This window comes from Amblyraja radiata, chromosome 8 (genome assembly GCF_010909765.2).
Source record: "Amblyraja radiata isolate CabotCenter1 chromosome 8, sAmbRad1.1.pri, whole genome shotgun sequence".
NCBI classification, from domain to species: Eukaryota; Metazoa; Chordata; class Chondrichthyes; order Rajiformes; family Rajidae; genus Amblyraja; species Amblyraja radiata.
In genome coordinates, this window is record NC_045963.1 from 34,600,724 (window position 1) to 34,889,081 (window position 288,358).

The 288,358-nt window shown below is 42.8% G+C and overlaps 6 protein-coding genes and 1 long non-coding RNA gene across 9 annotated transcripts in view; 4 read left to right on the top strand and 3 right to left on the bottom strand.

The window, feature by feature from the left end:
* Positions 1-67,699: 67,699 nt before the first annotated feature.
* Positions 67,700-92,220, top strand: rhoq (ras homolog family member Q). Of its 2 annotated transcripts, none has more exons than XM_033025537.1 (5): positions 67,700-68,362; positions 68,662-68,720; positions 75,935-76,027; positions 88,877-88,972; positions 90,995-92,220. In XM_033025537.1, exons 1-5 carry the CDS (start codon positions 68,218-68,220, stop codon positions 91,148-91,150), a joined length of 549 nt encoding a protein of 182 aa, XP_032881428.1. In that variant the 5' UTR covers positions 67,700-68,217; the 3' UTR covers positions 91,151-92,220. The 2 variants fall into 2 exon arrangements, with proteins under 2 accessions (XP_032881428.1, XP_032881427.1); XM_033025536.1 differs by having other exon boundaries at positions 67,719-68,362; positions 75,935-76,099.
* Positions 69,573-86,715, bottom strand: LOC116976052. Its single transcript, XR_004412861.1, has 3 exons — positions 85,849-86,715; positions 72,581-72,585; positions 69,573-69,584 (listed from the first exon to the last, which is right to left on the bottom strand). It is a non-coding gene; the product is annotated as an uncharacterized LOC116976052 (long non-coding RNA).
* On the bottom strand, positions 91,318-137,784 carry pigf (phosphatidylinositol glycan anchor biosynthesis class F). Its single transcript, XM_033025535.1, has 5 exons — positions 137,370-137,784; positions 137,195-137,286; positions 130,009-130,125; positions 109,030-109,138; positions 91,318-91,703 (listed from the first exon to the last, which is right to left on the bottom strand). Exons 1-5 carry the CDS (start codon positions 137,598-137,600, stop codon positions 91,590-91,592), a joined length of 663 nt encoding a protein of 220 aa, XP_032881426.1. The 5' UTR covers positions 137,601-137,784; the 3' UTR covers positions 91,318-91,589.
* A 4,237-nt stretch (positions 137,785-142,021) lies between these two features.
* On the top strand, positions 142,022-146,301 carry LOC116976484 (cell wall protein SED1-like). The gene is made up of 3 exons (XM_033026378.1): positions 142,022-142,059; positions 145,302-145,459; positions 145,579-146,301. The coding sequence occupies exons 1-3, from the start codon at positions 142,022-142,024 to the stop codon at positions 145,977-145,979; spliced, it is 597 nt and encodes a 198-aa protein (XP_032882269.1). The 3' UTR covers positions 145,980-146,301.
* Positions 146,302-148,010: 1,709 nt separating this feature from the next.
* On the top strand, positions 148,011-155,245 carry cript (CXXC repeat containing interactor of PDZ3 domain). The gene is made up of 5 exons (XM_033025538.1): positions 148,011-148,082; positions 150,236-150,301; positions 150,398-150,452; positions 153,764-153,867; positions 154,462-155,245. The coding sequence occupies exons 1-5, from the start codon at positions 148,067-148,069 to the stop codon at positions 154,524-154,526; spliced, it is 306 nt and encodes a 101-aa protein (XP_032881429.1). The 5' UTR covers positions 148,011-148,066; the 3' UTR covers positions 154,527-155,245.
* Positions 155,246-162,947: 7,702 nt separating this feature from the next.
* On the bottom strand, positions 162,948-187,241 carry LOC116976054 (GTP cyclohydrolase 1-like). The gene is made up of 6 exons (XM_033025540.1): positions 186,607-187,241; positions 173,788-173,897; positions 172,588-172,643; positions 169,355-169,386; positions 168,550-168,634; positions 162,948-166,257 (listed from the first exon to the last, which is right to left on the bottom strand). Exons 1-6 carry the CDS (start codon positions 186,908-186,910, stop codon positions 166,131-166,133), a joined length of 714 nt encoding a protein of 237 aa, XP_032881431.1. The 5' UTR covers positions 186,911-187,241; the 3' UTR covers positions 162,948-166,130.
* Positions 187,242-275,232: 87,991 nt separating this feature from the next.
* Positions 275,233-288,358, top strand: part of socs5 (suppressor of cytokine signaling 5) — a 20,230-nt gene continuing 7,104 nt past the window's right edge. Inside the window, exon 1 of one of the 2 annotated variants that reach the window (XM_033025541.1) lies at positions 275,233-275,689. The gene's annotated coding sequence lies outside the window, so the exon portion shown is untranslated. Of the gene's footprint in view, positions 275,690-284,918; positions 284,953-288,358 lie in introns of those variants that run through there. The other variant, XM_033025542.1, reaches the window with a different exon arrangement.

Sequence of the window (288,358 nt, forward strand, 5' to 3'; positions counted from 1 at the left end):
TGAAAATTTAGCAGTCTTTATAACCCACTCTACTGTCAAAATCAGATGGAAAGATGTAGAAACGAGGAACTGCAGATGCAAGTTAATACACAGAACGGCACGTAGTGCTGACATAACTCAGGGGCATTTCTGGAGAACATGGACAGGTGCTGTTTCAGGTCCGGACTGCTCTTCAGACCAATTGTAAGGGGAAGAGAGGAAACAGGGATGAGGAAGAAGGATGCATGTTAGGGCAGCGCATTGAACGGCAAATCACAGGTAAAATGACCAGCAGGGGGAGCTTTCCCTCAAATAAACTTGCGTCGTTAATGCTGGCTTCTGTAAATTGTCCCTAGTGGGTGGGATAGAACTAGTGTCCGGGTGATCGCTGGTTGGCACAGACCTGGTAGGACGAAGGGCCACTTTACACGCAGTATCTCTGAACTAACCATGTAGTTGAATTGGCTTCTGTAAATTGTCCTAGAGTGTAGGATAGAACTAGTGTGTACGGGTGATCGCTGGTCGGCACAGACTTGGTGGGCCAAAGGGCCTCATCGTTTGCTGTATCTCCAAATTAAAACTAAACAGTGGAAAAACGTTGTAATTGCATGCTATCCAGATAAAATCATCCAATAGGTGGTGCAAAAGAAAAAGAAAACAAGAGTACAGAATATAGTATTACAGGTACAGGGAAAGTGCCAGGGCCACAATGAGGTAGATTGTGAGATCAGGAATACATCATTAGCTAAAGTGAGGCCCATTCAAGAGTGTGATAACAGCAGGGAAGAAGACGTTCTTAAAATTGATGGTCTTGCTTTCAAGCAATTGCCCAACAGGAAAGGGAAAAGGGAATGACCTTTTATGAGTGGTCCTTTATTACATTGGCTGCTCTTGAAGCTCTCAACTATCTCCACTTCAACATTTTTGATACTGATTGTGGTCTATTGGTCAGGAAGTCAAAGATCCAGTTTCAGGGGGGGTACTGATTCCAAGCTCCAGGAATTTGCCCATAAGTTTGGTGGGAAGTATGGAATTGAAGGCAGAGCAGTAATCAAAGAATAGGAGTCCTTAGTGTCCAGATATTCCAGGGATGTGCGTAGGACTAAGGAGATGGTGTCTGTTTGTAGTGGTGGGTGAATTGCTGTGGATCTAAGCTTCTGGAAGGATGATGTGTGCCATGATCAGTCTCTTGAAGCACTGCCAAATAGTGGACATAAGAGCTGCCGGATGGTAGACATTAAAGAACGCTCCTTTGCTCTCCTTTGGCACTGAAAATAGTAGTCTTCTCACATCTGGTAGAAACCTCAAAAGATTTAGGAGAGGCTGCAGATGTCCACTCATACTGATACCAGCTTTTGAGGAAAGCCGATCTGATGTAGATCATGGTACTAGTGAACCCAAGATGATCACTGCAAATGACATAATTCCATCTCAAAACAAGCATAGAATGCATCGAGCTCATTGAGGAAGAATACAATGTTGCTAGCAAAACTACCCAACTTCACTTTTTCGCCCACAATGTCCTGCAAGCATTGCCAAAAATCGACAAGTGTCCCCGTGGTTATTCTGGTGCTCCAGCTTGGTCCAGAATTTTCCTTTGCATTCTTGACAGCTTTGCGAAGGTGGAATATTAAATTATTGGACAGACCAGGATTGCCCGACTTGAATGCCACTGACAGCCTTCACCAGGGAGTGGATCTCATGATTCAGCAATGGTTTCTGGCTGGGGAACACCCACAGCTTTGGCATGCTCGAAGACTCAAATTCAACCAACTCCTTGGTAATATCAAGGATGGAGTTTACATCTACGAAGTGTAATGAGTTAAAACAGATTACATTAACGGTGCAGAGAAGACACATTAAATGAAAAAAGACGTGTTAATAAGAAACACTCAAATAATACACAAAAGAACAATACAAAAATATGCAGAAACATAAAATAAATAGAAATATTAAAAAATAATAATAAATACATTAAAAAATTATATAAGGCAACCATACCATCAGTCACACACCCCACCCTGGCTAATTAAGAGTGCAAAGTGCACCTACACATAACAACATTTAACAAACCAGCCCTTTGTCTGGCAGAACCTGCAAGTCTGTAAAGTATGATAAAAAAAAGGTTGCCATTTGTGAAAAAAAAAATCAGTACATCCCCTCAATGTATTTTTAATTTTCTCAAGTTTAAGAAAAAACACTACATCTTTGAACCACTGTGACACAGAGGGTGGGTTCGGGGATTTCCACTGTAGGAGTAGGCGACGTCTGGCTATTAAAGATGTCAAATTAATAATTTATTTTTGCACAGAGTTTAACCGACCTGACTCATCCGGGGCCCCAAAAATGGAAATCAATGGACAGGGCTGTAGAAAGTATTCCTATTATGGTAGACATTATATTAAAGTAGCCGGACCAAAAATTATGTAATCGTTGACAAAGGGAAAATATATGGCTCAGATGACAGTGTGGATCCGAACATCTATCACATTTATCCTCCACCTTTGGATAAATCCCAGACAGTCTTGATTTAGAAAAATGTTCCCTGTGTATAGCCTTAAACTGAATGAGTGCAAGACAAGTGCAAGACGTAACAGTACATAGCCCACCCACAACGTTATCCCACCACTCCTCAGTATGTTGAAGTCCCAGCTCTTCCTCCCAAGCAGCCCTTGTTTTAGAGTTGGACTAATCGCAAAGATCCAGAATGCGGTTATACATCGCTGAAACAATCCCTTTTTGTTGCGTCTTGAAAGTAAACAAACTATCCCATATTTGTCGTGGAGGTGAAGAGGGAAAATTAGAAAAACATTTAGAAACAAAGTGTCTAACTTGGAAGTACCTAAAATAATGATTTGCTGGTAATCCATACAATGATGATAAATTGGTAAAGCTGTTAAAAATACCATCTGAAAACAGATCAAGAAAACATTGTATACTTTTGTTATGCCATACCGAAAAAACGCTATCCAAATATGAGGGAGGAAACAGGTGATTGTTACATAATGGACCTAAAGGAGATGCAGCTACAAATTAGAAATGTTTCCTGAATTGATACCAAATCTTTAAAGTATTAAGCACAACAGGATTTTTGATAAACAATGAAATCTTGGTTGGAAGAGAGGAATATACAAGAGCAGATATAGAGGATGAAGGAGGGCAGGAGCGGGCTTCCAGTTCGCACCAAGCTAAATAAGGAAAATCAACTCAACAACATATTTTATGAATTTGAGTAGCCCAGTAGTAGAATTGAAAGTTCGGTAAAGCGTGACCACCACTGAACTTACATCATTGGAGTAATGATTTACGGACCCTCGGGGGCTTTAGTCATGAGCTGGGTAAAGTTGGCAGACATAAGGCCTGAGAATGTACACGTCACATTGAGGCAAAAGATACTTGAATCCTGAACGAGAGATTTTAAAGTGCAAATCAGCTTCCTGAAGTTGCAAACCTGTTGTGTTAATGGGGTAACATTCACTCTTTTGAAGATTTAGTTTATATCCTGAAAAAGAACGAATAATATCCAGAATAGAGAGAATAACCGGAAGACATGATGCAGGATCAGTTACATACAGCAACAAATCATCCGCATACAGAGATAAACAATATTTAACACCGTTACGAATAACACCTTTAAAGGAAGTAGAGGACCTTAAAGAAATGGCCAGTGGTTCAATAGCCAAAGCGAAGAGAGATAGAGATAAAGAACAGCCCTGCGTGTCCCACATTCTAGTGCAAAGTATTCAGAACAAATATCATTTGTTTGAACACTAGCTTTTGGCGATGCATACAGTAATGTTACCCAACTGATAAATTTATCTCCAAAACCAAATTTCTTCAATACCGCAAATAGGTACATCCACTCATCCCTATCGAATGCCTTCTCAGCATCTAATGAAATTACAATCTCAGGTAAATTATCAGAATGTGTTGAATGAATTTATATTACTAAATCTCTGTTCTTGACCGCTTTTGGCCGACTGTGCTGCGATTTTCGACAGAACGCCGCCACCTACGACCGTCATTTTTGGCCACCTTGCTCAGAGCCCCCCTCCGCCATATGAATGCGGAGAATTTTTTCCGTCGATGAAAAATGAGAGAGATATTAATGTTTTTACAAAATTCACCATTCTCTCTGCTGCCCCCGCTGGCAGCAGGGGGAGGGACTATAAAACCAGGAAGTGTCGTGTCTCACTCAGTCTCTGCCAGACACAGGAAGCGAGAGGGTCTGGCAGAGACTGAGCTGCGAATAACACTGAACGCACGTCTACTCCACGGTGAGTCCCCTCGATGCGGCTGCAAAGCGGCTGCAGCCCTTTTTAACAAGTTTGTGTTCACAAAATGAATTTTGGTTGTCGGGTGTCTGCAGCCCAATTGTTTGCCTCGCCTTTTTTTTTTAACAAGTTTGTGTTCACAAAATGAATTTTGGTTGTCGGTTGTCTGCAGCCCAATTGTTTGCCTTGGCTTGGTTTTTTAAATCGTTGCAACAGTTGGATGCCTGCCCAAGCATCCATAAGGCCCACAATGTCTATACTAGCCCTCTGGAAACCAGTACCTTCGGCCTGCAACACCCATACTAGCGCAACAGACAGCCCCCCCCCCCACCACTGGTGAGCCGTATTGGAATTGGTGGAGAGGTGGAATGTTGCGTTGGTGACCAGCCTCCCGTGTGATGCTGGGACCCAACGGGTCCCACTTAGTCTAGTAATATTTAAAAGAGTACGAGTGTTGAAAAATAAATGGCGTCCCTTAATAAAGCCACTCTGTTCCTCAGAAATAATACTAGGCAAAACCTTCTCTAGACGGAGAGCAATAATTTTGGCCAAAACATTTACATCAGCATTCAGTAAAGACATAAGTCTACAGGAACCGCAGGAAGTGGGGTCTTTATCTTTCTTTAAAAGAAGAACTATCGAAGCTTGAGTCAGTGTGGGAGGTAACAAACCATTTTCCAAAGATTCATTGAACATCAACAAAAGTAGAGGTGCCAATTTATCAATTAATTTCTTTAGAAACTCTATTGGAAATCCATCAGGACCTGGGGCTTTGTTAGATTGCATTGCTGTAATTGTAAAACGTAGTTCTTCAAGGGAAAGTGGAGCATCCAATTCTTTTGCACGGTTAGAATCAATGGTAGGATTCTCAAGATTGGCCAGGAACTGATTCATTTTGGTAAAATCAGCAGGGAATTCTGATTTGTATAGGGAAGAATAAAATGATTTAAATGTGGCATTAATTTCCACATGATCTGTAACAATCGTGTTAGAAATTTGAGGTATAAGACGTGAGGTGAACTGATGTTTTAATTGGTGTGCTAGTAATCGATTTGCTTTATCACCATGTTCATAATAAGTACCATGATTTTGTAACAACAGTCGCTCAGCACTTCTGGTGGAAATAAGATCAAACTCCGCCTGAAGATTAAGACGCTTCTTGAATAGTTCTGGAGAAGGATTGGATGAACATTCTTGATTGAGACTATTAATAGCAGATGTAAGCTCAGTAAGTCTGGTATTGCGGTTTTTATTAGAATAGGAGGAATATGAAATAATCTGTCCTCGAAGAAAAGTTTTCAGCGACTCCCAATTTAATGAAAAAGATGTAGATTCACTCTGGTTAAAGAGAAACTCATCAATTGAGTTTTAAACAAATTCACAAAATGTTTTATTAGCCAACAATAATGAGTTGAATCTCCAAAGGGAGGGGGGGGGGGGGGATTAGATTTCTGCATGGATAATGGAATATCTAGAAATAATGGTGCATGATCAGATATTAGAATACTTGAATAATCCGAGGAAACAACACACGAGTTGAGACTATTATCTATAAAGAAATAATGTATTCTTGAATATGATTGATGTACATGAGAAAAGAAAGAGAACTTTTTGGTTGAGGGGTTACGAAGTCTCCAAGGGTGAACCAAACCACTCTGGGCCATAAAATCAGAAAACGATTTAGACATAGCCGATTGGGATAAAGTGCGAGGACGAGAACGATCTAGCTTTGGGTCAAACACACAATTCAGATCACCTCAAAAAATTAACAAATGGGTATTTAAATGAGGTATATTACTAAGTAATCTATTAGAGAATTCATCATCATCAAAGTTAGGTGCATAGACATTTACTAACAACACCTTTGCTTGCATCAATGTACCTGCAACTATAAGATATCGACCATTTTTAACAGCAATAACATCAGTAGATAAAAACTGAATTATTTTATTAATTAAAAGAGCAACCCCTCTAGCTTTAGAATTAAAGTTGGAGTGGTAGACCTGACCTATCCAAGAGGACTGCAGCCTATGATGATCTTTAAATCTAAGATGAGTCTCCTGCAAAAATATTATGTCAGAGTTAAGCCGTTTCAGGTGACTGAAAACCCTGGATCTTTTAATAGGATTGCCCATACCACATATGTTCCAAGTGAGAAAACAAATAGTTGTGCCAGAACCAGGAATGCTGGGATTCAAATTAGCAGAACACATTTATGTGTAAATGAAGAAAGCAAATGGATCCGAAGAAAGCCAGGATGGCTGCCCCACCCCCCGCCCACAAATACACAAACCCCCATACACACACACACCAAGAAAGTCTCCAAAAGGGAGAGAGCAGTGTAAGAAACGAGAAAACAATTGTTGCCTCATAACTATGGCAACAACTCGGAGAATAAACTAAGCCAACCCTAAGAAATAACTCCCACAGACTCCAAAATGTGTAGTAAAAGGCACAACTAATAATAAGAATATCCCACATCGGCTTAAATGAAATATTACCTCATGTGGGCTAAAAGGATGTACATGAAAAGACCACTTCAAAAATATATAAACACCAATATACCGTAATGCCTAATATTAGTGCAAAATAAGGTATTATCACACACCAATTTAAACAAGCTAAATTCCCCCTGCGTATTAAAGTAAAATTGCAGAGAAGATGAACTAATATATGTTGAACAGGAGTAAACAAGTGTCTAACTGTAAACAAACATCAAATGTGAACATGTATATTAAATGTAACCTAAAGGCATGGATGCATGACCTTATGGCAAAATATTGTACATCACCCAATATTCATCTTGTTGACATAAGCCTTGGCATCCTCTGCCGAGTCAGTCTTTCTCTACACCTTGGTAGCTGATCCGGAGTCGGGCCGGGCAGAAAAGACCGTAGCGAACCCCCTTCACGTCACGCAGCTGTTTTCTGACCTCGTTGAAGGCTGCCCGGGCCCGGGCCACCTTGGCAGTGTGGTCGGGGAAAATGGAGATCCTCATATCACCGGTATCGATCTTTCGAACCTCTCTCGCACTGTGTAAAACATTGACACAGTCGTTGTAGTAATGGAACCTGGCAATGATGGGTCATGGTTGCTCACCGAGTCGTGGTTTTGGCTGTGTGGATCTGTGCGCCCAGTCCAGTAGCGGCTCTTTGTCCAGCTTGAACGCGTCCTTAAGCAGGGTGGCGATAGCAATGGAATTGACGACCGTCTCCTCAGGAACCCACACTATTCTTATGTTGTTGCGGCGCGATCTGGATTCGAGGTCCTCACATTTTTTGTCCAAGTTAAAAAAGACAGCAGTTAGACACTTGATCTGAATCTTCAGCTCAGCAATCTCGTCCATACAGGCAGAAAGCGATTCCTCCATTATCCCCACAGGACCTTGGAGTATGGCCAACTCAGTGTCCGTAGCAACCTTATCGTTTGCGAGCTGTGTTTTCACTGCTTGAAGGTCAACTCTGATTGTGGACAAATCATCACCCAATGCTGCTCGTAGTTCAGTTTTAAAAATATCTGCAATGTCCTGTCTCAAAGATATTAGTAATTCAAGCTTCAGGACCTCCTGCGAGGTGGAGCCATGGGGCGGGGTTGAGGTACCTGTAGACGTGGTCTCTTCCTGTGAACTAGGCCTCTGTTGTTGAGCCTCACTACGAGCTCTGGTGCTTTTAGTAGCCAAAATAAACTCGTCCAAAACATCAAGTAGCCAACGCATAAAATACACTGGAATATCTTTCCTCAAAATTATTATCAAAAAAGATCCGATGAATAACAGTTTTAATCGAAATCTGCGGGAGACTCTAACCTCACTTCCTACTCCATAGGTTGCTCAGCAGTGCCCCCTCCATCAGTTTGTAATTGACAGGAGTCCACAATATTTTAGCACAGAGAGGCTGATGAGGACAAATGCCAAGCCTCACTCAATAAATACTTAATTTGGTTTAAAAGGGCTTTTTTTTTTTTAAAGTTGCAACATGAAAAAAAAAAGCTCCATTCAATAAAATACAGTGGATTTCAATTTGTAACACTTAACATTCAGAAATGGATCCCAGGCATTTTATGCAAAGACAGGCTTTGATAGAAATTTAACTGCTCTAATGGGAGATACAAGAAGTTTAAATTAAGCAATAACTTTCAGTACAAAGTTGTGCTCTTTTCTAATTGGTCATTCCTACGGATGTTGAATTTAACTGCAAATCTATAAAAAGAGAAAATGGTTTAAGAAAGGTGTAAATTGGAGCACAGGATGAAGATTGCAGGTGGCTGATCAATTAGTCAGTAGCGGAGACAAACATATATTACACAGCTGGAAGTGGACAATCTTTAGGATGGATAGGACATTGGGATGGAACCCTAAAACAAGGCCAAAGAAGGATCCCCAAGATTGGTAATAATTGCCTTTCACCCTTGATTATAATGGGAGCGGGGTATGGAATCCAAATGGACAGAAGTGTTTGAGGAAGGAGTGTAGAATATGGCTTAGATTTTCCCTACTATTTAATTGAAAATAATTGTGGCTCATCCACAACTAGATGCTCCACAAGGTAATTAATAACAGAGGCAGTAGCAATGATGGGAGTGAAAGGTGTGGAGATATAAAACTAGGTTTACATGTGCTATTTGACATAATGGCTGCAATGTTACAACCACAATAGAATGTAATGCTGAGGATCTATAAGGCGCTGGTAAGGTCACATTTATAATATTGTGAGCAATTTTGAGCACCATATCTGAGGGAGGATGTGTTGGCTCTGGAGAGGGTCCAGAGGAAATTTACATGAATGATCCCAGGAATGAGCCAACAGACTGTCAGTTTTTTTTGTTGTCTTTTTTATATTTTTGGTGTGTTTTAAAAGTTTGTGCAAATGTTCTCCATTTTGTTTTATTTGGGGGGAGGGGGAGGGGGTCGGGGGAAACTTTTTTTCAGTCTCTTACCTTGCTGGAGATGCGATTGTTTTCCGGGTTGTATCTCCGGTCGTTTTGCGGCCTAACATCGATGGAGCTGGAGGCCTCCTCGGACTGACTTTGAGCCCCACCGCGGGCCGTGGACATAACCCCAGAGCTGATTCATTGCCTGGGATCGCTCCAACAGCAGCCTGCGAACTTTACCATCGAGAGCTCGCAGTCTCGAGAGGCCGAGTCGGGAGCTCCAACGACGCAGAAGTTCGACCAGCCTCGACCCGGGTTCCGATCGCCGGCATGAGTGAGCTGACATTCCCCCCCCTCCCCCCCCCCGATGCAGGAGCTGATCGCCCCGATGTGGAGGACCCAAACCCCGCCGGCATGGGGAGTCAAGATCGTCCCGTCAACGGGGGGGGCTCGAGACCCCCGACCTCAGGAGAGCAAAGAAGGGAAGAGATCTACCACACACAGTGTCTCAGGAAGGCCAACAGCATCCATAAAGACTCCTCAAACCCTTGTAATGGACTGTTCGAACTCCTACCTTCCGGCAGACATTACAAGGCCTTCTATGCCTGCACCTCCAGACTCAGGAACAGCTTCATCCCCAGAGATATAGTTGCTCTGAACCGACCCTGATGAGTGCCCCCCACCCCCATGAACTGTCTCCCTCGGATGGTCACGTTGCACAGACACATTTGCACTTTAGACTGTTTTGATTGTTTTACTGTTCTTTTTATAAACCATGTTCTCAGGGTATCTAAATCTAAATTTTATTAGTTGTTTAAGTTATGACATCGGATGGAAGCTGCATACCAAATCTCGTTGCACATATGTGCAATGACAATAAAAGATATTATTATTATTATTATTATTATTATTATTATTATTATAATAGAAGCAATAAGAAAGAAATTTGTCCAAGACAAGAGAGATGGGTTGTTATTGGATTAAACCTATTTGAAATCTGACATGTTGATAAAATTATTAATTATTTAGCATAAACTGCAATTGGAATTACTTGCAGGAATTTAGTACTATTTTTAATTTCAGTGTCATGTTAGTTCTTTGACTTGCAGTTTCAGGGGAAAAAGGAAGATGGATTGGTTAGTTCTGAATACATTTTGGTTTCATATTCAAGTGGCTACGTGACAAGTGACTATACACTTAACTTTTTGCAATTAAGTGCTTCCTGTCATTTTTTTTTTTTAAACCATGATTTTGAACAGAGCACCAATGTTACAATTTTAAACTGATGACTTCTTGCAAGCTTTGAATGGACACTTAATGGAAAACTGTCAATGCTGTATTGGTAAAGTTTTAGAAACTCACTTTGGCACCTTGTATTGTGTGTTTAATAATGCCTGTTGAAAATCTAAAAGTTCAAGTGAAAAATTAGTACAGTAACTGGATTGGTTTCCAATGAATGATGTTTCTGACATATTGTCTGTGATAAACCTGGGAACATCCATGCAATCACATTTATACACGATTCAACATCTTCATGGAAGACAGAAGAAAGGAAGTAATTTGATCTTACAGCAAGAACTGTAAATGTTTGAAAGAAATAGTAATTATTAATGATTAGTAATTATAGTTTGTTACATGCCCATTCACTAACACTCCCCATAGTCTTTTAAAATGAAAAATAGTCATAAACATGTGCTGCAAAGTATGTACAGCAGTATTGTCCCGATAACAAATGAACAGAAAGTCTGACGAAATGTGAACAGTACAAGGTTATAATCTGCTATAATCTTAAACAAGACAGGACAGGCAGTATCTCTGGAGAGAAGGAATTGGTGTCGTTTCAGGTCGAGACCCTTCTTCAGACTGAATCGGTCACCCATACCTTCTCTCCAGAGATGCTGCCTGTCTCGCTGAGTTACTCCAACATTTTGGGTCTACTTTAGATTTAAACCAGCATCTGCAGTTCTTTCCTACATACTTAAACGAGAATTGGCAACTGAACCCAATTCTAACAACCATGTAGATTTTATTTTCAGCTTTATGTTATGTTTCAAAATTAACAATGACCCAGTCATTTCACAATAATCGTGTGGTTTTAAAATGTTTGAAATACATCTGCTCATTTACTCACTAGATTTCTGACCAGCCCATCGACAACTCGAGTCCAATTATTAACAACCAAGAGTGTTGTATTCTACACCCCTTCCTTTTTCCTTCAGTGCTTAGCTTGCACACAAATGCAAGAAAACTTTAATTAATCAAATCCAGACTCCATGAGAAAGGAAGTTATCCAACAAATGAATGCCTTATGGATGCAATTAGCTCCGTTTATTTGTGACTTGGCAATCTGCAATTTCTTTCCATTACCCTACTGCTTGCCAATGAAAGAGGTACCTAACTCTCAAGTCCTTGGGACTCAACACGTTATTTCAATATTTTGTTTTATGAAAGGACAGTTGGCATTGGAGCAGTCTTTCTAATCAAATAACTATGCTTCTCCTCACAGCTAAAATTGAATTAATCAGCAAAGTTCATATTGGGCACTCTCACCAATGATGGAAGAAACCTTTACAGGAAATGAGGATTTAATCACTTCCTGTCTTTTTCCTGAGCTGAATTGCAGGGAAAAACAAACAAGAGCTGGAAAAGAAGGGGCCCAGCAGCAAAAGCTTGCAAAAAGCCAGCTGGCAAATAAATGGCCAGAAAAGTTTAACATGGATGACAATGAGAAACAAAACACAACACCAACATTAGCAAGCTTGACGATTGTTACATAATTTACTTAGTGCTATGCAACTATTAGTCACTTCAGAGGAAAAGAGTACGGCAGGTGTTAAGTTTAATTCTCATAATGAGTCTAACTGATGACATGTTTGAGATGAGTTTCTAATAAATATTCACTTTAAAAATTTGACAGTTTATTGCCCCATGTTTAAAGATTATATCCTTGAGATAGAAAGTTAACATAAACAGCGATTATGTTTCAGAAACACTGGGTGGTGTCTTAAAGCAGGTGTTTAAAGGGCCTGTCCCACTTAAGTGAATTTTTAGGAAACTACAGGTGACCAGGCTGTCGCCACATGGTCGCCGGGGTGTCGACTGTATGATCTCCTCAGTCGCCCAAAGAGTCATAAAGTCTTTCTGGTCAAAACTTTTCGGCGACCGTTGTCTTGACGCCAATCGGGGCAGCCTGATGTAGGTGATGTCACCAGGATGATGTAGGTGATGTCACCAGCCTGATGTAGGTGATGTCACCAGGATGATGTAGGTGATGTCACCAGCATGATGTAAGTGATGTCACCAGCATGATGTAGGTGATGTCACCAGCATGATGTAGGTGATGTCACCAGCATGATGTAGGTGATGTCACCAGCATGATGTAGGTGATGTCACCAGCATGATGTAGGTGCTGTCGCCAGGATGATGTAGGTGCTGTCGCCAGGATGATGTAGGTAGTTGCCGGTGAATTCCATTAAAGTTATATTATAGATAATTTAAATTTTAATGTTATTATAATATTTTTGTATGCACTGTTGTATGTCGTAGGGGCGTACAGTCTCCGGTTTTTCGGCGACCTGCAACGACTATGGCAGTCGCGGCAGTCGCCTAAAAAAATCGCATAAGTGGGACAGGCCCTTAAATCCCTATTAGCTTGTGTATGTGAATAGGGCTTAGCTCTCATTTTGGGACTCATTAGAGTCTAGTTTCAGTCTGCCCAAGTTGACCAAGTATTGATGCAAATAACAACCTACTAACAAGTAAAATTATGCCTCTTCCATTACCAGAGTGAAGCCACACGTATACTTCAGGAACAGCACCTGTGGGAGAGTCTAGGACCAGTCATAGCCTCAGAATAAAAGGACGTACCTTTAGAAAGATGAGGAGGAATTTATTTAATCAGAGGGTGGTAAATCTGTGGAATTAATTGCCAGAAGGCTGTGGAGGTCGTCAATGGATATTTTTAAGGCGGAGATCGGCAGATTCTTGATTAGTATGGGTGTCAGGGGTTTATGGGGAGAAGGCAGCAGAATGGGGTTAAGAGAGGAAGATAGATCAGCCTTGTTTGAATGACAGACTCCATGGGCCAAATGGCCTAATCTGCTCCTATAACCTATTAACTAGGGAACTTATGAGCACATTGTATTACGATTGGGTAGTTTACATTGCAACAGTATGGACATAGAATTCTCCAATTGCAGATAACTACTGAGAACCCCCTTCCCTCCCATTCTCCCACTCTCCCCTCTCTTCCCTGTGCCCCTCCTGACTGCACACCCACTTCTTCCTTTCCCCTTCCTCCCGTCCACTTCCACCTATACTCTTCTCTCTGGGTTCCCATTTCACATCTCTTTTATCCTAATCTCCTTTTCTCCCACTTTTTGCCTTTTCATCTTCAACTTTTATCCAACCATTTGCCCTCTCACCTGTATCCACCTATCCCTTGCCAAATGTTTTCCCACCCCAACCTCTCTTCCAGCTTCCTCCCGCCCCCACTAACATCAGTCTAAAAAATCATCCCGACCCGAAACGTCACCTATCCATTTCTCCGGAGATGCTGCCTGACCCACTGAGTTACTCCAGAACTTTGTGTCATTTTTTGTAAAGCAGCAACTTCAGTTCCTTGTGTCTTTAATTTTTTTTAGAGACTTCTTTGAGCCCGGAGGGGGCAAAGCTGCAGCTAGCTCTCTCCGTTCAGCAGTTCATTAAAGCAGCCAGAGTTAGCTGTACACGGACTGAAGTTCATTCATTTTCCAAAGTGAAAGATGCAAGGCGCAGATAGCTTGCCAAGCCTTTTAAAAAAAAATTAAGTTCTCACTCCACAGGTTGTCATTTGTAACTTCTGAAGCGTCAATTCTGAGCCAACAAATGGAAACAATTGGGCTGAAAGTGAAATTTCACAATGCTGAAATTAAGTTATGGTTACATAGTCAACACAGCGCTCCATACGTGCTTAAAATCACGTATCAGAGTGGTTTGGCATTATTCCAGCAGATGCAGAATTGAATTTTTTTTTCCTTTCAGTAATTTAGTCTCTTTTAATTGCCATTTGCATTCAGTGGTATTCAGTGCTTGATCATCAGTCCACTAAAATTAACATTTGCCTGGTTAACAAAAGCTATCACATTTTCCCCAAAATTATGGAATTCCAATGAGGCTGTCAAAACATTAGCTTATTTCTGTTGTGTTGCATAATAACACAAGTGTGAACTACTTTTTCAAAGATGCACCACTAAGAAACTTTGAGCCTTCCTTGTTCAGCCAAAGGAGCAGAGGCCATAGCCTCAGAATAAAAGGACATACCTTCAGAAAGGAGATGAAGAATTAATTTTGTCAGAGGGTGGTAAATCTGTAGAATTCATTGCCACAGAGGGCTGCAGAGGCCAAGTCAATGGATATTTAAGGCAGAGATTGACAGATGCTTGATTAGAAACAGTGTCATAGGTTATGGGGCGAAGGCAGGAAAATGGGGTTGAGTGAGAAAGATAGGTCAGCCGTGATTGAACTTTGGAGTAGACTTGATGGGCCGAATGGCCTAATTCTGCTCCTCGAACTATGAACTTCACTGAACACATTTAATGCTGTAGAGATTATATGTATGGAGAGGGTTAGGGCTGTGCAATCTTTGTCAAGTCCACAGGAATCAATTGATACCTTCTTTACTTTAGAGATACAACATGGAAACAGACCCTCCGGCCCTCCGAGTCCTCGCTAACCAGCGATCACCCTATACACTAGCACTATCCTACCAAGATTACCAAGCAAAACTAATTGAACGATGGACAACCTTTAAAACATTTGTTTTTTCCCCAGATGTGGCCATCACCAGCAAGGTGAGCATTAATTGCCTGTCTTTAAATGAACAGAATGGAGTGTTAAGCCATTCAGAGGACACCCAAGAATCAACCACTGGCATATCTGGCATATCTGGCATCACAGACAGGTTAGACTGAATAATCTTAGCAGATTGCAACCATATTCATAGGGGTAAATGATCAAGCAATAAACCTAGAACTCCCACAATGACAAAAAGAGACCAAGAATAAAATTAAATAGAAAATTCAATTATTGAGACTGACAACACAGACAAATTAAGCTGATTCATTATTAGAAAATCCAGGATGGGAAAACAAAAAAGGAATTTGTGGGACATAGACACAGTATTTGAAAGAACTGTGGGCAAAAATAAAAAGGACATCAACCTTTTTTGCAAGCTAATAAATAGCAAATGGGTAGCAAGAGGCAAGATAGAGTTGAGTAGAGACTGAAGAAAAGATCCACTTGCGAAAGATCCACTTACTTGGTCTGAATAGATGTCATTAACCTAGAATGGGTGCAGAGAGAGAGAGAAAAAAATCACAAGGACACGTGCATTGAAAATTCACAAGGATTTTGTCATAACTGGTAGGCTTGAGTAACGAGGAGAGGCTGAATTACCCAGGCAAAGGAGGTGATGGGTAGGTTTAGGTTTAGATAAGTTTCCTGAAAGTGGCGTCACAGGTAGATAGAGTGGTGAAGGAGATTTGACAGTTAATGGGCCTGTCCCACAGGCGACTTTAGGCGACTGCGGGAGACTATGCGGTCGTCACACATTCACGGGTGGTTGCCGGGTAGTCGCCTTCATGGTCGTGAGGAGCTCCCGCATTCTGGGCACTAGTCGCGGCCTCATTATGGTCGCTGTGAATTTTTCAACATGTTGACAAATTAGCAGCAACCTGAAAGAAGAGTAATGAGAATTCTCAAGCCGTAGGTGGGTCGCCAGGAGATCCTAATGGGTTGCCAGGGGGGTCGAAGGTTCTCGTAGGTTGTAGCCGGTGCTGACCGGTGAATTTGATTGGCTCATTGGGGAAAAAAAACGTAAGCAGTAGTTTTCCCTACTTGCCCTGTCCCCTGCCTGCATAACGGGCTGGTGAAGGAAGGGGGGGGGGGGAAGATAACGGGCTGGTGAAGGATGTGTGTGTGTGTATGTGTGTGTGTATGTGTGTGTGTATATATATATATACACACACACACACACACACACATTTAGATCTGAAATTTGTACGTGTTACACTAATGTTGAAAAAAAATAGAGATAAACCCAGTAACTATAGACCAGTCAGCTAATAGGGCATCAAACATAGAGCCAAAAAAATGTTTGTCATCTGTATTGACAATGGAACAATGAAATTATTACTTGCTCCAAATGCAGCGTAACCAAAGTCCTATAAAGCTGCAAATTGCTTCCTGATTCATGTTCACAGTGTAGCCAAGCATATGCCTTCTGTATCACTCAATCTACTTGTGCGGGCACTTTCAGGGAGTTGTAGACTTGGACCCCATGTTTCCTCGATGCTGTTTAGGGTCTTGTTAAGGGAATGACCAGGGTAAAAATAGTCTTTGTTTATATTGGCTGCTGTTCTGAGGCTGTGTGAAGTGTAGATCGAGCTGATGAAGTGGACAAAGTTGATCCCGGAATGTTGTTAAGTGAATAATTTACAAGTACTATTCTTTGAGCGTACATGGAACTTTACTGGAGTATTGTAGGGGATCTAATTGAGAGTGAGAGTAGCACAAGTAAGTGTCAGACAACCAGAAGATCAGTCACAAAAATGAACAGAGGTGAAATGCACTGGTTGCTCAATCTGCATTTGATCACCCCAATGTAAACGAGAGTGCATCTTGAGCCACAAATGCAGTATGCTACATTGAAAATAGCACTGATATTTGTTCAAATCTGAGCAAAGAACAACATACTGAGATTGCACTGTGTGCACTGAAACTATTTTGATAAATCTGCAATCATATGGTTCCAATTAGGCTTAAATGTGTAAAGAAAGAGTTTTTTCCCCGTTGCAGTCAAATGAGAAACCAACAGTGATTTACCATTAGTATTTCAGGTAAAAGAAAACTTAGCATTGTAAATAATGGAACAAGTCTTGTCTTGTTTAAAATGTAAATCAGAATTGTTACTCTCTAGATTAGTTGGAAGTAGTCCAGAAGTCCCTAAATAGCAATGCCGAATTATCTTAGTTTTCCTAAATTTATGCAGTTCCAGTTATATTCTGCAATCTAAGATAATATAAATTATATTTGCATGCTTGTATATTTTTTATATTGTATAAACTTGGATAGGAACATTCAGTGATATAGCACAGATTATACCCATTAAGGACATGTTAATGTAGTGCACACATGGGCCCAGAGGGGAAATAGCCAAATTACTTTTCTGTGCCCAGCCACTAATCCTGCAAAATCATATTCGAAACAAATAAGTCTAGTTTCAGGTTCAATTCTAGCAGGTTAAATGTGCAGCTGTTCAAAATGAACTATGGTTACCAATTGGTTATGAGGATGTTGCCAGGACTAGGGGGCTGAACTGTTGATATTAGCTCTGCATGCAACACCATTGTGCCTGAGCTACTACACTCCAAACTCTCCAAGTTGACTGTGCCTGAACCCCTCTGTCAGTGGATCACCAACTTCATGACAGACAGGAAACAGGATGTGAGGCAGTGAAAGCACATCTCGGACCCTCAGACCCTCAGCATAGGAGCACCGCAAGGCTGCATACTCTCTCCTCACCAATGACTGCACCTCCACAGACTCCTCTGCCAAGCTTCTCAAGTTTGTGGACGACACAACCCTGATTGGACTGATCCAGGATGGGGAGGAATCTGCCTACATACAGGAAGTGACACAGCTGGCATCCTGGTGCCTTCGTAAAAACCTGGAGCTCAATGCTCTTAAGACAGTGGAATTGATAGTAGACTGTAGGAAAGCTCTTCCTCCCCATCCACCATCAACAACACCACAGGCACATCTGTGGAGTATTTTAAGTTCCTTGGAACCATCATCTCCAAGGACCTTAAATGGGGGGCCACCATCGACTCCACAGTCAAAAAGGTCCAACAGAGGATGTACTTCCTGTGGCAGCTGAGGAAACACAATCTGCCACAGGCAATGATGGTCCAATTCTATACGGCCATCGTAGAGTCCATCCTCACATTCTCCATCATGGTCTGGTTTGGCTCAGCCACCAAGCACGACATTTGGAGGCTGCAGCGGATCATTCGATCAGCTGAGAAGGTTATTGGCTGCAACCTTCCCCCCACTGATGAACTGTACACTGCAAGGGCCAGGAAGCGAGCGGGTAAGATCATCTTTGACCCATCTCACCCTGGCCACAAACTCTTTGAAGCACTACCCTCTGGTTGGCGACTCCGGACTGTCAAAGTCACCACAGCCAGACATAAATACTGCTTTTTTCCCATGAGCAGTAGCTCTACTCAATAACTAAAAGTCTGTAGCCTCCTTTTGCTCTGGTATTTTATTTCATTCACATGGTTAAACTGTAATGTTTTATTATTAATGTTTAATGTTTTATGTGTCATTCTAAATTGTTACTGTTGTGTCGTGTTGTCACCTGTCGTGTTGTCACCTGCGAGCAGAGCACCAAGGCAAATTCCTTGTAGGTGTACATACTTGGCCAGTAGACTTACTCATTCATTTAGGGAGAGGTTGAGTAGGCTGGGACTATTCCTTGAAGTGCATGGGGATGACGGGGTGATCTTATAGAGGTGTATAAAATCATGAGAGGAATAGATCAGATAGATGCACAGAGTCTATCCCAATGTTTAAGGAACAGTTAGACAAGTTAATGGATGGGACAGGTTTGGAGGGCTATGGACCAAACGTGGGCAGGTGGGGTGAGTATAGCTGGGACATGTTGGCCAGTGTAGGCAAGTTGGTCTGACGGGCATGTTTCCCGGCTCTTTGAGCATTATGACTGAAATTTACTAAGCTGGCCTCCCATTTATTTCATTTTCAATTTTGTATGCACAATAAAAGAGCCTTCCAATTGAAATCATTACTAAATGTCACCTTGCTAGGAGATCGGTAAATCACTACTTTGGTATACATGGTAATGTGCAACATGCATTATGTATTTCATTTTTGTTTAATAAAAATATAAAGTTAATAACACCAGAGGCAGCAGTTACTTGCCCCATTAGGAGCTAGCACCCTGCAGAACAATCAGTTTAGGCTCATCCCCCTCGTGTTTCTTTGTGACCCTGGTACATTTTCTTGAATGCCCACCAGTCCTTCCCCCCTTCATTCTTTTGACACTTCTCTTTTCTAGGGATAGTTTACAGTCTGGATCTGGACTACATGCACATTTTTGGTCGTGGGGGAGACCAGAACACCCAGAGATTCATGTATTCACAGGTAGAACCTGCAAGCTCTACAATACACACCTGCAGTCAGGATCAAACATAGATCGCTGGAACTTCACCTTGATTATTAGCTTTCCCAAGAGATCCAATTTGCACTGTACAAATGTAGCAAACTGATAATTACAGCATAAATTATCTCCAATAGTAAAAATATCTAAAAGCAGGGAATGAATGACAATTCAGTTCTTTATAACATGATAAATTCCCTGTGCATTAAAACGCACCCAGCCAAATTAAATATGTTTTTCTTCAATATTGTTCACAACTTTCCATTTCAAAAGAGATGTATACACAAACCCATTAAGTATACACAAACTCATTGTTTTTAAAAAAACATGAATTTCTTGAAATTGACACTAACAGAAAACAATGAAAAATTAAAACTGAGAAACAAAGTCAAAACATGGTCAAATAGACTGCAATTGTGCAAAACTATAAACTTCTCCATGCATGCAATTTGAAATAAATAACTGGCTACCCAATTTAGCAACACCCTGTCTTCTTTCAGTCAGCAACAAAATAATGGAACATTTCATCAAGCAGCTATCCTGCACAACATGCATCCCACCAATGCCCATTTCAGTGTTCCCTGGAATCACTCAGCTTCATACCACACATCACAGCCTTAATCCAAAGACGTACCACAAGCAAGGATGGAGTGATTGTCTTTGACATCAAGGCAGTATTTGGCGAACTAACACCAAAGCAGCTCATGTATTCAGTACAAAGAAGCACAATTGGTTGAAATCCCATCCACCCACAACTTCCATTCCCTCCACCAACAGAACTCTGTATTTTGAGAATTGAACAGTTCAAAGTTTGGGAAAAACACTAGATCTTGAGACAGTGCACTTAGAATCTTAAGATTTAGTGCACTGATTTCCAGCTCCAGTTAAACCATGCACGGGAGAAAGAGTCACATTTTCAACACATGGCCAAGATTACTTCAATTGTTAGACCTCATTATAAGAATATTAATGAGCTGATCTCCCAATTACAAACATATTGACCCACCTTGCCCAAATCACGTGGTTTTGTGCTGGCAATTACTTGCCCCGTTGATCTTTCACTAGCATTGATGAATGTCCTGGGGGAGAAAACTAGGTTAAGGAGCAGCTTATCCTTAGCATCACATGAGTGGCCTCAAAGCAACCAGATTGGAAGTCAAGAGATCTCAAAGCATCAGCTTCCAACAGTCCAGTTGCTGCAATCCAATACAAGTAAGAAACATTACTCTCCACGGAGGCAGCTGAAAACAAATCATGTTCTTCTTCTATCTGTGCTGTGGAGTTCATGAACCTATCCATGAAAACTCTTGGCAGGAAATGATTATACTGCGTAGAATGGCATGCTAATATAATGTACAACGTTTCAATACCTATAACACCCTTTACATTTCAACAGAATGGTGGGTACATGGAACTGCTCAAGTAGTTGATGCAGATACAATAACATTTATTAAAAGTAACATGAACAGGTACATCGGCAGGAAAGGTTTAGAGCGAAATGGGAGTAGCTTTGATGGACCATCTTGGTCAGCATAGACCAAGATGTTGGACCAGTGTCATGCTATATGACAATGTCATGTATAGAGGGACCTGCAATCCGCCTCCGTTTTTAGTTTTAATTTTAGATGTACAGCATGGAAACGGGTCCTTCAGCTCACACTGACCCTTTTTCACCCATTCACATTACTTCAATGTTATTCCACTTTCTCATCCACTCGCTTCACAATAGGGGCAATTTACAGAGGCCAATTAATCTCCAACTTCGCATGACTTTGGGATGTGAGAGGAGACCAAAGAACTCTGCGGAAACCCACTTTGTCACACGGAGAATGCGCAAATTTCACGCAGACAGCACCTGCGGTCAGGATCGAACCTGTGTCTCTGGCGCTGTGAGGCAGCAGCTGTGCCACCCTACAACACCCCACTTTGCCACCCTGTGGTCAATACCACAAGACACCTTGGCTCTTCAGTCAACTGTGAAACATATAGTATTCCTCCGTGATACTGTGTCCATGAACTGAAGCAGAAAGACAGTTTGCAAGTTTTTCCTCACCTCACCACCCTCGCCAATACCAATTTGTCACAACACACAAAATTGCGGCAGTAGTACAGAGTCCAGGTCGTCTCCTCACAGACGACAAGCAAAATCCTACCAGTGAACACAAAGATGTCAGCAGTGGCAGTTTTGTTTTTGATCCTCGAACCTCAGAGTGGGATGAATAGCACAGCAACAGGCACGATGATACTCAAGACATTTGCTGGGCACATGAATTAACATTTCCCTGTTTGTCGGGACATACACATTACTAGCAGTCGCACAGAGCCAATGAGTTTGGCATCAAATGAAAGGTCAGCACTGCACTATGAATAACTAACTCGCTGATCAAGCATACTCTACAGGAACACCACTTCCCAAATCAGTCCAGATAAATGTATCCATCTCTGCAAATTCAAGTGTAATGTTTTAGCGAGTCGAGACAGTCGGTTACAACAAAGTTCTTGATTTTTGAAACAGAAATTAAGTGATTACCCGAGTTAATATTGACAGCCAAAATAAACGATGCTCACTCAAACCGCGTGGAGCTCGGATGAATCATTTTACAGAAAACCCGTGAAAATGCTCCCCCACTCACGGAACGATGATAGAAGTTAACCATGCCGACAAACTCCTGCAGCCTTTTTACAGTGAGCGGCCGGGGGAACTGCCGGATGGCCTCCACCTTGAATGGTAATGAGGTGGCGCCCTGCGAGGTAACATGGTGCCCCAGGAATGAAATTGTGCAGAGCCCGAACTGGCATTTGGTGGAATTGACTACGAGTCCATGGTCCTGGAGCTGCTGGAACAGCGTCCGCATGTGCGTGAGGTGTTCCTGTTGTGAGCGGCTCGCAACCAGGATGTCATCTAAGGAAATGCAAATAAAGTCCAATCCCCTACCCACCATGACCATCAGTCTCTGGAACGCCTGCGTGGCGTTTTTTAAGTCGAAAGGAATACGGAGCCACTCGAACAGCCCAAATGGGGTGATGGTGGCGGACTTTGGGACATCGTCTGGATGAACAGAGATCTGATGATAACCGTGGACCAGGTCCACCTTTGAAAAAAAGGTAGTGCCTTCCAGATGAGTGGAGAAGTCTTTTATGTGTGGGACAGGGTAACGGCCCGCTGTCGTAACGGCATTCAGGCGCCTATAATCCCCGCATGGTCTCCACCTCCCAGATGTTTTAGGGACCATGTGTAATGGGGATGCCCACAGGCAATCCGAGCGCTGTACGATCCCCATGTCCTCCATCAGTTTGAACTCTTCCTTGGCGATGCGCAGCTTGTCGAGCGGGAGCACCACCCCATGCACTGGGGATATGGTGCACTACCTCGTGCTTGAGGGTCGCCGCGCGGAAACGAGGGGTGAGTAGCTCTGTGAACTCCACGAGCAAGAAGGCATACAAGCTCTCAACCTCAGCCACCACGTTCAGCTGCAGGCTGGGGGTCACGGGGTCGTGGGGCTGGGGCCCGCCGGTGGAATGAGGTGCCCGCCCGATACGTCCACCATGAGTGAAAAGGCCCGAAGGAAGTCGGCACCCAGGAGTGGCTGCGCCACGTCCGCAAGGGTAAAGGTCTAATCGTATGGGCGGGAGTTAAAGTTGAGGGATAGGGTTCACGTGCCATAGGTGCGGATATTACTCCGGTTGACGGCAGTCAGGACAGTGCCTCGCTTACCAGCACGAGTGTCCAACCCAGTCGGGGGGAAAGATGCTGACGCTGGCCCATGAGTCGACCAGGAAACAATGGCGGTCGCGCACGAAGAGGCGGTTGTTTTGGCCGATCGCGATAGCCCCTACTGACGATCGGCCGAGGCGTTTCCTGCAAACGTGTATGGGGGGCGGCACTGGCGGGCCTCGGCACCCCAGCTTTGGTGGTAGTAACACCACTGGTGCTTATCCCCGTCTCCAGCGTGCGGCTGCGGCGTGGCGACGGCAGCAGAGGGCTGGGCATCTCTGCAGGGCATCTGCCGTACAGGCGCGGACACGCGGTTGATGGACCCACCATCCTGCTGTTTTGCGAGCCACAATTTGTCGGCCCGCTCGGCGAGCTGTACAGGGTCTGTGGAGTCCGACCCGGCGAGCAGCAGGCGGATGTCGTCAGGCATTTGCTCTAGAAACGCCTGCTCGAAAAGCAAGCAGGGTCGATGGCCGTCCATCAACGCGAGCATCTCACTCATCAAGGCGAACGGTTTCCGATCGCCTAGGCCGTCCATATGGAGCAGGCGGGCGGCACGATCTTGGCGGTTGAACCGAAGGTACGAAGCAGTAGGGCCTCGAGGCTCTCGTACTTGTCGATGGCTGGCGAGTCTTGTAGGTAGGGCAGCAACCTCGTGGCCGTCTCTTGTCTGAGCGCCCCGACCACGTAGAAATATAGTCGGCAACAATATTTCGACAGTGGAACTGGGCCTCAATGTGGGCGAACCACACTTGAGGCTGCTCTGCCCAGAAAACGGGCAGTTTCAGGTCCACAGCATTTTGCTGGGCGTCAGGGATGGCGGCGGCTTGCATGTTGAGAGTCCGAGTACCGACTGGACTAACGGGGTCACCAGTTTGGCGAGTCGAGACAGTCGGGTACAACAAAGTTCTTTATTTTTTAAACGAAAATAAAGCGATTACCCGAGCCGATATTGACAGTAAAAAAAACGATGCTCACTCAAACCGCGTGAAGCTCGAATGAGTGGTTTTACGGGGAAAAAACACGAAAACGCTCCCCTGCTTAGCGAGGGTTCGACATTACCAGGGCCTCCACTAGGTGCCGCTACAATGTGCATCGTGAAACCTTGCTTTCCTGGTACCACTCATTGGTATCTCCTTCTGTTCCCACAAAACAATGCATTTCAAAACCAATATAAATCTCATCCACTGCAAGTATATCATGTGCATTGCCACATTCCAGAACAAATGCAAGTTCATATTTAGAAGCTAAAGTAACAGCAATATTTCTTGTCTTAAATACAAATTGCTAAAGGATCTGATCAGGTCAGGCAGCATCTTCGGAGTAAAACAGACACGCAACATTTCTGTTCGCTACTCATTTGAATAAGGGTCCACAGCCCGAAACATCGCCTGTTCTATTCCCTCTGAAGATGTGCCTAACCTGTAGAGTTCCTCCACCATCTTGTGTTTTACTCACAATTCCAGCAGATCCTGGAGTCATATATTTTATTGCCTTATTCATTCCAAAAGTAACAAAACATTTGCTCTTTCAAATCCTTTCAGCATTTATCAACCAAGCAATGTGCTTCGATTTATACACCAGGCAACTCAAACATGTCAAATCCCCAATGAAACTTCCAGAATTTATTCAGATAATCAAATGCAATTATTAAAGTTAAATTATCGAATTTATATAAAACGTTGGCTTGCTCTGCTCTAAATCCCTGTTTCACTGTAGGATCGCTGTTTGGTCTAAATTAGTACATTTACTACAGATATCTCCATGAAAGATTTCATTTCTGCCCCTGCCAATTCCCCAACATACATCTCATCACAACAAGCAAGGACCCAATGTGTAAGAAGGAACTGCAGATGCTAGTTTGCATCAAAGATAGACACAAAATGCTGGAGTAACTCAGTGGAACAGGCAGCATCGCTGGATAGAAGGAATGAGTGATGTTTCGGGCCAAGACCCTTCTCAGGGGAGAGGGAGTTGCAGAGATAAGGAATTGTCAGAGATGCAGATCAAGGAAAATGTAGAATGGACCATTGTTAGCCAGGAGAAAACAAACAGAGATACAATGTAATCAGAGAGACACAAAATGCTTGAGTAAAGGGCCTGTCCCACTTAGGTGATTTTTTCGGTGACTAGGCTGTCATCACATGGTCGCGGGGTGACTCCTGTATGGTTGTTGAGTTGTCTCCTCGTCGCCTAAAGAGTCGTAACTTTTTTCTTGTCGCCTATGGATTTTGAAATGTTCAAAACCTTCCGGCGACTGAGGGCTTCAAGTCAAGTCAAGTTTATTTGTCACATACGCATACGAGATGTGCAGTGAAATGAAAAGTGGCAATGCTTGCGGATTGTGCAAAAAAAACCCCAAAAAACCCCTACCAAACTGGATGTAGATCATCTTCTCTTGTCACAGGTGCTGTCTTAGGTTGTCCCCAGGATGACGCGTTGTCACCGGGTGACGTGGGTTGTTGCCGGGTGATGACTTTGGTGAATTCCATTGGCGACTACCTACCTCAACTGACTGAGTCACGGGCGACTGAATTGTCTTCAGTTGTCGCCGACAGGGTCGTAGCTTGCCGCGGGTGGACGCAAGTTGACTTCGGTTGTCGCCTGTGCGGTCGTAGGTGTCGTCGTAGGTGGATGTCCTAATGGGTCGCCGGTAACTTGCCGTAGCTTGACGTCGACTAGGTGGTAGGTTGTCGTAGACATTGTCATAGGGGGGGGATCTAGTCACCCCTGCAGTTCTTTCTTACACATAATCAGAAGGACAGTCAGACTGGTCGGAGAACTGGTAAGGGGGAGGGGGGTATGGAGAGAGAGGGAAAGCAAAGGTTAATGGAAGTGAGAGAAGTCAATATTCATGCCACTGTGGTGTAAGCTGCCCAAGCAAAATATGAGGTGGACCCAAATTGCAATCTGAAAGTGCTCCCATTATTGCTCATGTTTTCCTGCTCTGCTTTTCTGTATGCTTCACCTTCTCTTTTTAGCGATATTTTACAGATAACCTTCCACAGGTATTAGATGCAAATTAAAAAATGAGACCAATTTCCAAAAGCATGTACAGGAATTGGATGTTCAGTATTCGAGTTTGATCAAGTCGATCTTAGTTTAGTTTATTGTCATGTGTACCGAGGTACAGTGAAAAGCTTTTGTTGCGTGCTAACCAGTCAGCAGAAAGACAATACGTGATTACAATTGATCCAATTACAGTGTAGAGATACATAATAAGGGAATAACATTTAGAGCAAGGTAAAGCCAGCAAAGTCTGATCATGGGTCGTCAGAGCATCACCAAAGAGCTAGCGAGTAGTTCAGCGCTACTCTCTGGTTGTGGTAGGCTGATTCAGTTGCTTGATTAGCAGCTGGGAACAAACTGTCCCCAAATCTGGTGGTGTGCGTTTTTTTCTTATTTCTACTTCCTACTTCAAACGCGACAGCTATTGTCATGACACACGTTCTATTGCAAACCTCAAAGTCCTAGAACTTTCTTAAACCCCTGTGTGTCCCAGGGTCCTGCACATGATATGCCTATCCTTTGCAGTTGTGCTAATATGCCCCTCCTTCCATCCAGACAACTTCCAGGATCCAAATAAAGCAAACTTTAATGTTTCCAGCTCCGAATGTTATAAGTTAAGGCCACAAAGATTTTACAACGTACTATTTATCAGAATACCTGTATTAGTACCAGACTTATTTTCTAGTCTAGTATTTAATGCCCATTCCAAGAACAAATAATTGTCATTTACCACAAATAGCCAACTATTTTCACATCCCATCTCTGTCTACGTTTCTGTGCATTTGGCAAATAACTAGCCTAGTCACTCAGAGAAATGGATCGACTACATCCACTCACACAGTTATGATTCATTGTTTCAGCCAAAACCACCCTTGTCCAAAATTAATACAACGGTAGTTAATGTAGACTTCTTTTATCAACCACTGATTCCTTTAATTGGATCCATCACCTCCTGTGGATTTTACCATCAAGATTAGGATGATTTACGCAGCAGTTTATCTCAAGTCCATTCCTGCTAGCACTCAACCTCCATCCCTTCCCAGTCCTGCTCCATCTCTCCCAATCCCCTTCATGCTACTCCAATTGCAAATAGTGGGAACAAGGAATTGCAGATGCTGGTTTACACAAATTGACAAAATGCTGGAGTAACTCAGCAGCTCAGGCAGCTGAAGTCAGGACCCTTCTTCAGACTGAAGGAGTGTCCCGACCAAATATGTCACCCATCCATGTTCTCCAGAGATGCTGCATGACCTGCTGAGTTACCCCAGCACTTTGTGTCCATTTAAATTGCAAATAGTTTTAAGCATCAATACATCAATCCATTTCCAAACCATTTTCAGAAGTACGTCAGTTTTTGCAGCCAAGAAACATCAACTGTGCACAAACAATGGTGCAGTGGAAAAGAATCAGTAGCCAATTGAACAATCTTATAGTGTATCAGATTATTTCAGGATCCCTGTACATTTTCAGAATAATTCTATCAGACTAGAGAAAAACACTACCCTGAAGTAGTGGCCAACAAGATGAGATAAGGTGTTGCCCCAGAAAGAAGAAAATGCCCCAAAACAGATTCATAACTCAGGACATCATAGTCTGGCAGAAAGACTACATTTATGATATTGATGCATAGCAGAAGAAAGTTTAGAGTAAGTGCCATCTTTTCAAGTATGCTTTTCACATTAGTATACAATTGGGAGTGCTGTGCTTTACCAGAACAACCAGATATCATGCATGCATGCATCAAGAGCCTAATAAGTGAATTAACTGCACACACTTCTTACTGGTTGGGTTTTATTGGTAACCCATAAATTTCTTGTATCACCTGTGCACATTTGATTCAAAGTGTAAACGTGCACATCAATTTGATGTGAGTACACAAATGTACATGCTGTAAAGGACAAGACTACTTCAAACTATTATTCAACTGCAGCGGGCAGAGAGGGTTGGATGGCCACAAAAATTTGGCCGAGAATCGGAGAAGTGAAAAGAGGACAGTCAGCCAAAGTACAAAGAAGAAACCAGGATTGATGACACGGGGAAGTTGAGGGTCACAGTAACAAGAATGAGACAGAAGGGAATGTAGCAGCATTGTGCATCGTCATGACAATAGCAGCAGAGTATTGAAAGGGGACAGCGCAGGAAACAAATATACAAAAAGGAACAACAGGCAATTTGCTTTTATTCCACTATGGCAAAATTATCCTAAGGTGGTCATGGCCAAAGAATATAAAACATATTGCAAATGTTCATACATCAAGAAACTAAATGATAAATGTCTGCTGCAACATGGAATTGGACTTCGGAAATAGTTCAACACTAAAATTTATATTTCATGAATTCTGTCTTTCTCAAAAAGGTCATTGAGTCAGAACATTAGTTTGCTGCATGTGCATTAAAAAAAAGTAATTGATGAACACAGAAACAAACTAATGTACTAAAGGGACAAATTGCTTTAGTTTTTTTTAAGATTTCAACCATGTAAATGCTTTTTTCTGAACTGTCTTGAATCCATCCATAAAACAATAAGCACAATGCATATTCCATTTGTGATCTTACCAACCTTCTAAGCCAGGGGTGGGGAACCTTTTCAAGTTGGAATGCCGCATTGTTAGCTGTAATCTAATAAGGCCGCATCCTTATTAGACATACTTCAATTAGTTATACTTCAAAATGTACATTATTTTGTAAAAATCTAACTACGATGAACTAACTTCAATAAAATGAAAAGTTGTTAATTCAAAAGTTAACTAATCTTTTAATGACTTTGTTGTGACTGCTTTTTGTGGGAAAGCTTTCGATATTTGGCTGCAACATGGAGGTACGCAGTTTCAGCTGATCCTCTAGATGGGTGTCCTTAATGCCCCTGTCCCACTTAGCAAACCTGAACGGAAACCTCTGGAGACTTTGCGCCCCACCCAAGGTTTCGTGCGGTTCCCGAAGGTTTTTTTCAGTCTCCCTAATGGTTGAAAGCGGTTTCCACTTCTTTTATGTTCCGGCAATTATTTCAAAAAATTCGAAACCGGCCGAGACTAAAAATAGGTTGCCGTTTTAAAAATCGGTATTTTTTTAGTCGAAGCCGGTTGCGATGTTAGTCGAAGGTGGTTGCCGGAGGTTGCAGGTGGTTGCCGGAGGTTGCAGGTAGTGGAAGGTAAGATCTTCCACTACCTGCAATCTCCGGCAACCACCTTCAACTAGCATCGCAACCGCAGGTTCCCCACCCCTGTCCTATGCAGTTTGTGCACAACAACCTTGCCGGTACAGTATGTTCAGTGCCTTTTGCAATAAACATTAATGTTTCCTTTGCTTTCCCAATTACTTATTTTGTGATTCATCAAGCAAGAAATAGGAGCAAAATTTGCCCATTGAGTCTGCTCTACCATTCAATATGATCACGAATGATCCAATCTTGTTTTCAATACCACTAACCTGCCCTCTTCCATGCCACCCAACTCCCTTGTAGTCATACATGTCAGTCTCTGCTTTCAATAATTCATGTCCACAGCTCTCTGGGAAGAGATATCCATAGGTGGCATGACAGAGAAATTATACATTTTTCAGGACTTGAATGGATGATGCCATATCCCGTAAACTGCCGAGTTTTTGGTCACCCCCCCCCCCCCCCCCCACCCCCCCAATTTATTGACCCTTCTCTGCACTGGGTCCAATACAAGGACATCCTTATTTATGGAGACTAAAACTGTACGAAGAACTCATCATCGAAACATCTGGATAACAAAGCCACCCATGATAGGCTTCTATTTATTCACTTTCAACACCATAATCTGAATCAAACTCATTTCCAAATGACTGGACCCAGGAATCAGCACTCACCTCCGCAACTAGATCCAAGACTTCCTGACCAATAGACCACAATTAGCAAGGATTGATGACAAAACATTCTCCAAGCTCAACACTGGTGCCCTGAAAGGATATGTTCTCAATCCCTTACTATACTCCTTACACACTCACATCTGTGTGGTCAAATTCTGTGCTAACTCAATTTAGAAGTTTACCAATAAGACCACTGTAGTGGGCCACATCTCCAACAATGACAAGACAGAGTACAGTGAAGTGATAGAAAGCTTAGTAACATATTGTCAAGACAACAACCTCTCAATGTCAGCAAGACAAACAAGCTAGTTCTTGACTTCAAGAAATGAGTTGGTGTATACACATCAATACTGATCGCAACCTTCAAGTTCCCAGATGCAAATATCATTAACAGCTTGTCCTGGACCAACTACAAGAAGGCACCCCAACACTTCTCGGAAGGCTAAGGAAGTTTAGCATGTCTCCAATAATTCTTACCAACTTCTACAGAATCCTGTTGAACGCATCTTATCAGGATACATCGCAATTTGGTATGGCAACTGCTCTCCCCAAAACCACAATAGATTGCACACAGTTGTGAATGCCTCACAGTACACCAGGCAAAGCAGCTACCCCTCCACTCAACCTAACCTCCAACCCAATCAACTTCATCTACACTTCGCATTGCCTCAGGTAATAGTCAAGAACCACTCACACTCAGGTCAATCTTTCTTGCCCCCTCTTCTACCTGCAATAAATATGAAAGTTTGAATTGAAGGATCAGCAGCTTCACTAACAACTTCTTTCCCACTGTTATCAGATTCTTGAACTGACTTCTCATGTGCCAAGGATGAATTCCCAATCTTCCACTTAACCTTGTTGCAAACCTTGCTTTTTTTTTTTTAAACCAGCACTTTATAGCTGTAATACTACATTCTGCACTCTGATTATTTTTTCTTATGCAATACCTGATGTACAGGTCTACGATACAATTTGATTCTAATACACACAAAGTTTTTTACTGTGTCTGGGTCCATGAAACAATAAAAAACTAATACCAACAATAATGGTGCCTGGAATTGGAATTAGTGCAGTGGAGATAAGATGCATAGAGTTGCTGATTAGGTTAACCATAGTATTATTAAGGATGCTGGTAAAAGTTCAGCGCAATGGGAAGTTGATGTAGAACTCAAGAGAAAGGCAAATAGGCAAGCAAGATCTCCAACAGTCAGAAAGTAACAACATAAGATAGGCAACATGGTAGACCCAAATGGAGAAAATTAGGTTAGGTGGGCAAATCTTTTCAAGACATGAGATTCAGTTTTGAGAATAACATTTTACCTGCCAACACATATAAACGATAAAGATTTTTACAAAATTACCAGTCTCCTCAAAATAATTCAATATTTTCTTTTGGCACAACCCAACATGTCCCGCAAGATAAGGAATTATTCATTGTATGGCTTAGTTTTTCAAAATTCTCCATACATTTTTTAAAGTACCAAAAGCATTTTCAAAAGAAAAGTCTAACATTTACACCCCCCCTCCCCTCCCTCCCTTTACTATATCCCAACACTCTTCACAGCTGATGAAGTTTTTATTAAATGTACAAACTAGGAACTGTAGGTGGTGGCTAATACATAAACAGATACAAAGTGCTGGAGTAACTCACAAGACTGAGGGTCTCGTCCAGAAACGTCACCTGTCCAGTCTGTGGAAGGGTATCGACCAGAGATTTTCCCCAGAGATACTGCCTGACCCGTTGATTTACTCCAGCATTCTTAAGTGTCTATCTTCCGTATAAACCAACATCTGCAGTTCCTTCCTACATATGCTCTCCAGAGAAGCTGCCTGACCTGTCGTTACTCCAGCATCTTCAGTGTAAACGAACATCTGCAGTTCCTTCCTGCACATGTTCCCCAGAGATGCTGTCTGACCCGCTGAGTTACTCCAGCTCTTTGCGTCCTTTTGTGTATTTCTGAAATGTATTAACTTGTACGCGTGGGGCAACTCTTTACGAGACCAAACGAAGAGATCCAATTCTGAGAATAGCATTTTCAGACGAAAGGCGTTCTCGGGTGCAACCGGTGATGGCAATGATTGAAACTGCGCCCGGACAGCGAGTGATCTTACCTGTGGGTCTTCAGAGGCGAGTGGACACCCACTCTTTCCCTCCCAACTGTTGCAGATTAGATGGTCACAGCACAGGCGGCTCCCCAGCCTAGTCTCCACGCCGAGATGTCGAAGCCGGCGCAGTCTTCAATCGCTCCCCGTCTACGTGCGGTTTCGGAGTCGTCCTTTTTGGTGGCTTTAATTCAGTGGCGTGTACGTGAGCGAAAGCAGCTTCCTCGCCGCACGAACGCATGAATAATTATCTGCTTTGCATGTTCTTGACCGCAAGTCTAAATAGGTATTTTTTGTTGTTGGGGGTGTGTTGGCCTGCGCTTGTGCTGGAGTGCGTTAAACACAACTTCTTTGTGGAAACAGGTCCTATTTTTAGAACATAAAACACCGATATTGTTTTTTGTGTAAGAGAGAACTGCAGATGTTGGTTTAAATCGAAGGTAGACACAAAATGCTGGAGTAACTCAACGGGACAGGCAGCATCTCCGGTGAGATGGAATGGGTGACATTTCGGGTCGAGACCCTTCTTCAGACTAATGTCAGGGGAGTGGACAGGACAAAGATAGATTGTTATTTGCCTTTTCTATGCGGTATAACGGTAATACACTTGTGGCTGTCTCAAAAATAAATCACAATCTGGTAAAAGTACTGATGTAAATGTGAAGGAATGAATGAAAATTAACCTGTGTAATTGTGGTTACACTGTGTTGTAGGTCAATGGTTAAGAACTGGTTCAAATCTCACCTGGTAAGACTTAACTTTTTGCACATCATTGATTTGCGCAAGTATTCACAGCTGCAGATGCGGTGTCACCTATCACTGTTTATTCCTGAAATATTAGCCTGTTCTCATAATGCTTGAGTCTTCTTGAAATTTCATCCATGTCATCTAACTGCTGGCCAAATAACCATTCTAATAATAATAATAATAATAATAATAAATTTTATTTATGGGCGCCTTTCAAGAGTCTCAAGGACACCTTACAAAAATTTAGCAGGTAGAGGAAAAACATGTAAGGGGAATGAAATAAATAGTAGAGACATGACTAGTACACAAAGTAAAGACAGAATACATTTCAAAACACAATATGAGGCAATTAATGCACAGATGAAAATGGAGGGGGACGTGGGGTTAAGGATAGGCAGAGGTGAAGAGATGGGTCTTGAGGCGGGACTGGAAGATGGTGAGGGACACGGAATTGCGGATCAGTTGGGGGAGGGAGTTCCAGAGCCTGGGAGCTGCCCTGGAGAAGGCTCTGTCCCCAAAACTGCGGAGGTTGGACTTGTGGATGGAGAGGAGACCGGCTGATGTGGATGTGAGGGACCGTGAGGGTTGGTAGGGGGAGAGGAGGTCAGTGAGATATGGGGGGGCCAAATGGTGGAGGGCTTTGTAGGTGAGGATCAGGATTTTGTAGGTGATCCGGTGGGAGATGGGAAGCCAGTGAAGTTGTTTGAGGACTGGAGTGATGTGATGTCAGGATTTGGTGTGGGTGATGAGTCGGGCGGCTGCGTTCTGGACCAGCTGGAGTCGGTTGATGTAGGTGGAGCTGATGCCAAGGAGAAGTGAGTTGCAATAGTCCAGTCGGGAGGAGATGAAGGCATGGATGAGTCTTTCAGCAGCAGGAGGTGTGAGAGAGGGTCTGAGTTTGGCGATGTTGCGGAGATGAAAGAAGGAGGTTTTAATGACATGGCGGATGTGAGGCTCAAGGGAGAGGGTGGAATCAAAGATCACGCCAAGGTTGCGGGCCTTGGGAGATGGGGAGACAGTGGTGCCGTCGATGGTGAGAGTGGGGTTATTGATTTTGCTGAGTGTGGCTTTGGAGCCTATGAGGAGGAATTCTGTCTTATACTGTTGAGTTTGAGCGATTGAGAGAATTCTACATTCTCTCTTAGACAATAGGTGCAGGAGTAGGCCATTTGGCCCTTCGGGGAGCCAGTGCCGCCATTCAATGTGATCATGGCTGATCATCTGCAATCAGTACCCCGTTCCTGCCTTCTTCCCATATCCCCTGACTCTATTTTTAAGAGCCCTATCTAGCTCTCTTGAAAGCATCCAGAGAACCTGCCTCCACCGCCCTCTGAGGCAGAGAATTCCACAGACTCACCACTCTCTGTGAGAAAAAGTGTTTCCTCGTCTCCGTTCTAAATGGCTTACTCCTTATTCTTAAAAACTGTGGCCCCTGGTTGTGGACTCCCCCAACATCGGTAACATGTTTCCTGCCTCTAGCGTGTCCTCTTCCCCCCTTTTCCCCGTTAAACGCTGATCAGCAGAATTTAAATTAACCCGTATGTCTTAAACTATTAAACGAGGCTGGTGAATGTGTTACTGTATGTACTCATCCAACATGGTTTCAAATGAAAGGCTAAGGTAAGTTGCTTTTTGTTTTCTTTCAACTATATTCAAATCAGTGAAACTTCAACACAGACTGTTTCTGTTTCTCCATGATTGTCACCTGTAATATGTCAACAATGAGAATAACTCCTAATTAATTAATATAACAGACCTCACATCATTCTGACCACCAGGTAAAAGCTACGTGTAACAATATATTCTGCAATCTAAACTTTTAAAAAGTAAAATCCTAAATTAACTGTTGTTAACTGATAACGGAAACCAATGCTGCTGATTTATGGGTTCCATGCAATTATGTCCTATCCTATCTATCTATCTATCTATCTATCTATCTATCTATCTATCTATCTATCTATCTACTTTTAATAGTGTGTGTGTGTGTGTGTGTGTGTCATTTTGCCTTTGAAACGTATCTCCTCGAAAATCAGATGTAAAAATGGGGAGAATTTTACACATTTCGGTAGGGATTTACCATGATTTCAGAAATCCACTCCTCTGTAAATTTGGTCAATTATTTTCCCAGATTTTGAATAAAATTGATCACAAAACTCGCTTTTTAAAAAATAACCACCGCTTGCCAGCTGCTGACGTCACAATGCCCACATGCCCACCAATCTAGGCCCACCTGCCTCCTGCACTCCCCCCCCCCCCCCCCCCCACCCCGCTTGCCTCCTGGCACCCCCCCCCCCCCCCCCGCTTGCCTCCTGGCACCCCCCCCCCCCCCCCCGCTGTGGATTAAAGCATTGTTTATTTCTTTTTCTTCATAGCATTGAATTTTATTGATTCTCTGTGTCCCTCTCTGTGTCCCTTGCTTCAAACAAAAAACATTGAAATCATATTTCTAAAATGCACTAAAACATGATTTTAATACATCAAATTTTAATTGGGGGAAGGAGGATGTGGGGAGGGGGGGTGGTCACAGCAGACACAGCTCGCACTCTGCTCACCCTGTACCTTCAGCTATCAGCCTCACGCAGCAGATCCCGGTCCCTCTCCAGCTTCACTCAGAGGCTTCCGGTTCAGCAGATTCCGGCTGGTCGTGCTGGTCTCCGCAGAAGCAGTCCTGGGGCTGTGCACTCCCCGCGAGCTGCTCAACACACTCCGCCTCTTCAGCTTTTTATTCTCCTCCCTGCATTATTGACAGCGGGTTCCGGAAAGGGCAGTTTTTACAATTTAAAAACCTTCATAACTTTTGTACTATTTCACTGATCGGAACAAAACTTATTTGACTTGCAGCAGAGGAGAATGGTGAGTAAGGTGGCGAAAAATCATTGGGAATCATTTTGCACAAATTTTAATACAACAGTCAAGGTGAGAGTTTTAGTAATAGTATAGATTGCACAAAGATAGGAGAAATCCTACAGAAATCCCATCTTCAGTATTTTATTCAAAGCAATTAAATCGCAAAAGGAAGCAACATTTGTAGTTGTCGGGTATATTTTTCCTGTGAATGTTACGTTCGGGCACAGTGGAGCAGCGGTAGAGTTGCTGCCCTACAGCACCAGAGACCTGGCTTTGATCCTAACTACGGGTGCTGTCTGTACAGAGTTTCTACATTCCCCCTGTTCTCTGGGAGCTCCAGTTACTTCCTGCTCTGCAAAGACGTACAGGTTTATAGGTTAATTGGCTTCAGTAAAATTGTAAATTGTCCCTCGTGTGTCGGAGAATGCTCGCGTACAGGGTGATTGCTGGTCGACACTGACTCAGTGGGACGAAGTGCCTGTTTCCCCACTTAATCTCTCTGAAAAGAAACTGCAACTAAATATTGATGCTTATTGCTAAAAATACTACAGCTTTAGAACTTTTTTTCCAGTGAAACTAATTTTATGGAGTTTCCTTTTGAACGTTGAGGCAGCTAAAATATTCACTGGCCTACTTGGATGTGGTGAATGCCAAGTGAAATTTGATGCAGCACTTCATAAATACGCACATTACTAAAAGCTGGCATTGGTTATTGGCAAACATTCTTCTTGCTTGTTGTGAAATTCGGCACATGGTTCATTTTGTTAGCAAAACCTTGCGGGAAGAACTAAAATAAAAACAGGAAATGCTGATAATACTGAGCAGGTTAGTCTGCATCCACAGGAGCCATGGTTCTGCGAAACAACCAAGAAGTGCTTGAGATTTAATCTGCTGAGTTATCAAATCTCAATTTGTAGTATGATAGGATGCTGCATTTGGTCTTAACTGCTCAGTACTCATGAGCTATGCTCCACCAAGGAGTAAAGGTTTGTGGTGGAAGATAGGGAAAGGGTAAAGTTAGAAAAATGAAGAAACTGCAACATACCATGGGTGGCACAGCTGGTAGAGCTGCTGCCTCACCGCACCAGGTTTGATCCCGACCTTGGGTGCTGCCTGTGTGTGATAATTGCTCGTTTCTAAGCTTCCCCCCAGTCTAGATTCAGTAAAAACACTGAATCAAGCACTTGAAACAACCAAATTTATTTTACCAAAAGCGAGTCACAGATCACACACTGTACCTATCCCACCGTGGGTTCGATCCTTGCGCCTGCCTGTTCAAGCCCTCTAGGCCTCGCTCAGACAGAGGCACTCCAGAAGTTTACGCGGTCCCGACACTTTCCAGAAGATCGACGCTGAGCCTCGTGGTCGCAGACTTTTATATGTCCCGGGACCTCGAGGGGCTGAACCACACGGGGGTGGTCTCTCAATAACCCAATTACAGATATCGATTAACCCCATACATAACAGGCATTTCCCGAACGCAATGATACAACAGTTCAATACATTGTATAAGAAAGAAAGTTCTCGAAGGAAGCTAACAAGAACAAACATTGAAACATATGCCCTGGAAATCAAACAATTACTCCAAAGCTCAACAGTTCGACCAATCATCAATTAACAGGATGATCGTCTTGCAACATTATGTATACTGTTTTACAATGCTTTTACAGCGGCTCAATAGAAATGATGCATTTAAGGTCAAGTTGCAAAATCACTATATATGTTATCAATTTAAGAGAAACATGGAGAACACCTGGACCCTTTAACATCCTGCATATCAGTCTGGGCCTAGACTGGCTGGCGCCAATCAAAGCCTGTAAGGTTCAGCTGACAAGGGTTGAGCAACTCTGACAAGTGCAGGGATCCTCCATTTTATGGTGTCTTTAATTTAGCCAATATTAACATTCCCCCATTTTATCATTCATGATAACCCTCATCATAAATGATAACTCCAGAATACAATGATGTATTCTTTACTTTACTTGATGTATACTATACTTTAACAATGTTCTAACAAGAAGATGTTTATGTAGCTTCTCAAAATCTTGTTAAGCATCCCAAGTTTTCATGGGCATAACTTCACAAGTTCTGTCTGAGGAGTCTTCACCTCCCGAGTTTTCATGTGCGCGAATTCCCTCCATCCGACTTGATAGTCCATTGGTCCTTGATTAGAATTCCTAAGAAAACCTGGGAGAAAACAAGTTATCAACTGATACTTTCACTGATACTTTTACAATGATGAAGATGTACCCAGGCATTTCTTCCTTCTACCTTTACTGTGATCGGAGTCATCAAAAGAACTTGGTACGTTCCTTCCCAAGAAACTTCTGATCCTTTCCTTACCCAATTCTTCACTAAGACATAGTCTCCAGGTTTTACTTTAATGAGGGTTACTAGTGAAGGCATATCTTCGTAGGCTGCTCTCACTCTACAATGTGAATCCCTTAAGGCTTTTGTCAAGGCTAAGATATAGTCGGTCATCTCTGCAGTCATAAGTTGGAAATTAACTATTTTCATTGCATTCTGGTTCCAAGGGGTTTTCGAGGGTCTACCGTTAAAAATTTCAGCTGCTCTTAATCTAGATATTCCTGCAGGCGTGACTCTCATCTGAAGTAGGACTATTGGGAGTAATTTGATCCATCCAAGTCCAGTCTCCGCCTTTAATTTGGCTAATTTGGTTTTAAGGGTCTGGTTTGCCCTTTCTACAAGTCCGGCAGCCTGTGGTCGATAAGCACAGTGTAATTGCTGCTGGATCCCCAGCTGTTCACAGAATTCTTTATTGATTTGTCCAAAAAAGTGTGGACCATTATCTGGGCTAAATTGAATGGGAATACCGAATCTAGGGACAATTTCTCTCATTAGCACCTTGACAACAGTAGCCACTTTGTTGTCAAGGGTTGGGTAGGCTTCGATCCACCAGCTGAATACATTGACTATGACAAGAACATATTTGTATCCTTGGCATTTTTCTAATTCAATATAGTCCATTTGCAATGTCTCAAAAGGACCCATCGGCAATGCTGTTTTCCCTGCTTCACATCCTATTCCTTTCCCTGGATTGTATTTCTGGCAGACCAGGCAATTACTGCTCACCTTTTGAGCAAAAGATTGTAGTTTTGGATGCCGCCAAGTAGCTGATAGTGTCCCCTACTGCTCTTGCACCACAATGGGTTGCATAGTGCATACACTCAATAGTCCATACGGCCAATGAGTCTGTCATGCAAGTTTGCCCTGCTGGAGTGGTCCACAGTCATACAATCGAGTACACATCCTAGTTGGCTCCATCTCTCCTTATTTCCTTCAGTAGCCTCTTCTTTTAATCAAACAATTTCTTGGATGGTCGGCGTCAGTTTCTCCAAAGGGGGCTTGTTAGTTACACTTTTAGTCTGCCTCATCATTCTAGATACCACCACCTTACGTTCCCATGATTTAGCTACTAAATCGGCATTACAATTTCCAATGTCTACTGGGGTCTGTCCTTTAGTATGGGCACTACATTTTATTACAGAGATTTGTCTGGGTAGCATTAAGGCCTTCAATAAATTTATCACCAATTGTTTGTGTGATATTTGGCTTCCTGCAGAAGTTAGAAATCCCCTATTTTTCCATAATTGTCCGAAATCATGCATCACCCCAAATGCATATCGAGAATCAGTGTAAATGTCTACTTTTAGATCTTCCCCAATAATACAAGCTCTAATTAAAGTGAATAATTCAACTTGTTGTGCTAAATATGGTGATTCAAAAGTAGCTGCTTCTACAATTTCCGTCTTTTGATTAATAATTGCATACCCAGACAATCTCTCACCCCGTGGGCCAATGGAGGCACTACTGTCCACATATAATGTGATGTCAGGGTCTTCCATGGGTACATCCCTCAAGTCCTCTCTCACTGATGTTTCCTCCTCTATAACAAATAGACAGTCATGTCCTGCTTCTGCTCACTCTTCTGGGGGTGAAATAAGAAAAGAGGCTGGGTTAATTAATGTAAAGTGTTTAAACTGTAATTTCGGATTGTTTAGCAGGTAGATCGTACAATTTTCAAATCAAAATGCTCCGGGAAACAACCAATCACACTCACATACGTTTCACAGCCCATCTCCTATCCTCAATCTTAATCTGAACGCATGTAAATGAACTCCAAGCACGTGAGCAAAATTGAGCACAAAAAATAAATTAGTCCACTTATCAGAAGTATAACTAACCAGTAACCAAAAACAATTCAAAATGAAAAAACATTCACTTATTACAAATCAAATCACGCACTCTAAGAAATTCTCCTCGTGGTGCAATCAATCAGCGGGATGACTCCTCCCCCGACGCAGCGATCGAAGTACAAACCCTGATCAAACCACCCCATTTCAGATTCTTATGAAACAATCTTAAACAAATGTGAGTATCTAAATTAAACACTACGAATATCTAACTTAAACACACTCTCGCTTCAAGTTTTAAATCTGTAAACACTCGCTCTAGCAGCAACACAAATGACAGTCCGCGGACTACCACTATCTAAATGTTAACTTTTAATTACTCTAAATTTATTTACATACAGAGAATATTTACAATATCTGGATCCTATAACAATATGGAAAGCTATTTTTACAATTTACAAAATGATTTGAAGCACTAGCGCACAATTCATAAACACTCGATCTCGAAGCCGCGTCATGCTGTTATCACACAGTGCACCTCTCCCTCTGATACAGAAGATTTTCCCCTTCCTAGTTTACTCTTTGCTGAGGGGTACTATTCCTTAAATGACTACTTTTCCTCCCGAATGTTACTATCCCTCTGCTAAGACTGGACTTCTATAGGTCTATGTAAGGTGTCCTTGAGATGTATGAAAGGCGCCCATTAAATAAAATTTATTATTATTATTATAGGGGAACCTCTATCCTTCCTCTCTAATTTTGACAGAATTAGGGGTACCCTTCGCTATTCGGATTACTTTTTGTCCAGTAGGGAGGCTCCCGTCTCTCAGGTACTCCTCGCTATCAGGTACTAGTCAACAATCGACCAGATTTTTTTTTTTTTTTTTTTGATTTTTTTTTGGTTTATTTTATTAGAAGTTAATACAGTACAAAACAATACAGTGGCACCTAATTTTAGGTGTCAACTATGTCATACCGTAATCCATTCTATGTACAACCTCTAGTTTTATGTTATGAGAAGGAAGTAAGCAAGACAAGAAAAAGAAAACAATAGAAAGGGGAAAAAGTGGAAAAATAGATGGTAGAGAGTAGAAAAACGTGAAGTGTGTATATAAAAAATAAAAAAATAAAATAAAAAAGAAAAAGTGGGAAGTAGAAATAGAAGAGAAGGCCCCTTAAAAGAGAATTTTTCAAATCTATATTCGGAGATGTAAATCTATCCACGTCATGAACTGAAATCAGCAATCCTTATGGTACCGCTGCATCACATGATTCCAAAAAGTCGATGAAAGGAGACCAACTCCTTAAGAATTGGTCATATTTATCTATTAGTCGGAGTCTCATTTCTTCAAGGCGTGCTATGTCCATCATATTCCTAATCCACATTTTAACAGTTGGTATGGTTGTATTTTTCCAAAATGTAAGTATCAATTTCTTTCCAATTATTAACCCATAATTAAAAAAAACATTTTGGTCTTTATTTAAATTGGTATCTTCTCCTATTATTCCAAATATAATCCATTCCATTTTATTCAACTTTGTACATCCTACAAATGAATGTGTTATATTAGCGTTTTGAAACAAACATTTATCGCATCTGGGAGAGACGTTTGGATAAAATTTATTCAACCTCGTTTTTGAATAATATAGTCTATGTAATAATTTGAATTGAATTAAATTATGTCTTGCATTAATAGAACAGTTATGTGTATTCATCAAATACTTTTCCCATCTATCCTTCGAGATCTTTATCATTAGCTCATGTTCCCAATCTTCCCTTAGTGCTTCTGTTGAGGGTGATTCTCTATATAATATATTATTATAAAAATATGATATTAATTTTTGTGAATCAGCCTTAATATTCATTGCTACTATTCATTGTTGATCAGCCGCTATTCAGAATCGATCACGGACATGCACCAACTTTGAAGTTCTATATACAGGAATTTGAATCCCACCTTATGCAGAACCAATATGAAATCCAGTATTTGGAAATTTCGTAGCAAATATGGACTCAGAGTCAAACTCGATCCCCTAATTTTTAGTGCGTATCTTTCTTATGACGCGGGCTCTCGAATCAGCTAAAATTGCCCAGTTAAATTCTTGAACAAACTAGAGTATTCCGGCCAATCTATACCCAGTTTACCTCAGCTCAGTACCTTCTGGAGGCTCCTCATCCATCACTTCAGGGGAAGACTCAGATACCTACACACAGACACACCCTCTACTAAGTACCGAGGATCCAGCGCCTAGCTGCTTCGCGCTGTGTACTATCGATGCCGTTTCTCGAAGCGCACCTTTTCAATTTGCACTCCAGTCAGCGATCTGATCGAAGGCGAGACCTGTCTTTTAACACCCCACCAATTCGGATATCAAGTCTAACGTTGGGCCACTCCTCGCCCGATGAAGCCCGTTTGGCTCTCGTTAAAGGCAGCTGCAGTCTGCCCAGCTACGACCAGTTTTGGGCCTCTAACCCAGGAAAGGGCCTCTAACCCCCACTTGATTTTAAGGGCCTCCAACCCAAAGGCGTGCTAACCACTACCCCGTGCTTGCTAGACTCTGTTCTAATGATCTAGATTAGAACCTTCCCCAAGCACCTTTCCCAATGAATGCTGAAATTCAATGCGAAAACCGCACAGTGGACCCAATTTCTGCACTCACAATCAACACCCAGTTTAATTGCAAACTTGTGTTTGGGGGTCTTTTGAGATCCCGGACGAGCCCCCAATGATAATTGCTCGTTTCTAAGCTTCACCCAGTCGTTTCAGTAAAAACACTGAATCAAGCACTTGAAACAACTAAATTTTATTTTACCAAAAGCGAGTCACAGATCACACACTGTACCTATCCCACCGCGGGTTCGATCCTCGCATCTGCCTGTTCAGACAGAGGCACTCCAGAAGTTTACGCGGTTTGAGCGCTCTTCCAGAAGATCGACACTGAGCCTCGTGGTTGCAGACTTTTATATGTCCAGGGACCTTGAAGGGCCGAACCACACGGGGGTGGTCTCTCAATAACCCAATTACAGATATCGATTAACCCCCTAACCCAATGATACAATGATACATAAGAGACTATTGCTAAAAATAAAAAATTATGGGATTGGGGGTAATATATTAGCATGGGTAGAGGATTGGCTAACAAATAGGAAGCAGAGAGTGGGGATAAATGGTTCATACTCGGGATGGCAACCGGTAACTAGCGGGGTTCCGCAAGGGTCGGTGCTGGGACCCCAGTTGTTCACAATTTATATAAATGATTTGGAGGAGGGAACCAAGTGTAATATATCAAAATTTGCGGACGATACAAAAATGGGAGGAAAAGTAGGGGATGAGGAGGATAGGAAGAGTCTGCAAAAGGATATAGATAAGCTAGGTGAGTGGGCAACAACTTGGCAGATGAAATTTAATACTAATAAATGTGAAGTCATTCACTTTGGGAAAAAAAATGATAGGGCAAGTTATTTTCTAAATGAGGAGGAGCTGCGTTGTAATGCAACGCAAAGGGATCTAGGGGTATTAGTACATGAATCACTAAAAGTTAGTATGCAGGTGCAGCAAGCAATCAGGAAGGCCAATGGAGTTTTGGCCTTTATTGCTAGGGGGATTGAGTATAAAAACACGGAGGTCTTGCTGCAGCTGTACACAGTATTAGTGAGACCACATTTGGAATACTGTGTACAGTTCTGGGGTCCATACTTAAGAAAGGATGTACTAGCCCTGGAGGCAGTGCAGCGAAGGTTTACAAGATTAATTCCTGCAATGAGGGGATTGACATATGAGGAAAGGTTAAGTAGGCTGGAACTCTACTCTTTGGAGTTTAGAAGAATGAGAGGCGATCTCATTGAAACATATAAGATCGTGAGGGGCCTTGATCGGGTGGATGCACCGAGGATGTTCCCAATGATCGGGGAAACTAGAACTAGAGGACATAGTTGCAGAATAAGGGGGGGCTCTTTTAAAACTGAGATGAGGAAGAACTTCTTCACCCAGAGGGTGGTTAATTTATGGAATTCACTGCCCCAGGGAGCAGTGGAAGCAGAAACTTTAAATATATTTAAGACTAAAATAGATGGTTTTTTAGCTGCCAAGGGGATAAGGGGCTACGGGGAGAGGGCAGGGATATGGACCTAGGTATGGTTAGTATAGTAAGACCTGAGTGATCTCCTGGACAAGTGTCGATCGCCTGGATTGGGGTCGGAGAGGAATTTCCCGGATTTTTTTCCCGAATTGGACCTGGGTTTTAATCCGGTTTTTTGCCTCCCCCGGGAGATCACGAGGTTCTTGGGGTGGAGAGGGGTGATAGCGGTATAAAGGGGAGGGTAGTGTCTTGTGTTCTGTGTCTTGTGTCTACTGTTTGTGGGTAAGTGTGTCTGTTTAGTGTTCAGCCATGAGCGAATGGCGGTGCGGGCTCGACGGACCTGGTGGTCTACTCTCGCACCTACTTTCTATGTTTCTATGTTTTACATTGTATAAGAAAGAAAGCTCTCGAAGGAAGCTAACAAGAACAAACATTGAAACATGTGCCCTGGTAATTAAACAACTTCTCCAAGGCTCAACAGGTTGACCAATCATCAATTAACAGGATGACCGTCTTTCAACATTATACCGTCTTGCAACTGTTTTACAATGCTTTTGCAGCGGCCCAATAGAAATGATGCATTTAAGGGCAGTTTGCAAAATCACTATATATGTTATCAATTTAAGAGAAACATGGAGAACACATGGACCCCTTTACCATCCTGCTTCGGAGCGTGGAGAGCTGCGGCGGCGAGCTGCTGCGACCCGACTCCGGTGGATGGTGACACCGGGAGCTCGCGGGTCCCCGGTGGGAGACTGCTTTGCGGGGCACCGGCAGCGGCGACTTCTCCCGCCCGAATTGCGGGGTTGAGAGTGACCTGGAGGGGGGCCTTACAACGCCCGGCGCGGCTGTAAATTGCCGCGGACTTGCTAGCGCCCGCCAGGGGCTCCAACATCAAGACCCGGGGCAGGGCCCTACATCGCCCGGCGTGGCTTTGAGTGGCCACGGACTTGCTAGCGCCCGCCGGGGGCTTTGACCTCGACTTCGGGAGAGGAATGGAGAGCAGGGGAGAGACAAGTCTTTGCCTTCCATCACAGTGAGGAGGAGACTCACTGTGATGGATGTTTATGTGAATTGAATTGTGTTGGTGTGTGTCTTGGTTCTTTTTTTGTATGGCTGCAGAAACCAAATTTCGTTTGAACCTCATGTGAGGTTCAAATGACAAATAAAAGGTATTGTATTGTATTGTATTGTATTGTATTGTATTGTATTGTATATCAGTCTGAGCCTAGACTGGCTGATGCCAATCAAAGCCTGTAAAGTTCAGCTGACAAGGGTTGAGCAATTCTGACAAGTGCAGGGATCCTACATGTTATGGTGTCTTTAATTTAGCCAATATTAACATGTGGAGCTTACACGCTCTCCTTGTGAATGCATGGGTTTTCTCTGTGTGCTCTGGTTTCCTTCCGCATCCCTAAGACATGCAGAATTGTAGGTTAAATGGTGTTGAACTGATAAGGCTCACACAAAATGAATGTAATCCAAAGTCTTTTATTGGCAATTCAGCCATAGGTAACTTCATTTCAACATACAGCACTAGACTAAGAGAGAGAGAGGAAAAGAGCTCTCCATTAAGTTTGTGGGCAGAGCCACAGTATGTCACAGTATGAGTAGCACTAATCTACATCCTCCTTCTTAAAGAAGTAAATGCAAATACAAATCTACTGACTAAATAAAGCATACATAGTAAATGTCAATAAGCCGGAGGAAAGTCAAACTTAGCCCGGGTACTTTACGGTGAGCTTACAAACACGACCAGCACGTGTACGATATAGATCATTTCCATTATTCGCTACCGGGGACACAATCGGTTGTATAATTGGTGTCGGGGATTGAAACGGCATTCCCAGTGATGAAACGGGAGACTTTGGCACAGGTGGAGGTGGTGTAGCCAATGGCAAATAACCGTTTCAGAAACGGGTTGTTGCGCTGGTGTAGGCGGGCTGATGCCGCTGGATGTGGATGGAAGTACACTTGTGCGGTCAGGATAGTACAGAGGTAATGCTGGCTCATTCACAAGCAGGATATGTTGCCTATTATGTCTGCAGGTGCCGCCATCAGCATTGACCAAGTATGAACGTGGCTCGAAGGCAGTTCCAGAAATTACACCGATACGGTCTTGACCTTTGTCGGTTTGCAAACTAACCACTTGCCCCTCGGTTAATGGTGGCAGTGGTCTGCTCGTTTTATCATACCACTCTTTTTGAATACCGCGCTTTTGTTGCAGCCTGCACTGGACCTCTGATGGTGGGACTACCTGCAGGACTAGTGCCTGATCCGCTACAGGCAATGTGGCTCGGGGTTGTCTTGACAATAAACACTGAGCAGGTGAACCCAAGATAGGGTCACGGGAAATGTTGCGCAGGTTGAGCAGGTCCAGGTACACATCAGATTTAGCTCTATGGGATTGTTCCATTAATTGTTTGGCACTCCTGACTGCCTGTTCAGCTAACCCATTCAACTGAGGATATTCAGGGCTGCTGGTGATGTGGCGAAAACTCCAGCGTGCAGCAAAGTCTTTGAAGCTGGTTAATTGACTGCCATTATCAGATAGCAGTTGACAAGGAGCTCCGTGGTCTGCGAAGTGGCGAGCGTGTTTTAGAACTACCCCGTGAGAAGTGGGGCTACCCTGTTCCTGCCTTCTCCCCATATCACCTGACTCCACTATATTTAAGAGCCCCATCTAGCTCTCTCTTGAAGGAATCCAGAGAACCAGCCTCCACCGCCCGCTGAGGCAGAGAATTCCACAGACTCACAACTCTCTGTGTGAAAAAGTTTCTTCATCTTCGTTCTAAATGGCTTACCCCTTATTCTTAAACTGTGGCCCCTGGTTCTGGACTCCCCCAACATCGGGAACATGTTTCCTGCCTCTCGCATGTCCAAACCCTTAATAATCTTTTGTTTCAATAAGATACCCTCTCATCCTTCTAAATTCCAGAATATACAAGCCCAGCTGCTCCATTCTCTCAGCATATGACATCCCGAGAATTAACCTTGTGAACCTACGCTGCATTCCCTCAATAGCAAGAATGTCCTTCCTCAAATTTGGAGACCAAAACTGCACACAATACTCCAGGTGTGGTCTCACTAGGGCCCTATACAATTGCAGGAGGACCTCTTTGCTCCTATACTCAACTCCTCTTGTTATGAAGCCCAACATGTCATTCGCTTTCTTCATTGCCTGCTGTACCTGCAAGCTTACTTTCATTGACTGATGAACAAGGACCCCCAGATCCCGTTGTACTTTCTCTTTTCCCAACATTTCTTTTTTTTAAATTTTTTTTTTTTATTTTAGTAATAGTTTTTTCCTTTTCTCGTTGCCTCAGTTGCCTCGCAAGTAGTTTATGTGGCTTATCCCCAAATTCGAAGTGTGCTTGTTTTGTAATTTGGAATAATCTTATTACTCTAGCCGATAGTATTCTATTAACTTTATATTTCAATAAAGTTATCTTATTATGTTTATTTATGGTTGGGTCAGTTGTATTGTCCAGTTCTAGTAGTTTTATTTTCTGTTCTATCCGCTGAAGTTCTCTTTTATTTTCCTTATTTTGAAAACTTTGGTAAGAAATTATGATGCCGCGAATATATGCCTTGAAGGTTTCCCATAATAGCGGTGCAGAAATACCCGGTGTGTCATTTATTTCGAAAAAAAGTTTTATTTGTTCTTTTATATACTCATAACCCTGCGGGTTATTTAATATATGTACATTGAATCTCCAAAAAGGTTTTATACTCGGCATTCCCTCAATTTTAAGTATAAAAGTCAATGGTGAATGATCAGAAATAATACTATTATGATATGATGGTTTATTCGTATACGGGATTAATTTTGTGTCCAATAAAAAATAGTCAATTCGCGAATAAGTTTTGTGAACTGATGAATAAAATGAGTATTCCCTACCGCTTGGATTTGCTATTCTCCAAATATCAGCTATGTTATTATTTTTTATATAAGTATTTAAAAATTCACAGGTCTTAGTTTTAACAAGATGCTTCCCTAGCTTTATTGATTTATCTAAGTATGGATCTATAACACAGTTAAAATCTCCCCCCATTATTATATTTTGATAATTATGCTCTGCGATTAAATCCTATTATTTTCCTAAAAAATTGTGGGTTATCAAAATTAGGCGCGTAAATATTTATCATAGTTAATGATGTATTGTAAATTTCTCCCGTGACTATAACATATCTTCCCTCTTTATCAGATATAGATTTCTTTAATTTAAAAGGTATACCCTTCCGAATTATAATAGCCGTGCCTCTTGCTTTAGAGGTGAATGAGGAGTAATAGGTTTGACCTATCCAATTTGCCCTTAATCTGATCTGAGTTTGTTGTTTCAGATGTGTCTCTTGTAGGAAAGCAATATCCATATTTAATGATTTTAATTGTGCCAGAATTTTACCCCTCTTAATTGGCTCATTCGCACCTCTGATGTTCCAACTACAGAAGGTGAGACCTCCGATATTTATTCGACTATTATCTTGCATTGGCTATTATTACCAGACTGTATGATTCATGTGATGCAGCCAAGTACCTCGGAATCCCGAATCCAGAGTTGTCCTTCATAGTTTCTACAGTAGTTCTACATCTCCTGACACTGTTAAACATAATTAAGGGAAAGAGAAAAACATAAAATAAAGTGTACATAAAAATTGTTAAGTCGTACAACACATAATTGTGAATAAACAAAAAAAGTGAATGTAATTTATCAAAAAAGCGATAAATTACAAAAAAGCCACCTAAGGTAGCTAGATTTGTACTTTAAATTGATCCTCCAGTCGATGAGATTATGCACTGGGCCTTATCCCCCTATTAGAGTTTGACCCAACGTTAGTCGGTTCCCTCTAATTGTTACCAAAATTATCATATCAGGTCAATTAATCGCTGAACAGTTTAAAATAGAATAAAATAAAAGGAAAGGTAGAAGATTTGGATTAAAATTAAAGAAATTATGGGTTAAAGTACCTCGTCAATAATGACACTTTTCATTTACCTGTATGTTAATTAATTCATAATTAGTATTTAGTATTTAAAATATATGTCTAACCTCCCCCATCCTTCCTGCTATATAGTTAGTCGTGTTAGTATAGTACATTACGCCTTTAACGTTAGTTGAGTTTATTACGCTTAAGTGGTTAATTAGTTAGTTAATTATATATATAAATAATAGGTCATATAGTGTGGAACAGATGCCTCATAATGGCCATTTCAAAAGGAGACGGTCTCATAGTTCTCCGTGCTGAGGGGTTTGTTGACGAGCTTGCGACCTTGAGCTTCCATCTGTGCTTTCAGTTCAGAAGTTTAATTCGGCCTCTGTTATTAAACAACACATTCTTGCCAGATAAGCCTGTCTGGTAACCGTCTGAAGCGTTCTAGTGTCTTAATTGAAACAGAAAAAACAAAGTTCCACGGATAAAATGTCTATTATTCTGTTCCTCCTTGAATTTTGTTTAAAATCTCCTGGGCGTATTTGCAAGCAGAGTCCGGGTCCGTAAATGAGCGTTGCTTGTCCTTAAACGTAATTAGCATTTTCGCTGGATAGATCACGCCATAACGAACTTCAGAATGTCCATATAAAATATTGCTTGCCCTTTTAAACTCGCACCTTTTTGCCAAAATTTCCCGAGGATAATCCCTGTAGAATCTTACGATATTATCAGCAAATGTAAGATTTTCTCCATAGGTTATCTTCTTTAATAGAGTTTCCAAAGTTGAAATATCCAGGAACTTTCCAATGATTTGCCTTGGTTTAGCATTATCATGTTTTTGGAAGCGACCCACTCGATGAGCCAGATCTATCTTTGGTTTTTCTGGAAGTTTGAAAACATCTTTAAGTAGATTAGTAATAAAATCACGCATTTGAAGGCCGTGTTCAGCACCCTCTTTAACTCCTACTATTCTCAGATTTTGCCTCCTTGACCTGGCCTCTAAATCTTGACATTTCTCATTCAGTTTATTCGTTAGCTCCCAATTAGTATCGTGTTGTTTTTTCAGACCTTGTATTTCTTGGCTCATCTGTTCCATTTCACCATCCATCTCTTCCATCAATTTTTCCGAGTCTGTTAATTGCTTCAGCAGGGTGTCGTGTTTATTGTTATAATCTTTCTGCATACTTTCTAATTCCTTCGCCATCCTGGACTCCAAATCTTTAAACTGCTGTTTCAGGGCTACATAAAGCTCTTTTACTTCGCCGCAGCTATTATCAATTTTCTTAGAAAGATTGCCCTCCATAGTGGAGAAGTTGTTCTGAATTGTAGAATTCATTTTGGCAAATTGCTTCTGAAGATCTTTAGTAATATCTTTAAGAATATTAGCTCTTACCGTGTCTTCCCAGCTTTTCATTTCTTTCTCCTTTGTATCACTTCTCGCAGCCATATCGCTTGTAGGTTGTTGAGGTTCCAGCTCCTCTTCCAAACTTTCAAAAGTGAGTTCCGGGGTGGTTTCAAGCTCACCCAGAGCTTTTTGGAGCTGGAAACTGATTGTAGTCTTCTTGGGTCCTCTCTGACCTCTTCTCTTTCTCATCCAGTTTTACGATAAGATCGTTTTAAATCCCCAATCCACCGGTACCGTTTGATGGAGTCAGTACCCTCGACGTTCAGCAAACCGCGTCATGCTGTTATCACACAGTGCACCTCTCCCTCTGATACAGAAGATTTTCCCCATCCTAGTTTACTCTTTGCTGAGGGGTACTATTCCTTAAATTACTACTTTTCCTCCCGAATGTTACTATCCCTCTGCTAAGACTGGACTTCTATAGGGGAACCTCTATCCTTCCTCTATCCTTCCTCTCTAATTTCGACAGAATTAGGGGTACCCTTCGCTATTCGGATTACTTTTCGTGAAGTAGGGAGGCTCCCGTCTCTCAGGTACTCCTCGCTATCAGGTACTAGTCAACAATCGACCAGAGGGTTACTATTCATTGTTGATCAGCCGCTATTCAGAATCGATCACGAACATGCACCAACTTTGAAGTTCTATATACAGGAATTTGAATCCCACCTTATGCAGAACCAATATGAAATCCAGTATTTGGAAATTTCGCCGCAAATATGGACTCAGAGTCGACTCGATCCCCTAATTTTTAGTGCGTATCTTTCTTACGACGCGGGCTCTCGAATCAGCTAAAATTGCCCAGTTAAATTCTTGAACAAACTAGAGTATTCCGGCCAATCTATACCCAGTTTATCCAAGCTCAGTACCTTCTCGAGGCTCCTCATCCATCACTTCCGGGGAAGACTCAGATACCTACACACAGACACACCCTCTACTAAGTACCGAGGATCCAGCGCCTAGCTGCTTCGCGCTGTGTACTATCGATGCCGTTTCTCGAAGCGCACCTTTTCAATTTGCACTCCAGTCAGCGATCTGATCGAAGGCGGGACCTGTCTTTTAACACCCCACCAATTCGGATAACAAGTCTAACGTTGGGCCACTCCTCGCCCGATGAAGCCCGTTTGGCTCTCGTTAAAGGCAGCTGCAGTCTGCCCAGCTACCACCAGTTTTGGGCCTCTAACCCAGGAAAGGGCCTCTAACCCTTCCCCACAAGGGCCTCTAACCCCCGCTTGATTTTATGGGCCTCCAACCCAAAGGCGTGCTAACCACTACCCCGTGCTTGCTAGACTCTGTTCTAATGATCTAGATTAGAACCTTTCCCAAGCACCTTTCCCAATGAATGCTGAAATTCAATGCGAAAACCGCACAGTGGACCCAATTTCTGCACTCACGATCAACACCCTTGATTGCAAACTTGTGTTTGAGGGTCTTTTGAGATCCCGGACGAGCCCCCAATGATAATTGCTCGTTTCTAAGCTTCACCCAGTCGTTTCAATAAAAACACTGAATCAAGCACTTGAAACAACTAAATTTTATTTTACCAAAAGCGAGTCACAGATCACACACTGTACCTATCCCACCGCGGGTTCGATCCTCGCATCTGCCTGTTCAAGCCCTCTAGGCCTCGCTCAGACAGAGGCACTCCAGAAGTTTACGCGGTTTGAGCGCTCTTCCAGAAGATCGACACTGAGCCTCGTGGTTGCAGACTTTTATATGTCCAGGGACCTCGAAGGGCCGAACCACATGGGGGTGGTCTCTCAATAACCCAATTACAGATATCGATTAACCCCCTAACCCAATGATACAACAGTTCAATACATTGTATAAGAAAGAAAGCTCTCGAAGGAAGCTAACAAGAACAAACATTGAAACATGTGCCCTGGTAATTAAACAACTTCTCCAAGGCTCAACAGGTTGACCAATCATCAATTAACAGGATGACCGTCTTTCAACATTATGCCGTCTTGCAACTGTTTTACAATGCTTTTGCAGCGGCCCAATAGAAATGATGCATTTAAGGTCAGTTTGCAAAATCACTATATATGTTATCAATTTAAGAGAAACATGGAGAACACATGGACCCCTTTACCATCCTGCATATCAGTCTGAGCCTAGACTGGCTGATGCCAATCAAAGCCTGTAAAGTTCAGCAGACAAGGGTTGAGCAATTCTGACAAGTGCAGGGATCCTACATGTTATGGTGTCTTTAATTTAGCCAATATTAACATGTGGAGCTTACACGCTCTCCTTGTGAATGCATGGGTTTTCTCTGTGTGCTCTGGTTTCCTTCCGCATCCCTAAGACATGCAGAATTGTAGGTTAAATGGTGTTGAACTGATAAGGCTCACACAAAATGAATGGAATCCAAAGTCTTTTATTGGCAATTCAGCCATAGGTAACTTCATTTCAACATACAGCACTAGACTAAGAGAGAGAGAGGAAAAGAGCTTTCCATTAAGTTTGTGGGCAGAGCCACAGTATGTCACAGTATGAGTAGCACTAATCTACATCCTCCTTCTTAAAGAAGTAAATGCAAATACAAAACTACTGACTAAATAAAGCATACATAGTAAATGTCAATAAGCCGGAGGAAAGTCAAACTTAGCCCGGGTACTTTACGGTGAGCTTACAAACACGACCAGCACGTGTACGATATAGATCATTTCCATTATTCGCTACCGGGGACACAATCGGTTGTATAATTGGTGTCGGGGATTGAAACGGCATTCCCAGTGATGAAACGGGAGACTTTGGCACAGGTGGAGGTGGTGTAGCCAATGGCAAAGTAACCGTTTCAGAAACAGGTTGTTGCGCTGGTGTAGGCGGGCTGATGCCGCTGGATGTGGATAGAAGTACACTTGTGCGGTCAGGATAGTACAGAGGTAATGCTGGCTCATTCACAAGCAGGATATGTTGCCTATTATGTCTGCAGGTGCCGCCATCAGCATTGACCAAGTATGAACGTGGCTCGAAGGCAGTTCCAGAAATTACACCGATACGGTCTTGACCTTTGTCGGTTTGCAAACTAACCACTTGCCCCTCGGTTAATGGTGGCAGTTGTCTGCTCGTTTTATCATACCACTCTTTTTGAATATCGCGCTTTTGTTGCAGCCTGCACTGGACCTCTGATGGTGGGACTACCTGCAGGACTAGTGCCTGATCCGCTACAGGCAATGTGGCTCGGGGTTGTCTTGACAATAAACACTGAGCAGGTGAACCCAAGATAGGGTCACGGGAAATGTTGCGCAGGTTGAGCAGGTCCAGGCACACATCAGATTTAGCTCTATGGGATTGTTCCATTAATTGTTTGGCACTCCTGACTGCCTGTTCAGCTAACCCATTCAACTGAGGATATTCAGGGCTGCTGGTGATGTGGCGAAAACTCCAGCGTGCAGCAAAGTCTTTGAAGTGCTGGCTGGTTAATTGACTGCCATTATCAGATAGCAGTTGACAAGGAGCTCCGTGGTCTGCGAAGTGGCGAGCGTGTTTTAGAACTACCCCGTGAGAAGTGGGGCTGCTAAGAAGATCGATGTCAAACCAACCGGAATATGAGTCGACAAGAACCAGGTACTGCTTGCCATGCCACACAAATATGTCAGTTACTACTGTAGACCACAGGAGGGCAGGAACCGGGTGTGAGCGAAGTGGTTGCTTTTGTTGATGAGATGCCAACCTGTTGCACAGGATGCAACATTCTCAAGAATGTATTCAGTCATACCAGGCCAGTAAAGCATGTTTTTTGCTAACAGGACAGTTGCATCGGCGCCTGGGTGCACCGCATGGACAGTGTCAAAATACTTGCTGTGTAAAGAAGCAGGGACTACAGCCTTGTGGCCTTTTACGATAATGCCATCTTGTAGTACCAGTTCATCACAGACGGTACATTGTAATGCTTGTCAGGCCTTAATGACGGAGGCGAGCGACCGTAAGGTATTGTCAGCAGCAGTGGGTAACCAGGTCCACCACAGAGGACGAGTGAATAAAGGACACAGTCATTGCCACAAAGTCATCGTCCAGTGAGGGCAGACCCTCGCAGGTCTTTCGGGGAGCACACGAGAGGGTGTCAGCCAGGTGCATGTCCTTGCCACGTTTGTAGGTCAGAGCATTGTCATACTTTTGAAGCTGAAGTAACATCCGTTGAAGGCATCCCGGAGAGGCATGTATTAGTTTGTTAAAGATACTGACCAGGGGTTGATGGTCAGTTTCAATCGCGACCGTATGTCCAAAGATAAAGTCATTTAAAATTTTTTTTTAATTTAATTTGTTTATTTTTTAAAACAGGGACAGTGCATATTAATAAACATTTACATGTAAATATGGAAGATTATATAGTCAGTAGCTAATTTCCATCTTTAGTCCCTTTGGCAGGTTGATGTTAAATAAACAAGTTAAACACATCACAACACAATCAATAAGAAAATCAAAAAAACATAAACAATAAAATAAGAAAAATAACAATAAAGAGTACAATAAACAAATAGACAAACAATGCTTCTTATGACAGACCAGATAGCATTGAATAATTTTAAGGTAGATTATGAGTGCAGTATTGATTTTCCAGCCTTCTTAACTTCTTACATGCGAAAACGACTGCTAGCAGCTCCTTTTCAATTTGGGCGTAGCATTGTTCCATGTCAGTCATGGTGCGCGAAGCATAGGTGACAGGCTTCTTGCCACTACCATCATCTTGGAGACAGGCTACGCCTAGTCGTGTTGTGAAGCGTCACAAGTCAGTGTGACCGGTAGTTTAGGATTAAAATAAGTGACAGTGGGAGCACAAGACATCTGCTGCTTAAGGGTGTCAAACGCCCTCTGCTGTTGCTCGTGCCAAGCCCAAACAGTGTCTTTGTGGGTAAGCTGGCACGGTGGGGCCATTATTTCACTGATGTTTGGAATGAATTTACCCAGGTAGTTTACCATGCCAAGGAATCTCTGCAGAATCAGCACGTCTATGGGTGCTGGTAACTCGTTGATAGCCATGGTTTTTGCCGGATCAGTTTTTAGGCCATCTTTAGTGAACACATGGCCTACGTAGTTCACCTCACTTACTCTGATTTTGCAGTTTTGAGAGTTTAACTTGAGGTTGATTGCATTGGCACGGTCCAGGACCTTTTTTTAATTTGCGTTGTGTTCTTGGATAGTTTGTCCAGCAACGAGGAATTCATCAACCACAATGGAGCACAGGTAGCCTGCAGACAATTGTTCCATAGCCCATTGAAATACTTCACTAGCAGAGCTTATGCCAAATGGCATACAAAGGAATTTGTACTGCCTGAAGGGTGTGCTGAAGGTAGTTAACTTGGAGGAGTTGTGTTCCAGAGGAATCTGCCAGAAATAACTCTTGGCATCTAGCACTCTGAATACAGTCACTTCAGCCAGCTGCGCTGCATTCTCTTCCATTGTGCGCATGGGATAGTGAGGTCGCTTAATGGCTGTGTTTAAATCCTTAGGATTGATGCAAATCTGTATCTCATCCTTATTCTTCTTTATTGCTACAACCATGGTCGAGACCCAATCCGAGAGGTCAGCGAGTGGAGGCGTGGGTTCGTATCCCACTTCTGACACCATGTTGAATTGACAAGGCTCACACAAAGTGAATGGAATCCAAAGTGTTTTATTAGCAATTCAGCAAAGGTAACTTTATTTCAGCATTCAGCACTAGACTACGAGAGAGAGAGGAAAAGAGCCTTCTATTGAACCTGTGGGTCGCAGGGCTTGTTGCCATGTTCTAAACTAAATACATCTTGAGATAAGAGTTTCTTCAATGATACCTGGATCTCCTATCTTAACCAATAGATCACTGGAAATTGACCAGAAAATGTATAAATGGCCAGTTACATGTTTTCTATGTTTAAGAAGGAACTGCAGATGCTGGAAAATCGAAGGTAGACAAAAATGCTGGAGAAACTCAGCGGGTGAGGCAGTAACTATGGAGTGAAGGAAATAGGCAACGTTTCGGCCTGAAATGTTTCCTTCGCTCCATAGATGCTGTCTCATCCCGCTGAGTTTTTCCAGCACTTTTACCTACTTTACATCTTTTCTATGTTAATTTAATATTTCTGTCCCTGAGGTTGTAGCTGGAATTCAGGAGTCCTGTGCTAACAATTATTGATATATTGTATGTTATTGTTGCTGAAAGTGATACAGAGAAGCTTCCTTGTCTCAGAATAGACAAAGCCAAGCTGGTCATGCATTAGTTTACAACATGGTGTTAATCCATCATGGGATCTGTGGTAGTAAAATAACAAAAATATCTAATTCCCAATCCAGCCCTTATACCAACTTTGGATAAGGGCAAAACATAATTATGTGCTGTCTGTATTATAAGGATTCTTGCTCACCACTGTTTTTGAAGTATGAATTCTCACAAGTTTTATATTACTATTTTTAGTAATCTAATACTACTTATATTTTAAGCATGACACTGCCTTCAAATTTTACTGTGGGTACAGAATGTTATGGCCAGATCACAATGTGCCATCAATTTATAATGTTTATATAATATTCAGAAATTTGATCTTGTATTATGGTTGGCAAAGTTAACATGTGCTACTGCAGTCCTACAAGAGAGGAGTATATGGCTGAAAGAACAGTTTGGCATAATAGTCAGTCACAATTGATTCCACGGTTTTTACTTCCACTACCATATGTGGAAGATTATTGTGCATGTTGGTTGTACTTTGTGGAGGCATCCGTAATGCTTTGCTCAATTTATGTGTTACCTTGAACCTAAATTCAGTTATTACTGTGTAGGAAGGAACTGCAGATGCTGGTTTACTCCAAAGATAAACACAAAATGGTAACTCAGCAGGACAGGCAGCATCTCTGGAGAGAAGAAATGCGTAATGTTTTGGGTTGAGACCCTTCTTCACACTGAGAGTCAGGGGAGAGGGAATCTCCTTTTTTCTTTTCAGTTATTATTGCGTTTGACATGGAAAGTTAAAAGGTGTGTGTGGTCTAACTGTAAGCAGTGGGGAGACATTTGTTTTCACAGCCATATCTCCTTTTCTATCAAAGTTCATCACTTATGTGGGTACCAGGATTTTGTCAAAGCTACAGTGGTGGACATGGAGAAACCATGAGGAATCTCAACCTCAAAAATATTTTGGGTATTATTTTTGTGTATTGTCATCATTGGTTTCCAGTTAACTTAAGTTTTAGTAGTTTTGCATTATGAATCATTCATACTGACATTCTTTCATACTGACCTAATCTCATCACTTTGCAATAATAACTATGCTAATTTATAATTTGAATTAAGATGTTTAGATAAATTTGTGATCATTATTTTATTTTCAGATCTGCGTATATGTCAACTTTCATCACCTAAATTCTGTCTAGACAGGAAGCAGCTAACTGGAGTTAGAAGTAAAAGCAAACATCTATGACTTGGAAAGTCCTAAGTGAAATATTGCAGACTTTAATGCATTCACTATGATAACTCTTCTGCTTCCCCATCTCCAAACATGTGAGGGGGTAACATTAGGAAAGCTTTGTTTAAAAAAAGGATTCATTTGCCAGCGAAGATGGGAAGAGAACTAAATTTAGGTGTTCAATTATCAGTCTGAACAAAGATCCTAACCCAAAACGTCACCTACCCATGATCTCCAAAGATGCTGCCTGATCTGCTGAGTTACTCCAACATTTTGTGTCCTTAAGTGTTAAATTATTTGGGCTGGAAATGAAACAAAGGAAAAATCACAATCCAGTGGTAACTTGTTCACCAATGGATGCAGGGACTGTTGTAGCAACGGTCCACCAAAGGGTTTCCGACCAAGAACGGGGATGAAATGGCTCTGTTTTTGTTCTCTCAAATGGTAAGGAACAAAGTTGCAGTGAAGCATTTCAAAGAACAGATCAAAGAAGTCAGGCAGACCAGAAAACCAAGAAGTGGCAGAATAAATCTTTTCCTGACTGAATTGAGAAAATCAGAGGGCAACTTGTATATTTCTTTCTGGGAACTGCAGAAATGTATAAACTAATTATTTTTCTCTAAATATACAACAAAAAAAATAATATTATTTCCTTTCTGACCATTCTGAAGTTCAATATATAACTTGCATGGTAGTTTTATCATTCACATGGATGTGAATTAGATTGCCTTTAACTTTTGGATCTGCAGTAAAAGAATATTATTTTCAATGTATTCTGCAATGAATTATCTGTATGATTGTGTTGGAGATTCTCCAGATTGTTACGTTAAAAAAAGTAGAAAATGGCTGCAAACATTATTTTTTATATATAGATTTGTGCCTTTCCACACTTCAAGCTATGGAAGTGTGGAAAGGCTCAAATATAATTGCAAGACAGTAATGGTAATTAACAATTCCTAAACATAAATCAAGCCTATTTGGAAGTCAAAACAAAATGAAGATATAGGGGGGTTTTTCTGATTGATTGGGGTAAAGTGATTACTGAGGTTGGTGGGGGTCCAATTTAGGTAAATATGTTAAACCACTATTGGAGTATTTTTTCACACTTCTCAATATACAATGAACACTGTAATATGACCCTATCTTATGTATCATGTGTAATTGAAGCAATTAAGCTTGAGGTGTTTGCTTATTTGCGAACTTCAACATGTTTTGTTGTTGCTGTTAACTCTGTGCCACAAGGAGGCAGGAGTGTAGCATATTTTGTCTGATAGAAAATAAAACCAGCTTTGTTCAGTGTTAGTGATGATGTACGGCTGACTTAATGGACCGTTTTGCCTTGTCAATTTTCTCTTTAACTCTGCATAATTTTCTGCCATTAAATAATGATGACTTCATGCAGGTCAATTGCTTTTTTTCCTCCTCATCTCAGACCTAAGTGGCCTACCTTTTATTCTGAGAGTATGACCCCTGATTCTGGACTCTTCAGCAATGAGAAACATCTTCCCTGCATTCATTCAATCAAGCCTGTTAAAATCATTTTAAATGTCAATGGAGATCTCGTCTCCTGAACTCCAGTGAATGCCAGGAACCAGTCTAGTGAATCTTCACTGCACTAACTTGACAAATATGTTCTTTTTGTATATAAGGAGACCAAAACTACACACACTGTAATTTCAACAAGACTCTGTTAAACTGCAGCAAGATAACTTTATTCCAGTGTTCAAATCCTCTTGTAAAAAGGTCAAATGCCTTCCAGATCACTTGTGACATATACTAGGTCACCCAGATCCTTTTGTACATCAATATCACCCAGCCTCTCTCAATGTAACAAATGTTCTGCTTTTCTGATCATAGCATCTAAGTGGATGGCTTAATATTTTTGCACTGTATTACCTGCCATATTCTAACCCCCTCACACAACTTGGCTATATCCACTCAAAGCCTCTTTGTATCCTCACAATCTCATCAAATTGTGTTTTGTCAGCAGTTGGAAATGTGACATTCGGACCCCTTGGACAAATTGTTGAAATAAACTGTGAACAGCTGGAGACCAAACATCAATCTTGGTGGTATCCCACTGTTTACATCCTGCCCACATGAGGAAGATCTATGTATTCCAACTCTGCTGTCTGGCTAATAACAAGATCAGTCCATGTCAGAATAATACCCACAGTTACACTGGTGATCATTGTTTCCCTGTTGATCAATGTCCATTGTAGAATCTTATTGAAGATCCTCTGAAAATCCAAATTCAACCCCCCTGTTCTTTTTCAGATGTTCTGTGATTACATCCTTCATTATCGTTTCCAACATTTTCTGTTATTGACATCATGCTAATACATGAGGAGTTTCCTGTTTTCTTTCTCCTTCCTTTATTTCAGTTACCTCAGTTCCAGTAGTTTCTATTTTTCTCTTCTCTCATCTTTCATCTCCCGATATTTACACATTCTCCAGATAGATCAGCTGAATTAACAAGCCTTCCCTCTGCCAACACCCACACCATCTATGTTATTCTGTTTCCCTTAGTCACTATCCTGTCACAGACATGCCCTTTACAAGTAGAGGAAAGTAAGTACAAAAGTAGGCAATTTGGCCATTAAATCTGCTCTACTAAGCAATATGATCATGGCCTATCATCCATCTTAATACCATCTTCCCATACTCTGCTCATACTCCTTGATGTATTTTGTATCTTGAAACCTATCCATCATCTCAACTATATTCAACTCTTAACAATTGTAAGACAAAATCCCCGGTCAAAGGTCCTCAGTCAATCAGCTCCCAATATCTGACATTGCTTTCTGTCAATAAGGATTCTTTGGGGATCTCTGGAGAATGGATCACATCTCATATCTTGGAGCCACTTCTTAGCAAAGGTGATGATAAAATTCACCATTTCCATCCACTAACATACCCTTTGTTCAATTGGGGGAAAAGGGATTGCATAAGACTTTTAAAGTGTAGTCACTGTTCTAATATAGGGAATGTATCAGGAAACCAAAATGCATTCAGTTTCCTCATGCAGCAATGAAATAACTGAACAGACAGAGGTTCAGGAATGCAGGATAATCACATTATTGGGTGAATATACTTGTTCATCTTAGAATAGGGCAGTGGGATCTTTACTTTCATCGGAAAGGGCCTTGTAAGCTTTGAATTAATGTTGTATGTAATACAGCACCTCAGTAGTGTATCACTCGCTCATTACTGCATTGAGACATCTGACTAGATCATGCACTCAAATTTCTATTTCTACTCAGAGTTGGAGATGTATTTCCTGAATCAGATGCAACCATTCTTGGTTCACTGACATGCCCTTGGTCATCAATGTGCTACAACTGTAACAAAGGTTCTCATGATCAACATGTTACAGCTTGGGTGAATTATTGAAAGAATGTTTGGCTTGACCAGACATATCGACCCAAAAGCTCAATGGCTGCCAATTAAACAACATGATGTTCCAAATCCTTTAAAACATCCCTGCCATTAGGAACGTGATGGATTAGGCACCACTCAAATTGATAAATGCTGCCAGATCTCCCCTTAAGATGCTCAACACTGTAACATCATACACGATGAGGCTGGCCAGCCAAACAGTACCAGTGTGTTGAAGTCAACATCTTAACCTTGGAGTGTGATGAAGAGTCCTAACCAAATTGTCACCTATCTATTCCCTCCACAGATGCTGCCTGACCCACTGACTTACAGCACTTTGTGTTTTGCTCGACAGCTAAGCATGTCACTATCGCCTACAAATAGGACTAGCTTAGGTTGGACTTCTTTGGTGGCATGGGTGAGTTGGTCTGAAGGGCCTGTTTCTGTGCTGTATGACTCTAGTACACTTCAATGTGGAAATGATTTACCAAAATTATTCAGTTCTGGCATTTGTCAGGCTTTCATTGACAATTCCTTTGCTCTGTGACCTGTACTACCAAAAATGATATCATTCTATGGGAGGGGAAAACATTATATTAAATCCCCCTCCAATTCACACAGCATCCTGAAATTGACCAGCATTGTTGCCCTGTTGGGGAGAAATACAATTAGGGAGGAAAGTCAGAAACTGAAAGGTGTGGTGCAACTTAAGACATACTAATCTACAGTGGCACAGTGCCGTAGAGATAGAGCTGCTGCCTTACAGCGCCAGAGACCAGGGTTCAATCATGACTAGGGGTGCTGCCTGTATGGATTTTGTATGTTTTCCCTGTGACTGCATGGGTTTCCCCCGGGTACTCCGGTTTCCTCCCAACCTCCAAGATTGTAGGTTAATTGGCTTTGGTAAAATTAAGTTGTCCCAAGTGTGTAGGGACAGTGTACAGGGATTGCTGGTCAGGGCTGACTCGGTGGGCCAAAGGGCCTGTGTCCGTGCAGTGTCTCTAAAGTCTAAAGTAACGTCTAAATTGTAAACAACAGTTCAAATCAATAATGTAATGCTTGGAAACCCCTCCATAAAATGTAAGCAAATGTGGAGATTATTCAAATACTATAGTGTTTCACTGAAACTCTAACAATCTGCTGTATATTCTCAAATCCTCTTCCTGTCATTATTATGAAGGCACTCTTACCATGAGCTGCACTGAAGAAGAAAAAGCCTACCTTATCTAGAACTGGGAAACTGCAAATGGGCAATAAATGTAGTTTTACTAACATTATTCACGTTCCAGCAACATTTTTTAAAAAATCACTATGTCTCGCGTTTATTTCCTTTTATCATCCAGTTTAGTTTCCACTTGCCAGGCACAAACCTGAGGTTTCTCTCTTTCTCTGCTTCCTGAGCTCCAGAAATTGATTAAACAACACTATAGACAATAGACAACAGGTTATTAAAGTTTCATTGGAATTATATAATATTTTAACAATTTCCATAACAATTTTAATTCTATGGGAGGCCTTCCAAGCATTGCATTACTGATTTGAACAGGGTTTTTTTTTTACTTAGACTTAGACTTAGATCCTTTATTTGTCATTCAGACCTTTCGGTCTGAACGAAATGTCGTTGCCTGCAGCCATACATGTAATAATAAACAACAAAACACACAATAAACACAAATTAACATCCACCACAGTGAGTTCACCAGGCACCTCCTCACTATGATGGAGGCAAAAATCTTAGGGTTACTGTCTCTTCCCTCCTCATTCTCCCTCTGCGCTGAGGCGATATGTTGTTACCCCACCGGGCGATGGTAAGTCAATTCCGCGGCTCACCAAGCTCCGCGAACGGGCCGGTTCAAGCTCCGCAGCCCGGGGTGGTCGAAGCTGCCGCCCTCCAGTCCAGTGGACGCAGCTGTTGCCGCGGGAGCTCCGGAAAACAGGCACCAGCCTGTGACCTGCGAGCTCCCGACGATGTCATCCACTGGCCCGCGGCCGAGCCCCGGATTCAGGTCGCCGCCGCCAGAACGCCGCCTCAGCTACCGGAGCACCGTCTCACCGTCTCACCGTCTGAGTCCGGGCTGCCTCAGCCACCGGAGCACCGCACCAGCCCCGCGCCGGGCCGCCCCCACCGGAGCGTCGTCTCAGCCCCGAGTCATGCCGCTGCCACTGGAGCGCCCGAACGCCGCCACAGCTCGAAGACGGCCAGCCTCGCGTTGGTGAGTCCTGGCTGGCTCTGCCTCCGGAACCTCGAGGTCGGTCGCAGGTTGGAGGCCGCCAGCTCCGCCATTAGGCCTCAGCGCAGACGGAGGCAGAGAAGGGGGGATACGACAGAAAGAGTCGCATTCCCCCGAAGGGAGAGACAGAAAACCATGTGTCGGCCCCCCCCCCCCCCCCCACATAACACAACCTAATAACCAAAAATCTAACCAAACAAGACAAAAAAAACAACAACAAAAAAGTAAAACAGACGGACTGCAGGCGTGTCGCAGCCGTTCAACAGCGCCGCCACTTTTGCATCTTTCAGTTTCTGATCTTCCTTCCTAATTATATTTCTCCCCATTCTGTTCAACCATTTAGAAAAATAGTGAGAATAGGTAATTAAAAATTGGCAGCAGCCTTTGTTCTGAAGACCTCTGCTGATAACTTGCCTGAATGCATCCCCCAATTCGCTTCAGCAGTTCCTAGAATCTGAAGAAAGATCCTGACCTGAAATGTCAACTGTCCATTTCCCTCCACAGATCTACCTGATCCACTAAGATCCTCCAGCACTTTGTTTTTTGCTTAAGATTTCAGCATCTGTAGTCTCTTGTATCCTGTAGAGTCTCTATTGTCTGGCAGAGTGCTACAGTGTACACATTCTCAAATGTTTGTAATCTCCTGTAGATTGGTTCATTTGGGATATGTGCAAAGTGCCAATACCAGATGTGCTGTCATAAAGCAAACTTTAACTATCAAGATTTGAATCAAGCAAAGGAGGTTGAAGATTACATTTTCAACATTTTAAAGAGCATAATCTTTATTACATTCATTAGAGTTGATTTTCAGGTATTGTGGGTACCTGGACATTTTGATCAATCTTCCCAGCAGGATGATAGCCTGTGGTATTGTTTGACTTGTTTATAATGATGGAAAAGCAATCAAGAAGTTTCTACACTACATGAATGTGGTGTAGCAAGAGCTCATATGATTAAAAATATGATTCTTAGAGCAGCAGGAAGATTGCCCGTGGTATTGATTGACTTGTTTATAATGATGGAAGAACAATGAAGAAGTTGTTGGAATGTGGAATTTGCAATGACATGGAGCAATTGAACAAAATAATGTAAACTCCTAGGGGAAGTTATTCAAGTTCTTAACTGAGAGTGGAAAAAATAGGATTGTGCAGGCAGAATTGGATGACTGTGAATGGAAGTGAATGCGAATAAATTGACCAAATAGCCTGGTTCCTGGTTGTGAGTCATCCATTTGATGTAATTCTATGTATGTGGCAATTAAAAGATTAGAGAATTAAATCTAATGTAATAAGACAAGTGTAAGAGCAGGGACATGTAATAACGCAAAGATGAGATTACAGTATATGGCTCAGTTTTGCAATTGGAAATGGAGTTGTTCATCGACCATTGAGTTGTATTCAATGATCTGTGCCACTGACTTTAACCTGAAGTGACAGCTGGGAATATGGATGGATTTAAGGTGGGGATTTGTGTTTTGTGTAAATGGAAGAAAATTGATTTGGTCCTTCAAAAATTAAACAGAAGCGGATTTTATTCTAGGGTTTTATAACTTACACTTACTCAATATAGGCAAATTGTTGATTACAAATTTCCAGGTGATGCTCTTTACGCGAATAATAATCAGCAAATGGACAACTTCATGTGTACTCCTCCAGAAGAAGGAATAATAAAAAGGCATCCTTAAAATATGTGGTTGTTAGTTTATAGCCAAATCTCAAGATTTTAAGTTTCCTGATTTAATTAAAAAAATTAGGAGGCCGTGAACAAAAATCAGACAACAGTTCAAACCGGAAGGAATGTATCAGAATGAAAACCAACAAAGAGAATTATAAAAAATCTGAATGTGAATTTTGAAGATGAAAGCAAGCATTTATTGTAGAAACAAATACTGGTTTACAAAAAAAAAAAAAAGTGCTGGAGTAACATAGTAGGTCAGGCAGCATCACAGGAGAACATGGATAGATGACCTTTTGGGTCCAGGCCCTTCTTCAGACTGATGGTGGGGAGTGGGGGGAAGAAAGCTGGAAGAGAGGAGGGGCAGGTAAAAGCCTGGCAGGCAATATGTGGATACAGGTGAGGGGAGGCAGGTGGCATTGATGGACAGACAAAGGCCAGAGATGAAAAGTCAAAAGGTGTGAGACAAAAAGTTGCGAATTGTGAAACTAGAGGAAGGAGTGTAGGTGAAAGCGGCAGGGGAGGTGAGGAATTGGTGCAAGTCCAAGTGGGATGGGGGTGGAGTGGGGTTTGATAGTCAACTAAAATAGGACAATTCAATGTTCATACCATTGGGTTGTAAGCTACCAAAGCATATTATGAGATGCAGTTCCTCCAGTTTGCCTATGGCTTCACTCTGGCAACGGAGGAGGCCCAGGACAAAAGGTCCAAATGGGAATGGGAAGGGGAGTTAAAATGGTTTGCTGGAGATCCAGTAGGTCTTGGCGCACTGAGTGCAAATGTTCAGTGAAATGTCCGCCGAGTTTATGCTTGGACCTGCAGATGTGCAGAAGACCATATCAGGTGCACCAGATGCAGTAGATGTAGTTAAATGATGCACACATGAACCTTTGTCTCACCTGGAAGGATAGCTGGGGTCCCTGGATAGATGTGAGGGATGAAGCATAAGGACAGGTGTTGCACCTCTTGCATTTGTTGGGGAAAGTACCTGAGGAGGGGGTGGCTTGGATGCGAAGGGTACCAAGGAGTTGTGGATGCTGGAAAGGCCAATTTGAAAATGTGGCTGGTGGTTGTATCACATTGGAGGTGACAGAAATGTTGGAGGATGATGTGTTGGATGTGGAGACTATTGGGGTCAAAGGTGAGGATGAGGGGAACTCTATCCTTGTTCAGTCTGGGGGGAGTGAGAGCAGAAATTTGGGATACAGAGGAGATGCAGGTGAGGGATTCATTTATGACAATAGAGGGAAAACCACATAGAAAAACACGTTGCCCTAAAAATAGAAATCCTCCTCTCTGGAGCAGATGTAGCGGAAATGGAAACATTGAGAGTAGGGTGTAGCGTCTTATCATGAGGCAGGATAGGAGGAAGTGCAGTCCAGTTAACTGTGGGAGTTAGTAGGTTTGAGGTAGACGTCAATCTGTTCTCTGCGATGGAGACAGAGATCAAGAGAGAGGTGAGAGGAGTCAGAGACAACTCTCTCCCCTCCCCCATCCTTCCTCTAGCTTCACAATTCTCAACTCTTCAGTCCTTTTGGATTTGGCCTGGATAAAGTGAATGTGGAGAGGATGTTCCCATTAGTGGAGGAGTCTAGGACCAGAGGCCATAGCCTCAGAATAAAATGGCATACCTTTAGAAAGGAGATGAGGAGGAATTTCATTAAGTCAGAGGGTGGTGAATCTATGGAATTCATTGCCACAGAACGCTGTGGAGGCCAAGTCAATGGATAAGGCGGAGATTGATTAGTAAGGGTGTTAGGGGTTATGGGGCAAAGCCAGGAGAATGGGGTTGAGAGGGAAACATAGATCAGCCACGATTGAATGGTGGTGTAGATTTGATGGGCCGAATGGCCCAATTCTGCTCCTAGAACATGAACTTTTGTCCTACACCTTCTGTCTTTTCTATCTCTGGCCACTGTCCAACCATCTGCCTACCAAAATGCCTCCTCAACTCTATTCACCTATTGCATCCCAAGCTTTGTCCTGCTCCTCCTCAATTACGACTTTCTTACCACCCCACCTCCCCACCCCCTTTAATCTTATGAAAGGTCCCAGGTAGAAAAGGCACCTCTGATTGTTCTCTAAATATTCTGCCTGCTCCAGCACTTTGTCTTTTTTCTTGCCAGCTTTATTTTTCCACTTCAAACTGTATTATCATGATCTATCCAAATACATAGCTGGAGCCAGTTTGGTAAGTTTTTAACGACAATCCAGAAGTTTCAGCGAAATTATTAATCATATTAATCGATTTTTAGAAATTAATTTCCCTATCACTTGAATTTAAACACTCCAGCTACCAAGGCTAACTTTGACACCAGGTCTCAGGGTGAAAAGTACACAACGCCTGAGATTTTCCCAGTTACAACCAGAGTGTTTTATTGTAATCATTCCCGAAATGGAACAATGAAATTCTTTTGTTCGGGAAAATTGGGAGGGTTGTTTTCAGTCTTTGGGGCAACAAAGCAAGGTCTTGCCACGAATAATGTGGGGCTGCCCTGTAAACACAACCTAAAAATGGGTGGTATTGTCCTGTAAAAAAATAATCTACCTCTGGTGTGAGGCTGACACTAAGATGATAATTTAGCATTATCTTGACACTAAGATGATAATTTAGCATTATCTTGACACTAAGATGATCATTTAGCATTAATACAATGGATAATAACACCACGGGGAATTATCTGACGTTTTTTTTCTCAAAAGAGGAGAGCTCGCAAATTGCATTCTGGCTTTTTTTTCGGTGTTGCTGTGCCTCCGTTTTAAATCTCAGCGCTGCTCTGAATAGATGAGGTCACTTTATTGTCACATGGCATCTGCAGCAATGATACAATGACTATCCCGATTTGTGCTATGGGAAGCACTCGCCCTCTCCCTCTCACCATTGGATCGCCGCCGCCTTATCCGCCTCGGTGGCTGGTCGGAGGGGACGTCAATCGGCTGGCGTCCCAACCCAACCCTCCTTGCCCAGTCTAAGTTCGGCTGCTTGTACAATGCCACTGGAGTGGAGGCAGTAGTAGACCGTGGGACAGCGAGAGGGGCGGCGCGAAGAGAAGGCAAACTGCAGAACTGTGGAGTTATAAATGTTGACATGTGGAGGAAGTGCAATTGTGTCAAACTCTTGTTTTAGAATAACTGTGTACGAGCAGCGGAGATCCATCGCCTGTGTGTTTCACCGCCTGCCCTCTTGATACATTTACAGTTGGATTAAAGGGTGAGGGAAGGAGAGGGGGGTCGCTTTCAGTTATTTTCGTTTGCTCAAAGAAGAGTTGTTTATATTTGTTATTCGGGGAATGCAACTGTTTGAGAAGCGCTGGACGGGTTAAACATGTGGAAAATGGCACCTTTGACATGTCCCGGTGGAAAGATGATTCGGAAGCAATGAGCTGCCCTGACCATGGCCAATGGAACCGGTCCGAAGAGTATGTTAAAGTGCGTGGTGATCGGTGACGGAGCGGTGGGCAAAACTTGTCTCTTGATGAGCTACGCCAACGACGCTTTTCCAGAGGAATATGTGCCAACTGTGTTCGACCATTATGCGGGTACTCTATATGTTCATATCTACAATTTATATATATATAAAATGTATATATATTTAATTCTCTTTTCTCCCCGTTTTCTCTGTAAACGAATCCCAGCCGTAAAAGGCTGAACGCGAACTTTTTGGAAAGTTTCGATGAAGTTCCACTGTCTGGTTTGAGTCTTTTTCAACCAGACGTCTGCCTTTTTGATGCATGCTCCATCCGCTATTAATTAAAAACATTCGCGACACTTTTTTCTAACGTTGCGATAGCGTTTCATTGAAACTAGTAAAATGTACACTCTTTTCCTGTTTGAACAGTGACTGTCACGGTGGGAGGTAAACAGTATCTCCTTGGACTTTATGACACTGCAGGGCAGGTAAGATTATCTTTTTCACATTTTTAAACCTACTTTAATTAAGTTTCTATTTTACTTATGGATTTATGTATTTTTAGTGAGAAAGTCTGGAAGACTTTTTGAGAAGCGCTGGACGGGTTATTTTATCTGAGAGGAGATATTTTTTGAAATTGTATTTCTTTGGGCAAATTTTCTCGGGGAGGTAGTTTATTTAAGTTGTACTCCTGTCAATGATGTATATATTATTGGAAAAATGACGGCTAGTTCAAAGCTCTTGGTGTTACGAAAATATAATCCTACCCAATTTCTGAGCTTCAGCAATCTGCGGCAAGGAAGGGACAGGCTGAGAGTTATAAATCGCTGTTGGCCTCTCAAAAACCAGACCTCAGTGACAGCCTCCCCGGGAGTTTCAAGATATTGCTGGATTTGTGCCATAAATACAAATTAAGTTATTTACGGAGCATTGCGGGTGGTATTTCACAGCGTGAGGACCCTTTACTGAATCCTGGCGAAGTTGAATATGATAATAAAGTATTATCAATTGATGTTGAAGTTCATGTAATGTTGTATAATCTTGGAGACCCAGAAACAGAACAGTTGAAATTGCAGAGTCTCAGTAGTGAAGGAACTAAATTGTTCCCAGAGGGCCTTTTACAATTTTAAATGCTTCAATATTGTTCTCACTGCTCTTCATTAATCCCGCCTGCTTTTTTCACTTTATTTCTCGTTTTGTATCAAATTCAGCATTACTTTGTTGCATATCTGTCCCTGTCCTTTGCTTGATTGTGTCTCTATCATTGAATTTCATTGGTAAGACTATTTGCAGATATTTTACTGCGTGGGATCTTGTACCTCCTGCAGTTTATAATACAAAATATTTTTCTGCTACAAGTAAGGAGGAACATATATTGGACCTACAGACATCAGACTATTAAACACTGCAACCTCCAAATAAGCTCTGAACTACATATACTTGGGGGGCATTGGTTTTGACCTCTTGAATTATTTATTATTGGTTGTTTGATTTCATGTGTGTGTGTAGAATTTTGTTTATTTTTTACAGAACACTGGGATATTATTTACAGAGTATATGGATAGGACAGGTTTGGAGGGATATGGTCCAAGCGCAGGCAGGTGGGACTATAGCTGGGACATGTTGGCTGGTGTGGGCACGTTGGGCCGAATGATCTTGGTGGCATGTCATAAACTGCACAGAAGTTATAACAGCGGAATATTCTTTGTTAGATTTTTTTACAATAATAATCCTTACAAAGAAATAAACTTTTAATTTCTTATTTTTTGAACTAGTCTTTGAATGAACATGGATGATATCTGTTCATAGATTAATGTTTTTACATTAAAAGTATAACTTGCACGAAGAAAATTACATTTGGTATCTGTAGAGTTGCACATTTGGATTATTAAATCTAAAAGCTATTGTGCTGAAAGAAAACTGGCAGTATCAATAAATATTCAGTCAAATCATTTGAATACAACTCAATAATGTTATGTAATCAAGCAATAGGTTTTAATTATGTGGGTATTACCTCATCTGCAGAGCCGGCTGACATGCAAGCTTTGACTGACATTTGTATTAAGTGTTGCATGGTATCGTTTCCCAATTTAAAATGGTTCACAGAAATAGTGGGGGGTTTTTGCAATACATTTTGAATCAATCTAAAATTGATGGATATAACGGACTTGGAATTTTGCACGTAAAATATGTTTATACGGTTCAATTTAAGTCACTTTGAAATGAGAAAAGTAGACTGCAGCACTACACCCAGCAACAACGCTGGGGGGGAGGGGAAAAGGGGGAGATGGGGAGCTTGAAATATGACAATATCTAACCTTTTGCCAGTCAAATAAGCATGGAATCAAATGTCCCATAGTGACATTACGCCGATTTAAAAAAAAAAGACTACTAAATAAATCAGCTTTACTTGGATGTTTGCTGATAGATATTCTTAATAGAGGACATGTCTGAATTTTTCTGATTGCAACAATGTACTTGGGTGCAAACAATACTGTCTATTTCACATCACTGTAAGCACTTTGTAATGTTTGAAGTGTTTACTTGAGTGGCCAATATTACCTGGTTTTGGTGTTATTTATTAAATTGCTGTAGTGACAAATCTGTGTGCATGTTTATACTGTATTTATTATTTGTCGTCTTTACTAGAGTGAGCCTTGTCAAATGGTGATGCAGTTGATTGGTTTACATTCTGAAGCTTAAACTGTTTAGGAAGAAGATGTTTAAAAAACCAAATGTATTTCAAGAGGCAGAAAAAAATCATCAGAACCTGACTATTCAACTTGTAATTGTCATATTCAAGATAAAATGTGACTGTCAAAGTTTATTACTAAAACTGAGATTTTAATAATCATGTACACTTTTATCTGTGAGATAGCGAGGTTTAAAATTAATTAATTGACTTTTGAAACTTTGTTACTGAACAGTTACAATGGTGCATACTTTTTATCAATATTTTTGCTTTAAATTAAAAATGTGTATTATTGAAGGGTATTTCCTAACAGCATAATTAGTGAAATCATTAATCTTATGGTGTGGTCATTTTTGTTTTAGGTAGGGCCTGTTTTGATAAAACTGAATCCTTAATCAGTAAAGGTTTTTGTAAACGCAACTATTTTACTGATTAACTCTACTTTAAAATTCCATCATGTTTTACATTGATTCATCTTATTCATGGTTCGTTACTTTCCATGAAGAGGCAGAAACCTTTCTTCCCCATCGCCAACCCCCATCGCTCTTTAAAATAGTTCCAGGTTGTAGCAGAGAAAATTGCAAGTATGGCAGCACACATTTGTTTCAAGGGAATATATCCAGCTGAAACTGGATTCTGATTCATCAACATCTGCAGAAAGCATGATCTCATTCGGTGTAGGTTTGGTTAATAAAACTATAGATGGGAGTCACGGTGCTTACGTTAATTCTAAAGTAATGTTGTCCATATCCTGGAAGTTCAATCCACACATTAAAAAAAATCCTGGAAACTTTTCAAAGAAACTAAATTTACCATCTTACTGAGAGTAGAATATTTTATACATCTGCTGCCGTGAAAAGTTTAGAAATATGTACTATATTTGGATTTGATGATAAACATTCAAACATTTTCTACTTTTTAAACATTGCTTTACAAGTTATTCTTTCCCTAGCCACCACTGAATTGACATTTTGATATTTGTAGGACACATGCTCTCCATCTATTTTTGTCATGCAGATGGTTTTGATTGACTCTCCCTGCCATCATTAAGATTACAAGCATGAAAGCAACAGATGGTCTATTGCTTTACAATTGGTAACCTAACAATTTTAGGTTTATTTATGTTTTGGTAGGGTTTATTTTGAAGGTAAAAAGATGACATTAATAATTTCTATATTGAACCATGTTTATACATTTAATGTTTATGTATCATATTTCAGAGCAATCGTATGCCTATTAATATAAGGTTTTATTTTTCACCACTTTCCCATGTTAAGCCCCTGAGAAGGGTTTTAAATATCTGTTTTTGAATGATACAGCATACGCTTAGCAAGCTTTTAATCTGGAATCTACCATGTAAATTAATTAGATGTCTTTTTTAAGTTTCACGTTAAACTGTAGTAATTCTGATCACTTTAGTTTAAAATGTTTTGAATTATCTGAATCTAAATCATAGACTTAAATCCTTTTGTACTTTTCAGTTGCAATGACTTTAATCCCGTCTCAAAACCGTTAGAAAGTTATGTTGAGATTCACTTTGACCAGCAGCTTTGTCTGATACCATAGCATTAATTAATTGGAGCTCCTTAAGGAACATGGTTTGTATTTACTCCCATATTTTCTCTCAACCCCCACTCGCCACCCCCCCACCACCACCAAGTCTGGTCACAAGGAAAGATGTTGCGTCACATTCTTGACTGCCCCTTCAACATAAATACTTCCTCCACACAATCCTTTCTGCAGTGCAAATAATTGATGATTAGCATGGGACATGCCTGATTACTTGTTGTGGGACATGATTGTTGTTTTACTTATGTTGGGTTTGAGTGAAAATGAGCATTATCACAATTTGGAAGTTTTACGTGTTGCTGAAATTTAGGGCGGAATCTGTCCCTTTTATCAACATTTCTTTAAAAAAATCATTCACTTGTTTCTTATTCATAGCTAAGCAGTTGACATCTTTTAAGCTACATTTCTCAAGTATATTTTTTAAAAATGTGATTTTTATTAGAATTATTTTGGGCAGCACTCCAAGAACAAATGTTCTTAAAGAGATACTTAAAAGCTAGAAATAGAAATACTATGGGGCCCTGACACCATGCCTGAACCCATTGGAAAATTAATTGCATAATGTTTGATCACTGGTACAGAAGCTATTGGAAATGGATCTTAGTGATGGGATTTACTTGGATATGGAAGACTTGGGCGGCACAGTGACACAGTGGTAGAGTTGCTGCCTTACAGTGCCATGGTCCAGATTTGATCCTGACTATGGGTGCTGTTTGTACAGAGTTTGTACGTCCTCCCTGTGACTGAATGGGTTTTCTCCGGGTGTTCCGGTATCCTCCCATGTTGCAAGGTAGTACAGTTTTGTAGGTTAATTGGATTCTGTAAAAGTTAATTGTCCCCAGTGTGTGGGGCCTAGTGCTAGTGTGTGGGGTGATCGATGGTCAGCACAGACTCGGTGGGCCAAAGGGCCTGTTTCCACGCTGTATCTCTAAAGTCTAAAATGGGCTAATTAGGGACATTCAGCATTGTTTTGTCCCCAGCAGGTCACAGACTTAATTTAATATTTTGAGAAGGTGACAGAGGTGATTGATAAGGGTAGGGCAGTGAATATTGTCTAAATGTATTTTTGTAAGGCCTTTGACAGTGGACTAATTCTATAGATTAAGATGCATGGGATCCATGATTTTGGAAATTTGGATGCAGAACTAGTTTATGAATAGAAGATAAGGTCATCTGGTGGGAGGTCTGTGACAATGATGTTCTGTTGGGATCTGTGATGGCACCTCCAGTTTGTGATGCATATAAATGACCTTGGAATGTAGATGGCTTGGGTAGTAAGTTTGCTGACAGCACAAAAATTGGTGTTGTAGACAGTGAGAAAAGCTGTTATAGGATACAGTGGGATAGAAATCAGTTACAGATATGGGCGGAGAAATAGCAGATGGAGTTTAATCCAAGCAAGTGTTAGCTGTTGCACTTTGGGAGGTCAAGTGCATTGGGGAAAATATAGTTAACATCAAGACTTTTAACAGTAGATGGTAAAGATGGAAAATAGTATACTTGCCAACAGAACATAGAAGCCAATTATACTAATCCATTCTGACTACACATGATCCATATCCCTCCAATCATTGTATGTTTATGTGCCTATCTTAAAGCCTCTTAAACACCACTATCATATCTGTTTCTGCAGGTACCCCTAACAGCACGTTCCAGGTACCTACCACTCTTGTTCTCCAAAAAAAAACTTGGCCCATACATCTAATTAAAATTTAGCCCACTCAATTTAAAGGTACGGGCTCTAGTATTTGACATTTCTACCCAGGGGACAAAGGTTCTGACTGTCCATCTATACCTCTCATGATTTAATAAATGTCTGAGATTTCTCCTCAGTGTCTGACGTTCCAGACAAAACAATTCAAGCTTGTCAAATCTCACTTTTTTAGCTAATACCCTCTAATCTAGGCTGTACCCTGCTAAGATTCCTTCTGCGGGACAGGCCGCATCCCTGAAGAGAAGGAATGGGTGATGTTTCGGGTTGAAACCCTACTTGAGACTGAGAAGGCTCTCGACCCGAAACGTCACTCATTCCTTCTCTACAGAGATGCTGCCTGTCCTGCTGAGTTACTCTAGCTTTTTGAGTCTATCTTCAGTTTAAATCAGCTTCTGCAGTTCCTTCCTACACAAGATTCCTTCTGCCCCTGCTCCAAGCCTCCACATCTTCCTTGTAATGGAGCAACCAGAATTGCACACAATACTTCAAATGTGGCTTAGTCAGAGTTTTATAAAATTGCAATATAATGACGTAATCAAATGCTTCAACTGTTGAAGGCAAGCATACCACTCTACCTATGTTGCTACATTTGGGGAGCTATGGTCTTGAACCCCTAAGATCCCTCTGTATTTAAAAAAAAAAAAATGTTGTTAAGGGGCGTGCTATTCATTGTGTATTTTCCTCTTGCATTTGACCTTCCAAAGTGCAACACCCTTGCCCAGATTAAACTCCATCTGCCATTTGTGAGCCCATATCAGGATTACCGGCACGCAAAGTCGACTCTGGGAAAGGCCAGAGTGCCAGAGCCCTGGCTGCCGGTGGCGTTTCTACACGCTGATTAGTCTCTTAAGTTGGGTATGGAAACTAGTCAGCCGGGCCGGAGTTCCAGAGTCTCATCCACAAGTGGCAAATTCGACCCACCGACCGGCTATGCAAGTCTCGATGAGGTCATGATCAGCTGCCTCATGTGGTCTAGGCACTGGATTTCTGGAGGGGGAGGGGGTTTCAAGTGCACTCCTGTAATTTTGTGTAGATTAGAGGCGATGCCGGACCACCAGCTGCTGCAAAATTGGTGGTGGACCTGTACCATGAAAAAACTTACCAAGCCATATTACTCAAAGCTTGTTTAGTCATTATTTCTGGTCACTGGCTGCATGATAGCTTGTATCTGAGAATTAGCTTTTTAGATTGTAAATGAAGCTGCCTTCAATAAATTTTATATTAATTTATTTCTGTGACACTCGTAGATATTCATCTCTATCTTTACACTTCATAATATAAACCTATTCAACATGAAGAGATACAAATAGAATAAATATGGGGTGGTGGTGGAGCCAGATACAGCAGTGGCTTTTAAGAGGCTTTTAGATAGACACACGGATATAAATCCTGTGCAGGCAGCGAAGATTAATTTGGCCCCATGTATAGAATGGACGTTGTGGGCCAAAGGGACTATTCCTATGCTGTTCTGTTCTATGCATGCCTCTAACATTCTTTATTTTCAATAAAGAAATATCTCACTTTATTTATTTTAAATAGATTGTTTAATTTTCATTAAAATAGTTTTCATTTCCAGAGAATAGCGAGAATTGTGCAGATAAATGGCATTAAGTAGTGTCTAACATGGTAATCTATCTCCTGTGTCAGAGATGCGGATGAAGATTGTCTTCTGTTACAGTTTTTATTTTGGCCTTTACATAACATTTACAATTACTTTTCTTTCACAGGAAGATTACGACCGTCTGAGACCTCTGTCTTATCCTATGACTGATGTCTTCTTAATCTGCTTTTCGGTTGTGAATCCAGCATCGTTTCAGAATGTAAGGGAAGAGTGGGTCCCCGAACTTAAAGAATATGCACCAAATGTTCCATTCCTGTTAGTTGGAACGCAGGTACACCAATTTTGCAGCATGAAATAACTTGCCCTGCAAAGATTTATTCAATGTGTCTTCAATTTAAAAATAGCAAGTGAAAGAAAGCTTTGTTATACGTAGGTCAGTAGTTATTTCCTGTCTTAACAAAGTGGACTGTGGGTTCCCTTCCCCTGAGTTTGGCCGTCAGGTCTTGAAATGTCTTTACTTAGCAGCTTTGACCTTCTAACCAGATGGTTTTCGTTTGATGGCTGAGTTGATTTCATCATTTAGCACAAAAGGAATGAGTGTTAGATGTACCGAACTGAACATTTACTTTTGTGTGTGTGTGTGTGTGTGTTTCCTTTTTTTGAGCTGCTGTTCGTCAAGTATGGATCAATGAAACACAAATCCACAACAGTGGCAGATCAAATGGATTTGGGGGAAGGAATGGTGGATTGGAAATAGTTTATGCTCAGTTTGCACCTCTACAGAAGTAGGTGTTTAATGCTGAACATCAAATTATAAAATAGAAACTTGGTCATCACACAATTTTTCTGATAGGAAAAAGAACTGGTGCCAAATTGAGTATCCAAAGTACTGTTAATTAATTTAATAAATGCTCCGCATTATCCGATTCCTATGATTTAAGGATACAATGCTGGTTAATATAGCAAGTCTGCAAATTAATGATGTACAATAAATCTTCAGTGCCATGACCTTGGCAGTGGTTTGGTTTTGCTGGATTTAATTCTCCTGGTTTATGTTCTTTGGGTAACTGGCAGGTTTCATTTTATGTTAAGATTTTCATTAATGGATGGATTTAGGATCAGAGAATGCAAAAAAATTGTATTAAATGAAGATATGAGGAAAAACTATTTTTCTCTCTGAGGAGTTATGATCTTGATCTCACTGGCTGTAAAGATGATGGAAACAGAATCAATCAGGGACTTCAAAAGGTGATTGGATGGGTATTAAAAAGGGAATTTTTTACAGAATAGTGGAGAAAGTAGACTGATTGGGACTGATATGATAGCTCCACAAGAGTTGGCTTGACCTTGCTAGGGTGAACAACTTCCTGTGCATAACAAAATGAGAAACAAAGCAAGTTCATAACCAAAGTATTTCAACCACTACTTTTCAGCCGGCTGTGCTGGTGACAGGAAAAATAAAATGAAAGATATAAAATATTAAAACATAATTAAGATTAATAAAGATGTATAAAATATAATTATGATTAATTAAGATTAATAAAATATAAAGATTAAAATATAAAGTAAAATAAAATGAAAGATAAAATAAAATATAAGATCATGAGAGGAATAGATTCGTATATGGTAGAGTCTCTTGCCCAGAGTAATTGAATCAAAGATCAGAGGATATAGATTTAATGTGAAGGGGAAAAGATTAAGAATTTGAGGGGTAACTTTTTCACACAAAGGGTGGTGGATGTAGGAATAAGCTGCCAGAGGAGGCAGTTGAGGCTGGGACAATCCCAACGTTTAAGAAACATAGACGGGTACATGGATAGGACAGGTTTGGAGGGATATGGACCAAATGCTGGTAGGTGGGACTATTGTAGCTGGGACATGTTGCCCAGTCTGGGCAAGTTGGGCTGAAGGGCCTGTTTCCACACTGTATCACTCTATGAAAGGATCTCTTGAACTTTTGGGATAATGACAGTTTAATACGGAAATGTTCCATTAGAACAAAACTACATTTTATTAGTATGCTATGGGGAGAAGGCAGGAGAATGGGGTTAGGAGGGAGAGATCGATCAGCCATGATTGAATGGCGAAGTAGACTTGATGGGCTGAATGGCCTAATTCTGCTCCTATCATTTATGACCTTACATGGCAAGATGTGCAATATAGTATACATCAATGCATTACTAATACCCAATCAGTCCATTGTTTTATTAATGTTGTATTTGAGATGCTCTGGATTAATGATTGTACATTTAAGTGTTTCATTACATATTGTACCATTAAAGAGTAGACATTTTAAAAGTTAGAAGGCAGATAGTTTTGTTGCCTAATGCCTGTAGACCTTGTTTTGTTATGGGGGTCGAGGTTGTGGGTATGGATGTTGCTGTTGAAGCAGCCTAGGCAAATAACAGCAGTGCAACTTATAGATGCAAGCACATACCACCAATATTTTTTCTTCTGGCACCCTAAGTCCCAGAGCATTTCTGAATGATCCATTTTGCTGAACCAACAGAGAGCATGGCCTCCAAGAGGGGTTCAATGGTACTAGAACTGTCCACCTATCTGGCAAAGGGACTGAGGTACTGGCCTACAAAGCCGGCTGCAGAAATCGGCTATGGGAACAGATCTTCTGGCTTTGGCTGGGCCGGAGTTCCAGAGCCCTGGCAGCAGGGGGTAACTTCGACCCGCCGTTCAGCCGTGGAAGTCCCGATGAGGTCAAGATCGGCCGCCACACCCGCCCTGGGCTCCAAATTTTCAGGGGTAGTTCGGGGGGGGGGGGGGAGGCTTCACGTGCATTTTTTTGATTTTGTCCGGATTAAAGGAGGTGCCTGACTATCTGTTGCGGAAAATCAGTGGTGGACCTGTAATACGAACTGCAGCCACTTCATGCAATGACGGATGGCACATAAACAAATTGTGCTTTGTTTTGCTTGGAATTCAGCTTGTGTGATGGTGAAGCTGAACTTTTCCAGGCAAGTGGAGTTTTCTATCACACTCCTAATTTGCCTTGTACATGGTGGAAAGGGCTTTTGGGAGCCAGAAGACGAGTCACTAGCTGATGTGTACCCAGTTCTCCTGGCTGCAGTATTTAGGTGGCAGGTCCAGTTGAATTTCTGGTCAATAACATTTTGAAGATGGTTGATGCAGGACCTGATGATGATCATCCCATTGAGTGTCATGGTGATTAGACACTGTTAGAGATGATCATTGTAAAGTAATTTTGTGATTTGAATCTTACTTGCCACTATGCTGCCAGTAGTGGATTATATTATTTGTTGAGGAGGGGTGAATGGGATTGAAAACTCTGCCATTGTTAGTCAACATTCCTATTCCTAACCGTGTGATTAAAGAAAAGTCAATGATAATGCAGCTGAAGATATTTGAGCCCAATACACCATCCTGAAGAGTCCCTGTAGAGATCTCCAGGGAATGGTATGATTTGCCTTCAACAACCACCTTCAAAATATTATTGATCAGAAATAGGAATGTTGACTAATGATGGCAGACTATGACTGATGCCTCTCAACTTCAACTTAATTAGGGCTCTTTGATACCATGCTCGATTGCTTGCGTTCCTCTTGCTTAATAACTCATTCACCTCTTTGGTCCACGTTTGGACTAGGATTGTGATGGGATCTGGAGCATACTAGTCCTGGCAAACATTGAAGACAGCATTGCTGAGCTGATTATTGGTATGTGCCACTTCATAGTACTATTAGTGATCTCTTATGTTACATTCTTCATGACTGAGTGGTAATTAACTAGATTGGTTTTGGCTTGATTTTAGAGAGGAGGATATACCTGGGCAATACACCATATTGTGTAGATGCTGATGTTGCTACTGAACCAGACTTGGCTGGTTCCAGAGGGTAGATCTACAGTACTATTACTGCAAAAACAACGAACAGTAGATTAAAAACAAGGACACAAAGTGTTGGAATGATTCAGCGGGTCAGCCATCAATTTTGGAGAACATGGATGGGTAACGTTTTGGGTCGTGTCCCTTCTTCAGACTGATTGCGGGGGGGGGGAAGAAAGTTGGAAAAGAGGAGGGGCAGGACAAAGTATGGCAGGTAGTAGGTGGATACAGGTGAGGTGAAGGTTCTGATAGACAGATGGTTGGACAAAGGCCAGTAATGAAAAGATAGAAGGCGTAAGACAAAAGGATTGAATGGTTGTGAATTGTGATGCTAGAGGAAGGAATTTAGGAGGAAGGGAGCATAGTTGCAAGATCAGGTGGGGCACAGACGTACAGGTTTGTAGGTTAATTGGCTGGTGTAAATTAGTGATTAGGATAGAACTAGTGTACTGGTTGGTGTGGACTCGGTGGGCTGAAGGCCTGTTTCCACACTGTCTTTAAAGTAAACATGGTTGGTGCGTCAGAGCTTGTGAGACGGTTTAATTGTGGTCAGCAGTTACCCACGAAGCAGTGACAGCATTTTCACGCGCTGTATTTTGAAGGAATAAATTTATGGTTTTAGTTATTAATAACAACATTTTGAACACTGTAAATTAAAATTGAAATTAAAAATTGATGTGGCTCATGGTGACTATTCTAGTCTCTTGCTTGCTGCCTTGTGTGGCATTGACACAGTGGACAAAGAGAACTGAAAAGTGACTAAGGAGTGAGCTGTTATGAAAACTTTAAAGCTGGGGATTTTGGATTTGCATCTTCAACTATGAACCATAAATAAAATTGTGCATGCAGCAAGATTTACTCTGGTACTCAAGCTCTTGATTTATTTTTTTAAAAGACCAACATAAAATTCACCATCCTCATTGCTTGCTTCACCAGCATGCTGGCTTCCATGACTTGTGCACAAAGATATTTGTGTTCCTTTTGCTATCCCAGTCTCTCGTCATGCTTTTCTTTTTGTATACCTGAAGTAGATGACCTGGCAATTCCCTCCTCTATGTCCCACCAGCCATGTTTTCACCTTTGATGCTAGCTTGCCCCATATCTCCTTGAAGCCCTTTATACGCTCTTCCCAACTGACAGAGCTTCCTAGTTTTCTTTAATCATTCTCAGTGAAGATTAATTTTGGATTGCATATCGATAATTGCATTATCGTAATTTTATTGAAAGGAATGGATTCATTAATCAGCTGCAAAGCAACATTTATTGAGTTTAAGTAACATTAAGACGGGTACATCGATAGAACAGCTTTGGAGGGATATGTGCCAAATGCAGGCTGATGGGAAGAGTATAGATGTTGGCCGGCGTGGGCAAGTTGGGCCAAAGGGCCTGTTTCCACGCTGTAAGACTCCATGATTCTATTGCTTATGCCTGACGTTGGTTATGGTGGTGTAAACCACTGCAACACTTGCCAGCACTCTGAAGCAAGAATATGCTAATTGTGTTGGCAAAGAGTTTCAGAATTATGAGTCGCTGACAATAGGGAACAAGGATGTAAAGTACGAGTTGCAGTAAAAAAAAACAAGATTAGAAAGGAAGCTATCAGTGATGTAAATGCCAACTCGAATTTGAATAGCATCTTTAACATAGTTAAATGTCCCAGGGCAATTTTTTTGCAGAAATTGGCATCAAGCTATGTCTGACTAAAAGGTACATTTAATTTAAAGGTGCATTTATTTGAAAGGAACATTTTAAGAAAGATTTAATAGAATGTATAGAAAAATTTTACAACACAGGCCAAATGCCTGCAAATGGGACCAGCAGAGATAGACATCATGGTCGGTATGGATGTGTTGGGCTAAAGGTCCTGTTCCCGTGCTGTATGTCTCCAAGGATGTCGGAGAAGTAATAGTCGGTGAGCGCGAACCTCAGAACTCGGGAATTCTATGAACTGGGCTTTGTTTAAATAAAAAGGGGAATACATTAAAGGTCAAAATGTGGGAGAGTGAACCTACAGAGAGTGTAAATTGGGAGGCCAGCCCGGGGAGGATCATAATAGTTGGCTGTAAAGGCAACAACAAAGTTGTTGAAGATGTTGGCAGCAGAGGTGCTGAGACAAAGTTAAGGAAGTGCAAATGTTTGGTCTTGGTGAGAATATGGGGATGGAGGCCATGTTGAAGGATACATTTGAGATTCCATCATGGAGCTATTATAACATGAAATAAATATTCAATGATTATTAATAGAGAATGAGAGTGTTGAGGGAGAAGTTGTTGTTTTTGTCTGGTTTAGCTTAGTTTATTGCCATGTGTACCGAGGTATAGTGAAAAGCTTTTGTTGCGTGCTAACCAGCCAGAGGAAAGACAATACATGATTACAATCGAGCCATTCTCAGTGTACAGATACATGATGAGGGAATAAGTCTATGTAGACTTTCAAAAGGCTTTCAACAAAATTATACCATAAACCCTTATTGTTTGGCACCCAGCTTACTTCAGAATGCTGCTCTATCAGAGGTACATCTTTCAGAACTTTTAAATTAAGTCCCATTTAATTTCTTGGTAGGATATGAAAGATCACATATCACTGTTTCTGGGCAGAAGAGCAAGTGCACTCCCCACACTGTACCTGCACAATATTCTTTTTTCATGTGCATCATGGAAGTAGTTTGACTGGTTATCGTCACATTGGCTCTTTGCAAGAGGTTTTCTCTGCACAGAATGACTGCTGTATATCCAGTGGTGAATGCATTGTCGGGATATCCAGAGACCATGGAAGGAATTAATAGGCGTCTTGTGTTTGAGTCTCTAGAGTCCAGTCATCTTGAATCTCTTTGACCATAGACAAAAACTTTTCCCTGTCATAACCTTTTGGCAGCTGCTGTTCAACAAACAATCCATGTTAGGAGAAATCTGTGCATCAGCAATTTCCACCATTCGCTTTAGTAGAAGTAAGTTTTCTTTGATCCCAAGTAGAAATCTTCTTATGATTTTATGCCTGGTGGTGATCTCACTAATTTGCTGCTCTTGTGAGACGCTAGCTTTTGGAGATATCAATGTAGTCCTGGCAGTTGCTTCAATTTATCATGTAGCCACAGTAAATGGTGGATAGATGACATTGTATTTTTGAGGGAGGAGAAAGTGGGTCCACCATTTATCTTCATACAGGTGAGAAAATAATTTGCATTGCAACCTGTTCCAGCAGCTCATCCAAATAATTTAAAAGAATCCAGTCCAATTTCTGGATGGCCCTACACTTTCTGTGTGGGCTGGGCTGCAGCCTGTATTTGGAGTATTTGCACCCTGTTTTGCATTTGGTTTTTGATTTGATTATTTTTGCATTCAGTAAGAGCATACTGAAAGGCTATGTAAATACCAGTTCCTATATTTGCCATTGGGAGAATGCAAATAGTATTGAGGTGAAAAGGTATTTTGTTTGTGAGTTGGTCTGGTGTAATAAAGGATCATATAGCATCCTTTAAATCATGAAAACACTTTTCCAATTGCCTGCACTGATGGAACAAATCGTCTGTTATGATGTAAATAGAATAGGAGTTGGTTAATACATGCAGCACACAGTGGCACAGCTAGAACTGCAGCTTTGAGCTGCCTGAGATCCAGGTTCACTGCTGACCTTGGGTGCTATGTGGAGTTTGCATATTCTCGCTGTGACTGATTTCCCTACGCATTCCAAATGTAGGTTCATTGGCCGCTGTAAATTATCCATTGTGTGTGAGGTTGGGGGTTAAAGAGAATGTGGGGAGGAAAGATAGGATTAATGTTGAATTCATGTAAAATGGGTGGTTGATGGTCAAGACAGGCTCAATGGGCAGAAGGTCCTATTTCAATGCTGTGTATCTCACTGACTGTAGCTGAGCACTGTTTATTTTAGTAGATCTCAAATTAGAGAAGAGGTCATTATAAAGATAGAATTGAAATATAATCTTTGCTAAGCTTTTAAACGACAGTTGAAGTTATTTATTTGCTTAGAAAGTAATTCCAACTGCAGTATTTTTTCAAAGGTTCTATTAATGTTTACCCTGATTAGGGGTGGGGGGGGAAAAAAAGTTTGATTGTGTACTTGCTTGCAGTTCCCCAACTGAAGTTAGATGACTAACAGTTTGCCAGCATCTGCATGGATGTAAGGAGCTTTGTGTTGTATCAGGTTCCCAGGATACCAGATTTAGTCACAAGTTAACAGACGCGTGATTATTTATCATGGTGAGAATTTTGTTTTCAGTTCTAAGTAGTGAAAGTGAGAAATATTTCAATCAAAATATTGTCTCTAATTTGCAGAAATCGAAAGTATAAACATTAACACATTAGCAGATCAAGACATCTGGGAGTTTCATTAACAAGTTGTTTTTTTTGTGGCAGTTCCCGCGTGAAATTGCAAATGATAATTAAAATCCTGTTACAAATGATGGAAAGGCCCAAGGTCGGGAGAATGGGCGGGCACGGGTGGCAGTCCCAGTATCCTTGCCTTGTCCAGTTTCATAATTTCGTCCATACAGCTCATTTATTCTTTGCTTTAGGAATAAGATAAAATTCCTATTTTACCCCAGAATCACAGATTAAATTCAGACAAGACGTAGAAGTTGGTAGTATTTGCATTCTGATTAAAGTACTCGTGTCAGCAATTAAATAATATTAAATGCAACCTCGTGCCCATATTTTTAGCTTTCACAAAGCCTTACCATAAACCTTTTAGTTCATCTAAACTTTACTGCATATTAAAATAGCAGAATTTCTAAATTCTAAAATTGCTAAATTAGGTAAGAGATGGTGTAAAGAAAAGTACATGAATTAATTGATAAACTTCCTAAAGTAGATATTTAAAATAATTTGAAGTACAGTTCTTTGAAAACTTTTTATAAAGTGAACTACCTTTTGAATAAACAGCTTCAGTCAGAGATTTTGACCCAGGAACATTTGACAATCAAAGGCAAGGCATTTAGGTTGTACACACTCAGGAATCCACACTTCAAACAGTGTTCAACCCAATGAGCGGCCTAGCATAAATTGACACAAAAAGCTTCTGTCCAAATAATGTTGAGGTGTACTTTATGGGCAAAGTAATGCTCAACTCAAAAGGGTGTATTTGCGGCAAAGAGGATGGTAAATTCAGTTGGAGACTAATGCTCCACGTTTATTTCTAAACTACTTCCTATTTTAGAGTGATTTTTGTTTTGTTTTTAGATTCCAGCATTCCCCCCCCCCCCCCCCCCCCCCCCCCCACTTGAGTGATTTGTAATGTGGTTTTAAAGGCAATAAAACACTTTACCGCTCCAGACCCATGTTTCATTGATATTTCCCGGTAGCCACATCAACTCAAGCATCGGTGTTTAAAAAATCTGAACAGTGAACTTGCACATTTTTTTTTCATTGTCAATGTCATTTTTAATATATAGTAATGTTTACATGAACTAAACAGTAAATGTATGGTAACTCTCTTTGTGAAAACTAAAACATGGGCATTAGCTTGCATTCAATGCTATTTTCTTACATAAATGAATACTTTAATCAGAATGTAAATACCACCAACTTCAACGTCTTGTCTGAATTTAACCTGTAAGAAATGGCAGGACATGGGTATTGTACCTCATTGGAGACTTTTGGACTATCTTTAATCGGATTTTACTGGATTTTATCTTGCACAAAATGTTATTCCCTTTATCATGTATCTGAGTAGACTTGATTATAATCATGCATAGTCTTTCCGCTGACTGGACCTCAAAAGCATTTCACTGTACCTCAGTACAATAAACTAAACTATAACCAGATGATATGACAGAACATGATAGAAATTGTAGTGCAATGTCAGTGAACTTCAATCATAGAGGTTGGGAAAAAAAATTGTTCAATCTATATCACACGCGAATAAAAGTATCCATTGAATATAACAACATTTTGGTATCATCAATTGTGATATGCCCATGAGCACATCAACAACTTTCTGCTGCTAGTATTCAATTTCAAAACACATTTGAGTCCTGGTTTTAGTGACATGTATTAGTTACATGCTTCATAAGGCACAGATTACTAAGCATGTCAAGCTATTCTCATTTTGACTCACTGACCATCACCCCCAAAACACCACAGAGAAGTTAATGTTTACCCAATGTTACTTTGGAGTAATAGTGCATTATCTATTTTCACCTTTTTGCATGTTTCTTTCCAAAATAATGGAAATACTGCATTTTTGTTAAATGACTATTGCATAATTACCATGAACTTATTGCCTAATATTTTTCTGTAAGTCATGAATGTATCAGTTTTCTATATGTGGACATTCGGTACCATGTGTCTTTGTTCACATTTGTTAAGAGGCCACCCATCTATAACTACAGAAAAGAAACTGCTTCATAAATGCCCGCCTTTCATCAGATACCAGACTAAAATTTGAATATGATATTCTGGGAACTGCTCGTGTTTCAAGTTTCCAAAAGACTTATTCTGAAAAAATCAAGATTTAAAATCAAGTTTATGTTGGTCTGGAGTGTTTCATCATCGTTCCCAGTAGCTCTAACACTAACCAGCGAGCGGTGCTTCGAAAGATTAGATTCATTTGTGCCATTCTTCCAGACCAATTTGTGTTCCGGAAATGTACGTCTACAAGCGATGCCATGCCTCTTGCACTACACTCGGATCAGGATTACCTTAACAATAAGAACATCCATGCCAGGATGCTATTCATCGACAGCAACTCTATCGTCACCACCAAAATACAAAATAAATTCATCCCTCATCTTCTGACCCTTTTCTTTGGAGCTGCCATTTGCAGCTGGCTTCCGGTTTTCTTGACGGACAGACCGCTGTGGTTAGGATCGGTCATATTTCCTCTACTCTGACCCTCAACACTGGTACACCTCTGGGTAGAGCGCTCAGTCCCTTTCTCTGTTCCCTGTACATCCATGACTACATGGCTAAGTACAATTCCAACTCGGTCTTTGAGATCATGATGATACCGCTGATATATTAGATTTAGATTAGTTCAGAGAGTGTGGAAACCGACTCCTTGCCCCACGAAGTCCATGGCAACCATTAATCACCCGTACACTAGTTCTACGTTGTTCCATTTTTGCATCATGCACACTAGGGACAATTTACAGAAGCCAATTAACCTACAAACCTTCACGTCTTTGGGATACGGGAGGAAACTGGAACACCTGGAGAAAGCCTATGCTGTCACAGGAAGAACATCCCAAATCCCTACAGATAGCACCCGTAGTCGGAATTGAACCCGTGTCCGGCGCTGTGTGGAAGGAGCTCGAACGTTTCAATACTGCTGGTTAAATTTACAATACTGAGACAAAGTACTAGAAAAAGATCGAGAACCTAGAGTCGTGACGTGAGGACAGCAACCTCGCCCTTAACATCAACAAGGCAAAAACATTAGTTGTGAAATAAGGAAACGGGGAGATAAACACAACCCTATTCTCATCAGTGGTGAAGATGGCCAACAGCATCCAGTTCTGAGGCATCCATATCATCAGCAAACTAACCTAGTCCTTTCACACTCATCAAGAAAGTGCATCAGCATATTTCTCATGTATCTGAGAAAATTCAGCAAATCCACAAGGATTCTCTGAAACCTCTATAGATGCACTATAAAGAGTATCTTGACAGGATCCTTCTCAGCCTGGTATGGCAACTGCTCTGCTTTTGCCAGTCTGAACCTAGTAAATAAAACACAAAGTGCTGGAGTAACTAAATGGGTCGAGCAGCATCCCTGGAAAACATGGATAGGTGACGTCACTTATCCATGTTCTCTAAAGGTGCTGCCTGACCCACTGAGTTACTTCAGCTTTTTATGCCTTTTACTCTGCAGAATCAGGCAGAGACTGATCAGTCTGAAGAAGGGTCCCGACCCGAAACGACACTTATCCATGTTCTCCAGAGATGCTGCTTGGCTTGTTGAGTTGCTCTAACACTTTGTTTTTTATGTAAACCAGCATCTGCAGTTCCTTTAGGCCACACTGAACCTGCAGAGCGGTGAAAAGAGCCCAGTCCATTTCGGGCTTATAATTTCCTTCCATACAGTCCATCTCGGTGCATTACATAAATAGATAGATAGATATAGTTTATTGCCACACAACCAGGGTTGGTGGAAATTTGGGTTTCATCAGGAAAACTGGTTATATTGGCAATGATGCCTGCCTTTTTGGCCATTCCCCTTTCTCTCATCTTCTGGGATGAGATTGTACTTTATTGCACATTCTGCTGTTCTGCATTTGTATTTATTATTGTAATTATCATTTCTGAATGTTTACTCTGCTTCATGTGAACAAGGAATTCCATTGCACCCTAGAGTATATGACAATAAACTAATCTCTAAAATGTGTGATATACTTCGAATTATCTTTATCCGACTGAATAAATTATCCATATTTTGTGGCCTCGTATAGAACACTTAAATTGATTGTATTGTGAAGATCTTTGTAATCATCTTCAAACTGACAAGAACTATGTTTTTTGCATGATCTGTATTTTTAATTAATCTAATACTGTGTTCGAAAGCTATCCACATATTCCAGTCTTTAGAAGAAATACCAAGCAGATTTTATTTCCCAATATGTAATAATTTTTTGATCTTAGCATGTTACTCTCCAGAGAACAAGACAGTGGCCAATAATTTTCCTTTGCTTAAAAGGGAACTGGTGATAATTCAATAAATTATAGGCTGGTAGTTTGGGAAGCTATTGAAGAGGATTCTTCAGGATATGGGGAAAATGGGATAATTATGGACATAGCTTTGTCCGTAGCAGATCATGATTTACTAATCTGATTTTTTTTGAGAAGTTGATAAAGATGATCGAGGACAGGGCAATGGATGTTGTTTGTGGATTTTAGTAAGTTATTTGACAAAATTCCTCAGGATATTTTGCGATACATAGGATCCATGCTGACGTTGTAGTTTGGATTCCCAACTGGCTTACGCATTGAACATAGAGGGTGGGGGAGTATCATCCTGACATTGGGTCTGTAACCAATGGTGTTCTGTAGGGATCTGTACTGGGACTATGTTTATGATTATGTAAATGACTAACTTAGATATAGATTATTTGGTTAGCAAGTTTGCACAACGAGACACAAATACTAGTGGAGTTACAGACAGTGAGGAAGTCTGTCAAAGGATAAAGATAGTGGTACATTGCACCAAACTCTACTTCAGGGGAATTTCAGAATATCATTGTTCAACACAAACTAAGTTTGATATCTTGCAAATTCACATTTTGCATGGGCTGTTTTTCAGATTGACCTTCGTGATGACCCAAGAACTTTGACGAGACTAAATACCTTGAAGGAAAAGCCTGTGACAACAGAACAAGGGGAAAAGTTGGCAAAAGGGGTACAGTGTTTCAATTAGTAATTGATATTTGTGCATTAAAGTATATCACTTTCTCAGTTTTTAAAGATTCAGCCTTGAAAGGTCTATTTTTCCTTTATGTATTGGCATTTTACTTTTCTCCTTATTGGATGAGTTTTTGCTATAATGGTTTCACCACCGTTACAAAAATAAACACCTAATATTTTCTAATGTTCCATTTTCATCACAATGGTTTCATCACAACTCGATGGTTAAACAGCCAGACTATCTGCTACAGTCCACAGATTGCTATTGTCTGGTTTACCCTTAATGTCAATGGGGAATGGTGGTGAGAGCATGCCTCATTACTCAGTTGACCATACTGTTTATCTCCAACATTAATCTAAAACTGGTAAATTGACACAAGCATGCAAGCTAGTTAATTAGAGCAATGGTCAGCCAGGGTTCAAGTGCATGAGTAACTAAAGGAGGAAGCTGAATATTAGATACAAAAGCACAAATTCTAGGAATAGGGTGATTTCACGAAAGGTCACTGGAGCGTAGATCCGCACCCACGTGACCAAAAATTTTAACTGGGGGACAAGCGTCTTGAAATAAATTTTACTCGGATGCAAGCTAAGGAATGGTATAATTGTCAGCAGTTTATTTGACAAAATCAGGACATTTTATTATTAGCCAAAAAATGTCCTGATTTTGTCAAATAAACAGCTGACAATTATACCATTCCTTAGCTTGCATCTGAGTAAAATTTATTTCAAGACGCATTTATGATTCACGGATATTTAAATGGTAAATGGAGCTTCAGAAGCGTGTTCATTTTGCATGTTAGAACCCACCCGAGAACCATGGGCGATTTTGCAATTTTACTGAAGGATTTCTAACTTTTAATACTTTTCATCTAACAAATGAATAAAGATAACAAAGCCAATAATGCCTTACTTTTGATGAAATGCAGCGAGCAAACGCGATAATTCCCGATATTTTGGATCTTTAAATCTCCACGAAAAATGTCCGCTATCAACTTCCGCTTATTTTGCCCCTTCAGCTCCCTCTTGTATTTACCTTAGTTTCTATCTTTTTTTTTTACTGTAAATTTAGGTAGCTGTGCCTCACGGTCACCCCGACTGGCACAGTAAATTGCAGCTCAAAACCTGGCCGTTTTCGATGTTTTTAACGGGTGTGAAAGTGCGTGTTTTCCCATTCACTAACATGTACCGGAAGTGACCCCCAGTTAAAATTTTTGGTCACGTGGGTGCGGATCTACGCTCCAGTGACCTTTCGTGAAATCACCCTATATTCACATTCAGCCCTATACCTCTGGATCGATGTAAGAGTCATCTATAATTTTAATCCTTATTTTCTTTGACCAAAAATCATTTTAATTGCAATGGGAACATTTCACACTACTTGTCTTTCCTCATCTCTCTCTCTCTCTCTCCCCCACCTCCCCAAAAAAGCCCTACATATAGCCTAAGTAGACAAAAATGTTGGAGAAACTCAGCGGGTGAGGCAGCATCTATGGAGCGAAGGAAATAGGTGACGTTTTGGGTCGAGACCCGTCTTCAGATTTATTATACATATTGCTTGGGTTCAGTTTGCCTTCCTTGCAATTTGGTACTTGCGCAGGATTTGAATGGAGTGGAATAAAACCCTATTTGGTTTTTGACCATGGCTGATATAATTCAAAGTGAGAACTCGGGATAGTTTGCATAGCCTGAGGGGCAGTTACAAATGCACCCATCTGGAACAGGCATGCACGTTAGCTGCTGGTTTAAGGATCGTGGTATTTATTCCACTACTTGCCGTGCATAATCTGTCCAAACTTTATATCTAGAAAATAGACACACAAATTTACCAGATGAAATGTATGAGAAATTAGTGGCTATAGTTAAATATTGTGATGTTTGTACACGATAAGTGGATTAAAAAATGAAGGTCCAAATTTTATGTGCTTGAGGTTTGGAATATAAATGTTTTTTGTATTCTGAACAATTTTTCTGCAACTACAATATTTTACAAATCTGATTCCTTTTTTTATGACAGATTGGAGCATATTGCTATGTGGAGTGTTCAGCATTAACACAGAAAGGACTGAAGACTGTTTTTGATGAAGCCATAATAGCTATTCTAACTCCAAAGAAAAATGTTTTGAAAAAAAGACTTGGATCAAGATGTATAAACTGCTGTATGATCACATGAGGATACAGAAAAGGATGATCCAGTCCACTGTGAAGAACCCTCCAACTATTAAATAAGTGCTTGTATTACATATGTGTGCATTGCGGCTAAAGAAGAAAGTAATTTAGATTTATCATCAAACTGCACAAGTTTTGTACTGTCCAGAGAGGGAAAAAACAACAAATTAATATCATATGGAGGAATTTATTTTCCTGGAAGGTACAATGTTAAGATTCTCAGGGGTCATTTCACTTGCAAGTTACAATTTTTATTTCCCCTTGAAATCGGGAAGCGAATCATCCAAGGATTTCCACAAAAAATCTATTGTCTTGGAACACATGCGTTCAAGTAGACGTTTAACTCTGCAAACATAACCTTGGAAGGATGACAAATGCCCACATATGCAGTACAAAATGGAGCTAGTTTAACCAAATATTACAGCATTTTCGGCAACTTGAAATCATCTGCATTTGTATGTGAGGTGCTTCCTGTTCCAGTATATCCACAAAGGCGCGACGACAAGACTGCCAGTGAATCCAAGTGTTGCTCCAAGTGTACAGGAAATTGGCCACACCTGTGAAAAGTAACAAATACATAATGTTGAGGTTGCACATGAGGAAACTCTTAAGCTTTTTTTTGGCCTAACCTGGCTCTAATTAAAGTGCAAAATTAAATCGTTTTTTAGAACAGTCAGATTTGTTCCATATTGTTGCACTCATGGGAAAACGGAAAGATTTAAATGACTTTTGTAGTTTTATTTTCATCACTGCAGCCACTTATTCATGCACAGAAATTTTCTTAAAGACCACAATTTTTTTTGTTGTAGATTTTGCCTACTTCATGTTATTTAAAAAATGTTAAACACTAACTTATGCCATGCCTGTATTAATCAAGATCCTTCTTGATTTTCAAAGATATAGGGGCGATCCTCTTGGTACAGAACGTGAAACAATTCCCACGAGTTAAGCTACAGCTGAAGTTTAACCACCCTCTTCCCACTCCCTATCCTTTGAGTGTAAATAAGCTAGATGCTGAGGAATCAACTTTGTAATGTTGTTTGATACGAAAATAAATTTTATTATCTCAATCTATAGCGGGATACACTCATTTACGATGAAGTCAGAAAATGTATTCATGCCCATGATAGGACACTTGAAGGTATCTTGTTGAAATTGTCAGAAAATAAAGTATTTAAAAAAAATAAATATTAACATGTAGAGTAAAACTACTGTCAAAAACATGAGCAAGCCAAAGCCTAGTGTTCCCAATCTTTCTAGTTCTTCTGAGATTTTAAACAAAGCACAGAAGACGTGTTTTATTTCAGTTTCATGCAGGTATATATTTTTCCTGATCGATTTTACCAAATTGCTGCAAATCAGTTTTAGCCCTTTTTCAAAAAATGTTGGGATAAGGAATTTCAATATTTCAGTGCACACAATGAAATATAATTAGTACAAGCCCTGCACAGGAAATAAAGCTGCTCCCCATGTTGATCCAGATGCACAAGAGGAAAGTCAAATACATTAAAGTAATTTAAAACAAAACCTAATGCATTTTTTAATGGATTTTGGAATAAAGGCAATGTGTTAAGTTAGAAAAACTAAGCTTTGCAGCTCAAAGGATTTCAATTACTTTCATGGGAAAGTAAAAAGTTCCTCAAGTATTCACAGGACTACACTAAACCTTTAGTTCAGAACATATTTTGAAGTACTCTGAACTGAAGAAACTGTTCTTTGATGCAGATCAAAACCAGGCACCCAGTTTCTCAGACCCCCTCTCACTTCACCAGAACAAGCAACTAATGACCGTGATCCAATTTCAGGTCTGCTTCATTTGCCTTTAACTTATTGTACGTGTTTTCTTTCAAATTTTAAAAAGCATGTACTCTCAATATCCTTGAATTTATAAAACTTGACTCTTTTGAATGATTAGTTCAGATTTGGCAATTCTCATCATCTCCAGTATCTTGATTGAAGGGTACAAGATTCAGACAGATTTTGGCAGCGTAGAGGTTTTGGGGCCATTTACTTTTTTTTTGAGTATTTAAACTGGAAAATTATTTCATCAAGGTTTGTTCTTTTAAAATTGTCATCAGTTTTTGAGAAATGTCAGGATAGCGGAAAATAAGTGCTGATTATTGTAAAAGCAGATGTAAATGCATTCTTGATAAAGATGGAATTGAGTTTGCAATAAGATCAACCAATGCCTTATAGAATCAGAGCAAACTCAATGGGTACAAGGGCAATAAATTTTAATTCATAAGAAGTTCGAGATTTGGAAAAATCCTCTAATGGAATTTGTATAACGCTACATGCATCCAACTGTTCCAAAAATGTGAATGATTATTATTTTTTTTAATTTCATTTTTTGCAACCACTTAAAAAATAAAACCCCAAAATATGCCCTCATAACTCAAAAGAACACAACAGAAATATTATATACCCCACAGGAATATATGCCATGCCTAAACTGTGGATTTGTGTGGCTTTTGGTAAAGAACAAAAAGGCTGGACCCAATTTTACTTCTCAACTCTTAAATTGTTCTCAGTTTATGTCTGGAGTGAAAAGTAAGGAAGCACATTTTTTACTTTGAAACACCTTTAAATGTAGCAAATAAGATCATCCAAGGCACTGCAGAGCTACTTTTAGAAGAGAAATTGAAACACAAAACTGAAATTGAGCTATATATAAAAAGGGGAAACTAGAAGAAATGAGAAAAAAAAGCTTAATACATACAGAGGTATGTATTAAGATGTGCCATAAAGGAGAGTTAAGAAAGGACATTGACAATTGAAAGTACAGCCACTAACACTAACATCTGGGAATATTCAAGAAGCCAAAGTTGATGGAAAGCATTTTTTCCCCAGAAGGTTACAGAACTAGTAGACTATGGAGACCAAAGATCATCTTACAAAATGAAGGCCAGAAAGTCAATTAAATAAAACCTGCAGGACCCAATTTCATATGAAAAGCTACAATACTCAATTTGACTGGGGTCGACAGCTCACTTAATGTGCTCAATAAACATTCAATCTGCTTGTGCCTACTGATGAATCTTCAGCCCAATTCCTGATCTAACATTCATCCAATAAAAAAATATACAATGTCCATCTATTGAGGCATCAACTTTTTAGATTTTCTACATGGGTAAGGTGTTGCAGGGAGGAAGTAAGAGAGTGGCCAGTGAGGAAGAAAACAAAACACAAAAGCAGTTAAATTGTTCATTTTTTGTAATCTAACTAGCTTTGTATATATTGCCCAAGCATTCGAGTTATTATGGTTCAAAAACTGGTGGTGGTGTAAAATGAGGAGTATTTGATGACAGAACAATATTGATCAACTGGTACACTGGGTGGAGCAATGGCAGGTGGAGTTTAACCCCCATTATGTATGAGATGTTTAAGAAGGAACTGCAGATGCTGGAAAATCAAAGGTAGACAAAAATGCTGGAGAAACTCAGCGGGTGAGGCAGCATCTATGGAGCGAAGGAAATAGGCAACGTTTCGGGTCGAGACCCTTCTTCATATTGATGTGAGGATGGGGGGGGGGGGGAAGAAGAAAAGAAGAGTGTGAGATGATGCCTTTTGGAAGGACTACCAAGAGTGGGGCATGCACCATGGTGTGCTTGTACATCAGTCACTGAAAGTAAGCATACAGGTACAGCAGGCAGTGAAGAAAGCTAATGGCATGTTAGCCTTCATTGCAAGAGGATTTGAGTTTAGGAGCAAGGAGGTCCTACTGCAATTGTACAGGGCCCTGGTGAGACCGCACCTGGAGTATTGTGTGCAATTTTGGTCTCCTAATTTGAGGAAGGGCATTCTTGCTATTGAGGGAATGCAGCGTAGGTTCACCAGGTTAACTCCCGGGATGACGGGACTCACACATGTAATTTAGAAGGATGGAATTTAGAAAGATGAGAGGGGATCACTAGAATTTAGAAGGATGAGGGGGTATCTTATAGAAAAGTATAAAATTCTTAAAGGATTTGACAGGCTATATGAAGGAAAAATGTTCCCGACGTTGGGGAAAGTCCAGAACCAGGGGTCACAGTTTAAGAATAAGGGATAGGTCATTTAGGACTGAGATGAGGAAAAACTTTTCCACCCAGAGAGTTGTGAATCTGGAATTCTCTCCCAGAAGGCAGTGGAAGCCATTTCACTGGATGTTTTCAAGCGAGAGTTAGATTTAGCTCTTAGGGCTAAAGGAATAAAGGGATATGGAGAAAAAGCAGGAACATGGCACAGATTTTAGATGATCAGCCATGACCCCTGGGAGTACCGAGAAACAGGGGGACATTGATGTATGCCTAATGTTGGCAGTGCAGATAAGGTAGTGAAGAAGGCATAATTCTGCTGAACTTTATTGCCACAAGTAATGGTGTAGCTTTATACGAGTTTAGTTAGGCCACAACCAGAGGATTAGAAGGATGCAGGTAGACTGCAGAGTGTGGAGAGGAGACTTACCAGGATGTTGCCTAGGATGGAATGTTTCAGTTATGAGGAGAGACGGGATAAGCTAGGTTTGGTTTCCTTATAGCAAAGGAGGAAAAAGGCAGGCCCGATAGAGGAATACAAAATTATGAGAGCATAGATTAAGTGGATAGCGAGAATGCTTCTCTTGTTTTCCGGAGCTCCCGCAACTACAGCTGCTTCCGCTGGACTGGAGGGCGGTGAGCTTCGACCGTCCCGGGCCGCGGAGTTTGAACCGGCCCGTTTGCGGAGCACGGATTCAGCCGCGGGACTTACTTACCATCACCCGGTGGGGTCACAACATCGGAGGCTTGGATTGCCTCAGCGTAGAGGGAGAGCAAGGAGGGAAGAGACAATGACTTTGGGACGTTAAACTGTGTTGAGTGTTTGTTATTTATTCTATGTTATGACTGCAGGCTAAACCATTTCGTTGCACTGAAAAGTGCAATGACAATAAATTGAATCCAATCCAATCCAAAGATGGACACAAAATACTGGAGTAACTCAGCAGGTTAAGCAGCATCTCTGGAGAAAATAGATATGTGATGTTTCAGATTGGGACCTTCAAACAGCTTGTGTACAGTAATTTTGATACTGATGATCAGCTTGAAAAAATTTTTTTTTGCTGATGTCCAGTAACTTATGAGTAATTTTACGGTTATTTTAGAAATGTTGCTACCACAGAGACGGATAACAGCTCACTTCTTCTTTGGTGTCATGTGCATATTTAAGCAATTTTAAAACTAGAATTGGTCAGATTTAAACTTCCTGCTTCATTAATGGCTTTCAGTCCCAGACTTCAAACTTCTGCATTTCTTTGCAAAATACATTGAAAAGGCAAACCAAGGTGTGAATTATAATTGAGCATTTTTCTTTATATTCCCTGCATGGACTCTCCCCACCTCAATTCTCACATGAAGTCAATATACCTCTCTGTTTTAAACCACTCATCTGATACAATTTCTGTCAGATACACAACTTTCCTCGATAAACCAAGTGCCGATACTGAAACTCGGAATTCATTCTCATATTAAATAACTTCTCCATTAACTCCACTCACTTCCTTCAATTCCATGTGTAAGCTGTAGGTTCCTGCAAGAACCCAAGCTATGCTTGCCAATGAACAATGCGACATGGAAACAAGCCCTTTGACCCAACTTGTCCACGCCAACCAAATTGCCTAACTGAACTAGTCCCATTAGCTTGTACCTGGCCCATATCCCTCCAAACCTTTTCTGCACTCTTTCTAATGTCGCCCATTGTGCCATCTGGGACGACAGATGGCACAATGGGCTAAGTGTTCGGCTGGCAACCGGAAGGTAGCCGGTTCGAATCCCGCTTGGAGTGCATACTGTCGTTGTGTCCTTGGGCAAGACACTTCACCCACCTTTGCCTGTGTGTGAATGTGTGTGAATGTGTGTGAGTGATTGGTGGTGGTCGGAGGGGCCGTAGGTGCAGATTGGCAGCCACGCTTCCGTCAGTCTGCCCCAGGGCAGCTGTGGCTACAGAAGTAGCTTACCACCACCGAGTGTGACTGAGGAGTGAATGAATAATGCGATGTAAAGCGCCTTGAGTATTAGAAAGGCGCTATATAAATCCCATCCATTATTATTATTATTATTATTATTTACTCTATGTCCTGTTAACATTTGACATCCCTTAATATCTAAAAATCTAGGATCTGTCTTCAATAAATTCATTATCGGAGCCAAGTTTCACTACTCTAGAAATGAAAATTCTTCTCATCACTGATACTCTGATTTCAGATTGAACTCAATCTTCATATTCTTATATCCCCATCTACTCATACGCACAGACTGGTTGTCATTCGCCTTTCTTCCTATCCTACACCACCACTTTGTCCTTTATCTTACATTTTCTAAATTTGAGGCAGGTTCACAGAGATACAAGAAATAGCAGTACAAGACTATTTGGAATATGTCGCTGCTCAATCATTCAACAAGATCAAAACAAGATCCATTACCTAACAATCTATAATGCCATATCCCTCAATCTCTCGAATCAAAGCAGCAGAATTAAAGTTACAAAGAGGCGGCTTAAGCTGGGTTTGTTTCTATAGGGAATGCAGCAGACTGGGCAGAGATTTAATTGAGCTGTTTAAAATTGTGTGAAGCTCAATTGAGATAATAGTAAGCATTCATGTCCCTGCAGAGAGGACAGTAAATAGATGGCATACATTTAACTTAAATGGTAAGATTTGGGAGGATTTGTAAAAAAAATCAAAAAAATCACACTGAATAGAAGGGGTCTGGAACTCACTGGTGAAGATAGAAACACTCATCACTTTTGAAAAAGGTATTTGGAGGAGCATTTAAAGAACCATTACCCACAGGGCTATACAACCAAGAGGTGGGAAGTGGGATTGTTTTAAAATCAGTTTCTGACCAGCATTGGCACATTGGGCCAAGTGGCTTCAATATATTGTAAACTAATGCAATTCAGTGTAGAAAATGGTCAGACACAAAAAGATGGAGTAACTCAGCAGGACAGGCAGCATCTCTGGGGAGAAGGAGTGGGTGACGTTTCGGGTCGAGACACTTGGTCAGTCGGCTTAAGAAATTTCAAGGCTGTAGGAAGGAACTGCAGATGCTGGTTTATACCGAATATATAGACACAGAATGTTGGAGTAATTCTCTGGGTCAGGCAGCATCTCTGGGGAAAAGGAATAGGCGATGTTTCGGGTCAGAACCCTTCTTCAGACTGCCAGTCTGAACAAGTGTTCCAACCTATAACATCGCCAATTCCTTTTACTTCAGAGATGCTGCCTGACCCATTGAGTTACTCCAACATTTTGTGTCTATCTTTAAGAAATTTCACAGCTTTGATGAGAATTTCATAACCAAAAAAAGGTCACAAAAGGCAAAATGCTGAGGGGAACAGCAGTTAAATGAGAATGTAACCTGTGTAATATTTTTGTTCTGGGTGGGGAGCTGCTCGATTGTAATCTCTCCCCTGAGGTGGAGAACCCAACCAAATTTGGACGGCACTGATATATGCCTGTGCAGCCAGTGTGGACGGGATTGTGTTTCTTTCCTTTGGTGGAGTTTCTGCTCAGTGGGAGGGGAAGGTTACATTTGGACTCCCACTTGCATTTCATGAAACCTGATCAGCAGCAGAGAGGTGAATGCAAATGCATGCTGTGTGTTATTTGCTTACAAAACCACTTTTGCTTCAAATGAGCTGCAGGTTGAGAACCTTGCTTGCTCTTTCACACAAATCGAAACTGTGAGGGGATATTTGTTTAATTATTTCTCACTGACTTGCTGGAAACTGGTCAAATTCTCTGCAAGTGTATTAACACGCGTTCTGCCTGGAGGCATCACTAGTCCTTTTTACCAATTCAGTAAATACTGCCACATAATTTTAAACTATTCAACTCATCTGCTTCTAAATCTGTTTGCCTACGGACCTCATTTGTTCTTACATTTGCCCTTACTGATGTTGTTTCATTTACAAGGTTGTAGTAGAGTCTGGAGATTCCATCACTGGACCTCTAACCAGGGAACCTTGTTATTGTGTATGCTTGGTCTTTAAAGACTGAAGAAGGGTTCCAATCCGAAATGTCGCCTATTCCTTTTCTCCAGAGATGTTGCCTGACCCGCTGGGTTACTCCAGCATTTTGTGTGCATCTTCGGTATAAACCAGCATCTGCAGTTCCTCTACACACGTAGTTGTTAAAGACGGATTAGACTCAACTGCAATGGACAAAACCAAGTAGCCTTTTTTGCCACCATGAGATAACTGAGTTCGGCACCAGATGGCTACCAGTATCATACCTAACACTAATCCTTGTCTCCAGATAGGTATAAAAATGGAAACAAGATTATAAAGCAGTGGGAGATTAATTTTAAGAGGCAAATCACCATAACGATTTAGTTGCAAAAAGAGCACATTTTTGCGTCATTAAATTTTAGTACCAATTTGTTGGCCGAACACAATTTGTTGTGTTTTAGAGAAAGCAAAATGCACAATATCTTAACTTTTAATACACACTGACAAGGAGAAATGCAAAACTACAATAACTAATTTTGGTGAACTAGTCCAACCAAGATGTTGAACAGATGCACTACATTGATAACCAGCCAATGGTCATCTTGGGTGATTAACTTCTGCCTATAGGTTAAGAAAACAGACAGGAGAGAAGGATCAGGTGAATATTGGAGTGATACAATCGGCACATGGGATCTGAATTCATGTGTGTAGATGACGTTACATGGGAAAGCAATTGTGTATACATGTAATTAACGAGCCAAGCACCAATGCAAATTACTTGTATGTATACATACTTTGTTAATAAAATGTATTCAATTCAATCGATTAGTTAATATATCAGAATATTTTTCAGTCGTTGAGCGATACAGAATTGGAACAGGCCCTTCTGCCATCAACGGCTATGTTAAAAATGATGTAAAATTAAACAAATCTCTTCTGCCTACATGTGAATCACATCCCTCCATTCCCAGCATATCCATGTGCCTGTCTAAAAGTCTCTTGTACGTCACTATCATATGTTTCCACCACCACGCCAGTACCTACCACTGGGTAAAAAACTTGCCATGGACATCTCCTTTCAGTTGCCCCCTCCCATCTTAAAGCTATGGCCTCCAGTATTTGACATTTCCACTCTGGAGAAAAAGGACCCGACTCAATACCCTATCTCATATTTTTATAAAGTCTGTGCTGACAATTAAACACCCAGTTTTACACCAATTCCATCCTGACCCTTTTATTCTCTGCACATTCTCATCAGCGCCCCCTTATATTCTATCACTGATCTACATATGTGGGGCGATTTACTGTAAGGGCGGCACGGCGGAGCAGCAGTGGAGTTGCTGCCTTAAGGCTCTTATAGCGCCAGAGACCAGAGTTCGATCCCGACTACGGGTGCTGTCTGTGCGTAATGTATACATTCTCCCCGTGACCACGTGAGTTTCCTCCGAGATCTTCGGTTTCCTCCCACACTCAAAAGACCTACAGGTTTGTACGTTAATTTGCTTGGTATAAATGTAAAATTGCCCCTAGTGCGTGTTAATGTGCGTGGATCGCTGGTCACTGAGGTCTTGGTGGTCCGAAGGTCCTGTTTCCACGCTGTATCTTTAAACTAATAAAGTAAGTAGAGCATCTGGACGAAATCTAAGTGGTCACATTGAGATCAACAACTCCACATAGACATCACCGGCGGGTAGGATTGATCCGAAGTCGTTTGTGCTGCAAGGCAACGAGCTGTCCCACCCATGGTTCCATTTGCATTCATCTTTATTGCACAACAGCACTATCGCAGTTCCTTAATTAAATGGCTGCAGCAAGCGGAGAGATTGCCTCATACACACTGTAAAAACAATGAAGGCATAAAACCATCTAAAAAGCACATCTGAATTTGTCTATTTTCTGTGAAATATCATTTGGAAGATATCTAATTAAACCTTCACTGATTTTTTGCTCATGACCAGATTCACGACAGTTAACACATGCAGCTTGTCATGCGTCACCATTAAATGAAAAGGAAGTCTAAATGGGAATCACCTCTGGACCAATGAAATTAAATAAAATGCTAATAGAACTTTTATGAAGTGGAAATAATCTCTCTCGCACAGAAATGTCATTGCATTTCTCATTCAACACATATATTAAGCAAATTCTTTGTGCCCAATGTAGACAGCAATTAATGACAGTCTGACTTTAATTTAGTTCAGATACAGCGTGGAAACAGGCCCTGCGGCCCACCGTGGTCTGCACCAACCAGCGATCACTCCATACACTAGCACTATCTATACACTAGGGACAATTTACAATTTACAGCAGCCAATTAGCCTACTGGCCTGCATGTCTTTGGAGTATGGGTAGAAACTGGAGCATTTGGAGAAAACCCAGTGGTCGCAGGCAGCATCCGCAGTCATGGTCGAACCCAGGTCTCTGGCGCTGTAAGGCAGCAACTCTAACACTGCACCATTGTGCCGCCCTTAAACAAATATTTTTTTGGTAAAGAACGTACTGCTAGAGGAACTCAGTGGGTCGAGTAATATTTGTGGTACATAAGGAAATGTCGATGTTTTGGGTCGAGGCACAGCAGTAGGACTGAGAGAGCAAAGACAGCCAGTATAAAGAGAGATGGAGAGGCACAATAATGGCCAGTGGGCAATAGGTGGACCAAGGATGGTGTGAATGGATGGCTCAGTTGAAGTCAGATGGGGAACAGGGAGGGCTAGAGTTAGGAGACAGAGGCAGGTGGGTAATAGGTGGAAGCAGACAAATAAGTTCACCGAGACCTGGCTGTGTGAGTCGACCCCGGACAATGCGCTGCAACTGGCTGGCTTTCAATTACATAGAACGGATTCTTATCTTTGTCCCGACCCCTCTCCTGACATCAGTCAGAAGAAGGGTCTCGACCCAATATGTGGCCCATTCCTTCTCTCCAGAGATGCTAGCTGACCTGCTGAGTTACTCCAGCATTTTGTGTCTACCCTGATAAGTAAGGACATTGATAATGAGAACCATTGAGGAAAGGCGATGGGCAGATGGAACCAGAGTGGGAAAGAGGGTCCAGTGAGTGAAATGCTTGAGTAGTAGGGGGGTAGAACCTGATGGGCGATGCAAAAGGGGGATGGGATGGGTGGGAGGTGCATGACAAAAATGCAACAGCCAGAGATGTTGAGAGACTAGAGACTACTGAATGTGACAGAGCGGGATCTAGATGTCCTCGTATGTGAAACACAGGTCATTGTGCAAGTGACAGCAATTAATTAGGATAGGAAAAGGAATGTTGCCATTCAGTGCAAAGGAGATGAAGAATTAAAATAGGGAAGTCTTGCCTCAACAGGCATTGATGAAACCATACATGGAATACTACATGTCATTTTTGTGTTTTATTTGTTCAGAAAAGATTCACAAAGTTGACTATTGCAATAAACGGATTGACATGAGCAAGATTGGAATTTTGATAAATGAAAGATGATCTAATTGAAACTGAACATTGAAACCATTAGAAGAAGAGTCAGGTAGCATCTTTGGAGAACACAAATCGGCGATGTTTTGGGTCAGTACCCTTCTTCAGACTGATAGGGGTAGGGAGAAACAAAGAAAGCTGGAAACGAGGAAGGGTAGGACAAAATGCTGGAGTAACTCAGCGGGACAGGCAGCATCTCTGGAGAGAAGGAATGAGTGACGTTTCGGGTCTTCAGACTGATATCAGGGAATGGGCGGGACAGAGATAGAATGTAGTCGGAGACAGTAACGGGCCTGTCCCACGAGCATGCGAGTCCATGCGGCAAGCGCTACTTAAGCGACTCCATGCGGCAAGCTCGACCTAACCAGAAGCGGGGGCCGCGCTGAGGTCGAGTGAGTGACATAAAGTGCAAGCGAAGTCCGCGGGATGTTCGCGCGTGACGTATGGCGTTGAGGCGGCTGCGGGCACGGTCAGTTTTTCGGAGCCCCGCGCGATGTCGGGACCAGCTCCGCACAACTCCATACGGCTCCAGTGATCGAAGTGGGACCGGCCCCGCGAGGCCATACGGCTCAAGCGACCACGTTAGGTAGTGCTTGCCGCGTGGAGTCGCTTAGGTCGCGCTGGCCGCATGGAGTCGCATGCTCGTGGGACAGGCCCTTTAGACTGGTGGGAGAACTGGGAACGGGGAGAGGATTAATAGAGAGGGAAGGAAAGCAATGGCTATTTGAAGTTACACAAAGCCTGGCAATTAAGAGACCCTTCTTCAGACCCGACTGTCATCCATTCCTTCTCTCTAGAAATGCTGCCTGTCCCAGCATTTTGTGTCTACCTTAAGTAGTAGGTGGCTACTGGTGAGGAGGGGGTGATTGACAAATGGTTGGACAAAGACCAGAAATGAAAAGACAGAAAGAGTAATACAAAAGAGAATTGTGACACTTGAGGAAGGAATGGAGGTGGAAAGGGAGGGAAGGAAAGAATTAGGTACGATCCAGGTAGGGCGCACAGGGGAGAGGAGGACAAAAATAGGAGGGGATGGGGGTGGAAGGGTGGGGTATGGGGATTAGTTTCGTTTTGAGGTAAAACAGACCCTTCAACCCAGAGTTCACATCGACCAGAGATCGCTGTGCACTAGCACTATCCTACTCACAGTAGGGCCAATTTACCAAAGCCAATTAACCTACAAACCTGTACGTCTTTGGAATGGGAGAGGAAACCAGAGTACCCAGAGAATACCCAAGCAGGTCAGGGGGAGAACGTACAAATTCTGGAAGACAGTACCCATAGTCAGGATCAAACCTAGGTCTCTGGAGCTGTAAGGTGGCAACTCTACTGCTGATCACCGTGCAGCCTTTAGGTAGTTTGTTAACTAAAATTGGATGAATTCAATGTTCATACTGTTGGGTTGTAAGCTACCCAGGCAGAATACAAGGTGCTGTTCCTCCAGTTTGCATGTGGCCTCGCTCTGGTAATGGAAGCGGGACCCAGGACAGTTAATGATTTAACCAAAACCAATAGGATAGGTTATCAGATTATTTATCTCAATGCTGTTTGTGGTCTTTCACATTGTGATAACTAGAGTCAAGATGTTTAGGCACTAAAAAACACTGAAATGGGCAGGCAGAAAGGCATAATAAAATTACAAAAAAGGCACGAAAAAGACATATATTGACAAACAAAAAAGGCATTTATATCCACCACCAAAATATAGATTAAAATAAAATAAAGGTATACTACATTAAATGACCAAATCTGCCCGGTTGCACATAATTACTAGCATTGTTTTCAAATTATCTGGTGTTAAACCATGCCGTCTGTCAGACAGAATATGCTTCAGTTCTGAAAAACTTCTGTCTACCTCAGCTGAGGTCACTGGTTCATACCCGAAACAAGCTACAGACTACTCTATATTCATGTCGATATCTTGTGCATTACAACTACCTTTGAGAACTTTAGCTGTGTTTTGTATTTCTTCAGGATCTTTGTTAGCTAAAATCACTCACATTTTCCTTGTATGTCTTTACCTACATCGCCAGGAACTTTACGAATATTGTCAGTTACTTTGTTGAAAACCTGCAATTTATTCACGTTCGTCAAGGGAAGTGATAGCTTGTGGGAAGTTTGCAAAATTGGAAGCAATAAACACAAAATCACGGCGGAGGGACTTTTTCTGCATAATTTCCCTGACGATCCTGCCTGCAGCAGATTCTTCTTCAAAATAGTTGACGATTTATTTTATCTTTTCAAAATTTGCAGCATAGTAGAGTACAGCAGAGATTCATGTACCCCACCTAGTCAAAACGGGCTGAGGAGGTAGCGGAATCGCTGGTGCCATTTCCTTGAACAACTACACACGTGATGGTGCTTTGAGGAAGATTTTCTTGACATTGGAAACTAGGCGATCGCATTTGGAAACAAGATACATAAGTGCTTGGCAATTCTATGAAGTCCTTGAGCTAAGCATGTCAAATACAACATTTTGGGGAATAAAACTTTAAGTCACAAACAGAAGAACATTCTCGTGTTTTATACCTTCTAGCCAAAGTACAGCAAGTGAAGATGTAAACAACTGAGCAATAGTTGAGCTGTTTGACTTCTTCAATACTTCTGATGTCAACAAATACTCCTTTGAAGGTTGACCTGCCTCCAGTGTACCGATGACCACATTGGAAACATATCTCCCCACGGCATCGGTTGTCTCATCTATTGAGATCCATATTTTATTGCATGCAACTTCATCTCTAATTTTCTGCACAACAATGTTGAAGTTGCTGTCAACATAATTTTTCCGTAATGATGACTTGTTTGGTATATGTTCCTCTGTGTATGTCTCTAAAAAAACTATGAGAGATTTATTTTCCAATTTCCACAGTGGAATTCCAGCATCAATGAATGCCTTGCACAGATCACTCAAAAACTCAGATTTGCGACTGGAGCCAGCAGTAAATGTAGTGAGGGGACTAGCTTGGGTATTTTGCTTGGGTAGTCTACACTACAGCAATATCAACATTGACTTCTCTAATTTTAGATAGCCCTTGTCTTTTCCCTCCTCCCCCTTCCCAGCTCTCCTTCTAGTCCTACTGTCTCCGCCTCTTCCTTTATTTTTCCCGCGCCCCCCACATCAGTCTGAAGAAGGGTCTCGACCCGAAACGTCGCCTATTCCTTCTCTCCATAGATGCTGCCTCACCCGCTGAGTTTCTCCAGCTTTTTTGTCTACCTTCGATTTTTCCAGCATCTGCAGTTCTTTCTAAAATAGATCTTGGAGAAGACTGAACCAGCGGGCAGCGGCACGAACAAATGAACGACCGATGGTGGCGGCCCCGGTTTCGCTCGGTGGTGGAAGTTTTCTTGTAAGTTATTCTATGTTAACATGTTAATAATAACATTAATATTAGTGTGTTAACATAGAAAACGTCATTGTAATCACGGTACAACTAGAGAAAATAGCACAACCTTTTAGCAAAACAGCAAAAAAAAGGCTGATTTAGGCACTCGATCATGAAAAAGGCATTATCCTGGTGAAATCATCAAAAAAGGCATGAAAAGGCAAATGGCATTTATGGCAAAAATCCTGGCTCTAGTGATAACTCTGTTGTATTTTCGCACTGAGGCAGCAGCCTTGCTTTAAAAGAAGTTCATTAACTAAGCGTCCTGGAGCATTCTGGAGTTATCAAAGACCCCCATGACAATCTACGTTTGTTCATTTGGCCAGGCCACAGTGGGTTGTCCTTGGGCTAAACAGGAAATGTTATGCGGAAAAAGTGTCTGGAGTGAACACTTACTTTCATTATAAAGAAATTCCTAAATATGCAGGGGAAAATCCAATTAGGGAATCGGAAAGGCATGCAATTTAGGAACATTGGGAAAGGTACATTGGGAAAAACAAATGAAATGTGAAAAGAAAAATATATATAATTCAAACTTGGGCCACTTAAAGGAAATCCTCTCCTTAAAGGAGTCAGTGCCAACTTTTAGATACCGCTGGGGTGTAGGCTACCAACGCAAGTTTGTGCTGGGCCTCACTCTGACAGTGGAGGAGGCCCAGGACAGAAAGGTCAGATTGGGAATGGGAGAGGGAGTTGAGGTGCTGAGCAGCCGGGAGATCAGGTAGGCCCACTCCCCTGACATCAGTCTGAAGGAGAGTCTCGACCCAAAACATCTCCCGTTCCTTCTCCAGAGATGCTGCCTGTCCCGCTGAGTAACTCCAGCATTTTGTGTCTACCTTCTATTTAAACCAGCAACTGCAGTTCTTTCCTTTACATATTTGAATATGGAGAACAATGTCAGAGACAGCAGGGCAGTGCTACTTAAGTTTAAAACAAAGCACAAGTCTCTGGAGTCCTCATTTTCCAAAGGAAAACTGGCCAAGAATTCTCATTTGTGAAGAATTCCATGTTGGCCGATCTGGTTTGGGAGCTTAGTCAAGTTATTTTAAATTACTGGGATGGATATGCCAAAGCTATCTAATCACGAAGCACAATTACACAAATGTTAACCAAATTCCTGCTTGCTAATTTTTGAAAGTGATGAATGAGCTCATTGGAAGAATTTACTTTCATGCTGATCTGCTGCAAATGTTTTAATTTCACAACCTCTCCCCCAACAAAGTGTCAGATTAACGATGGAACAGAACCCTTCATGGCGCCAGTGTCACCCTTGTGACACATGGCACCTCTCCAAGTTTATTACTGTGAACTATGTTAATTCATAAACTAACAATATCTAAGAATGGCAGACATAAAATGCTGGAGTAACTCAGCGGAACAGGCAGCATCTCTGGAGAGAAGGAACGGGTGACGTTTCGGGTCGAGACCCTTCTTCAGACTCACTAAGATATCTAAGAAAATCTAAGAATGCCTATACCTAGAGGAGAAAGGAAAGGCATCCCAATAGATTGGGTGCAGAGCCCATTGCATTAAAAAATGTTCAGATGTTGATGCAAAAATTCTATATCTATTTAAAGGCCAATCAGTAAAAATTACTTGTTGGATCCAAGGATATTAGACAATAGGTGTTGGAGTAGGCCATTTGGCCCATCGAGCCTGCACTGCCATTTAATGTGATCATGGCTGATCATCCACAATCAATACCCCGTTCTCTGCTTCCTTGTTTGGCTGTGGTCTAACTTAATGAATCAATAGATCTGAAAGAAAAGAATCACTGGGCCACTGCTACGTTCATAAAAGGAAAATATATCAGACACTAGAAATATGAAATAAAACAATTTGAAAAAAAAATGGAAATACTCAACAGGTTAGCCAGCATTTATAGAGAGAGAGAAACAGGATAAACTTTTCATAATGATGATGACTTTTCACCAGCTCTCTCCCCATCACCCAAATATACTAACTGAGCAAACAAATACAAAATTGAATATAACCATCTTTGTCAGTGATATTGTGAAATGTTTAATTACTCTCAGTCAACTATGGTAAACAGGCCACATTGCTCAGATGCCCAACAGCAGTCTCCCAAAACACAAGCTCTGTCATAGAAGGAGATTACCAGCAAAACAGAAAAAATATTCAAGGATGTGTTCAATGCTTTCTTCAAGTCACTGACTCCTGAGAACCTCTGGTCCAGGTCATAGGTTCAGAAGTTATCGGAGAATGGACCATTTAACCCATTGGATCTACTCCGCCATTCAATCATGGCTGATATATCTTTCGCTCTCCTGCCCATTCATCAATCCCATTCTCCTGCCTTCTCAACTCAAAGTGGAGAAGGAGCAATAAGAATAGCACTGAAAACTTGGAGGGCATTCAACAGGAGCACAGAGAAGCCCTGTGTAATTGATAGGAGCAGCTTACTATGTCACGTGACCCACCCATCTACCTATTCCATCAGCTGCCACCTGGCCCCTCAGCGGAAGAGAAGCAGCAGAACCAACACCATCTTTTACTAATGTCACATATGCAATCCATAAAATAGTAAAGAAATAAATATTACAAATGTGGATGAAATACATTCAAGTTATGTGGATGAAAGCATTCAACTAACAAGATTAATAGGGAAACTTGATGATTCCATAGAATTCGTCAAGTTGGGAGATCTGAATTTGCAAACCCATAAATTAAAGAGGCAGGCAGCTTAACAGTTTACTCTTAGTTCAGTGCAAATTATCCATGCATTAAAAACATTCAAACATTCATCAGTCTTGTAGATAAATACATGTAATTTGAAATATAATTCTCCAAGGGTACTTACACCACAATGCGATACTTATGCTCTAAGCATCTGGGATTTTAACAAACTGCGTGCTAATTGATCCTGTCACCTATTTCAGAAATTAAAGCATGCCTTCGTTCACCGGCTACTTATTTTTCTACTTAAGATGCAAGAGCTCGTCAAATTTAGTTTATTTTCAAACAATCTTGTTCTCTTTCCCATAGCGCATACAGCTGCAACAATGAGTACCCAAGGAATTTTTGATTGTACACCATATTTTTCACAATGAAGCATTTACATACCTGCCAAGGCCTGTCCCAGTCCAGTGGAATAGGAAACGCTCCAAGCCAAGCCCCAAACAAAGTGGAAATTGTGGTGATCTGAAGACTGGTATCCCAAATAGACAAAGCCCTGCAGGAGAAAAAGGAGATATTATTCACAAGATCATTCCTAATGTAGTGAACTTGAAGGCTAGGCTATAAAGTGGTGGTTAAATATGCAATCAAAAGTGGATACTGTTTGGAAGAGAGGTGGAAAAATGTAAAATGAGGCAGATAATAGACATGGAAGAATATTAGACAAAAGGAATTGCAGATGCTGATTAATATACAAAAGGACAAAGTGCTGGAGTAACTCAGCTGGTCAGGCAGCATCTTTGGAAAACATGGGAAGGTGATGTTTTGGGTCAAGACTCTTGTTCACTTTTTCTCTAAACTTCAATTAACATAGATCGATGCTGCTCCACCTATCTTCGTACATCAACATGATCATGCCAAGAATCAACCTCAGAAACTTCTCTGCTTGCCTCCAGGGTAAGTATAGGGAGGTTGCACGGCAGTCGGGTCACGACCCATGAGCCGTACTGTTGCTACGCTACGCCAACTGGAGTACACGCGATGAACTGCAGGTAAGCACTGACCATTGTTTCCAGCTTAGCGGGCCTGTTAAAACCCGCCGAAATGGTCAATTTTTGCGCTGTAAATAATTATGGAAATCGGGATAAGCATGAGAGACATTTAGCCTACTTCAAAATTCCAAAAGTGAGGAGAAATGACGGTAGATAGAAGCGAGAGCTGAAGGGACAACAACAGCCAAAGTGCTTGGCGAACATTGGCCGTTTGCTCACTGCATTTCATCAAAAGCAAGGCATTATTTGTGTTTTTACTTGATTCCTTTGGCATCTAAAAAGTTTCAGAAGTGATAAATCTGGCTGTAACATTTTTAAATCGCCCAAGGTTCTCAAGTGGGTTTTTACATACAAAATGAAAACGCCTCTGAAGAAAAATTTACAGCCAGATTTATCACTTCTGAGACTTTTTAAATACCAAAGGAATCAAGAAAAAACACAAATAATGCCTTACTGTTGATAAAAGCAGTGAGCAAACCTGATAATTCCCAATATTTTCAATTTCGATAGCTGCACGGCCAATGTTCGCCAAGCACTTTAGCTGTTGTTGTCCCTTCAGCTCTCGCTCTCTTTACCTTCATTTAGCTTCACTTTTGGAAGTTGGATACATGTCCCTCACGCTTACCCCGATTTCCACAATTTTTTACAGGGCAAAAATTCACAATTTTGGCAGTTTTTAACAGGTAGGAAAGTACGCGTATCGTGTATTAACAACATATACCGGAAGCTGCGATGTCCTCCAGATGGATTGAGCGGCTCCGTGCGTCAAGCCCTAGGACCCAGTGACCTTACGTGCAACCCCCCTGTATGCTTCCTTCAATCTGGAAACCAGAATGGGATTCCAGGTGCTGTCTCAGACATGGCTATAAAGTAGCATCAGAGGCCTCATACTTGAATACTGCCTACATCCTACAATAAAGGCCAACATTCCATCTGTAAGCAGATTCTGTGTTTTATGCACAAAGTCCCCGAGATGCCTTTGCACCACACCATTTCTAGTCTCATTCTATTTAAATAATGATTTACTTTTTCATTCTCTCTTCCAAAATGAACAATCCCATATCTTCCCACATCATACTCCATTTGCTAACTTTTTGCTCACTTACACTTACAATTTCAAGGTTTCAAGGTCAGGTTTTGTCACATGTACCAATTAAGGTACAGTGAAATTTAAATTTGTTCCATTTGCTAACTTTTTGCCCACTAACTTACACGTACAATTTGCTAACCCACTTGTTTTGGCTGCAACCTCCCTTGTTGGCATAAGGTCAGCACTTGGAACATTCTCCCACCACCATCCAAAATCTGAATGACCACCTCAGTTATGTCTCTTGGTCAATGGTGGTCAAGGCAGAAACCTCAGAACATGTAAAATATACCTGGAGTAGCATCTGACATCTTGAGCGCGCTCTCTCCCTCTCTCTCCCTCCCCCTCTCCCCCAGCAAAGAAACGATGGACCAAATAATATCTCCTGCATCCTTAAAAGTCTATGACTAAAACCTTTCCACAATTTGAAGCTAAATATTGGTAGATTTTATTTCAGCAGCAGGAGTAGTTCATGGCTAAATATGCAGGGACTATTAATTATTTTTTTTCTCATTTGACATCTTATACTACATTAACCAATGCATAAAGAGTCGGTCAAATCAGACGGCATCTTAATCTTGAGTTTAAAATTCTTTATGATATCATCAGTCTACAGATTCTGTGATTGCCTGACCTTTACTGCAACGTTATATACAATCTGTCAAAAAGCAACATTTTAAAATTACGAATGTTTGAAAGGGTGTTCAATATTATGTCAAATCAATCTTGTTTACGGTGAAGGTATGTGACTATGATACAGTATCCTGCTGGTTATGTTACTTGACTAGAGCCCAGAGGCCTGGACTATTGATCCAGAAGCACAGGTTCCAATCCCACCAGCAGCTGGAAAATGTATTAAAAAATCTTGCAGACTGGCCTTCATGTGATCCCAAACCACCAACTAACTGCATCAAATCACAGAGTCGTGGACCCTTTTCTTCGATTATCATGGCCATTGTGACCATGATGTGCCAATATGCCTTGACAATTCAAGTGCTCATCAATTACTTTTTAAGTATGTGTGAATACCTGCCTCCAACACCTTCAACTGCAACCACCTTCTGGGTGAAATAAATCAAAACCTTATGCTTCTGAACTTATAGCTATGCTCCCTGGTTTTGGACACCTCTACCATGCGGAAAGGTTTCTACTATCTATCTCATAATTTTGTTCATATTCTCAGGATCGCCCCTTCCGCCCACCCAGTCTATCGAGTTGCACTTCATTCCGTCTCAGGCAACATTTGGGTGATGGTACACAAAATTGCTGGAGAAACTCAGCGGGTGCAGCAGCATCTATGGAGCGAAGGAAATAGGCGACGTTTCGGGCCGAAACCCTTCTTCAGACTGATGGGGGGTGGGGGGGGGGAGAAGGAAGGAAAAGGGGAGGAGGAGGAGGAGCCCGAGGGCGGGCGGATGGGAGGGTGGGAGGAGACAGCTAGAGGGTTAAGGAAGGGGAGGAGACAGCAAGGGCTAGCAAAATTGGGAGAATTCAATGTTAATGCCATCCGGACGCAAGGTCCCCAGGCGGAATATGAGGTGCTGTTCCTCCAATTTCCGCTGTTGCTCACTCTGGCAATGGAGGAGACCCAGGACAGAGAGGTCGGATTGGAAATGGGAGGGGGAGTTGAAGTGCTGAGCCACCGGGAGTTCAGGTAGGTTATTGCGGACTGAGCGGAGGTGTTCGGCGAAACGATCGCCCAACCTCCGCTTAGTCTCCCCGATGTAAATCAGCTGACATCTAGAGCAGTGGATGCAGTAGATGAGGTTGGAGGAGATACAGGTGAACCTTTGTCGCACCTGGAACGACTGCTTGGGTCCTTGAATGGAGTCGAGGGGGGAGGTGAAGGGACAGGTGTTGCATTTCTTGCGGTTGCAACGGAAAGTGCCCGGGGAGGGGGTGGTGCGGGAGGGAAGGGAAGGATTGACGAGGGAGTTGCGGAGGGAGTGGTCTTTGCGGAAGGCAGACATGGGGGGAGATGGGAATATGTGGCGAGTGGTGGGGTCACGTTGGAGGTGGCGGAAATGGCGGAGGATTATGTGTTGTATTTGCCGGCTGGTCGGGTGAAAGGTGAGGACCAGAGGGACTCTGCCCTTGTTGCGAGTGCGGGGATGGGGAGAGAGAGCAGTGTTACGGGGTATGGATGAGACCCTGGTGTGAGCTTCATCTATGGTGGCGGAGGGGAATCCCCGTTCCCTGAAGAACGAGGACATTTCCGATGCCCTGGTATGGAATGTCTCATCCTGGGAACAGATGCGGCGTAGGCGGAGGAATTGGGAGTAGGGGATGGAGTCTTTACAGGGGGCAGGGTGGGAAGACGTGTAGTCCAGATAGCCATGTGAGTCACTGGGTTTGTAATGTATGTCGGTCAGGAGTCTGTCCCCTGCGATGGAGATGGTGAGGTCAAGGAATGGTAGGGAAGTCCCTCTCTACTCTCTTCAGTGCAATTACATCCTTTCTTTGGAGACAAGATACCACAGATGCTCGAATCTCAAGAAAATACAAACTGCTGGACAAAATCAACAAATTGAGCAGCACCTGTGCAGGCAGAGGTTGTTTCAGGTGAAGACTCTGCATCAGAACTCTCTGTAATGTGGTTACCAGAACCACAGACACATCAGCCAGATGTTACCCTACCAATGTTTTATAAAGTTGTACCAAGAACTACTTGCAGTTATATTCCATGGTCCATCTAATGAAGGGAAGAAGCTGTGCATCTTAACCTCCCAAGGACCACGTTCACCACTGTTATTCTACCTTCTCTCCTCTCCTGTTGAACAGAAGATGCAAAACATGCTCCATCATATTTAAGAACAGCTTTTCCATTGTTGTCATACTCCTGAATGGACCTCTCACATGCTAAAGATTAATTCCCAATCTCCAATCTACCTTGTCGATTGATGCCTTACATTATTTTTAATCTGCACTTTCTCCAACACTATATTCTGCATTCTAATTTGTTTGCATACTTGCACTGCCTCAATGTGCTTGTGTAAGGTATGACTAGCCTGGATAGCTTGCAAAGCTTTTACTGTATCTCAGTACAGGCAACAATATTAAACCAATATATACCGACAATATATACAATTTTTACTGAGGCCTAGAAACCTGCACGAAAGTGGGATTAAACCAGAGCAACCTGAGAAAACCCATGTGGTCACAGGGAGAACGTGCAAACTTCTTACAGACAGCACCCATGGTGAGGATCGAACCAGGGTCTACAGTGCTGTAAGGCAACAACTCTACCGCTGAGCTACGGTGAATTATCAGCAAGAATTTTGTTAATCCTGGCCAAATCGGGGAGGTTAGGACCCTAAAATTGAGTAAAGGCTGCTAGGCCATTGGGTCAATTTAAAACTGCTCTCTGTAGAAATGGGACAAGCAGCAGAGTGGTGCCTGTTTGTCTAGAGCCTAGATCAGAGCTGCAGGAAGAGAATGGGAACATCTGCAGACCCTGACAATTAGGTGCAAAATGCATAGAATGGATTGGATGCATGCAAACCAGACATACACATTGTAAATAATGTTGCAAAGCTTTACTTTGCTTAATGTTGATTGGATCAAGTATTTTGCCTTGTCTGGTTTTCTTGCATATCAGGGCACATGTTGCAATGTTCTTTTCCTCTGAGAAACACTGTTTGAATACAATGTATTAGACACTATTATTGGGTTAGGAAAATGTCTGTCATGTATGGGGCTAATCGATATCTGTTATTGGATTGTAAAGAGACCACCCCTATGTGGTTTGGCCCTCGAAGTCCGGGGACCTATAAAAGTCCACTTCCACAAGTTCCTGTGTTGATCTTCTGGGAGAGCGCTTCCTTCTACGTGACCTTCTGGAGTGTCTCTGTTTGAGCGAGGGCAAGAGTGCTTGATCAGGCAGATATGAGGTGGTTAGGTATAGTAGTGGGAACTATAATTGTGTTTTGTCAAAATAAAGTTTAGATGTGCAAGCACTTGACTCAGTGATTTTTGACTGAAACTAGACTGGTGGGGAAGCTTAGAACGAGCAAATTACAATTTCAAATCATGAAAACAATTTGAAAAAAAACCGATTTCACTTTGTTTTAAAGTATTTGATGCCGCATCAAAAATAAAGGAAAATAACAGAAGTTCAAGTTCAAGTGAGTTTATTGTCATGTATCCCTGATAGGACAATTATTCTTGCTTTGCTTCAGCACACAGAACATAGTAGGCATTTACTACAAAACAGATCAGTGTGTCCATATACCGTAATATAAATATATACACACATGAATAAATAAATGAATAAATAAATAAGTGATGAGCAAAATGTGCCTCAGTTTAGTTATGAGGCAGACAAATTCAAAAGGATAGCACAGGAAACTTCATAAGCAGTTGAAGTTGAGAGTTTACTAAATTGCAACCTTTTATCTTGGCTTTATTGATATTACTCTGGTTGCCCCTGACCTGTGAGATTTTGCTTATCATTTTTTCCCAGCTCTAAATGCTTCTCAAAATAAAGTTTTGCTCTATCATTCCTTACCAAGAATTTCAAAATATTCACCTGAGTCAGCTTTCCATTAAACATCCAGAAGATTAAAAAAACCTAATCCACATCTAATCATTATCTCAATTTCTTTCCCATAGTTATAAACATAAGGTCTATTCAAGCTTCTCCATTGATAGGGAGGTTTTCATTGAAAGTTTTAAAAATCAACTGAATAACTTGAGAAAGAGAAATTGGGAGAAAATTGGCAATGGAACTTCTTCCCAATAATTTATCAAGTTAAATCATTCCACAAGTTCACAAGTTTATGGGATAAATAGGACATTCGGCCCATCAAGTCTACTCCGCCATTTAATCATGGCTGATCTCTGCCTCCTCATTCCATTTTCCTGCCTTCTCCCCATAGCCCTTGACACCCATTCTAATCAAAAATGTGTCCATCTCTGCCTCAAGAGATATCAACTGACTTGGCCTCCATAGCCCTCTGTGGCAATGAGTTCTACAGATTAACTACCCTCTGACTAAAGAAGTTCCTCCTTACCTTTTTAAAAGAGCATCCTTTAGTTCTGAGGCTATGACCTCTGGTCCTAGGCTCTTCCACCAGTGGAAACATCCTTGCCATGTCCACTCTATCTATGCCTGTCATTATTCTGTAAGTTTCAATGAGGTCCCCCCTCAACCTTGTAAACTCCAGCAAGTAGAGGCCTGGTGCTGTCAAGCACGCATCATATGCTAACCCACTCATTCCTGGAATCATTCTTGTAAATAGATATGGGGCCCAAAATTGCTCACTGTACTTCAAATGTGGCCTGACCAGCGCCCTATAGAGCCTCAGCATTACATCTGTGTTTTGGTATTCCAGTCCTCTTGATATAAATACTAGCATTGAATTTGCCTTCTTTACTACCAATTTGACTTGCAAATTAACTTTTTGGGAGTCCTGCACCAGCACTCACAAGTCCGTTTGTACCTCCGTTTTCTGGATTTTCTCTCCATTTAGAAAATAATCGGCGTCTTTATTCTTATTACCAAAATGCATGACTCCGTACTTTGCTATACTATTCCAAGGTTAGAGCATAATACTATCAATAGCCTTTACATTCCTGGACTAGACAGGTATAAAGAGAACCAGACATAAATGACGAGAATTCACTCGACCCGATTCCAGCGCTTTTAAAATTCTCTGCATTTTCTCATGATCTAAATCATTCAAAATGATTGGGATGCACGTCTTTCTATTTTTTGTCTTATTAAAGTGCAGAAACATTATTTCATGCTCTTTCCAACAATGCACCCAAATTTCCTATCCCATCGTCTCATCAACAAAAATAAATGTCTTCTTACATTATTACCATATAAAAATACTCACCTTCAATTTAGTGAAAACTATAAACCTGGCATCTTGGTAAACTCCAAGAAAGATCAGCACTAACAAGTCCACACCGAACTATTACCTCTCCACTCTCCTGACTAACAACCCATGAAGGTGTAGAGATGAAAACTTCATACTGATGTCCAAAGCACAAGAGCCAACTCAATTTCAACACATCACTCACTTAAATGTATATTTTAAATGTAACCAGGTGGTACAATTCATGTCCACCAAAGACATATTTTGTTAACAGGGAATGCTGACCCCCCCCCCCCCCCCATCATCCACCCTGCCCATTCCAACCAACCCCCTCTCCCTCCATCCACCCCATTCAACCTCATTCCACCCCTCCCTCTCACCCCTACCCCTCCCATCCACCCACCTCCTCCCAGCCACCCTCTCCCACCTCAACCTTCTGCCCCCTCCCCTCCAGTCCCCTCCACACCACTCCCACCTCCCCACCCCCTCCCTGCCAGTCTCTCTCACCCTCACCCTCCTGCCCCCTCTCACTCCTCCCTCCACTCACTCCCTCCACCCAAACTCCCCCACCCAATCTCCTCCCCCGCCTTGGTTCTGCTAATTGCTGCTGTTCAGTCAGGAAGTGGTGCGGCTCTCTCGCTGTTCATGTGCATGCCGTTATTAACAATGAGCAGCTGTCCTGCAGTGAGAATGGGGCAGCTCAATTGCTCATCTTGGCTCTACTCCCAAGTAAAGCTTCAGTTACTTGGGACTAATAGACTGCTCTTGCCTTGAGCAAAGGAAGCAAGAAAAAAAAACCTGGGATGAAGGATCACACATGCAGTGAAAATTCCAGTTTCTTTTCTACTCCAGCCAAGCACTTTGTTTGCTTTGTAGATTGTAAAACGCAAAGAAAGTTTTAACTCGCTTGATTTGTGCAGGCAATTTTTCAACAAAAACAGTTAACTGTAAAAAATGCACAAAAGGGCAGGTTTTAAAAATCTGAATATGGCAGACTATTCCCGACAGATGGTGTTCAGACATCACAGACAAGAGTTTCCACTGCTGAGCCCCTCTCAAATCACTCTCACCGAGCCCATTAGTTAGCCAATAAAACTTCATGTATGCCGTGCAAATTATAAAGGAGAAAGTATTTGTCTCCATCGAGCATCAGCAATTCATAATTTTTAAAAGCCAAAAATTAATTGAATATACTTTTTCATACTGTAGGCAGCAAAGTGAGCAGAGGCTTAGTGGTTACATTACTGTACTAACAGCCAGACATCAGAATAGTTGATACAGAGACACAAGGTCAGATCGGGGGCAGCACCATGGTACAGCAGTAAAGTTGCTGCCTTACAGCGCCAGAGATCCTGGTAGATCCTGATTACAGGTGCAGGGAAATCACACGTTGGTTGGTAGGTTAATTGGCTTCGGTGTAATTGTAAATGGTACCTAGTGCGTAGGATAGTGCTAGTGGATGGGTGTGGCCACTGGTCGGCGTGGACTCAGTAGGCTGAAGGGGTAGTTTCCTCGCAGTATTACTAAAGTCTAAATAAAAGTCTAACTCCATCGTGCAGGCTGAGGATTTTAGTTTCAAGTAATTAAATTAATCTGGACCTCTAATAAAAAAAGCTCAATAATAATAACCATGAAGGAAATCTGCCATCCATATCTGGTCTGACTGATATGCATGTCGAGACCTACCAATGCTGTTGATCCTTAAAGATTCTGCATTCAAGGATAATAAGAGATTGATAACAAATTGTGACATTATCAGCTACGTCCTCATCCAGTGAATGAATAAAAATAAAAGCAAAGGATTTAAAAACAATGTTGATGCTGTGCTAAACTTTGGTCATTTCTGTGTGCAATTTATGCTGTATAAGTCCTCAGAATGAACATATTTATAATATTTATAACTAGATCCCTGTGGGCTATACACCCCCTAGTGGCCAAGTACTGAGAATAAAACCACAAAACAGCCTATTGAGCACAGCGAGACAATGCTTAGGCAGTGTTGATAAAATGATTCAAAGGGAAAACTAAAACACAACCTTAGATAGTAAAAGCAATTTTTGCTCATTTCTATATAAATTCACTCTGAACTCTCTCAAATTTTCTCCCATCACAATGCTCAGTTGTATCACAAACCTGCTTAAATTATTGGTTCAAATGACTAACCATCTGCCAACTAAATCTCCCTCGCCTGTATCCACCTTATCCGTGTAGGGTTTGTCCCACTCCCACCTCACCTTTCCAGCCTCTTTACTCCTACTACAATCAGTCTGAAGGGTCACGACCCAAACGTCTCCTGTCCATTCTCTCCACAGATGCTGCCTGATCTGCTGAGTTCTTCCAGCACTTTGTGTTTTGCTCAATGTTCCAACATCTGCAGTTCCATGTAGCTCTGTTTTAGTGAATTTCCTGGTTAGTGACTCTCTGATGACCTTCAATGAAATCATTATCACTTCAGCCATATTTATGATCACAATAAACTTCCAACAATCCGAAATCCATCTATTCAGAAATAGGGCCGACGGTGGCACAGTGGTAGAGTTGCTGCCTTACAGTGCTAGAGACCCGGGTTTGATCCTGACTACAGGTGCTGTCTGTACGAAGTTTGTATGTTTTCTCTGTGACCATATAGGTTTTCTCTGGGTGCTCCGGCTTCCTCCCACACTCCAAAGACAATTAGGTTTGTTGGTTTATTGGCTTTGGTAAAATAGCAAATTGTCCCTAGTGTGCGGGCTAGTGCTAGTGTATGGGGATCGTGGATGGCCCATACTCAGTGGACCGAAGGGCCTGTTTCCGCGCTATTTCTTTAAAGTCTAGATCCTATTTGTCTGGCTGTAGATTCTTGCATTCCCTTCCATTCACTGGGGCCCTGGTTCCCATGCTGGTGGAGAGGCCAAGGCTGAAGCACATATTAGGAATTTCATTTGGTTTTGAACATTTTTATCAATTTTGTTTTCTTATGAAATTGTGGAACATTTATGATGGTCTTTGGACAAGTTATTGCACAAATAACTGATGTAATTAAAGGTTGCATATGTGAGAAAATTAAATTACAGTAATTTACAGTTAGTCTGGAATTGAGTATTGGACTATCAGGTGTTATTCTATTAATCCTCCAACGCATTAAAAACATTTTTTTTTTAATGTGAGCACGGAAACAGACCTTTCAGCCCAACTCGTCCGTGCTGAATAAGATGCCAATCTAAGCTAGCCCCATTTGCCTGCATTTGGCCCTTATTCCTCTAAACCTTCCTCGGAAAGGAGGATGCTCCACAAACTGCGAAGCATCTTGGACAATACATCTTACCCCCTCCATGATACACTGGTCAACCTAAGGAGCACCTCCAGCAACAGACTGGTCCCACCAAGGTGCAGCACAGAATGTGAAATGAAAAGGATAGAAAAAACTCAGCAGCTCAGTAGCATCTCTGAAGAGAGAAAACATTGAGATAATATTTAATGTGGAGTGCCTTGCGTCAGAATTGGCCAGTTGCGACAGAACAGCAAAAAATGGTAATCTGAAGCTGCTAGAGAGCTGCAACATGTCTAAACAGAAAATTAGGAATGGCTCCTCAAGATTATGTTGGACTTTGTTGGAATAGTGCAAGAGACTATAGACAGGAGGATAACGTGGGAGTCAAATGGAAAATTAAAACCACAAGCTATTAGAAACTCAATCATACTTAGTGGACCGCGTGGGTGTTGTGCAAGGCAATAATACAATCTGCTTTTGATTTATCCAATGCACCAGAGATTACATTCTAAGCCCAACATGCAATACATTATGTGGATGACCTGCAAGTGAAATGATGCGTATTAAATTAGAAGAGTCTGGTAGTAGGTGGCCTGAGATGTTTCCACCCGGACCATGATTTACCATTTCAAGAATGTCATAAGTAATTTCACGATTTTGCAAGACACATCAAGGCAAGATAGGCATCTCCGAGACACTTATCCAGTTGCATGCATCTGCATACATGCACAAATACCAAGATTCTATCCACATCCCTTCCCCCTCTCAACACTCCACCACCAAATTGTAATCCCCTCTGCCTCCCATCAAAGGTAGGATAATGAAAAGGTCACTCAACATTATTAATCTTTTTCATTTATCCTAAACCGCAAGAATTTGTGTGGAGGGCACTTCCATGGGACAAAGGCCCTTGTCAGTTCAGCGCCTATCCAGGCTTGAGAAGAACATCCTTCCTCAAAGAGAGAGGTGTTATATACATCTATCCACTACACAAGCAGAGGCGACACAAAACCTGCCACTAACATCAAAAACTGTGCTGCAAATTGCCATAAACTGCCCCACACTCTCATTCTGAAGAAGGGTCTCGACCCGAAAGGTCACCTATCCCTTTCTCCAATGATGTTGTCTGACCCGCTGAGTTACTCCAGCTTTTTGTGCCTATCTTTGCCATAAAGATTTAGTTTAGTTACGGGGCGGTTACAGGCCCTTTGGCACACCGAGTGCCAGCGACCAGCTATCCCCGTACACTAACACTATCCTATACGCCCGAGGGACAATTTACAATATAACCAAAGCTTACAAACCTGTACTTCTTCCGAGTGTGCGAGGAAACCGGAACGGCCGGAGAAAACCCATGCAGGTTATGGGGAGAACGTACAAACTCCAGACAGACAGAAGTGTAGTATGGATTGAACTCGGGTCTCTGGCACTGTAAGGCACCATCTCTACTGATGCGCAACCGTGCCACCCAAAACACAGTGAAACCCTAGACTGAACAGCTTCAGATGACCACCTTGTAAAGGTGTTTTGGGAGTAACGTACAACTAGGGCTGTTTTCTATTCTGTCACGGCTGATATTCAGAATGATCTCCTGTTTTTCCCCTACTCTGAGTACTTTGTAACTTTGTTGGCGCCAGAGGCGTGGCGACTCTTTGCGCACTTTGTGTACTGTATGCAAACGCAAAGAATTTCACCGTACCCAAGTACATGTGACAATATCGGGACGACAGATGGCACAATGGGCTAAGTGTTCGGCTGGCAACCGGAAGGTAGCCGGTTCGAATCCCGCTTGGAGTGCATACTGTCGTTGTGTCCTTGGGCAAGACACTTCACCCACCTTTGCCTGTGTGTGAATGTGTGTGAATGTGTGTGAGTGATTGGTGGTGGTCGGAGGGGCCGTAGGCGCAGAATTGGCAGCCACGCTTCCGTCAGTCTGCCCCAGGGCAGCTGTGGCTACAGAAGTAGCTTACCACCACCGAGTGTGACTGAGGAGTGAATTAATAATGCGATGTAAAGCGCCTTGAGTATTAGAAAGGCGCTATATAAATCCCATCCATTATTATTATTATTAAAGTATGTGATTCCCCTGAACTCTTTAATTTGAAAAATAACTAATTTTAAATACCTCATGTGGGGCCTGGTCAAAAATCTCATTGAAGACCATGCAAACAATCAACTAGGGTGCCCTCACCAGCAAAAGTTTTTATCCCTTTGAAACCTTCAATCAAATTGACATTCTACCTGTTCAGTAATGACAGGAGATTTTATTGGCATCCAACTATCTTGCTGCTTGCTAGGCCCTGGCTACGCAATCTGAAATGTACATAGAAGCTGCAGTTAAGAGATTTACCCCATTAATGATTAACCTATTCAAGTTAACTTCACCATTAAGCATCAGTAACTGATGTTAATAAAAAGTTATAGATTTGTACAACATGGAAACACGCCCTTTGGCTCAAATCATCCTTGCCAACCTAGGCACCTAGCAGGGCCAGTCCTATTTTGTTACATTATTTCTCTAAATCTTCCCGATCCATGTACCCATCTAAATGTCTTTTAAACATTGTAACCGCCTCCATATTACCGAAATGTATCAAATGCTATACGTCTTTGAATTAATTACTAAACACATCTTTAAAAGTAAACCTCGAGTCCTTACTTCTTTGTGAATTCCAAAAGACAATTGTTTCTGAAACTGGGAGTTCCAATTTATTAGACTAAAGGGCCTGTCCCACGAGCATGCGACTCCATGCGGCAAGCTCGACCTAAGCGACTCCATGCAGCAAGCGCGACCCAACCAGAAGCGGGGGCCGCGCGGAGGTCGAGTGAGTGACATGAAGTGCGAGCGAAGTCCGCGGGAATTTCGCGCGTGACGTACGGCGTCGAGGCGGCTGCGAGCCGGCAGGCCATTGCTGCGCGGAATTTTTGAACGCGGTAAGTTTGTCGGAGCCCTGCGCAATGCCGGGACCAGCTCCGCACAACTCCATATGACTCCGGCAATCGAAGTGGGACCGGCCCCAAGTGGCCCTACGGCTCAAGCGACCACGTTAGGTAGCGCTTGCCGCATGGAGTCGCTTAGGTCGCGCTTGCCGCATGGAGTTGCATGCTCGTGGGACAGGCCCTTAAGTGGGACCTGTTGGGTCTCATTCTCACATGGAAGGGCTGGTCCCCCAACACAATATTCCACCTCTCTACCAATTCCAATATTGATGGCCAGTGGGGGGGGGGGGGGGGGGGGGGGGGGGTGGGCGGTGCTTTCTGGAGCGCTAGGATGGGTGTTGTGGGCCAAAGGGACTGGTTTCCAGAGGGCTAGGATGGACATTTTGGGCCGAATGGATTCTTGGACTCACAGTTCAGTCACTCACGGCTGTGGACTCGCAGTTAAGTCAGTCAAGGCTGGTGAACTCGCAGTTCAGTTAGTCATGGCTGGTGGACTCGCAGTTCAGTCAGTCACGGCTGGTGGACTCGCAGTTCAGTCAGTCACAGCTGGTGGACTCGCAGTTCAGTCAGTCACGGCTGGTGGACTCGCAGTTCAGTCACTCACGGCTGGTGGGCTCACAGTTCACTCAGCATGGCATAGACTCACGGTTCACTCAGCACGACGGAGACTCACAGTTTAGTCACTCACGGCATAGACACACAGTTTATGCCGCACACAGGCGGCAACCTTATGGCCAATGTACTGCCCCATTGTCTTGAACTGAATTAAAACATACAGTAGCTGTAAAAGGGGACATAGCGTCACTTAGAGATTTAAGACTGAAAATGGATAGTTTCTTTTTTTTAGTAACCAAAGTTATCAACGTATAATTTTTTGTGTGTTGGAAATCAAAATATAGTGGCACAGCTGGTGGACTTGCTGCCTCAGATGCCAGGGATCTGTGTTCGATCCTGTCCTCAGGCACGGTCTGTGTTGAATTGCACATTCTCCCTGCAAGCGTGTGCGTTTCCTCCCACATCCCAAAGACGCATTGTCTTTGTAGGTTAACTTGACTCTGTAAAATTGCCCCTAATGTGTAGGGAGTGGGTGAGGAAAGTAGGATAACAGAACTTGTGTGAATGGGTAGACAAAAATGCTGGAGAAACTCAGCGGGTGAGGCAGCATCTATGGAGCGAAGGAAATAGGCAATGTTTCGGGGCAAGACCCTTCTTTAGACTGATGTGAGGGTGAGGGGGGAGGCGGGAAGAAGAAAGGAAGAGGCGAAGACAGTGGACTGAGGGAGAGCTGGGAAGGGGAGGAGAAAGCAGGGACTACCTGAAATTGGAGGTCAATGTTCATACCGCTGGGGTGTAAACTGCCCAAGCGAAATATGAGGTGCTGCTCCTCCAATTTACTGTGGATCTCACTCTGGCCATGGAGGAGGCCCAGGACAGAAAGGTTGGATTCGGAATGGGAGGGGGAGTTGAAGTGCTGAGCCACCAGGAGATCAGGTTGGTTATTGCGAATCGAGCGGAGATGAGGACAAAGCAATCACCAAGCTTACGTTTGGTCTCACCGATGTAGAGCAGCTGTCACCGAGGGCAGCAGATGCAATAGATGAGGTTGGAGGAGGTGCAGGTGAACCTCTGCCGCACCTGAAAGACTGCTTGGGTCCTTGAATGGAGTCAAGGGGGGAGGTAAAGCGACAAGTGTAGCATTTCCTACGGTTGCAATGGAAAGTGCCAGGAGAGGGGGTGGTTTGGGTGGGAAAGGACGAATTGACCAGGGAGTTACGGAGGGAGTGGTCTCTGCGGAAAGCAGACTGGGGAGGAGATGGGAAGATGTGGCCAGTGGTGGGATCCCGTTGGTAGACAAAAAAGCTGGAGAAAATAAGCGGGTGAGGCAGCATCCATGGAGCAAAGGAATAGGCAACATTTCGGGTCGAGACCCTTGTTCTGACTGATGTCGGGTGGGGAGGGGGAAAGAAAGGAAGAGGCGGAGACAGTAGGCTGTGGGAGAGCTGGGAATGGGCGGGGAAGGAGGGAGAAAGCAAGGACTACCTGAAATTGGAGAAGCCAATGTTCATACCGTTGGGGTGTAAACTACCCAAGCAAAATATGAGCTGCTGTTCCTCCAATTTGCAGTGGGCCTCATTCTGGCCATGGAGGAGGCCCAGGACAGAAAGGTCGGATTCGGTATGGAAGGGGGAGTAGAAGTGCTGAGCCACCGGGAGATCAGGTTGGTTACTGCGAACTGAGTGGAGGTGTTGCGCGAAGCAATCACCAAGCCTGTGCTTGGTCTCACCGAGGTTGGTCATACGCTGAATAATCCAACCACATTTTTGTTTGGAAGTGGAAATAATAGAAATTGCATTCATTGCAATGTGTAAAAAGAGTTGAGATACTGTATATACTGTATTATAATTTTGCTGCATGTCATTGTGATATATACCATGTCTTGATTCGTGAATATGTTTAGTTTGTGACTTTATTTGAAGTAGAAATAATATGTGAATGCTTCATTGAACATAATTCCGACTGGTAACTACGCATTTCGTCCGAGCACATTATCGCACGCGTCATACAAGCCGTATTAAATGACCACCTAAACTGTCATTTGGCAACCTAAAAAGCTGCCTAGGTTGCCCAGCTGGACACAGAGAAAAAAGTTAAGTGAGAGCCCTGCATGGGCCATCATGTTCTATCTACACTAGTCCGACCTGCCTGCATTTGCCCATATCCCTCTGAACCTCTTATCCATGAAAGTCTAAATGTTTCTTAAATGTTCCAATAGTCCTTGCCTCAAATACCTCCTCCGGCAGTTTATTCCATATACCTACCACACTTTGCGTGAAAAGGTTACCCCTCACGTTTCTATTAAAATTTCCCCCCCTCACCTTAAACTTATGTCCTCTGGTTCTCGAGGCCCCTACTCTGGGCAAGAGACTTTGTGCATCTACCTGCTCTATTCCTCTCATGATTTTGTCCACCTCTTTAAGATCACCCCTCATCCTCCTGCACTCCAAGAAATAATCCTAGCCTGCTCAACCTCTCCCTATAACTGAGGCTTCGAGTCCTGGCAACATTTCATAAATCTTCTCTGCACCCTTTACAACTTGCCAACATCATTCCTGTAACATGGTGCCCAAAGATGAAAATTAGTTTAATGCGGCCTCACCAACGTCTTATACACCAGCAACATGACCTTCCAACTTCTATACTCAATGATCTGACTGATGAAAGCCAATGTGCCAAAAGCCTTTTTGACCACCCCATCTCTCTGTGATACCACTTTCAACAAACCATGTACCTAGATTCATCTGCTCCACAACACTCCCCAGAGTCCTACCGTTCACCGTGTAGGTTCTGCCCATGCTATTGGTCCCAAAATGTAACACCTCACATTTCTCTATTAGATTCCTCAGCCTACCTGCTCAACCGATCAAGGTCCTGCTGCAATTTTTAACAACCATCTTCACGATCTACTTTTGTGTTATCTGCAAACTTGCTAACCGTGGCAAGTACTTTCTCATTGATATAGATGACAAACAGCAATGGGCCCAGGACCCGGGCCCTGACACACACAAGGCACAAGCCTCCAGTCTGAAAAGCAACCTTCCACCATCACCCTCTGATTCCTTTCATGAAGCCAATTTTCTATCCATTCAGCTATTTCTCCCTGAATCCCATAGGATCTAACCTTCCAGAGCAGCCTACACTTGGAACCTTGTCAAATGCCATACTAAAATCCATGTACACAATGTCTACCTTCATGGTCACACCCTCAAAAAACTCAGATTCGTGAGACACATCCTCCACACAGAGGCACAAAATTATGTTGACTATCCCTAATCTGCCCTTGTCCATCTAAGCCCATGTATATCCTATCCCTCCGAATACTCTCCGTATCCCTCAGTAACTCCGACCACAGATGTTAAGCTTACTGGCCTGTAGTTCCCAGCCTTTTCCCTGCAGCCCTTCTTGAACAGAGACACAATATTCCCCTCCATCCAGTCTTCCAGTCTTCCTGTCGTGTCGCTACACTTCTGAAACCTCGCCTGTATTAAACGATGATTCAAATCTCTGCAAGGGCCCTTGCAATTTCATCTCTAGCTTCCCACAGTGTCCTTGGATATATCTGTTCAGGCCCGGGAGATTTGTCTATCTTCATACGTCAGGATCTTCAGCACATCTGCGACCATAAAACGGACTCCTCTCAACACATTTTCAGTGACTACCTCAAGATCGCACATCCCCCTGTCTTTCTCCACGGTAAAAACAGAGGAGAAATGCTTGTTGAGGATCTTGCCCATCTCCTGTGGCTCTACACAGAGGTAATTGCTTCGATTCCTTGACTTTCCCACTATTGGAAACATCAGAATCAGATTTTATTTGCCAAGTATGTTTTGCAACATATGAGGAATTTCACTGGCCAGGTCAGTCATACAATTAAAAGCAAGACTCAAAAACACATTTTAACATGAACATCCACCACTACACATTCCTCACTGTGATGGAAGGCGAAAAAAAGTTCAAGTTCTTCCCTTATGTTCTTCCTTGGTCGGGGGCCTCGAGCCCCCGTTAACGGGATGATCTTGACTCCCGTAGCCGGTGGCGTTCGGGCCCTCTGCGTTGAGGCGTTCAGGTCCCACATCGGCGGGTTGTCAGCTCCCCACGCCGGGTGATCAAACCTCGCGTCGGGACTGGTCGAACCTTCTGCGGTGTTGGAACTCCCGACTAGCTTCACCCGAGACTGTGAGCCCTTGATGGTAAGTCCGCAGGCCGCAGTGGGAGCGATCCCAGGCAAGGGATCCACTCTGATGCTAAGTTCGCGCCCCGCGGTGGGGCTGAAGACAGTCCGAGGAGGCTTCCAGCTCCAGCAATGGTAGGCCGCAGAGCGCGGAGAATGTGATCCGAAACTTGATTACGTCTCCGGGAATGTAAGAACTTGAAAAAAAAGTTTCCCCCCCGATCCCCGATCCCCCCCCCCCTCCCCCACATAAAATCAAACTTTTAACGAACACTAAAAATAACAAAAGATGAAAATAACGAACCGACTGCTGGCAGGGCTGGCCATCTCCCCGGCGCCCCTGGTGGTCTAACATCCTCTCCACATCCAGGCCTTTTACTATTCGATACATTTCAATGAGGCTCCCCTCATTCTTCTAAACTCCAGCAAGTAGAGGCCTAGAGTTGTCAAGCACTAAACACACATTAACCTAATCATCCCCGGGATCATTCTCGTAAACTTCCTCTGAACCTTCTGCAACACCAGCACACCCTCCTATGAGACCCAAAACTACTCACAATACCACAAATGCAGTCTGACTAATATCTTATAAAGCCTCAGCATTACATCCCTGTTTTCATTTTCACATCCCAGTTTTATATTCCTGAATCATTTTCTGACCGTGCAGAAATGATGGTAAGCACCACTTACTTGGATTACATAGCACAATTTTTTCAATAGGTAATCTAATTTCTCTGAAAATATTAATAAAATTTAGATCAGCCAAGTGAGATGTACTACACTTCTGTACTTTTCAATACTGGGTTAATAATTTTTTTCCTGACCTATAACCTCTAAAAACAATCCCGCTCTATCTCATTTACTGCTTGCTAAATGTTAATGTTACAGAAGCCCTCTTTTATTTTATCACTAAGTGTCTATTGTTAGAAGCATACACATCCAGACATATAAAGTGATGAGGAGTCTGGACAGAGTAGATAGTGGGAGGTTCAGAGCTGCCGAGTTTTGTCAGGGCATTTCAGTATTCTAGTACCTGAAAATCAGTATTTTGCTGAGGAAATCAGTATTTTTGCGCAGTACCATTTTGCTGAATGTTTTTTTCTTTTTTATGTGCAGTCATACTCATGTAAGAGTACAAGTCGTCTACGCACCTTACTTGACAGTGCATTCATTGCTATCTCTTTGTATACTGCAGTTTGAATGGCTGCTTCCTGCTTTTAGCACCAGATGATGATGTAGAAGCCATTTTGGAAGCCTCCCTCTCCCTCTCTCTTTCTCCCTTCTCCCTCCTTCCTCTCTCTCCCCTCCCTCCATCCCTCTCGCCCTCCCTTTTTCTCTCCCTTTCTCCCCTTTCCCTCCAACTCCCTTTTTTTCTCCCTCCCTCTTATTCCCTTCCTCCCTCTCTCCTTCTCCCTCTCTCCCTCCATCCTCTCCACCCCTCCCTCTCTCCACACTCCTCCTCTCCCCTTGAGCCCACAAACCGTTCTGTAAAATCAAGGCCAATCCCAATGTAACTGCAATCCCACTGGTAACCTTTCACCACTAGGCATCCAGAATTCTACCACTGCCTGAAAAATCAAAGGGTCAACTACCACTGTGAAAGAGAATTCCAAAGACTCATTGTTATACGAGAATTTTCCTGAACAGTCTGTGACCCATAGCGCTGTGGCCATAGCATTATGTGTAAAGCCCATAGTTCTATGTGTAAAGCCCATATCGCTCCAGCTGGTAGCGCTATTTTTAGAACCCATAGCGCTGTAGCCGACAGCTCTTCGTTTAAATTCCCACGCGTTATACTGACTGCGCTGTTTAAACCTGGAGCGGGACAGACAGCGACTCTGGAAAGAAGGAATGGGTGATGTTTCTGGTTGAGAACCTTCTTCAGGCTGAACTGAACTCCGTATTTAAAATCTGTATTTAACAACACAAAATCGTATATCCGTATTCTAATCGCATTTCCGTACAAAATACATAAAATCCATATTACTTGGCAGCTCTGGAGGTTGTTCTCTTTGTTGCAGGTGTCTTCTACAGCTTTAAGGGCAAATGAATAGGGAATGAAATGGATAATTACTTTTACATTGCGTGTGGATGGAAGAAGTAATTGCAGATATGGTGGAGGCAGGTCCCATTGCATAAAATGCAGCAAATAAAATTTTGCATGAATATGAAGGACCAATTGGACAAGAAAATTGCTTTGGCAGAGCATCACTGTGAACATTGTGGTCTGAATTACCTAATTCCCCAATTTTTTGACTGTCCTTGGATCTGTGCTGTGGAAACTACTTTGATTATTCAGATAGACACAAAGTGCTGGAGTAAATTAGTGGGTCAGGCAGCATCCCTGGAGAAAAAGAATGGGTGACGTTTCGGGTCGGGACCCTTCTTCAGACTGAAAGAAGAGGGGAGGGAACAGGAGGTTAGAAATTATTATTCAGATCATTGGGGTAACAGCGCCTGTGGAATGTAAAATAATCACACTGGTCTGGTTTTCTTCCAAAAAGCCACAATGAAAGCTAATCAATTCTACATACTTTGTTGCTTACCCGTTTTTACTGAAGACACGTATCCATGCCTGCACATTGGGTCCCCGTACACATAGGCATCGAAATGTTGTGAAGGTTGATAATAGAACAGCAAATAAAAAAGTCTCCTTGAAGGACCTGTAAAATACAAAATTTTGCATGACAAACTCTTTTATGATAGGTGACTTCATAAGATCATAAGTGACAGGCGCAGAATTAGGCCATTCGGCTCATCGTCTACTCCGCCATTCAATCATGTCTGACCCCCTCCCTCCTCCCCCATTCTCCTGCCTTCTTCCCGTAACCTCAAGAATCTATTGATCTCTGCCTTAAAAATATCCAGACTTGGCCTCCACAGCCTTCCGTGGCAAAGAATTCCACAGATTCACCACCCTCTGACTAATAAAATTCCTCCTCATCTCCATCTTAAACGAACATCCTTTAATTTGGAGGCTATGACTTCTCGTCCTAGACTCTCCCACTAGTGGAAACATTCTCTCCACATCCACTCTATCCAAGCCTTTCACTATTCTGTACGTTTCAATGAGGTTCCCCCTCATTCTTCTAAACTGCAGCGAGTACAGGCTCTGTGCCATCAAACACTCTTCATGTGTTTATCAACATATTTTGTCATTGCATTTAAAGTATAGCCCAGTCAAGTCTTTACGAGACCAGGTTTTGAGATTCATACCCGGACATTTCCTGAAATTAGGTAGAGTTATCATAGCTGTAAAATAGGAATGTAAAGTGTTCCAAACACACTACAAAGTGAAATTCGTGGTGCACAATGTCAAATAATGAGTGGGGATTTGCCTGAGGCACAGAAATTTTTTTATTTCACAAGCACACAAACTGTAAAACAAAGTTTCTTCTGAATATATCTGTAATCAGGTTAGAATCTGATAGATAAAAGGGAGCCCAAACTGAACAAAATACTTAAGATTTGTGTATAAATACTGCAAAAAGACACAGTGAAAATGCCAAACGTTATCTTTCCTTCTCTCCTTCAGTTTTCTCCAAGCTTGGCTGGCCCCATTTAAGTAATAGGACAAGTCATTCAGCCCCATACATCGGTTCGATCTTTCCTATGGCCAAATCAAGTTGAGTTTATTGACATATGCACAAGTATGGTGAGGTACAGGTGCAATGAAAATCATGCTTGTTGCAGCACTGCAGGCACAGCGACTCAGACAACACAAAAACACAAGTTATACAAATTCTACCAGACAGTGAAAAGAAAGATTAATGCAAAAAAAGTAATTAGTGCAATTTAAAATTGAAAAGCAAGTCCATGGTGGTGCAAGAGGCTGTGCATAGTGTTCTGCAACAGAGGTGCACCACTAGGGTTAAGCAAATCTATTCAAGAACTTGGTGTTTCCAGCGATGTAGCCACTCCTGAACCTGGTGGTGTGGGACTGCAGGCTTCTGTACCTCCTGTCGAACAGTCACAGCGGGAAGAGGGCATGCCCCGGATGGTGGGGATCCTTGATGGCAAATGCCACCGTCTTGTGGCAGTGCCCCATGCAGACGCATTCAAAGGTCAGGGAAGTCTGTGCCTGTGATGGAACGAAGCCGAGTCCACCACTCTCTGTAGTCTCTTGTGCTCCTGCGCGGTGGAATTCTCATACTAGGCTATGACGCAATGAATCGGGAGACTTTCTACAGATATCAAAGATAGACACAAAATGCTGGAGTAACTCAGCTGGAGAGGCAGCATCTCTGGAGAGAAGGAATGGGTGACATTTCGAGTCGAGACCCTTCTTCTCTCCAGAAATGCTGCCTGTCCTGCTGAGTTACACCAACATTTTGTGTCTACCTTCGATTTAAACCAGCATCTGCAGTTCTTTCCTACACATGTAGATGTTTGATAGATTATTCAGTGATATGCCAAATCTCTTTAAACTTCTAAGAAAGTAAAAGCACTGCCCGCACTTTTCATGATAACATCGTGCTGGGCTCAGGACACGTCCCAAAAAACATTAACTCCCAGGAATTTTAAATGACATTTCAGTTTCCGGCACAAATCCCATTTCCCTTTATTTCTTTTGGCTGCCCCTGATTAGAATTGACAACAGCAAGAAAAACACTGGTGTGCTTCAGCATTATAATGGAGCTACTTCGAAAGGAGGTCAATTTATTTGAAATTACTGTTAGGCAAAGCCATTGGCATAACTACACAGTTTTACACTAAACAATGACAGACAGAAGTAGATAAACTTGTCATCAGATTTGTAATTAGTAATTATGAGAGGAATGTTAACACAAACACGATGGATTCCACGTGGCTTTGGAATCATTGCCAACTTCTTTAATATAATATTGTGAAAAAGGAAACAAAAGCTGCAAATATGCAGTTGGAAATGGTTGAACGCAATAAAGAACAGCTGCAGACGCAAGAAACTGCACATGGAACATAGAACTCCACAGCACAGGAATGGGCTCTTCGGCCCACATTTGTGGTGAACATGATGCCAAGTTAAACTGATATCATTTACCTGTACATGATCCATATCCCTCTATTCTTTGCACTTCCATGTGCCTCTCTAAAAGCCTTAAACACCACTATAATACCTGCCTCCACCACCTCCCTTGGCAATATGTTCCAGGCCCTCACTACTCTCTGTAAAAATCTTGCCTGGCACATCTCCATTAAACTTTCCCTCACTAACCTTATAGCTATGTCCTCTAGTGTTGGGAGATTTCCACTGGGAAAAATCATCTGACTGCCTACCTTATCGATGCCTCTCAGAATTTTATATACTTCTATCAAGTCTCCCCTCAACCTCTGACATTCCAGAGAAAACAATCCACTTCTATCCAACCTCTCCCTGTAGTTGGCACTCTCTAATCCATGCAGCATTCAGGAAAACCAACTCTGCACCTCTCCAAAGCTCTCAGTCATCAGCAACATCCTCACTGTATCTAGGATGTCAAAGCACTTTAACAATTTGGTCAGTTCAATGGGATCTCATCTTATTCTTCTAATCTTTAAATCTACTTACATTGATCAATGTGCAATCTGCAGATGTTGGTTTATACCGAAGATAGACACAAAAAGCTGGAGCAACAGCAGGACAGGCAGCATCTCTGGAGAAGGAATCGGGTCGAGTCTGAGGAAGGGTCACGACCCGAAACATCATCCATTCCTTCTCTCCAGAGATGCTGCCTGTCCCGCTGAGTTACTCCAGCTTTTTGTGTCTATCTACACCAGTGGTTCTTAACCTTTTTGGTCCCACGACCCCATCAGACATTCTTGGTCAGTACCGTGACCCCTGAAACAAAAAATGAAAAAAAGGCCCTATTTATTAAAACATGTCTGCCAATCCTCAATCAATGGGATGGCTGAAATTGTTTCACAGCCATCAGGCAATCAAACCGAGGACGAATGCTCGACAGGCAGCACCTCATGTCAGCGTTGATCACAAGCCTATTGCGTGCCTTCGTTTTCAGAGTTACCATGGTTGAGAATCCAGCCTCACTGCGATAGGTTGAGGGGGACTGGGCCAATAGGGTCAGGGCCCTCTTCGAAAGAACAGGACATTCCTTCACTTTCAGCCAAAACGTGGCGAGCTCTTGTTCCATGAAGACACTCTTGAGCTGCGCATCTTCACGAATTCAGTAAAATTCAACCTTTGCAGCCACGTCAGTATCGTTGATGGCACCGTCTTCAATGGAAAAGGGTCGGACGATCCACTCCTCACGAGAGCGGTCGTCCAGTCCGGGGAAGTAACGTTCGATGGCTTCACTAATTGCCAGAAGGTGGGTTGAGATCTCCTCGTGGAAGTGGCATTCAACATCTGGAGAGTCGTCATCTCAGGGAAGATAGTCGTGTCACCGTCCTGGACTCTTCTCTGGTAAAGTTGAATCTTCCTCCTGAACGCTGCCACTTTGTCACGAGCCGTGTGTAGCATTGGGAGGTTTAAGGAATTCACCTCGGCGAAGAAGAGAGCCAAATAAGCAACCTTCATCACGAACAGTTCATCCTGCATCTTTTCATTAAGCTGATTCTCCTTCTCGGTACACCCTCCAAGAACAGCGCTATTTCCTCTCGAAGTTGAATCACACGATTGAGAACTTTACCACGTGAAAGCCATCGCACCTCTGTGTGGAATATCAAAACAGTGCAATCGGCTCCCATTTCTTCACACATCGCTTTGAAGATTCTGGAGTTTGTTGCGCTCCCTCGAATATGGTTCACAATCTTCACCACATCTGAAAGCACTTCTCGAAGGCCAGGAGGGAGAGTCTTCATCTCTAAAGCATGGTGATGTATCATGCAGTGGGTGAAGGAGACATGGGGAGTGACATCCTTCACGAAAGCTTTGAAGCCAGATCTGCATCCGGCCGCGGAAGGTGCCCCATCTGTACACACCCAGACAATGCGTTCCCAGCCAAGCTTATGTTTGATGAGGATGGCTTCCAGCATTCTGAACACATCTTCTCCCCAAGTGGTAGTGGCCAACGGCTCCGAGAACAGGTACTCCTCCTTCTTGGTTTCTCCGTCGGGGTAACGAACGTAGACTAGCAGTTGGGAACGAGGCAACATCTGTTGACTCATCCGGTTGCAGTGAATACACTGGTCTGCTGGGAGACAGTTTCCCCCTTACCCTACCCCCCTTCCCCACATGGATAAACTAAAGAAACCTCCACAACATACTTTTAAACAAAATTAAAAATTAAAAAAAGGTGGAAAAAACGGACAGACTGTAGGCAGAGGCAGCCTTCATGCGGCGCTCCTAGTGGGTCAAGTTGGGAAAAGGGGAAGTACAACGGGATCTGGAGGTCCTTGTTCATCAGTCAATTAAAGTAAGCATGCAGGTACAGCAGGCAGTGAAGAAAGCGAATGGCATGTTGGCCTTCATAACAAGAGGAGTTGAGTATAGGAGTAAAGAAGTCTTTCTGTAGTTGTACAGGACCCTAGTGAGACCACACCTGGAGTATTGTGTGCAGTTTTGGTCTCCTAATTTGAGGAAGGACGATGCAGAGCGATCAGTGACTCTGACGAATCTTATAGAATTTTTCGAGGATGTAACTAGTAGCGTGGATAGGGGAGAACCAGTGGATGTGGTGTATCTGGACTTCCAGAAGGCTTTCGACAAGGTCCCACATAAGAGATTAGTATACAAACTTAAAGTCACACGGCATTGGGGGTTCAGTATTGATGTGGATAGAGAACTGGCTGGCAAACAGGAAGCAAAGAGTAGGAGTAAACGGGTCCTTTTCACAATGGCAGGCAGTGACTAGTGGGGTACCGCAAGGCTCAGTGCTGGGACCCCAGCTATTTACAATATATATTAATGATCTGGATGAGGGAATTGAAGGCAATATCTCCAAGTTTGCGGATGACACTAAGCTGGGGGGCAGTGTTAGCTGTGAGGAGCATGCTAGGAGACTGCAAGGTGACTTGGATAGGCTGGGTGAGTGGGCAAATGTTTGGCAGATGCAGTATCATGTGGATAAATGTGAGGTTATCCATTTTGGTGGCAAAAACAGGAAAGCAGACTATTATCTAAATGGTGGCCGACTAGGAAAAGGGGAGATGCAGCGAGACCTGGGTGTCATGGTACACCAGTCATTGAAAGTGGGCATGCAGGTGCAGCAGGCAGTGAAGAAAGCGAATGGTATGTTAGCTTTCATAGCAAAAGGATTTGAGTATAGGAGCAGGGAGGTTCTACTGCAGTTGTACAGGGTCTTGGTGAGACCACACCTGGAGTATTGCGTACAGTTTTGGTCTCCAAATCTGAGGAAGGACATTATTGCCATAGAGGGAGTGCAGAGAAGGTTCACCAGACTGATTCCTGGGATGTCAGGACTGTCTTAAGAAGAAGGACTGGATAGACTTGGTTTATACTCTCTAGAATTTAGGAGATTGAGAGGGGATCTTATAGAAACTTACAAAATTCTTAAGGGGTTGGACAGGCTAGATGCAGGAAGATTGCTCCCGATGTTGGGGAAGTCCAGGACAAGGGGTCACAGCTTAAGGATAAGGGGGAAATCCTTTAAAACCGAGATGAGAAGAACTTTTTTCACACAGAGAGTGGTGAATCTCTGGAACTCTCTGCCACAGAGAGTAGTCGAGGCCAGATCATTGGCTATATTTAAGAGGGAATTAGATGTGGCGCTTGTGGCTAAGGGGATCAGAGGGTATGGCGAGAAGGCAGGTACGGGATACTGAGTTGGATGATCAGCCATGATCATATTGAATGGCGGTGCAGGCTCGAAGGGCCGAATGGCCTACTCCTGCACCTAATTTCTATGTTTCTATGTTTCTGGTTGGCGGAGGGACCAGACTGTCCCCAATTCTGCTGCAGCTGACAGGGATGTTGCCGGGTGGTCCAGGGGGAGCGCGGTTGGGGGGGAGCGTGGTAGGGGGATGGTGGGGGGGGGGGGGGTCAGGGTGCTGATCAGCGCGGTCAGTGACTCTGGGTGGACGGAGGGACCAGACTGTCCCCAACTCTGCTGCAGCTGACGGGGATGTTGCCGGGTGGTCAATGGGGGTGGTCGGTGGTGGGGGTGTGCTCGGTGGGGGGCTGGGGGTCAGTGACTCTGGGTGGGCGGAGGGACCAGACTGTCCCCAACTCTGCTGCAGATGGGTTTTATTCCCCGTGTGTCCGCTGCCAGGAGTCGTGGCCCCGCTCCACCTGGTCATGTGTGTGGGTGCTGCAGAACCACAGCCCGTGACAGTGCGGCCGCACAGGGGGAGGGTGGGCGGAGGGCGGCCGTGGCCGGACAGCGCTGACCCTGGGGGGAGAGTGGGGGCTGTCCCGAGGGATGTGCTCCTTCGGCTGTTTACACCTTGGTGCTCGGGTTCAGAGCAAAGATACTAGAGCATTTGGTTCAGAGCGCTCGGTCACCCTCCACAATTATTTACAGAGCAAAAATGTACCATTTCGGCGGTTTTTAAACAGGTAAGAAAGTACGCGTTTCGTGTGTTAACTGTGTGTGCAGGAAGTTGCCATGTCCTCCAGATGGATTGAGCTGCTCCGTGTGTCATGCCCTTTGACCCGATGACCTTACGTACAATCCCCCTATTTTATACCATCTGTATCTGAAATTGGGGATCTTACATTGATTTCCTTACTTACTACATAGGGCCTACATAGATTTCTTTACTCCTTTCAAAACAAATGGAGATCAAACGCATCTACATCTTTTCTTTCGAATTGCAAGGACTTTTGCAGCATACAAGTCTTAAAAATCTACTTACACTAGTAATGGTGCTCCATATAGTACGATAATCCCGTGAAACATTAAACAGGAAGTCAAGAATAACAAACAGGACTTCATGGTCTTTGAGAGCTGGCAAAAAAAATAGAGAACATTAAATATTTAAAACAAAATGCGCCGTTTTCCAATGTGCGATTCGAATATAACAATCTTACCTTGTGACTGAAAGAATTCTTTTTGTTCGGTACAGCGTTCATTTCCAGCAGTGAATGCACAATGATGCTAACAGCCGCCACGGTAGCAGAGCAAATGCACAGCCACAGCAGGTGCGTCCCAATGATAGAAAAGTCATCCAGAAACAAGGAAGGTGCAAAAGTGGCAAAGAGGACCGAGAGGATAAGAATTGTATGCGCGGAGACCATGCCTCTTAACTCAACGTCCTTCATCTTGCTGGTTACACAGATCGTCGGGGCGGTTAAAAATTAGACCAACGATCAATGCAGGGAGGAAAAGAGCTTGGATTAGTCCACACGGATTATTTTTTCCTCTTCGACAGTGCAAGGCAACCTCCCCATTGACGGCATCATGCATCCAACAAGCTGCCCGGCCACAGCGGAAACGCCCGCCCCCTGCCTCTCATTGGCAACAACGGATGACTGACATTGGATACATTGAGAAGGTCACAGTAGCAGCCAAACATCCCATAGCTCCTCCAGTATCTTTGGTTGCAGTACCGCTCTCCGAGGGTAAGGTGCTGTTCATCAGTCAGAGGAGCAGAATTGGACCATTCGGCCCATCGAGTCCACTCCAGCATTCAGTCATGCTTGATCTATCTTTCTCTCTCACCCCTCCCCCTCCCGTTCGCCTCCCTTCTTCACTAACCCTTGACACCTTTACTAATCAAGAATCTGTCAATCTCTGCCTTAAAAGTACCCACTGTCTGGGTTGAAGATAGACACAGCCGTCTGTGGCAATGAATTCCACAGATTCACCACCCTTTGACGAGAAATTCCGCTTCATCTCGAGAGTCATGAGTGTTTTATTGTTATATGACCCCAAACAGAACAATGGAATTCTTACTTGCAGCAGCAAAACAGAATATGTAAACATAGTACTCTGTAAACAATATAAATGAACAAAAAAAGGTTCAGAATATATACACTGAACAAAAAATGGATATGTGACGCTCCTGACCCAAAGCATCACTTATCCATGTTCTCCAGAGATGCTGCCTGGCCCGCTGAGTTACTTCAGCATTTTCTGTCCATCTTTGATATAAACCAGCATCTTCATTTCTTTTTTATTGCAAGAATGTTGCCTGAATTAAAGGGCTTCAGCTACAGGGAGAGGTTGGATAGACTTGGATTGGTCTCTCAGGAGCGCCGGAGGTTGAGGGGACATTTGATAGAAGTATATAAAATTATGAGGCATAGATATGGTAGACGATCAGAAACTTTTTCCCAGAGTGGAAACTTCCAACACTAGAGGGCATAGCTATGTGAGAGGGGGGAAGTTTAATGAAGGTTTGCAGGACAATTTTTTACACAGAGGTAATGCGGCCTGGAACACTTTCCCATGGGTGGTGTTGGAGACATATACGATAGAGGCTTGAAGATAGGCATATGTAAAAGCAGGGAATAGAGGGATATGGATTATGTACAGGCAGATGAGATCAATTTAACGGCATCATTTTTGGCATAAGCATTGGAGGCCAGAGAGCTGGCTGCTGTGCTGTACTGCTCTATGTTCCACGTACTACTGAGGTTGACACTATTTAATATATGTAGACACTGAGAATGTATGAACAGTTTTTGCACAGTTTTTGGTTCAGGCATACATTATTTATTCTGAATTTAGTTTATTTTTGAAATAAAACAAAAACAAATAAAACAACAATGTTGTAGGTATAGTTAAAATGAAGATTGCCCTGTGTTGTATATTTGCGCATTTTTATGAATACAACCAACAGAATCAAGTGTTTTGTTGTTATTTCTGCCAAATTGGAAGAATGAAATGCTTACATGCAGCAGCACAACAGAAATGTAAAGAAAGTACTCAGTATCTTAGTACTTAGACTAACGTCGGTAGTGGAGAAACTGCTAGAATCAGTTATTAAAGATGGGATAGCAGCACATTTGGAAAGTGGTGAAATCATTGGACAAAGTCAGCATGGATTTATGAAAGGTAAATCATGTCTGACGAAACTTATAGAATTTTTCGAGGATGTAACTAGTAGAGTGGATAAGGGAGAACCAGTGGATGTGTTATATCTGGACTTTCAGAAGGCTTTCGACAAGGTCCCACATAAGAGATTAGTATACAAACTTAAAGCACATGGTATTGGGGGTTCAGTATTGATGTGGATAGAGAACTGGCTGGCAGACAGGAAACAAAGAGTAGGAGTAAACGGGTCCTTTTCACAATGGCAGGCAATGACTAGTGGGGTACTGCAAGGCTCAGTGCTGGGACCCCAGCTATTTACGATATATATTAATGATCTGGATGAGGGAATTGAATGCAATATCTCCAAATTTGCGGATGACACAAAGCTGGGTGGCAGTGTTAGCTGTGAGGAGGATGCTAGGAGACTGCAAGGTGACTTGGATAGGCTGGGTGAGTGGGCAAATGTATGGCAGATGCAGTATCATGTGGATAAATGTGAGGTTATCCACTTTGGTGGCAAAAACAGGAAAGTAGACTATTATCTGAATGGTGGCCGATTAGGAAAGGGGGAGATGCAACGAGACCTGGGTGTCATGGTACACCAGTCATTGAAAGTAGGCATGCAGGTGCAGCAGGCAGTGAAGAAAGCGAATGGTATGTTAGCTTTCATTGCAAAATAATTTGAGTATAGGAGCAGGGAGGTTCTACTGCAGTTGTACAGGGTCTTGGTGAGACCACACCTGGAGTATTGCGTACAGTTTGGGTCTCCAAATCTGAGGAAGGACATTATTGCCATAGAGGGAGTACAGAGAAAGTTCACCAGACTGATTCCTGGGATGTCAGGACTTTCATATGAAGAAAGACTGGATAGACTCGGCATATACTCGCTAGAATTTAGGAGATTGAGGGGGGATCTTATAGAAACTTACAAAATTCTTAAGGGGTTGGACAGGCTAGATGCAGGAAGATTGTTCCCGATGTCCAGGACAAGGGGTCACAGCTTAAGGATAAGGGGGAAATCCTTTAAGACCGAGATGAGACATTTTTTTTCACACAGAGAGTGGTGAATCTCTGGAACTCTCTGCCACAGAGGGTAGTTGAGGCCAGTTCATTGGCTATATTTAAGAGGGAGTTAGATGTGGCCCTTGTGGCTAAAGGGATCAGGGGGTATGGAGAGAAGGCAGGTACAGGATACTGAGTTGGATGATCAGCCATGATCATATTGAATAGCGGTGCAGGCTCGAAGGGCCGAATGGCCTACTCCTGCACCTATTTTCTATGTTTCTATGTAAGTAGACACCATAATAAATTACAAAAAGTAGTTCAATAAAAACAAATAAACAATAGAGTGCAAAGACAAAAATAATGCTCCTCCCAATAAAGCATTTCATTGCGAAAAAGACTTAATGGCTGTCCCTCTTAGGCCCTTAAGTCTTATGTCGGCCACTAGGGGCGCCACATGATGGCAGCCTCTGCCTACAGTCTGTCTGTTTTTCTATTTTTTATTTTTAGTTTGTTTAAAAGTAAGATTTGGAGGATTTTTTTAGTATATCTATGTGGGGGAGGGGGGTAGGGTAAGGGGAAAACCGTTTCTCAGTCACTTCCTGGCGAGGATGTGACTATTCTCCGAGTCGCATCTTCGTGGTTTGCAGAGCTTCCAGCGCAGGCGGCGCTGACTTCAACATCGCGGAGTCCTGGGATCCCTTTGCCGAGGGCCGCCAGCGTGAATCTCCGCCCAGCTCGGCCTGTGGATTTCGGGAGCCGCGGTCTCCGGTAGGAAGTGGCCGATTCAGAACTCCAAGCCGCTGCGAGTGTTCTCCCGTTCCGACGTCGGAGTTCCATCACTGGTGAACGGGCCTGAACACCGGGCCGCCCATAGAGGCGACAGCGAGGGGTTCGGGAGCCCCCCGACCACGTGTGAACAACAGAGGACAACAGAGGATGGCTGAACTTTGGTGCCTTCCCTCACAATGGGAAACTTTGATTCCACTGGGTGGGGATGTCTATGTTAAAGACTATCGTGTTCTGTGCTCTTTTTTACTTGTATGGCGACCACAAATTTCGCTGTACCAATTGGTACATGTGACAATAAGTGTCTCTTGTCTTGCTACTTAGGCCATTTTTTAGGCGACTACAGGCGACTAGGCTGTCGCCACATCGTCGCTGGGGTGTCGCCTGTATGGTCGTGAGTAGTCTCCTCAGTCGCCCAAAGAGTCGTAGCGTCTTTCTGGTCGCCGCTGGATTTTCAACATGTTCAAAACATTTTGGCGACAGTGCGTTTGACGCCAATGAGCGTAGCATAACTTCTCCTGACGTAAGTGCTGTCGTAGGTTGTCGCCAGGTGACGTAGGTTGTCACCGGTGCTGACTTCGGTGAATTCCATTGGCGACTACCTACGTAAACCAGCGACAGGTACCGGCGTCAAGGGAAGTCAGGAAACGCTCCACGTGGTCAGGTGACTATAGTGTGTGGACATGGTGTATTTTTAAATGCCAATTTGCATTGAGCGTGAGACTCACGCATTTCACACAATTCTCATGCTCTCACGCTGATCACAGAATTTCTCACGCTCTGTCTTCAGTCCCTTGCACATTTACTCTTTGCGCTACATTGACAGCAAGCTTTACGACAGTGCAGTCTGTGGGGAAGCCCGTTGGTTGACGGCAGTGTGTCGCATCATGGTCCATGTGCAGCCGCCGACAACATGGCGGCGATAAAGCAGCCGGAGAGGGAACTAACCAGGTGAGAACCAGCTTTCACACAGACGCACACGGTGGCTTTTGTTATGGGGAGGGTGGTGCTGTTGCTTCAGCCTCCTTCTGCTTTTTTCAAACCTGCAACATTTGATGGGGTAATCTTATCCTCGTCACGCACAGTCAGTGGCTTATTGATTTTTAGTTATGTCACGCAGGGCTACTACAAAAACTTGCACTCCTGTCTTTGTTGCCACTGCAAACAAAAGCCCATGTTTTACCTTTCACTATATAGAAGTTTCCACCATGCAACATTTTGTTGGCATTATCCTGTTGATTATATTTTACGTGGAATGATAAGCATATAACCTCTGGAGCAAAGCAATCCTCTTGATTCACTAATGCATTACTTCAAACATCCACTCCTTCTCTATTTAATGCATCTGGAGTGCACCCTCATTAACATTCCCCTTAGCAACCTCTTGAGCTTTCAAAACAGCCCCAATTCTTCCACCAGCAAAACCCACAGCTTCCACCATTGAGGGATAAGGATGTTAGGTACATTGAGGCATGATTACCCTCAATGTCTTAAAATATCTTGAACATGTACATAGAATTGAGTGAATATCCCGGAGCTCCCTTCCCAACAATCTCCTTGAAGGTCAAGGTGATAAGCAGCAAATTCTGACCTGGACCCTAGAGGAGTGGAGAAACAGCTAATGCTATTCCTTTGTTTAAGAAGGAAAATACTGAGAATCCAGGGATTGTAGGCCAGTGTGCTACATGTGCCAGATGATAGGGAATCTATTGGAGAGGATTTTTTGGGATAGGAATCACTCCCATTTGGAAGAAAATTGGTAAATTAGGGATAGGCATCATGGCTTTGTACCTCGCAGGTCATGTCTTACTAACTTGAGTTGACTGGGGTTTTTGCAGAGGTGATATACATGATCATTGAGGGTATGGCAGTAAATGGTATCTATGTGGGGTTTAGGAAGAATTTGGTATAGTCACCCATGGTAGGCTGATCCAAAAGATTAAGATACACGGGATTTACAGGGACTTGGTCATATGGGTTCAGAATTGGCTTACTGATAAAAGACAGAGGGTTGAGGTGGTACAATGATTTCAGGGTGGAGATCTGAACAGTGAAGTTCCAAAGGGCTCTGTGCAGGGTTCTCTGTTGTTTGTGATATATATATAAATTACCAGGACGTAAATGTAGAAGGGGTGGGTTATAAGTTTGCAGATAACACCAAGATTGCTGGAGTCGCAGGTTGTGAGGAAGACTGGACAAACAAAAGGACAAAGGACATTTATTGTCACATACACCAATTGGTGTAGTGAAATATGTCTTGCCATGCAGCACACAGATAAAGATAAGACACAACATTAAAGAATTTAACAATAAACATAAAAATCATCCCCCCACAATGGTGCTCATTATGAGGGAAGGCACAAAGTCCAGTCCCCATCCCCTTGTCCACCCATAGTCGGGCCTATTGAAGCCTCCGCAGTTTCCGCTACGGGGGCTGATGTTACAGGCCCTTCTTCGCCGGGTGATGGTGCCTGTATACTTCTATTTGTTCATCGAATTTCATGAAATGTCTTAAGGAGTGATAGCTCAGCTCACTCCTGATTCCTCTGCAGTGAGAAGCTAAAAACTAGAATATCACCTGTTAAAAATCAGAAACTTGATAATGCAAATTATTGGAAAAATAATTAATGGTTATCGAGAAAAATTGGTTCATAAATAGGGCCATGTTATCAACAGTTTAAAAAAAGGTTAAACTAAATCTGGAATCAATGTTCAGTTCTTCTATTTTCAATTTTAATTTCTTGAATAATAATAATAATAATAATAATAATAATATTTTTTATTGTCATTGCACGTCAGTGCAACGAGATTTAGTATGCAGCTCCAACCGATGAAAAAGAAAAGTAAAATAAATAAATAAGCTGTGTATATCCACAAGATATAAAAGCACTTAGGACGCACAAAGCCATTTTGTCTACATTTTGTGGTTAGATTTTTAAAATATGTGTTACATCATGAATAAATGAATTATAATAGAAATTCTCTGCTTGGCCATTGACAGTTCAGTATGCAGTTCTACCTCAAGAGAGCAAGAGCACTTTTAAATTTCAATAAGCCACAGCCAGGTTTGCAGGATACGGGGGTGGGGGGGGGGGATAATATGTGTGACAACCCCTCCCCTGACTCCCCTGATCTCCTGCATTGGGTGTTTCCATATTCAATGTGGAAAAAGGGTTTTCACACTTTCAGCTCCTTCCTTGATTTTTCCACCCCCTCCCACCCACCTCGGGCCTGACTATATATACTTTAATCAGACTAGGGCCTTCCAATATAGTTTATTCACTGTAGAGCCTACAATTATTTTTTTGTAGCATGTGCAGACTAAATTTCATATTTCATGAGCAACGAAAAGTTAAGTATCAATTGGAATTAACAAGTTAAATTTTATGATTCTGCAATTAATTTTTTTTTCACAAATTCTTGCAGTATTTGCTCATACAAATTAATAATGGTGAATATTTTGATACTATGAAATAACTACTGTTTGTTTTATAAAGCATAATTCACCCTCACAATGCTAAAACAAAGTAAACAATGAAAAACAATGAAAACAACAAATACATTAATTGGAATAAAACAAATTCTAGCATGAAGCCTGAGATACATTCTAAAGCTTTTAAATATTACTTTAACCAGCACAGCAAGAGGAGCAGGACCACTGCCCGCTCCACTGCAGGCTCCATCCCAACAGCAACTGAGGTAGAGGAGAGAAAGGCAAGTCAGCAGGAGCTAATCAAGGCGGTAAGTACTTTTGGGGGAATTTTTTGGCAGATTTCTCTTCTCATCCATCCATCCATCTTTTTTTCCAAATTTACTTACCTGTATCATACTCATTTATTTTTCGGCTCATGCAACAGGCAACAGAGGCCAGGGAGGCCAGACAGGCCATGACACAGCCCCAGACACCACATAATAATAATAATAATAAATTTTATTTATGGGTGCCTTTCAAAAGTCTCAAGGACACCTTACAGAAATTAACAAGAGTAAAAAACATATAATCGGAGTAAAATAAATAATAAAGACATCAACATGAGAGGCATGTTGACACCTTCCAGGGATTCTTAAAAACTGTGCTGCTCAAGATACCAGAGAACGTGTGGTTCAACTATACCATGGCTTCTCACAGATGGTAAATATTTTGTCATTTTTGTGGAATTTTGGGAAAATTTGATTTTCATATTTGACCTTAGAATTTATGTTTTTGTACGAAATATTCACAAAGAATTCATGTGTGTTGCAGTCTCGGCAGCAGATGGGACACATGGGACAGCAACAGATGGGACAGCCACAGATGGGACTACCACAACAGATGCCACTAATGGGACCACCACATCAGCAGGCTCACCAGGTATCTAAATTGATAATACATTTTGTGAATTGAACTTAAAATTCTTTGTCACACACAGCTTGTGAAAAGTTTTAATTTATTTGCCTTCTACTTAATATTGATATGTTTCTGTGTTGCAGCCACAGTCTCTGATGGGACCACCACAGATGCCAGCACCAATGTTGTCATGCTCACCGATGGCCACCTCACCCATGGGCAAGTCACCCAGTTCCACAGGACAGCAGCAGCCCTACTCACAGCCACAGTACTCACAGAAACAGCACAGAAACAGCAGTGGCAGCCCAAATCAACACCATCACAGCAGGTAGCCACTACTTCAACATACACTGCCTTGCAGCCTGCAAAATCGAGTAGCTACTCTGCACTCTCAGCTGCATTCACAGACTACCCCAGCCTTGACACACCACGACCTGCACCAGTAACACCAGGGGGTACCCACAGAACAGAGACCCAGGACACAAGTGGGGACTTGAGTTTGAGTTTTACAGGATTAATGGACACAGATCATCCATCAGTGTAATGTGTCCATAAATTATGTTAAGTCTTGTATGTTTTTGTACTTGTATTATGTTAGAAGTTTAAAGTTTGAAGTTTATTGAAACTCAACGAGCAACCTTCCTTGGGTTGATGATTCTTTATAGATTTATTGTAGATAATTTCAAATTTTATGTGATTATAATAATTTTGTATGCACTGTTGTATGTTCTCATCAACCTTTTTTTGTTGTTAAAACTTTTGTTTGTTTCAATATCAATAAAGTAAATGTTTGACATTTTAATGTCAAATTGATGTACGGAGATATTATAATTCAGAGTAATCTCATGGCATCACTTTCAAATATTTTAATTTCATATATTTTGATCAATAAAACAAACACTGCATTGAAAAGCAAACTACTTTCATATATTTGGATCAATAAAACAAACACAAACACAAGCATTGTACTGCATTGAAAAGCAATCTATTTTCATATATTTTGATCAATAAAGCAAACAAACACCAAGCAGTGCACTGCATTGAAAAGTAAACTCCTTTGGGAGGATGTGGGTGTCCCTGAAAAGCGACTTATCTTGTGATCTGTAGCCTCTCGTCCCCAAGTGGTGGACTTCTGTTGGTGGTGTGGGCTGTTTGCTGCTGGTCTTCAGATCATGTCGTTCTGCCATGGTACACTGCCTAGTTCAGAGTTGTAGTAATTGCAGAGATGGTCTCTCTGGTCCTCGGCTCTCTTGGTCGGGGTGTTTTCTGGCAATATCTCCAGTCCCACTATCGGTGCAGCCTGTCCTCCAGTTCTCCATGAGCCTGGTGTGATGTTGCCTGTTTGGTTGTCCACTTGGTCACCCTCCTCCATGACTGCTGCTGCACTTCTGGTACGGATCAGGTTGTGGAGGACACATGCTGCGTAGACAATGGTCTCCACATTCTTGGGATCCTGCTCCATCGTATTCAGCAAACATCTGAATCTGCTGGCGAGGATGCCAAAGGCGTTTTCCACGACCCTCCTAGCCCTGGACAGCCTGTAGTTGAAGATCCTCTGCTCCCTTGACATCTGCCTGTGAGGGTATGGCTTCATTATCCATGACCTGTGTGGGAAGGCATCATCAGCAACCAGTGTGTAGGGGATGTCAGGGTTGGCTTCTCCTGGCAGAGGTTCTGGATCAGGAAAGCCTGCTCTTCCTTCTTCCAGTGCTTGCCCAAGGGAGGTCTCTTTCCAGATCCCACCATCTGCGACACTGCCAGGTGTGCCCACATCCACAAACAGGAAGTTGTAGTTTGCATCCACCACAGCTAGGAGTACGATGGAATGGAACTTCTTGTAGTTGAAGTAAAGAGAACCTTTCTTGGGTGCACATCTGATGGCCACATGCTTGCCGCCCACTGCCCCACATGTGTGCTGTAAATTCCATCTGGTAACAAAGCTCTGCTCCACTCTCTTCCACTCATCTGGTGTACTAGGGCAGTCCATGACTTCATCTTGATACGCATTGATGATGGCCTCACAGGTCTCTCGGACAACCTTGCTGATGGTGTTGTGGGCCACAAGAAAGCTGTAGGAGAGACTCTTGTAGGAGTCTCCCGATGCCAGGTAGCGGAGGGTGATGGCTAGGCGCAGGCCTGGATCCAATGGCTTCCTCATGAAGGTCTCCTTTTTCTCCAGGAGAGGGAACACCCGTGTCTTCAATTCCTGAAACAGCTCAGGGGGGAGCCTAGTGAAGTTTCTGAAGGCAGCCTCATCTTCTTGCTGGAGCTCAGTCATCAGGTTGTCATACTGGGCCAACCTGGGTCTCTTCAGGGACAAGGGCTTCAACCACACAGATCTCTTCTTGGGCTTCTTCTTCCCCGTTCCTCTTGTCCTTCTGTCTTGCTGATCTTTAAGGATGAGGGCTGCTGCAAGCAACAGGGCTTCTTCTTCTTGTGAGAGCAAAGCCCTCTGATGTTGCTCCATGGTCGTCATGATGCAGAATGATTGGAAACCAGGGGGCACTAGGACCCAGCGGCCGACCCTGGTGCTTTCAGCCAATGAGGAGGCTGCATCGCGGGGCGGAAGCGCGTCTCGTGTATTGACGGAAGTGCGTCGCGTGTATTGACGGAAGTGAGTGAGCGGAGAGGATGGTGTGTGAGAAATGTGAGTTTCCGGTAACCGGGCCCGTTCCGGCCCAGCACAGCCCGGGGCCCAACACAACACAACACAACACAGCCCAGCACAGCCCAGCCCACGGTAACCGAGTGTGGGCTGGGAGACGGTCCAGCCCAGCACAACCCGGCGCAACACAGCCCGGCCCGGGGTCTGGTAACCGAGACTGTGGGCTGGGAGACGGTCCCGTCCCGTCCAGTCCAGACCGGCCCAGCGGCGTGTCCACTAACCGAGGGTCGGGACCCAGCCCGGAGACCGAAGCCCGGGCCTCCCGTCCAGCTTGTCCCTTGTCCCCCCCCCCCCCCCCCCCCCAGGGGCCGGCGCGTCCTCTGCCTCTGTCAAACTACAGCTGCTCTGAAATTAAAACTGAACAAGAAATGCTGACAAAGACACAAAGTGCTGGAACAACTCAGCGGGTCAGGCAGCAGCTCTGACAATAAAATCTCTTGAATCTTGAGCTCTGGTGAACACGGGTATGCGATGTTTAGAGTAAGGATTCGTCAGACTGAGTAGTTAGCACCATATATGTTTGCTATAGGATCCTTGCTATAGGATCTTTGGTTAGCACATCTTCCCTAGAAATCCTTTATAAGCTCCACCCTTCCTGAGGTCACCTGTTACTGGCCCTGCTTTGTTTTGGCCTTTTCTTACCTGCAGTTCCACCCACCTCCAAATGTTTTAAGTCTGAAAAATGGTTCCAACCAGAAATGTCACCTATTCCCTTTCTCCAGAGATGCTGCCTGACCTGCTGAGTTACTTCAAGTTCAAGTGAGTTTATTGTCATGTGTCCATGTATAGGACAATGAAATTCTTGCTTTGCTTAAGCACACAGAAAATAGTAGGCATTTACTACAAAACAGATAAATGTGTCCATATACCATGATATAAATATATACACACATGAATAAATAAACTGGTAAAGTCCAGCTTTGTTGTGTCTATCTTCAGTGTAAACCTAGAGGCATTCAAGGGTGCGGGCAGTGGAACTGATAGGATGACTTGAGGATACAGGTGAGGGGTTGATTGGAAGATGGATGAACAAGGACGAGATGATAAAGTAGAGAAAAGGGTGTCAGATGAGGAGTGAAATGTGAAGCTGGAGGGAGGGTTATGTTTGAAAAAGGTGGAAGGGACAGGATAATGGGAGAAATGGGTGTGCACTGGGTGTAGGGGCACAGTAAAGAGGGAGGGGGGAGAAGAGCTGTTACAATTTGAGAATTCAATGTTCAAACTGTTGTGTTGAAAGCTACCCAAGTGGAATATGAGTGTTGGTCCTCCAGTTTGCATATGGCCTACTTTAATACAAAGGGCAATTAAAATGGTTATCATCTGGGAGATCTAGAATGCCATGATGAACCTTGCTCTCTTTATCTGACACCTTTTTGTCTCCAGCCTTTGTGTTTTATGGAAGATACTGGCATTAGCAGTTCCCTTTGTCTCTGTGGAAAAGAAACAGTGTTAACATTTCAGGTCAAAGACCCTTCATCACCTCTTGGGAAGAGAGAAAGCAAATTAGTTTTAAAAGTACTGGAGTAATTCAGCGGGCCAGGCAGCATATCTGGAGAACATGGATAGGTGACATTTCAAGTCAAGATCTTCCCTCAGATTGATAGGGGGGGGGGGGGGGGGGGGGGGGGGGGGGTGCAGAGATGGATAGAACAGAGGAAATATTTCTGATTGGGTGGAACCAAGGTTACCACTGTGATTTTGATGTTTACTGGATCTGTGGAGAGTTTTTCTAGAGGAAACTTGACAGGCATTTCCAGCATTCTGCTTTTAATTATAGGTTTTAACAGCAGCTCTGACCTGTATTTCACTGCTTTAATGGATCCCTTAGTATTCCTTTTCTCCATCCTCATTGAACTGTTAATCAGATAGTTTTATAAGCAAATATGATGCCTTCTACCCTCATCAGAAAACTCAATCCTATCTTATTAATACTTCCCAAAATTGCTTCACCTTCAGTCACTGATTTCTCATGAATTATTGATATTTGTTTACTTTTTAATCCCACAAGAGCTTGTATTTTGTTTTAAAAACTTCAATTCTGGGGACAGAAAGTGTCTTCCAACATCAGAAACAAATTATCAATTACTTCTGCTTTATTGATGATTTTATTTGTTTCTGTATTTCTATCCTTGTAGGTGAAAACAAGTTGGGAAGGGTTATTACTCCAGACACCTGGAAAGATGGATCAAGGAACACAATGGGTATGAAATTAATTTACTGCATGGCTCCATGTGGAATTTAAATGCTTGTGCTACTCTACTGGCTTTTTAATCAAAGTTGTAATTTTATTTATTCAGAAAGTGGTGGCCGTAAGATCAATGAAAACAAAGCTTTGACTTCCAAAAAGGCAAGGTTAGTATAAAGCAGGCACGTACCGTCAAGGTAGGCAAGGTAGGCAGTGCCTGCCCTGACTAAAATTATAAAAAGGTTTTAGCACTCCCATTGTGGTCCTAGGTGAGCAGTATTTGTTTCAGACTTCTCCCATGTAGATAGTTATACATCCAGTCTTGGAGTATAGATGTTTGTTTTACAGTGGGAACTAAGAGGTAAAATTGGGAATGAGAAGCATGCCAGAATTATGGAATTTCAGCAATTTTCTATTTGATCGATAACCCTGGAATAACATTTAAATGAAATCTTTTGACTTGCATTATTTGAACAATGGATTTATTGTTTTAAACCAAAGTTTGAAAAAATGTATATGCTATGTTATAATCACTGAAGAGAATCTCTGGAATATTGCTGAAAATAATTTTGAAAATCAACACTAGACAATAGAAATACCTTGAGGGGTCCCTTTAACTCCCCCCTTGAATCCATTCAAGGACCCAAGCAGTCGTTCCAGGTGCGACAGAGGTTCACCTGCACCCCCTCCAACCTCATCTATTGCATCCGCTGCTCTAGATGTCAGCTGATCTACATCGGTGAGACCAAGCGTAGGCTTGGTGATCGCTTCGCCGAACACCTCCGCTTGGTTCGCGATAACCAACCTGATCTCACGGTGGCTCAGCACTTCAACTCCCCCTCACATTCCGAATCCGACCTTGCTGTCCTGGGCCTCCTCCACGTCCAGAGTGAGGCCCACCGTAAATTGGAGGAGCAGCACCTCATATTTCGCTTGGGCAGTTTGTACCCCAGCGGTATGAACATTGACTTCTCTAATTTCATGTAGTCCTTACTGTCTCCTCCCCTTCTCAGCTCTCCCTCAGCCCTCTGGCTCCTCTCTTCCTTTCTTCTTCCCGGGGTAACTTTTAAGTGAATCTCTAGTTCCCCATTGAAATGGATTTATAACCAATTCGGCCCACCTAATGCAAATAGTGTTCCCTAATTCATCAGTCATGTTATATCCAATTCGTATTATAGCAACGTGCAGTATAGCAAAATTACCCATACCTTTTTGTTGTCCATCCACTGTTCATGTCATTCACAAATCCCATGTATCATTATAATCTTGCACCTTTGCAATTGCAAATGTTGGACTCCCCATTAATGCCAGTGATCCCTTGGATGTACTGATCTGTGAACCTGGAAGTTGGATGTTTCTGTGTCTTTATCTTAAGACTGAGGCCAGAGTTAAGCAAGCTCGGAGATCTCAAATTGTACATGACTAGATGAATTATAGCAATGAGAAGGTATGATGCCACAAATAGATTTAAAAAGAAGAATGAGATATTTTAAATGGAGTAGTTGTCCAGATCAGTTGTCCTATTACAGATCAACAATGGGGTGAATTTAAGTTTGCACTGGGATTCCAGAAAAACTGCAACTTGATTTGCCAGTCCTGTATTTTTCAACTTGATATTTCTATGTCCATTTAAAAAAAAATCATTTAGTAAAGTTCTCTGAAGGAAACAAAGCGATACATTTGCTTTTGTAAAATAAAACAAGAACACAATTAATATCTCGTGCCTGGACTCTGAATGCCCTGTTCAGTCTTTCTCCTTCCACAAATGCTGTCTGACTGGGTGTTTCCAGTATTTTCTGTTTATCTTTTCCAGTTTTCCTTCTTGTGCTGTTGAATTTACCTGTGTTTTCTTCATGCACAATATTACCTCATTTCATTCAGTTTATTTAATTTTGAATTGTTATGCTCCCTTGGTTTTACTTTTTTTAAACTTGCTTAACCTTTTCCCAAACTTGTTTAGTTCAAATGTAGTTTTATACTTTAAGGACAATCTTAAATTTGATCACCTTGCCAGTTGCCAAGATCAGCCCTTTATCCCTACTAGTCTTGCCCTTTAAATGAATATATATGTTCACAATTTATATAAATGATTTGGAGGAGGGAACCAAGTGTAATATATCAAAATTTGCGGACGATACAAAAATGGGAGGAAAAGTTGGGGATGAGGAGGATAGGAAGAGTCTGCAAATGGATATAGATAAGCTAGGTGAGTGGGCAACAACTTGGCAGATGAAATTTAATACTAATAAATGTGAAGTCATTCACTTTGGGAAAAAAAATGATAGGGCAAGTTATTTTCTAAATGAGGAGGAGCTGCGTTGTAATGCAACGCAAAGGGATCTAGGGGTATTAGTACATGAATCACTAAAGGTCAGTATGCAGGTGCAGCAAGCAATCAGGAAGGCCAATGGAGTTTTGGCCTTTATTGCTAGGGGGATTGAGTATAAAAACACGGAGGTCTTGCTGCAGCTGTACACAGTATTAGTGAGACCACATTTGGAATACTGTGTACAGTTCTGGGGTCCATACTTAAGGAAGGATGTACTAGCCCTGGAGGCAGTGCAGCGAAGGTTTACAAGATTAATTCCTGCAATGAGGGGATTGACATATGAGGAAAGGTTAAGTAAGCTGGAGCTCTACTCTTTGGAGTTTAGGAGAATGAGAGGCGATCTCATTGAAACATATAAGATCGTGAGGGGCCTTGATCGGGTGGATGCACCGAGGATGTTCCCAATGATCGGGGAAACTAGAACTAGGGGACATAGTTGCAGAATAAGGGGGGGCTCTTTTAAAACTGAGATGAGGAAGAACTTCTTCACCAAGAGGGTGGTTAATTTATGGAATTCACTGCCCCAGGGAGCAGTGGAAGCAGAAACGTTAAATATATTTAAGTCTAGAATAGATGGTTTTTTAGCTGCCGAGGGGATAAGGGGCTACGGGGAGAGGGCAGGGATATGGACCTAGGTATGGTTAGTATAGTAAGACCTGAGTGATCTCCTGGACAAGTGTCGATCGCCTGGATTGGGGTCGGAGAGGAATTTCCCGGATTTTCTTTCCCGAATTGGACCTGGGTTTTTATCCGGTTTTTTGCCTCCCCCAGGAGATCACGCGGTTCTTGGGGTGGAGAGGGGTGATAGCGGTATGAAGGGGAGGGTAGTGTCTTGTGTTCTGTGTCTTGTGTCTACTGTTTGTGGGTAAGTGTGTCTGTTTAGTGTTCAGCCATGAGCGAATGGCGGTGCGGGCTCGACGGACCTGGTGGTCTACTCTCGCACCTACTTTCTATGTTTCTATGTTTCTATAACTGTTCTGTGCTATGAAGTATCTTTTGGAATGTTTTTGACCATCTTTCATTCATTCCACTCATCTCTCCCACTACAGTTTCTTCAGCTCCTTTGTAATCTTAGAATCTTATAAAGGATTTAAAGTTTTGTTGTCAGAAGTTGTTGAATTAAAAAATATAGAATTCCTTTTTCTTTAGGTTTGATCCATATGGAAAGAGCAGATTTTCAGTGTGTCGTATCTGTAAAAGTGCAGTTCATCAGGCTGGTTCCAATTATTGTCAAGGCTGTGCATACAAAAAAGGTATGGGTTGGTTGTCTTGATTTATTTTATTATTTTGATCTGCCAACATGTTCATTTTCAGGAATATTCAAATTTAATTTCATCAAGCATAAGATCATGCTGAAAACATTAGTGCTCTCAGTTGAGCCGAACATGATATTTACACTAATTTTAGAAAACATGAAATTAAATTATCTTTTACTTGTTTTTAGATACAATTCATTCTGCTGTTTACATGTAAAATATTTCACAGTCTTTCTGTAATGTTTTCCAGCTCATTCATTTTTGTTCACAACTAAAGGTTAACATAAATAAGCTACATGTTATATAATTTAAAACTATGTTTAAATTGATCCCTGTAAATGCTGCATTAAGATCAAAGCTATAAAATAATGTTTGGTCCATACTTTGGAGGAATAATTAGTACTGTTTTCTATTTCCAGTGGAAAATCAAAATTTAAGAATGCTAACCTGCCTATTATACTTAATTAAATGTCTATGCCATTTTCTGTTCTTCTTTCACCGTTGTATCATTCGCAATATTTTTGTATTTTTGATTAAATTTACTATCTAGGTCAACAGAATGATCAAATGTTTATTTTTCTCTTGTTGCAGGCATCTGTGCAATGTGTGGTAAAAAAATATTGGATACCAAGAACTACAAGCAAACATCTGTATAACTGAAGTATAAACTATGCTCGGGTGTTCTGGATATCGTTGAATAATTTGAAAAATGTGCTATAGCAACATTAACAACTTATGCTCTTGTACCTGAAAGATAAAATATATGTATATAACTAGAGCAGAAAAAGAAAAGCAAACAACATCAGATCTAAATATAGTTGTTTATTAGCATCTATTAGTGGATGCATTTTAAATGTAAAATATTCCTTGAATTGTCGTGGCTTTTGACTTGACAGTGGTATTGGCAGTGTCCAAGTGAAATGGAGACTTGATTACCTCAGCTGTATGTTGAAGCTTATAATACTTGATGGCTTATGTCCACCTTCCGTATCCTGCAAGGCTCTAAATGAGTGTTCCTGTGGTTGTCAATACTTCAATTAGAAGAGCTGTAGAAAGTGCAGTTTTGTTTTAGTGAAGTCACAAATGATGGAACTTGCTTTGCTGTAAGACTAGCTTTACTGAAACATTGGCTATTTTATGAAATAATAAATTAATAAATAATAAATGGTGGTTTCCTTTTTGGCTTTGGTCTCCTAGTTTGGGAAATGAGAATATTTATCAAGAATTCTGTAATTTGAATTTTTTATCATTACCGAGGCTGAATTGTTGAGTTACAGAATTCCTAAATAATTTTGGAAAGTTTAATTTTTCTCAATGGTATGTAACGGACTCTTGATTATCCGTTTTGAGAAATAAAGTAACTTTTGGATCCCAAGACCCCTTTGTATTCCTGGTCTCTGGCATGTTAATACTATGCTTAATACTGATCGTCTTCAGTGCTCAAATTGTTAAGCCCACCTGAAGCTTCTTCATTGCCATGAAATAACATTCTGCTCATTTCAGTCCACCTCCTATCTACTGCCACAGTGCTCTAGTGCACTAACCTCTACTTGGATAGTTTTAAGAAAGCATACGAGTTAATTATTTTCCCCTTCATATATTGTTACAGAATACCCCTTTAATACTCCTCTGGGTAGGAGCACCTCTCATTCATACTTTTGGGCACCAAGAGCCATCTATTTTGCAGAAAATATTTACCAGGGTTGCCACAAGATGGCAGTATATTCATTATAATGGTAACTTTAGCAGCATCTATTCTACATAGACACAAAAATCTGGAGTAAGGGGCCTGTCCCACTTTCACAACCTAATTCTCGACCTCTGCCAAGTTTGCCCTTGATTCATACCCGCAGCAGGTCATAGGAGGTTGTATGTAGGTCGTAGCAGGTCATGATGCTAGTCGTAGGTACTCGTGGCATCAAGTAGGTCGCGGCGTTTTTTCTAGCCTGATGAAAAATGTCCATTAGTAAAAAAGGTTGTGAATTAGATCGTGAAAGTGGGACAGGCCCTTTACTCAGTGGGACATGCAGCATCTCTGGAGAAAAGGAATGGGTGACATTTTGGGTCGAGACCCTTCAGACCCGACCTGAAACGTCACCCATTCCTTCTCTCCAGTGGTGCTGCCTGTCCCGCTGAGTTACTCCAGCTTTTTGTGTCTATGGTTTAAACCAGCATCTGCAGTTCCTTCTTATGCATTTTTTCTATGTAATTCATCTTCACAAATATTTGTAACTTAGCGGGTCAGGTAGCATCTCTGGAGAACACGGACAAAACCGAGCAGGCAAGGTCATGTCCCTCCCCTCTTCTAGCTTTCACTCCCACTACCCTATCCCCAACTCCGCCTACAAAAAGCCCCCCTGACTCTCAGTCTGAAGAACGATCCTGATTCAACATCACCTATCCATGTTCTCCAGAGATGCTGCCTCACCCACTGAGTTACTCCAGCACTTTGAGTTTTGTTTTTGTGAGGCAGTATCTGCAGTTCCTAGTTTCTACACTCCATGCTGCAGATTATGGTTTATTACTGCTGGGCTTAGAATTGCAAATGCAGCTGCATTGTGATATTTCTGCTCTAGCATCTGCAAATCGATGGATTTCTGCCCACCCATTCACCCTGATATGTTTCTTTATCAGTAATTCACATGGCATTGATCTCTTTGGGTTAGAGGTTGATTGTAGGAGCTGCACTTGTTGTGACATAGGATTCTGCCCATTGTAAACTCCATATCACAAGCAGTTGGTCCATGATTCATGGTGGTTACATATTTTGTAAAATTGATTAAACTGTTACTTTGTCTTTGTGTCCTGTGACATTGCAGTCACTGTGAATTAACCAATGTTTGCAGTTACTTGCTTAATAAATATACACAGAGGACAGAATTAATTAAATGATACTAGTGCAAAGGATTTTGGTTTTGAATAAAATAACTGTAAATGGAATCTTGAAAAATAAAATGCTGGAGTTATTCAACAGGTCGGGCAGCATCTGTGGAGGGCATGATTAGGTGGGCCAGGATCTTCATCAGTCTGATTGTAGTAGGTGGTAAAGAAGTGGGTGTGGTATAAGGCCTGGCAAGTGATAGGTGGATATAGGTGAGGGGCAGATGGGTGGAATAAGTGACCAAAGCTTGAGATGAAAAGGAGACAAAAAGGTGTCAGAGAAGGAGAGAAGAGGAATGCGATGTAAAGCGCGTGGGAGGGATATGGGTGAAAGAATGGGGGAAAGATGGAACAAGTGGGTGTGCACTGGGATGAGGGGGCGTAGGAAAGAGAGAGGGGAAAGGATGGGTGTTACTTAATGGAGAATTCAATGTTCCTGCCGTTGGGTTGTAAGCCACCCAAGCAGAATATGAGGTGCTGTTCCTCCAGTTTGCACTCGGCCTCACACTGGCAATGGAGGAGGCCCAGAACAGAGAGGTTAGTACGGGAATGGGAAGAGGAGTTAAAATGGTCAGCAACTAGGCGATGCTGCAGGCTTCGGCAGACCAAGCAAATTTATTCAGCGAAACAGTTGCCTGGTTTATGCTAGGTCTCGCTGATGTAAAGGAGGCCATATCGGGAGCACCATTTGCCAAGGACGAGGTTGGAAATGGTGCACGTAAATCTGTTTACACTGCTGAAATGGAGCTGTATATCTCCTTTAAATCAAGCAATTATTAAGGATAATCAGGTAATGCACGTAACTGTTTTGATGGCAGTTAAAGTTGTCAAAGAACATCTGTAAGTTGAAAGTAATCAATTGAAAATATCAAATGTCGAAATGATCATCTTTGGGCTATTTATGGTTGTGAAATAGTTTTTTTTCTCTTGGATGGAAACTTTTTTATCTTGTGCTTTCAATAAAAGCAGTGATTTAATTTGAGATTAGTTAGGTCTGGCTAAGGCTTCCCATGAACTCTGCAGGCAGCTTATTTAATATCATATTAACAAAGAAATCTGCCACTGATGCATCAAGTTCCTAGAAATAGCATTCATAATGTGCTCTGATAAATTAAAAAAAAAAACAAATCTGATCTGTTACTAGATTTCCCATATCTGCAGGTTTCTGCGCTGTTTTATTAAAGTCCTGACTGATAGGCATTGTTTAAAAGATGACAACAAGTAATATACAGAATCAAAATATATTGGATACTGGAAATCTGATATTAAAAAGAAAATAGTGGTAATACTCAGGCAAGTCAGGCAGTATCCTTGGAGAGAAACAAAATTATTGCTTCAGATCAATGTACATCCATAAGAAGAGGAAGAAGGTTCTGCAACGTGAGTATATAGAACTGGGTAGGAGGCTGAAAAGCAGCACTTCTACGGTGGGTTGCCTATCTCTGGGTTGTTTCCAGTACCAGGAACAGGGAGATAGGGGAGCTGAATGTGTGGCTGAGATATTGGTGCAGGGGACAGGGATTTAGATTTCTAGATCACTGGGTTCTCTTCTGGGGCAGGGGTGACCTGTACAAAAGGGACGGGTTGCACCTTAATTGGAGGGGGACCAACATTCTGGCAGGCAGGTTTGCTAGTGCTACACGGGTGGGTTTAAACTAAACAGTCTTCTCCTTGCATATGGCGTGAACAGCCTAAAGTTGTAGGACAACTTGTTCTATTTGATCTTATTTGATTGTGCACGCCAGGTTGATTGCATTCGTCGAAACAGGGTGGGCCACGTGAAGGTTGCAATCTCCCACCCCAATAAACAGTGGTGGGGTGGGGGGGGGTCAGCAACATGGAAGTGTATGCGTGCAGTTAACGAGAAAGAGTGAAAAGATCACGTTTAAACTAACAGGGCAGGGTGATGGGAACCAATGCAAGGAGACGGGCCCATAAAAGGAGGACAGAAGCAAAAGGTAAATGGGAGAAAAGAAAAACAAACCTGAAAGCTTTGTGGCTTAATGCAAGGAGCATTCGTAATAAGGTGGCTGAATTGAATGCACAGTTAGTAGTTAAGGGATATGATATAGTTGGAATTACGGAGACATGGCTCCAGGGTGACCAAGGCTAGGAACTAAACATGCAGGGATATTCAATATTCAGGAAGGATAGACAGAAAGGAAGAGGTGGGGTGGCATTGCTGGTTAAAGAGGAGATTAATGCAATAGCAAGGAGAAACATTAACTTGGATGCTGTAGAATCAGTATGGGTAGAAATGCGAAATAGCCAAGGGCATAAAACGCTTGTTTGAAGCTGTATACAGACCACCAAACAGCTGTAGGGAGGTTGGGGATAGCATCAAGCAGGAGATTAGGGATGCGTGTAGCAAAGGTACAGCAGTTATCATGGGTGACTTTAATCTACATATAGATTGGGCCAACCAAATTGGTAACAGTGTTGAGGAGGAGGATTTCCTGGAATGTATACGGGATGGTTTTTTAAGCCAAAATGTAGAGGACTGACTAGAGGGCAGGCCATCCTAGACTGGGTATTGTGTAATGAGGAAGGATTAGTTAGCGATCTTGTTATGCAAAGCCCCTTGGGCCACAGAACCGGGGGGGGGGGGCGTTTTTTTTTAACCACTATGCGGACGGTGAGCCAGGGCTGGCGAGTGTTTGCCGGGCTGGCGAGTCGCTCGCTGCAGCTCTGGCCATGGAGCAGCCACAGTGCAAGACACCCGGGCCGTCGGAGGCGCCGGAAGCGTTGCGCCGCTGCTGCTGCCATGAGAGTCTCTGCGCTGAATTCACCTTGGTGACCGGCATGGACCAGGCTGTGGCTCGGTGCATCCTGGAGGACAACCAGTGGCTGCTAGAAGTAGATACCAAGCACTGGGTAGAAGCAGTGTAAGATAGTAGCATTCAAATGAGGGTGGTTGGAGAAAGCATCCTACTTGCCTGCTAGATTTTCACTTACTGTAATTGCAGGAAAAATGTTCCAGATGTTGGGGGAGTCCAGAACCAGGGATCACAGTTTAAGAATAAGGGGTAGGCCATTTAGGACTGAGATGAGGACAAATATTCTTCACACAGAGATTTGTGAATCTGTGGAATTCTCAGCCACAGAAGGCAGTGGAGGCCAATTCACTGGATGTTTTCAAGAGAGAGTTACATTCGGCTCTTGGGGCTAGCAAAATCAAGGGTTAAAGTTTTAACCCTTGCTCAAAAGTTTTACACTGGCGCATCAAGACTTCCCAACTTTTATATTCAATGCCCCGCCCGATTAAGGCAAGCATTATGTGTAGATTCCTTACCGCCCAATCCACGTGTTGCTACTTTCAGGGAACTACGGACCTACTATGGACAAGATCCTTTTCTACATCAATGGTTCTGAGGGTTCTAATATCAAAATGCATAAGGTCATAGAGTCATGCATCACTGAGTCCCTTCAGCCCAACTTGCCTATGCCAACCACAAAGTTCCAACTGTGCTAGTCCCACTTCCCTCTAAACCTTTCCTATCCATGTACCTGTCCAAATATCGTTTAAATGTTGTTATAGTACTTTCCTCAACTATCTCCTCGGGCGCCTCTTCCATTTACCCACGCCCCCTGTGTGACTTATCTATATTAATTTGGAAAGTTTCCTTGCTGAAACTTTACCAATGCAATGTCTTTATTTTGTACATCGCCCACTTCCTCTGGCTCCATTCATGAATCCTCTCCTTTGTCCTTGAATAAACATACCCTTTCCTAACCTCTTGCTCCTAATATATACATAAAATGCCTTGGGATTCTCCTTAGTCCTATTTACCAAGGACATGTCACGGTACCTTTCAGCCCATCTAATTCTCTAAGTACTTTCCTGTTTCCCTTAAATTCCTCAATTCTACAGCGACTATAATATGGTTCTTGAAGCTTTGCTCTTAAGAAGAACCCAATTATATATGGTACAATAAGATTTTGGAAACAAATAAAATTATCTTTAAAATTAAGAAATTTATAATTGTTAATGCCAATAGCGAATAACCCTTTATTTAAACCATCTCTTATTGATAAAACATATAACCAATGGGAAAGTCTCGGAATTAGAAGGATCGGGGATATGTACGAAATGGGAAACCTACTATCATTCCAACAATTACAATTAAAATTTAAACTGAAAAACAACCAATATTTTAAATATCTTCAGATTTGCGATTTCATGAAAAAATATATACAAGGATATCAAAAAATAACCCCTGAATTATTGGAAGAAGCAATGAATATTAAAGCTGACTCACAAAAATTAATATCATATTTATATAATAGTATTTTAAATATAGACCTACCATCGACAGAAGTACTTAGAGAAGAGTGGGAACGGGAACTAATGATAAAAATTACGAAGGTTACATGGGAAAAGTACTTGATATATATTCACAAATGTTCGATTAATGTAAGTCATAATCTAATTCAATTAAAAATTTTACATAGATTATATTATTCAAAAACAAGATTGAACAAATTTTATCCAAATATATGTTTATCCCAAAACGCAACTATAACACACTCCGTTGTTTCCTGCATAAAACTTTATAGATTTTGGAGTGATATTTTTGAAATATTTACAAAATTATTCAAGATAAGAATGGAACCTAATACTGAAATGATTATATTTGGAGTAATGGAAGATGGGAATAAATTGAACACATCTCAACATTTATTTTTTAATTATGGTTTAATAATAGCAAAAAAATTAATACTTAAATTTTGGAAAAATACATCAATACCAACGCTTAAAATGTGGATTGCAAGCATGTTGGACACTGCACATCTTGAGGACATGCGATTCCTCCTAATGAATAAATCAGACCAATTCATAACCTGCACGGGAGACCCTGCACGGGAGACCCGACCTTTTCTTTGTCGGGTCTCCGTTGTCGTTGGGGCTGCAACGAGGAGCGGCCTCCAACAGGAAGACCGGGGGCTGTGGTGCCGACTACTCACCTCACCGTCGCGGAGCTGGCCGAGTCCAGAGCGGGTGGAGCTGGGGTGAACGCTGCTGCGGCCCGACCCCCGGAGATTCGGTGGCTGCAACTGCGGGTTTGGCGTACGGTAACACCGGGAGCCCGCGGGTCCCTGGAGTGAGACCGCTTTTCGGGGCTTCCGCAACGGCGACTTCTCCCGCCCGAGTTGCGGGGTTGAAGAGCACCTGGAGCGGGGCCTTACAGCACCGCCCCGCGCGGCTTGGAATGGCGGCGGGTCTCTGCGAGCGCACGCCGGGGGCTCTAACACCAAGACCCGGTGTGTGACCCTGCATCACCTGGCGTGGCTTTAATGGCCACGGGACAATCGCCATCGCCCGCCGGGGGCTTTGACTTTTACTTTGACTCTGACATCGGGGGGGAGAGTGCAGTGGAGAGAGAAGTTTTTTTGGCCTTCCATCACAGCAATGTGATGGATGTTTATGTAAATTATGTTGTGTCTTGGGTCTATTTGTTTGTAATGTATGGCTGCAGAAACGGCATTTCGTTTGGACCTCAAGGGGTCCAAATGACAATAAATTGAATTGTATTGTATTGTATTGTATAACGAGTTGGTCTCCATTTGTCGTCTTTTTGGAATCATATGGTGCAACACAATTGTAAAAGCTAACTGTTTCAGGACTGGACGAGGGATGGTGAAGATTGTAAACAATGAGCTCCTTGCTTTTTTTTTTTTCTTTGTCTTATTCTCTTTTTTCTATTTTCTTTTCCTCAACTTTCTTCACTCATTCGTCTTTTTTCTTTTTCTTCACACACTATATATGTCACGTCTTTCTATCCTTTACTATCTAATTTATTTTTCTTATTCTCATCTTTCTTTATTATAACAAAAAAAATAAGAAGCTGTACATAAAATGTATTATGAAATATATATTAGGCACTTTGGTGCCATATGATTGTACTTACTTCTAATAAAATAAAAAAATAAAAATTTTTATTAAAAAAAAAAAGAAGCTTTGGTCTTGGTTAAGGTCACAACAGTGTAAAAACTGTACTCGCTGACATTGGAATATGAACATCAAATATGTTTGAAATAAATATCTCTTCTCATTTTACATGAAATTGCCTATTTAGTCAGTATAAATTTAGGAAAAGAATTTGTTAAATGATCTCATGGTACAATCTTACAATTCTATCCATTATAAAATGTAAAACTATGAGTTGTTTTGACCTAAGAAAATAAGAATATTATTCTAATTGTATTAATTATGAAAAAATCATTTTATTAATAGATACAACATAGATTTTGGTATATTTTCAAAAATTCACGAGAACACTAACATTGGTACAGACAAGCAACAGCAAATTAAAATAGTTCTACTTTTTTCCCCATAAATAATGATATATGAAACAATCCCCATCAACACTTTTTCCATATTGCACAAATTATAAAGGCACAACGTATTTCCACAGGTATATAGTGATTACATTTTTTTTAAATTCTAAAGCCTTTTAATTTAATGGTGACAAGGCTACAAAATCAATTTTAGTACTATAATAACACAACATGAAAAGTGTAATAATATCCGCAGTAGAAATACAGAACATTTAGTTGATAGTGGCTGACAGAACATTAAAATGTTTGTTTAATTTCTGTAGTTCAAACATTTTACATAATGCGATGAAAACTCATTAAGGCCTCATAGTACGTCATTTTGGAAAATGACCTATGGTTCAAAGCACCAGTTTAGCATTATCCTTTAAATATATGTTATCTTTATATCTGGCATATTGGCTTACTGGTAATACTCTCATTTCTGAATAAGAAGGTTAAGGGCTCGGGCTTTATTCCCACACGTATGCAAGGTAAATTTTATATTTGTCATCTTTTGGGAAGTTCTCAAATGTATGCAAAAGAATCCAGGACACAAGGAAAGCAGAGCAGTTCTCCCTATTACCCTTGCCCTCTCCCACAAACCATATCTAACAGATTACCCGATTATCTGTCACTTCGCTGTGTATAAATTGACAGCTACATTGCAACAGTGACTGCATTTCAAAGGAACTTTATGGATTGAAAAGTGCTTTAGGACATCCTTCAAGTAATGCTCTGCAAATGCAAATTATTTCTCTTTAAAGAGACATAACAATAGATTGATGGTCTCAGCATTTGTTATATTAACCACAGAGGTTCAAATTACTTCGCTGATAAAATGCTATGTTCTCCTAAAAATGTATACAGAGAATTTTAAAATATATACTGTTAACATAAGTCTTCGTACAATTGGAGAAACTAAGCAGTCTGTTTTTGATCCAATTTATGGTGATAGATTTTGCATTAAGACCATGGCGATATACAGCATTAAGACCAGTGAGAGAAATGATTACATGTATCACTTTTATCATATATTTATAATCCTCCATTATTATAAATATATTTTGTTGGAGTCATAAATTTATTTTTAATAAAAGCACTTTTAATATCTCCATTAAAGTATTCAGACAAAGGAGTTAATGAGCACATAGAGACTGGGATTTCTTTTTTTTTTGCGGGGGGTGGGGAAGTAGTAAAAACTACACAATAAAACACAGAAATGTTGAGCTTTCATTGACACTGACTTTATCAGGAAAATATTTACAGTGCAATTTAGGCTGCCGACTGGTTTTCATCCATTTTACGTGACAAGCTGAGCAAATTTCTTAATTTCTAACATCACCAGCCATTATTTTAAATTGTGTGTCATTGCAGACAAATTACTGTTGTAACTGAAATATTAGTGAACAATTTCAGAAAAGACTTGTCTCTTCCTCATCTTTATCTCCATTCCACTCGAGGCTCTAATTCTTGTTGAGCTACAATCCCATAAGTGAAAGGCATTCTCCATTTAAACAGCCCACTTTACACATCAGTTCATAAGTTGTAGGAGAACAATTAGGCCATTCAGCCCATTTGCCATTCAAGGCTGATCTATCTCTCCCTCTCAGCCCCATTCTCCTGCCTTCTCCCCATAACCCCTGACACCTGTACTACTCAAGAATCTATCAATCTCCACCTTAAAAATATCCATTGACTTGTCCTCCACAGCCATCTGTGTCAATGAATTTCACAGATTCACCAGCCGCTGACTGAGGTTGAGTCAGTGTGGACTGAATAGTTTTAGCTCATTCAACAACAGAGGAGACTATCATCAAGACTCGTACTGTCCTCTGAAGGTTCAGCTTGGGTAGGTGGATGGTGACCCAGAGCACAAAACCTGCTTTGAGAGAGTCATCCTTATAACTACAGCTAAAATATTCTGGAGGCTCTGCCAAAGAGCTCTGCTCTAAGATCTTTGGGCTCAGCTTTGTTGGGTGATTATTCTTGGATTTCTGCTTACGTTTTCCCCTCAGGATTGTTGGGGATTGCTCAGCCAACTCACCACCAGACTGAAGAGTAAACTATGAACCCTGGCTTATACTTTCAGTAACTGTAGGTTCAGCAGGGATGCAATGATGCTAAGAAAATATAAATTTGAAAATAAATCACAAAAAGATTGAAGCATCCAAATAAAAAAGTAAACCTATTAAAAACATTTAAAATAAATCTTGTCCAATAGAACAATATTCAAAATAAAATTTCACTCATTTAAAAAAATAGTTTTGTGCTCACAGGATATTTTATGTACACAGTCAAAAGCTTCCAGGTAGAATGACTGGATTTAAATGAATCCTCCTACATTTGGTCCTCGAAAATGTAATTTAACTGGAATTGCACCTAGTAATTATGTTTTTCCACGTAGCATGCCTTCTGTCTAAATATTGCCTGTTGGTGGAAAATAAAGAATTTGGTTCACATCCAGAGCATTGAAGTCAGCAGAAAGATGAAACTGCTGATTTGTCAGTTTGGGCTGAGTAAACGCAGATACAAGTAGAAGGCCATCACCTAACCTGGCTTTGAACTTTAAACAGATAAAAATAAGTTGATTAGATTAGTACGCAATGACATCGCGCATTTGTTTGTTTTATGTCTAATGCCCGAACCTGAAGCTTGGGAATTAATCAAATAAGCAGCCAGCTCTGTTGGTTTAACACTTACTGTATTATTAAAAAATAAAACGGTAGGAAGTTAGAAATATTTTTAGAACGTTGACTGAAACTGCAGAATCATACACCGAGTCACAACAAGGATATTGACAGGTACAAAGTGTATTACCACTACACACGGTGGTAATGTGGTTTCTATTATTCAGATATGGCGCGACAACTGTGTTTATCTTTAGTATTTTTTTGGAAATTGTTGGCCTGTTGCTTGAATCAAATGGAATCCTCAGCATTTAATCAGAGCAGGAATTTGAAATTCTTTGAAAGTCTTTGAAATTTCAATGCACACCTTATTTTCAGGACAGGCCAGAATTTATTCCCAATGCTGCAGAGAGTTTTGCTTTGAAAGCAGTCCTTCTACTCTTTGGTCAATGTGAGGAATTCTTCCCGTGTCTTTTGATCCTCACGGAAAACTCCAAGCATTGTGCTGGTCACTGTCTTGCTGTTCATTTTCTGCACACCGCGCATCACCATGCACAAGTGCCTGCAAAAAAAAAAATTGTTACGTCAGTCGGCAGTTGCCAGAGACGATCTCCCCGAAGTGCCGCAGCCCCAAACGGCAGGCCTGGCTCGCCCGCCACGGAGGCAGGAACCCTCCCGAGAGCGAAACTCAGCGAGTCCAGCTCCTGCAAGCCCCTGAAGACCAGGAATCGGAAAGGAGCATGGAGGGAGTCGGCAACAATGGCTGACACTTGATGGTTCGCAGGGCAACCGGAATGGAGGCGATGGCCACAACAAGCCTCTGCAGCTAACTGTGGCTGGACTGTAAAATGATGCAAATATGGCACCGCTTGTAAAGAGACTGAGTGGGCTGTTCTGTACATTCTGTACTAACCGGTGGATTGTATTTATGTAATTGTACTATCGGTGATAGTCTTGCCGATCTATACACAAAACAAAAGTATTCCACTGTACCTTAATACACGTGATAATACAGAAAGCAATGAAACATTCTTTTCTTAATGCATGTTAAAATAGCAGCTCTTTCTTTAATGGTAACTAAGAGTAGCCGGAAGCCAGAGGATTGGGAAACTTTCATAGGACAACAGAAGAAAACAAAACAGGCAATACGGGCTGAAAAGATGAAGCACGAAGGGAGCTGGCCAGGAATATAAAGAAGGACAGTAAAAGCTTCTTTAGACATGTTAAGGGGAAAAGAGTAGAAAAGTCAAATGTGGGTCCCTTGAAGGCAGACACGGGTGAAATTATTATGGGCAACAATGAAATTGGTACTTCAGATCTGTCTTCACTAGATGAACCAATCTCCCAGATGTATTGGAGGACAGAAGATCTAAGGAGGTAGAGGAACTGAAATATATTTTCATTAGGCGAGAAATAGTATTGGGTAGGCTAATGGGACTGAAGGATGATAAATCCCCTGGGCCTGATGGTCTGCATCCCAGGTTCCTCAGGGCTCTAGAAATAGTGGACGCATTGGTAATCATTTTCCAATGTTCAATAGATTCAAGATCGGTTCCTGTGGAGAGAAGGAATGGGTAACGTTTTGGGTCGAGACCCTTCTTCAGATTGATCATCTTTTGTGTCTATCGATTTAGACCAGTATCTGCAGCTCATTCCTACACCTTTTGTCTGCACTTCATGACTGAGCCTTGTGACTTTTGCAGGTAAATATATTTATTGCTTAACTGGTCTTTTCCTCGTGGTAACTCATTAAAACACTTGACCCAAATGCTGCTCGCACTGTTTGTTTATCTGTGCTCTCATCTGATGCTGTAGAAGATTGTATTGGCATGAATGTGCATCTTTCCACAAAGGTGTCACATTATAAAACATATGAGTGTTCTATTCAAGCACATCTCAAGTATTCATCTCAAAATTTTCATCCTATCCTTCACTAACAACTAATGACATCTCCAAACATATAGCTTCCACCACCTATGGAGACAAAGGGAACAGACATTTGCCACCTCCTAGTTCCAGGTGACACATCCTGACATTGGATAACACCATACCTTCAGAGACATCAAATCAATATCCAACATTTCACAGCCCAACAGCATTGAAGGAATGCCTTTACCACATGGATTGCACTGGCTTAAGTAAAAACTCACCACTAGGCTCAAGGGGAAATTGGGATAGGTGATAAAATGGTCGTTTTTCCAAACATACTGACCCCCAGAGAATGAAGTGAAGGCAGACAAGAATGACCCCTGGAAGTGAGCTGGGTCCAGGAACATCCGGACATCCTATATCTTCTATTGGACAAAGTTGAATTTTTTTTTAGGAATTTCAGATGTAGATTGGGAGACCCAATAGAAGTACATAAAACTATGAGAGGCATAGATAGGGTAGACAGTTAGAACCTTCAAGGACTAGAGAGCACAACTTTAAGATGAGAGGGGCAAAATTTAAAGATGTACGGTTTTTTTTTGTGTGGGTGCATGCAATACAAGTATGTTGGTGAGGCAGTTATGATAGTTGCATTTAAGGTTTGAGATAAGCAATTAAGGTTAAGGTTTTAGATGGATATGCAAGAAATGGAGGGATATGGATCACATGCAGGCAAAGAAGATTAGTTTAGCCTGGCATCATGTTCGGCATGGACATTGTGGGTCGAAGGGCCTGTAACTGCCGTAATGATCTATGTCGTATTTCATCTTGTAATGAATTTAATGCCATGCAAAACTGGTAGAACATATTTTTTAAAGATATGTTAATATCAAAATAATTTAGTCCTTTCATATGCGATGTAAAATCTTACAAAGGCAGAGACACAGTATAACTGAGAGCTTAAATCAATTCAAGGCTTGCTTACGTGGCTTCTATGACAACTGCTACTCCAGCTGGTTTCAAAGCCTCTGTGATGGCTACAGCAATTTGCTTAGTTAACCGTTCTTGAACTGCAATGAATGAATGCAAGAAAACAAAAGTTGTCAGTTCTCACCGCCAACAAATAACTATATTTGTTATCATTCACAAACAGGTTTTCATGGGAGCAATAGCAAAAGAATGAGTTAAAGCATTTAGAAATGCAAACTACTGGTATATTAAAGTTGTAGATGCCTCAAATAGACGACCAACAAGGGCATTTATACATTGTTAATATGCACAAAGTTTACATTTCAAGCAGGTAGTGGATCAGAAACCATGGAAAAACATTTTCTGGTCACTATATGTTATTAGACAATAGACAATAGGTGCAGGAGTAGGCCATTTGGCCCTTCGAGCCATTCAATGTGATCATGGTTGATCATCCCGAATCAGTACCCCATTATTAATACATCATAACCATATTTTTAATAGCAAATTTATACAATATTGTTGTAAAGGAGAAGTTTGATGTATACATGTGGAAGAAGAATGTAGAGAATGAGGAAAGCATGAGAACATTTAAAAAAAAAGTTAGGTATGTTCAAGTCTTGATCCTTGTCCAAATCTTTGAATTGTCACCTAATTGGCCAATATATTTGGATAGAAGAGTACTAGGCAACTGACCTGTGACCCATGTTAAAATGGAAAGTGGTCCCCCATATATTGCAAGGAGGGGTTGATGTGGAAATTTAAAACATGGCCATTATATTGATATGTGATAAATATATATAATTTTGAACCAATGGTACCTTGAAGTCTTCTGCTGTAAATTTCAACAATCCTGTTAAGAAAAAGAACAGTCATGTCAGAGTCTGGCACTGTGGATTAATAGTATTAATATCTCTCAGTGCAAGTGTGAAATAACTGAACGTCATTTGCCTGAACATTACATTGCAAGATTCCCATATTTCAAAGGGTTCACGGACAATAATTGTATAATTGAAACCCAAAGATAAAACGTCAAAGAAAAGATTAGTTAATAACATGGAGAAAACTATAGGACCCGGGGGGAAAATGCTTTTGGCACATCAGTCAGAGAACAGAGTATAGAAGTTGGGAGATCATGCTGCAGTTATACAAGAAATTGGTGAGGCCACATTTAGAGTATTGTGTTCAGTTTTGGTCATCTTATTATCGGAAAGATATTGTGAAAGGGTGCAGAGAAGATTTACGAGGTTGTTGCCACGATCAAGGGCTCGAGCTATAGGATTTGGCAGACCAGGACTTTATTCCTTGGAGTGCAGGAGGATGAGGAGTGATCTTTCAGTTTAGAGATACAGCATAGAAACAGGCCCTTTGGCCCAATGCCGACCAGCGATCCCCGTACACGATCCAAGCACAATCCTACACACTAGAGACAATTTATAAGCTTTACCAAAGCCAATTAACCTACAAACCTGTATGTCTTTGGAATGTGGGATGAAACCGGTGCGCCCTAGGAAAATCCATACAGACAGCACCCATAGTCAGGATCGAACCCGGGTTACTAGCGCTGTAAGGCAGCAACTCTACCGCTGTGCCACTGTGCTGCCCTGTATTTGCAATTTTCTAGTCCTCCCTCCTGAATCTTAGAAACATAGAAAATAGGTGCAGGAGGAGGCCATTCGGCCCTTCGAGGCAGCACCGCCATTCATTGTGATCATGGCTGATCGTCCCCAATCAATAACCCGTGCCTGCCTTCTCCCCATATCGCTTGATTCCACTAGCCCCTAAAGCTCTATTTAACTCTCTCTTAAATCCATCCAGTGATTTGGCCTCCACTGCCCTCTGTGGCAGGAAGTTCCACAAATTCACAACTCTTTGGGTGAAAAAGTTTTTTCTCACCTCAGTCTTAAATGGCCCTCCATTTACCTAAGACTGTGGCCCCTGGTTCTGGACTCGCCCAACATTTGGGAACATTTTTCCTGCATCTAGCTTGTCCAGTCCTGATATAATTTTATATGTTTCTATAAGACACCCCCTCATCCTTCTAAATCCAGTGAATACAAGCCTAATCTTTTCAATCTTTCCTCATATGACAGTCCCGCCATCCCAGGGATCAATCTCGTGAACCTACGCTGCACTGCCTCAATCACAAGGATGTCCTTCCTCAAATTAGGAGACCAAAACTGTACACAATACTCCAGATGTGGTCTTACCAGATCCCCATACAACTGCAGAAGAACTTTTAGACGCTTGGAAGATTATGGAAGGCAACATAAGAAGTCAGTCCTTCATTCTTGCAGTATAAGAAAGGACTGGCTTAGAACAGTGTTCAGAAGTTGCCCTGATCGGCTGAGTGCTTGAGGCTACCACTGCTTCCAATCATACTGGCAACCAGGATACAATGCATCTTTAATGGGGCTGTGTAGGAAAGAACTACAGATGCTGGTTTACACCGAAGATAGACACAAAGTGATGGAGTAACTCAGCAGGACAGGCAGCATCTCTGGATAGATGGAATGGTTTTGGGTCAAGACCCTTCTTCAGACAGGAGAATGGAGCTGAAATTGTAAAAAGCCAGCGGAATTCAGGAAGCTGCCAGAATAGGAGAATCAATTTGAATAAATCTACAATAAACAGGGGCCACGGAACATTTTTGAACGTGGGGGGGGGCTGAGCGACCACTGATCACCGGCCTCGAGGGTACCTGGCGAGGGAGCGGGGTGAGGGGTGAGAGGGGGTCCCACAGTAGGGACTTTTTGAAATTTGATGTATTAAAATCATGTTTTTGTGCATCGTAGAAGTATGATTTCAATGTTTTTTAAAGATAATGTAGAGCCTACATGAGAGATAGGAACAGGTGATTGTTATTTTTGTTATTGCTCGATCTCCAAAAACTGGGGGATAATAATCCATCTGGGGGATAACAAGCCATCCCCCACCTCAAAAAATGGGGGGATAAATCCCCCCCAAAAGTGGGGGGATATATCCCCCACCTACCTGGGACACCGGCCACCTGGTACCAGGTATCAGGGGAACCGGTTACCGGGGGATCTGGGCGACAGGTCACTGAGGTACTGGTTACCGGGCACCGGCGCCCGCTCCATTTACCTCTGTGTTTCCGGGCATGTAGATGGATGGGGCGACGGAGGGGCTCAGCGTCAGTGAGACGGGGTGGCACATGTAGTACTCCATGACACGAGGGAGGGCAGAGCGCCCCAGGTGGGTGGGTTACGCCATGGGGGGGGGGGGGGGGGGGGGGGGGAAGGGGGGGGTGTTGGGGCAGGAGGGTGGTGTTGGGAAAGAGGGGTTGTGCTGCGCTGGAGATGTTGGCATGCAGGGAGGTGCGGTTGGCACCAATATTGCTGCTGGAGTCGATGGGTGCAGTGGATGGCAGCCATTAGGCCCATTGAGCCTAGCCCGTCTCTTTGAACAAGCACCCTCCAAAGTCCCCTTTCACCAGGGGCGGAAAACCCGGGGGGGGGGGCCAGAGGGGACACGTCCCCCCCATGTTTTGAGAGGTGCGGGACATCCTCCCCCAAGTTTTTGTAATCCCGATTTTAAAATCTCCACTTTTAGCGCTGGATTGAGCCTCCGAAGCCTCGCACGTGTGTGAGTGTGCGCATGCGCGCATGGCCGCCAAAATATTGTGTCCCCCGTCCCCTCCATGTTTTGATAGCGAGTTCCGCTCTTGCCTTTCACCTTGTGTAGGAAGGGACTGCAGACGCTGGTTTATACCGAAAATAGAAACAAAATGCTAGAGTAACTCAGTGGATCAGGCTGCATCTCTGAAGTGTCACATTGACAGAGAACCTGCTGAACCCATGAATCCTGTTGAATGAAGAGGCCTCGCTATTGATCCAAGGACTCGAGGTCAGTCCCATGCACCTCCCTTGCATTTGTAATTCTTCTGTTTCAAAATAAACACGATTCCTTCTAAATTTTATTTTTCATCTCCTTTTGCATTTTTCTTCATCTTCTCAGGCAAAAGGATATTCATGAATTAACCGATGTTATGAACGTAACTAAATGTGAGAAATCACATTTAGAGTTTACCTACCTTGCTAGTTTGCTGAGCCCAACAACCTTTTTATTTGGTAGGTAACCTATGTGAACCTGCAAGCGAGAAATAAATATAGTAAGAATCGTAAAGAAGATTTCATGTTACATTGCCCTCGACTCATTTGAAAGCTTATAAAAGCTTTCACATTGGCTAAAACAGTGAGACAAAATTAAGAAACCACTAGAGAAGGCAAAATGTCACTGTGGTGAGTAACTGTTCAGGAATGGGAAGGGCAGATACATAAGTGCATAAGTTATGGGAGCAGATTTAGGCAATTTAGGCCACCATGTCTCCTCCACCATTCATTTATGGATGATCTATCTTTCCCTCTCAACCCCATTCTCATGACTTCTCCCCGTAACCTTTGACACCCTTACTAATCAAGAGCCTGTCAATCTCCGCTTTTAAAATATCCAATGACTTGGCCACCACAGCCGTCTGTGGCAATGAATTCCGCAGATTCACCACCCTCTGGCCAAATAAATCCTCCTCATCTCCTTTCTAAAGGTATGTCCTGGTACACTGGAATACTGGCACACTAGTGTTTCTATAGTAATCTTCTTTGCTGCTATTTTGGAACTAGAAAATTGTGCATCATTGATAGATTCCGGCCAAAATCCTCGCATTTATTTACCTCTGCCTTTCATTTTTGTTTTGCATTCTGCATGCAATGAAAAGCACATGCATTTTTACAAAGACTGCATTATACCTTGCAAGTACATTAAAAAAACACTGTTGGTGCTCAAAAATAGAAATATAAAGCATTTCACTGTACCTCAGTACAAATGACAATAATAAACGGATCAAATAAATAGAAAATACTCATATCAAACAAGTTTAACAAGACAATGGTAGTTGTACAAGACATTGGTGATACCACTGTTCGAGTTTGTGTTCAGTTTAGATCATCTTGCCGTAGGGAAGGTGCCATTAAAAAAGTGAAAAGAGTGCAGAGAAGATTTACAAGTATGTTTCCAGGACTTGAGAGCCTGAGCTATAGGGAGAAGCTGGGCAGGCTAATACATTATTCCTTGAAACACAGGAGGCAGAGGGTGATCATATAGAGATGTATAAAATCATGAGGAGAATAGACGGGGTTAATGCAAAGAGTCTTCTTCCCAGGGTAGGGCAATCAAGATATTGGTATTGGTTTAATGCCAAATTCATAGATTATAGATGTTCAAGTTGTATACTAACCTTGCCAAAAAAAGGAACTAGGTGATGCTCACAAAGTGAAAACATTTCAATATCTTTCACAATAACTACTTCATCGTGGTCCTCATCGAAGACAGCATCATTCAAAATGTCTGGAAAAAAAGGAAAAATGTATACTGGAGAGATATTGAAGCTAAATGATGGTAACAATATTTCCAAAAAAGAATGTTATGATCTCTACTAAATTTGGCAGCATTTGGAAGAGAGTGGTATAATTATGACCAGTTTTTTGAGGAGTGTGATTGACGAGGTTAGTGCAGTGAACGTTGTTTACAATGATTTTGATAAAATTTAATTTTAGTTTAAAGATACAGTGCTACGACAGGCCTTTGGTCCACCGAGTCCTCGCCGACCAGCGATGCCCGTACACCCGCACTATCCTACACACTTGGATTCATTTACAATCTTTTCCTGAAGCCCATTAACCTACAAACCTGTACATCTTTGGATTGTTGAACCGGAGCACCCAGGGAAACCCTTACTGCTGCGCCACCATGCCAATCCTCATGGTAGGCTGATCCAGAAGATTAAGATGCATGGGAGCCAAGGTGGCTTGGTTGTTTAGATTCAGGACTAGTTTACCTACAAATGACAGAGGATAGTGGTGGGTGTAATATTGGCTGGAGGTTTGTGATCATTGGAGTTTTTTGGGAAGGCTGGGACCTCTGTTGTTTGTAACATATGTATAAATGACTTGGACATTAAGCTGCATTTGGAATATTTTGTGCAGTTCTGTTTCTCCCTTCACAAAACAAACTTGGATTAGTTTCTCTGAAATTGCCAAGGTTAAAGGAAGACCTGACAGCATATAAAATTATGAGATGCACGGATAAGGTAGGCAGTCAGAACCTTTCTCCCAAGGTTGAAATGTTAAAGGTTAGAGCCCTTGCTGGGTGATTGATGGTCGGTGTGGACCTGCTGGGCTGAAGGGCCTGTTCCCAAGTGCATCTCTAAAACTAAAGTGAAATTGAATTTTTACTGTTGCAATAAATTTAATTCCAACGGAACTATGAAGATAAGACTTTACTTTTTGTGTGCAGTCTCACTCCTAATTTTAATAATTATTGAAATATGTTTTAATACCTCGCCCATCCTTCCAAAGATGGTGGATGCAATTCTGCTGACCAAGATACTAGTTTCATAAGTTCATAAGTTATAGGAGCAGTATTAGGCCATTAGGTCCATCAAGTCTACACCGCCATTTAATCTTTCCCTCTCAACCCCATTCTCCTGCCTTCTTCCCATAACCCCAGACACCCTCACTTTCTTGTTACATAGCTTGCCTCGTATCTTTTAATTAAATACTTGTGCTCTGAAATATAACAATGATATAACCCACTGCCAGTGTGCAGGGTTAACTACTTGTTTATTTTGTAACAGCTGATTTAGAAAGACTAAGCATCACTTAGTTCATTACTGCAATAATTAGGGGCCGGTACAGTAGCATAGTGGTAGAGTTGCTGCCTTACAGCACCAGGTTCTAATTCAATCTTGACTCCGGTGCTGTCTGTACCGAGTTTGTACATTCTGCCTGTGACTGTGTGGGTTTTCTCCGGGCCACCCGACAACCAAAATTCATTTTGTGAACACAAACTTTTTTTAAAAGGCGAGGCAAACAATTGGGCAGCAGCCACCCGACAACCAAAATTCATTTTGTGAACACAAACTTGTTTTAAAAGCCAAGGCAAACAATTGGGCAGGTGCCACCCGACAACCAAAATTCATTTTGTGAACACAAACTTGTTAAAAAGGCGAGGCAAACAATTGGGCAGCAGCCACCTTACAGCCGCATCGAGGGGACTCATGGAGTAGACGTGTGTTCAGTGTTATTCACAGCTCAGAGAGCCGTGACCCTCTCGCTTCCTGGGTCTGGCAGAGACTGTGAGGGACTACACTTCCGGGTTTTATAGTCCCTCCCCCCTGCTGCCAGCGGGGGCAGCAGAGAGAATGGAGATTTTTTTAAAAACATTAATATCTCTCTGATTTTTCATCGATGGGAAAAATGCTCTGGTCCCGGAAGGCGGAGGGGGGCTCTGAGCGAGGTGGCCAAAAATGACGGCTATAGGTGGCGCCGTTCTCTCGGAAATCACACCACAGCGAGCCAAAAGTGGTCAAGAGCAGACTTTTAGTAATATAGATAACCACAAATATTAAACAGCCTCAGAACTTATGTAATCAAATACAGGCTTCAATACATACAGAAGGTGGGGGGGGGGGGGAAATAATTTGGATAACTACCTCACAGAGAATGTTGAAAACAATCCAGATGCCTGGAGGCATTAAATGAAAGATAAATAGATAATGTTTCAAGTCAAAGATCCTTTGTCACGACAAGTGCTTTTTGACAAAAGCATTAACCATATTTTTCTTGCTGCTGCCTGGACAGCTGACTATGTCCAGTATTTTCTATTTTGTTCAGCTTTCCAGCACCTGCAGTACATTTTTAATTTTCATTTAATTGCATAAAGCTGGTAAATATCTGAAATTTCATTTGAATTAGTAGAAAGATACAGCACAGAAACAGGCCCTTCAGCCCACTGAGTCCCCCCTGAACATTGATTACCTGTTGACATTGGTTCCACGTTATCCCACTTTCACATGCACTCCCCGCACTCCAGCGGTAATTTACAGAGGTCAATTGGCCTACATACCTGCTCATCTTTGGGATGTGGAAGGGCAACAGAGCACCCAAAGGAAATTCACAAGGGCACAGGGAGAACGTGCAAACTCCACACGGTTCAGCGAAAGGAGGAGGTTGTGATGGATATTTTGCAATTTTTGGTAATTTAGAATGAAATGGCAGGGAAGTGTGGCAGTTCATTTGGTAAATGACATGTACTGCACTATAAAACCAATGGTCTTTCAATCTGAAACATTTCTTCATTCCTACACTTCAATAATGACCTAGTGCAATGAGAGGATGGAATGCAGTTGCATATTACCATAATCTACATTCACATTTTCTACAGTTTACCAAATATCAAATCATTAAAGCAATGCAAATGAATCATCAAATAGCAGCATGTGTTAACTTGATGATGTATTACTGCCAGCAACTGCACAGTGGTAAACCCTGGTGACACACTATGGATTGGTAAACTATAGCTGCACAGAAGCAAATGTCATCCCATCGGATGCTAGAAGTCCAAAGTAATAATGTTAGACATCCAGAAATACAGCCATACAAGTCATATATTTAGACCATGAACACTCAAATAAAAATTGGAGGAAAACAAAAAAATGCTGGAGGAACTCAGCAGGTCAGACTGCATCTGTGATGGGGATGGACAGTCCATGATTAGGGTCAGGACCCTTCTACAGACCCTGAAGAAGAGTCCAGGCCTGAGACGTCAACTCCCCATTTCCTCCACAGATGCTGCCTGACCCGCCAAGTTTCTCCAGCACTTTGTGTTTAGTTCACAAGTCCATCATTTGTAGTTTCTTGGAAGGGAAGTTTTGATTGGAGAAAGCACAAATACTGGACTAAGGCACTGATAGTCAGACCCAACTAGGCTTCTTGCCCAACAATGGTTTAAAATGTTTTAACTTTTTTCTATGTTCAAAGCTGTCCACAGCTACACTTCTCCCTTCAAGTGTAGCTCTAAGGTCTGTAACTCTCCAAGTTTCTGTCTCTCCCCTAACTCCAGATTCCTGCATGTTCACCCCTTTACGTCTCACATGATGTTGCTGTGCAGGTCAAGCTCTGGAATTTCCATCATAAATCTCAGCCTCTTGCCATTTGCCTCCTTAATTACGAACACCTCACTGTTGATCTCTCAGTAACACATTCTCCTTCTTTGAATCAGATTTATTCTTTTGTCTGATTAATTTTGCAAAGAATTGTAATAAATATGACCCTGTTACCATAAAAGTGATTAAAATATGCAAGCAATAGTTGAGAGCATTACAATACATTTCATTTCACTATTTCTCATGCAGATTCATATTCTTACCCAATACTCCATTTTACTCAGTACCGTACCTTATCCATGGCTTCTTATACCAGTCTAGTAACTGGCAGAAAGACAAGGTTGCTTTCCCAGCCCCGCACGGCCCGATTTTACCTTCTCCCTAAAATCCACAAACCTGACTGCCCTGGCAGACCCATTGTTTCTGCCTGTTCCTATCCCACCGAACTTATTTCCACATACCTCGACTCCATCCTATCCCCCCTGGGTAAATCCCTCCCTACCTATGTTCAAGACACCTCACACGCTCTTCGTCGACTCCATGAGTTCCATTTTCTAGGCCCCCATTCCCTCATCTTCACCATGGATGTCCAGTCACTCTACATCTCCATCCCCCACCAGGAGGTCTCAAAGCCCTCCGTTTCTTACTCGACCGGAGAAGCAACCAATCCCCGTCTACTGATACTCTCCTCCGCCTAGCGGAGCTGGTCCTTACCCTTAATAACTTTTCGTTTGACTCCTCCCATTTCCTCCAAATACAAGGCGTAGCTATGGGCACGCGCATGGGCCCTAGCTATGCCTGCCTCTTTGTAGGGTACGTCGAACAATCCTTGTTCGAGAGGTACCGTGGCCCTATCCCCGAACTCTACCTCCGCTACATCGACGACTGCATTGGTGCTACTTCCTGCATCCACACACAACTCACTGACTTCATCCATTTCACCACTAACTTCCATCCGGCACTCAAATACACCTGGACCATTTCCGACATTTCCCTACCATTTCTTGACCTCACTATCTCCATCGCAGGGGATAGACTCCTGACCGACATCCACTATAAACCTACTGACTCCCATGGCTATCTGGACTACACTTCTTCCCACCCTGCTTCCTGTAAGGACTCCATCCCCTACTCCCAATTCCTCCGTCTACGCTGCCTCTGCACCCAGGATGAGGTGTTCCACACCAGGGCATCGGAGATGTCCTCATTCTTCAGGGAATGGGGGTTCCCCTCCTCTACCATAGATGAGGCTCGCACCAGGGTCTCTTCCATACCCCATGACTGCTTGGGTCCTTGAATGGAGTTGAGGGGGGAGGTAAAGCGACACATGTAGCATCTCCTGCGGTTGCAAGGGAAAGTGCCCGGGGAGGAGGTGGTGCGGGTGGGAAGGGAAGAATTGGCCAGGGAGTTACTTGGATCCATTCAAGGTCCTGCACTCCTCCAACCTCATCTATTGCATCCGCTGCTCTAGATGTCAGCTGATCTACATCGGTGAGACCAAGCGTAGACTTGGCGATCGTTTCGCCGAACACCTCCGCTCGGTCCGCATTAACCAACCTGATCTCCCTGTGGCTCAGCACTTCAACTCCCCCAACCATTCCGAATCCGACCTTTCCGTCCTGGGCCTCCTACATGGCCAGAGTGAGCACCACTGGAAATTGGAGGAACAGCACCTCATATTACGCTTGGGCAGTCTGCACCCCAGCGGTATAAACATTGACCTCCAATTTCCGGTAGCCCTTGCTGTCTCCTCCCCTTCTCAGCTCTCCCTCAGCCCTCTGGCTCCTCCTCTTCCTTTCTTCTTCCCGCTCCCTCACCCTGCATCAGTCTGAAGAAGGGTTTCGGCCCGAAACGTTGCCTATTTCCTTCGCTCCATAGATGCTGCCGCACCCGATGAGTTTCTCCAGCATTTTTGTCTACCCACCATTCAATGTGATCAAGGGATACAAGGGTACAAGGGACATTTATTATCAGATACACCAATTGGTGTAGCAGGGCTGCCAACATTGGGTGAGAGTTGGGAGTGAGAAATTGCGAAAGACCAAGCCCGAGGGAGCATAGCGACCGGGGGGGGGTCGGGAAGGAGGGTGTCCCTCTCCTATTGGTATGGAACATTTGCATTTTTCAGCTTGAAATTGTGCAATATGGTGCATACTGTAGCGAGTCTTTTAACTTACACTTGAATGCAATATATATGCTTTAAATTGGATTGGAGCGTTTTTGAAAGGGGGAAGGCTGAGCGATCACTGATCACTGGCCTTGGCGGTACCCGATGAGGGAGTGGAGCAACCGAGTGGGGAGAGGGTGTGGAAGAAGGGTGTCCCCTCTCCCAGGGTAGGAACCTTTTGAAATTTGATGTATTAAAATCATGTTTTAGTGCACTGTAGAAGTATGATTTCAATGTTTTTTGTATGAAGTATTTTTAAGAGGTAACTTTTTAAGGGGTAACTTTATCCACACAAAGGGTGATGGGTGTATGAAACAAGCTGCCAGAGGAGGTAGTTGAGCCAGGGACCATCCCAACATTTAAGTTAGACTGATACATGGATAGGACAGGTTTGGAGGTATGGACCAAAAGCAGGTGGCGTAGCTGGGACATGTTGGCGGGTGTGGGCAAGTTGCGCCGAAGGGCCTGTTTTTACACTGTATCACTCTATGACTACATTATACCTCCACCATGCATGAATGCTTCAAAATCAAGTGATCGAGTTTTATTGCCATATACTCAAGCATAGAAACATAGAAAATAGGTGCAGGAATAGGCCATCGGCCCTTCGAGCCAGCACTGCCATTCAATATGATCATGACTATTCATCTAAAATCAGTACCGCTTTCTTGTTTTTCCCCATATCCCTTGATGTCGTTAGCCCCAAGAACTAAATGTAACTCTCTCTTGAAAACATCCAGTGAATTGGCCTGCACTGCCTTCTGTGGCAGAGAATTCCACAGATTCACAACTCTCTGCATGAAGAAAGTTTGTTCTCATCTCAGTCCTAACTGGCCCCCCTTTATTCTTAAACTGTGACCCATGGTTCTGAACGCCCCCAACATCGGGAACATTTTTCCTGCAGTTACAGTAAGTGAAAATCTAGCAGGCAAGCAGGATGCTTTCACCAACCACCCCCATTTGAAGTCCACTATCTTCCACCGTATCTACCCAGTGCTTGGTACTTACTTCCAGCAGCCACTGGTTGTCCTCCAGGATGCACCGAGCCGCAGCCTGATCCATGCATGGTCACCTGGGCGAATTCGGCACAGAGACTCTCACGGCAGCGGCGCAACGTTTCAACGTCTCCGACGGCCCGGGACTCTTGCACTGAGGATGCTCCATGGCCGGAGCTGCAGTGAGCGACTCGCCAGCCCGGCAAACACTCGCCAGCCCCGCTCCCCGTCCGCATCTGTCCCCGCCGCTGCTTCTGCTTCCAACATGCAGTTGATATGAGTTTTGAAATTTTCGTTGATCACAGAATTTCTCGCAACAGAGCGAGAGAAATTTGTGATCAGCGTGAGAATTTGGTGAAATGCGTGATTCTCACGGTCAATGCATGGGAGTTGGCAGTCCTGCCTCTCAATCTCCCTCTCCCTCCCCCCCTCTCTCTCTCTCCCCCCCCTCTCTCTCCTCTCTCTCCTCTCTCTCTCCACCTCTCTTTCTCTCCCCTCTCTCTCTCTCTCCCTCCCACCTCACTCTCATCCCTCTCTCCCCCTCTCTTCCGCTCTCTCTCCTCTCAACCCCCCTCTCTCTTCCCCCTCCCCCTCTCTCTCTCCTCTCTCCCCTCTCACTCTCTCCCCTTCCCTCTCTCTTCTCTCTCCCCCTCTCTCTCTCCCCCCTTTTTCTCCCCCCCTCTCTCTCTCCTCTCTTCCCCTCTCTTCCTCCCTCTCTCTCCCTCTCTCTCTCTCCCCCTCTCTCCCTCCCACCTCACTCTCCCCCTCTCTCGTCCCTCTCTCCTCTCTCTCCCCTCTCTCCCTTCTATTTCCCCTAACTCTCTCTCTCCCCCTCCTCTTTCTCCCCGCTACCTCTCTCTCTGGCCCCCCCTATCCTCTCCCCCCCTCTCTCTCTCCTCCTCCCCTCTCTCTCCCCCTCTCTCTCTCCCTCTCTCTCTTCCCCTCTCCCTCCCACTCTCACTCCCCCTCTCTCTCGTACCCCTCTCCTCTCCCCCCTGCTCTCCTCTCTCATCCTCCCCTTCTTCCCCCTAACCACTCTCTTCCCGCTCTCTTTCCCATAACGCTTTCCTCTCCTCTCTCTCTCTCCCCTCGCTTTCTTCTTCTCTCTCCCCTCTTCTCACCCTCCCTCTCTTCACCCCTCTCCCTCCCCCCCCCATCTCTCTTCTTCTCCCTCCCTCTCTATCTCTCCCTCTCTCTCCCTCTCTACAACCACTCCCCCTCTCTCTCTTTTTCTCAATCCTCTCACCTCTGTCTCACCTCTCTCTCTCCCCCCTCTTCCTCTATCGCTCATCTCCTCTCTCTCCCCCATTTCTCCCTCCCACCTCACTCTCCCCCTGGCTCTGTCTCCCCTCTCTCTTTCTCCTCTGTCTCTATCTCCTCTTTCTCTTTGCCCCCCATCTCTCTATCTTTTCCCCTCTCTCCCCTCTCTCTTCCCCCTCTCTCTCTCCCATTCTCTCCTATCCTCTCCTCCCTCTCCACCCCCCTCTTTTCCATCTTTCTTCCCTCTCACCCCCCTCTCTCTCTTCCCCCCTCTCCCACCTCTCTCTCCCCCCTCTCCCTCTTCTCTCTCTCCATTCACGCCCCCTCTGTCTCTCCTCTCCCTCTCCTCTCAACCCCCTCTCTCTCCCCCCACTGTCTCCCTGTCTCCTTCCCCTCTCTCTCTCTCCACCTCCCTTTAAGAGTCTGTCCCTTCGGCACAGAGACACTCGCGGCAGCGGAGCTTCCGACGGCTCCACGGCCCGGGACACTCGCACTGTCCGGAGCGCTCCATGGCCAGAGCTGCAGCGAGCGACTCGCAGCGCCGCCAACACTCGACAGCCCCGCAAAGTCACCAGTCCCGGCTCCCCGCATCTGTTCCCGCCGCTGGTTCTGCTTCCATCCCTTCCGCAGCCCCGGCTCTCCAACACCTGCGGACCATGCAGTTTATCCGAGTTTTGAAATTTTCGTTGATCACAGAATTTCTCACCACTGAGCGTGAGAAATGTCTGATGAGCGTGAGGGCGTGAGAGTTTGCTTGAGGGCGTGAGTCTCACGCTCAAAGCGTGAGAGTTGGCAGCCCTGGTGTAGTGAAATTTGACTTGCCATTGCAGCACACGAATAAAGATAAGACACAACATTAAAGAATTTAACAATAAACATAAAAACATCCCCCCACAATGGTTCCCACTGTGGGGGAAGGCAGCAAAGTCCAGTCCTGATCATGGCTGATCATCCCCAATCAGTACCCAGTTCCTGCCTTCTCCCCATATCCCCTGACTCCGCTATCTTTAAGAGCCCTATCTAGCTTTCTCTTGAAAGCATCCAGAGAACCTGCCTCCATTGCCCTCTGAGGCAGAGAATTCCACAGACTCACCACTCTCTGTGAGAAAAAGTGTTTCCTCGTCTCAGTTCAAAATGGCTTACCCCTTATTCTTAAACTGTCTTACCCCTTATTCTTAAACCAGAACTGTGGTCCCTGGTTCTGGACTCCCCCAACATTGGGAAACATGTTTCCTGCCTCTAGCGTGTCCAAATCCTTAACAATCGTATATGTTTCAATAAGATTTCCTCTCATCCTTCTAAACTCCAGAGCGCACAAGCCCAGCTGCTCCATTCTCTCAGCATATGACAGTCCTGCCATCCCAGGAATTAACCTTGTAAACCTATGCTGCACTCCCTCAATAGCAACCTCAAATTTGGTTTGCATCTGCAGTTTCTTAATTCTCTCTTTAGATCTACATTCTTTTTTTTGCAACAGATGTTGAAACCATCGCAAGAGTTGCATTTACAACTCTGTGCAGTGCAATGACTCGGAGGTAAATTTGCATTAGGTGCTCTGAGCAAATGCAATGTGTTCGTGTCCCAGCATGCTGCAGACCATCTATTCTGCTGAATATAGAAGCTGAATACAGCAGCGCTCTTTCAGAATGGTTTAAATTGTGGCAATTAACTCTCTATATGCCAATGATCCCCTCTATCAGACTGTGCTGGAGCATTGCTTCCATGTGCAAAAGTCTTCAGGAGACTATCTTTATTGGCCCATAACCACTCCTTTTATTGCCATGGTGACCACTGCAGAATGAAAGCATCACAGGACCACCAGGACGTCAGTCATGGCCCTTAAGCAATTGCTGTTTGTGTTCAAACACAAACAGGATATTGAGGTTGCTTTCTATTTCAGCCTTTGGCAAAACCAGCATCGAATTATAGGCTAATTGGCTTGGTAAAATTGTAAATTGTCCCTAGTGCATGTACAATAGTGTTAGTGTATGGGGATCGCTGGTCGGCACAGTCTCAGTGGGCCAAAGGGCCTGTTTCCGCACTGTATCTCAAAACTAAATGCGTGCTGGGGAAGCAGCAACTTTAGGGAGTGGGGTGGAAGATATATGGTGAAGCAGCATGGGCCACTTTGTAATAATTATTAAAACATTAAAGATCCACTCGAATAAGTTTGTGTACAAGATGTACATTATATTTTTTAAATATCAAAGTCACAGAGCACAGGAAGAGGCCCTTCAGCCCACAAAGTCTGTGTTGGCCATCAAGTACCCATTTACAATAAGATATTGCCCTTCCAAGAGTGGTCAAATTTGTATTCTCATGCACCCCCTTGTATTTGCTTAGTTAATGGGGACCTTGCATAGAGACATAGAGTAATACAGTGTGGAAACAGGCCCTTCAGTCCAACTTGCCCACATTGGCCAACATGTCCCAACTACACTAGTCCCACCTGCCTGCGCTTGGCCCATATCCCTCCAAACGTCCTATCCATGTACCTGTATAACTATTTCTTAAACATTGGGATAGTTCCAACCTCAACTACCTCCTCTGGCAGCTTGTTCCATACACCCACCACCCGTTGTGTGAATGTTACCCTTCAGATTCCTATTAAATATTTTCCCCTTCACCTTGAACCTAGTCCTCGATTCCCCTACTCTGGCCAAGAGATTCTGTGCAGTGTTGGAAAAGTGGTAGGATATCTCCATCTACCGGTCTCTGGTAAGAGACTGGAATGTTGTTAAGTCTCTTTGAGTATCGGGCTTCTAACTTATTTTACATAACCACCGATGTTTCTGGTATCACCTGCAAGAAAAACTATGAAATCTGGTTCAGGGCTTTGTATAGATCAAATTCCTGAACAATTAAATGGCAAGGAATATCTCTCAAGTATCTGGGACAAGAATTTATCTTTTTCCCAGAGTTGGGGAAATTGAGAACCAAAGGACATAGGTTGAAGGTGAAGGGGGAAAAGTTAAGAGGTGCCCGAGGGGTAACTTTTTCAACACAAAAGGTGGTGGGTGTATGGAACGAGCTGCTGGAGGAGGTAGTTGAGGTAGGTACTATGGCAACATTTAAGAAACATTTGGGTAGGTACATGGGTAGGATAGGTTTAGAAGGATATGGGTCAAACGCAGGCAGGTGGGACTAGTGTAGATGGGACATGTTGACCAGCGTGGGCAAGTTGGGCCGAAGGGCCTGTTTCCACCTGTAGGCTCTTTGACTAAATGGTTTTGATTGAAAAGTAAATCGTTTTGTACCTACTTAACGTTACCATAGTTGTTTACGATATACTGGAATCATTTTTGCTGCTGTTGTATTGTGTGGTAGCTGACATGCAGAACGGGCGAGGAAAACAATTCGTTTGTGCACATTTTGCCCTTAGTTTCAACCCTCTGTTTGACAGATGGCGTCACTATACTGTTGGATTGGTTATTTCTTCTTGATCTTCAATCAGTAGCACTCTCCGACCGTCCGTTCCGCCCTCAACCCCCCCTCTCCTCTCTCTCTCTCCCCCCCACCCCCCTCGCAGCCGGGATGCCCTGCAGCCTCAAAAGGCGACCTAGAGCTGCACACGTTGTTCATTTAGTTTTCCCTCCGCATTTAAACGCACTAACTAGGCGGGACAGAGCCAATGGCTGGTTTACTGAATGCATGCCAGCTCTCCGCTGAATGAATGACTGCATGACTGAACGAAAGAACAGCCAACTCGCCCTAACAGCCTAACTCGCCCCTGTTGTAAATCTTGCAACAGGGATGGGTTAGGTTTGAGTTACAAATAGTCCGAGGTGGTCTCAAATTAGATCGTGGGCTGAAACTTTTTTTTTTGTCCCGGTAGCCTTTGGTGAAGAATCGCATGGCTTTATTTACAAGCAGGCATGTCTGTTTCTGCTTGTAAATTAAACATCACTTGAACGAGCGTTCTCAGATTTGACTGTGTACATACATCATTTTATATTTGCTCCTGACTCAATTGAAAATTTAGACATTGTAAGCGTAAAATAAAATCAGCGCCCGTTGTTTGCAAGTTTAGAAGTACAGCACGGGAACGGGCTTTTCAGCCCTCTTTATCCGTGCTGAACACGATGACAAGATAAACTAACCTCATCTGCCAACACATGACGCCTGGCCAAGATAGACACAAAATACCGGTCAAGCAGCATCTCTGGAGAAAAGGATTAGGTGACGTTTCGGGTGGAGACCCCTCCTCACACTGAGAGACAGGGGAGAGGGAAACTGGAGGTATGAAAATGTACAGAACAAAGCGGAGCCGGCACCGATGACCAAGGAAAGGTGGAGCCCACAATAGAAACATAGAAATTAGGTGCAGGAGTAGGCCATTCGGCCCTTCGAGCCTGCACCGCCATTCAATATGATCATGGCTGTGGAAGAGGTGATAACGAAGGGATACAAACAGTGAAACTAGCAGGATATCTTGAGCGAGGAAGGAACAGAGAGAGAGAGAGAGAGAGAGTGGGGGGAAATGCAAGGGTTACTTTAAATTATAGAAATCAATATTCATATACTTGAAATTGGAGAAAGTCTAACCATAAGAAAGGTCCTACATCACGACCTCACAATCATGATCCCCTCGATTAACTTTTCTGCACTCCACTCACAAATAAAGTAGGGAAATGTAAGCTTGAAATATATCATTTTGATAAATTGTTTCATTCTTGAAACAGTTTTTACCTGGGATATTGTCCTGGTAGCCTTTGGTGAAGAACTGCATGGCTTTAGCCGCCCTGCGGGGAGTTTTCAGCAAACCCTCTCGCTCCGGATTCTCGCCCAGCCCTTTGAGAATGGTTGTGTAGGCTTCTTCCAGCCCGGCCAAGGCATCTCCTCCGCTCCGTGTCTTCTCCTCCCTCCACTGCACCGTCACTTGCTTGGGCTCCAGCGTCAGATTGCTGAAACCGTCGAAACAATTGGCAACGAACTTCTTGGCACAGCACATGCCGTTGATCTCCGCGGCCACTATCTGCTTGGCGTAATTCATGGTGCCCGGCTACTGGAGAGCTTGCAATGTTGTTGTTGTTGTTGATGATGTTGATGTTGATGATGCTGTTGATGATGATGATGATGATGATGCCCCCGATGTATCCGAGATGTGCCGAGTGGAATCAGCGATCACTGCATCCTTGGCGCTTCCATTTATACCCCTGGAGATTAATAGAGTCGAGTCTCATTTGATTAGTTAGTGCGTTGTTCACACGTCAGCGTTTGGGCCGGTGCAACTGAGCCATATTAAATCGTCTGCCCCCCGGCTAGGGTTATTTCTGGGGGAAAGATAATTGTATGTCGAAGATAAGAATGTTTCCACGGCGCTCGCAGTCACTAACTAGTTATAAATAGAGAACAATCACTATTAGACAGGAAATTGGATGCTTTTTGTCTGAGTGCGGCCATAAAGCATGGAGCGAGAGCAATGAAAGATCCTTTAAGTACAGGAAATAACGTCAAAGCGTGTGGTCATCAGTTGCAGACCTCGGCTGCAATATTGGAAGCGACAGGCATGTCGGTTTCTGCTTGTACATTAAAGCATTAAAAAAACTAGGAATAAAACAGGCGAGGTGATCTGATTAATAGAAACATAGCTTAAAGAGGAAGACGCTTTAAAAACATCTTAATTCAGTATTTTGCAGGGTGTAGGCAAGGTCAATGCGTGCCATTCTATCGTTAACTCACTGAATAGAATGGATAAGAAAGGTTTAATTGGGACCGGGCCAAACGCCGGCAGGTGGGACTCGTGTAGATGGGCCAACTTCGCCGTGTTGTGGGAGTCCAGAACCAGAGGTCACAGTTTAAGAATAAGGGGTAGACCATTTAGGACTGAGATGAGGAAAAACCTTTTCACCTAGAGAGGTGTGAATCTGTGGAATTCTCTGCCACAGAAGACAGTGGAGGCCAATTCACTGGATGTTTTCAAGAGAGAGTTATATATTGTTCTTAGTGCTAATGGAATGAAGGAATATGGGGAAAAGGCAGGAACGGGGCACTGATTGTGGATGATCAGCCATGATCATATTGAATGGTGGTGCTGGCTCGAAGAATCAAATGGCCTACTCCTGCACCTATTGTCTATGTTTCTATATGTAGCGGCAGATTTTTCATATCTTTCGAGAAACTAACTCTCTAGCCGCTAAATGAATGAGCAGGGATAAGGGGAATATCTTCGATACGCATGCGAGCTGGCTCACAGAGACCTTCAGAGCTTCTTCACAGATATGGCTCCAAAACACAGTCTTTTGATGAATAAATGCTTTATTGTTGATAGAAAACAGTAAGATACATCCAAATTTCTTCCGACTCGTTACTACAATCTTCATCGAACACCAGCTCATTATTTTAAACATTAGAAAACTCCTCATGTCTCCATTACACTTCGCACAATCTCCTTGGCTTGCACGATTGAAGGGTTAACCTTCTCTCTACTCGCTCCAAACTGCACTAAAAACGAAACTTCTGCGCAAGCATCTTAGCTCCAAACACGCCCAAAAACACGTCATAAATCCTACCCACAATATAATGGGTAGTCTAAAATTTAAAAACACATGCCATCGTCAATGACATGCAAAACAGGCCAAATGGCCACTACACTATATACTGGACTGGAGAAGGGCAGCTTGTTCCTTTCCTGAAGCACATCAATGAAATAGAAGGTAGACAAAAATGCTGGAGAAACTCAGCGGGTGAGGCAACATCTGTGGAGCTAAGGAATAGGTGACGTTTCGGGTCGAGACCCTTCTTCCCCCTCCCTCCTCACCTTATGATCTCCCGTTAGATGAGACATTTTCTGCAATGTTCTACACCTAGGCTGAGAGTTTCAATTATGTTCATGTTGTTTTTCGATCATTTTGACAAAATAAAGTTTTTCATTGAGTGCCCTAAAATGTAAAGAATTTTACAAAATTTGCCTAGGACGATGCAACATTTTCATTCCAAATGGACAGGCAATTTAGTAAAATTATGCAAATCTGTTACTAGGGTAACAAAAAGCGTAAAAAATGGTGTAATCACATCCCCACCAATCAACAGTCCATTAGGATGGTTCTTCTTACACTGTACAGTACCTCACTACTTATGTTAATTAACATTTGCGAATGTTATTTGCATATGCTTTATCAAAGATGTTCAGATGTCTGGCATTGGCTGTGAATTTGCCTGTGATGTTGAGACGCAGGCTGTTGGGCTGAGTGGGCCTTTCATAATGATATAAAAGACCATCAGGGGGGCTGCACGATGGCAGCCTCGCCAACAATCTGTCTTTTTGTCTTTTGTTTGTTATTTTTAGTGTGTTTTAAAAGTATGTGTTACTGTTCTCTGGTTTGTTTTATGTGGGGGGTGGGTAAAAGGGTTGGGGTAAACATTCTTTCGCTCTTGCCTTGCCGGAGATGCGATTGTTTTCCGGATCTCATCTCCGGTCACTCTGCGGTCTAACATCATGGAGCTGGAGGCCTTGCTCAGGACTGACTTTGAGCCCCATCGCGGGGCCGTGGACCTATCATTGGAGCTGATCCCTTGCCTGGGATCGACGCTCCAACCACGGCTTGCGGATATAACCATCGAGGAGCTCGCAGTCTCGGGTAGAGACCGATGTCGGGAAGCTCCAAACGATGCAGAAGGTTTCGACCAGCCCCGACCCGGGGTCAGATCGCCTGGCGCGGGGGAGCTGAGATCCCCCCGATGCAGGAACTTAATCGCCGTGATGCGAGGGCCAAAACGCCGCCGGCTATGGCAGCCAAGATCGTCCCGTCAACGGAAGGCTCGAGGCACCCGACCACGGGAGAACAAAGAAAGGACGAGATTTTTTTTTTTTTTTGCCTCCCATCACAGTCAGGAACGTGGAGGAGTCACTGTGGTGGATGTTTATGTTAAAATGTATTTTGTGCTGTCTGTTGCTTTTTATTGGTATGACTGTACGGCAAATGAAATTCCTCGTATGTTGCAAAACATGACTAATAAAGTATGATTATGATTATGGTATTATCAGCATGGTTGAGGACCAGTCACATGCAGCACAGTGGTCACCATGGGGTAACCTTGCTGAGCTCACTCATGTGGTCAGAAGGATCGTTAATCATCGCTGAGTTTCCATACCTCGTCAGTGTGGAATGAGTGGATATCATTTTTGATAATCTGCTCCAATATCGCATCTTATTCATTTTGTCGAGATGTTTCACTTCACTTCCTTGACATTATATTTTTTCTGCCTCTATGTCTTACCTTTCAGCCAACCCATCTTGCAATCCATTAATACCCTCCTCCCTGTACCAGACTGCCAAGTTTTGTTGACGACAGCATATTTGGAACATTCACCCAGCCCTGCAGTTTCTAAGTCATAGAAACATAGAAACATAGAAAATAGTTGCAGGAGGAGGCCATTCTGCCCTTCGAGCCAGCACCACCATTCATGTGATCGTGACTGATCGTCCCCAATCAATAACCCGTGCCTGCCTTCTCCCCATATCCCTTGATTCCACTAGCCCCTAGAGCTCTATCTAACTCTCTCTTAAATCCATCCAGTGATTTTGCCTCCACTGCCGTCTGTGGCAGGGAATTCCACAAATTCACAACTCTCTGGGTGAAAAAGTTTTTTCTCACCTCAGTCTTAAATGGCCTCCCCTTTATTCTAAGACTGTGGCCCCTGGTTCTGGACTCGCCCAACGCTGGGAACATTTTTCCTGCATCTAGCTTGTCCAGTCCTTTTATAATTGTATATGTTTCTATAAGATCCCCCTCATCCTTCTAAACTCCAGTGAATACAAGCCTAGTCTTTTCAATCTTTCCTTATATGACAGTCCCGCCATCCCAGGGATCAATCTCGTGACCATACGCTGCACTGCCTCGATCACATGGATGTCCTTCCTCAAATTAGGAGACCAAAACTGTACACAATCCTCCAGATGTGGTCTTACCAGAGCCCTATACAACTGCAGAAGAACCTCTTTACTCCTATACTGAAATCCTCTTGTTATGAAGGCCAACATTCCATTAGCTTTCTTCACAGCCTGCTGTACCTGCACGCCAACTTTCAGTGACTTGTGTACAAGGAAACCCAGGTCTCGCTGTACCTCCCCCTTACCTAACCTAACCCCATTGAGATAATAATCTGCCCCCTTGTTTTTGCCGCCAAAGTGGATAACCTCACATTTATCTATATTATACTGCATCTGCCCACTCACTCAACCTGTCCAGGTCACCCTGCACCCTCCTAACATCCTCTTCACAGTTCACAGCTTTGTGTCATCCGCAAACTTGCTAGTGTTGCTCCTAATTCCCTCTTCCAAATCATTAATATAAGGTAAACAGTTGTGGCCCCAAAACCGAGCCTTGCAGCACTCCACTCGCCACTGACTGCCATTCTGAAAAGGACCCGTTCACTCCTACTCTTTGCTTCTTGTCTGCCAACCAATTTTCTATCCATGTCAACACCCTACCCCCAATACCATATGCTCTAATTTTAGTCACCAGTCTCCCGTGCGGGACCTTATCAAAGGCTTTCTGAAAGTCTAGATACATTACATCCACTGGCTCCCCTTCATCCATTTTACTTGTCACATCCTCAAAAAATTCCAGAAGATTAGTCAAGCATGATTTTCTTTTCATAAATCCACGCTGACTTGGACTAATCCTTTTACTGCTATCCAAATGCCCCATTAAGTCACACAATCAGTTCCTTGGTCTTAATGATGTTGAGAGCCAGGTTGTTGTGCTGGCACCATTTGGTCAATCCGTCGATCTCACTTCTGTACTCTGACTCGTCCCCATCTGTGATTCGTCACACAACAGTGGTGTCGTCAGCGAACTTGATGATCGAGTTCACACTATGTCCGGCTACGCAGTCATGGGTATAGAATGAGTAAAGCAGGGGGCTGAGCACGCAGCCTTGAGGTGCTCCCGCACTAATTGTTACTGAGGATGAAGTGTTTCCGCCAATTCGAACTAGCATCTGGCAAGGGAGTGGACATAAGGCCACATCAATGTACATCAATGATCTGGACGATGGTGTGGTAAATTGGATTAGTAAGTATGCAGATGATACTAAGATACTAAGATAGGTGGGGTTGCGGGTAATGAAGAAGAGTTTCAAAGTCTACAGAGAGATTTATGCCAGTTGGAAGAGTGGGCTGAAAGATGGCAGATGGAGTTTAATGCTGATAAGTGTGAGGTGCTACATCTTGGCAGGACAAATCAAAATAGGACGTACATGGTAAATGGTAGGGAATTGAAGAATGTAGGTGAACAGAGGGATCTGGGAATAACTGTGCACAGTTCCATGAAAGTGGAATCTCATGTAGATAGGGTGGTAAAGAAAGCTTTTGGTGTGCTGGCCTTTATAAATCAGAGCATTGAGTATAGAAGTTGGGATGTAATGTTAAAATTGTACAAGGCATTGGTGAGGCCAATTCTGGAGTATGGTGTACAATTTTGGTCACCTAATTATAGGAAGGATGTCAACAAAATAGAGAGAGTACAGAGGAGATTTACTAGAATGTTACCTGGGTTTCAGCAACTAAGTTACAGAGAAAGGTTGAACAAGTTAGGGCTTTATTCTTTGGAGCGCAGAAGGTTAAGGGGGGACTTGATAGAGGTTTTTAAAATGATGAGAGGGATAGACAGAGTTGACGTGGAAAAGCTTTTCCCACTGAGAGTAGGGAAGATTCAAACAAGGGGACATGACTTGAGAATTAAGGGACTGAAGTTTAGGGGTAACATGAGGGGGAACTTCTTTACTCAGAGAGTGGTAGCTGTGTGGAATGAGCTTCCAGTGAAGGTGATGGAGGCAGGTTCGTTTTTATCATTTAAAAATAAATTGGATAGTTATATGGATGGGAAAGGAATGGAGGGTTATGGTCTGAGCGCAGGTATATGGGACTAGGGGAGATTATGTGTTCGGCATGGACTAGAGGGGTCGAGATGGCCTGTTTCCGTGCTGTAATTGTTATATGGTTATATATATGGTTATAAGGCCTTTTGGGTTCACACTGATTAGAGATCAGTAATCAGGGAGAAAAACTGGCATGTAACATACTGCAGTGTGTGAGGATATTGATCATCCCTGGAAGACATGGACAGGTGATGATTTGGGTTATACAGCAGTGTGTGAGAATATTGCTGAGAGAAGGGATTTATCGATGTCATCACTGGCCTTGTCTACACGTCTAAAATCATTACTCTTGACAGAATGAGGCCACACACAAATTGTAGGAACTCCACCTCATTTTTCACTTGGGTAGCTTACAATCCAATGAGATGAGCTCCTATTTTAGATAGCTTCCACAGACACCGCTCCCTCCCGCCCTCTTTCATCCCCCCCCCCCGCCTCCACTAAAAGTCCATTAACCAATTCCACAGTTTGCAACAATGTATCCCTCTCGGGCTCACACCATCTCCAGCCAACAATTCGCAGATTAGGGAACCTTCTTGCCTGCGGTCATCTATTGCCAGCCCCGATTTATCCAGATTTTTTCCTTGCTTCTATTCCCCCCCCCCCCCCCACCTCCACGATCATCTGTCTGAAGAAGGGTCCTGATCCGAAACGTCAACTATCCATGTTCTCCAGAGATGCTCCCTGACGCTTCTCCAGCATTCTGTGTCAATCTTTGGTATAAACCAGCATCTGTAGTTCCTCTGATGACCTGTACATTGACCCAGTACGTTGATGCAATCGCAAAAGAAATTCATCTACTTCCTCAGAAGTTTGAGGAGATCTGTCCTGTCATCGAATACTCAATTGAATCTCTCCAAGTGTACGTGAAGAGCACACTGACTGGTTGCTTCGCACCCAGGTTTTAAATTTCAAACATTCAAGAATGAAGGAGGTTGCAGAACATAGTGGACATTACCTGTTTCATCACAAGTCATGACCTTCTCAACATCGAAGGAAGCACTACCTGAAGAAGGTAGCTGTGAACTGTGACGTCCAGGTTCAGGAACAGCTTCTTCCCTATAGCCATCAGACTATTAAACACTACAACCTCATAAGCTCTGAACTACAATAGACTATTATTATTATTATTATTATTGTTATTATTATTGTTTTTTCACTACTTTTGTTTGTTTTTTATAAACATATGTGAGTATGTGTATATATACACACTGAACTTATTTTTTCTCTCTCTCATTTTATCATCTTATTTACAGTGTACTATGTTTACATATTCTGTTGTGCTGCAGCAAGCAAGAATTTCATTGTTCTATCTGGGACATATGACAATAAAGCATTGACTCTAATATCTTCAAAGGGCCTCACCATCCAGGCCATGTTCTCTTCTCGCTGCTACCGTTGGAGACTGAGAACTGTAAATCCAGTTTCAAGAACAGCTTCTTCCTGTCAACCATCAGGTTCTTGAAGCACAATGCACAACCCTAACCACAACCCTACCTCATCCTCCTCACCCCTACTAAACCATGATAGACTTTGCACTGTTCTGGTTGCTCAACGTACATTGTTCTTTACACTATCATGGTCCAGTGTACTTTGAATAACTGAGAGACTTACAATACAATACAATTTATTTGTCATTTGAACCCCATTGGGGTTCAAACGAAATGTTGTTTCTGCAGTCATACACACAAAAAAGAGCCAAGACACAACACAATTTACACAAACATCCATCACAGCGCATCTCCTCCTCGCTGTGATGGAAGGCAAAGACTTATCTCTCCCCTGCACTCCCCATTCCCCTCCCGATGTCAGAGTCAAAGTCAAAGTCCCCGGTGGGCGATGGTAATTGTCCCATGGCCATTTACGCCGCGCCGGGTGATGCAAGGCCACGCTCCGGGTCTTGTTGTTGGAGCCCCCGGCGGGCGCCAGCAAAGTCCCACAGCCATTCCAAGCCGCGCCGGGCGATGATGTAAGGCCCCGCTCCAGGCACTCTTCAACCCCGCAACTCGGGCGGGTAAAGTCGCCGTTGCGGAAGCCCCGAAAAGCGGTCTCCCAGCAGGGACCCGCGGGCTCCCGGTGTTCCTGTCTGCCAGACCTGCGGTAAGCCTCTGAATCTCCGGGGTCAGGTCGCAGCCACCACAACTCCACCCGCTCCGAACTCGGCCAGCTCCGTGATGGTGAGTAGGTCCGCAGGCTCCGTGACTGGAACCCCAGGTCATTCCTGCTGGAGGCCGCTCCACGGTGCTAGGCCCCAACGACAACGGAGACCCGACAGAGAAAAGCTCGGGTTCTCCGTGCAGGGGATAGATTTTTTTAAGTTTCCCCCACCCCCCGCCCCCCGCCCCCCACACACATACCCACACACATACACAAAAAATAAAAATAAAAACTACATTCAAACGAGACAAAAAATAATAAAAATACAGACGGACTGTAGAGGCCGCTGCGACGTGAGTCGTGCCGCCCACCGCCCACAGACTTTGGTATGTTGATAGTGTTGTTGTTGTTGCATGTAATGTGCCCGTAAATCTGCAGCAAATAAGAATGTCATTATTGCGGTACATATCTGATGACAAATAAGCACTCTTGACTCTTGACATTTCCTTCCCGGCATTGGACATTTTCCAGAAATCTGTAAATGGACTATTATATCCCATTTCAGCTGGTCAAGTCGAAAAGGTCTAGGATTTAATTTGATATTGCAATTATATAGCCTGAGGGCCTGAAACAAGTACATTTAGGCTTCATAATGCTTCTGAATGTCAACGTACCTTTTCGGTATTGTACCATTTATTGACTGCATCACATCAAGTCCTGAAGCAGGCCACATGTGCTTCTAATGTGTCCGTGACACAAATGGTGCCAGCAGTACAAATGTAAAGGTGTCATGTATTATAAACTGTATTATTGATCATTACTTTAACAGCATGACTCACCCTCAGTAATTGTGCAATTTGAAACATACTCATTTTCCTTTCTTAGTTTTTCACATCTGTTGACATTGTCATTTCCGAGCCCTAGCTACAGCTCGAGCTGGTCATTTTCATTTCCTTTGTCTTACTTGCTTTGCTGATGTAATCCAACTGCATCACCGTTGTTATACCAACAAATGTTAGAAGCAGCAGCTGGATAAAAATGCCAATGAATAGCGATTGGTGTGAACTATATGATCACCAGCTGAAAATCAAACAAAGATTGACAGCTTCAATGGAGAGAAAGCAATATTTTTGATGTCATTTATCTTAAAAAGAAATTGACATTCAAGCCTTGTTTTTAAAAAAATCATTTTTTCTCTATGTTCGTTTTGAAAATGTACTTCCAATGTTTTTTTTATACTTGATTCATTCCAAAGGATTAGAGGTTGCTCAGTGCCTCAAGACTCACTGCGCTGATGAGGCACAGGATCTGATGCATGTGGTGTGTGGGGGCATATAGAGCATAATAATAATAATAATAATAATAATAATATATCTTTTATTGTCATTGCACGTCAGTGCAACGAGATTTAGTGTGCAGCTCCACTGATGTACAAGAAAGGTAAATAAATACAATACATAAATAAACAAGCTGAATTGATTGACGTGACCATCTGAGGGAGACTGTCCAAAGGGGGTGGGTGGGGGGGCACTCATTAGGGCCGGTTCAGAGCCGCTATAGCTCTTGGGATAAAACTGTTCCTGAGTCTGGAGGTTCGGGCGTAGAAGGCCTTGTAACGTCTGCCGGAGGGAAGTAGTTGAAACAGACTGTGGCAGGGGTGTGATGAGTCCTTATGGATGCTGAGGGCCTTCCTGAGGCACCGCGTGTGGTAGATGCCCTCCAAGGCTGGTAGCTCTGTCCCGATGATCCGCTGCGCTCTGTTGACGACGCGCTGAAGAGCTCTCCTCTCCGCCTCCGTGCAGCTGAGATACCACACAGAGATGCCATACGTTAGTATGCTCTCTGTGGTGCAGCGGTAGAACGTTGTCAGCAGCTGTTGGGGCAGACCAGTCTTTTTTAATGTCCTCAGGAAGAACAGTCGTTGCTGTGCCTTCTTGACCAGCGCGGCGGTGTATGTGGACCATGTGAGGTTTTCTGAAATGTGAGTGCCCAAAAACTTAAAGCTGGACACTCTCTCCACACTTTCCCCATAAATGGAGATTGGGGCATATTCTCCAGAATGGGACCTCCTGAAGTCAATAATCAGCTCCTTGGTCTTGGGTGTTTAGTGCCAAGTTGTTATTGGCGCACCAGTCCGCCAGGTTCTGCACCTCCGCTCTGTAGTTTGTTTCATCACATGTTACCTAAGCTAGAATCTAAGCAACAGAATCAACATTTTCTTTGTCAATTCCACCTTTGGGAAGTTTATGGAGGAAAGTGAGTAGGTTAATGGTTTTGTTATTACCACATGTACCAAGGTACAGTGAGAATTTTTTTTTTGCATACAGATCAGCAAGACTATCTCCATACATAAGCACTGGATCTATAGGCAAGAGTTGACATTTTGGGTTCATTTTACAGTTTAAGCTGTAGCCGGCCACAAAGTCCTGTTGCAGCCATCACCTCCATTCCCGTTGTCTTGCAAACTGATATCTCTCTCCTTGCATGGTCCTCTTCAGCCCTTGTTCCCCGGAGGGCACTTCCCGCAGCTGACCTTGAGGGCAGGGAAGGTAACCTCCCCCCCCCCCCACCCCGGTTCTTCTTACTAGGCCTTTTGTCCAGTGTTCACTGTCATCTCCCTCTGTCCTCCTCTTCGATTCCTAGTCTTCAGCAGTGGGCAGGGGCTGGGCACGGCAGCTTCCCCTGGGATCCTGATTTCAGATTGCAGGGGGATTATAATTAAGAGAAACTCGTGGGTTGTGGTGGTTGGGAGGATACGCAACAGCACATCTATTGTAGGTACACAAAAATGCTGGAGAAACTCAGCAGGTGCAGCAGCATCTATGGAGCGAAGGAAATAGGCAACGTTTCGAGCCGAAACCCTTCTTCAGACTTCTCACACTGCGAAATCTTCTAAAGCACATCTATTGATTTTAGTATGTACATCTGAAACCTCTATGGAGAACAAAACAATCATCATAAGAGAATTAAAATGAAACTGGATTGGATTTCTGATTAAAATTTTTTCCATGCATCTAAAAAACGTGCACAAGAATTTAGGGGTGGCACAGTGGTAGAGTTGGTGTCCTTTAGCGTCAGAGGTCTGGGTTCGGTACTGACTGAGTGCTATCTAGTTTATGGTTTATTATAAGGTACATAAGCAGCATTATTTCACTTTGTGTCATTATCCAAAGTCATGAAATGAATTATAGAAAGACTGCAGAACCAAAAGTGGCTATTTTCTTTTTTTTAAATTATATTGAGTTCATTGCAGTTCTGCTTGGTGCAGTAGACAGAATTCATTTGCAGATGGCTACTATACTTTTTTAATTATTATTATTATTATTATTATTATTATTATTATTATTATTATTATTATTATTATTATTATTATTATTATTATTATTTTATATATTTATTTTATTAGAAGGAATTGTACAAGGAGAAAGTAATTGATATAACAATTATACATTTTTCGTACAGTTTCAGTTTTAACATTTTATAAAATAATAAGTGACTCGGAAAAAAGAAAAAAAGGAAAGAAGAGAAAGGAAGTAGAAAGGAAGAAGAAAAGAAAGAATTTCGAAAAAGATACGAAAAAGAAAGAAGAAAAACCCCTGAACTAACGAAGAAGTGAAAAAAAGGGGAGATATATCCCACTACCCTTCCCTAGCGTCGGTTTTGAATTTGTGTTCAACCATTCTGTTGTTGAAGAAATTCAACGAAAGGAGACCATAGTTTGGAAAATTTATCTGATTTGTCAGACAAAACAAGCCTTATTTTTTCTAAATGTAGTGCCTCGGTCATTTCTGTGATCCACATCTTCACTGTGGGGACTGTTATCTTTTTCCAGAATTTAAGTATAAGTTTTTTCGCAGTTATTAAACAATAGTCAAGGAAGCGTCTTTGGAATATCGTTAACTTAGGGCAGCCCTCTGACATTCCTAATATTAATAATTTTGAATCTGACTCCAATTGAATTTTGAGTGTTTTAGAAATGGTATTGAATATTCCCATCCAGAAATTTTGTATTTTTATACAGGATACAAAGGAATGGGTTAGGGTGGCTTCTTGGAGGTGACATTTATCACAGAGAGGGGCAACAGTTGGGAAGATCTTGTTCAATTTGGTCTTTGAGTAGTATAACCTATGCAATACTTTGAATTGTATAAGGCAATGGCAGATGGCTACTATTCAAAGCTGCTAACCATCATTCCTGCTGCCAGGAAATTGAATTTATTGAGTCATCAGCTTTATAATATCTGTAGACGTCTTGGTGTTATGTCTTGCAAAGGTAATGAGCAAGAATACTGAAGGCTGTGACTGTCAATTAAATGTCAATGTCTGGTGCAACAGTGCCAATAGTCAGAAGGTACGTCTAGTTAATGTATTATGTGCACTGCGATGAAATAACATCATCTTCAACCATTCTAATGATATTTTAAAATATTTTTCTGCCTCCAAATTTTTTCCCCATCCTTTCCTGATTGTTTTGAGCATCTTGATTGTGGTCTCATGGTGACACAATACACTTATGAGGATTTAATTTGTCAGATTTAATTTAGTTCAGTTTATTACCATGTATACTGAGGTACAGTGAAAAGAAGCGACTATGAGTATTGTGAATCTGTTCAATAATTAAATCATCGCATCCAGACATAATTCAGCGATGACTTGATATCCTCGCATTTTCAGTGATCCATTTTATGAAATTTTGAATGTGTTACAATCCATCATTCCACCTTTAGTGCAGATTATGTCTCACTTGTTGTTTGTACCATATACTATTAACTACTGACATAACATGATAATATGTTCTATGCATATATATAAAAAATAAAACCTTGATCATTCCACTATACACAGTTTGATAGCATAAACTTGAGCACATTGCGCTACTCATAGTAATGTTTGTTAAGGAAAATATCCAAGTACTTTGAGAACAAAGTGATTTCTATTTTAGGTTACGCTTAGTATTGTCATGTGTACCGAGACATTTTTATTGCATGCTATTCCATCAGAATAGATAATACTATGCATGAATTAGTCAAGCCAAACAAACGGGAGAGTAAAGAGACAGATACTAGAGAGCATGGGATAGATGCATGATTGAAGGAAGATGCAGCCACCTGCAATGCATGGAGACTCAAAAAACAAGTTGAATGCTGTGTCTGATAAAAGAAAGAAAGAAGGTCCAGCAAAGGGCCAATGATGATATTACTGGCCTGGCCTGGTTACTGCACACTAGGGAAAGCATGATAGCACTGGAGAAGTTGCAGAGAAGATTCACCAGGGTCTTGACATGAGAGACGGCAGATGCTGGAATCTAGAACAAAGAAAAGGTGCTGGAGGAACTCACCTGGACTTGTGGAGGGAAAAGGACTGACTGAAGAAGGGTCCTAACCGGACCTGAAACATCGTCTGTCCTTACGCCTCCACAGATGCTGCCTGGCCTGTTGTGTTCTTACAGCACTTCACTTCAGGCTGGAGCACTTCAGTTATGAGAATTACTGCAGAGGCTGGGTCTGTTTTTCCTTGAAAGTTTTCATTGAGGAGTTTAATAAGGGTCATGATGGAGGTATATCAAACCATGAAGGATTTAGATAGGGTAGACTGCTGGAAGCCTTTCCTTAGAGCAGAGTGAGATACGTATAGAGGATGTAGATTTAGGGTGAGGGGTAATAAATTTAGAGGGGATTTGAGGGGAATCTTTTTTATCCAGAGAGTGGGGGGTAGTTGGAATACAAGGCTAGCGAAAGTAGTGGATGCTGGAGTTGTTGACAGCATTTACGAAGTGTCTTGGTAAGCATTTAAATTGCCTAGGGATTGAAAGCTATGGGCCAACTGAGGGAAGATAGGATCAATATGGATGGGTGCCCACAGATTAACATGGATGTGGTGGGCCGAATGGCCTGTTTCCATGCCGTATGACTCAGTGACATTCACTTCTGTTCAGAAGGCCACGGATAGCCTTCGACTGAAAAGGGTCTGAAGAAGGGTCTCGGCCTGAAATGTCACCTATCCATGTTCTGCAGGGATGCTGCCTTGGTCTACTGCCGGCCCTGATTTGTTCTGGTGTTTTCCTACCTCCAGTTCCCTCCCCTTTAATATCAGTTTGAAGAAGAGTTCTGACCCAAAACATCACCCATACCTTTTCTCCAGAGATGTTGCTTGACCTGCTTTGTTACTCTAGCACTTTGTGTCCTTTCATGTCTTACCCTAGTTCTTTACTGCTAAGAATTACATTGCGACCCTTTGAAGACATAACCAGTGCTATGTTTTTGCAATGGTAAGCTCTGATCTAGCGAGCTGGCACCTCAAAAGAGCTAAAAACTGAATTCTTTATTTTTTAGTATGTGTTAATTTTCTGCTTAGTTATGAATTTATTACAGTAGAAGCTGTTTGTACTCAAAATCAAAACCGTAGAGTTCGGTATATTGAAGGATAAAAAATAGTTGATAAATTTGGCTTGATTTTTTATTGATATGCGTACTGGCACCTTTCTGCAAAAAAGCACTGGGTAAACCAGTAGCAGTTTACAGTCGTTCGCTAACTTTTCCAGACCGGGAGAATGGCTGTGACCCAACTGAAAAGAAGTTGCACATGGAATTGTGTGAGATATGGTGGTACTGAATAAGAGCTTTTTTTCTTTTCCTTTTGGTGTGCATGTCACATTCAAATAAATAAAATTAAGTAGTTTAACTGTCCAAAACATATAACCAATGGGAAAGTCTCGGAATTAGAAGGATCGGGGATATGTACGAAATGGGAAACCTACTATCATTCCAACAACTACAATTAAAATTTAAATTGAAAAACAACCAATATTTAAAATATCTTCAGATTTGCGATTTCGTGAAAAAATATATACAAGGATATCGAAAAGTAACTCCTGACTTATTGGAAGAAGCAATGAATATTGAAGCTGACTCACAAAAATTAATATCATATTTATATAATAGTATTCTAAATATAGACCTACCATCGACAGAGGTACTTAGAGAAGAGTGGGAACGGGAACTAATGATAAAAATTACGAAGGTTAAATGGGAAAAATACCTGATATATATTCACAAATGTTCAATTAATGTAAGACATAATCTAATTCAATTTAAAATTGTACATAGATTATATTATTCAAAAACAAGATTGAACAAATTTTATCCAAATATATCCGCCACTTGTGATAAATGTCTAGCCCAAAAGGCAACTATAACACACTCCTTAGTTTCCTGCATAAAACTTTATAGATTTTGGAATGATATTTTTGAAATATTTACAAAATTATTCAAGACAAGAATGGAACCTAATACTGAAATGATTATATTTGGCGTAATGGAAGATGGGAATAAATTGAACACATCTCAAAATTTATTCCTTTACTATGGTTTAATAATAGCAAAAAAATGAATTCTTAAATTTTGGAAGGGTACATCAATACCAACGCTTAAAATGTGGATTGCAAGTATGTTGGACACCGCTCATCTTGAGGAAATGCGATTCCTCCTAATGGATAAATCAGACCAATTGGAGTTGGTCTCCATTCGTCGTTTTTTTGGAATCATATGGTGCAACACAATTGTAAAAAAATAACTGTTTCAGGACTGGACGAGGGTTGGTCAAGATTATAAATAATGATCTCCTTTTCTTTTTTATTTTATTTTCTTTTCTCTATTTTCTCTCTCAACTTTCTTCATTTACTCGTTTTCTTTTTTCACACACTATATATTTCACATCTTTCTATCCTTTACTATCTAACTTCTTTTTCTTATTCTAATCTTTTTTCAATGTAACAAAAAAAAAAAAAGAAGTTGTACATAAAATGTATTATGAAAATATATATTAGGCACTTTGGTGCCATATGACTGTACTTACTTCTAATAAAATAAAATATAAAAAAAAAAAAAAAAAACTGTCCAAATTTCTACTGTTTAATCCTTAATTTAGACTACGTTCTCAACATTGCCAAGTTAGTCTTATGTAGAGTCCTGAGTAAATTATTCATTCAGAAAAAGGGGAAAAACACTATGCAAAGTCCAGTCCAACATACATGTGAATGTAGGCCAAGCCATGAGAGAAATAGTCTGTACATTTGTCTGACCTCCCTCAGCAAAGACTTTAACCAGATTATAGCAGCATTAGTAGATGCTTTTTTATGCTCAGAGTAATCCCAGATGCTGGCACGAAAACAGAATTTTGGAGTTGAAAGTAAGTTTACAAGTGAGCTCTACTGCAGACCACACTTTAGGTAACTTGCTTTTGATTACTGATGATGTGTCAAATATTTAGAAAGTCAAACTAAGCACACATTTTAAACCACAAATTAGATCAATTGACAAGTTTTATTGGTAGAATGTTATAAAAACTAGTTTAACTGCTTGCAGCTCGAATGCTGTATGTTTTAGAGTCATAGAGTGATACAGTGTGGAAACAGGCCCTTCGGCCCAACTTGCCCACACTGGCTAACATGTCCCAGTTACACTAGTCCCACCTGCCTGCGATTGGTCCATATCCTTCCTAACCTGTCCTATCCATGGACTTGTCTAACAGATTCTTAAACATTGGGATAGTCCCAGCCTCAACTACCTCATCTGGCAGCTTGTTCCATACACCCACCACCCTTTGTGTGAAATAGTTACCCCTCAGATTCCTACTAAATCTTTTCCCCTTCAACCTGAACGTATATCCTTTGGTCCTCAATTCCCCTACTCTGGCCAAGAGACTGTGTGCATCTACCCGATCTATTCCTCTTATGATTTTGTACACGTATGTTGATCAACAAACCACTGCCTTGTGCTCCGTTAACCAGCAAGGTGGAAGCTGCAAAAGTGGAGATTGATCAGTGTCCCTGAAACCATTGGAATATTCAGGAAATTAAATCTGTTTCAACTACCAAAGCACATTGTGAAATGTGAAGACTGCTGCTTAGACGGGCAAGCTAATGGCAAGGGTGGAAATTTAAATGCAAGTTAAATTTGCAAGTTAAATTTAAGGAGATTAAGGACAATAAAAAATGAATGTTGCAAAGGGAAGGAGAAAAATTCTAAAAGGTCCTTGCAGAGGACAGATTGTAAAACAGATCAGTAAATGATTTTTAGTCTGAAGAAGGTCACAACCCAAAATGTTGCCTGATCATTCCCTCCACAGATGCTGCCTGACCCGCTGAGTTCCTCCAGCACTTTGTGTTTTACTCAAAGTTCCACCATCTGCAGTTCCTTGCGTCTTCAGTAACTTGATTAGTTTCTTGATTAGTACGGGTGTCAGAGATCATGGGGAGAAGGCGGGAGAATGGGGTTAGGAGGGAGAGATGGATCAGCCATGATTGAATGGCCGAGTAGACTTGATGGGCTGAATAGCCTAATTCTCTTATGATATTTGCCTGTCAGGAATGGAGCTCTAGGAGGATGATCAAAACAGTGATCATTGATTTTGTTTTTTTGATGAAATTTAAAGGGCAAATCTGCAAGGAAGTGAAGGAGTTACTGAAAGTGCAACCTGTCCAGTAACTGTAGAAGCTGCGATGGTGCCATCATCGTTTAATTCACACTTTGTGTTGGTGAGGCAGGGATGGTGATGGAGGTGGGGCAGTGCTGCCAAGTTAGGGACCCTAAATATTAATCAGAAGGACCGCATGGCATTGCCTGAATATGTGCTGAATCCGGTGCCTGGTTCACTTCAGGGGTGATCTATTTTCTTTAATTCTTTGTGACGACTGGCATAGAAGCTTGACACAGCTTAACTTGGGACAACACTGGGACAACAGTGCTGGAATAACTCAATGGCTCAGGCAGCATCTCTGGAGGGAATGGACAGGCAACATTTCGGGGGTTCAGAATGAATGCACATTCCTTGTGTCTCTCTCAGTAGCTTGGTAATTCATTCAAATAATGTAGTTGGGCTATTTAAAACATGACACTATTTATAAGCTTCGCTGCTCTGGGGCAATGTCAGGTTGTATTTCATCATGCAAAAGGTTTGGAAATCTGCAGCTGTCAGCTTATCAGGAAGCTGAGCTTGGATCCATCTGAAATTAAAAATAATAAAATCTTTAGAGTTTAAAGTTAAGTTTAGAGTTGAGAGATGCAGTGCGGAAACAGGCCCTTCAAACTACCGAGTCCATGCCATGCAGGTAATGTCATAGAAACATATAAAATAGGTGCGGGAGTAGGTCATTCAGCCCTTCACGTCAGTACTGCCATTCAATATGGTCATGGCTGATCATTTAAAATCGGCACCCCGGGGTGGGAAATTGCAACCATCACGTGGTCCGCCCTGTTTCGACGAATGCAATCAACTTGGCGCACACAATCAAATAAGATCAAATAGAACAAGTTGTCGCACAACTTTAGGCTGTGCACGCCATACTCAAGAAGAAGATCAGTACCCCGTTCCTGCTTTCTCCCTATATTCCTTGCTTCCATTAGCCCTAAGAGCTATATCTCTGGAGTGTGGTGGCGCCTAACGGCAGCAGCTCGGCTGCAGTCCGTCTGTCTTTTTACATTTTTTTATCCCGTTAGATGTATGTTTTTGGTTCTAATTATCATTATTTTTTAGCTGTGTATATGTGGGGGGGGGGGGGGGGGGGGGAAAATGTTTAATCTCGACCCTGTATGGGGACCCGAATTTTTCAATTTCGGCTATCCTGTGTCATTGGGCCTAACATCGTGCAGCCGGCGGTGGCCTCCAACCGGAGCCAACCTGAGGGCTCCAGTCGCGGGGTCTGCGGACTCGCCATCGCGGAGCTGGGCGACTTCGGAGCGGGGAGAGCTGTGGTGGCGCGCGGCTGCAACCCGACTTCAGAGCTTCGGAGGCTCCGGCCGCAGGCCCGGTGGACAGGAACATCGGGAGCTCGCAGGCTCCTGGTGGGAGACCACTTTTCGGAGCTTCCGCAACGGCAACTTCTACCGCAGGAATCGTGGGGTTTAAACAATAATAATAATAATAATAATAACTTTATTTATAAAGCACTTTAAACAACCGCAGTTGCCACAAAGTGCTGTACATGAGAACTCATGGACAAAAGTTATTACAAACCATTAAAAACCGTAAAACGAAGGACTAAAAAACAGTAAAAATTAAAAGACATTAAAAGCACTAAGAACAGGAGCAATGTCTCAGCCAGTGTCGAAAGCCAGAGAATAAAAATGAGTTTTTAGGGAGGATTTGAAGATGGACAGTGAGAGGACCTGTCTGATGTGCAGCGGCAAGGTGTTCCAGAGTGCCGGAGCAGCAACAGAAAAGGCTCTATCCCCTCTGAGCTTCCGCTTAGACCTTGGTACCTCAAGGAGCAGCTGATCAGCTGACCTGAGGCACCGGGCAGGAGCATATAGGTGGAGCAGCTCAGAGAGGTAAGGCGGGGCGAGCCCATTCAACGATTTGAAAACAAATAAAATAATTTTAAAATGAACTCGAAAGTGCACTCGGAGCGGGGTCTAACATCACCCGGCACGGCTTAAACGGCCGCGCGACTTACCATCGCCCGCAGGGGGCTTTAACATCATGAGCCCCAGTCGCCTCGATGCTGCAGTTGGACTGCTGGACCGCGGGAGAAAAACAAAGGGAAGAGATAAGACTTTTGTCTTCCATCACAGTGAGGAGGTGTGGGAGATTCACTGTGATGGATGTTTGTGTAAATTGTGTTAAGTGTGTGTCTTGGTTTTTTTTTGTAATGTCATGACTGCAGGAATGGAATTTCGTTCAAACCTGTTTGAATGACAATAAAAGGCATTCTATTCTATTCTGTTCTATTCTAACTCTCTCTTGGATATATCCACTCAATTGGCCTCCACTGCCTTTTGTGGCAGAGACTTCCACAGATTCACAACACTCTGGCTGAAAAAGTTTTTCCTCATCTCAGTCCTAAATGGCCTACCCCTTATTCTTAAACTGTGGCCCCCTGATTCTGGATTCTCCCAACATTGGGAATATTTTTCCTGCATCTAGCCGGTTCAATCCCTGAAGAATTGTATATGTTTCCATAAGATCTCTTCTCATCCTTCTAAATTCCAGTGAATACAAGCCCAATCAAGCCCACAGGTGTGTTGAATGAGGTGGTACCACCGAGCACTCCACCACAGGATGAGTGCAGGTAATGTCAGTGAGAGGGTGCAGATCAAGGTCGCAAATGGTACTGGGATTGTTTGAGAGTGGTCATGAAGGTTCATTCATCACAGCTGCTCAGTTTGGTTGATGTACAAATGAATAAACATGAATGAGAACAGATGATGGTGGAAAATAAACTAGACTGGAACTGAAAGATGCAGAATTCTGCAGTGGCTGAAAATCTGAAATAAGAGAAAATGTTGGAAATAGCTGGTCAGTCAACACCTGTGGAGAGAGAAAAACAGAATCAGTTATGTTATGTATTTGTTTATGTATTATGTTATGTATTTCATTTCCAATCTTGACTATGTTTGTTTCTCTTAAGATCTAGACTATTTTCCCATGGCTTCACTGATTTCAATGTCCTTACTCTAGAAGGAATTGAATTGGAACTTTGTTTTTGCCCTGACGGTTGCCTAGTGGCCCAAAACCTTAATGCTGCAAAGCATCGTTGACACAAAGAGACTAATGTGGTATAAAATCCCTCCCCTTCTCAGCTCTAATATCAGGTAGTCCTTAATTTCTCCTCCCCTTCTCAGCTCCTTCATGGCCAGAGTGAGAACCACCATAAATTGGAGGAGCAGCACCTCATATTTCGCTTGAGCAGTTTGCACCCCAGCGGTATGAACATTGACTTCTCTAATTTCAGGTCGTCCTTACTTTCTCCTCCCCAGGGCCGGATTTAGATGAAGAGAGGCCCTAAGCTATTTCACTTGTGAGCCTCACCTCCCTCCCTATCCCCCACCCCCATGACTAGAGGACCATGACTACCCGACAGTGACAGTGTGACACTTTTAGATCCTAATGTATGTTGTCATTAAACAGTTGGTTTTAAAATACATTTTGGATTCACCGCGGAGCGGGCGATGCCTTACCTGGATCGCCGTTTGAAGCTCTGGAGTGTTGGGCCTGCTGCTTCAACATCATGGAGCTGTGGTTTGCGGACTCCCAGCCTCCGTCCGCACAGATTTCAACATCGCGGAGCCCTGGGATCCCTTTGCCGAGGGCCACCAGCGTGAATCTCCGCCCAGCTCAGCCTGTGGACTTCGGGAACCGCGGCCTCCGGAAGTCCAAGCCACTGAGAATGTTCTCCCGTTCCGACGTCGGATGGTGACCCTCAAATTTCATTGTACCAATTGTTGCATGTCACAATAAGTGTCTCTTGAATTGAATGTGGAATATTAAGAAATAAAGAAACTACAAATACACTAAGAGCTAAAATGTTTTTTTCGCGCCTTCTTCATAGCAAAATCATCCAGAAGTTCACCAAGATCTGTTTGTCTAAGTTTGTCACTCTCAATCCACAGAATGCTCAGTGCAGACAACCTCTCTTGAGACATTGTGGGCCTTAATTCATTTTTAATTCTTTTGAGTCTTGAAAAAGACCTCTCTCCTGAGCAGTTTCTGACCATTAAGCTAAGGAACAGCCGCACGATTGCTTCCGCATTAGGGAAGGCCATTTGAATTGTTTCCTTGTATATTATTTGATAAAGGTCTGAATGAGACAGAGTGCTCTTCTGTATGACTATGGCTTTGTCTCACGTACGAGTGAAAGTGCAAAAGTTCATCAGTAAGTTTCAGGTCAACATCTTCTGGGTATGCTTCCATCAACGGTTCAACACCTTGCTGAATTTTTTGCTTAGATGCGGTCAGATTAGCAAGAAAGGAAAACTGTTGTGCAACTTCACTGTACACAGTACCTCTTCTTTTTTAATTGGTTTCAAGTGCATCTAGTATAGGAATAAAGGATTTTATCCTAAACTTATCTCTTGAAGAGAGTTTATCTAAAGCATCAGGACCAGGTGCACTTCCATCATTTCCTTGCCATTTCCTTACTTTTTGTCTCCCTGTGACAGTTCTTTAGTTAACATCTGGCAAGGTGGCCTTTGCTTGTTGTTCAAGCTCATCAAAATATTCTCTAATTTTGCTTAATTAAATAATTAAGTAAATAAATAACAGTTTGGATTTCTGAATGGCTTTATTGACCTTGTGGAAATGACCTAGCAAACTGGTCCAAAAATGCAGCATAAACACAAATTCCAGTTCTTCCATTTTCTGCAAAAGATTGTTAGCTTGAAGCCTGGTATCACCCTTCACATTAACATCATAGTACAAATGACTGAGGGCATCAGTGATAGCGCTGTAACTTTCCAAAATAGCTTCTGTGGCTTTTGCATGTGCCTCAAAAATGATTTTAGAACTGCCCATCTCTTTGTGGAGGATGAAAAGAAGGTATAAATGTCATTGATAATTCCAAAACAGTTCACTGCATCAAGGCAGCCGAACAGCCCAACAAATTTAATGAATGAGCAGCACATGGAATAAATCTAGCAAATTTGTTTTATTCGAGGATTTTTTGCTGCATACCCTTGTACCTACCAGCCATGTTGGCAGCATTGTCATAAGACTGCCCTCGGCATTTTCTAACGTCAATTTCAAGCTCAGTCGTGAGAGTTAAACACAAAATCATCCATGCTTTCTCCTGAGTGGTCTTTTAGCTCAAGGAAAGTTAAAAATCTCTCACTTGGTAAACCGTCTTCAGGTGATACATATCTGATAATTAAAGTCAACTGATCAATATGTGAAATGTCAGGGGTGGAATCCACTGACAAGCTGAAATATCCAGCCTTTTTCAAGTCAGCCAGAATTGCATCCTTAACTTTTTTTTGCCATGAGTTGAATTAGTTCCTCACATACAGTTTTTGACAAATAAGAAGGATTTCCTGATCCGGAGTTTCCATACCGATTGATGATCCAGTAAAATTGGATCAAATTTTGCAACAAGCTCTAAAAGACCAAGATAATTGCCGTTATTTGGAGATCCAAATTGTTCATTGTCTCCTCTGAATGGTAAGCCTCGTTCTGCAAGAATGCATATTATGGCGACAATTCTCTCCATGACATGCCGCCAGTACTGCTACTCTTATTTGTTCCTGTAGCTTTGAAGTTAACGTTTGCCCTCGCTTTCTTGTTAAGTAGGTCCACATGGCATTCCTGTGCTTCCCTGAGTTTTCATGAGTTTGGATAAGATAGGGGTTTCGCCAATCATCAAACCCTTCAGAAGCTAAAGATGTAGCAGAAGAATAAGATGCAATGTTTGGAAAGAGTTTACAAACAAAGCAATATATCCAGCCTTTTGAGGGAGAATACACAAGCCACTCTTGGCTATATGTTTCGCAATTGACTTTTGTTGAATAAAAAAGAGCCTTGGTGCAAGACCTAGACTGATTTTTATACACTCGCTTGGAATTTGAAAATGGTCCACAATGATGCTGAACTTGAGAGGGGCCGCTTTCCAACCAATAGGATACGTCCTCATGTGATAATTCTGTCCACAAACCAACATCTGTTGCAGCACATCTATATTTGGCATCATCAATCAGTTCTATATTTTCATTTTGAGCCAGCATCATGGCTGCTTCCTCATATTCAGCTTGCTGTTCCATGTCATGTTTCAGGGAGGTTTTCTTCTGGTTGAATGCTAGTAGATGGCTGGATAGCTCCACCACACTGATTTCCTTGTGTTAGTATCAATGTATCTGCTTCACCGCTGGCACTTGTTGCCTCTGTCTGTGGCTGCCCCAAGAAAGCAGTGATTGGGCTTAACTTTTTATCTTTCCCTTGCACTTGCTAGCACCACTTTCAAATTTTTTACTCATGCTCAGATTAGAATCTGAAAATAAAAATAAAAATTAATCTTCAACAGTTATTAGAAAGGAAAACATGAAGGGGCGTTCTCAACAAAATGCAGTCCACTTGAGTGAAGAAAAAAAAATCTGTATAATAGTTGGGAGATATTTCTTAAAGAATTGTTCCTTATTGACAATTATATTGCAAAATCTGATTCAAATCTGAATCAAATCTGCTTGAAAAAGGCTAACATAACTAAACCAACAGGTTCACTTCTTAATAAACAGACGACTCACAAAACAGTTTGGTAGACCAATTCAAAACTTTACTAATTATCGGCCAAGGAAAACAAACCCCAGCCAAGTGATCAACACAGACACTTGGCTGTCCTCTCTCCACTTCCCTGAACAGAGAATTACATGGTATTATATTCTGTTGAGGTGGTTGTTATCCCCTCGGCAGTTTAAAATAAAATGGTCTAAAGCCGGAAGATGGCCATGAGGGGGGGTCCTAGAGGAGGGGGTCCATTGGAGACGGGAAAAGGGATCATCAATGGGGGCGAGGACTCCTTCCCATTGAAGAATGGTGTGAGGCGGAGGCGACGGAAGAAGAACTCCAAATCGCTGCGGGCGCGGAACTCATTGAGGTGTGGATGGAGGGGGACAAAGGTATCTGAGAAGGGGTGGTCAGGGGGGATGGTGAACACACGGCAGGGATGGGGGTTGGGGTCGGAGGAAGGCAGGTGAGTGGACTGAGGCAGAGGCGATGTCTGGTGGGGGGGTGGTTGGTGGTCAGGAGGTAGGGGGGTATGAGGACTGTAATGTGCGTGGGGAAGAGCTAGGATCACATGGTTTGAAGGGAATGGGGAAGACCCAGTGTTCCTTCTTAAACAAAGATATTTATTAATTGTGTTTCCCCGTTATGAGGGACATCACTCAGTTCACTATCCACTAATGGATATTCCTTCACTCAATTTTGTCCCCTGATCTTTTGAAGGCAGCATACATTTGTCGATATGATAGAAATTATTTAACTAATTAATCGTTATGTATGCCCAAGGTAATGGTAGTTTGCACGCCTTTTAATCATTGCATAATCAAGGATGAATCTCACCCCGTGCATTCCCTCTTCTCCCCTCTCCAATCAGGCATGATGTACAGAAGTGTGAAAACGCACACCTCCAGATTCAGGGATAGTTTCTTCCCAGCTGTTATCAGACAACTTAACCATCCAATCAATAACTAGAGAGCAGTCCTGACCTACCATCTACCTAATTGGAGAAGCTCAGACCATTTTTAATTGGACTTTACTGAACTTTACCTTGCACTAAACGTTATTCCCTTTATTGCATATCTGTACATTGTGGACGGCTTGATTGTAATCATGCATAGTCTTTCTACTGACTGGATAGCATGCAACATAAAGGTTTTTCACTGTTCCTCAATACACGTGACAATAAACTAGACTAAACTAAACTAAGCTGGCACAATTTCAGCCACACCTAACAATAGCATAACAATATTTATGTTCAGATTTCCAGCCACTGCAATGTTCCAGATCTTCAAGAAGCAATCGCAGGCCTTTCCAAGTCATGTATTATCAGCGTTGCAGAGTAAACCTCTCTCTGTGAGGGCAATCAATATTTTCAATATTCTTAACCAATACTATCAAGACCAGAAACAATGAAGTGTGTGATCTTTGTTTGATTCTCCCAATCTCTGCAAGCAATGCAATTATTGTTGTGACATCTGAGCCCAGCTGGCTGGGAACAAACAAGGGATTGAACCTATTCCTGTCCCATTCTTGCATACTTTTGCAGCCCAGGTTGTAACACAGACACAAACCAAACCATTGAGGCAGCCAGTGGAGTTTGAAGCAACAACACCACACAATACATACTTTAGACGCTGAAAATGTGGCAATTACTGTTTCATACTGTTCAGTATGATCATCCTCCCATCCCCTCATGAAGTTTAACAACCAACCTCTTAAAATCTCCTTTGATGGCATCAATAGCTCTAATCTTTTAGCAGACAGTTAGAATTGTTCTTCAAAGATAATACCATCCCTGGTGTCTCGCTGATATTTTTGCAGGAAATTGCAGTGCTATATTCCAAGACAAAGAAATAACCTTTGTCTCGAGAGAAAAATGTTGTGCTTACTTGGGCACATCATGTGAGAAAACTGTTGTATTCCCACAGCTTGTGAAAATAACAGAATATTTGGAAGCAGGCATTGGCCTTGTGGTTTATACAAGTCTGCTCCACAATTCATCAAGGTCATCGTTGATCATAAATACATCAACCCCACCTGAGCACCATATCCCTTTAGTCTTAAAAAACTATTCATCTCAAATATAAACCTCAGGAGTGGAGAATCCTGAAGATTTACAGCTTCTGGGGTGAAGACATTTATCCTTTTCTCATTCCTAGTTGTCTAATTTAATTTTGTACTCGGCTTGGTAAACTGAGGAACTTTTCTAAATGCTTTTTAAAAAGTCAAAGATTCTTATCCTCACTAGTGACAAATCCAAGCACATGATTGCCAAAGACAAGGCGGAAGCAGTTGTGTCTGACTTTGTCCAAACACCTTCCTAAACATTCATTCTCTCGGCCAGTAGCACATCTTGAATTTATTTATGGCATCTGCTGCATCTACTGCAGCTACTTGTATTGTTTACGCAGAAAGCTGCTCCTAACCCTGCAAGCAACATCCCCAAGAGGAGTGAGCAGAGCAGCTGCATGGGTACCTCACCAACTGCAAGTTCTGCTCAAAGTCACATACAGTCCTGTATTCCTTGTGTAGGTTGGTTCAACAACCCGATAGTTGTCAGAAGTTGCTTTTCATCAACCTGGTTGTGTGGGTGGGGCTTCCGGCTTTTGTACCTCCTGCCCCATGAAAAGAGGGAACTGCCCGGATTGTGGGGATTTTTGATTTCTTGAAGGAGACGCAGGTGGAACTTTAAGACAACCAGAGACTGGATGGGCCGAACCGCCTGGATCTGTGCTTCATATGCTGTGTAACACTAACAACAGGGTCCTGGTCGGACTGCATTAGGAATATTGTGAGCAGTTTTGGGCCGCATATCTGAGGAGGCAAATGCTGGTGTTGGAGAGTCCAGAGGAGAATGATCCTGGGGATGAGTGGGTCAACGTATGATAAGTGTTTGATGGCTCTGTGCCTGTACTCGCTGAAGTTTAGAAGGATGAGGGGGTACCTCATTGAAACTTACCGAATAGTAAACGGCTTGGACAGAGTGGATGCGGAAAGGTTGTTTCCACTAGTGGGAGAATCTTGGACCAGAGGACACAGCCTCAAAATAAAAGGAAGTACCTTTAGAAATGTGATGAGGAAGAATTTCTTTAGTCAGAGGGGGGTGAATCTGTGGAATTCATTGCCACAGACGGCTGAGGAGACCAAGTCAGTTTTTTTTTAAAGCAGAGATGGACAGATTCTTGATTAGTAAAGGGTCAGTCCCACTTGGCCGTCATTCACACGCCATTTACGCGACCTGCTAGCGTGTGGGTAGCGTGTGGGTAGCGCGGGAATGGGTGCATGGAGAGGTGTGGAGGAGTGTGGAGTGGTGTGGAGGAGTGTGGACTTCGTGCTGCACGAAATCTTCGCACGCCAACGGCCTGTCGCGTAACTGACAGCCAAAGTGGGACAGGCCCAAGACCCTGGCGTGGCGCAACGTCTCACCACCAACAGCAGCAGAAGCAGGCAAACGATCGCCGAGCTCGACCTGGGGCTCACGGCCGTTGCGGATCCGGATCAGCCCCCACTCCTACTCCTAGAGCGGGGCCAAGACGATTGGAGATAGACACAAAATGCTGGAGTAACTCAGCGGGACCGGCTGCATCTCTGCAGAGAAGCAATGGGTGAGGTTTCGGGTCGAGACCCTTCTTCAGACTGAAGAAGAGTCTTGACCCGAAACATCATCCAATCCTTCTCTCCAGAAATGCTGCCGGTCCCGCTGAGTTACTCCTGCATTTTGTGTCTATCTTCAAATGACGTCACGCACTCCAGACGGCTGTGCGGACGCATGATGACGTGCGCGACCATCGCGCGACCGTCGCGCGTCAGTCGTTACCGGCCTGTCACATAAATGACGGCCAAATGGGACAGGCCCTTAAGAGTATCAAAGGATATGGGGAGATGGCAGGAGAATGAGTTCAAGAGAGAAAGATAGATCAGCCATGAGTGAATGGCAGTAGATTCGATGGGCCGAATGGCCTAATGCTGCTCCTATGACTTATGAACTTATGAAGCCTGCAATATTGTTGTGTCCCTCTGCCTTCCCCCTCTTTCTTCAGAATCCTCTGTCTAAATTGGAAGAATCAGACATCCACTCGTACACATCATTTAGAACAGGGGTTCCCAACCGGTTTACCCCCTAGCAACTTTTCAAAAGTAAATTTACCCCTACCGTGTTTTGTTCAGTAATTTCAGTTTACACTTCTACCATAATAAAGCAACCGACAAAGGGGAAATTTTAAAATACTGTTTTTAACAAATCCAGAATCAACAAATTTACCCCCTGGGTAGGCGAAATTTACCCACTGGGGGTAAATTTATCCCAGGTTGGGAACCATTCATTTAGAGTTACAGTTAAAGGGGTTCTTCAGGAACCATGCACCCATGATGAAGCAACTCTTTCCGCTACTGGGATGTTCAATTGATGACTGCTTTAATGATTCTTTCACGAAAGGAAGAGGCACATTTCCTTCTGTGAGTTACGGAAAATAGCAAATACAATTGGATTGTTTAAATAAACGCATGCATTGCAGTGATAATAATCAGTTGCTTTTATTTTCAGACCCTCGAGAATATTCTGTCCAGGGGTTAAAACAGTATCACAGGAGAAACCTCAGAGTGAATTTGCTTCCTTGCATTAGGAGGCCATCTAGCGTTCAGTGAATAATGTGCGAGTTTCACATGTACCAACCCAGTTTCTTTTGATGAGTTCAAATCCCATTATGCAGCTGAGGAATGTAAATTCAATCAATTTGAATTTGATTGAAAGATACAGCACAGACACAGACCCTTCAACCCACCAAGTCCACGCCAACCATTGCTCATCAGTGCACACCAGTTCTATGTTATCCCACTTTCGTATCCACTCCCTACCATACTATAGGCAATTTACAGAGGGCCACTTAATCTACAAACCTGCACGTCTTTAGGATGTCGGAGGAAACCCACGTGGTTACAGGGCGACATGCAAACTCCAGAGGGAGGATAAGATGGAACCGGGGTCTCTTGCACTGTGAGGCAGCAACTCTCTCTGGTGCACCACTGTGCATCCCTAATTAAATCTTAAATAATAAACCAGTGTCAATAATGGCAAATATAAAATCATCACTATCTTACTAATATTCGTACGATAGACACAAAATGCTGGAGTAACTCAGCGGGACAGGCAGCATCTCTGGAAAGAAGGAATGGGTGACATTTTGGGTTGAGACTGAAGAAAGGTCTCGATCCGAAACACCCAGCCTTTCTCTCCAGAGATGCAGCCGGTCCCACTGAGTTACTCTAGCATTTTGTGTCTATCTTCGGTTTAAATCAACATCTACAGTTCCTTCCTTCACCGTACTATATTCTTACCACATATGAGGCATATGTGATGGAAATGTAGTGGTTGTTTAATTGTCCCTGATCCAACCTGGCAGGCATTCATTTCAGAGGCAATTAGAACAGAGGGGTGCACAGTGGTGCAGCGGTAGAGTTGCTGCCTTACAGCGTCAGGGTCCCGGGTTTGATCCTGACTACGGGTGTCTTCTGTACAGAGTTTGTACGTTCTCCCTGTGAGTTATTGTGGGTTTCCTCCGGGTGCTTCAGTTTCCTCCCACACGCCAAAATCGTACAGGTTTGTAGGTTAATTGGCTTCGATAAGTTGTAAAAATCGTTCCTAGTAGGCGTGTGGTTTAGTGTACAGGACGATTGCTGGTCGCGGACTCAGTGGCTGAAGGGCCTGTTAAGGGCCTGTCCCACTTGGGCATCATTTGCGCGTCATTTACGCGATGGGCCGGCAGTGACTGTCGCGCGAATATCGTCTAGCAATACGACAGTCGCGCGCCAAGTAGTGCCAGTCTCCGTCGCAAAGATTTTCCCAGTGAAAAAATGTCAAAACTCGGCGCACTTTATACCCGGGTGATCACGTGGTGCGGCGCTTAAATGACGCGCAAATGATACGCCAACGGCGTACGGGCGGTGTGCGGCGACGCATGGTTACAGACGTTGACGCACGGTGACGCATAATTAATTAGCATAGGCAATGTTCGTGAGTCACCGTGCATAACCATGCGCCACCACGCGCTACACGTACGCCATCAGTACGTCAGCATGAGCAAGGGATACGTCACGTAGGTGACGTGTGAGGATTTTGAACATTCCAAAATCCTGGGGCGATAGGGAAGCACCGTGCGTTACCGCGTGTCACGTGCATCACAACGCGCCAACCAATTTTTAGGATGTCGAGTAAATGACGCGCAAATGACGCCCAAGTGGGACAGGCCCTTCACTGCGATTATCTCTAAAGTCTAAGGTCTAAGTAAGCAATAAATGCCAGTCTAGGGAGGAACCCCCACACTCTGTGGACAAATATAAAAAAAATCATGGCATGGTTCAGCCCTTAGCTCGCTGGATAGATGATGAATATGATTTTTTTCCCACAAGCATTATTATAACCTTTTATCTGAGAGCCTTTGACATAAAATTTAATTTAAATAATTTGATAAACAAATAAATGGTGCCAGTAATTGTCTTCAGTACAGCATTTCATTATGGTAATTGGCTCTCACTGCCACTATGGCAACTGCGAAACCCCACACACACAAAGTAGAAAATAGTTGAGTCACCAGAATATTAAATAAATTGATTTAACCCTTTGCTACATACTCTTCAAGCGCAATTATCAATTGTTTGTCTTCAAATAAATCAATGTGACCCTAGTACAATGAAAATAATGGCCTCACTGTAGACAGATGCCATTACAAATGGCGGCGCAGCGGCAGAGTTGCTGCCTTACAGCACCAGAGACCTGGGTTCGATCCTGACTAAGGGTGCTGTCTGTACAGAGTTTATACGTTCTCCCTGTGGCCAGCACAGTCAAGTTGACACAAAGGGCCTGTTACCATGCTGTATGACTATGACTCAATGCTTATCAGTTAAGTGTATCCTGTCAGTCGAGTCACAGCAGAATCATAGCTCATTGACGCTTATGGCACAGAAGCAAATTAATAGCCCTGTCTCACGGTGCGAGCTGACCCACGAGATACCCCGAGTGAAAGGCTCGTGGTTGTGTACGAGATTCCAAGTGTATGATCGAGATTTTAACCGAGTTCCCACGTGTATGTCTAAGTTTGCCGTTAACTTCTCATTTCCGCGATGTGTCAAGTTCCTCTCCCGAGTTACTCTTGTTTCAAATAAGTTCCCACTTCGGACCCAAACTCATTGTTTCATACGGCCTTCCTCCCGTATTAGCGGAATTGTAAAACAAGTATTAATAATTGGATTACGAAATAGGACATACGGGGTGAATTCAGTAGGTCAGGCAGCGTATGGGGAAAGAGGAATAGTCAGGGTTTCGCCTCGTCTGCTTCCTCGTCAAATTGGGAAACTACTGTTGGAAGGAACTGCAGAGGCTGCTCCCAGTTTGCACAGAGCCTGTCTTCCCAGTAACGAGACTGGGGCTGTTCTAGAGATTATAAAAGTACAGTAAGTGACGCCATATATACGAGCGGCTCCTGATGAAGGTTCTATCATGGGGACGCCAGCAACCCCAATAGTATTAATATTTGACTGACTTACGGAGATGCCCACGGAGGGGAGCACAGATTACATAGTGGCCACTTTATAAGTTTGAGCATGTTCTCGCTCCCCCTTTATAGGCTACTTTCCTCAGTGGGCCAACCAGTGAGTGAGGCACTCATTTCCCAGAGCCTGCTAATCATCATTTGCTCTCCAATCTCCATTTTCTCCGTGAGGAACTGCAAACCCATCTTTCAGGAGAGCCCATGAGTTTCCATATGCACATATCAGCAGCATCTGCACAGCCCCCGGGAGAGGGATTTAAATGCTGCACATCTGATTGCTGCACAACCAATTAAGAAATGCACTTGTTTTCTTCAAGGGATCTGGAGCTTCTGCAACCATGGCTCTAGCTTCAGCTGGGGCCCAGGGTTTCAACATGGGGACTTCTCCTATCATAATACGGGGGACTCTATCAGAGACTCGGGATTAGACTCTTCCTTAACATTCACCACCTGGAGCTTTGTTTGCTCATCCTTCTTGATATCTATTTTATTTCTTCTCAATCCTGTATCTGGTCCCCACCCATTGGTAACATCTGCTTCTTCTGGACTAGCCGGAGGAGTTGTGACTCCTTTACCGGTAAACCGATCCATCCGAGCCACCAGAGGTGGAAACAGAGCCTCAGCAAAAGATTCTTGAATTAATGGGAAGGAAAGTTCAAGAAGGGATAAAAGTGTAAGGTCAGGGCCAATTGCGAGCGATGCGAGGGGGGACGTGAATATGGAGGTCAAAGTGTTGTATATGAATGCGCGAAGTATAAGAAATAAAGTGGAAGAGCTTGAGGCTCAGTTAGAAATTGGCAACTATGATGTTGTAGGAATTACTGAGACATGGCTGCAAGAGGGCCAGGGCTGGGAACTGAATATTCAAGGGTATACCTCATATCGAAAAGACAGGCAGGTGGGCAGTGGGGTGGGGTTGCTCTGTTGGTGAGGAATGAAATTCAGTCCCTTGCAAGGGGTGACATTGAAACAGGAGATGTGGAGTCAGTATGGATAGAACTAAGGAATTGTAAAGGTAAAAAGACCCTAATGGGACTTATCTACAGGCCCCCAAACAGTAGCCTGGACATAGGGTGCAAGTTGAATCAGGAGTTAAAATTGGCATGTAGCAAAAGTAATGCTGCGGTTGTTATGGGAGATTTCAACATGCAGGTAGTCTGGGAAAATCAGGTTGGTACTGGACCCCAAGAAAGGGACTTTTGATCGATTCTTAGAGCAGCTTGTATTGGAGTCGACCAGGGAGAAGGCAATTCTGGATTTAGTGTTATGTAATGAACCGGATTTGATAAAGGACCTCGAGGTTAATGAGCCATTAGGAGGTAGTGACCATAACATGGTCAGGTTTAATCTACAATTGGAGAGGGAGAAGGGTAGATCGGAGGTGTTAGTGTTACAGTTGAATAAAGGGGATTATGAGGCCATGAGGGAGGAGCTGGCCAAATTTGACTGGAAAGATACCCTAGCAGGGATGACAGTGAAACAAAGATGGCAGGTATTTCTAGGAATAATACAGAAGGTGCAGGATCAGTTCATTCCTAGGAGGAAGAAAGATTCCAAGGGGAGTAAGGGGCAACCGTGGCTGACAAGGGACGTCAGGGACAGTATACAAATAAAAGAGAAGAAGTACAAAGATGAGCGGGAAGCAAGAGGATTGGGTAATGTTTAAAGAGCAACAGAAGATAACTAAAAAGACAATACGGGGAGAAAAGATGAGGTACGAAGGTAAGCTAGCCAAGAATATAAAGCAGGATAGTAAAAGCTTCTTTAGGTATGTGAAGAGAAAAAAATTAGTTAAGACCAAAGTTGGACCCTTGAAGACAGAAAAAGGTGAATTTATTACGGGGAACAAGAAAATGGCAGATGAGTTGAACAGGTACTTTGGATCCGTCTTCACTAAGGAGGACACAAACAATCTTCCTGATATAGTAGTGGCCAGAGGATCTGGGGTGATGGAGGAACTGAAGGAAATCCACATTAGGCAGGAAATGGTGTTGGGTAGACTGATGGGACTGAAGGCTGATAAATCCCCAGGGCCTGGTGGTCTGCATCCCAGGGTACTTAAGGAAGTGGCTCCAAAAATCGTGGATGCATTGGTGATAATTTTCCAATGTTCTATAGACTCAGGATCAGTTCCTGTGGATTGGAGGGTAGCTAATGTTATCCCACTTTTTAAGAAAGGCAGGAGAGAGAAAACAGGGAATTATAGACCAGTTGGCCTTTTTCTCACAGAGAGTTGTGAGTGTGTGGAATTCTCTGCCGCAGAGGGCGATGGAGGCAGGTTCTCTAGATGCTTTCAAGAGAGAGCTGGATAGGGCTCTTAAAGATATGGGGAGAAGGGATATAGGGAAAAGGGGATATGGGGAAAAGGCAGGAACGGGGTACTGATTGGGGATGATCAGCCATGATCACATTGAATGGCAGTGCTGGCTCGAAGGGCCGAATGGCCTACTCCTGCACCTATTGTCTATTGCCTATTGTCTAAACCGGGCAATGCCTAATGGCATTGAATTCAGATAAGTGTGAGTTGTTGCATTTTGGGAAGCCAAACCAGGGCAGGACTTTCACAGTGAATGGTACAATACCAACATTTAAAAGACATTTGGACAGGTACACGGATAGGAAAGGTTTGGGAGGATATCGACCATATTCGGGCAAAGGGGAGCATTTTAGATGGGGCATCTTGGTTTGCATGGACGAGTTGGGTTGAAGAAATTGTTTCTGGGTTATATGACTGTAGGATCTGCATTGAGGGGTAATTTGCAACAGTCAATTAGCCTGCCAGACAAGAGGTACTTGGATTTAAAGAGACCTAACATTGGAAATGGGATTAGGTTGGGGTAGCTCTTTTTTTTACATGTACAAGAGCATTGGGTCAAATGGCCTCCACCGCTGTAACGTTTCTATACTTTCTGTGATTCTATAGTGCTACAGTGTGTTAAGCACATAAACAAACCATTGTTCAGCTTTCTGGTAAATGCAGCCACTATAAAGGAAAATGTGTTATTCCTGCTCGGTGTAGGGAATAACTCCCCCATTGACTGCAAAGTCAGGTCATGACCCATCATTGCAGCTGACTCTCTTTGCTTTTTGCTTTCTCCTAATGAATTCCTTCTCACAGCACCTCTGTATTCCCATGCTGAGAAAGACCATCCAGTTTGCTAACTCATCCAAAACCCACTCAGCATCTGCAGGGAGCAGAATGATGTTTCTGTCTTCTTCCACACAGTGGTGCCCTTGTTCTGTGAAGTGAGCTGCCTGCGAAGTCGCTTGGCTGAAAACATTGAAATTTCAATAGACAATAGACAATAGACAATAGGTGCAGGAGTAGGCCATTCGGCCCTTCGGGCCAGCACCGCCATTCAATGTGATCATGGCTGATCATCCCCAATCAGTACCCGTTCCTGCCTTCTCCCCATATCCCCTGGCCGCTATTTTTAAGAGCCCTATCTAGCTCTCTCTTGAAAGCATCCAGAGAACCTGCCTCCACCGCCCTTTGAGGCAGAGAATTCCACACACTCACCACTCAATGTGAGAAAAAGTGTTTCCTCGTCTCCGTTCTAAATGGCTTATCGGGAACATGTTTCCTGCCTCTAGCGTGTCCAAGCCCTTTCATTGCGCCATTGCTTACTGGTGTCATATAGTAGTAGTATTCACCAGGATAGAACATAGAAGGGTACACAACAGGAACAGGCCCTTTAGCCCACAATGTTTGTGGTGAACATGATACCACGTTAAATTGATCGCATCTCCCTGCACTTACATGTGCGTACCTAAAAGCCTCTTAAACACCTCTATCATATCTGCCTACACCATTACCCCTGGCAATACCCCCATTACTCTGTGTAAAAAACCTCCCCTGCACTTCTTCATTAATTTATCCCCCTCTCACCTTATACCTGTGCCCTCTGGTGTTGGACATTTCCACCCTGGCCAAAAGGTTCTGATTGTCTACCCTATCTATGCCCCTCATAGTGTTACATACGAGATCATGGGAAGAAACTGAAGATGTGCTTATGAGTTCAAATGCTTCCTCTCAAAGTGTAAAACACACATAATTCAGCAGGAAAATAGATGTGTGTCACATGGGGAACAGACATACAAAATCCTTGCCAGCAGCAATATTCTATTCCGGGCTTGCCCTCCAATGAAGGAATCTCAACGTCTCTGTGTTGAATTGTCATTTTTGATCTTTTGACATATGAAGTTGCTGGAGTATGAAATGATTTACTGTTGAAAACAGAGAAATGAAGTTGTTTAACTGTAATAAATGATTTTAATACCTTTTATTTCATTTCCAATCATCCTGACATTGAGACTGGAGAAGTAACTGATGTGATTCTCAGCTCCAAAGCCCTGTTAAGAATGATATTTCAAATTTAAGATGAGTGTATTTATTACAGGAAAGATGATTTGCCATGTTTTAGCATCATAACGGCACTTTGAATATAGGGACGATACTGAAAATGACCTCATATCGATGTTTAAAATAATATACTATATATGGCCTACTGTACATCTGCATTTAAACAATCAAAATACAATTTTATGTGTAGGAACGAACTGCAGATGCTGGTTTATACTGAAGATAGACACAAAATGCTGGAGTAACTCAGCCGCATCTCTGGAGAAAAAGGATAGGTGATGTTTCAGGGTGGAACTCTTCTTCAGACTGGAACTAAATAATAGTTTAATAATAATAAACTAAATAATAACTTAATTTTGTTTGGAGATACAGCATGGAATCAGGCCCTTCCGCCCACCAAGTTTGCGCTGACCATCGATCACCCACACACTGGTTCTATGTTGTCCCACTTTCGTATCCTACACACTAGGGGCAATTTACAGAAGCCAATTAGCCTACAAACCTGCATGTCTTTAGAATATGGGAGGAAAGAGGATATAGAGGATTGGACAGGGTAAATGCAGGAAAAATGTTCCCGATGTTGGGGTGTCCAGAACCAGTGGTCACAGTTGAAGAATAAGGGGTAGGCCATTTAGGACAGAGATGAGGAAATACTTTTTCACCCAGAGAGTTGTGAATCTGTTGAATTCTCTGCCACAGAAGGCAGTGGAGGCCAATTCACTGGATGTTTTCAAGAACGAGTTAGATTTAGATCTTAGGGCTAAGGGAATCAAGAGATATGGGGAAAAAGCTGGAACGGAGTGCCGATTTTGGATGATCTGCCATGATCATATTGAATGGCGGTGCTGCCGAATGGCCTACTCCTGCACCTATTTTCTATGTTTCTCAGGCACGTGCCATGAGTAATTACTCAGGGTAGGTACTGAGCAGTCAGTCGACCTTTAAAAATCATTTAAAAAATGCGCATGCACTGAAAATTGTAAAGCCGCGCATGCGCAGATCGGTCCTGTAGGCAGTCAGTCGACTTTTTAAAAATCCTTTTAAAACACGCATGCGCAGATTGGTCTCCTCTCCTGTAGGCATGTGCAGCACCTTGCGCACAGTCCACCGTGCAAAGGCAGGATTTCAGCTGCCTTTATTGCCCATTGTCAGTGAAGGCTTGAAGCAACGTCCACGGCACGTGGGTTTAATATTGTTACGCATATTACGCGTACTGCAGATGAAAGGCACGGGAGTATTATGCCTAACTAAGGTCGATTATTAAAATAATAACCATTTAATAATAAATACTGAATTTAGTTAATGAATTGGAAATCTTTACTCTTTACCTTGCCCACCCTGACGGCACATTCTTTGAAACCAGAGCACCCGGCGGTCACAGGGAGAACGTACAACTCCGCACAGACAGCACCTGAAGTCAGGATCAAACCCGAGTCTCTGGCGCTGTAAAGTGGCTTTTTCACGGGGCGACTTGACGCAAGAGTGAACCAGAGTTTAACATCGTGGGAACCTCGTGCGATAACAGTACGGCATTTGTGGACCACCGTGGACCACCGTGGCGCTAACGGCAGGTAATCGTGTAACTTGGTCACTCGGGAGAAAATTCAAGAAAGTTTGAATTTCTCCAAGAGTGACTTGTACACTTGTGGTTGAGCATTGCAACATTGTATGAACTAGTGGCCAGTGCGATATCCGTGCGATATCCGTAATAACTCTTGCGGGTACCGTGGGAACTCCTGCGAACGGTGATTAACTGAGCAGTTTGATTGTCAGTGCTTGTTTTACCTCATTGTTAAATAAATATATTTTTTACTATCAGATTGATGTCTGCAATTCTTCATTAGCACATCACTACAAGATGAATGTTTCTAATGTTATAATCCCTCTCATGCTGAAACACAAAATAGTTGAAGGGAGGTGAAATAATCACATTTTCATTCTTTTTCATTTTTGAGTGTTCAGGTACCTCACTTGCTGAGCTATTTTACTCCAGCAGTTTGTGTCTCTTTTTGTCTAAAGCAGTTTCTAAGACTGTAGGCCAGGCAGCATCTACGGAGGGAAATGGACAGGCGACCCTTTCTTCAGGCTGCCTTATCTCTCTCCCCCCCCCACCCCCTCCACCCTACTCCCACCCACACACACAAATGCTGGAGATAGATAGATAGCCTTTTATTGTCATCCAGACCGAAGTCTGAACGAAATTGAAGCAGTCATACATACAATACAATACAATAAAAAAACAACAATAAACACATATTAACATCCACCACAGTGAGTCCACCCAACATCTCCTCACTGTGATGGAGGCAAAAGTCTTAGGGCTGCAGTCTCTTCCCTCCTCTTCTCCTTCTGCGCTGAGGCGATACCCCCCGGGCGATGTTAAAACCTGTCCCGCGGCTCAAACACCGCGGCCCGGGGTAGTCGAAGCTGCCGCTCACCAGACCTGCTGACGCAGCCGCTGGCCCGCGGCCGAACCCCGGTCTCAGGCCACCGCCACCAGAACTGCCGTCCCAGCCCCCGGAGCATCGTTCCAGCCCCGAGCCGGATCGCCCTCACGTGAGTACTGCCACCGTCTCAGCCTCGCGCCAGGCCGCCGCTCCTCCCTCGCGCCAGGCCGCCCCGACTGGGCGCCGCTCCTCCCTCGGGCTGGGCCGCCCCGACTGGGCGCCGCTCCTCCCTCGGGCTGGGCCGCCCCGACCGGGCGCCGCTTCTCCCTCGGGCTGGGCCGCCCCGACCGGGCGCCGCTCCTCCCTCGGGCTGGGCCGCCCCGACCGGGCGCCGCTCCTCCCTCGGGCTGGGAACGCCGTACCTCCCCGAGCTCGGCCACTCCGACGGGAGCACCGTTCCTTCCTCGGGCCGGCCGTCACAGCCCCTCACGAAAGCCCTGTTCCAGCCCCGAGCCGGGCCGTCCTCACGGGAGCGAGCTCAGTGCGAGTCCTGGCGGGCTCTGCCTCCTGAGCCTCGAGGTCGCCAGCTCCGCCATTAGGCCTCAGCGCAGACGGAGGCAGAGAAGGGGAATACGACAAAAAAGTCGCATTCCCCCGCAGGGAGAGACAGCAAGCCCCGTTTCAACCCCCCCCCCCCAAAAAACACAAACTAAAAACCAAAACTAGACTAACCAAAACGAAAATAAACAACCCAAAAAACACAAAACAAACAGGACTGCCGGAGAGCCGCTGCAGCCAGAGCCGCGCCACCACGAAACTCAGCGGGTGCAGCAGCATCTATGGAACGAAGGAAATAGGCAACGTTGCCTACTACCCTCTGTGTAAAGAAGCTGCTCCTCAGCTTTCTATTAAATCTTGCCCTCTCACCTTAAACCCGTGTTCTCTACTTTTTGATGCCCCGACCCTGAGTAAAAGTCTGTGCATTTCCCCTCGGTTATACACCTCCATTAGATCACCCTTCAGCCTCCTGCACTCCAAGTAACATAATCCTCGCCTGCCCAACCTCAGCGGGAGAAACTCAGCGGGTGCAGCAGCATCTATGGAACGAAGGAAATAGGCAACGTTGCCTACTTCCTTCGCTCCATAGATGCTGCTGCACCCGCTGAGTTTCTCCAGCATTATTGTGTACCTTCGATTTTCCAGCATCTGCAGTTCCTTCTTAAACACAAATGCACCGAGTTCCTCCAGCATTTCGTGTTTTGTTCAGTATTCCAGCGTCCGCTGTCTCCCGCGTCTCCAATAAAACAAAACTACTGTCAAAAGGGTGAAGAATAGGGGCAGAGATAGATACATTCCTGATTAGTGCGGCTGTCAGGAGGTTATGGGGCGAAGGCAAGAGAATGTGGTTGAGAGGGAGAGATAGATCAGCCGCGATTGAATGGCGGAGTGGACTTAATGGACCGAATGGCCTAATTTTGCTCCTATAACTAACAAAGATAGTAATTGTTAGGGAAATGTAGTTATTAAAGACGAGGGGGAGCAGAAATGGGCAGTCTGGGATGGCTCGCGAGATACTTGCATAGAGGCACAAAAGTTAAAGAAAGGGCAGATAAACAGAGAGGGGGGGGGACTTCCCTCAGTGCCCATCTGTTACCATTAATTGGACAGTTCGGTCTGTGAAACGCAACACGCCAACCCCGACATCCAGCCCGGTGGTCAGTCCTTTGAAGATAGACACCAGTTGCTTGGAGCAACTCAGCCGGACAGGCAGCAACTCTGGAGAGAAGGAACTGGTGGCGTTTCGGGTCGAGAGCCTTCTTCAGACTGAGGTCAATCCCCTGCATGGATAACAGGAGTCCCAGCCAACACGACAATCGCCCGCTGCAGTCTCGGAGCTTCCACTGCGAAAACGGTGCCTACATTTGAGCACTTATGTAACTGAACCATCCTAACACCAACCACAGACCATTCCTGAACTACTACCTACCTCATTCGAGACCCTCGGACTATCTTAGATCGTATACTCACTGGTGTTATCGAGTTACAGTGTGGAAACCGGCCCTTCGGCTCAACTTGCCCATACCGGCCAAAATGTCCCATCGAAACTAGTCCCATCTGCCTGCGTCTGGTTCATATCCCTCCCAACCTGTCTTATCCATGTACCTGTCTAAATGTTTCTTAAATGTATGGATGGACCCAGCCTCAACTACCTCCTCTGGCAGCTTGTCCCATACACCCACCACCCTTTGTGCGAAAATGTTACCCCTCACTCAGATTCCTATTAGATCTTCCCCCCTCACCTTGAATCTATGCCCTCTGGTCCTCGAATCCACTCTGTGGGCAAAGGACATATATTACCCTGGACTCTGTCTATTTCCCTGCCTGTTCGTCTCATGGTTTTGTACACCTCTCAGCCTCTGTCCCCAGTGTGGAGTTAAGGGCTTGTTTATGGGCGCCCTGGGCTGAGAACTCTGGAGGATGGGTTTTAGACTTTATCGGGAATCGAGATAGACCCCGTAATGCAGGAGCAAAGAATCGCAGACGCTAATCTGCATTGGAAAGACACAATATGCGGGAGTAACTCAGCGCTGAAGAAGAGTCCCGACCCGAAATATCATCTATCCATGTTGTCTCGCGATGCTGGCTGACCCGCTGAGTTGCTCCAGCGCTTTGTGTCTTTCCACTAGACCTGTAATAAGTCTCGGCTGGGTGTTTACTGGGATCTCTGGTGTTTAATAGACGTCCTGATGTTGTTTTTGATCGGGTTTACTACTGACAGTATTTAATCAGATCCATATTAAATCATTTCCCCTTCACCTTAAACCTATGTAATCTGGTCCTCGATTCGCCTACTCTGGGCAAGAGACTGTGCATCTACCCGATCGATTCCTCGCATGATTTTAAACATTATCTTGCACACAGCGTTGTTCCCTTCACCAATACACCATTTATGGCTCGATTGTTACTATTTATTGTCTGTCTACTGACTGGTTAAACGTTTGAAGGTTTCACCTCTCAGTAGATAATAAAATAAGACAACCATCACGGTCAATGTGAGACAAAGTCTTTATTCCTATTTGACAAAATAAAAAGACGACTTCTTGCACATATTGAGAGAAGGTGCATCACACCAAACAACATTTGTCTAAAAAAAACAGATTATTCTTCAGCTCATTAAAGAGCTCGGGTGAAATTCTGACAAAGTTTGTGAATGCACTTTTATCCTCTTCGCACAGCACATTAAGCAGCTGATCATATTGTCCAAATTGAGGTCTCCGTTGAAAGATGGGCTTCACCCAGTGAAACTTCCTCTTAATTCTCTTTTTAATTAATCTCACCCTTCTGCCTTCACGCAAGCGTTCTCGATGCACATAGTTAGTATAGGCATGTCTCCAAATGAGCCAATTCAACCAAGGGAGGAATATAGTGTGTGAAAAAACCCAATATAGTGTGTGAAAACAAAGTAACATCATTTGTGCCACGTGATTAACAACACTACAGTTCACGATGTTCATTCAAGATTAAAGGGAAAGCTCGGGAGACGGACAAGTCACTCGCACAAATAACAGAAATGCCGAGTACCGTGGGAACTCTTTATCTACCCCCCGTTATATCGTGCGAAACTCGTGCTGGACCACGACCACTTCACTCTGGTGACATCTTGCGTCAACTCGCCCCGTGAAAAAGCCCCATTAGGCAGCAGATCTACTTTAATATTCATTACAAATCTATGCTGACAACAGCCAGAGTAAAATGCAGAATTGGTTAAAAGCCATCTGACTTTTGGCTTGTCAATGAGAAAATGATCCACAGTACATCTATAACATTACTCTGTTTTCCTGACTGCTCGTGTGAAGTGAAAATGTGGTGACTAGACTACTCAATCAATGCAAGAAACCTGAAGTTTGAAAAGGCTTTGACAGGGTGACTGAGAAAGACTGTTTGGTGAGTCATCAATTCAGTGTTGTCATCATAAGAATCACGAGACAGGTTGAAAAAAGCCTTCACATAGAGTTGTTGGAGCGTGCAGTCTGCTTTACCCCAGGGAATAGCTGAGCAGGGGTTGCAGTATTTTCAAGGCAAAACATGTTGCGATGGAGAAAGACGAGTTTTGCTTGGCTCCTGCAAAAAGCTGGGGCACAGATGAAAGGTTGAATCTGTCCTTTAAATGCTTTGATTCTAGTAGGTAGACAAAAGTGCTGGAGAAACTCAGCGGGTGCAGCAGCATCTATGGAGCGAAGGAAATAGGCGACATTTCGGGCCGAAACCCTTCTTCAGACTTCTAATTCGAGTATTTGATTCTAGTAGTTTTGGAACTGTAATTGCACATCATTAGATAAGTGCGATTCAAAGTTAAACATTCTGGCTGCCATGTAGGTGGTGTCAGAATAATATAGATGATCAGAGGGGGAAAGCCCTCGCCAATACCCAGTGCCACATTTCTAGCCTGGACTCAACATCGTCGCGCACAAAATGTTCAAAATCTTGTTTTCAGTATTTTCATGGGAAATGGGAAAGGGATGGAAATTAGGCAGGCGAGCCTTCCAAATGTAATCCAGAATCCAGTAACCTAATAAACACAGCACTGAGTGTGTTTTGTCATTGAGCTCGGTAGAAGAGTCGTCAAAATCCCTCAGAAAACCAATTTAAAGATTGAATAAAATGGTTAAGCAGATTTACCAATTAAGATACTTAGCAAGATATTAAGAAAAATTATGAGAAAATGTTGACACAAAAATTTACAAAACTAATATTACTACTGGCTTCTGGCAATATAATGGAGATGAAATTGTCAGTGGATTATAATTTACAATTTAAAGAAAGAACAAGGCACTTCAAGATAGTTCCAAGACGTGGCAAAAAGAGGGATGTGATACAGTGCTGATGCATTGCTGCTATTTTGTTATTAAAAAGTATTATCTGGTGATTATGCAATCTGAAAATTGTCAAGGCAACAATGCAGCCTTGTTTTTCACCTGACCATGCCAACCATCTTTATGCCAACACTCAATTCTCATCAAGTCTTGCGATCATTCCTCTTTAATTTTTACTGAGTATATCTCTGTCTGAGATAATTAGAAGAGGAGACCTGTGGAGAGATGTAAGGCAGAGATGCTGTTGGCCAACTGATCTATGCTCACAATATGTAATCTACGCACTGTATTTTTATGAGATCAGCATATCTCAGCTTGGTTTGGTGGAACGCTTAGTTCACAGAGGCTGCTGGGACATTGGAATCAATGGAACCATAGAGTACCTGGTGTACCGCAATGGTTGATGTTTCCTTTGAATTATTCCAGTAACAGAATAGGATGCTCTATGTGGGGTCACTGAAAAGATTATTTGTCAGAGTAATGAACAGTCATGAGATTGGCCGCCCCTGATAAGGCCCTTCCATTACTTCCTGGGTACGAACACCAGGTAGGCAAGAGTCCCAACTGCTGAGGTACAACTGCATTATTATCTTATCACAGATATGCCCTACAGAACCGTGTATTTTCTCAGAGGCCTCAGCGGCCCCCTGAAGAACCACGGATTATGTTTCTCCGTACCTGAATAAATATGAATCTAGCATTCCCATTACATATTCTACCCTTTTCATCATCAGGGTCCTATAAAGATTGAGAACACATACCACCAGACTCAGCAACGGTTTATCAGACTTCTGTAGGATGGCACAGTGGTGCAGCGGTAGAGTTGCTGACTTACAGCACCAAAGACCCGAGTTCGATCCTGATTATGACTGCTGTCTGTATGGAGTTTGTACATTCTTCCTGTGACCACGTGGGTTTCCTCGAGGTGCTCCGATTTCCTCCCACACTCCAAAGACGTACAGGTTTGTAAGTTAATTGGCTCCTGGAAATTGTAAATTGCCCCTAGTGTGTAGGATGGTGTTAGTGTATGGGGTAATTACTGGTCAGCGCGCCTGTTTCCATGCTGTATCTCTAAAGTTGAAAGTAAAGTGAAGTCTAAACTAGGGTACAGTCCTGATTTTCCAACCTATATCATTGCAGACATTGGATTTTTCTCTGTAACTGTTACTCTACAATGCAGCAAAACTACTGTACATTCTCCACTATGGTATTCTCTTTGTTCTACCTGTTGTATTTGTGAATTGTTTAATTGTATTCATGTATAGTATTATCTGATTTGATTGCATAGCACGCAAACAAAAGCTTTTCACTGTATCCCAATGCATGTGACAATAATGAACCAAAATCAACTGTCGCTGGTGGTGCCTAATTGTTTCCTGCCTACTTTGGGCAGGCAGGGGAAATATATTTCCAAGGTCCTCACCAAGTTTGTATCTGCTGACATCTTTGGATCCGTGGATTTTTATTTAGTGGGCTATAATGTGCAGCTTCAGTACCAAAGATAGACACAAAGTGCTGGGTCAGGCAGCATCTCTGGAGAAGGGTACTGACCCAAAACGTCACCTATTCATTTTCTCCAGAGATGCTGCCTGACCCACTGAGTTACCCCAGCACTTTGTGTCTATCTTCAATATAAACCAGCTTCTGCACTTCCTTCCAACCCATTTTTTCTGCTACAGTATCAATATGGATTTTTCTTCACCATTTATAGCACCAAAGCAGTTAACACAAAATCCCTTACGGGATACTGAATGTTATGTTGGATCAGTATCAGAATCCAAAACACTAGCATGGTATTCACACATCCCTCAGGCTTCCGTATATAATCCTGTGACTGGGGAGATCAAAGAGCTTTATGTCCCAGGGATATGCAGGTCACTATGCCATAAATAAATACAAACATGTTAGATGCATTCTTTCGTTAATGAGCTTTTTGTTGTTAAATCCATTTGTTGCCCACGGTTGTACCTTGAGCTTCTCACCGCAGTCAATGGAAAGGATGAACATATTCAGAAACGAACATTCATTCTGATGTTCTTTGTACTGTTCTAGCAGGCATGTTTACCTGCTACTAAAAGTGCATTCCTATACTGACATTTCTATCCTGGGTCTCCTCTGTTGCCAGAATGAGACCACACGCAAACTAGAGGAACAGAGGGACTCTTGACAGTACTTAATAGATAACATCATTAAAACATATCAAAGAAAGCTTCAATAAATTGCAAAAAACAATATTAGTGCGAAACAAAACAAAAGCCCAAAGTCCATAGTATAAATCAAGATAGTCCGTAGTTCAATAGCCTGATGGTTGTTGGGGAGAAATTGTTCTTAAACTGGGAGGTCAGTTTTCAGACTCCTATACCTTCTTCCTGATGGCAACAGTGAAATTAGAGCATGGCTAGGGAGGTGGTCCTTGATGATGCTGGGTGCCTTTAGATATCTTCAAAAATGGGGATGTCCCCCCCCCCCCCCCCCACCCCGACCAGCTCTGTACATTCCTCACCTCTTGGGGTGCGCTCTTCAATTGGATCAGCAGGATCATATAGCATTTAACAAAAATGCTATATGATTGCAAAGTCAAGATCAATTGTAGGCATCCTATTTCCCAGTAGCCAGGCCAAATCAATAGACCATCTCAAACAAATTTAGAAGATCCATCTTAAAAGGGCAGGAAGCATATTTGTGTTTTCAGTCTACTCATCAGAGAAAGTTTCGATGAGGCTCCATTACAGTTTTTAATACTTTAATTAAATTAAAATTATCCCATGTTGGAATTCATGAAATGAGGAAACATTACTTCCTTTGGTTGAGCAGTCTATGATTAGAGGTGAACAATTTAAATTGTCATTAAAACAAAACGGAGAGGTTTGGAAGAACATTCTTATGAAGTTTTGTTTGATCTTAGAATGTCTTGCCACAGGGAATGATTAACTGAGCGTTGTGTCTTGTTAAAGCACAACTGATTGAACATTTGATGGAGAGAAACGTATGAGGCTATGGGGACACAGAGTTCATTTTTGATTCCTTTGGTGAAGAAGTGGTTGAGAGAGTGGGCTGAATGGTCTGTTTCATTACTCCAAGGTTCTACGCTTCTGCGGTTTAATTGACTCGGACTATTCAGAGTTATGACCTTACAGAAGTGTTGTTTTGTCAGGCGGAAGTTCACTTGAATGTTAGTCAGCGGTAAATGGGTAATATTCTAACTTGTCATGTCACTCATTCCAATACATTGAATGTATAATTAAGTCGTGAAAATTGCTTAGAACATCAGGGTGGTGATGAACCACAAAAGGCGAGAGTTTGTTTCCTTTATTCATTGTCAGTAAGGGAAAATTCAGCTCATGGTCTGCATTTTTCACAATAAAAAATTGTAAGCTTAAATTTGTGAATGTGCCGTAAAATATATGTTTCATTTAAATCAACACTCAACTGGAGAGATGCCAACAGCAAAGTTCATCAGATAGTTGAAGGTTGTCGTCAGAAAATGCATGCAATTTTGAGTTTATGTCATCATTTACACAGTATTTAATCCATTCAAGCTAACTGACGTGTGCAGACAAGCCATACGTAAGTGGCTCACTAATATGGGCTTACGATTTCCAATTCCACAGATTGATTTCGAAGTAGTCAGCATGGCTGAGAGCAGATTTTTGAGAGAGTTTATTTAACTATTTCATAGACTCCAATCAACACTTTTGCTTCAAACAAATGGAAGGAAGGAGTGGTTACTGATCCACTGATCTCACGCTTGTCTGATTAGAGCTAACACTTTGGAGCTGAATTCCCATTTCCACAGTTGCCTATCAGGCTCCTATTTTGTCTTGAAACGATTAACAGTTTTTATTTATGGATTTATGAAAGCAGAGGAGTTGAGTATAGGAGCAAAGAGGTTCATCTGCAGTTGTGCAGGGCCTTAGTGAGACACACCTGGAGTATGGTGTAGAGTTTTGCTCTCCAAATTTGAGGAAGGACATTCTTGCTATTGAAGGAGTGCAGCGTAGGTCACAATTCACAAGGTTAATTCCCGGGATGGCGGGACTGTCATTTGCTGAGAGAATGGAGTGGCTGGGCTTGTATACTCTGGAATTTAGAAGGATGAGAGGGGTTCTTATTGAAACATATAAGATTATTAAGGGTTTGTACATGCTAGAGGCAGGAAACAGGTTTCCAATGTTGGGGGAGTCCAGAACCAGGGGCCACAGTTTAAGAATAAGGGTTCAGCCATTTAGAACGGAGATGAGGAAATACTTTTTCACACAGAGAGTTGTGAGTCTGTGGAATTCTCTGCCTCAGAGGGTGGTGGAGGTCAGTTCTCTGGTTACTTTCAAGAGAGAGCTAGATAGGGCTCTTAAAGATAGCAGAGTCAGGGGATGTGGGGAAAAGGCAGGAACGGGGTACTGATTGTGGATGATCAGCCTTGATCACATCGGTGTTCATCACACCGAATGGCCTACTCCTGCACCCATTGTCTATTGTCTATTGTCAGTAATCAGATTTAAAACAATTAAAACAAATCTGGGGATACAATGAGAATTTTTATTTTCTCAAGCAAATCTGCAACATATTGCTTGAAAATTGAATAAAAATAACCCCCAACCAAGTCCTCCACAAACTCTTGAAGTGCAGCATTGGAGAATCTTGGAACCAGTTCTCACCCTTGATGCACATCTTTTCTATGTCAAGCCGATTTGTTCTTCTATTCTCTCCTGCTGTCTCTTGCTCCCCTCTGTTCCCTTCAGCTCTCCGGCTTTGTCCGACTCTATCTGGTCCTTTCCTGCTCTCCTTTGTTCTTTCCAGCTCTTCATCTGTCTCCGATTCACTCTGGTTCTTTCCTACTCCAACTATGGTGCATCTTTGAAGCACACGGGCTGGGTTTAACTGATGCCAATCATTCACAATAAGGAGGGTTCATGGTGATGGGTGCAGCAAGTTAACATTCCAGTGAGCGCGAAATGCAAACTGCAATAATGTAAGTACGCACCCAGCATCTCACCCCAGCATCTGAACCAATGGGAGACAGTGGTCGTACACTCCGACCTCTGCACACTTTTTTGAAAGCCACCGACATTTGACCCTGAACAAGGCAGCCTGAAGAAGGGCCCCGAGACGCATGTATCACCTATCCATGTCCTCCAGAAATGCTGCCTGACCCGCTGAGTTACTTCAGCACTTTTGTGTTCTACACAATACTCCAGCATCTGCACTTCCTTGTGTCTGAATTTTGCCTCTGATCAGTTATCGTTTTGGTTGCACTTGTGATCAAATTTGATAATTTTTTTCTTGGCTAAACATCCAACTAAATAATATCAGATGGGGTTTTTATTAGTTATCTGCGGATTTGTCCTCTGTTGTTGCTCTACACATCTTGGGTGGCGTGCTGTAATCCTCCTTGCTGTCCCAATGCCACATGTGGTATGAGACTGCTGAGCTCTGTGAAAAATGAATTTGGCATCAGTGGAGAGACCAGACAGAGGAAGCTGTGTCAAACCAAAAAATTACTGCACCTCAGCTGTTTGAACATCTCCTGGTTAATAATTTAGACTTTAGACATACAGCATGGAAATAGGCCCTTTGGCCCACCGTATTTGAGCGAAAATAGGTGTTTAGAAATGTTTGCAAAGTAACTAAAAATAAATAACTGAAATATCACCTTTACATAAGTATTCAGACCCTTTACTCAGTACTTTGTTGAGGCACCTTTGGCAGCGATTACAGCCTTCAGTCTTCTTGGGTATGACACTACAAGCTTGGCACACCTGTATTTGGGTAATTTCTCCCATTCTTCTCTGCAGATCCTCTCAAGCTCTGTCAGGTTGGATGGGGAGCGTCGATGCACAGCTATTTTCAGGGCCCTCCAGAGATGTTCGATCGGGTTCAAGTCCGTCCGGGCTCTGGCTGGGCCACTCAAGGACATTCACAGACTTGTCACGAAGCCACTCCTGTGTTGTCTTGGCTGTGTGCTTAGGGTCGTTGTCCTGGTGGAAGGTGAACCTCCGCCCCAGTCTGAGGTCCGGAATGCTCTGGAGCAGGTTTTCATCAAGGATCTCTCTGTACTTTGCTCCGTTCATCTTTCCTCGATTCTAACTAGTCTCCCAATTCCTGCCGCTGAAAAACATCCCCACAGCATGATACTACCACCACCATGCTTCACCGTAGGTATGGTATTGGCCAGATGATGAGCGGTGCCTGGTTTCCTCCAGACGTGAGGCTTGGCATTCAGGCCAAAGAGTTCAATCTTGGTTTCATCAGATCAGACAACAGAGATCTTGTTTCTCATGCCTTTTGGCAAACTCCAAGCGGGCTGTCATTTGCCTTTTACTGAGGAGTGGCTTCCGTCTGGCCACTCTACCATAAAGGCCTGATTGGTGGAGTGCTGCAGATATAGTTGTCCTTCTGGAAGGTTCTCCCATCTGCACAGAGGAACTCTGGTGCTCTGTGAGAGTGACCATCGGGTTCTTGGTCACCTCCCAGACCAAGGCCCTTCTCCCCCCGATTGCTCAGTTTGGCCGAGCGGCCAGCTCTATGAAGATATCTTGAAGTTCCAAAGTTCTTCCATTTAAGAATGACGGAGGCCACTGTGCTCTCCGGGACCTGCAATGCTGCAGAAATAGTAAGATTAAACGAGAACTTACCAGTTCGAAGTTTGATCGTTATTTTGTGAGGAGTACGTTGAGGGAATACGTGAAGAACCCCGCCAGGACGCATGCGTGCCATTCTTCAAAGCAGCGGTGTGAAATCACAGATAACTGTAATGACTGAACATAGTAAGATTAGAGAAGAAGATACCAGTTGAGTATATGATCAAGGGTGGGAGCGGAGGGCACGTATTCCCTCAACGTACTCCTCACAAAATAATGATCAAACTTCGAACTGGTAAGTTCTCGTTTAATCTTACTATTTTACTTCGGAGTCACGTGAGTGACTACGTGAAGATTTCAAAGCTCTGTGATTTCATGCCGTGGAAACGAGTCCATGCATCACATCTGCCTTAATGACTGTGGGAGGAATTTGTGTTAACATGATTAGACATGAATCCGACATTGAAATCCATGATAAATTTATTAACACCAAATTATAGCCCCTATTTATGGGGTGAAATTATATTACAGAACTTAAAATTGTTTCTGCAAACGTTCCAGGTTTAATTACTGGTATATGATAAAATAGTTGGAATGTTTTCTCCCTTGACCATCCTGCTGTCTTGAGGATTTGGTCCATCGGTACATCCAACTGCATAGCTGCCGATGTAACTGCAGCCCTGGAGGAATGAGATTTTAAAATGTTAGTATCCACCCCAGCCTTTATTAGAACCTGTTTCAGCCATCTTGAGATGGTCTGGACCATCACTTTTTTGTGTGGTTGCTTGTGGCTGATTAGTAGTGCCATCTCATTGCCTCTGATGATTTTTGTGTCCTCCATATATAACAATAAATGTCTTACTATACAGAGATGATCATCTGTCGGGTAAGCCCTAAATTCTATTTTGACGCTTGCTGACCCCTGTCTGTTCTGCTTGACTAATTCATAAATATGTAACATTATATTCCCAGATGAAGAAGTCATGTTGAATTGAATTGAATTGAATCCTTTATTTGTCATTCAGACCTTTCGGTCTGAACGAAATGTTGTTGCCTGCAGCCATACATGTAATAATAACAACACACAATAAACACAAATTAACATCCACCACAGTGAGTTCACCAAGCACCTCCTCACTGTGATGGAGGCAAAAGTCTTAGAGTTACTGTCTCTTCCCTCCTCTTCTCCCTCTGCGCTGAGGCGATACCCCACCGGGCGATGGTAAGTCAGTCCCGCGGTTCAAGCTCCGCAGCCTGGGGGTGGTCGAAGTTGCCACCCTCCAATCCAGCGGACGCAGCTGTTGCCACGGGAGTTCCGGAAAACAGGCACCAGCCTGTGCCCTGCGAGCTCCCGACGATGTCGTCCACTGGCCCGCGGCCGAACCCCGGATTCAGGTCGCTGCCGCCAGAACGCCGCCTCAGCCACCGGAGCACCATCTCCGCCCCGCACCGGGCCGCCCACACGGGAGAACCTTCCAGCCGGGAGCCGGTCCGCCCCCACGGGAGCACCTTCCAGCCGGGAGCCGGTCCGCCCACACCGGAGCACCTTCCAGCCGGGACCCAGGCCGCCCTCACGGGAGCGCCTTCCAGCCGGTAGCCACGCCGCCCGCACGGGAGTGTCTCAGCCCCGCGCCGTCCGCCCTCACCGAAGCGCCGAGTCGTGCCGCTGCCCGAGCGTCGCTCGAAGACGGCCAGCCTCGCTGGCTCTACCTCCGGATCCTCTAGGTTGGTCGCAGGTTGGAGGCCGCCAGCTTCGCCATTAGGCCTCAGCTCAGGCGGGGGAAGAGAAGGGGGATACGACAAAAAAGTCGCATTCCCCCGAAGGGAGAGACAGAAAGCCCTGTTTCACCCCCCTCCCACACACATAACACAACCTAATAACCAAAAATTTAACTGAACTAGACAAAAAAAACAACACAAAAAAGTAAAAACAGACAGACTGCAGGCGAGCCGCAGCCGTTTCACAGCGCCGCCACTTCCGGAAGTTGTCCAGTCTTAATTTATGTAACAACTGTACCCTTTGTGCCGTGACCAAAGCCATTAGCATGACTGTTTTCAGTGTCAGTCTTTGTAGGGGCAGAGCTGTTGCTGGAGACCAATTCCTTAGCATAGTCAGGACAATACTCACATCCCATATTTGAGAGTACCTGGTTCTTGTGGGATTGATATTAAAAATTCCCCTCATAAGTTTTGTTACCAGGGGGTGAGTCCCAACAGAATGACGCTCTGTTCCTTGCCATAGATATGTTGACAGGGCACTTCTGGCGCAGTTGATGGCACTATAACTGAGCCCCTCATCATAATGGAGGACTGCCAGGAATTCCAGAACAGACGGGATGTTCATTGATCAGTAAGTGATGTTGTTTCTGTGACAATATATCTCCCATTTCCTGATGTATACCAGATACTGTTTTTTGGTGGACTGTCTGTGGGCCGCTGAAATAATGTTCACTGTTCGGTCCGTCAGTCCCAGTTGCAGTAGAGGTACTTTTAGACTCTACAAATTAATAAGTTCATATAGTTATGACATGGGTGGCTTTCCCTTGTTACGGGATGAACCAATAAATCTGGTCTATTCAGGATGGTGATGCATGGTTCTAATACCATGTCGAGTATCACAGGGAACCATGGTTGAGTAGGCCAATCGGGTACTACCAAAATACCAGACGCAGAGTCTTGCTGTATTTTCCTTAATACCCGACTGATGAGGCAGAAAGGAGGGAATGCATAAATAAACAATTTCCCCCAATGCAGCGAAAATGCATCTGTCGCCGCTGCCCCAGGGTCTGGTTCCCATAAAACATAATTTGATAACTGGTGATTAAGTCTGGATGCGAATAGATCGATATCTGGTGTTCCATACCGTTCTGTAATATCAGCAAATACTTTTTTTATCCAACATCCATTCGGTGTTTTCATTAAATTTGCGTGACCTGGTGTCTGCCACTGAATTTAGTTTACCTGGTAGGTAAGTAGCTGATATCCAAATATTTCTCTGGATACAACATTGCCAAATTGTATTGGCCAGATTGTCACATGATGTCGATTTATTTCCACCCATGTGGTTGATATATGCTACCACGGTGGTATTGTCAATCTGTAGTCTAACATGCTGGTGATATAACCCAGAACAATATGACTTTAGGCCATGGAATGCACCCAACATTTCCAGGTAGTTTATGCCCAGTGTTTGTAATATTGAAGCCTCCTGTGCATTCCATCTACCTCCACAGCTGGAGATGGAATTGGTAGCACCCCAACCAAGTGCACTCGCATCAGTTTGTAGCACCATAGAAGGGTTGCTGATAATGATTGGATTGGAACAATGCCGAATGTTATCTTTCCACCATTTTAGTTCCATTATAGCTTCGATTGGTAGCTTCATTGGTCTGTCAAAATGACCAGCATTAATTTTGAGTGCTCGTATTTTTGCCCTCTGTAAATTTTGGTAATGTAAAGGTCCGAATTGTGTGGCTGGAAAAGCAGCCACCATTTTGCCAATTACTCTTGCTACCAATCTGATGGACGGTTTACTGATGTCAATTAGGTTATTGCAAGCCTCTATTAAGACTATAGCCTTTCCCTTTGGCAAAGTCACCGACATGTGAACTGAGTCAATGGTGAACCCCAAATAATCCATTGTGGTGGAAGGCGTTAATTTAGATTTAACTGGATGGATGATAAATCCCAGTTTTTCAAATAATTGTTTTGTGGCTGTTACAGTTTGTTTGGCCAATTCCAAAGTTTTGCCCACAATAAGTATGTCATCTAGATATGCCATGACCATGTGTTTTTGTTTCCACAGAAACGCTAGGGCTGGTTTCAAAATTTTAGTGAACAGCCTGGGGGCTGATGTTAATCCATTTGGTAGCACTCTATACTGCCAACGCTGTCCCATCCAGTTGAATTTTAAATAACATCTGTGATCACCTCGTATAGGCACTGAATAGTAATCATCTTTTAAATCGATGCTAGCCATGGAGTAACCTTTGGAAATCAATTGTTTAGCAGTAACAAAGGTTTCCATTTTGAAATGAATATATTGTACAAATCTATTCAAATTGGTCAAATCTATGATGATGCGACAACCACCATCTTTTTTGTTTTTGGTAAAGATATTAGACACAAATTCCAGCGATTCGTGTTGGGTTTTTTCAATTACCCCTTTTGCGTAAAGCCGCTCCAGTTCAGCATGTGCTTCTGATTTTTCTTTACCTGAAAGTACGAATATTCGGTTCGGTACATGCTGAACTGGAGGGCTATATTTGTGTATAAATTCTATGGTATATCCCTGGATACTGCTTAAAATATAAGTGTCTGTAGTTAACATACTCCATGCATCCAGAAAGAAGTGTAATCTCCCACCAGCCTCCATACTCCCTGCAATTTGTAAGGAACCAGACCCACCTACCTCCATGGTTACCAGTGGCAGGTTTACTTCTTTTTGTAAATCCTTCGTGGAGGTTGAGGCGCCGGTGTCTGGGTTTGTGTTTGGGTTGGTGTTGGGGGTTTGCGCATCTTCCACGAAGGCCGGTCTGGGCCATGGCCTAAAAAAGACTGATGTTCAGTGTACCTGGCCTTTGAGCTTTCACCAGTTTGTCTTGTTCTACTGGTGGATGCATAAGGGTGCTGTTTATGGCCGTAGTAGGTTCTTGATGATGTCGCTTTTATGAGCCCCAGGGTTTTTGCCTCCTCATCGAGATCCTTGACTTGCTTGGATAGGTTTCCTCCAAATAGTAAAATTGGTGGTTTTGTGTTTCCAGGTTTGCACAGACCTGCGAATTTCGGGTTTAAAGCAGGTCGGATGGCACTCTTCCTGATGCTGTTTATTTCGTATTGTGTATTGCAAAGCAGTGCCAGTGCATCCTGTTGATCCTGCGACATCTCCTTCTCATCTACTGTGCGGGCGAAAGCTGTTATTCCCGCTGTTAGAAGCTTTAGTACTTTTTGGAGTTTGACATCCAGGCCTCTAACTCCTGCTCCGACGTGTTTCCATATGCAATTATTTACGATGGGAACATTCAGGGATATACAGTTTCCTGGTGCCAAGTGTCTTGCCGTGGTGTCCATCACAGCCTGTTCCTGCTTAAATGACATATAATCAATACTGGCAGCTAGTTTTTGTTCCAGGTTTCGGCCAGTCTGGTCTGGCTGTATGAAGTTGGACATCATGTCCAGTAGATTTTCATCTTCCTGCACCCCTTGCACACTTGACTTCTGTTCTGCAAACCCCTCTTCAGGATCAGCCCAGAATTGACCCCCAGTACTCCCCTCTGACGAGGGAGATGCACTGTGCAGCCCTACAAGAGGTGCTGCTGTGGGTGTGATAAATTGCCCACGGTGACTGGACTCCATCTCCCGGAGCCTGTCACGTTGGAGCATTTGCTCCATAAGCCGCTCCATCCGGCTCCAGCGCTCACGATCGCTGGCCGCTCGCGGCTGCTCGAAGTCGGACTCGTCCGAGTCAACGACTCTGTTGGATTTTTGTTTTGCCTTACCGCCCGGCCGCGGTGTAGATCTGGCCGGTGCGGGGGCGAAGTCGGGCACAGCTGTTCCCATTACGGGTGATTCATGTGCCACTGGCCGCTGCTGGCTGCCTGCAACTCCGCGGTCCTCCCCCGCCAGCTTTGTCGCAGCCCTCGTCGTTTTCTTGGACTTGTCCATTGACTCCCCACCTGTAAAACAGTATGGGAACAACAAAAAAGACCGCAGAGTATCTCTTACCTGCAGGTTCCGGCTTTTAAACTTGTAGCGATATGACACGCATGCGTCCTGGCGGGGTTCTTCACGTAGTCACTCACGTGACTCCGAAGTAAAATTGTTGTTATACCCTTCTCCAGATCTGTGTCTCGACACAATCCTGTCTCGGTGATCTACAGACAATTCCTTCGTCTTACATAGAAACATAGAAACATAGAAAGTAGGTGCGAGAGTAGACCACCAGGTCCGTCGAGCCCGCACCGCCATTCGCTCATGGCTGAACACTAAACAGACACACTTACCCACAAACAGTAGACACAAGACACAGAACACAAGACACTACCCTCCCCTTTATACCGCTATCACCCCTCTCCACCCCAAGAACCTCGTGATCTCCTGGGGGAGGCAAAAAACCGGATAAAAACCCAGGTCCAATTCAGGAAAAAAATCCGGGAAATTCCTCTCCGACCCCAATCCAGGCGATCGACACTTGTCCAGGAGATCACTCAGGTCTTACTATACTAACCATACCTAGGTCCATATCCCTGCCCTCTCCCCGTAGCCCCTTATCCCCTTGGCAGCTAAAAAAACATCTATTTTAGTCTTAAATATATTTAAAGTTTCTGCTTCCACTGCTCCCTGGGGCAGTGAATTCCATAAATTAACCACCCTCTGGGTGAAGAAGTTCTTCCTCATCTCAGTTTTAATAATAATAATAATACATTTTATTTATGGGCGCCTTTCAAGAGTCTCAAGGACACCTTACAAAATTTAGCAAATAGAGCAAAAACATGTAAGCGGAATGAAATAAATAGTAAAGACATCACCAGTACACAAATTAAAGACAGAATTCAATCCAAAGACAGAAATCAAAAACACAATATGAAGAGAGAGCAGCGGCAGCTAAAGCGCGCCAGCGTCCACTCTCCCTTCCGGCAGCCATCTTGGACACAGAGTAAAATAATCATTTACACACAAAAAAACATCCCCCCACAATGGTTACCACTGTGGGGGAAGGCACAATGTCCAGTCCCCATCCCCAGTTCTCCCATAGTCAGGCCTATTGAGGCCTTCACAGTTCCCTCTACGGAGGCCCGATGTTCCTGGCCGTTCTCGCCGGGTTGGTGTTGCTCCGGCGTCGGGAGAGTCCTCACAGCGGCTGGGATGGCATTTAGAAGCCGACAGGGCCGCGTCGGTTGGTGCTCCGAGGCTCCCAATGTTAAAGTCGGCGCCGCCGCCCGTGGCTGGCCGCTCCACAGTCCCGCAGCTTGACGGTGTTGATCACGGTGTTCTCAGCATACCGGAGCTCCAGCGCGGCGACCCAGCGTGGCGACCCAGGCAAGGCATCGCCCGCTCCGCTCCGCGATAGCGCTCCAGCGCTGTGCCGCCACCGAAGCTGAAGGTGCTGGGCGGTCCCCGCCAGGAAAACGCTGCTCCACTCCCGCTGGTAGGCCGCAAGGACGGGTCGACGGTGCAGCCCGGGGGAAAAGCTGCCTCACCGACCAGGTAGGGACCTAGAAAATAGTTTCCCCCTTTCCCCCCCACATAAAAAAGTCAAATTCCCCAACAAACAGGACAAAATTCACTAAAAACTAATAAAAAAAGTGAATTGAACGGACAGCTGCTGGTTAGCAGCCGTTCCCCAGGATGGCTCCTCCTCCTCCTCCTAAAAAAGAGCCCCCCCTTATTCTGCAACTATGTCCCCTAGTTCTAGTTTCCCCGATCATTGGGAACATCCTCGGTGCATCCACCCGATCAAGGCCCCTCACGATCTTATATGTTTCAATGAGATCGCCTCTCATTCTTCTAAACTCCAAAGAGTAGAGTTCCAGCCTACTTAACCTTTCCTCATATGTCAATCCCCTCATTGCAGGAATTAATCTTGTAAACCTTCGCTGCACTGCCTCTAGGTCTAGTACATCCTTTCTTAAGTATGGACCCCAGAACTGTACACAGTATTCCAAATGTGGTCTCACTAATACTGTGTACAGCTGCAGCAAGACCTCCGTGTTTTTATATTCAATCCCCCTAGCAATAAAGGCCAAAACTCCATTGGCCTTCCTGATTGCTTGCTGCACCTGCATACTAACTTTTAGTGATTCATGTACTAATACCCCTAGATCCCTTTGCGTTGCATTACAACGCAGCTCCTCCTCATTTAGAAAATAACTTGCCCTATCATTTTTTTTCCCAAAGTGAATGACTTCACATTTATTAGTATTAAATTTCATCTGCCAAGTTGTTGCCCACTCACCTAGCTTATCTATATCCTTTTGCAGACTCTTCCTATCCTCCTCATCCCCTACTTTTCCTCCCATTTTTGTATCGTCCGCAAATTTTGATATATTACACTTGGTTCCCTCCTCCAAATCATTTATATAAATTGTGAACAACTGGGGTCCCAGCACCGACCCTTGCGGAACCCCGCTAGTTACCGGTTGCCATCCCGAGTATGAACCATTTATCCCCACTCTCTGCTTCCTATTTGTTAGCCAATCCTCTACCCATGCTAATATATTACCCCCAATCCCATAATTTTTTATTTTTAGCAATAGTCTCTTATGTGGCACCTTGTCAAAAGCCTTTTGGAAGTCCAAGTATACCACATCCACCGGTTCCCCTTTATCCACCCGGGTTGTTACTTCCTCAAAGAATTCGAGCAGATTCGTTAAACAGGACTTCCCCTTCACAAAACCATGCTGGTTCTGTCCGATGAAGTCATGTTTATCCAAGTGCCCCGTTAGTGTTTCTTTAATAATTGTCTCTAACATTTTACCCACCACCGATGTTAGACTAACCGGTCTATAGTTACCCGCCTTCTGTTTACTTCCTTTTTTAAATATAGGTGTTACATTGGCCATTTTCCAATCCACTGGGACCGTTCCTGCCTCCAGGGAGTTTTGGAAAATTATCACCAATGCATCCACAATCCCCACCGCTATCTCCCTCAAGACCCTTGGATGTAATCCATCAGGCCCAGGGGATTTATCCTCCTTCATGGCTTGGTTTTTGCTCTGACATGCACTGTCAACTGTGGGACCTTATATAGACAGGTGTGTGCCTTTCCAAATCATAACCAATCAATTTAATTTACCACTGGTAGACTCCAATCAAGTTGTAGAAACATCTCAAGGATAATCAATGGAAACAGGATGAACCTAAACTCAACTTTGCGTGTCATACCAAAGGGTCTGAATACTTATGTAAATGTGATATTTCAGTTATTTCTTTTTAATTACTTTGCAAAAATGTCTAAACACCTGTTTTTGCTTATTCATTCTGTGGTATTCTGTGCAGATTGATGATTTAAAAAAAAAAATTAAATCAATTTAAAAATAAGGCTGTAACGTAACAAAATGTGGAAAAAGTGAAGGGGTCTGAATACTTACTGAATGCACAGGGTACATGATAAAGTGAACAATGTTTAGTGCAAGATAAAGTTGAGTAAACTCCAATTAAAGATTGTCTCCAATTGCATGCTACAGCACAGAAACAGGTCCTTCAATGCACAATGACCATGCCAAACATAATGCCAAGTTAAAGTAATCTCTTGTAATATTAATGAAAGGGTAGAGCTGACTGCACAATTATTAAACAGAATGAAACGTACTCTGTTGAAAATGATGGCGACCTCGCAGTTTGCGTCAGGTAGGCTAGTGTTACTGCAAGTCAGACAGCTTCATACTCATTCCCTAAGTTATATTTTCTGACTTTTAACATATTGCAGCTTATAGCTTAGTTTCCTATAAACCATAACCAGAAAGACCTATCAAATATTGAATAACAATTTCAAAGAGCTTTCAATAAAGAATATGGAAGCTGGGTATTGAATTTATCATATGGACCTGAATTTTCAGAGGTTGGTTTTATAACCACAACAAGCATGAGTTGTTGTGGCCTGGATTTATTGCCTGCAATGTTCCCATGCAATAATGCAAGTGTGTCACGCTGTGCTCCAAGCACACCATCTGAAAAATATTGTATTGCAATCACTTTTTTGATGTTTTACATATGAGGTCTGTGCTTTCCATTAAAGTTGCAATATCTTTCTTACCAACTGTTGCAAATACGCCTGCAAGTTTCAAAAGTACATTTTCATCCCACAGGAAAAGAGGGGTGGGGTATTCACAGCACTGTGATTCCAGGATAATTATAATAGCATCAATGGACAGGAAGCCCTGCTGAAAAGCTGAAAAATCAGTAGTCCAGCACATTCCACTTATTATCAAAGGAATTTATCTTAAAATCTTATTCATATGTTCATGAGTTCTAGGAGCAGAATTAGGCCATTCAGCCCATCAAATCTACTCCGACATTCAATCATAGCTGATCTATCTTTCCCTCTCAACCCCATCCACCTGCCTTTGCCCCATAACTCCTGACACCATTATTAATCAATCTGATATTTCCTGTCAATCTGTGCCTTAAAAATTGACTTGGCCTCCACAGCTGTCTGTGGCAATGAATTCTACAGATTCACCAGCCTCAGGCTAAATAAATTTCTTCTTATCTTCTTTCTAAAGGTACATCCTTTTATTCTGAGCCTATGGCCTCTGATCCTAGGCTCTCCCACTAGTGGCAACATCCACTCCATATTCACCCTATCCAGGCCTTTCACTATTCGGAAAGTTTCAGTGACGTCACCCCTCATCCTTCTGAACTCCAGCGAGTGCAGGCCCAGTGCCTTCAAATGCTCATCATGTGTTAACCCAATAATTCCTGGGATAATTCTTGTAAACCCCCTCTGGACCCACTCCATTGCCAGCCCATCCTTCCTCAGATATGGGTCCCAAATTTGCTCACAATACTCCAAATGCGGTCTGACCAATGTCGGATAAAGCCTCAGCATTACATCCCTGTTTTTGTATTCTAGCCATCTCAAAATAAATGCTAGCATTGCATTCGCCTTCCTTACCACCGATTAGACTTGCAAATTAACTTTTTTGAATCCTTCACCAGCAAGGGCCTTTGCACCTCTGATTTCTGAATTTTCATGAACTGAAACAGTACAATTCTTCCACTAAACATGCCGACAAGAGATACCCCTTTGTTTTCCAACACTTGCTGGTACAGCTGAGATTCTCCAGCAGATATACGGACAATTCTCCCCCATAATACAAACTGCTTTTTCTTTACATCTGATATTTTATTGCAAAATCATGATATTTTAGTCCTGTTTTTCATTGCAGTTGTTAATCGTTCAATACTCTGTAAACACCCCTCCTCAATCTGAAGACATAAAACTGTGCTATAAAACCAGAAGTCATGTTGGCAGATATTATTGGCAGACAGGAGATGTAAAATCAACAGGCTGAGGAAAGATGTAACCCTGTGGCTTGCCCTGATTAGTGCTGCTCTTTACTCGCCTCCAGCTCTTCACCTCCTCCCTCCCCACAACATTGAAAGGGGGCCTCCACTTTCAATCTGAAGAAGGGCCCCGACCCGAAACGTCACCCATCCTTTATCTCCAGAGATGTTGCTTGACCCGCTGAGTAACTTCAGCACTTTGTGTCAATCTTTATAATGAACCAATATCTGCAGTTCTTTGGTTCTACACAGATCTAACCTCCCTAGCTGACTGACTATATACAACTGTCACATTATGCTTGGGATATGGAAAATGTAGCTCATGACAGCACGTTAGATAGGGTGGAGGGGCATCTCTTCCGGTAAGTTTAATGGAAGCATTGTACAGTTTTAATTCATACAAATTCAGAAATCGTAGGTGCAAAGACACTTGGGAGTGCTGGTGAAGTATTCAAAAAAGTTAATTTTCAAGTCGAATTGTCAAAGACTTGAAGGAATAGCTTTAATGTGAAAGAGAGGCAGAGTTTAGAGAAAATGTGTGGGGCAAGTATTTTAGCCAGAGGGTAAAGGAGTGATGGTGGAGACAGGTATGACAGTGACAATTCAAAGCCTTTTGGCTAGAAACATGGATATGTAGGGAAGAGTGTGTGTGTGTGTGTGGTGTGTGTGTGTGTGTGTGTGTGTGTGTGTGTGTGTGTGTGTGTGTGTGTGTGTGTGTGTGTGTGTGTGTGTGTGTGTGTGTGTGTGTGTGTGTGTGTGGTGTACGAACAGGTGTTACAGGGAAGAGTACCTGGGGAGCAGGTTGTTTGGTAACTAGAATAAGGCCGAGAGCATCTGGAGGGACAACACCTCATATTCCACTTGAGCAGCTTGCAATCCAACTGTATGAACATTGAATTCTCTACCCCTACAAACAAACCCCTACCCACCCCGCCTTTATCCCCCCTCTCTTCCCTGTGCCCCACCTGGATGTGCACACATGTCTCCCACTGTACCACTCCCCCATTTGTCCTTCCCCCAATTCTCTTCTACCTATATCCCTTCCTCTGGCTTCCTCTTCCCTTCTTATACTACAGTCTTTTGTCTTCTTTTCACCTCTGGCCTTTGTCTATCCACCTGCTAATCCAAACCCTCCTCTATCCACCTACAGTATTACTTGCCAGGCTTTGTCCCATCGCCACCTTTTCTTCCTCATCTAATCTCATCTCCAGGATTAAGGTGAGAGGGACAAAGTTTAAAGGAGATGTGCAGAGCAACTTTTTTATACGGGACGTGATGTGTGTCTGGAACGTGCTGTCGGGGATGGTGGTGGAGTTAGATACAATAGTGGCATTTGTGAGACTTTTGAATAGGCATATGGATATACAGGGAATAGAAACATAGAAAATAGGTGCAGGAGGAGGCCATTCCGCCCTTCGAGCCAGCACCGCTGAGAGTGCTGACTCAAAGAATAGAGAGATATGGGTTATGTGCAGGCAGATAAATGTTGGTATTGGCATCATGTTTGGCTCAGACATTGTGTTTGTGTACTGTGCTGTTCTATGTTTTATGTTCTACGTTCTATTGTGAACCTTGCCCTGGGGCCTCCATCTGCAACTGAAATGTGGACTCCCTGATCGGCAGACCTCAGTCAGTTGGAATTGGTAATAACATTTCTTCCACTCTGATCCTCACCACTGGTGCCCGTCAGGGTTGTGGCTCAATTCTTGCTCTCCTCCCTGCACAACCATGATTGAGTGGCCAAGCACAGTGCCAACACAACGTTTAGGTTCGCCAATGATACCACTGTGTTGGCAAGATCAACAACAACAATAGTGAGACGGAGCAGGGGGAAAGAGATTGCAAAACTTGTGTCATGTTATTAGAACAACAACCTGGCCCAGAATTGGTTATTGAACTAACATTGATTTGAAAATCATTCAATTCATGTGCAACAATCCTCTGCTCCCTGGTCATCTGTCAAAGATCTTCTATTTAATTGGGAGAAGTTGCTGTGGTTTCTTTCATAAGTTCCAGTATTCTCTGCTCTTAAAATAGACTGAGTTCAAAATAAATTTATGCTCTTAGCTGTACAAACAACTGCTCTGAACTGAGATATATGTCCCACCCAGCATCGTGCCCAAGGAACAATCACAGGGTTGTCAGTAGAGATCTTGTTATTTATATTCACATGGAATGAGGCATCGTTGACAATGCCAGGATTGAAAGGTCATCATTAAGTACCCTTGAGAATATGATGAGGAACTATGTTCTTGCACTGCTGCGGCCCTTGGAGTGAATATATTTCCACCGTCGGAGAGAATTTACAGCTCTGACCCAGTGTTCATGGGAAGATTTCAAGTCAGAATAGTGTGTGACTTGGAATGGAACGACAGTCAATGGATTCCCCCATGCTTGCCAATGTTTGCTTTTGAAATGATAGAGGTCACAGGTTTGGCAGGCGACGTTAATGAAACCTTGGATATTTACAGTAGTGCAGTTTGTAAATTGTTCATACTTTAACCAGGATTCACACTGATTTGAGAAAGAGAATGTTTAAATGGTGGATAGTGCGCCAATCAAGCATTGGATGATGCCAATCCTCTTGTGTGCTTTTGGAGCTCCACTGTTCAAGGCAAGTGGTACGCATTCCATCAACTATTGTCTGTGGCAGAAAGGCTAAAGGACATCAGGAGCTCTTTGTGTTTGATGTGCCCTTGTAAACATAGTCATTAAGTGACTGCTCCAGCTAAGTTTTTGTTCAAGGTGCCTAATAAAGTGTAGATGGTGAGGTTTTGGTAAATATATTATGTCAATACTCTTGGTGATATGTACCCTCTTCAAGCTTCTACATTCCTCTGGCGTGGCCAACAGAACTGCATGCAATACTCCAAATGTGGCTTGACAAGTTTCATACAACTGCAACATGACATCCCAACTTGAGGTCCATCCCCCAACCAATGAAAGCAAGCATGATGTGTGCCATCGATATCATTCTATCCACTTGGGTTTTCTACTTTCAGAGCTAGGGACTTGGATCCCAACATCCCTCTGAATGTAGAGATGTGGATGATGTGCAGGCAAATAAGATTTGGATTTTGGCCTCATGTTCGGCCTGGATATTGTGGGCTGAAGGGCCTGTCCTGTACTGTGCTTTTCTATATTCTATAAAATATTGTCAATTAACAAACAAGCTACCAATTTATGTAGTATGTGTAGCCGTAAGCAATGAAGTAACGTTGGAGAGATAATACGTTTCATTGCTTTAAATCTACCAAGACGAGTGCTTTGCATCTGCCTGTGAGCAAACAGGGTTAAACACCTCATTCAAAAGGTTTCTCTTCCAACAGTGAAGCATTTAGCCTAGATTTTGTTCTCCAGTTATTGTTCCCCATGAGCCCCTGAAAGAGCCAAGAGTATTAGCAACAGGGCCTCGGGTAACACTATTTTTATAACCAAAGCTCATTATTCAAGGTATGCTCTATCAGTTATTTCAGACAGCAATTTGTTATTCAATACCTTTATTACACTTCACCTGACTCATAAAGCCAGGCAGAATAGGCCAATTAGATTCTCAGAACGGCAGTCAGGCCACAGGAGTAAACTGATTCTATTATTATGTCTTTCCATGACCTCAGATCCTGAAAGGAGCCAATCTTTCTGACTTCCACGGTCATAATTGTCAAGAAGTCTGAGAACCAAAAATGCATTGTCCAATGTGTTCTTTGTTGATTGAAGAGTGAAACAGCCACTGCAGGATACATACTCTGAATTTAAGTCTGGTCAGAGAGACTGAATACTCAATATTAAATGTTCGAAGCAAGTTCCAGTGACGTCAGTGAGTTCGCGGAAGCAGTCACGGACTTCATCGTAACAGTAACCGACAACATCGTCCCCACGGTAAGGGTGAGCACCTTTCCGAACCAAAAACCCTGGGTAGACAGGTCTGTTCGTGTGGCCTTGAATGCTCGCACCGCTGCCTACAACTCAGGCCTGGCATCAGGAAACATGGACGTCTACAAGGCAGAGTCGTACCGACTGCGAAGGGCGGTGAAGGACGCAAAGAGAAGGTACAGAGACAAGATGGAGTTACAGATGGAGCAGCAGGACACCAGAAGCCTGTGGCAGGGGCTACGGACTGTAACCAACTACCGGAGCACCCCTCCCTCATCCGCAAGTGCCGGCACCTCCCTAGCTGATGACCTGATCTCCTTTTACGCTCGTTTCGAAAGGGGCAACACCACTCCAGGTCTGCCGACTATCGACAATACCACCAGCGGGCTGGCTACCGAAGCTGAAGGGAGGAATGTGCACACATTCTCGTTGTCCGAGCACGACGTGAGGAGGGCTCTGACACGGGTGAACACGAGAAAAGCTGCAGGCCCCGATGGCATCTCGGGGCGAGTACTCAAGTCCTGTGCTACGCAGCTAGCTCCAGTGCTCACTACATTATTCAACCTCTCCCTGGACAAGTCCGTGGTCCCTGCCTGCTTCAAAAAATCCATCATTGTACCGGTACCAAAAAATGCCTCCCCAGCCTGTCTGAATGACTACCGTCCGGTGGCCCTTACCTCAGTAGTCATGAAATGCTTTGAGAGGCTGGTGAAGAAACACATCTGCGCCTTCCTCCCTCGGAACATGGACTCGTTGCAGTTCGCATACCGTCCGAACAGATCCACGGACGATGCGATCTCCCTGGTATTGCACACCGCTCTCTCCCATCTGGACAGCCAGAAGGGGGGCTACGTGAGGATGCTGTTCATAGACTACAGTTCAGCCTTCAACACGATAGTCCCCACCAGACTGGCCGGGAAGCTAATGGAATTGGGGCTCAATACCTCCCTGTGTGCCTGGGTCCTGGACTTTCTCACCGCCAGGCCCCAGGTAGTCAAGATGGGAGGGAATACATCGAAGTCCCTCACCCTGAGCACAGGATCGCCCCAGGGTTGCGTCCTCAGCCCCCTATTGTACTCCCTGTACACACATGACTGTGTGGCTAGGTTCAGCTCCAACTCAATAATTAAGTTTGCTGATGACACTGTGGTGGTGGGCCTGATCTCAGACAACGACGAGAAGGCCTACCAGGAGGAGGTGGCTGGTCTAGCACTCTGGTGCCAGGATAACAGCCTCCTCTTGAACATCAAAAAAACGAAGGAGCTGATCATGGACTTTAGGAGGGCACATCATCCGAGGACGTACACTCCATTGAGGATAAATGGGGATCCTGTGGATAGGGTGAACTGTTTTAAATATCTGGGAGTCCACATCTCCGAGGATATGACATGGGCATCACACGCCTCAGCACTCGTGAGTAAGGCAAGGCAGCGCCTTTACCACCTCAGGCAATTGAGGAAATTCAGAGTGTCTCCGAGGATCCTCCAGTGCTTCTACGCAGCGGCGGTGGAAAGCATCTTGTCCGGGAACATTACCATCTGGTTTGGGAATTGCTCTGCCAAGGACAAGAAGGCTCTGCAGAGAGTAGTGCGTTCGGCCAAACGTACTATGGGAACTTCACTTGCCCCCCTGCAGGAACTATACATCAGGAGGTGCAACTCCAGAGCCAACAATATCATGAGAGACCCCTTCCACCCCTGCAACGGACTGTTCCAGCTGCTACGGTCAGGCAACCGCCTCCGTTGCCATAGGGTGAGAACGGAGAGGTTGAGAATGAGTTTCTTCCCAGAGGCCATTCGGACTGTAAACGCCTATCTCACCAGGGACTAACTCTACTGAACATTTTTCCTTCCATTATTTATTATGTAAAAGAATATGTGTGTTATGATTGTGTTTATAGTTTGTTTGGTTGTTTGGTTGTTTGTCTTTTGCACAAAAGTCCGCGAGCATTGCCACTTTCATTTCACTGCACATCTCGTATGTGTATGTGACAAATCAACTTGACTTGACTTGACTTGACTCAAAGGTAGTTTTCATTACTGTAAATATGTTATAAATATTATTTCACCTAACTATGCAACTGTTGGTTGATTGTCAATTATAGATACAATTAAACTGCAAAATTAAAGTTTATGATAAGTTATCAAATTAGCAGTAGTGTAAAAACTGAAAGAGCATTAATATATTTATACAAAAAAATGTTGTTTCTAAACCAATTTTGAACTTGTACACATCCAACATATCTTCTCTTACCTTAACATTTACACCAGTCGGAACCATTTTCATCTTCAGGCCTGATTTAAAATGAGAGCAGCACTGTAACACTGGAAGTTTCAGGTTGTGTAATGTGGTTCTAATGTGTGAATATTACTGGAGCCTGTTCCATGGGGAACTGGTTGAAGGTTGAATGGACCAAGAACTAGCTAAAATATCTTTGGGTGGCACAGTGGAGCAGCTGGTAAAGTTGCGGCATCACAGCGCCAGAGTTCCGGGCTTCGATCCTGGCCTCGGGTGCTGTCTGTGTGGAGTTTGCACGTACTCCCCGTGACTGCACAGGTTTCCTCGGGCGCTCCGGATTCCTCACACATCCCAAAGATGTGCGGGTTTGTAGGTTAATTGACCTCTGTAAATTGCCCCGAGTGTGTGGGGAGAGAATAGGAAAATGAATTAACAGGGAACTAGTGTGAACGGGTGATCAATGGTCGGTATGGACTCGGTGAGCTGAAAGGCCTGTTTCCATGCTGTATCATTAAATAAACTAGGATATAATAATTGCTGGAAATAAATACAAAACACTTACCTGGTGCTGAGTAGTGTCTGATGATTCACAGGAAATGGTGAGTCAGGTTGGAAAACTGAAATAAAAAAGACACTGGCCCTTTTATTAATCTTTCCCACTATTCAGGGACACAAACAGATCCTCCAGGTGACGGAGTGATTCACAAGTACTTCTTTCATACATGGCTCAGAACCTGATGTGTGAATAGAACCAGTCGCTGCCTGTCTCGCTGAGTGTGCTGGCTGCCCATTTAAAGACGAGTCTGAGTTTTCATCAGGAAGGCAAATGGGTGCTGAAGATATCCATAATATAATTTTCTCCGAGTCGCTGGTCTTTTACACAAGAAGGGGGCTGCAGGAATTGTCCCAATATAGATCTTGTTAAGTGTGAACATCAGAAACACTTATGGTATTTCAACCAAAATCAGCTTAAAGTGATTATAAACACTTACATGTTTGTGATCTGTACTGGAGACTCTTAAAGCTCTAACACATAGTCAGTTAGACAACAACACAGCACAAGAACAGACCCTTCAGCCCACGTTATCTGGCCTGACCATGGTGCCAATTTAAACTAATACCATCTGTCTGTACATGGCCTGTATCCCTCCCACCCTGTCTGTGCATGTCCCTGTCTAAATGTCTCTTAAACATTGCGACTCTCTCTGCTTCCATCACCTCCCCAGGCAAAACGATTTAAGCATTCACAACTCTCTGTTAAAAAAACTGCTCTCGCAAATTTCCTTTAAAATTTCCCCTCTCACCATAAACCCATGCCCTCTAGTACTTGTCTTCCCACCCTGGGGGAAAAAATGACAACTATCTGCCCCATCTGTGCCTCTTGCAATTTTATGTACAATCATTTAATTAGCTTTAAAAAGAAATAATGAATGATCGCAAACCAAGTCAAATCAAGGAGCACATGTGGTGCTACTGTTTTTAGTCTTTCCATAAAAATATTTCATGGCTCTTTCCCAAACCTGAAGAACATAAAAAATATGTCCATATTAATTTTGCATCTAAAATGAGGCAAGGTATTTGTATTTGTCAATAAAGACCCACATCGTATGTTGTTCAGGAATACCTAAATGTATTGTGAACTAACTGCTGCCCATGAAAGTGGCTCACCCCTCCTTAGAATCGGTTTGAAGAAGGTCTTGACCCGAAACATCACCTATCCATGTTCTCCAGAGATGCTACCTGACCTCCTGAGTTACTCCAGCACATTGTGTCCTTTTGTGTATTGACCAGCATCTGAAGTTCTTTGTTTTTACACTGATGAGTCACCTTGGTGGAACAGCAGAAATGATGCAAATATTACTTTAAATATGCTGCTGAGGCCAACAGCCTAGTTTCCTTCCATGCCTTCAGACCATGGCTTTTTATTGCATTAACAATGTTCGGCTAAAAACAGAATAAGGCAAAGCCAAAATCAAAGTGAGCTTTTTTTCTTATTTAGTTTAGGGCTATATAAAAATTATCCAGCCAAATATTGTCCACCTCTGAAGTCACAGTAACAACGGTCAAGGGTTCACATACGGTTTCTGAAACCAGGTACTAGAAATGGTAACTCAACAATAACAACACGTTTTTTTTATAACATAGAAAAGTACAGCACAGGAACAGACCCTTCGGCCCACAATGTCTGCACCGAAAATAATATCAAGATAAACTAATCTTATCTGCCTGCATGTGATCCATATTCCTCCATTACAACCATATCCACATGACAATGTAAAAGCCCCTTAAATGCCACTAGCATATCTGCCTCCACCACCTCCCCTGGCAGCATGTTCCAGGCAACTGTGTAAAAACTTGTTCTACCCTTCTCCTTTAAACTATGGAACACTCACCTTCAAGTTAAGCCCTATTTAATTTGACATTTCCATCCTGGGAGAAAGGTTCTGCCTGTCATTAGGTTTCATTAGATATCTGCACATTATTAACTACACATCCATCTGTACATGATATGAACCTAAAAAATATATATTTTATATAATATTCATATGATTAAATAGTAGGAATTTTTTTTTGTTCTCAAAATAAAGTTTCTTCAGTGTCCCTTTCAATATTCCAAATTGTTGATGTTATAGGAGCAGAATTAGGCCATTCGGCCCATCAAGTCTATTCCACCATTCAATCATGGCTGATCAATCTTTCCCACTCAATCCCATTCTCCTGCTTTCTCCCCATAACCCCTGACACCCTTACTAATCAAGAATCCATCAATCTCTGCCTTAAAAATATCCATTGGTGGATATTTATGGTGGACGAGTCTTTAGGATTGATTGGATAACCATAGCCAAGACCTTTAAAATGTATTTCTTAGAAATCCTCCAGCACTGATGTACAACCAGAGTTATTTAAACTAGCTCCAGAATGTTGATAATGCACTTTTGATTGGTTGACAAGTTACATCAACATATTTCCGCAAACATTTGCCAAATATTTCTGGCACACGGTGTGTTACATAGCACTGCTATCTCTCCGTTGGCTTGATGTGGGTTTCAGAAAAGTATTTCCCTTTCTTACATTTCTTACTTTTCCCTTCTTTTTAGACTTTAGACTTTAGAGATACAGTGTGAAAATAGGCCCTTCTGCCCACTGAGTGTTTCTAAAGGTACATCCTTTTATTCTGAGACTATGACCTCTCGTCCTAGACTCTCTCATTGGTGGATACATCCTCTCTACATCCACTCTATTCAGGTCTTTCACTATTTGGTAGGTTTCAATCAGGTCCCTCCCCCCACCCACTAAACTCCAGCGAGTACAGGCCCAGTGCCTTCAAACGCGCATCATATGCTGACCCAATCATTTCTGGGATCATTTGCGTAATCCTCCTCTGGACCTTCTCCAATGCCAGCACATTCTTCCTCAGATATGTGGCCAAAAAATGGTGTCTGTGCCTTCAGTAGCCAAGGCCTTATACCCTGATATTCCCTCCATGAAATTCTCCATTATCCACATCTCATCGACCATTTAATCCTACTAATTTGTCAGACAACTGCTCGAATATTAGTCCAATAATGCTCTTGTTAAAATGAAATTAGTCTAATAATGCTCTTGTTAAAATGTCTTTGGCCTTTTAATTACATCAAATCTGCAAATGTAAACACAGATCATTGTCATTGGTGAAGTCTCAATCAATGTCTCTTTTGGGAATCCCCTCAGGGCCAACACTAATATTACAAAGTGTAAAGGGAAAATATTTGCAGGAAGGGAGGCTTCCAGTCTACTATAACCTACAACTGAGTGGGGTAGCCTGTCTTCAAATGGGATACAATCTTGCTGAATTTCCTCAAAAGAGGATTTAGAACACACAATATGAGGACTGAATTTGCACATCTAATGGATCAAAGTTACCACACATCAGAAGCATATCCATGTAAATCCCACTACCATTTCCTGCTCATCTCTTTATTTTTTTTAAACTTCATATTCTTTGGCTTAGACACCACATCATTGAACCTCTTCACCTTTGCATGCCTGTCATGTTCAACAGGAGAAAACCCTTGAGAATTTGAATACCTGTTTGAAGTGGCCACATGAGAATATCTATATTATTAAAAGTCTGATCTTGACCACTTCCTGTTGTCCCGTATATTGATTTTAGAAAAAACGCTGCCACTTACGGCTGTGATTTTTGGGCATCTTACTTAGAGTCCCCTTTGGCTGCGCAGGACAAGAGGATTTTTCCCATCGATGAAAAATATAAGAGTTATTAGTGTATAAAAAAATGGTGGGATTCTCTCTCCTGAAGGCCACTCCCCTTCCGGAGGGACTATAAAACCCGGAAGTGTTGAGTGCTCGAGCATCTCTGGAGAACATGGATGGGTGATGTTTTGGGTGAAGTCTGAAGAAGGTTCCTGACTAGAAACATCACTAATCCATGTTCCACGGATATGCTGCCTGGCCCGCTGAGTTACTCCTGCACTTAGTATCGAGAGAAGTAGGTCAAGGCTTATTTCGGGGTTCAGGGCACCTGAATTGCAAAGCATGTTTGGAATCAATAACTTCCCTTTGTAACATCCCATATTAAATTAAATAGAAAGCAAAATATTATGCTACAATTGCTTAGGAAAAGATAAGAGGTAAGAATCTTGCCAAAAAAGTCAAATAATGCTTGGACCAAAGCAATGGAATCCTTAAAAAACATAGGGAATAAAACCATAATTTGAAAACTTATTCTCACACTTCTAGAGGCAGCATTTTAAAAGATCGTGATGCATTGAATGTTATGAATAAGAATCACATTTTGGATGGATGCCCATGACAGACTCACATCCTCTGTGAGGCAGGAGTGCACAACATTCTTTCTCCCATTTAAGGGTATATCTTAGCAAAAATAATCCAGTTGCCCATCCTCTAAAGATGACTGTTTTTATGTCCTAAAGGGGATGTCCCACTTGGGCGACCTAATTGGCGATCTTAGAACAGTTTTTTAAAAATGACATGTTGAAGACCTCCGTCGACTATGTAGAAGACTTCCTTCGACCTCCTTCAACTATGTTGAAGACTAGTGACGACTAGCTATGACTAGCTACAACTAACGTTGGGAAAATTGGACACTGAATAATTGAGTGAAGACGACCTCCTCCGATCTCCTTTGACCCCCCTTTGACCTCCCTTCGACTATGATAAAGACTATCTACGACTACCTTCGACTTCCCTCGATTACTTATGACTAACATGCCGACCTACCACGACCTACTACGATCTACTACGACTAATAAAAAAAAGTGTTGATTTTTTCCATGGCAACCTTTTTTTACTCAGGGCATTATTTAACATATTGAAAAAAATGCCGCAACCTACCTGAGGCCTTGGGTACGCAGAGACCACTCTCGAGCATGAATGAGAGTTACGAAGATCTCCTACGACCTCGTGTCGACCATGCTGCGAGTATGAGTTGAGGGCAAACTCGCCAGAACTCGCGGATTAGGTCGCCCAAATGGGACAGGCCCTTAAGATGTTAGTTACTAATTTCTGTTAAAGGCCTTAAGGGCCTGTCCCACTTGGACGTCATTTGCGCCTCATTTACGCGACATCCTAAATATGGGTTAGCGCTTCGTGACGCGTGGTTAGGCGTGGTGGCGTATGCAGTGACGCGCAGTAATGCAGTGCTTCCCTATCGCCCCAGAATTTTGCAGTGCTCAAAATCCTCACGCGCCACCTGCGTGACGTATTCCTTGTGCACGCTGATGTACTGACGGCGTACGCTGACATACTGATGGTGTATGTGTAGCGCGTGGTGAGGCATGGTTACGCACGGTGATGCACGAACATTACCTATGCTAATTTATTATGCGTCACCGTGCATCAACGTCCGTAACCATGCGCCGCCCGTACGCCGTCATTTGCGTGTCATTTGAGCGCCGCACCATGTGACCACCAGGGTATAAAACGCGTGTAGTTTTGAAACATTTTCACCATAGTATCTTTGATTTTCACTGGGAAAATCCTTGCCATGGAGATCTGTCAAAGTACGAACGACATCGCAAATGGCTCCCAAAAGAAGCAGGGCCCTCAAGAGCACTTGGCACTCAAGGGCCCTCAAGAGCACGCGACTGTCGTACTGCCAGACAATTTGTGCGCGACGATTTGTGCGCGACTGTCGCGCGTCAGTCACTACCGCCCCTGTCGGTAAATGACGCGCAAATGACGCCCAAGTGGGGCAGGCCCTTTAATCAATGCCTTGCCCGAGGGTAACACTTACAAATGTTAAAACATCGGTGCCCAAAATTTCATCGCAAAAAAAGGTGCTCGTACGGGATTAATGGAGAGATTTTTTTTTGGAATGAACAGTGATAACTAATTCTGGTGCTATTTCTGAGCATGAATCATGCTTGTGCCTCTGACATGGTTTTCATAGTAATGGCTCCTAGGATGACTTCATTTCCTGTGCAAATCTCTTTGTGGAGCATTGGATCACATTGTCGATGAATTAATCATTGTTCTGCACTTACACTCAGTCATTTGCTCCTTGACTGGTTATACCCCCAATCTAACAATGTTATCTCCAAACTCCATTCCAATTCCCCATGTTTCTAAAGCCAATCTTCTGAAGCTAAATGCACCAAAACTACCGACGGGCGCCGCTATCGTCTTCAATTCCATCAATTGAATCCTAAGCCTAAACCTGAGTGCAATTGCTGTTTATCACAGCAAAAGTCTCCGATGTTTCTACTGACTTTCTCCCACACTCCTAACCATCAGATCATCATGATGTTTCCTGGCCCATCCTAGCCACAGCACAAGTCCGGTCAGACCTTGCATTCGAGTCTCAGAACTGACAGCTGGATGGCACATTTTCATGTTGCGGCATTGGGGATGACGCCAGGTTCTGCAATAACCACACCGGCACTCGCAGTAGGGTGAACGCACATGATACGATTTATTTTCAGCGGCAAGAAAGTTCAGGTCCACATGTGGGTGCTGACTCTAGTCATCAGGACGCATATGAGGTGGCACTTGCAATCTCGGGCTTGTCCCGGCAGCTCAGTCCTGATCTTGAAGTAGGAGGCGTAGTGATCCCAGGCTTCTCCATGCAATTCACCCCTGCCTCGAAATGAGGCGCTGGTGGTCTCAGGCTTCTCCTGGTGCTCAGCTTTGGTCTTGAAGATGCGGCGTTGGCAGTCCTAGGCTTCTCCTGGTGGCTCAGTCTTTGCCTCTGTGTGTGCTGTCGAGGTTCGGGTGGGCTAATCCAATATCAGGTAATTGGATCCAGTTAATACTTATTTAGCAATGGCTTCAGCTCAATGGTGCTGAGGTTTGGCCTCTTCAGGCCAGTCTGCGGTGATAGGGATCAGAGCAATATCAGAGGGAGGAACAATGTCACAGTTTAAAAAAAAAGTGTGATTAATGCCTGTCAAAGCCTTGGATCCATCTGAAGTTGGCAATAAAAAGCCAACTTTCATCCAATCATTGCTACCCCATATTATTCCAAAAAGGATTAATATGCCAATTCAAGGTCGGCTGCCGAAGCCACCCCCAGGAAACAAAGGCGGTTGGGTGAGAGGGACGCTGGTTAGCGAGCTGAGCCGATCGAGGGCAACAATGGAGGCTCTGCAACAGCCTGGGGCTGACCTGGATCGGGAGCCACCTGGTACATCGAATGCATGGACCAAACTTCAGACATTTTGTATATGGCGCCAAAGTATACTCGTGCAGGATAGGATTTGAACTCTCAACCTTCTGAAGTAAAGGTGTAAATGCTAGGAGATAATAACTGGAAGGACATGTATTTTATAAAATCTGGGTTATTATATTGTAAATAAAAGTATTGAGCAAAACCAAATTTAAGAAAGAAGGGGAATTTGGTAGAAAATCATGCCAACATAATCAATCCTTACTACTGGCAGGGTGAGTGAAATTCTTATTCACCAATTCTCTAAGCAGCTGATTTAACAGGTGTCTATTTAAATAAAAACCACACTAACTTCCAGTAAGTTGATAAATTTAAACTGGACAACAGTTGTTTATATCTTTCTCGGAAGACTATAAAGTGTAATTTAATATATTCACGGAGGCATTTGTTGAAGATATTACAGTCACTTACAGTAGCTGGGAGTAGTTTGATTGTAAGCACATAGAACATAGAACAATATGGAAAGTGTTTGCACCATCGTGTTTGCACCATCGTGGTCTTATTCAGCAGATTAGGTTCGATTCAAATGATCATGTGGACAGAATTCTGTACAAGTAATTTGCAGACAATTTTCCTGATTCTTACATAATAATGGTCCTTCAGATATCAGAAGTAAGAGTTGGGGTACACTCTTATATGTGCACTGAACATACATGGAAATTCAGGAGACGAAGTTTTCTAACTTGATTGGATTTCACTCGAATAACTAATTTGAACACAGCAGCAGCACCCTGGTCTTGATTAATATGAATCAAACAATCGATGAACTGCTGGAAAAACAAAATGATGACTGGTTGTACTTTTCATGGGTATCCTTCTGCCATGGCATCTGCCAATGATCAAAATAAACCCCCTGTTGGCTTGGGGGAGAATGATTATCAAAGCTATAGGTGGTTTTGGCTGGTCATAGACGATGCTAGCATGGTTATGCAGTCTTATGTCTTGTGAGATCGAGTGTGGCTCACGAGTCCGATGCTCAAGCCACACATGCGTGACCAGTGGGGGGGCACATGAAGGCCGCTGTGGGAGGATTTAGGGTTGCAGCCTTCCTCCTGTCTCTAACACTCGGCTTCGGCGATTGTCTTCGAAACTGCTGACCACCTTCCTAGTGGTTGTACGCTAGCCAGTCCTGTCACAGGCATGGGTTTCCTGTTCTTTTAGGGCTAGGTCTGCATGCTGAGAGTGGTCCTTGATGCAGTCTTTGAACAGTTTCAAGGCTATTTATTGCATATATTACTACATTCAATATATACTTCACAATAAATTATTTATTGTTTTAAGAGATTTTAGGCGCATTACCATTTCATTTTTGCTTATTTTTCATAGCTGCCAGTGAAAGCAATTTTCAGATCTTCCATCGGGGTGTTTGTGGCTTCTCCATAGGATGGTATTTAGGTACAAGACAAGGCTGTTGCTTTGAATCATGTGTAGGTATGTTGCAAAGCGTACCTGAAGCGTCGCTGAAAATCTGTCGCTGCGGGTGTGCGCGATTTTGGCGCCGTTTAGAGGGGGGCGGGTTTAAAACGCGATTTCCCCTAGGCTGTTCAAATCGAGGATGTTCAGCCTAGTTAATTATTAACGAAAAATCGCTGGAAGATTCCGTCGCTTTAGCTGTTATTACTTTTAAGGGCTTTATCTAATTGTTATAGTAGTTTAAAAATTAACCTCTAAACCCCCGACCGACCGCCGGCAACGGCCGGATCTCATACAGGGGACAACAGAAGGTAGGCTGTTTATTTTTACATTAAAAAGGGCTTCTTAAGATCCCTTTATACAAAGTTTAATGTTGCGAGTAGCTAATTTTGGGCCCATTATATCCCGCAGTATTTTTCTGGGCATTTGAGGGCACAAATCTACCGCAATGTGCACGTTCTAAACCAGCGCGTTCACAGCATCCCACTAGAAAGCTGATTTAAATGGACTTTAATTTACAGCAATTGAACACTAAATTCCTTCCATTTGGCCTATAAATTAATGTAAATGAGATTTTGAAATCATGTTTTATTGTGAATTATTTGTGAATATTATTTGGACACTTAGGCTATTTAAAAATGTTAATCATTTATTAAGAAATGGATAGATGTTTAGATCTAGTAATTGAAGTTTGAAATTAGCTACAATTGGGTAACTAACTAATTATATGCTTTAATTTCAGGTCATCCAAGTAAGATTATTTTATATTTGTTTCAGAATGCTTCAATCTACGATAACTGAAAATTTCATTCAGTTCTCTTAATTTTTAAGAAAGTTATGGGCTTTTGACTGTCCACGATCACAGCTTTTTTGTTATGTCCATAGAAAATCAATAGGGAACAAGATGCTAATTTCCGAGTATGAAAATGGCCATAACTTTTTAAATACTTGAGATATGAAAGTGAATTAGGTGTCAAATTAAACTTCTTTTTATGCTTTATCTGATGGGATGAATTGCAGACTTGATTTTTAAAATCTCAAAATTTTGTAACATTGCTATCATGTGGATCCACAAAAGGTATGTATTGCTTGTAGCAGAGACATGGGTAGTTCGCCACTGGCGTGAGTACTTGAGGCCAGCATTTGGCAATAAGAATCCAACAGTACCTTGAATTATTTATGGAGATGTGATAATATAGTGAACTAATTGGGTCAAAACAAATCCCGACCCAGTATTTACAGTCAAAATGTCTGGATTACTGGTTTGATGCCAATATCACTCAGTAAAGATGAGGCTCAGGTCCTTAAATTTTCTTTAACCTTCCATCAACTCTGAAATAACTGAACTTTAGTTTTATTTGCATATTAATTTTAGGAGGCATGTCTTGTGTAGCATGGCAGTTGAATACATCATGGGAAGCAAAAGGAGGTTTAAATCAGAATTTCTGAGGAGTGGCCAGTCTTGCGATAATATTGTTGCAGTAACTCAGTGTTAGGTCTTCCAACATCCAGCATAACTTAATTGTCTTTCTTGACTCAGTTAAAAAAATCACTTTGGTTGAATCCATCTTGCATGCAGCCTAGAAACGAATGAGAAACTCTGATACCCTAAGATTTGGAGTGTTGTTTAATCTGATCTGTTTGGTGCCTTTGGAAAACAACACAGATTTTGGCAGGGTGACTAACATGGATTACATAGAGGCAACAGAAATAACTAAAACCAGTGACAAAAATATGAGCATGCCAGATCCTGAGCCAACAGATTATTCTCATGTCCTCCAAGTCCCAATTAAAAGCAGGCTTTTGACCTCTCCTATTGTAATTGTTCTCAATGGCATTAACTGTACTCTGAGTCATTGAAGGTTTAGACTGTGCAGTCCTTACAGTATCATGAACACATTATTTACAGTAGACAGTCTGGACTTATTCTCGCCTCCAGCTGAGCCCCCGAGGCGACTGATGTCAAGACTGACCACGTAACTTTCCTAAACCAAATCAGATTGCTACACGGCCTCTTGTCTGCTGTGAAAATAATCTTTATCATTCTTAGGCTTGCCCAGCTTCAGTTCCTGGCCAGGTGAAACCACGTTCATTAGCATTGACGCAACTAGTCCTTTCTCTCAAAAAGTGTGAATTATCAAATTTTTGCCTTTGGAACAAATATTGCATAAATCTAGGAAAGCAGAAGGGCATCTGCCTAGGTCACATTACCAGAAAGGAATTGGTTTGCTAATCATAGACTGAACACCTTTCCAAAATCATCTGTGAATGCCACAGCAAATAAGTGCTCCCTTCCCCATTCTCCTTGTACAATGTGCCTTGTTGAAGAGAGCGACTCCTGCGCTTTGAATAGTTATCCTACCCAAGTGTAGATTCTTACTGAAGAGACACTTATTTCCTATAACAAGTATAAAAGGTTGACACAAAAAGCTGGAGTAATTCAGCGGGACAGGCAGCATCTCTGGAGAGAAGGAATGTGTGACATTTCAGGTTGAGACCCTTCTTCAGACTCGACCCGAAACGTCACCCATTCCTTCTCTCCAGAGATGCTGCCTGGCCCGCTGAGTTACTCCAGAATTTTGTGTCTATCTTCGGTTTAAACCAGCATCTGAAGTTCCTTCCTACACAAGTATAAAAGGTTCATGGACTTCTTGATTAGCAAGACCAAGATCTGCCATTGTTTTTTCTACTTTCTTTTGGCCGTCAAACTCACTCATTCCTGCAACAGCAGTCCCCACTAACTGCTAGACTGCTAAATCTTCATCTTCCCCTAGTTTGTCACAATCTCCATTGATGTTTGAAATTTTGAAAATTATAAGGAAGATGGGTAGTTTCTAATATGTTTATTCCAAGAGCTGACATACTGCGGAAGCATGACCTCTAACCTCATTAATGAGAGGTTGAAAATGTCCGCCAAAACTCCAGCCAGTTGGTCTGCACAGGTTTCGAGATCATGACCAGGTATACCATCAGGTCCAGATGCTTTTTGAGTGTCCACGCCCCTGGAGGTTAGGCAGCATCCCTGGAGAATATGGATAGGTGATGTTTCAGGTATCTACCCAAATCGTCGCCTATCCATGTTCCCCAGTGATGCTGCCTGACCTGCTGAGTTACTCCAGCACTTTATGTCCTTTTGAAGGATATGCTGATATGTTTGAATATAGAGGGGAGGAGGTTTATAGTGGGGAATAAATTTCACAGCCAAATTTCACAGCCAAATTGGCATGTTTCTAAGGCATAAATTCACTATGATGTAACATACAAATACCTCTGTTGCATTTGCAGTATTGTTTACCAAAATTTACTTTTGCACTGGCAGCCATGCATTTAAATAGTGAATGGCAGGGATTTGCACCATCTTCCCCTGATATTGTTCACAGAAGTAATTTGGGGTGGCACAGTGGCATAGCGGTAGAGCTGCTGCCTTACAGCGTCAGAGACCCGGGACCACAGGCGCTGTCTGTACATAGTTTGTACTTTCTCCATGTGTCAGCATGGTTATTCTCTGGGTCCTCCAGTTTCCTCCCACATTCCAAAGACGTTTTTTTTTATTGTCCCTAGTGTGTTGGATAGGATAGTGTACGGGGTGATCGCTGGTCGTTGTTGACTCAGATGGGACGAAGTGCCTGTTTCTGCACTGTATCTATAAAGTCCAAAGGAATTCATGTGCACATCATATGCAAGATTTGTGTACTGAAACATGATAAATGGCGTTGCTTTTCACATTAATGGACAATAGAAAAGAGGGACTTCAGGTGTTCTGGGGACCAATCGAATGGAACTGAAGCCAACTGAAGTCATTACTGCACCTCGCCGAAGAGTGCTGCTAGTTACAGTGCAGCTTGAAAATCACTGAGTGGAAAACTGGTGAGACAGACTGGAGAGCGAACGACCTGTCTTTTAAATGCTGATGTGGATAAGGAAGTTATCCAGGCAAATGTAGAACCAGTAAAGAAAATTCAAGACGATGTGCTTAGGATTGAGTCTCAGAGTAGCAATGTTGCAAAATTTTGAGATTTTAAAAATCAAGTCTGCAATTTATCCCATCAGATAAAGCATAAAAAGAAGTTTAATTTGACACCTAATTCACTTTCATATCTTCAGTATTAAAAAAGTTATGGCCATTCTCATACTCGGAAATTAGCATCCTGTTCCCTATTGCTTTTCCATTGACTTAACACAAAAGCTGTGATCAAGGACAGTCAAATGGCCATAACTTTACTAAAATTAAGAGAACTGAAAGAAATTTTCAGTTATTATAGATTGAAATATTCTGAAACAAACAAACAATCTTACTTGAATGACCTGAAATTAAAGCATATAATTAGTTAGTTACCCAATTGTAGCTAATTCCAAAATTCAATTACTAGATCTAAACATCTATCCATTTCTTAAGAAAAGATTTACATTTTTAAATAGCCTAAATGTCCAAATAACATTCACGCAAGAATTCACAATATAACATGATTTTAAAATCTCATTGTCATAAATTTATAGGCCAAATGGAAGGAATTTAGTGTTTAATTGCTGTAAATAAATGGCCATTTAAATCATCTTGCGAGTGGGATTTTGTGGAACGCGCTGGTTTGGAACGTTGCGGTTGCAGTGAATTTGAAGCCCATGTCGGCATGAAAAATACTGCCGGTTTGGATGGGCTCCAAGTCACCTTCTCACAACTTAAAATGTTGATTAAAGGCATCTTAAGAAGTACTTTTTTATGTAAAAATAAACAGCCTACCTTGCCTTGTCCCCTACGTGAGATCCGTCCCGTTGTTGGCGTTCGCTGCTTTAGAAGATGATTTTTAATTTACTCTAACAATTAAATTATCCAGCGCTAATTTTAATAAACTTAATAAAACGGCAGTCGAAGCGATTTTTCTTTAGCAACTAAACAGTCTAACAGAGATCGATTTGAATAGGCTGCAGAAAAATCGCATTTTAAACCCGCCCCCTCTCAAAGGCGCCAAAGTCACGCACACGGGCAGCGGCTGAACTGCAGCGCCACTGAAGGTAAGTTTTGTAACATACCTACTCAGAGCAGAAAAAAAAGTTTACAGACTTTATAAATGTGCTCCAGGTCGACTGGGAAGTCTATAAATCCTAGAGAAAATCCCAATTATTCCTCAACAAATATTCAACCACACCAGGAATTTCTCAATCCTTACACACCCCACCCCTGAGAGTCATGGAGTCATGCAGAGTGGAAACAGGCCCTTCAGTCCAACTTGCCCACACCAACCAACATGTCCCATCTAGACTAGTCCCTTCCGCCTGCGTTTGGCCCATGTCCCTCTGAGCTTATCCTATCCATGTAAATGTCTAAATGTTTCTTTACATTAAATGTTCCTTATTTTCCAATCTCAACTAATGACTATTCCTGCCTCACATGCGCATGCCCTAACATCCAGTACTTATCAGCAATCAGCCATTGCTCTCACCATTGCAAGGCTTTCATCACTCTCTAATGATGGAAAATACAACAACCAACCTCAAGGCTTGCAGTGGTCGTACCTTGCATACATACCTAGTCATGGTCATAGATCTGGACATTACAGATAGCATAGCCAGCAATCTTTCATTTCACAGCTCAAATGGCCCACATTCAACAATTCCTCTTGCCAGTAACGTGCAGATAATTTAACGAGGCCTGTAATGTTCATCCTTCCCTCTCCATGACCATATCCTTTGGTCTTTCTCATTCCAAATATACAGGAAACTCCAGCTGATAAGCCGATTGACTCAGAGGAAACAGAAGGCTGCAGCATTCCCTCTGTTGCTTGTATATGCAACTCACATCCCAGCATTCTGCAAACAATAGATGTCTAGAGGTAGGATTGGTGGGTGGTGAGTTGCCAGATATGTGAACTGTCATCACGCATACATATTATGTAATTTAATCTTACAAAATGCATGAGATGTGCATTGTAGGGTACAGTGCAAAATGAAAACAAAATAGCTCCAAGTGGAGACTTGTAAAACTGAAAGTTATGAAACAGATTCCTGCCGTGGTCACCACACCCGTGATTCAGAATAACCACATTCTATTTTACTGCTGACTCGACCTATTCCCCAAACTTCTCTGTTTCACTTCTTTCCCTTAACTTCATCAACTGATTCCTGAATATACTATGGCCGAGGCAGCTTGAGCATTCCAATCAAGAAATGCTATTAAATTAATGCACAAGAGATTCATTACAAAAATCCAGCTTGTTTTTAATCACTGCTTCCTCCAGTTTTCTATAATCATCAATCTGTTTATTTTAATTTCTGGTTCCTAGTTTCTGCAAATCTTTCCTTTTGCATTGGCCTCCAATCTTGTCCTTCCTTTTCCTAATGTAAAATGTTGATTTCTGTGAAGATCTTAAATCTTTCCTTTCTCCCCTTTATACTGTTGGGACATTGGAAATATTTCTGATGAAATGGAATCTGTGCAACTCCTTGGTTTTCTCAGAACTAGTCCCAATTATCCCTATTCTATCAATTTATGTTCTGGAGTGCCTAATTGTTTATTTGATTTGATAAGCGGTACAAAGAGAAATCCCAAAATAATCTTGTTTCTGACTCTCTGATCTAGCTCCTAATATCTCCCTTTATTATAGATCCTCACTCTATTCTGTCCCATTTAACAATCATCTCACCTTTCCATAGTTGCTTATACTGTTATAACTTGCACACAGGCCCCTCGAAGGAATTTCAGAAATCCTGAATATTTCTTCAAAAAAGCAAACAGAAAGTAGGTAATCTTCAAAAACAAATCTGTCAGTTGCTTTAATGATACATTCACCACAACTATATTGTAACCATCAATTTTCTCCGCCATCCCTCCCCTCATTGTGATAATACTCAAACTAACAACGTTTAGTTTCACTTGCTTTGCATTATCCATCTATGAATACATGTGAACAACTTCAGATCCCTGACTTGGCTCTTATTCACAAAGAACAGTTGCTCGTTATCCTGTGTCTGTTCCACGATGTCTCCCAATCGGATGATGAACCATCTACTGGAATAAACCTCCCTGTAGATGCAGGGTGGGAGGAAGTATAGTCAAGATAGCTGTAGGAGTTTGCAGGCCTGTAGTGGATGGTTGTTAGTCGTTATTCTTGAGATAGAGACGGAGAGATATGGGAAGTGATCAGTGTCAAAAAAGAGTCAAAGATAGATCACATGAAGATGAGGACGGAGTGGAAAGTGGTAGCGAAGATAATGTTTTCAAGTTTTGAATGCATATAGAAAGCTGCACCAGCACATTATTAATGTACTGGGCAAAGAGTTGAGCAGGCAGGCCCAAGAAGGACTGCAAAACTGTTTCAAGTATCCGATAGAAAGACAGGCCAGTTTGGGCTCATATAAATTCCAATAGCTACACTTTTGAGCTGGAGAAAATGAGTGGTTGGAATTGGAGGAGAAATGTAAGTGTGTCGGTAGAGGGAAGGTATTTGTGCCTCTGATCATTGAAGAAGAACGTAGTGGTGTAGCATGGAGATGTTATCCTTCATTCACAAGGATGCATGATCTAGTGATCAGTGATGAAGAGTAACACGTGCTGAAGGACACCTTTGAAGAATTACTCATTTAATTGGAGCTATTTCCGAATAAAATTTCCCAATAAAATTTTGCAAGCAAACATTGAGATCATAATCCTAAAACGTTTTTGTTCAAAAGGCGCATAACTTGCTGACAATCTTAATAGGATGCCATTTCCATTCTGACTTCAATACTTCGACCACAAGATCCATATTCTAATGGTAAAAATAATTAGCACAATTGTCGACTGCAGCCTTTATTTTCATCTGCTCGGTGCCAACTCTAACTCACTAGATCATCAGCAACTTGCAGTTGTGATAGCCCTATCACAGCAAAATCCATCGGGCAGTGATTCATGTAGGGGGGTAGTCAAACGCACACTGAAGGTTACTTTGTCCTCCCTCTCCTGTGTCTTCCCTCATCTCCAAGGCAGCCTTCATTGCTTTTCCTTTAAGCTCAAATGGCCTTCCTTGTGACCAACACAAGGACAACCCTGCTAGCTGTGTTCCCCTGTTGTAGGTTTGAGGAAGACTGATCCACTGGGACAAACCTTAGACCACCAGTGCTATCAGACTGGACTACCGGGAAGAAAACCTTAGATAACCAGCGACTCTACTGAGGCTATGACTGAGAGGCCGGGGCAAGCCTGAGATGCCAGAACCTCTTCCTGCCCAAAGATAATGAGGGACTGCACCCACACACAGGCAAAGACTGTCCGCCAGGATAATCCAGAGACTGCCAGCATTGCCTCTTCAGGCCCAAAGCTGAGCTGCCAGGAAGAAACCTGTCCTGTCAGGGCCTCCTCTCAAGGAAGAGTGAACTGCAAGAAGAAGCCTGCGATCGCCATGCCTGCTCCTTCGAAGACCAGGACAAAGCGGTTGGGACAAGCCCAAGATCGCTAATGTCATCGCACATGCACTCTGTCAGTGAGGGACAGTGACCCCATGCAGTCCTGGACTTTCTTATCACTGTAAATAAAATAAATCATGCAACTTCACCTACTTTGAGCGTCAATTCAATGGTTCTTTATTGTTATGTATGCACTGCACAATTAAATTATTTTTGTATAGCTTACACCTGCACGTCGCCATATTTGACGCCATTTACACAAAGAAAAAGTCCAAAGTACTGGAGCGCTCCTGATTCAGGTAACCCCCAGGCTACTGCAATGCCTCCTCCGTCGCCCCTCTCTTCGCCCTATGTGTCCCGGGGCACCTTCTGCAGCCGACCTTGAAGACGCTGGAGGCAATACCCTGGTCCCTTTTCTACCGGCCCACTCCTCACGTCGCTTGTCACCAGCGGCTCCCTCCTCCTCGACTCCTCTCCAGTCTTCAGGACCGAGCTCGGCAGCTTCCGAACTATCCCTGCAGGCAGCACGCGGTGGAGAGCCAGGCCTGCCACCACCAGCGCCCGAGAGTGGGCCTTCGGGTCCATCTTTGTTCGGCTCTGCAGCGCAGCCCGGGAGCCTTCCAGCCACCGTTGTCCTCTACGCCACAATCCCTTTGGTTCATTATGTGCAACATCCTCAACCTCTACAGCCTTCTAAATTATTTTCTTGTTAAGTTAAAGAGCAGCTTTCCACTTTGTGCATGTAGCAATTTCTCAATGAAACGTGATGGAAGTTTGAATGGACCGGGCAGCACTCTTCGTCGGTTCAATCCTCAATTTTATGTTTTGTAATGAGGCAGATATCACCACTCTGCTATCTGCTCTTGCACTTGGGAATGTACAGTGGCTTGAAACTTTCAGTATCTCTATTGGTGATGGTCTCACCATATCCTGTACAATAACAGGAAGACATCTCAGCTCCTGCACTTGAATCCCATCAATATATAAAAGGCATACATAGGGTAGACAGTCAGCATCTTTTTCGCAGGGTGAGAAAATCAAATACTAAAGGGCATAGGTTTAAGGTGAGAGGAGCAAAGTTCAAAGGAGATGGATGGGACACATTTCTATAGAGGGTGGTGCGTGTCAGGAAACTGCTGCTAGGTGTAGTGGTTGAAGCATTGGCATTTAAATGTTAGCGGGATTTAAAAGACTTGTAGATAGGCATATGCATATGCGCAGAATGGAGGACTTTGGGTTATGTGAAGGTAAATAAGTGATGGTCGGCATCATGTTTGATGTGGGAGTTAGATGTGGCCCTTGTGGCTAAAGGGATCAGGGGGTAAGGAGAGAAGGCAGGGATGGGATACTGAGGCCAGGATCGGGATGATGTGGTCCCTTTTTCGGGTGCCCGTCAGGAGTCTCGCTACGGTGTTTTGGACCAGTTGCAGGCGGGACAGGGAAGATTGGCTGATGCCAATGTAGAGGGAGTTGCAGTAATCTAGGCAGGAGGTGATAAATGTGTGAATGATCTTTACGAGGTAATCAAACTGGAGAAATTGTTTTATTTTAGCTATCGTCCGAAGCTGGAAGAAGCTAGCTTTTACCACGGCATTGACTTGTTTGTCAAATTTCAATGCCGAGTCAAATATCTTGCCAAGGTTTTTGACGTAAGGTTTGAGTAGTGGGGTAAGGCTTCCAAGGCTGCCAGCTATCATTTTGATTGAGTTCGAGGGGCCGAGAAGGATGACCTCAGACTTTCTCTCGTTTAGTTGGAAGAAGTTCTGGGCCATCCAACACTTTATATCCTCGAGGCAGCGGATAAGGTTAAGCAGATTTGATCGGTTTTTGGGCTTCAGGGGGAGATAGAGTTGTGTATCGTCTGCATAGCAATGGAAGGTAATGCCGTGCCTTTGACTGATTTGGCCTAAGGGGAGCATATACAGGGAGAAGGGAATGGGGCCAAGGATGGAACCTTGTGGAATCCCACAGCAGAGGCTAGCTGGGGAGGAGAAAGAGTTGCCTATGTTAGTAGAGAAACTCCTACCTTTGAGGTAGGAGATGAACCAGCTCAGGGCAGTGCCATCAATACCAACCCCATAGCGGAGACGGTCAATTAGGATGGTGTGGTCAGCAGTATCAAATGCTGCGCTGAGGTCGAGAAGGAGCAGGATTGCACTGGAATCCTGCTCCTCCGGTAAGGACCGGAGGAACTCTATCTTTGTGTCTGTGTGGAGGGGAGCAAGAGCAGAGTTATAGGTTACAGAGGAGATGTGATTGAGGGATTCAACTATGACAGAAGGGGGGAAGCCACATTTAATAAAGAAAGCGGACATCTCAGATGTCCTTGAATGGAAAGTCACATCTTCGGAACAGATACGGCAGAGATGGAGGAATTGAGAATAAAGGATTGCATCTTTGCAGAAGGTAGGGTTGGAGGAACTGTAATCCAGATAACTGTGGGAGTTGGTAGGTTTATAGTAGACGTCAATCAATACTCTGTCCCTTGGAGACAGAGAAATCAAGAAACGGGAGAGAGGTGTCGGTGAATTTGAGGGCAGAGTGGAAGTTATTAGTGCAGTTAATGAAATCAATGAGTTCTGCACGGGTGCAGGAGGCAGCCCCGATGCAGTCGTCAATGTAGCGGAGAAAAGGTTGGGGGCGTTGCCAGTATACAACTGAAACAAGGACTGTTCAATGAAACCAACAAAAAGTCAGGCATAGCTAGGACCCGCGTGAGTGCCCATGGCTACACCTTTAACTTGGGGTATTGTGTTCGGTTTTGTTCACCCTGTTACTGGAAAGTTGTCAATAAGCTGCAAAGAGTGCAGAGATTTACGAGGATATAGCCAGGACCCAACGATCTGTGTTATATGGAGGGGTTGAGCATGCTAGGACTTTATGAAAGAGTCTGAGGGGTGATCATGTAAAATTATGAGGAGAATAGGGTGAATAAGGTAGGGGAATCAAGGAGAAAACATGGGTTTAAGCTGAGAGGGGAAAGGTTCAATAGAAAGCTGAGGGGAAACTTCTTCACACAGTGAGTATATGGAATGAGCTCGCTGAGGAAGTACATGAGGCAAGTACAATAACAACATTTAAAAGTCATTTGGATTGGCACATGCATCGGAAACAGGGATGCGGGCCAAACACAGGAATATGGGACTACCTTTGATTGAGCATCTTGTTTGGCATAGATGAGTTGCCAAAGGGCCTGTTTCTGGACTATATGACTCTGACTCCATATCTCATATGAGGTCAACTAAAATAAAGTTAATGCATTCATGTCAACCACTTTATTTAAACAAATGATTTACAAAATGTTGATAATCTAAATAACTAAGTTTATTTCCAGATTTGTTATTAATTACACTGCGTTTTTGTACCATTAGCCAATGCGGTACCAAGGGTGGTTAGTTGGTCAGAACTACAATTACATTATTGGAATGATGAGGCCATCGATGTTTTGAAGGAAAACTAACAATGCTGGACATTCAAAGTTGTTGCTGACTTGTAAGTAAAATAATATTCTATGACGAGAATGGACCATTATGCAATGACTGGCTCTGTTGACAGACACAAACATGCTGGAGAGAAGGAATTGGTGACCTTTTGGGTCGAGATCCTTCTTCAGACTGTTTAGGGATAAGGGGAACGAGAGATATAGACCGTGATGTGGAGAGATAAAGAACATTAATAATGAAAGATATACAAAAAAAAGACTGGCTCGATTGGTTTCCTAAATTACGCAAATATTAATTTGTGCGCTCATAAGAGCGGTCTGGTTTATATTTTGCAAGGTAGGTAAGCGCTTCCTGAGGTTCAGCGCCAACTAGACCTTGCAGCAGACACCTGGATACTGCGGGGAGAGGAAGTGACTGACTGACTGAGCTCAATGACTCTCGTGCATCTCCTGCCCTGCTCCTTCGCCCCGCCCCCTGGCACCAGACCCAGCCTCCCATTGGCCGCTGGGTTGCCATGTGCGGTGAGGCTCAGCAGGGGCGCTTTCTGAGTGGCTGGGCGGCGCCGTCGTCATGGAGTTTCCGCCATCAGGTTAGGGTGGTCACGTCCGCCTCTCCTCCAGCCGTTTGTTTCCCCTCCTCCTCCCCCTCCCCCCCCGCTCACGCTCCCGGCGGCCGTTTGTTCCCCCCCCCCAGCTCGCGCTCTCGGCGGCCGTTTAACCGTCAGGGGGGCGGCGGCGGCGGCGCGAGGCAGCGTCGCCCTTTCCGTCAAACCACCGAGCGGCTGTGGTGGCTGCCGTCGCCAGGGCGGGGTGGTCGACCTGGCTTGTCGGCAGCCTTCCTCCCCCCCCCCCCCCCCCTCTGCCCTCTCCCTCAACATTAGCCGGAGCCCTGCGCTTTATCTCCCGTCTCCTCCAACACAGAGAGAGAGCAACAGCAACAACAAAAGCAAATCCTTCATCTTGTTTCTTCTGCCGGGGGCCGAGATGTTCGTGGAAAAGCGGGGGATTCCGCCGAAGAACTGAGGTAAAACTAAGCCGTCCCAGCCTTCTTTAAGAAACCGGCGGAGCGGGGTTGGGGAGGAGGGAAGTGTGAAAACTCCGTGAAATTATCCGCGCATCGTTAAAACGGGTTAACGGTTTAAAGTCGCATGCCTGCCCGGTGTGTGGATTAGTTTTCACCACATCGTCGCAAATAGCATGTCCCGAGGTACCAGCAGGACATTTGCAACGTCCATGCCGTGGAAGTTTTACTCGTCGCTTGTAATGTGTGTTAACGTTACCATTGTATGGGTTGCGCTCAGCTCAGTGTGTGTGTGTGTGTGTGTGTGTGTGTGTGTGTGTCTTCCACCCCCTTCAAACAACAGAGCCCTCACATGCCACCTATTGCTAACAGCTCCATTGTATCTTTATAGTTGTCACCTCGCTCTTGTGTGTGACCAATCGTGCATGGGCAGGTAACGATTAGTCCCACAATATTGTATTCCGCTCCCCCCTCATCTTTTGTGATATTTGTTACTTGCGATGGAGTCGATGCCCGAAGCTATTTGACAATGGCCTTTTAAATTTGGCTGTGAGGTTTAAACATTTTGATTTGCAGTGTGGCCGAGAATAAATCTTATTTTAACCGTGTAAGAAGGAAGTGCAAATGTTGGTTTACACCGAAGATAGACACAAAGTACTGGAGTAACTCAGTGGGTCAGGAAGCATCTCTGGGTTATATGTTTATCTTAATTTAACCGTAGCAGGTTTGTATCCTGGTTTTAGAGGGGGCTTAATTGCTTTACTAAATTTTAATTTTAATCGTAATTATTTATTGACGTTAAGACACAAGATGCTGGAGTAACCCAGCGAGTCAGGCAGCATCTCTGGGGGAAATGGATAGGTGACGTTTTGAGTTAGGATCCATAAATATTTATTGATGGATTTTGATGGAATTCTATTGGTTTTACTTAATTGTCTTGTCATTTGAAAAATTATTTCACAAAAGCCTTGCTAAAAAAAATCTGTGGTTTGATGCCTCAAGATTTTAAGAGCATTTTCAGTGTAAAACTCGTAATTTTTCTCCTCACTAGTATTTAAATGCCAGCGTTTCGATATGATTTGCAACTTGGTTACTGGAGTTTGCAGTTTGTATGACTGATGCCTCAAATAGTTCATTGTCACAAGACTAACAAAATTAAATTTGTTATATCTTTATATGTTGGCAGATAACTTGTATTTCGATTGATAAATAGTACATTTCAGTGTGTACTTTTTAATTTGATGTATGTTTCGAGTATATCTGTATGTGCAATTATGGGCCGAATAATGAAATTATTATTGTTATGACTGACTACTGTAATGTAGCTGGGGTTGTAATATTATTTCTCGAACAATTATCTTTTTGTAGATGCTTAAGAGGGAAAACTTATTAATGAGCTTTAAGTTTTTAACTCGTCCTAAAGTACTTTACTTTCAAATGGAGCCATTGTAACAAAGGAAATGGGTCTACTACAAACTCTGAAGTAGCAATATATGAACTAATCACCTAGAATGCTTGTAGGTTAATATCGGTGAAGCCAATGGGAGAGGTATCAGCTTTGCCGAGTGCCATGGGACCTTTATATTCACCTGGAGATGTTAGACAGCTTCAAATTAATGTTTTGCACATGGATTGTCCCTTTGAGTGAAATGGCCGCCCAGTACTGTGCAGAGATGGTGGTCTGAATTGTAAGCTCAAATCTCAGGAGTGGAAGTGAGTCGGTGATAATGACTTATTCAAACCTTGTACTGAAGACTGCAGATGGTTTAATGGCCTAATGTGTATGTTGATCTATAAAAGGATTGCAATAATTCAATTTTGTGAATGTTGCTGTATTTACTCTTTTCTCCTTAGTCTTGTCTTTTCATCTCTGGCCTTTATCCACCCATGTGCCAATATCCCGCCCCCACCTCTTTGCATTCCCCCTTACTACAATTGGACTGAAGAAGGGTCTATTAAAATCTTTTGTATAATCGGACCACATTTCTAAGGAAATGTGATAAATTGCTATCATAAGGCTCAGCATTAATTGTAACTGCAATTTTAGTCAAAACAAATAAAATCATTCATTAATCTTTAGTGAATATCAGTATTGAAACAATACTGCTTGAAGTAACCCTAATTCCATGCACTTTCACAGGGCTGGCCTTAGGGTCAAGAGTCAAATCAAGAGAGTTTATTGTCATGTGTCCCTGATAGGACAATGAAATTCTTGCTTTGCTTCAGCACAACAGACATAGTAGGCATGAATACAGAACAGATCAGTGTGTCCTTATATCATTATATAAATATATACACACATGAATAAATAAACTCATAAAGTGCAAATAAACAGATAATGGGCTATTAATGTTCAGAGTTTTGTCCGAGCCGAGTTTAATAGCCTGATGGCTGCGGGGAAATAGCTATTCCTGAACCTGGTCGTTGCAGTCTTCAGGCTCCTGTACCTTCTACCTGAAGGTAGCGGGGAGATGAGTATGTGGCCAGGATGATGTGGGTCCTTGATGATGCTGCCAGCCTTTTTGAGGCAGCGACTGTGATAATCCCCTCGATGGAAGGGAGGTCAGAGCCGATGATGGACTGGGCAGTGTTTACTGCTATTTCCCGGGTGAGCGGCGGGACTCGCGTCGCAGCGGCCTCTGCAGTCCGTCTGTCTTTTACTTTTTTTTGTCTCGTTTGAATGTAGTTTATAGTGTTTTTTTTAACTGGGTATGTGTGTGTGGGGGGCGGGGGGTGGGGAAACTTAAAAAAAATTTTCCCTGTAAGGAGAACCCAACTTTTTCTCTGTCGGGTTTCCGTTGCTTTGGGGCCTAGCACCGTAGAGCGGCCTCCAACCGGAACATCCTGGGGCTCCAGTCGCAGAGCCTGCGGACCTACTTACTGGCCGAGTTCGGAGCGGGAGGAGCTGTGGTGGCGCGCTGCTGCGGCCCGACCCCGGAGATTCGGAGGCTCCAGCCGCAGGTCTGGTGGACAGTAACACCGGGAGCCCGCGGGTCTCTGGTGGGAGACCGCTTTTCAGGGCTTCCGCAATGGCGAACTCTCCCGCCCGAGTTGCGGGGTTGAAAATTACCTTACATCATCGCCCGGCGTGGCTTTAAATGGCCGCGGGACTTATTTACCATCGCCCGCCGGGGGCTTTGACTGACATCGGGAGGAGAATGAGGAGTGCAGGGGAGAGAAGACTTTGCCTTCACAGCGAGGAGGAGATGTGCTGTGATGGATGTTTGTGTAAATTGTGTTGTGTCTTGGTTCTTTTTCTTGTGTGTATGACTGCAAAAACCAAATTTCGTTTGAACCTCAATGAGGTTCAAATGACAACAAATAAATTGAATTGTATTGTGGTCTTTTCCGCTCCTGGGCGCTCAGGTTGCCGAACCAATCCACGATGCAACCGGTCAGCATGCCCTCTACTGTGCATCTGTAGAAGTTAGAGAGAGTCTTCCTTGACATACCGACTCTCCGTAATCTCAGGAAGTAGAGGCGCTGTAGCAGGTGGTGCGGGGCCCAATTGGGAACACTTTTGGTGAGCCCCAGGTTCCCAGCCAAGGTCTGTAGAATCATAGAAATATAAATAAAGTATTATAGACTTTATATCTCTATGGTAGAATGGAAAGTAATCAAAATGTGCCTTTAAAAAGTGCATGCTGCCCCGCGACCATGAGCGAACGACCCACCTCCCTCTCTCCCACTTCTCCATTCCCCCTCACACCCCCCTCCCCGTCTATCCCTTTGTTCTTCCTCTTCTCTCTCTCCACCCCTCTCTCCCCCCTCCACCCGTGGTAGATCTACCTGAGCCGAGAGTAGATTACTCTAGCGTGGGGCCCAATTGGGAGCAAACGGACCAATCAGCTTAAGGCCGGCCCTGCACTTTCAGTTGGTAATGATTGGTTTTTCAAATCTGAGCCTCTCAGGAGAGATGGAGTCAATTATTTTTGTGACTGCAAAATCATTTAAATATTTTACATTTTCATTGGGAGGTGTATCATTACAACAAAGCTTAATCGTGCATTCTACCTACATACAGCCAAAGCACTGCAGGATATTTAAAGTACTATATACATACATTTATTACCAAGGGAGTGTTGGATTGAAAATATAAATGGGGTCAAGAATTCCAATTATCATGACCCTATTTAAGATGATCTAATTCAGCATTGACCTGGAATCGATGTGTATATGATACATTTCCTGTCTTCCTTCTCTGGCAAAAATTAATTTATTCTAATATTTCCATTTTAGACAATGATAGTTGACGAACTTGCTTGAAAGTACCTGAAAAATACCGGAATTATTTGACTGTTTATGTTTTTATTTTATGTTTTTTTTCATAGGTAACCATTGCTGCAAGGTAGCTTTCTTTCATTGTGGCTCTCATCTGACTTGGTGTTCGGGGATGGGGGGAATGTTGGAATAAGCTAAATTGCTGACTTCAAACTTCACTTTCTCGTTGACATTGGACACATGTACAGGTGTAAAATACAATGGCAGTGTTTTTTTTAAGTTAACTGCCTTCTCCAGCTTTGATGTTCTGAGTAACTTAGCAATTTTCAAAGTATGGCTGCAGGAAATTAGTGGGCAATCAATACACAAAAAGTACTGGTGTAATGACCTGATCTTGATCTCTTTGTAAGTGTTCTTTTGAGCGAGAGATCAACCAGGATATTGATGATAAAGGGCCTGTCCCACCAGCATGCGTCTAGCGCGACCAAACGTGGTCGCTTGAGAGATACGGCCGCGGGGGGCCTGTCCCACTTTGAACCGCGGAGGCATATGGAGTTGTGCGGGTCTGGTCCCGACATCGCGCGGAGCTCAGAAAATCCCGCACTGTTAGAAATTTCCCGCGCCAATGGCCTGACGGCCTGCAGGCGCATTGAGGGTGTACGCAGCGTCTTGATGGTGTACGCCTAGTGCGTGGCGTTGCGTGATGACGTCACCAATTGGCGTGCCATTGCGTGATGACGTCACCGCCCGACGCCGTGCGACGTCCAAATTCAGTCGGCCCGCCTCCTGCCCAGCTGATTGGTGAGTATGATGTCGGGACCAGTCCCGCACAACTCCATATGCCTCCGCGGTTCGAATTGAGACTGGCCCCGCGCGGCCGTACGCCTCAAGCGACCATGTTTGGTTGCGCTAGACGCATGCAATCGCATGCTGGTGGGACAGGCCCTTAACACTCTCGCCTTCAAAATAAGGGTAGTAGCCTTTAAATGATGTTTCAACTGAAAAGCACCAGTTGTGATGTTGCAATACTTGTTTGATTATGCACTGGGATATCTAATTTTGGTGTTGAAATTTGAGGAATGCGACCTGAAACAGCGCTCTCTTATGGTAGAATATTGTTTTGTATAATGACTGGTTTGTGTGATGTGACTAAATATTCCATTTTATGGATGTTCCACTGAAATTCTGAGGTAATAGTCAAATTTGGAACTGGCCTCTGCCCAATACATGTGCCATGTTACTTGATATTTTGCAAATCTGTTCATGGAATGTGGGCTTTGGTACTGTTCATTACAAATTTGTCCTTAATTGGATGCAATTCAGAAGGAGTTAGGAATTGAATATTTTTAGGTTGTAGGCTACATGTAGGTTGACAGGACAAAAAAAATAGAAATTATTTTCTATTTAAAGATTTTGGTTGACCAGATGGGGTTTTGCAACAGTATGGTAGATACAAAATGCTAGAGTAACTCAGCGGGACATGCAGCATCTCTGGAGAGAAGGAATGGGTGACGTTTCCGGACGAGACACTTCAGACTTTTGCAACAGTAGGACTAGTTTCATGCTTATCAAAATTATGAATATAAATTGGCCTGCTCCTTTGAAATCTAAACCCATGTTCCAAGATTCGTAAAAGATGGACACAAAGTGCTGGAGTAACTCAATAGGACAGGCAGCATCTCTGGCGAGAAGGAATGGGTGATGTTTCGGGTTGAGACCCTTCTTCAGACTGGTAGAAGTTTGCAGATTAAACCACCATAGTGTGCTGGAACAATGCGATGAGTATTGGAAGGAGATTGAGATGGTATCAAAACTGAACCTTTCTGTCGAAATGTCAACAAAATGAGCTGGTTATTGACTTAAGAAGAAGAGGTGATGTGCACTCCCCAGTCAGCATCAATGGTACCAAAACGGAGATGAGTGAGAGCTATGGGTTCCTAGGCATAAATGTCTCCAACCACTTTGAAGCCATGGCCAAGTAAGCAATCCAATAAGCTAAACACAGTTTGGCATGCCTCCAACCACTCTTACCAACTTTCGGTTAGTTTAAAGCAGGGGTCGGCAACCTACGGGCCCCGGGCCGAATGCGGCCCGTAACCCAAAATCATCCAGGCGTATTTTTTTTTCCATAGTCCTCCGGCCAGCAGACTTTCTTCATCTCCGGTGCCTCCCGGGCCCGAGGCGCCAAGCGTGGTGACGCAAGGCCGCAAGAAGGCCTGCACTGGCAATTGCGGAGCCACCGAGCGGGGCCGAGCACCCGAGCTCTGGCTGTACCGCATCCTGCACAAAGCCGCGACCTGTGTCTGGGATTCACTTTCGGGATTGGGGTTGTCAATAGGCCGGGGATGAGTGAGTATGAGTATTTGAGCCACCGCCTTCAAGACAGAGCCACGGCAATGGTCCATAGGTGTGGCATGTTCGTGAGCGCCTGTAACTAGGGCTCCGGGTGGCGTCCTCGAAGGGACAGGGTCTATGTGAACACGTGGCAGATGTGGCCCGCCATCCGCTCACAAACACGCGTCCTGGCCTTTATGCAGGTCAAGGTTGCCGATCCCTGGTTTATAGATACAGCGCGGAAACAAGCCCTTTGGCCACAGAGTCCACGCTGACCAGCGATCCCCGCACGATAACACTATCCTACACATACTGGGGACAATTTATTTATAGCAAGCCAATTAACCTACAAACCTGTACGTCTTTAGATTGTAGGTGGAAACGGAAGATCTCTGAGGAAAACCCACGCAGGTCACGGGGAGAACGTACACACTCCTTACAGACAGCACACGTAGTTGGGATCGAACCCGGGTCTTTGGCGCTGTAGGCGTTGAAAGGCAGCAGCACTACCGCTGTACCGCACGTCTACAGATGCACTATAGAAAGCATTCTATCGGCGTGCATCACAGGTTGGTTTGGCAATAGCTCTGCCCAAGACCACAAGAAATTACAGAAACGTATGGATGTATTCCAGTCGATAACACAACGCAGCCTCCTTCCCCTTCAGCTCAATCTACACTTCACATGCTTTAAGAAAGAAGTAACATAATTGAGAAGCTTTTACACCCTGGTCATTCCCTCTTCTCCGGTCAGACAGAAGGTACAAAAGCTTGAAAGCATGTACCACCAGATTTGGGAACAGCTTTTTCCCTGCTGTATCAGAATATTGAATGGTTATCTCGTAAGCTAAGGGTGTAGCAACTTACTTGGAGCTCGACCTCAACAGCATTAGACATAGACTAATTAGCAGCAGCTAATATTCATGGTAAGCAAAAGTGCCAGGCAATGTCCATCTTCACCTCCAACACCCATCTTGACGATTAGTGATATTAATATCACCAACTCCGCATGAGCATTGCGGGTCACCATTGACCACAATCTTGACTGGGCCAGCTAGATAATAGTGTGGCCAAAAGAGCAGGTCAGATGCCTGGTATTCTGTGGTAAATGACTGTCACCCCAAAGCCATTCTACCATCTATCAGAAACGTATCATGAGTGTGGTGGAATACTGTTAACTTGCCTAGATGAGTGCAGCTCTGACAACAACTCAAACTAAGCACCATCCTGGTCAAATCAGATCTCTTGAATGGGAATCAAAAGTAAAAGCTCTACAGATGCTGAAAATTCAAAATTCTGAAAGACCATTGACTGGAAATATTAACTCTGCTTAACCTGCTTAATTGCTACCTCATTCATGATCCTAAATATTCATTCTGTTGCTTCCCCCTCCTCCTAACTGCACTGTAGACCATCTGCAAAATTGACTGCAGTTATCTATCAGACTACTACAATAGCTCCTTCCAACACATAATTTGGCCAAGAAGGTTGAGCTTCAGGCATGTGGGAATACTTAAACCTGAAGATTCTCTTCCACATCTCAACGATCTTGTCTCAGAAATGTGTAACTGTTCTTTCTTTACATTTGAGTCCAAATATAGAATCCCTACCCAATAGCATAAGATTACCTTCACGAGAAATGGAGGAATTAATGGCAGCAACGATTCCACCTTGGGGCAATTTGGGATGAATTATGAAAATTTATATTGTTGATACTTAGTTTCTAAATCAAATTTAAATAAACTTTGGGAATCAATGCAGGCATTAAATGTCATTTTAATGTTATTTTGCGAGAAAGAATGAGAAAGCAGACTGAAGATTGTACAAATATTTAAAGGTGGAAGTCAGGTTTGCAAAGAAGTTAAAACAAATGAAATTTGGAATATAGAAATGACATTGAGTTAAAAAAAAAGTGATCAACGCTTGCATAATTTGGTTCCAGCTGAACAAATCTCCAATTCTGAGTATCACACTTTGGAAAAGTATAAGCAGAAGTATGCGTTGTTAAGATTTCAAATACACTATTAAAAGGGTGATGGTCAATAGTTTAAGAGGCAATAATACTTAATGGAGAAAACATTGTCTAGAGGTTAAGGGATGTTGGTTGGGGGATAGGGATAAAACGAGATTGCTCAAGTTTATGCAGAATATGCAGAAAAGCTACCTTTTTGTACTATTTTTTTTTTTGTGGCAAAAATGTAATTTTAAAATGAAATGTACCCACAAATTCACGAGTAAAAGTTGACTGCTCTTTAAGCCATGTGTAACATTATAGCTCTTTGTTGGCTGGATAATTAGATACAATGTGATTACTTTTCAAGTGAGTTGTATCGTTCACGATTGATTGAAAAATACGACTTGACCACAAAAGGGATTTACTTGATAGAGTTTTGGATAAAATTCTCACTTTCTACTAGAAAGAGTTCAGCAGTTAATTTGCAGTAAAAATTGTGTTGGCTGCAATCCATTGGGGATTTGTGTCAATTTGCAATAATTTGGGTTTATTGTAAATGTTTTGTGGGAGTTTAAGCTCCACTTGCAATAATGTGAGAATGTCAAATAAAGCTAATGTGTTCAGTTGTGCACTTTTTTTTTGAAGGAGTCGCTGCAGATGCTGGTTTAAACCAAAGATAGAAACAAAAAGCTGAAGTAACTCAGTGGGTCAGACAGCATCTCTGGAGAAAAGGAATAGATGACATTTGACCTGCTGAGGTACTCCTGCTTTGTGTTTATCTTTCCTATGAATGCATCAGTTACTTTTAAATTCTTTCAAATTGTATTAAGATCTCCTTGATCAAGGATTATTAACATATAAAGACCTTCGGTGACTGAAGTGTGTGAGATCCATAGATTTGGCCTTGAGTGGATCATGTGTAGGGTGGTGTGTTGCTTCAACTGCTTTTGTGGGGCATGAGAGGGTCTCCTTGACAAAGGAATATGGACAAGTTAAATAAGTGGGCAAGAAAATTGACATTAATATATGATGTTGGATCCAAATGGCCCATTGAGTGTACTGCAATTATCAAGAGATTTTTCCAATTAACCCCTGTCTTTCCCCTATTTTTTTTTGTTCCCGCCGCCCCCTGTAGCTTATTCTTTCATGCCCATCAGTTCCACTCTGAATCTCCTACCACCTATTTAAGTTTAATTGACTTTTGTAAACTGTCACCAGCTAACACTAATGTGGATGGAACATCTGGGAGAGGGGGGAGAAACCTGCACAGGGAAAAAGTACAAACTAAACAAATGGCAGCAGAGATTGCTGTGATGCTGCCATCCATTATGTCCATTATTGGGAGGATGTCAGAACAGGATATTTTGAAACCATGTGAAACTAAACATTTCTGCAAGGAAGGAGCAATGTATACTGGTTTGAGATGCCGAAAGTAAACTTGCAGATATGACAAACAGTGAATGCAATTTTTTTTTTTGTGAACCTATGAACGGGATTGATGAACAAAGGTTAGGCTGCTCTCTTGCCACAACTCCATAGGGCTTTGAGATCTAATTGGAATACTTTGCACAGTTATGATTTCAATATTTAAAGTTGTCTTGTTGGTCTATGCAACATAAATTTAACAGATTAATTCATGAAATGTAATCTGCCTTGTAAGGAACGATTAGGATTGGCCAATTGTGCTGAATTTCTTTTGGAATCCTGAGCAGGGTTGACTTTAGAAAGATGCTGGAACGATGCTTCTTCTAGAAAAGTGGAGGCAATGAGAGAAGTAGAAACGAGGAACTGCAGATGGTGTTTTACACAAAGTGCTGGAATAACTCAGCACGTTAGGTAGCCTTTGGAAGAACAGGACCTTTTGGAAGAAGAGTCTCGACCTGAAACGTCACCAATCTATGTTCTCCAGAGATGCTGGCTGACCTGCTGAGTTACTTCAGCACTTGGTCCCTCATGGGAGGCAATGTGAATTGTGTGGAAAAGTGGATTGGAGGCACCAGTTCTGCTGCAATCTTGAATTATGAGCAGGTCCTTGGCCTAATTTTGCTTTGTGTGTTCTCATGTAGTCATTCAAGCCTTGTGATAATGGGCATTAGGTTGTCAAGTTTCCCTCTCCCCGACTTAGCCTGAACAAGGGTCTTAACTCGAAACGTTACCTATTCTTCTTGTCCAGAGATGCTGCCTGACCAGGTGAATTACTCATGCATTTTGTGTCTATCTGAAATAAAAAATTGACTCAATCTTGAGATGAAAGAAGCAAACTTGTACCAAATAGAGCTATGCTTATTTAGCCGAGTTTTATACATTCTGGTCTAGCAGGACACCAGATTGTGGTCCTTGCCCGCAAAGCCTTAGTGGTGGCTGCACTGAGCTTCAGTGTTACTACAACACATACGCCTGCTCCATGGAATAAGTCGTTAGCAGCATTTGTATGTTACTTTACGAAGTAACCAACACCACATTTCAGACGGGCTACAGTGAAGCTTTTATTGAGATCTTCCAACAGGAGTTTATCTGACTCTCTCTGGGAATAGACTGTACATCGGGGTCATTGTATTGCGGCTGCTCAGTGAACATCTCCAAGGGGCATTATATCGTTGTTCAGATCATCACAAATGCACTGTTCAGTACAATGTGGCCAATTTTCTCGCGCGTCACAACTATCTTGGGCAACGTGTTGTGAGAGTAAGATTGCAGCTATGCCCAAAGGATCTAATAGAGACAGCCCATTCACTACCAGCCAAGCCAGCTCTTGCTGCTGCTTTGAATTCTCTGAACAAAACAGTAAGAGAATGATCACTGTATTATAGGCCTCCTCGTGAGTTGGAGGAACAGATGGGTAGGCAGATTTCCGATAACCTATGCATTCAGAAATTGTAGTAATGATCTTGAGGTTCTAGTTTCATGCACTTGATTGACCTACGTTAATTATCTAGTTAAATAATAATGTAGCCGGCATGTATAATACTTTTGTTATAGGAGCTGGATGTCATGTTCTTATCCTAATATGTATTTTGTCTGCCATCAGGTAGATGGAAATTGAACACCAAGTTTGTGCAAGTGTAAACTTAAGTACAGGGACCCCATGTTAGTGCTGTTTGGGTTATGTAAAATTGGTCTTTCAGAATTCATAAATCACTGAAAAAATAAGATACAGAATAAAATTTGTTCTCTTGGAATTTGTGAAATAAAGTAAATAAATCAACACTATTTTTCAACTCTGGTTTCTTGATGCATGCGCAGATGATGTGGCTTGGCATTGCAGAAATGCCACCTGTTTTCCAGGAACACAATCCCCACCCTGTAACCCATTGGTTCCCTTACCTTAAGAAAATTGATTTTCATTCCACAATTTGTCTTCAGCTTAATTCCTATAATTTACAAAACAATGCACCGCTGACACAGATGGCAGGCTTAATTTGGTTTATGGATTGTTTTAAAACTGGTCACATAATTTACAGCCTTCTATATTAAGCCTTTGTATCTGATGCCCTTGTGCAGAAATACAGAGTTTTTGTAATCCTTTTTTGGCTGGTGATTGGTCTGTGATACTATCCATCAAGCCTGCAGCGGCTTCTCACACCCCCACTCCTAACTTATCCAACCACATATCTGACCATAAAAAGCTAACACAAAAGTGTGAACATTTGATACCATTGAAATGTTAGCATTCTCCTGCAATTCACACTTGGATGGCAAACTGGTTAATTTTCTTTTGTACCAACTGCTCCAGCACGTGTTTGATTCAAATTCTAATTTAGACCTTTACTTTAGTACCAACTATCATATCCATTTCAGTATGATGGCAATAATTTGTAACTAATTTAGTTCATTGACTTCCTAAAGGCACTGCAGTTTTATAAACTTGTGGCTGAATGATTTGGGATTTATAAAATGAGGAGCCTGATGCATTTGGAAGACAGATTGAAAGCTGTCTTTCAATCAGTGTTGTAAAATATCTCATTCTATCACTAGAGGGAACTCTGCAAATGTGAAAATCAAAAGCTAGATATTGGACATATGAAATAAATATTGCAAATACTCTAGTCTGGCAACGAGTGGAAAGGCAGAGTTGATGTTTCAAGTCAAAGACTTTTCAAAAATTGACAATTCATGTTTTAGCAAAACAAATGATTCTTTCCACTTTTTCTTTGGATCTTGCAA

Bases quoted from the DNA above. Each gene is read 5' to 3' on its own strand.
- LOC116976484 (XM_033026378.1), top strand. From the start codon at position 142,022: ATGGCGGCGATAAAGCAGCCGGAGAGGGAACTAACCAG. The intron at 142,060-145,301 runs GTGAGAACCAGC...ATTTGACCTTAG, and splicing joins CCGGAGAGGGAACTAACCAG to AATTTATGTTTTTGTACGAA. The intron at 145,460-145,578 runs GTATCTAAATTG...TCTGTGTTGCAG, and splicing joins CACATCAGCAGGCTCACCAG to CCACAGTCTCTGATGGGACC.
- cript (XM_033025538.1), top strand. The intron at 150,302-150,397 runs GTATGAAATTAA...TTATTTATTCAG, and splicing joins TGGATCAAGGAACACAATGG to AAAGTGGTGGCCGTAAGATC. The intron at 153,868-154,461 runs GTATGGGTTGGT...CTCTTGTTGCAG, and splicing joins AGGCTGTGCATACAAAAAAG to GCATCTGTGCAATGTGTGGT.
- pigf (XM_033025535.1), bottom strand. From the start codon at position 137,600: ATGAAGGACGTTGAGTTAAGAGGCATGGTCTCCGCGCATACAATTCTT. The intron at 137,287-137,369 runs GTAAGATTGTTA...TTTTTTTGCCAG, and splicing joins AGAATTCTTTCAGTCACAAG to CTCTCAAAGACCATGAAGTC. The intron at 109,139-130,008 runs GTAAGCAACAAA...TTTCTCCTGCAG, and splicing joins CGTGTCTTCAGTAAAAACGG to GGCTTTGTCTATTTGGGATA.
- rhoq (XM_033025536.1), top strand. From the start codon at position 68,218: ATGGCCAATGGAACCGGTCCGAAGAGTATGTTAAAGTGCGTGGTGATC. The intron at 68,363-68,661 runs GTACTCTATATG...CTGTTTGAACAG, and splicing joins TGTGTTCGACCATTATGCGG to TGACTGTCACGGTGGGAGGT. The intron at 88,973-90,994 runs GTACAGTGTTTC...TTTTTATGACAG, and splicing joins GGGAAAAGTTGGCAAAAGGG to ATTGGAGCATATTGCTATGT.
- LOC116976054 (XM_033025540.1), bottom strand. From the start codon at position 186,910: ATGAATTACGCCAAGCAGATAGTGGCCGCGGAGATCAACGGCATGTGC. The intron at 173,898-186,606 runs GTAAAAACTGTT...CTTTTTTTCCAG, and splicing joins CTACCAGGACAATATCCCAG to ACATTTTGAATGATGCTGTC. The intron at 168,635-169,354 runs GTACCATTGGTT...CATTCATTGCAG, and splicing joins TTACAGCAGAAGACTTCAAG to TTCAAGAACGGTTAACTAAG.